Source organism: Podarcis melisellensis (genome assembly GCF_964234715.1).
Source record: "Podarcis melisellensis genome assembly, chromosome: 14".
NCBI classification, from domain to species: Eukaryota; Metazoa; Chordata; class Lepidosauria; order Squamata; family Lacertidae; genus Podarcis; species Podarcis melisellensis.
This window is the reverse complement of record NC_138546.1, coordinates 39,026,572-39,267,501: the sequence shown is the minus strand read 5'-3', so window position 1 is coordinate 39,267,501 and position 240,930 is coordinate 39,026,572. Positions and strand designations below refer to the sequence as shown.

The 240,930-nt window shown below is 43.7% G+C and overlaps 5 protein-coding genes and 1 long non-coding RNA gene across 11 annotated transcripts; 4 read left to right on the top strand and 2 right to left on the bottom strand.

Annotated features, from left to right (window-relative positions):
* Positions 1 to 602: 602 nt before the first annotated feature.
* ATP8B4 (ATPase phospholipid transporting 8B4 (putative)) lies at positions 603 to 115,916 on the bottom strand. Its single transcript, XM_081888420.1, has 29 exons — positions 115,776 to 115,916; positions 111,404 to 111,508; positions 108,658 to 108,726; positions 105,966 to 106,024; positions 99,744 to 99,857; positions 97,757 to 97,855; positions 91,251 to 91,312; positions 79,806 to 79,878; positions 78,601 to 78,671; positions 75,376 to 75,458; positions 63,410 to 63,568; positions 62,000 to 62,088; positions 51,130 to 51,326; positions 48,394 to 48,602; positions 46,950 to 46,981; positions 40,594 to 40,759; positions 32,762 to 32,950; positions 30,205 to 30,320; positions 25,442 to 25,606; positions 24,798 to 24,909; positions 21,323 to 21,428; positions 18,715 to 18,856; positions 13,871 to 14,054; positions 9,538 to 9,761; positions 7,335 to 7,418; positions 5,397 to 5,642; positions 5,087 to 5,225; positions 1,862 to 1,992; positions 603 to 1,061 (listed from the first exon to the last, which is right to left on the bottom strand). Exons 3-29 carry the CDS (start codon positions 108,683 to 108,685, stop codon positions 783 to 785), a joined length of 3,558 nt encoding a protein of 1,185 aa, XP_081744546.1. The 5' UTR covers positions 108,686 to 108,726; positions 111,404 to 111,508; positions 115,776 to 115,916; the 3' UTR covers positions 603 to 782.
* Positions 115,917 to 131,312: 15,396 nt separating this feature from the next.
* AFG2B (AFG2 AAA ATPase homolog B) lies at positions 131,313 to 148,704 on the top strand. Its single transcript, XM_081888535.1, has 9 exons — positions 131,313 to 131,335; positions 133,412 to 134,532; positions 135,853 to 136,038; positions 138,555 to 138,710; positions 140,471 to 140,680; positions 142,709 to 142,936; positions 144,211 to 144,345; positions 145,203 to 145,328; positions 147,482 to 148,704. Exons 2-9 carry the CDS (start codon positions 133,459 to 133,461, stop codon positions 147,626 to 147,628), a joined length of 2,262 nt encoding a protein of 753 aa, XP_081744661.1. The 5' UTR covers positions 131,313 to 131,335; positions 133,412 to 133,458; the 3' UTR covers positions 147,629 to 148,704.
* Positions 148,705 to 152,772: 4,068 nt separating this feature from the next.
* Positions 152,773 to 158,037, top strand: LOC309356925 (normal mucosa of esophagus-specific gene 1 protein-like). 2 transcript variants are annotated; one of them, XM_081888835.1, is made up of 5 exons: positions 152,773 to 152,926; positions 155,353 to 155,417; positions 156,568 to 156,653; positions 156,869 to 156,929; positions 157,841 to 158,037. In XM_081888835.1, exons 2-5 carry the CDS (start codon positions 155,373 to 155,375, stop codon positions 157,910 to 157,912), a joined length of 264 nt encoding a protein of 87 aa, XP_081744961.1. In that variant the 5' UTR covers positions 152,773 to 152,926; positions 155,353 to 155,372; the 3' UTR covers positions 157,913 to 158,037. The 2 variants fall into 2 exon arrangements, with proteins under 2 accessions (XP_081744961.1, XP_081744962.1); XM_081888836.1 differs by lacking the exon at positions 152,773 to 152,926 and adding an exon at positions 152,993 to 153,341.
* A 6,590-nt stretch (positions 158,038 to 164,627) lies between these two features.
* On the top strand, positions 164,628 to 167,095 carry LOC309356423 (normal mucosa of esophagus-specific gene 1 protein-like). Its single transcript, XM_081887860.1, has 5 exons — positions 164,628 to 164,711; positions 164,845 to 164,909; positions 165,201 to 165,286; positions 165,474 to 165,531; positions 166,956 to 167,095. Exons 2-5 carry the CDS (start codon positions 164,865 to 164,867, stop codon positions 167,025 to 167,027), a joined length of 261 nt encoding a protein of 86 aa, XP_081743986.1. The 5' UTR covers positions 164,628 to 164,711; positions 164,845 to 164,864; the 3' UTR covers positions 167,028 to 167,095.
* A 15,246-nt stretch (positions 167,096 to 182,341) lies between these two features.
* LOC309356973 lies at positions 182,342 to 187,388 on the top strand. The gene is made up of 2 exons (XR_014162980.1): positions 182,342 to 183,056; positions 186,930 to 187,388. It is a non-coding gene; the product is annotated as an uncharacterized lncRNA (long non-coding RNA).
* Positions 187,389 to 206,332: 18,944 nt separating this feature from the next.
* SLC30A4 (solute carrier family 30 member 4) lies at positions 206,333 to 231,408 on the bottom strand. Of its 5 annotated transcripts, none has more exons than XM_081888688.1 (8): positions 231,279 to 231,401; positions 229,123 to 229,668; positions 222,294 to 222,440; positions 218,718 to 218,871; positions 215,772 to 215,976; positions 213,503 to 213,608; positions 209,772 to 209,906; positions 206,333 to 209,178 (listed from the first exon to the last, which is right to left on the bottom strand). In XM_081888688.1, exons 2-8 carry the CDS (start codon positions 229,502 to 229,504, stop codon positions 209,024 to 209,026), a joined length of 1,284 nt encoding a protein of 427 aa, XP_081744814.1. In that variant the 5' UTR covers positions 229,505 to 229,668; positions 231,279 to 231,401; the 3' UTR covers positions 206,333 to 209,023. The 5 variants fall into 5 exon arrangements, with proteins under 5 accessions (XP_081744814.1, XP_081744816.1, XP_081744815.1 ...); XM_081888690.1 differs by lacking the exon at positions 231,279 to 231,401 and adding an exon at positions 231,132 to 231,237; XM_081888689.1 differs by lacking the exon at positions 231,279 to 231,401 and adding an exon at positions 230,676 to 231,062.
* Positions 231,409 to 240,930: the final 9,522 nt, after the last annotated feature.

Sequence of the window (240,930 nt, the reverse complement as noted above, 5' to 3'; positions counted from 1 at the left end):
GAGCTGGTAGACAGCCGCCCTGGACACAGTACTGACCTGCGCCTCCATGGATCGCTGTGAGTCCAAAATGACTCCCAGACTGCACACCTGGTCCTTCAGGGGCACAGTTACCCCATTCAGGACCAGGGAGTCCTCCACATCTGCTCACCCCCTGTCCCCCCCCAAACAGTACCTCTGTATTGTCAGGATTAAACCTCAATTTGTGAGCCGCCATCCATCCTCCAACCGCCTCCAGACACTCACACAGGACATTCACTGCCTTCAATCAGTGGTGTAGCTTGTTTGTGGGATTACAGTCAAGGGTCAGAGACAGAGGGTTGTTTTAAAGCAAGTTGAATGTGGTACAGATAAGCAGATGCAACAGCGGAAGAAGGAAATTGTATGTGCATCTTGTGGTGGAATAGATTTGGCAGGTTTTTGAAGCATAATGAAAATTTGCAATATCTAGTAATCAGAAGTAATAGGAATATGGGTGTAGATCCCCATATACCTCTCTCATATCCCCACCAACCTTCTGAAAAAAACCACACCAAAGTATTAGGTCAGTGGCACACCGCCTTCCTTGCCAGCAGAAGGTCCCAACTTCAAATGGGATGCTGGTGCTGAGCCTCTTGGGCTTGCTGATCAGAAGGTCAGCGGTTTGAATCCCCGTGACGGAGTGAGCGCCTGTTGTTCTGTCCCAGCTCCTGTCGATCTAGCTGTTTGAAAGCACGCCAATGCAAGTAGATAAATAGAGTGTAAATATTCTGTGCAACAATAGCACACTCTTTTGTTCCACATACTCAATGATTTATAGTCTTGGAGGTCTTTCTCAGCTGAATTTCACACTCCGATGTTCTCTTCCGCAAGTTCTCAATCCAGCTATTCTGCATCGTTTTTCCTATCCCAAATACTGAATGTATATTATTGACACGCATATTCTTTCCAGATGTTATAAGTTCCCCAAAGCCTTCTTGGTGAGAAAAGGCGTAAGCCGATCTCCGAGAGCTAGCTCTGTGTGTTTGGTGAATCTGGATCGGTAACGGGCTCTGTTTCTTCTGAGCCCTGTTCAAAACCTGTACCTTTAGGAAGGAGGGGGGAAACAGTTTACATTGATATGGAAAATAATCTTCCTTTTGTAAACACTGGCTAGTTTTCAGATCTGAATTATATTGGCAAATCCTTGACAAATCAGTTTCCAGTGAAAAGGCCGGCATCCTGTTGTTTGAGGAAAGGCCTAGGAAGCACAACTTCTGATTTCGGCCACACCTTTGCCAAACCACAATCCCTAAATTTAAATGTATGTTGTTGCCGCCACTGCAAGGATTCCTTTCCCCAAATACACTGCTTTCACAACACTTCTGAAATGCGAAAGGATATTTTTATTAAAGCCATTGGCATATTCTCTGCAGCATTTTCACCACTCTGTTATATATGTTCTGTATGCTCCAAAATAATATGCAATAGAGGACCCGGTGCACACATAAAATCACCACTGTAATATAATCAGGGTTCTCAAAACTATTTTAGGAACATCCCCAGACTGACATTAAAGGGATGGCTTGAATGTGCATAAAGTGGGAACCACTCCATGCTGGAAAATACGTCCACCACAGTTGATATGAAAGCAATCTTCTCTTGGGCACCAAACTCAAAAGGGTCAAGTTACCCCCCATTTGAAGCAAAAGGGACTAGGCAACAATGCTGTCACAAAGCACTTTTCCTAATCTTCCTGGAAAAGTTTTTCTGATTAAAAATGGTTTGGGACTTAAAAAAAAAAAGTACTGTGTGATTATTTAATGCAACATCTGCCAACTTGAACCCAAAAGGTATACATAAAGGGGACTGGAATTGCTTTAAATGTTCCACTGCTGTGGCATACCTGATCACTCAACGTTGGGTTCAAATCCACCTTTAGAAAACGAAATGCTATCACGGGCGCAACGGAAGCCACAGTGGTCAAGAGAATGATGAGCCAAACGTTTATCTGTGCCAAGGAGTTCCAAGCATTTCCTGCATCAGTACAGAAGAAAGAAATATTTTGGTAGGAATACCAGTTGGGTGGTGACAGCTTGCAGTTGTGGGACAATGGGACATGCTAAGCAATCTTTAATTCCTTAGGTTAACACATGATTTTAATTCTGAAGTGCTTAGATTACACGAGCTATACAAAAATGCAGAGAGAGGGAGAGGGAGAGGGAGAGGGAGGGAGGGAGGGAGGGAGGGAGAGAGAGAGAGAGAGAGAGAGAGAGAGAGAGAGAGAGAGAGAGAGAGAGAGAGAGAGAGAGAATGAATAAAAGAACATGTTTTGGCAACATCTAAAAATGTGACATCATACAAAATACCACACATATTCCAGAGGATAATATAGATTTAGAGTTGGCATTGAGAAATATGTAGGACAGGGAAAATGATGTACACTCTGCTCATCAGCTTGCTTGCAGTTACTCACTGCCAGTTCCATTTCTGTAGGAATGGGCAGATTTTCACTTTGTTTCTTTTAAAAATTATGAAGACACATAGAAGAGGGCTACAAAATTATATCGGGGTGGTGTTTTTGCCAGTTTACCTCTCACAGCTCCTTCAAGGAATCCTGGGAATTTATGGTGCGGATATTACCGGGCTTAGAATTGTCTCTTAAATTCTCTCTTAAGAGGTCTCCCTCACAGAAATAAATTCCCTGAGTGGTTTAAGAGTCAATCCCTCTTCAAAGGGAACTCTGGGGTGTTTTTTTTACTTAATAACAACTCTTATTACCCTGAAGTAACTACAATTCCGGGATTCTTCGAGGGAAGCCATAACTGTTTAAAATGATAAAATACAGTCATACCTTGGATCCTGAACGCCTTGGTACTCGGACATTTCAGCTTCCGAAAGCTGCAAACCCGGAAGTGAGTGTTGCAGTTTGCAAACGTTATTTGAAACCCAAACATCCGACGGGGCTTCTGATTGGCTGCAGGAGCTTCCTGCAGTCAATCAGAAGCCACACTTTGGTTTCCAAATGTTTTGGAAGTCGAACGGACTTCCGGAATGGATTCCGTTTGACTTCCAAGGTACGACTGTATTGCTTTAAATGCAAAGGGCAGGTGTGGCCACTGGGATTCTGGCAGAGGTGCCAACTTGAATTAAATATTGTAATCTAACACGCGACACGGGTGGCGCTGTGGGTTAAACCACAGAGCCTAGGACTTGCTGATCAGAAAGTTGGCGGTTCGAATCCCCGCAACGGGGTGAGTTCCCATTGCTTGGTCCGTGCTCCTGCCCACCTAGCAGTTCGAAAGCACGTCAAAGTGCAAGTAGATAAATCGGTACCACTCCGGCGGGAAGGTAAACGGCATTTCCATGCGCTGCTCTGGTTTGTGAGAAGCGGCTTAGTCATGCTTGCCACATGACCCGGAAGCTGTATGTCGGCTCCCTTGGCCAATAAAGTGAGATGAGCGCCGCAACTCCAGGGTCGGTCACTACTGGACCTAATGGTCAGGGGTCCCTTTACCTTTACACACACACCATTTGAATGGGAATGGCCAACAATTTTGGGGGGCCCTGGCCCCTCAAATATTTTATTGTGGCGGCCGAAGCGCCCCTAGCCCCTAGGAGTTGGCTCCTATAGATTCTGGCATTGCATTCCCTGGCACTGCACTCACCTCTGGGTCTACCTTTGTTTCTGTTGCCCCTCACTTCCCCACCTCTCTTGCCCTGCCTCACCTTGGCTTTGGCCCTCCCGCACCCCCGTTTGACAGAACCGGGTACGCCATCCAACAGTGACCTCTCTCTACCATGGTTTCAGCGCACAATGAAAATAAAGCGTTTGGACACATGTTTGGACCCATCAGCCTATTTATATTTGTGTTGGGATGTGGTAGATACACACTTCCTAGCCTCCTCAGTGATCAAAGTCTAAGTGGAAAGGCAGAACACATAAGCAAAGATGGACTGGAAGTTGTTTAAGGGAGCTTGGTCCAAGGTTTAGATAATGACAGGTATCCCTGTTCTGGAGGGTGTCCAGCAAGCCCCAGCTGTTCTCAGTGACATAAACTTGTTTATCTCAAGGCTTCAAATGGTAGGAGACGGTTCCAGGCATCCTCATTTTAAGGGAAGCATCTTTGCTTTCTGTTGCTCACTTTTGGCTACCAGAGCTACTTTGTGAAGCAACAGAGTCATCCTCTAACATCAGCCTAGTCCATCTGGGGCTTAGCGATTCCTGGCAGTGCCTTTTGCAATAAAGCTTTCGGGTGAATGACATTCTCCAACAGCATGTGGTCCTGACCGCACTGTATGCAGTCTTACTGGGCCTTTGGAGAAGCTTCCTCAGTGGCTGCCTCTCAGTGCTGGAAAAATTATCTTTCCTCGGGGGCATGCCAAAATACAAGCCCAGGAACTTATTTATTTATTTAAACAAACCGGTGCCAACATCCAAGTATATGATAGAGACTAAACCACTGAGCCTCTTGGGCTTGCCGATCAGAAGGTCGGCGGTTCGCATCCCCGTGACAGAGTGAGCTCCTGTTGCTTTGTCCCAGCTCCTGCCAACCTAACAGTTCGAAAGCACCCCAGTGCAAGTAGATAAATAGGTACCGCTTTGGCAGGAAGGGAAATGGCATTTCCCTGTGCTCTGGCTTCCGTTACAGTGTCCCGTTGTGTGAGAAGCAGTTTAGTCCTGCTGGCCACATGACCTGGAAAACTGTTTGTGGACAAACGCTGGCTCCCTCGGCCTGAAAGCAAGATGAGCGCCCCAACCACATAGTCGAATTTAACTGAACTTAACCATCCAGGAGTCCTTTAGGAGTCCATACAGGCGAGCCAGTGTGGCGTAGTTGTTAAGAGCGATAGACTCGTAATCTGGGGAACCGGGTTCGCGTCCCCGCTCCTCCACATGAAGCTGCTGGGTGACCTTGGGCCAGTCACACTTCTTTGAAGTCTCTCAGCCCCACTCACCTCACAGAGTGTTTATTGTGGGGGAGGAAGGGAAAGGAGAATGTTAGACGCTTTGAGACTCCTTCAGGTAGTGATAAAGCGGGATATCAAATCCAAACTCTTCTTCTATCTTTAACCTTTCTATGGTTACCTGCATGAGCATTTCCCCCCCACTCAGTGCTTCTTTACTCACCTACGAAAGGGAAGTGGTTGGGAAATAAATAAAAAATGCCATCACTGTGCATTGCAAACAAAATGGCAAAATACACAGCGATGCTACCCCAGATGAAGAAGTGATTGATTCCTGTCCAATAGCTGGTATCAAGTGCAATCTACAAAAAGAAATAGCATGCATTTAGGCATGGAGGTAACAGTATTAACACATAAGGTTATTAGAGGACATCGGTCGTACATATTTATCTCAGCACTGTAATACTGCATACAAATTTGGAGGGAGGGGGAGTCTCAATAATTAAATGATTATCAGCCTTTTTTCTCTTTACCTGAACACTGACCACTATGATCAAAGAGGTTGCGACTGTGACTGCGAAAGACTGGTAGTCGGCAATATGGTTCCCATCTTCTCCAACTGCATCATAAAAAGCACCATAGGGGATGAAGAAAAGAACAACCGACGTGTAGATTCCATGCGCTATGCAGATGAAAAATCTGCGCTTGTTGAACAGGAGATTTAATTGCCCAGGTTCATACAGCTTTGGAAAACGGAGGCAGCTCTGCTCATTCACATCCTGCAAAATATGCATCGACTTGAGTTTTAACAGCATCATGACGTCCAACGATGAAGGAGAGTCTCTATCCCCATCATTCTGCCCAGACACTGAGGTCCAGTGCCGAGGGCCTTCTGGCAGTTCCCTCATCGTGAGAAGCAAAGCTACAGGAAACCATGCAGAGGGCCTTCTCGGTAGTGGCGCCCGCCCTGTGGAACGCCCTCCCACCAGATGTCAAAGAGATAAACAACTACCTGACATTCAGAAGACATCAGGAAAGTTTTTAATGTGTGACATCTTAGTGCATTTTTGGTCTTTGTGGAAGCTGCCCAGAGTGGCTGGGGAAACCCAGCCAGATGGGCGGGGTACAAATATTAAATTATTATTATTATTATTATTATTATTATTATTATTATTATTATTAAATTCAGTAGTTTAAAGGATGGGCATATCAGAGGCAAAAGTACTTTCATTTTCAATAAGACCACAGAAGCAAACCCCAATACCTTTTATTTACTCTTTTTAATATATCTGTCTGTCTGTCTGTCTACCTATCATCTAGTTATAATTTTTTATTGGATTTACAATTTAATTTTACATTCACACATATAATAGAATAAAAAAATTCTCCGAATTCTCGGACTTCCTTCCTCCCCTCTGTGGAGTCCGCCAATAACCATTTTCCACTGCATATCATATTATCCTCTATTTGTTCATAAAATTCTATTTATATCCATAGTTCTTTTCACACTGCAAGTGTTATTTCAAGCCTGCTAATGTTTTTAACTGTTTACAGTGTTCCCTCAAATAAATTACAACACACACACACCAGTCCTTGTTAAAGTTTTTATCATCCTGGCTCCTGATTTTTCCAGTCATTTTAGCCACCACAGCATACTCTTTTTAATATCAATGTGCACATCCGATGGTCAAACTGGAGATTACATTAAATGTGTGTGTTATGTACTGAGCCTGGGTCCTAGAACAATACACTAGTAGGATCCTAGAAGGCAGCAACCTGATTGGCCTGCAGGAGCAACCCAATCAGGCCACAGGAGGAAGTGAATCAGCCTATCACTAGAACAATAGGCAGGTAGGACCCTAGAATGCTGCATCCAATTGGCCTGCAGGAACAGCCCAATCAGGCTCCAGGAGGAGAGCAGAATCAACCAATCACACGGGACCCATTGTGAAAATAGTGTATATAAAGCCAGAGGTCTTTGGAGGGGAATTCAATCACTGTTCCTATGAGCTGGAATAAAGAGTGAGGGATGGAATCTATTCTACCCAAAGCAGTTGCCATCAGCAGAGACAGATTTAGGGGAGCACAACTGATTTCATAACTGAAATGAAAGGGAGACTGTGCTATACAGATCTCATGAGGCGCAAATTCTTGCAGTTAGATTTGCAGTTGGCAGGTGCCAAGAACCTTTTGTTCCTCTGGATCCCAGACACCTTTAACAAACTGGCTGCATGCTGTATCCTTAATATCTGAAGCCTTCCACCACGCCAGATTGTTGTCTTAGTTTGTAATCTCAGCTCTTAAGGTTAGGCATAAACTGGGACTGTAACACCTGAGTGTTGACTCCAGATTCAAATCAAATTGGGCTTCTTTCCCTTCCGGAGGAATTGCTATATATATTCCTGGGCAGAGAAGTTGCTGGATGGTCTGTGCTGAAGGCAGATTAATCTAGAATATGCCAAAATGTGTACCTGATCAAACAATCCCATCGCTAGTACAGGCAGAGAAGTATATACAATGTTGAAGAGGGTGATAAACCACTGGTCATAAACAGTCTGAAAAGATAACACAAATAAAAAGTTAAAAGTATGCCCAGAGATGTCACCTTTCAAATAAATAAATAGTACTACCCCTTTCATATTTTATTCTTTTTCTTGTAGGCACAGAAACAGAAGGGAGCCCAGATCCCCAGGCTTTGAGTTCTCCTACAAAGTTCAGCATAGACTTATGCCTAGGTCTTCTTAGCGTTTTGGTAAGCAGGGAGCCTAGCGGATAAAGTTGTACAAATCGCAATTTGTGATATTCTCTACTTTAGACATTCCATTCTGCGAGACGGACCTCCTAGGAACCGGTCTCGTAAAAGTCACAGTTACTCATATCTTTTACATTCCTGAAGTTGTAAGGGGATTTATAAACACATAAGAAGCAGCGTTTCCATATAAATGGGAAGTGCCCTAATCATCTGTTTCCCATTTGGACAATTAGCAAAAAAATGCACTGGAGAAATGAACAGAGTTGAACAGCAAGTATTCTTTCTGAAACATTAGCCAGCCACTGCATTAACCAATGGCTTTGGGGAATAACACTGGGTGGGGTAAATGACTATTTCACAGATAATCAGAATCTAGAAGGTTATCACAAACCTCTGAGAGTAGACAAGAACTCCCATGCTATTAAAATAAATAAAATAAAATAAAGCTTTTCACCATGAGTTTTTATTCGGTTTGGCTTTATTGCAATTAAACTAAATTAAATTAAAAACATATTCATGGACAGGATAATTGTTTCCACATTTTGTTAAGGAAACTTTTCCTTGAAGCCCTCTTTGACAATGGCATATTGTCGTAAATAAGATAAATAAAGCTAGGAGACAAAATACTTGTAATTGGCTCGAGACCTTACTTTCTGAAGATGCAGACAAGTGTATGGGACCAGGCAACTGATAAACTCTCATTAAGTTTAAGAGCATAGGAGGCAGGCAAGAGCACGTTGACACTACACATGTATACTGGTTTCTGACTGGTTTTAACTCATCATATAGTGATGTATGGAAGTGAGAGCTGGACCATAAAGAAGGCTGATCGCCGAAGAATTGATGCTTTTGAATTATGGTGCTGGAGGAGACTCTTGAGAGTCCCATGGACTGCAAGAACATCAAACCTCTCCATTCTTAAGGAGATCAGCCCTGAGTGCTCACTGGAAGGACAGATCCTGAAGCTGAGACTCCAATACTTTGGCCACCTCATGGGAAGAGAAGACTCCCTGGAAAAGACCCTGATGTTGGGAAAGATGGAGGGCACAAGGAGAAGGGGACAACAGAGGACGAGACGGTTGGACAGTGTTCTCGAAGCTACCAGCAGGAGTTTGACCAAACTGCGGGAGGCAGTTGAAGACAGGAGTGCCTGGCGTGCTCTGGTCTATGGGGTCACGAAGAGTCGGACACGACTAAACAACTAAACAACAACAACTCATCATAGCTTCTTCAGTGAACCAGAGGATTGTAGTTTGACAAGTGTGCTCCCAGCCTCTCTAGGTAAAGCTAGGAGACCCCTGTATGAGAACTGCTGCCAGCCCGTGTAGGCAACACTGAGTGAGATAGGCTAAGGCAGCTTCCTATGTTCCTAGTCTGAGCAACAAGCAGACTCAGATCATTACTATTACAGTGGTACCTTGGTTCTCAAATGCCTTGATACTCAAACGCCTTGGTTCCCAAACGCCAAAAACCCGGAATTAAGTGTTCAAGTTTTGGAACATTTTTCAGATGCTGAATGTCTGATGCAGATGTCAGCTATTGTTTCCTGCACCAATCAGCAGCTGCGCCTTGGTTTTTGAACATTTCAGAAGTTAAGCGGACTTCCAGAACGGATTAAGTTTGGCACTTTTGTTTTTGCTATTTATTTTGAGTTTTTGAGGCTTTTTCAGTTCATTTGTTCTTGTATGTAACCCAGTTCAGCTACTGATTGATTGCAGGGGAGTGTCAACGCATGCAGAATTATTTATCTTAACATTACAATGTTATCTGACTTTCAACGAAGCATCTGAACAATTAAGTGTGTTTGTTTTCTGTCATCTACTAAAAAACCAAAAAAAAGGCTTTAAGAAACTAGTGCTATTAAACACATAGGAGGAAACGTTTTGTTTCCTGCTTTGTGAAGCTAAGCACTGAGGACCTACCTGGGCTGAAAAGCCACAGAAGAAGCCAAACCAGAAATGGACCAGAGTGAAGGCAACGTTTTTGTAGAAGAAGTAGCACAAGAACTTGCACATCCGGAAGTATGACCACCTGCCATGAACAAGCAAGAGTCTTTGAAGGTATCTGAACTGAGCAAAAGAATAATCACTGTTCAGAATCGCCTGACTGCCTTCCTGGCCGCTGATGCCGACACCTATATGGGCACCTGCAAGCAAACAACCAACCAACAGGGAAATAAATGATAATGTGTAGCAATTAAAAAAAAACCCCCCAACAACCTGATACGCTGTATCTTTCTACTTTTGTCCTTCCAGGCTGTAACGTCTTAAATAGTCAATTCTGTTTTCTTTATTTTTTTTTTTAATCTTAGGCTGGCACCTTTTTTGGCTAAAAAATCAATTTAATTTTTTAAAATAACAAAAAACGAGAAGTTAAACAGCGGCCCCTGAACATATATCAGGGGGTGGACCAGCATCTGCTTTTCCTGGGGAGGGGGAGAAATGTAATTCAGTTTGAATTTACACGTGAGCCTACCAAATTCATCCTTGCAAACCGAAACACAGCTACCCTTCAGAATTCACTCTCATTTTTGGTTAGCCACTCAACCATTGTTTACAAAAAATGCACATATTAGAAGGAAGTGTGAATAAAAATGAATATATTAGGGAAGATAACTCATCAAAAATGCATTTTATTAGGAGAAATTGCTTGCAAGAAAAGGTGGATATTAATTCGAACATGCATGCAAAATATGTTTCTTAGGAGAAATTCACGCTACAGTGATTATGAATCTTCATGAGGATTCTGAAATAAGAAAAAAGATTGCTGCAAAAATGTGGGGAGCTGAATTTAAGATCAGAAAAACGAGAAACTGACAGATCCTACCATCCTTACCTCCAGGTGGCGTAGGGCAAAGACTTCCTATCTGAAATCATGAAGAACAGTTGCCAGTCAATTTAGGAATCAACACTGAGCTGGCAGTCTGGATAAGTATAATACAGCTTTCTATGTTCCTATCTTTGTACCAGCAGCAAAGCGGAATATTGCAAGCCTGCAATCTTATACCCATTTAGGGAAGGAGGATAAATCCTATTCAGTTCACATTTAAAGGTGAAACTCCCTAATTTGCCCTTTCTGAAACAATACAAGGACTGAAACACTGACATCCAAAATTTGCACTTCTTTGAATTTTGCTATGCAATTTTCTAGCCAAGTAATGTGCATGGAAATGTATGCACTGAGAAAGGTGCACATAAAAATGCACGTTTTTAGCGAAAATAACATACAAAATGCCATAAGGAAAATTGCTTTGCAAAAACTGCACACAAATGTGTATATTAGGACAAATTTTGTAGTAAATCGCCTATGGGTTTTCCTGAGGGCTTGCCTAAAAAAACTGCAAAGTGATGTTCTCTTTTTTAGCAAGAGAACAAACCATATTTCAGGAGCATTATCAGTGCTGCATATTATGGGTTATTCTAATGATGATTACTTCCCATGGTACCTCATTATACTTTGGAATACTTCCCCAACTGGAACATTAATCCCGTTTAATTTGGATTGCCTGTGTACAACTAGATGATACTCAAGTGGCTAGAGGTCATATTTGTAATGTTTGAAGTCCTATAGTTCACTAACATTCCTTTAGTTCTTGACAATGTTGTTTTAGAGGCCCAAGAATTTAAAGAACCTCTTTCTGAGCATTCTAACAGGGCAGATAATTCAAAGGAAAGATCACGTAGAAGAAGAATACTCTGTGGCAACCTCTCCATTCAAATCCACTCTGAAATTTAGATTTCAGAGGTTCTTAGTCTTCTCCTTGAGGTGTTAACTTCCCAGATATATAAGACTCATTTGACACGGAGGGGCATTCTGAATGGCACAATCCCAATTCCTATACATCCAACCAAACAAACATATAATAATGAACAGAAAATAATCCTGAGGGTGTCCTACACATGAGCCCTTTACTTGGCTGTTTGATACCTTTATTTGCACAAAATGGCTATTCTTATTTGGTTTCATCAGAATTTCTCAGTTGGCAAACCCCATTAAAATGCATTTCAAAACCCACTTTAGGCAAAAAAAATTGTCAACTCTAGCAAACTAAAAACATGCGCCACTGCTTCCTTCCTTCCCTACACAACATGCATCTCAGTCTGCCATATCCTCGCTAACAAATGGCACACCAATCCCAAATGCATTTACTTGGAAGTGACTTCTAGGGCCTAATAGGTAAAGGTAAAGGACCCCTGGATGGTTATGTCCAGTCAAAGGCGACTATGAGGTTGTGGCGCTCATCTTACTTTTCAGGCCGAGGGAGCCTGCATTTGTCCGTGGACAGCTTTCCAAGTCATGTGGCCAGCATGACTACATTGCTTCTGGCGCAACAGAACACCGTGACAGAAACCCAAGCACATGGAAATGCCGTTTACCTTCCCGCTGCAGCAGTACCTATTTATCTACTTGAGCTGGTGTGCTTTTGAACTGCTGGGTTGGCAGGAGCTGGGACAGAGCAACGGGAGCTCACCCCATCACAGGGATTCAAACCCCCGACCTTCTGATCGGCAAGCCCAAGAGGCTCTGTGGTTTAGACCACTGTGCCACCTGCGACCCTAATGGATGCATATTGACCCAAGTCAATAGACCCAGAGCTCACTATTCTTCACATGAGGGGATACTAAAGAAGTTTGTTGTGATAAATCCGCTCTACTTCCTAGTGGGGAGGAGTTGCGGTGGACCACGTGGCCACCCACTCCCCACCGGGGGCAGGGGACTCTGTCCCCTGTTGCCTGGGGGATCCTGGCCATGTCAGAGCCCGGCCAGCCAATCCGCTAGCCGAGGGGGCGTGGCCAGGGCCGTTTAAATGGAGGAGCGAGCCAGAGGACTTCCTCTTTGGCTCGCTTCCTCAATCACCTGCCCTCCCTCCCTATTTTGCAGGTTAGGCAATGGCCTTGGTATGGACTTCGGTTGGTCACCTTGGTTGTCCGAGGGGCCTGGTAGGAATTTTTCCACTTGGCAAATTGGCACTGGCCACTTGGTTTTCGCCTACCTCGTAGCAATCGTCACAACTTTGTTAGGGTTGCGGTTAGGCATTGTTTGACCTTGTGCGGGGGAGGGGAGGTGTGGCCATCACCTGGCCCTCCATGCTTAAGGGTATTCCGTTAAAGGAATCTGGGGGTGTTGATCTAGTCTGAAGCCCGGCTGGGGGGCTAAGGCCTTGACACGACCCCGACGGGAACACCAGGGGGAGCTTGAGTTGGTTCGCATTGACAGGGCTCCCCCTACCGGTGGCTTACCCTTACTGGGGACTTCCTGCACAATGGGCAGGAGTCAGATATAGTCAGGTCCAATCAATGTCTAAGCCAATACCGCTCACATTCTGTAATTTCAATAAAGTTGTGGCCAAAATTTGCCCAATAACATAAACCTAATATCCGTGTCCTTGTGTGAGTTATTTCCAACAAGGGGGTGGCTGCGGGGTCTCGACACGCAAATAGCTGAACTTTGCGTGGCGAGTTCCCGCCTCCCCCCGAGAAAATAAAGACACAGACACAAGAATTCAGGTTAATGGGTCAAATTAGGCCACAACTTTATTGATTACAGGAATTGAGTGGTATTGGCTTAGGCATTGGTCCTAACTATTAACCGGCTAGAGGCCGGAAGGGTTAATCACCAGAGGGAGGAGTCCTGCTGAGGCACGTCAACTAGGACCTCCCCCGGGTGTCACCGCGTGGGGGCGTGCCGTGGGCCCACACCTCCCTAGGCTTAGGACAAGGCCACGCCCCCCAGAATCCTTTACCGGACTACCCTTGCTTGGGGGAAGGTGATGGCGCTCCTTCCCCCCTTCATTTGCATAACAATAGAACAGTACCCCTACCAATGCCTAACCGCCAATACCGAAGAGTTGTGACGGTTTGCTACGAGGTAAGCGAAAACCAAATGGCTGGAGCCATTTGGGAAAATTCCTACCAGGCCCCTTGACGGCGACCAACTGGAGTTCATAGCAACGTCAGAGAACCTATCCTAAAAAGGGGGTGGGATTGGCGGGAAAACTGGGTCAGCTGGAGCAGTGGAGGAAAAGAGGGGGAGCCTCGGCTGTGGCAGGTTTAAATTGCTGAGGCCCCACCCCCGGAGCCAGCTGATTGGCTGGCCTGGGGTATGACACGGGCGGGGATTCCCTTAGGTATCGCGGGAGCTGGAGCCAGCCCCGCGAATGTGGGGAAGGGCCTGCCGCCCGCAACCCCACCTCCTTGTTTATTGCGGAAGTGGCTTTCTCACCATTCCCAGCCAGGATACAGAATATCATCTTACTTTTTATCATGCCAATATCATTGGCTCCGTCTCCTATGGCCAAGGTGATGGCTTTCTTGTGCTTTTTAACCAGCTCCACAACCTGCGCTTTCTGCAAGGGAGTGACTCTGCAGCAGATCACAGTTTTACAAGCACATGCAGCTTCCACGAACTCATTTTCCAGATCAGCCTCAAGTGCATAAGCCTGTGAAAAGAAAAGGTTACCCATAAAATAGCTGCAAATCAAGACCCCAATGAGTGCTGCCACACCATTTATTATTATTATTATCCGACATCATCATCATTGACCTGCATCTCCCCCACATATTTCCATGGTAATATATAGCAAGAAGAAATGGATGATGTACAATCATTGCAGAAAACATTTCCCTGCTTCTGGTCAAAGTCCTTGGCTGCCAATTTGTGCAGACACAGAAATGATGGGTTTGTTGCTGGGCCAGATTAAGACCTTTAGAGGCCCCTGCACACTGAAAAGATTATGGCGTCTCTCACACGCATAATTCAAAATACTAAACCCTAAAATTCTAACGAATAAAAATAAAATACAGCACATGGCAGGGTTTGATTTCCTTACATTATTTTGATCTACGTTAGTAGGACATCGCCAGGTTCACAAAGGGATAAGTTGCCGTATTGGCCTGAATATAAGCCTCACTTTCCCCCCCAAATTCTGACTATGAGAAGTTAAATTCGCAACCTTACAAAAATTGGCTGCTGAAACAGACATATTGTAAAACAGAACAGGTGTGAGTGCCTGCAGAATTTTAAGGGAGTGGCTTATATTCGGGTATTGTGTTTTTTCCTCCCCCCCTTGAATTTTAAAGGTGCAGCTTATATTCAGGTGCAGCTTATAATCGGGCCAATGTGGTATAAAATGAACATAGGAAAATGGGGCAAGATTGTGCAATGAAGTGAAAGGAAGTTCTGATTTTTTTCCATGATGACTATTTGATTTTGATTTTTTTGAAATACCAAATGTAAATTAGATGATAGATAAATGATAGATAGATAGATAGATAGATATAGATGATAGATAGATGATAGATGATATATAGATAGATACCGTATTTTTCTCCCTATAGAACGCACTTTCCCCCCTCCAAAAATGAAGGGGAAATGTGTGTGCGTCCTATGGGGCAAATGCGGGCTTTTGCTGAAGCCTGGAGAGCGAGAGGGGTCGCTGAAGTCGCGCAGCTCTTCCACGGCTTGTGGAGAGCTGCCTGTTCTGGGGGCTGGGGAAGCTCGGTATTCCCCCGCCCCAGCCCCGCGCCTGGGGGGGGGGATAATTTTTTTTCTTTATTTCCCCCCCAAAAAACTAGGTGCGCCCTATGGGCCGATGCATCCTATGGGCTGAAAAATACGGTAGATAGATAGATGATAGATATAGTGCCCCTGCTTTGCTGGTGGCTCTAAGCACATGCTTTGCCTGCTTATTGGGTAATCCAATAAGTGATGACAGTCCCTCCCATATTTTTTTTGTTGCTTAGGGTTTTTTTTTTGCTATATATTGCTGGGGCTATGTGGGGGAGATATAAAAAGGCAAAGGACCTGGACGGTTAAGTCAAGTCAAAGGCAACTATGGGGCTGCAGCGCTCATCTCGCTTTCAGGCCGAGGGAGCCGGCGTTTGTCCACAGACAGCTTTCCGGGTCATGTGGCCAACATGACTAAACCGCTTCTGGCACATGGAGGACCATGGCAGAAACCAGAGCGCATGGAAACACTGTTTACCTTCCAACCACAGCGGTACCTATTTATTTACTAGTACTGGTGTGCTTTCAAAGTGCTAGGTTGGCAGGAGCTGGGACAGAGCAACGGGAGCTCACCCCGTTGTGGGGATTTGAACCGCCGACCTTCCGGGACACAGGTGGCACTGTCGTCTAAACCACTGAGCCTCTTGGGGGAGATATAAGCCTCTAACAGGCACACATCCCTTGCAATGTCTCTCCAAGTAAAATCCAAGAAAGACATTTCAGAGCCGAGGACCTTTAGCATAAGAACATGCAATGGGGCATTCTCAAAGTGAACATTACAATCAATCTTCTAAGCATATGAAGTTAGATACAGAGGTGCCTCGCAAGACAAAAAGAATCCGTTCCGTGAGTCTCTTCGTCTTGCGGTTTTTTCGTCTTGCGAAGCAAGCCCATTAGCGGCTTAGTGGATTAGCGCTATTAGCGGCTTAGCGGGCTTAGCGGATCAGCTGTTAAGCGGCTTAGCGGCTTAGCAGATCAGGTGATAAGCGGCTTAGCGGCTTGGGGAAAACGGGGGGAGGAAAAAAACCCCGCAGGAACTCGCAAGACATTTTCGTCTTGCGAAGCAAGCCCATAGGAAATTCGTTTTGCGAAGCACTTCCAAAACGGAAAACCCTTTCGTCTAGCGGGTTTTCCGTCTTGCGAGGCATTCGTCTTGCGGGGCACCACTGTACTGAGTATATCCATGGAAAAGATGATAACAAAACACAATGTTAAAACACATGCACACAGCGAGGACTTCTCCACTCTAGTCCACACACACCCTGCTTGTCCCTGATAGGGCAAATTCAAACTTCAGGTTGGTGGCCAGCTAGGGAGGCAAAGTCACCATGGCAAAGTCATTTCGCCCCCTGGGTTTGTGAGCAACTGCTGCACTGTGCCACAACTGCCACCCACCTCCTGACCAAGTAAGTGGCCATTAGAAACACACACACACACAGAGGAGAAAAATGACAACTCTGTTTGGTTTATAAAATAGCCAACCTACATGTTTCAAGCCAATGTTCTTTTCCAGGTAGCAAAATATTGGTAGCAATCAGCCAAGCCACGCCTGATGCAAGACGCTGGTGTGTATTGCACACACTTTTCACTTTTATTTTTAATTTTTTGGAAATAATTTTTCTTTGATTTTTCAAGTATAAAGTTATAACAATACCAAATACATATCCATATTTAAAGATTTCTCTGAATCTCGAGACTTCCTATTGTCAACCTTTTCAATTGCATATTATTTCATAATCCATACAGTGGTACCTCGGGTTACATACGCTTCAGGTTACATACGCTTCAGGTTACAGACTCCGCTGGCCCAGAAATATTACCTTGGGTTAAGAACTTTGCTTCAGGATGAGAATAGAAATCGTGCTCTGGCGGCGCAGCAGCAGGAGGCCACATTAGCTAAAGTGGTGCTTCAGCTTAAGAACAGCTTCAGATTAAGAACGGACTTCCGGAACGAATTAAGTACTTAACCTGAGGTACCATTGTATGTTGTATCCATCCATATTGTCCATAGTGTTTGTTACATTACAGGTTTTATTAAAATCCTGCTAATGTTTTCATCTGCTTACAGTAGTACACTTTTCACTTTTAAAAGGCGTGCACAGGCAGGCTTGGAGCAGATTCAGATTGTGGAAATTGCATGAGAGAATGTGCAAATAACACCCCCCCCAATCCTTTTTTAATTTAAAAACAAAACAGGATCTTGAGATACAAATTTCCTTCATCAGGTTTGGTTTGGCCTTCAGTTTGCCTACCACAAACACATAAAGGTAAAGGACCCCTGACCATTAGGTCCAGTCGTGAGTGACTCTGGGGTTGCGGCGCTCATCTCGCTTTATTGGCCGAGGGAGCCGGCGTACAGCTTCCGGGTCATGTGGCCAGTATGACTAAGCCGCTTCTGGCGAACCAGAGCAGCGCACGGAAACGCCGTTTACCTTCCCGCCAGAGTGGTACCTATTTATCTACTTGCTATTTGATGTGCTTTCGAACTGCTAGGTTGGCAGGAGCAGGAACCGGGCAACAGGAGCTCACCCCGTCGCAGGGATTCGAACCGCCGACCTTCTGATCGGCAAGTCCTAGGATCTGTGGTTTAACCCACAGCGCCACCTGCGTCCCTTTTCCACAAAAACATACCAAACTGCTAAACCAGAGGTAGCCAATGTAACGGCCTCCAGATTTTGGCCATACTGGCTGGGGCTGCTGGGAGATGGAGTCTAACAACATCTGGGATCCAGAAATGTAAGTTATATTTGGGGCTCCCACCTCCCACGCCTTTGTCATAACTCCTTCTTTTTGGTGCTTCTCGTTGGGTTGATACCTTCTCCTCATATTCTGTTATTCCAAAGTGCTTAAAGAGATGCTTCTTTTATAAGTGTAAAGGAAGGGCAAAAAGATCAAAGTGCTTGTAGCAAGTCCCCACCCCCGCCCTACAGAACAAGTTACATTCAAAGTTCAACTGCAGCTTTTTATGGTCTTTGCAATTCAGAAGAGCATTTCAGATATTTGTTCCAAGATCTGGAAGCTTACCAGCGTACAAGAACAGCTATAAAAGTAAGCTTTTCTTGTGTTATGACAAGAACCAGGTTTCTTAATCAAAGCCAAGTGTTTTGGTATCCCTGTAAAAGCTGATATTTAGAGAAACCACTTGAGGCATCTTAATGACATTAATTTGGTACAGTAATGACTTTCAGGTCAGTCTGTGCTCTCAAATAGCAGACATCAGGAATATATTCATCCTTACGCCCTTTTGCCTCTGCCTGTTGCTTTTTTTAAAAAAATGTAATTTGCAATGACTTGTGATATTCCCCTCATAAAAGTACTTAAACAATACCAGTGGGTCAATTTCTAATCAAGACCATTTAAAAAAGGGGGGGAAAGCTGCACCAAGTTACTAATTTGATTTCCATTACAAAGCCATCCAAAAGTTAAGATGTCATATCTAATTGGTCCTTACAGCTCAGTCAGCCCTTGTGTTTAACTTTCTTGTGAAATAATTTTGGAGTTCGGAGAGGAATCTGTCATGCTTAGAACACCAAAAGGACATGATTATTAGCAGCGCGAAAGAAAGTGGAAAAGTCCAGAAACGATTCACTTACAAGGCTATGTCCATTTATTACTAAGGCATAATCAGAAGCGACAGTTTCTTCCAAGTTTTGTGTTGCTTCTTGGAGCTTTTCATCATAAGCATGTCCATCAGAAATGTCCTTGCTCAGCCCCAAAATAAGATCTTTTGCTTTCCTTTAAAAAAGGGGGAAAAAACAGCATCTATGAAACACATAGCCAGTGTGGTGTAGTGGTTAAGAGCAGTGGACTCGTAATCTGGTGAACTGGGTTCGCTTCCCTGCTCCTCCACATGCAGCTGCTGGGTGACATTGGGCTACTCACACTTTTCTGAAGTCTCTCAGCCCCACTCATCTCACAGAGTGTGTGTTGTGGGGGAGGAAGAGAAAAGGAGATTGTTAGCCGCTTTGAGACTCCTTCGGGTAGTGATAAAGCCGGATATCAAATCCAAACAACAAACAGATACTTAGTTGCACGGGAGACTCTTGAAGACAGCCAGAAAGTTGCTTGATATTTTTGTCAAAGTAGTCTCCATCGTGGAAGAGACAAACCTTTACTCAATTTAAAAATGGCTTGCCTTTTTAGCACTAGGAACTGTGGTGAGAGAAAGAGCTAGCAGACATCTAGATAGACCACTCTCTCCCAAATTCACTAAAAAAAAAAAGATTCTAGTCAAGGTCAAAGTCCTCAAAGCAAAAACAGTAGAGGAATACATGCAAGTAAGCACTCTAGTGACATGACTAGATCTACTGAAGGGGGTGGGTTTTGTGTCAAATGGCAAGTGGAGGCCTTGCCTGTCAATGGATCTACTCATGAACGACATCCCACAATATTTACACTCATTAGATTCTTATGTTACTTATATCCTCCACGAGCACATTCACTGTTTATTCCAATGTCTCTAACACAGGGCTTGAAATGAACTAATTCAGATTAACTAATTCAAATCAATTATATCTCAGTTGCACCTGAAAGCAGTTTCCATAATTTCCAGGTGCACTGAACATGAATTAAGTTTCTTTTATGGTGGAACTTTGGGGATTTTGATTCAAATTTAATTTTAATTCAGTTATACACACGTACACACAGATTGCATTGTATTTAACTCTGTGTTTGATTTGGCCACTGCATTTACCATTTTTACTTATCTGAAAAGTGATGCTGCTGTTTATGCATCAAGATTATAATTGTTGAGGAAAACAAACAAAACAAGTGTTCACCTTACACTGTGGTTCTCTGTGTGTATGTGTCGAGTCCCACCACACCCCACCCCGCCTTCTTAAGTATATTTTATACTTAGCAGAGCAGCTTGTAAAATTCGAAAGGCGGAGGCAGGGGGACAAAATGTCAAGGATCATGTGAATGAATTGTGAGCTAAACTGTCAACTGAACTGAGGGTGAATTGGAGCTGACTCTTTTCGAAAATGAACTTCTCAAGCACTGCTTTTCTTACACTGTTGCAGATGATTATGAGAAATTGAGTTTGAGTTCCTCTGTTACCAGAAACCCATTTCTGGCAAAACTGGAGGTGGAACACCAATTAGGGACACAAACACCTTGACCAGATGTCCTACTCCACTAGCAATTTTGCTCAAGGCATACACAAAGAAAAATATGTATGATAAAAAAAATGTTGGCCACAGCCTCAACCTTTGCAGCTATAGCCAACTTTATCAAATATCATAGAATTAGTTTGAAAAATCCACCATTAAACTATTGAAACTCAATATATTGTATATGAAAGTAAAAGCAAAACCAAACTCTTTTCTAGCTTGCGGCCCCAACCAACAGCCACTTAAGCCCAAGTCTGTTTTCCGGAAACCAGAAGGTCAGCAATTGCTGGCACAAGAAGAGGGTAGTTTCAGATACTACAGCACGTGTCAAAAGTTAAATATACACGTGGATTCACGCTTCCAGTTTCCACCAATGTTGTTCTTTCCAAACAAGGAATGTGTGCATTTTGCACATGGAGAAATGTGTAGGCTCTCTAAATGTTTGAAGCCTGCATATCTCCCCATAAAGGATACATGCCATGATACATTCAATGTTCAAGCAATGGTTCTTCAACATCAACTTCATTGGACTGGTCATGTTGTGCGGATGCTTGATTATTATCTTCCAAAGCGACTACTCTATTCTGAACTTAAAAATGGAAAGCGTAATGCTGGTGGTCAACAAAAGAGGTTTAAAGGGTCTCTCAAGGCAAATCTTTAAAAATGTACTATAAACACTGACAACTGGGAAACACTGGCCTGTGAGCGCTCCAGTTGGAGAACAGCCTTTACCAAAGGTGTCGTGGGCTTTGAAGACACTCAAACTCAGGACGAAAGGGAGAAATGAGCTAAGAGGAAGACACGCTTAGCAAACCCTCACTATGATCAACTCCTGCCCGGAAACCTATGTCCCCACTGTGGAAGGATGTGTGGATCCAGAATTAGCCTCCACAGTCAGGAAGACAATCTTACTCTGCTACAAGTGATTGCCAAAGAAGAAGACGACATGCATTTTCCCTTTTCAGCTGAAGTTATTGTAACACCTGACACCACGTTGAACATTTAGGATTTTCTAGTGAGGAACAGGAGAACGAAGAAACAAATAAGGTATTTTGAGTACAACCCAATAATTGCTTTATAATAGCTTTACCTTAGTTCTTCACATACTTCTGCTTTTGTGTGACCCTCTACTATGAAAATCTCATCCATGGCATCAGTAAGCATGTTGCAGGAATAACCAATGTTCATAGCGGTTTCTAAAAAAAAAGCAAGAGAGATGGGGAAGATCTCATGAAGGAAGAAGCAAGAAGAACTTGACCTTGGACAACATGAGAACCTGTGCATGTGTTTATCCTGATGGGTGTTATTTCATATATATATATATAAAATTTCAGTCAATGACCAGTAGAGAAGAAAAGAAGAAAATAAAGTACATAGAACACAACAAAATACGTTAAGTATACTATTAATTGTGGAGTTAAAAACAATGTATGATTTTTTAAAAAATGAGAAATATAAAATAACTATATTTAAATGGTTAAAATCAAGGTAAGCTGTTGATAATTCTAAAATTAAGACAAGAGCCTGCACCAACAAGCTATTGCTGCCACACAAAAACTAGTTACCTTGGCAGTGGTCTCTGGAAACTGGTCTGCCAAAAGATAATTGATATAAAACACTTCAGATCTTCCTGATATAGTTTGTAAAATTGGATTAATAAAATGGCGGCGGATATCACAGTAGGAGGAACAATACAATAAGACTTCAGTGTCTGTCTGACTGGAGGAAATTCTTATTCACCCCCAGGCAACACAAAGAGTGCTGGTCTGCAGCCTAATAATTTACACGGGATGAACACAACCATCTTTTACGACTGTTAAACGGAGGAAGGAAAAAATTCCACCAGTTATATGTGTCACTCTCCCCCCTCTTGTGAACTAATAGAAAGTGTAAATTCCAAGGGAAGTGTAAACCAAAAGGCTGCCAAATGGGACCATTTATTTGGCGGGACTCTGTATGCCAGCCCATAAAAAAATACAATGGAACACACGAGAGGGTTGCAAAGTGAAATTCCAACCGCCAGCCTCTCTCCCTTTCCGCTGTGATGATTAACAGAATGAGACAAGGGAAGGAATAGGAGCAAGTGTTAGGCCAGGTTAAAAAATGTCAAAAATATTTGGCTATCTCAAACCAGTCTTAGCCAGTAGCCCCTAATATATCATGCCAGTGAGTGCCGCAATAAATGGTTCACATGTTACTTTGGGCTCAAACATCTCAAATTCTTTTGCCAGAGTGGGCTATGGATGCCCAGATTTACCAAAGATCCTTCCATGTTGTCGTTTGAGCACAGTGCTCACAGAAGGTGATAGTCAACTAAGGTTTACTCAAAGGAGACCCACTGAAATTAATGTACATGACTAACGTCAGTCCATTCATTTTGGTGGGTCTACCTCTGAGTAGAACTAACTAGTTTAAGTTTGCAGTCTAGATACACTTAAAAGAGAAATGGAGAAATGGCGAGAACAGGGTGTTTATTGATTTTTGCAGCTGCTGTTGAAGTTGCAAAACAATGAACCACGGGACGGAGCAATGGAGAACTTTTGAAACAACAATGGGATATTAGCTCTGCCCAAGGCATGATGGATAGCAGCAACAACCAGGAAGAGATAGATATAATATTTTACAAGGACAAGAAGAAACATCATGGACAGAATAATTGCCACACACAGGAAGAACAAGGATATTGTTTGAATGCTTCACCTGTAGTTTTATCAATCATTTAATGTGTCAATACAAATGGAAGGCGTTAATATTTCAGTTGTTGTATAAGGGATTGTTATTTTGACTGGAGTGTAATTGAAATTAATAAGATTTTGGAATGCAGAAATAAAGTAAATCATCAAACCATCAATTCTAGCACCCACCTAAATTATATCATTTGGCATCTGAATGATTTGTATTAGTAATTGTAATATAATTTGGCATTGTTATAATGAGGCTATTATTGGATTATTGTAATTGAAAACTAATAAAAATTATTACAGTGGACCCTCGAGTTACGTACCGCTCTGGATATGTAACTTTCGGGTTGTGAACGCGGCAAACTCGGAAGTGTATACTTTCAGGTTTCGCTGTGCGCGCATGTGCACAGAAGCAGCGCTTCCAGTTACAGACTTTTCAGGTTAAGTACTGACCCCTGGAATGGGACGCGGGTGGCGCTGTGGGTTAAACCACAGAGCCTAGGACTTGCTGATCAGAAGGTTGGCGGTTCGAATCCCTGCGACGGGGTGAGCTCCCGTTGCTTGGTCCCTGCTCCTGCCAACCTAGCAGTTTGAAAGCACACCAGTGCAAGTAGATAAATAGTTACCGCTCTGGCAGGAAGGTAAATAGCGTTTCCGTGTGCTGCTCTGGTTCGCCAGAAGTGGCTTAGTCCTGCTGGCCACATGACCCGGAAGCTGTACGCCGGCACCCTCGGCCAATAAAGCAAGATGAGCACCGCAACCCCAGAGTTGGTCACGACTGGACCTAATGGTCAGGGGTCCCTTTACCTTACTGACCCCTGGAACGAATTTAATTCGTATCCAGATGGTCCACTGTATTAAAAAGAGACACTTAAAAGAGAAATAGACCCTATTGCTCAAACTCCGCCCTACTCCTCCCTGTATTTTGTTCATATATTGCATTCATAGCATACCCCTGTTTCCATGGAGCTCATGTCCACACACACACAATACCCTATGTCAGTGGTTTGCAACCAGTGCGCCGTGGCACCCTGGGGTGCCTTGAAAGACAGTCATAGATGCAACGCTGGCCTCTGTCCCTCTTTCCTTCCCTCCCTCCCTCCTCTGTCCTTTTGTGTCTCTGCCTCCCAAAGGCTTGCACAGCTGTTTATTGCAGCAGCCCTGGCTATAAGCTCCGCAGGCGAATGATGCCTCTGGGAGGCATCTCTCTTTGGGGCGGGGGGGGGGGCAGCTCAGAGACCAGGCATGGCAGCAGTGGCTGCCCAGGGGACTCCCAAGGAGAGGCGAGGGGAGAGGAGGCTGATGGAACACTCCACAAGGGAGGGTGTTCAAAAAAGGGCGAGAGGCTGCCAGCTGCGCAGGCAAGGGGTGAGGGTGACATAACTGGGCTCCTGAGCCCCACAGGGGTGCCGCAGAAAAAATGAAGTTGGTTAAGGGAGCTGTGGACTCAAAAAGGTTGCCCTATGTGGTGGTTTAGGCTAAGAAATAATGAATAGCCTGTCTTCCAGTGAGCTTTATGTCCAAGTGGAGATTTGAATCTCCTTGGTCCTAGTCTGATACTCTAACACTGTGGTTCCCAATGTGGGGCACCACATTTGATTTTTAAGGGGGGCAATTTGAGAATGAGCTATTCACAGTGAATGGCTTTTTAGGCTTCCTCCACGTGAATAGGAGTTCACTTTTTGAATAATAAGAATTATATGTCAGAGGGTGGGGTGGGGCATCAGGATTTTAGAGATTCTTAGGTGGGGCATGGCCAAAAATGGTTGGGAACCACTGCTCTAACCATTGCACCACATTGGAAAATAACCATGTTCAATGGATTGAAGCCCTTCTGGTACCCCTCCGCAGAGAATCAGTTGATACATAAAACTGAAAACCTACCTTGTTTGTCTCCCGTTAGCACCCAGATCTTAATGTTTGCTAGCGATAAGCGTTCGATGGTTTCTGAAACTCCTTCTTGCAATTTATCTTCTATAGCTGTGGCTCCCAATAGCTTTGTGAGGAAGCAGAATAGATAAGTTGAAAAATGTTAACAAACAAGCATGAGCTCTGGGCGACATGTCTTTCATTCCTGATACAATTTCAAACTTCTCAGCATAATGTAAACTCCCATAATAACACCTTGAGTCTTACAGGGATATATCTCTATATGCGGTGGGCTGGGGACTAATCTGGGTGAGAAAAATGACCAGAGGATGTGACATCTACCTTCTTACATTCTTAACCCAACTTGGAAATATCCTCAATGCTATGCCCTATGTAAATCTGATGTCCTTTTTATTTGTTAAATATTTTCCAGTTCAAGGTTTGCCTAAAGGTCATGCCCACTCTGGACTTTAAAGTGATGATTCAGTGTTTTGGATGTTTATTGTTGTTTCAGTTTTTAAAAATGTATTTTAACTGTTGCATTTATCTAAAAGAAATGTCACCTTGATTAATTTTTCTAATGGAAAAGCATCAGGTGGATAGAATAATTAACTCAAGTAAATACACAAAATATTTTCCCTGCAAGTTAACTTGCATACCTTCAGGTCTCTCTCAATGCTTTCATATGCTGAAGCGAGCAGTTCATCCCTATTCTCTTGCAAAGTGTTGGCCTTCTGATAAACTTCAAGCCACTCCTGAAATTGCTCTTCATCCACATTTTTGTAAGCCAGAACTAAAGTCCGAAGGCCTTCTCCAGCAAACTCCTATTATTTGTCCAGAACAAAAATACAAACATGTTGTAAGATGTGTGCTAATTCAAAAAGCCTTTTATTCCACACTCTGCCCTCCCCTCCTTTTAAAGTTATGAAGTCACAAAAGATGCTAAATTTCAAGGCAATATCCTAGTTTAAGTTATTTTGACGTGAAACTGCAAAGACCTGCCCCCTTCCTACACCTACAGTTCCTTCAAAGCGGAACTTCAATGGCTGATTCTCTGTTTTCTGTGAAAAACCACACATGCAAAATTATGGTTAGTTCTGATCTGGGCTGCTAGGATCCAGATTTCAGCAGTCATTTGGGAAAGCTGAAGTCCCAGAAACTTGATTGGTGGAAACTGATTTATGTATTTATTTAATAAATTTCTACCCTACCAGTCTTCCATTCAGGGTTTTCCAGAAGTCAATGGAGACCGACAATGGAGACCAATGACAATGGAGACCAATGACTAGTGAAAACAAACTCAAGGTTTGTTTTCATCTCCCTCCCTACTGAGTTCTACCAGGGCAAAACTGTCTCCTGTTTGTCCTCGTGGACCAAACTCCACTGCTTCAATTAGAGAACTTGGGGAAACATACACAGGACACTCATTCAAGCAACAACTAGCCTCACACCATCTTAGCTTCATCAAGGGAGCTGCATCACAAGCAAGGCCCTAGGTTTGCAAAGTTAGCTATTGCGGAGACTGAACTGTGAATCAGGAAGTCATCGGTTCATATATCACCTCTGCCACAAACTCTCTCAGTGGCTTTGGGGAAGGATGTCACATAGAGGATAAAAGGATGCCACATAGAGGAGGGAGAAAGGTTGTTTTCTGCTGCTCCAGAGAAGCGGACACGGAGCAATGGATCCAAACTACAAGAAAGAAGATTCCACCTAAACATTAGGAAGAACTTCCTGACAGTAAGAGCTGTTCGACAGTGGAATTTGCTGCCAAGGAGTGTGGTGGAGTCTCCTTCTTTGGAGGTCTTTAAGCAGAGGCTTGACAACCATATGCCAGGAGTGTTCTGATGGTGTTTCCTGCTTGGCAGGGGGTTGGACTCGATGGCCTTTGTGGTCTCTTCCAACTCTATGATTCTATGATTCTACTCTCCTTTAGCCTCTCCCCATATCTGCAAAGCCTCTCCTCCTCCAGGAGGGGAGGGATTGTGAGCAGGAACAGTTTCCCGCGTTTTGCAGGGGGCGTGCCGGCCCCTGCCCTGCTCCATCGCTGGCACGCCATGCCTCCCAGAAGAACACCCAATCGGGTGGCAGCTTGGGGGCGTGGTTTAGCTACTCAAATGCAGCCGTGCCAGCTCTCCTCACCATTGCACCGCCGATCTCTTCAAGTCACCCACCTCCCACTCCCTTTAGGGCTTAGCTGTTCACTTGACCTTGCTATGGACCTGTGGTTGGTTGCCTAGTTGCCTAGGGGGCCTGGTAGGAGTTTTTTCCAATTGGCAGTTTGACACTGGCTTTTTGGTTTTTTTCGCCTATCTCGTAGCAATCGTCACAACTTTCTCGGTATTTGGCGGTTAGGCATTGGAATAGGTTGTTGGTGTATGGAAGGGCAAGGTGTGGCCATCGCCTACCCCTTCACTTTTGGGTATTCCGTTAAAGGAATCCGGCGGTCGTGGATCCTGTCCGATGCCCTGTGCGGCTGGGGGCAATGGCACGACCCTCGGTCACATCAGGGCAGAGCTTATAGTTGTATTTGCATCAACAGGCTCCCCCTACTGGTGGTTAACCCTCATCAGACTCACCACTGAGTGGGTGGAGTCAAAATTTGCGGTTGTCCAATGCCTAAGCCAATACCTCTCACATGCTGTAATCAATAAAGTTGTGGCCTTTCCTACCCCATTAACCTAATATACTGTGTCCATGTGTCTTTATTATTCCCAAGTGGGTAACGGGTCCTCAAATCACAATATTAATATAATAATACTGACCTATCTTGCAGTGTGGCTGCAACGACTATGGTGTACATGGAGTGCTCTGCACACTGTAAAGTTAGTGATTTCTATCCAAAATATTTTTTATTTTGTTTTATTTATTTAATTTATATACAGTGGTACCTCGGGTTATGTACTTAATTCGTTCCGGAGGTCCGTTCTTAACCTGAAACTGTTCTTAACCTGAAGCACCACTTTAGCTAATGGGGCCTCCCGCTGCCACCGTGCCGCCACTGCACAATTTCTGTTCTCATCCTGAAGCAAAGTTCTTAACCAGAGGTACTATTTCTGGGTTAGCAGAGTCTGTAACCTGAAGCGTATGTAACCTGAAGCGTATGTAACCCGAGGTACCACTGTACTGCCCTATACCTGGGGGGTCTCAGGGAAAATCAAGATTATCACAGAATAAAATCAAGATAGAAAACCACAAAACACCTTATAAAAATAAAAACAGAAACCCAATACCCCCCCTCCCACAAACACATTTTAAAAGGGCATAGGATGTAAATCGGATCAACCGAAGGCCTGGTTATAGAAGAACTTTTTTGCTTGGCACCTAAAGGTGTATAATGAAGGGGCCAGGCAAACTTCCCTGGGGAGAGAATTCCACAGATGGGGAGCCACTGCAGAGAAGGCCCCGTTCTCTCTGTTGCCACCCTCCGGACCTCTCGAGGAGGTGGCACATGAAGAAGGGCCTCAGAAGATGATCTCAGGGTCCGGGTAGGTTCATATGGAAAGAGGCAGTCCTTGAGGTATTGCGGTCCTGAGCTGTTTAAGGCTTTATAGATCAAAACCAGCACTTTGAATTGGGAGCGGACACTAATTGGTAGCCAATGCAGTTGGACCAGGATCGGTGTAATATGCTCAAACCGTCTTGCTCCAGTGAGCAACCTGGCCACTGAATTCTGCTAACTCACACATTCTGTTAGTGCAATGATTTCTGCTTGTGCAACAAAACCTTCCTCCAACTCTCCTCCCTCCATCTGCCCCCTAAATCAACAAATCATTCTGCTAACAGAATGATGGCATTGGATACCATTTATCATTATCATTATTACTATTACTGTTTCCTAAACATAAGAAGAAACCTAATCTGAACTTGACAAATAATATGTGAAAACTACACGAAGCAAAACACACACACACACCAAACAAAATCATGCATACAAATGTAAAAATCTGAACATCTGGTGTGATAAATGCTCAGAGATGCACGCCAGCTAATTTAGACCTTCTTCTATTGTATTTCCATTATAAAATTATGAATTCCCATAAACACCCATTCCTTATTTCTCGAAGGCTGAGGTTTATTGTTCTGACAACAGTAATTTCACTTGGAGCCATCTTATAAACTCCAAATAGCAAGTCATTTTGTTTTATTATCCAAAATATATTTTGGCTAATTTAGATATAAACAGTATGAATTTCTTTCAAAACCCAGCAAATTTGGCTTTTGCTATGAAAATTGCAAACACATTGGATTTTGACCTTGTCGAGCTGAAAATGTGAATGGTTTGTAACACTCTATTAACATTTTTAGCATTTCTTCTTGCAGTATTCAAAATTAATAATTATAAGAAAAGAGGAATCTGAACAAGGTAAAATATTATGGGCTAGAAAAAAGCCACAGAATCAATTTAGCTGACTATGAAAACATGAGATGTCTGGAAGAGTTGTTCTGTTTTCACAAAAATCTATTCCATAAACTTTGCTGGGTCAGTGTAAGAAAATTCAAGGTCTCTATATTTTAAATGCAAGATTCAAAATGTTTGTGATTTTAACCTTCATTTAAAAAAAAATCCTGGAGAAGATTAAAACAAAGCCAAAAGAGCTCCATTGCAGAGGAAAAAATGGTTCTGTTTGTAACCAATATTACTAAATCCACATATTGTATATTAAATGTCAAAGGCTTATTTTGGTTATAGAATTGTGGAATGGTTCATGTTAAATGTAGACACTTTTTTTAAAAAAAGAATCCTTTTTCCTTTAAGAAAATAAGAACTTTTCTGGGTGGTGGGGTTCTACTTAAAAGGTCATTTTAGTTCAGAAGAACTGAACAAAAAAATCAGATGGGGGGACTTGGGGAAGCTAGTCTAACAATGTTTAGAAAAAATAAGGATAAGACAAGAATTTGTTTGCATTTTTTTGTTTTTCTGCTTGCGTTGTTTAGCTGTGTTATAAAATGAATAAAAAATTTTGAAGACAGAAGAAATGAGCAAAAGGTGCTTTGAGGAGTATACTGAAAAGCAATAATTACAAATGAAAAATTCCTACTCCAGAAAATATTCAAAACTGTGCTTATGGTTTACTCTACTTTACCTGAGAATGCAGCCAAACTAAGTCCGGTCTATGCCACTTTAAGCTGAAGGCAAATAATTGTATGATTTAATGTTGTCCCACAAAGGAATCCTGCACCTAGGAAGGATTTCTGGGAGAAGAATTCTAGGCTAGCCTTCTCCATACTATGCTAGGTTTTATGGGCAGGTTGGACTGAAGGGGACAACATTCAATCATGTTCCTTCCCACACCGGTCAGAAGAAACATGACCCAAAGATATTTTACCATCAGTTTGTTTGAAGCATGCCAAAGTCTTTTTCATTTATACTTAATACTTTAGAAGCCCTTGCATTGGCTTCTAAACAATTTGGACCTACCGCAAGGTGGTCTGACGTTAAAGACTTGAGAGATTTGCTAGATGGATGAAGCCTTTCATATAAAATAGTATCTGCTCCCTTTGAGTAAAGCATTATCTGTCCATCGGGGTTCCGAACTGGAAAATGAAGAGAGAACAACAAAAATAACTGTGAAGACTTTATGATTACCGTGGTGTGCGGAATATTGCATTGATCAGTTCATAGGTAAAGGTAAAGGGACCCCTGACCATTAGGTCCAGTCGTGGCCGACTCTGGGGTTGCGGAGCTCATCTCGCTTCATTGGCCGAGGGAGCCAGGGTACAGCTTCCGGGTCATGTGGCCAGCAGGACTAAGCAACTTCTGGCGAACCAGAGCAGCGCACGGAAATGCCATTTATCTTCCCGCCGGAGCGGTACCTATTTATCTACTTGCACTTTGACGTGCTTTCGAACTGCTAGGTTGGCAGGAGCTGGGACCGAGCACAGGAGCTCACCCCATAGCGGGAGATTCGAGCCGCCGACCTTCTGATCAGCAAGTCCTAGACTCTGTGGTTTAACCCACAGCACCACCTGCATCAGTTCATAAAGGCGGCTTAAAAAGTCACCATCTTCTATTCTTTATTTTCCTTCTTAGAACAGTAACTTTAATCAATTCCCACAAGGGGATACTGTAAGGCAGGGGTGGGTACCCTACTATCTAAAGGAACAAACCGCCTCCCCAAAAAAACACCATTCAGTTCAGAAACTAAAATTACCTAACTGCACCGTTGCAGTTTGATATGGTGCAAAGTTGTAGTTTTATGTGGTTCTAATTTACTGCTGTTAAGGGAACTTTCTTGATGTCGGGGGAAGAGAGGACACCAAGAAACAAGGGTGGGGTATATTTTGAGCCAGGCCAGTGTACAAGGATGTTCCCCACTGTCAGGATAAACAAAGCAGGGGTTGGTTTATACAGAAGATTCAGAGCCTGGCTCAGTATGGCAGTTTTCACTCTATAGGCTATTTTTACACTTTGTTCTTTAAACACCACCAGCCATCAATTTGAAAGGAAGATTTCTCAGCCGTGACAGTTCGCTTGTATAGTTTATATCCTTAGGATAATTATCCAAACTTTTTCTTTCTTTCTTTCTTTAAGGAAACAACGACAACAACTGTGAGGGGTTTTATTATGTATTTATTATCCGTAAGAGATGCCTGTCACTTCTCTGCTATCACAATTTGGATAGCAGGGGAAAGCTTCCAGGATATTGCTAAAGAAAGTAATATGTCTTATATTATTATTTAACCCATGTGAATGATGTTTGCCCAGCTGATGTTTAAAGGCTTCCAAGATCCCAATGGTGGGATAAGAAACATCTGATGTGTCCCCTTTTTGTAGCCAAAAAGTCATGCTAAATGAAAGTCACTTAATGGTATACTTGTTCCACCAGCGAACTCTTTGCACCAGCAGAACATTGTTGTGCAAGAGAATCCATAAGCAGGTTTCTGGTAACTTTGCAAAGCCTAGTATGCAGTTGTGCAGTTAAAGGGAAAGCAGTAAAAATCGAGGGCACCTCAAGAGCATCTTTGGGTCCAACTATGGCTTATATTATTAAAAGGGATCAAAATATTTAAAATGGAGGTGCATGGCAACTGGCTAGGCTCTCTCCAGAAACAGCAAATACATGGTTTAATTGCTGAGGCTTTATTTTGTATTTTATAAGGTAAAGGACCCCTGGACAGTTAGGTAAAGGTAAAGGTAAAGGGACCCCTGACCATTAGGTCCAGTCGTGGCCAACTCTGGGTTGCGGCGCTCATCTCACTTTATTGGCCGAGGGAGCCAGCGTACAACTTCCGGGTCATGTGGCCAGCATGACTAAGCCGCTTCTGGCGAACCAGAGCAGCGCACATCCAGTCAAAGGTGACTACGGGGCTGCGGCGCTCATCTCGCTTTCAGGCAGAGGGAGCCAGCGTTTATCCACAAACGGCTTTCCAGGTCATGTGGCCAGCAGGACTAAACTGCTTCTGGTGCAACGGAACACCGTGACAGAAACCAGAGTGCACGGAAATGCCATTTACCTTCCCGCCACAGTGGTACCTATTTATCTACTTGCACTGGCGTGCTTTCGAACTGCTAGGTTGGCAGGAGCTGGGACAAAGCAACGGGAACTCACCCAGTTGTGGGGATTCGAACTACCGACCTTCTGATCAGCAAGCCAAAGAGGCTCAGTGGTTTAGACCACAGCACCACCCATGTCCCTATTTTATATTCAAATGCTGAGTACTATGAGCACCCACTTGTTGGAGAATGATCTACAATAACAACAACACAGCCCTGCCTTGTTCCTGCCACCAAGTAATGCTACTCCAATAATGGCAGCCCCACTCCTTTGTCTCTCGAGACAGACAGATGCCAACAGTTCCCAGCCAAGTCAAGCCCTGCCCAACCTCTTTCATATGAATTAGGATCATGTCCACAGCTCTCATGTCATGCGTTGAGCAGGGGAATCACTCCTGGGGAAGTCAATGCTCTGTTTCCACCACCATGCTTTCAAAATACAAATATAAAACAAGGGGGAAGGAGGATTTGCATTCGGTACCTATCACAGACATTCTTTTCCTGGTGTTATTGAAATCCAAAATTGCCAACAGCTGGTAAGTGACAACTTTGCCCATTTCTTCCACTGTGATGGTCTTAGGAGTTCGAGACTTGAAGATGAAACCAAAGTTCCTGGCAGCAGTCACCAGAGCGCCTTCGTCTGGTGATTGTGCTTGGTAAATCAATTCATCTAAAAGAAAAAGAAAGAAAACTCAGCCACTGTTAAAGAATACAAAAGACAATTTTTTAGCAAATTATTTTTTAAAATTATTTATATACTGCTATCTCATTAAATATCAACATGGCTCCTACTCTATTGCTGTTTTGCTGACATTCCTCTTTCAACCTGCCTTCTAAAAAATGTATCCCAGTTGGTATCTATCTTGTAACAGAATTGATTTTATGCATGTGCTGTTGTTTTAAACTGTTTTTTTATATATGGAATTATGCAACTGTTTTTACATGTGCAACTGTTTTAAAATACGTTTAGTACAGTGGTACCTTGGGTTACAGGCACTTCAGGTTACAGACTCCACTAACACAGAACTAGTACCTTGGGTTAAGAACTTTGCTACAAGATGAGAACAGAAATCGTGCAGTGGCAGTGGGAGGCCCCATTAGCTAAAATGGTACTATCAGGTTAAGAACAGACCTCCAGAATGAATTAAGTTCTTAACCTGAGGTACCACTGTAGTGGTATTTATTGATTAAGGGAAAATGCATTCAAGAATAACCATACAGGAAATGAAACATTCCCCCCACCCCCCCCAAAAAACACCAAACTATTTAATAGATAAAAAATGGACTTAAGAACCTACTACTGACAGAGTTATCTGGGGTGAGGGACTGATTATTAAACCACTCTGGGAATTGTAGCCCTGCAAGGGGAATAGGGTGTCTCCTCACAACTTTCAGCACCCTTCACAAATCACAGTTCCCAGGATTCCTCGAGGGAAGCTGTGACTGTTTGAAGTGCCACTCTGGGGTCCCTCCAGGAGAAAGGGCAGGATATACGTTAAAATAAAAATATTGTTGATGGAGATGGAGCTTCAGTCGGCTAAAGCCCACCTTTACGGCCACATAAAGTTTGACCAAACTGCGGGAGGCAGTGGAAGACAGGAGTGTCTGGCGTGCTCTGGTCCATGGGGTCACGAAGAGTCGGACAGGACTAAACGCCTAAACACCACCAACAAATGGTGGTGTTATGTACTGAAGTTCTCACCCTGGGCCAGCAGGGGGATACTGTAGATAGTTTTCACTCAGGTCCACATATGTAAAAAAGGGATTGAAAGTGATGTTCAGTGATTGGATAGTTACAGAAAATGGTTACTGTTGTGTTCTAGTGGAGCTCTATATAAGCAGGCTGGCTGAACCCTTCAGTTCAGTTCTGTTCTGGCCTGTGAATAAACAAGAGCTGTTTGAAGAATCGCTGTGTCGTCTGATATGTTCACCCACAACTTAACAGGTCACATTCCATATATATGTTACAATCACTTGAAGGGCATGTCACTATAAGAGAACTGCAGTTGCTTCCAGCCAGAGGCTTTGAGGGAAATGACTGGAAATGACCAGAGGACCTGTTCATTAAGCATTCGTCCTGATCTGTTTGCACAAAGGTTGGAGGAAGAAATGACTGTTAATGTGTTCTAAATGCATGGTGCATATGTGACCAAAGTCACAGGGTGATTCTCTACCTCCGTCCAATCAAGCTGTACTGTAATTAATGGGAATCATGGTCTTTTAATTTAAATTTAGATGCATGAGAGTAGAAAGCACAAAAAAGAGTATCTGACTGATATTCAATGTGCAGGAACCAGGACGGTTCCAAACCCCACATGTGGGCGTCTCCCAATGTGGTAAAAAAAACCAGGCATGTGTTGCTGCAAGACGCAGAGCAAGATTTTTGAAACCACGCACTCTGATTCTACTGAAGTGATTCAGTAAATAAGCATAAAAAGATATCCTTTTATGGCTGAGAAACTGCATCTGTTGAAAGGTCAGGAGATTTCGTCTGAGATCTCGCCAATAAACAGATAAAAATGAGTAATTTCCTCAGTATCAAAGTTTAGTCATTGTAATATAAAATGTCGTTCTCAAGCACATTCATGTGATGGGCTCGGCAGTAGGGATTAATTCAAGCCAGGGCTCAACCCTGAAACTTATTTTGTTGCCAGGGCTTAATTTAACCTCGGTACATGTCAAATGAAATATAAATGAGTTTTTGTTTCGTACAGGGCTTATAATCTGCAGCTCGCCTAGGGTGAGAAGGACACGTTGTCCAGGCGAGCACTCAAGCAGCAAATGGAACCTGTACTCTTCCTGGTAAAAAACAGGGCGAGAGAAGCCAAGGCATGTATAGATGTGATGCATGGCGATGCTGGCAGCGCTGAGACAAGGGCATGCACCCACAGCTGGATTTCCCTATCTTTCCGAGTCTCAATGGGCTACTGAAATGGGAGGAGTACTAACAATAGAAGCAGACAGAGCAGGGAAGGACAACGGCCTCCTGAACCATTACAAAAGGACAATGGGTTATTATACCCAGTGTATTACTGATTTAGCGCAGGTGGCGCTATGGGTTAAGCCACAGAAGCCTAGGACTTGCCGATCAGAAAGTCAGTGGTTCGAATCCCCATGACGGGGTGAGCTCCCGTTGCTCGGTCTCAGCTCCTGCCCACCAAGCAGTTCGAAAGCACATCACAGTGCAAGTAGATAAATAGGCACCGCTCCGGCGGGAAGGTAAACGGCGTTTCCGTGAACTGCTCTGGTTTGCCAGAAGCAGCTTAGTCATGTTGGCCACATGACCCAGAAGCTGTATGCCGGCTCCCTTGGCCAATAAAGCAAGATGAGCACTGCAACCCCAGAGATGGCCATGACTGGACCTAATGGTCAGGGGTCCCTTTACATTTATTACTGATTTAAAGTCACTTAGTGGTATACTTGCAATTGCAGAATGTGGTTTCACAAGAGAAAACAAAAGTGCATTCCCAAAGACTGTTTCACAGCAGATTGCACAAAACAATACGCTGTTGCACAAGGAGAAAACACAAGCACGTTACGAAAGATTGCACAACAGATTGCACAACAAGAATCGGCTATTGCACAACAGGCTCCCCCAACTCTGTGTCGGATTCTTTTGTTGTGCAATGTTTAAACTCTGTCATCCGCCGGCGCAAGGGCTCTTGCGCTAGTGGATAGAGAATGTGGGCTGCAATGCAGCCAGAGGCAGGCATGGTGCACATGCAATTACACAATGTAAGACACAGCACAGCAATTTTGGGATTGGATAAGGCCACAACATCATTGACTACAGATGTCAGATGGTTTGGGTGTAGGCATCAGGTGTGCATCCTGAAATCAATTAACCTGACTGCTGGCTGTTGGTTGAATGGGGTTGACCAAGGTTTAGGGTCACCTTGTGACATGCAGCACATCCAGATGATTCTCATGATCACCAGGAGAAGGTGCTAATAATAATAATAATAATAATTTATTTATACCCCGCCTATCTGACCACAGCGCCACCCATGTCCCCAAAATGCTGAGGAAAATACACTGGAAAGTGTAAGACCACACACTTTGATACAGCATCATCTAACTGCCCCCAAACAAATAAGAATGAATGCTTGCTAAAGCCACTTCCGACATAAGGAGGAATCCTCGTGCCGCATCATCCCCTGAGACAGCCAATCGGCTGCCTTGGGGTATGTGGCTTGCCCAATTAAGGCGAGCGCGGCCCCGGGATCTCTCTCTTTGACCGGTGCAGCTGTTTGTGCTTCCCACCCGCCTGCTCCTTTTCCTTTTCAGGATTCCTTCTGACCTTGCTATGGACCTCAGTTGGTTGCCGTAAAGGGGCCTGGTAGGAATTTTTTCCACTTGGCAAATTGGCACCAGCCATTTGGTTTTTCGCCTACCTCGTAGCAAATCACAACTTCTTTGGTCTTGGCGGTTAGGCATTGGTAGGGGTATTATTATTTAGATGTGTTGGGGGGTAGGAGCGCCATCACCTCCCCCAAATATTGAAGGGTAGTCCGTTAAAGGATTCCGGGGTGGGGGGTGGCCTCGTCCGAAGCCTATGGAGGCCAGGGCCTAAAGCGCACCCCCGAGCGGTGACCCCGGGGGAGTACCTAGTTGATGTGCATCAGCAGGGCTCCCCCTGCTGGTGTTAACCCTTTCCGGTCTCTAGCAATCAGGCTGAAGCTGGATAGTTGGATAGGACCAATGCCCAAGCCAATACCGCTCTTACCTGTAACCAACAAAGTTGTGGCCAATTTTAGCCCATTAACCTTATTCAGTGGTGTCATGTGTCTTTTTTATTTCCACTGGGGGGGAGGAGGGGAACTCGCCACGCAAATAGCTGACTTTGCCTAACACGTCAGGATGAATGATCAACAAACAAGTTGTCTGGAAGCATCCCATATAAGTACTGTATCTCCTTCTAAAGAATAGGTATCTTACTGTTACCAACTGACATGGAGGCTCAATTGTTTTTGGTAATTATTACCATTATTTTGTTACATTTATCTCCTGCCTTTGCTCCAAGATGCCCAAGATTGCTTACAGGGAAATGTCTCATTTTAGGCCTATGAGCATCATGAATGTGTAGACATTAGAATCCAGGTTTCCTTGGTCTAAGCCAGGGGTCAGCAAACTTTTTCAGCCGTGGGCCGGTCCACCATCCCTCAGACCATGTGGTGGGCCAGACAATATTTTGGAAAAAAATGTATGAACGAGTTCCTGTGCCCCACAAATAACCCAGAGGTGCATTTTAAATAGAAGCGCACATTCTACTCGTGTAAAAACACTAGGCAGGCCCCACAAATAACCCAGACATGCACTTTAAATAAAAGGACACATTCTACTCATGTAAAAACACGCTGATTCCCGGACTGTCTGCAGGCCAGATTTAGAAGGCGATTGGGCCAGATCCAGCCCCCACCCCAGGCTTTAGTTTGCCTACCCATGGTCTAAGCCAGGCATGGCCAAACTTGGCCCTTCAGATGTTTTGGGACTATAACTCCCATCATCCCTAGCTAACAGGACCCGTGGTCAGGGATGATGGGAATTGTAGTCCCAAAACATCTGGAGGGCCGAGTTTGGCCATGCCTGGTCTAAGCGCTGCACCATATTGACCATGCTGTATTTTGAAGAGTGAATATAGAGAAGAAATTTGCACCAACCTACCACGGGCAAAAAATATGAGTGTTTTTACTAAGAGATATAACACCAAAGCACTACTACTAGCCAGCACAGCTCATTTATAATGGCTCAGTTTTTTGAAACTCAAAGACCCTGACTTTTGTTGTAGCCAAACATATTCATCAACTTCAATCAACTTCAAATCGGCAAGAAGGCTTTTAACCATGAATGGGAGACTTTGCGCTGTTTGAAGTGAAAAAATCTGCATCCATACAAACCAAAGCAAGATAATTACACATTATGAGATCATGTCTCAAAACAGATACAGGCAAGGGCAAGCCAAGACCTGTTGTATCTGAGTTAATCACTAGAGTATGGCCCATTTCTTTCTTGTCAAATCTTGTCATAGCAGCGGACTACACAATACGATCCAGCCAAAGCAAAATATTCCTTTGTAGGCAGGCTTCAATCACCATCGCCAGCAACAACCCCACAATGCATGAGAATATATCAGCCATATTCAACACCAAAATAGTATGTTAGGGTTTGCATTGAACTCATGGCTTTAGGCACCAGGCAAAAACATTCATCTTCTTGCAGGCCTTTGGCTAATTAAACAATCCATGACCTTTAAAACTGGTGTGTGTGTTTTCTTTGTTATTATGTTATGCATTTTTTGTGTTTTTATACTGTCAACTGCCCTGTGATCCTCTAACGAAGGTCTATAAATTTAATGATTAACATATAATTATTAGTAATGCATTGTGTGGCTTCTGAAAAGAATACAAAAATCCGTAACCATCTTATATTACAGTACCCCACTCTTTTGATAGTCTCTTCCCCTTCCCCCTTCTTTCTCTGAAATGCTTTGGGGCCACTTATACCCAGGGTACAGGTTAAGAGCAGATTTGGGGCTTTCATACTGCCTCTTCAACTCCCTTCTCGTTTTTCATTTGAGCTCAGAGGTTCTCTGGACCTGCTGGAGGAAGCCTACATTTTAGCAGGGTCGCAAAATATTGTGTTCATTCAAGCAAAGGTTTCCCCACATTGACTTGGTACCTTCTCTCCATGATGAATGGAGTAGGAGAGGTATGGATTAAGCCAAGAAGCCTGAGGGGAACCCACAACAGAATCCTAGGAGAATCATCTAAGCCAGTGGAGGCTGTGGCCCTTTGAGGCTATTGGAGCAGAAGGCTAGGAGGTGAACATTAGGTGGCGCCAGAGAGCCAACTAATTCTGGTTTCGTTCCATTCTCCTCCTAGCTGAGCTCTACAAAGGTAACACAGAGATATTTATTGGAACAGCGTGGTTTTTGCAGCTGCTGTTGAAGTTGCAAAACAATGAACTACGGGACAGAGCAATGGAGAACTTCTGAAACAACAATGGGATGTTAGCTCCGCCCAAGGCATGATGGAGAGCAGCAATGGCTGGGAAAAGATAGACATAACATTTTACAAGGATAGGAAGGAAAATCATGGACAGAATAGTTGTCACACACAAGAGGAATAAAGATATGGTTTGAATGCTTCACCTATAGCTTTATAAACCATTCAATGTGTCAAGACGAATGGATGTCATAGATACTGCAGTTGTTGTGTTGTTTTCTTGTTTAGTCATTTAGTCGTTCCCAACTCTTCGTGACCCCATGGACCAGAGCATGCCAGGCACTCCTGTCTTCCACTGCCTCCCGCAGTTTGGTCAAACTCATGCTGGTAGCTTCAAGAACACTGTCCAACCATCTCGTCCTCTGCCGTCCCCTTCTCCTTATGCCCTCCATCTTTCCCAACATCAGGGTCTTTTCCAGGGAGTCTTCTCTTCTCATGAGTGGCCTCCCACGTGCTAGAATTGGTGGTTTGATGATTTACTTTGTTTCTGCATCCCAAAATCTCTCAGTTGCATTCCATTCAAAATAGCAATCCCTTATGCAACAACAGAGACATCACCTTGCCAACAAAGGTCCATATAGTTAAAGCTATGGTTTTCCCAGTAGTGATGTATGGAAGTGAGAGCTGGACCATAAAGAAGGCTGATCGCCGAAGAATTGGTGCTTTTGAATTATGGTGCTGGAAGAGACTCTTAAGAGTCCCATGGACTGCAAGAAGATCAAACCTAATCCATTCTGAAGGAAATCAGCCTGGAGTGCTCACTGGAATAACAGATCCTGAAGCTGAGGCTCCAATACTTTGGCCACCTCATGAGAAGAGAAGACTCCCTGGAAAGACCCTGATGTTGGGAAAGATGGAGGGCACAAGGAGAAGGGGAAGACAGAGGACGAGATGGTTGGACAGTGTTCTTGAAGCTACCAACATGAGTTTGACCAAACCGCGGGAGGCAGTGGAAGACAGGAGTGCCTGGCGTGCTCTGGTCCATGGGGTCACGAAGAGTCGGACACAACTAAACGACTAAACAACAACAATACCTCTGAAAAGCAGCTGCTGGGGATCAGAAGTGGAATGCTGTTGTGCCCCAGTTCAGCTTGCAAGATTCCCATGGACATTGTGAGAAGATGTTGCAGAACTTGATGGGTCATTAGCCTGATCCAGCCAACTCTTTTTATGTTCAGATTTTATGATAAATATTTATTGTTTTGTTCCATTTTCTGTGGATTGTCTTTACATAACACCACTTCAAAATCTGAATCACCAAGAGATATACAAATAAATAAATTAAAGCATACATATTTATCTAGGTTACCTGGGGTTTTCTCTTCGGACATGACTGTATGGCAGAGAGAAAGCAGCCTAAAGAATTCATGGACTTCTGGGTCTCCCATTGTAATGGATTCAACTAGGCTGTGGTCATAAAAGCGAAATTTTCTGTCTGCTAGCCGATTGAATGAGAAATCCACAGGCGTTTTCTTCTGTGAAAGAAAAGCACATGGGAAAACAGCAAGGTTGGGGATCTTTCTTGCAGGAAACCGAAATACCTCAGCATTACAGTGGAACTTGCACAGCAAGATATAAAATAAAATATCCAGGGATTCTGATCAACTAAGTCCTGGTCAGAGTGAACCTACCTTTTTGGCAGGTGTCACTGATGGGGCATGCAAGCAAGCAGGAGTCCCAGTAACTGTAAAACACTTTATGTGGGGCTGCCATTGTATCTGGTCTGGAAGCTGCGATAAGTGCAGAATGCAAAGGCCAGACTGCTCAAAGGAGCGCATTACTAGTAACATGTCACTCCACTGCTGAGAGAGCAGCACTAGTTGTTAGAATTCCTGCTCCATGATTGCAGTCATGGGATTTTTGTCTATCACAATAATGGAGTGATGGAGTGATGGAGATAGGATGTTTGTGTTACTGTGTTCCGTGAAGTGGGACTATTGTCTTTTTTTTGGGTCTCTTTGCTGTCTGATGCTAGAGAGAGAAGGAGCCATGTTGCAGTGCTCCGTGTGTGTTTATATGTAAATAAAGTAGATCAGCCAAAATGCTGAGTTGCTGAGGTCTGTCACGCAAGCTGTGAAGACTCTGCAGATCCCTAAGTGTGCCGGTGTCGGTTGGCATGTCACTATGGTGTTCGGGCTGAAGAAAGCTTATGAAGCTCTTGAGTGATCGACCAGGAGGGAGAGAACATGCCAGTTGGGCAAGTGTCTCTGCCAGGGTCCTACTAGAGTGTAGGACGAGCTCCTGACACTAGTTGCCCATTTGCTATGAGGTCGGGTTCAATGTTCTTCTGTTAATTCCCAAAGTCCTGTGCACAGAGTAGCTTAAGGAGCACCTGATTCCTTATGCTCCACCTCAATAGGTAAAAAGGTAAAGGACCCCTGGACAGTTAAGTCCAGTCAAAGGTGATTAGGGGGTTGTGGCGCTTAAGTCACTTTCAGGCCGAGGGAGCCAGCGTTTGTCCATAGACAATTGAGTTGAATTTTGATTTGCCAAGAGTCCTTAGCAATCCTCTAAAGCAGGGGTCAGCAAACTTTTTCAGCAGGGGGCCAGTCCACTGTGCCTCAGACCTTATGGGGGGGCAGACTATATTTTTTGGGGGGGATGAACAAATTCCTATGCCCCACAAATAACTCTAAGATGTATTTTAAATGAAAGGGCACATTCTACTCATGTAAAAACACGCTAATTCCCGGACAGTCCGCAGGCCAGATTTAGAAAGCGATTGGGCCAGATCTGGCCCTGGGCCTTAGTTTGCCTACCCATGCTCTAGAGTCTAAACTAAAGCAAGGGTGAGGAACCCTTTCGGTTAAGAATCAGCCAAATTGAACATGTTGGGAGGGGCAAATAATTGATACTATAATAACATTAAGGTAAAGGAAAAGGGACCCCTGACCATTAGGTCCAGTCGTGACTGACTGGGGTTGTGGCGCTCATCTCGCTTTATTGGCCGAGGGAGCCGGCCTACAGCTTCTCGGTCATGTAGCCAGCATGACTAAGGTTCTGGCGAACCAGAGCAGCGCACGGAAACACCATTTACCTTCGCGCCGGAGCGGTACCTATTTATCTACTTGCACTTTGACGTGCTTTCAAACTGCTAGGTTGGCAGGAGCAGGGACTGAGCAATGACATTAGATATAGGTAAAAAAAGGTAAAGGACCCCTGGATGGTTGAGTCCAGTCAAAGGCGACTATGAGGCGCGGTGCTCATCTCGCTTTTCAGGCTGAGGGAGCCAGTGTTTGTCCACAGACAGCTTTCTGGGTCATGTGGCCAGCAGGACTAAACCGCTTCTGGCGTAACAAAACACCGTGACAGAAGCCAGAGCACACGGAAACACAGTTTATCTTCCCACCAAAGCATACCTATTTATCTACCTGCACTGGAGTGCTTTCGAATTGCTAGGTTGGCAGGAGCTGGGACAGAGCAACGGGAGATCCCCCGTCACGGGGATTCGAACCACCGACCTTCTGATCGGCAAGCTCGAGAGGCTAAGTGGTTTAGACCACAGTGCCGCCCACGTCCACCTCAATAATGGAGATGGGGCATTTCTTGTGGTTCCCCCACTTGCCCCCGAGGTTAATTTGCCTGTCACTGGGTACTTTCATGTGGCAAGCCCTTTCACCATGAACTTCCACTTCCTTCTTTCAGAAGTCATCAGAAAACTGTACTGTTTAGACAGGCCTTCACAAGATGAAATTCTCTGTTTAACCAGCCAGTATTTACTGGTGTTTTCAATTATGTTTTACGGATATTTATGGATTGGTTTATTACATTTTTGCAGGTTATAAACCACCTTACTATAATTTATTAAAGTGGTTTTAAAAACCAAAACTAAACGTTAAATAAACAAATAAAATAAACAGAGAAAGTGGGTTGTTGCTACTGGGCCTGCACAGGAGAATAACCTGCCCTGGCAGGGGATGATTAGTAGTAGAGCAGGTCAGAAGAGTAAATCAAACAGAGAACAAAGGCTAGCTATGAAAATGGATTAAAAGTAATAGAAGGATGAGAAGGTGATTAAAGAAGAAGAAGGAAGTAGCCACATCAGGAAGAGATGGACATATGTTTGTACAGTGGTGCCTCGCAAGACGAAATTAATCCGTTACGCGAATCTCTTTGTCTTGCGGTTTTTTCATCTTGCGAAGCACGGCTATTAACGGCTTAGCGGCTTAGTGGCTTTAAGAAAAAGGAAAAAAACTCGCAAGAACTTGCAAGACGTTTCGTCTTGCAAAGCAAGCCCATAGGGAAATTCGTCTAGCGAAGCGACGCAAAAACCGAAAAACCCTTTCGTCTTGCGCGTTTTTCGTTTTGCGAGGCATTCGTCTTGCGGGGCACCACTGTAATAGGAGTGGGAAACCTAATTATCTTTTTAAAAAATGTATTAAATTTAAGTAATTTGGATTGATTTGTTAAAATCTGGAGAACTAATAAAAATTAATAATAAAAAGAACAGTAAATCATACAGAGATGCAGCAGGAACACTCATACATGCTGTGACTGGGTAACATTGCGCACCAGCAGTTCTTTCCCAGCACACAGTTTGGAAATGACTGAGTAAGCAACTGAAAAATTACAGTAATTCTGCAAGAAGCAAACAAGACTTGGGAGTTTTTCTTTCCCCTGTGTCTACAAATCCAGGAAAACTAATCATTGGTGATGTGGCCGGCTGCAAAGTCTTGGCATCTGCGTTGTTGCACTTCACTTGATGAAAAAGATCAAGTGTTTGTTATTGTCTTGCCTTTTAACATTTAGCCTGAAAGCCTGTACAAATTGCCTCAGCAGTGACAACTTATTCCATTGGCCCTAGAAGTATACAAGTCTCTTTTCCTTGGCAGTTTTCACCCTGGATGTTGATGGGGAAAGGGTGCCCTGGGAGCATATCTTTTACAGTAAGTTTCATCAGAGAAACGAAACACCCATGGAATTTCTAGTTATTGTTCCCAATAATGTTTCTCACTAGTGATGTATGGAAGTGAGAGCTGGGCCATAAAGAAGGCTGATCGCCGAAGAATTGATGCTTTTGAATTATAGTGCTGGAGGAGACTCTTGAGAGTCCCATGGACTGCAAGAAGATCAAACCTCTCCATACTGAAGGAAATCAGCCCTGAGTGCTCACTGGAAGGACAGATCCTGAAGCTGAGGCTCCAATACTTTGGCCACCTCATGAGAAGAGAGGACTCCCTGGAAAAGAGCCTGATGTTGGGAAAGATGGAGGGCACAAGGAGAAGGGGACCACAGAGGACGAGATGGTTGGACAGAGTTCTCGAAGCTACCAGCATGAGTTTGACCAAACTGCCGGAGGCAGTGGAAGACAGGAGTGCCTGGCGTGCTCTGGTCCATGGGGTCACGAAGAGTCGGACACGACTAAACGACTAAACAACAACAATGTTTCTCACCTGCTTCCCATCGGCATCTGGTCTGCCACTTTGAGAACAGGATGGTGGGTAGAACAGGCCATTTGCCTGAGCCAAAACATCTTACGTTCTTGTGTTCCCATAAGTGAGCAGGATACGGGGAAAGAACTTCAAATAGTGGCGACTGTTGGGTTCAGGGAGTTATGTTGGCGGGTTTTACTCCTGTCCTCCACCCCAAATGTATTCACGTCAGTTTATTGTTCCCTATTGTGGGAGGTAACCAGTGCTTTTTTCTGGGGGTACACAGAGGTACACATACCCCTAAACATTTTGTGAATCTAATGAGAGAAGAAACTTTTTTTAAAAAAAAAAAAAGTTTCTTCTCTAGCATGGTGAATCATCAGCTCTGTTGAATAGCACAGTGAATCGTCAGTTCCCCCTGATGGCAGCCTCCTTTTCTTTCCCAGTGTTTCCTGAGTCTCAGGCAGAAGCAAGGGTTATCAGGGGTCAGCAAACTTTTTCAGCAGGGGGCCGGCCCACTATCCCTCAGACCTTGTGGGGGACCAGACTATATTGGTGGGGGGGATGAATGAATTCCTATGCCCCACAAATAACCCAGAGATGCATTTTAAATGAAAGGACACATTCTACTCATGTAAAAACACCAGGCAGTCTCCACAAATAACACAGAGATGCAGTTTAAGTAAAAGGACACATTCTACTCATGTAAAAACAAACTGATTCCCGGACCGTCCGCAGGTTGGATTTAGAATGCGATTGGGCTGGATCCGGCCCCTGGGCCTTAGTGTGGCAACCCATGATTTAATGTGTCAAAATGAGAGCACCCCTAAACATTTTTTTAAAGAAAAAGAGCATCGGATGTAACATCACTCAAGTAGCCAAATACAACATTTCCCGTTTGCCCAGAGTGGACCCACAGGGGAATGTTGCTCCAGCCAAGAGGACTTCCTGTCACACCTGGTCTGGCACATCCTCCCCCTGCATGTGACCAGGTAGATGGGCATGACCCTCGTAGACCCTATGTCTCACTTTCTTATCTTGATGCCTTTTGCTGTCTGCTGGCTCTCAGCCAGCACCACATGGGTGCATCCCTCACAAGAGGATGAACCCACACCTTTCTCTGTAACTGTAACTAAAAGCTAAATCCTGCCTTTGGGATCATACTGTGAACTGAACGTAAGTAAACCTTATCATTACTTTTAAAAGAAGATTGATGTGTCATCATTGGCTCCCTCGGCGAATAAAGCGAGATGAGCGCCGCAACCCCAGAGTCAGTCACGACTGGACCCAATGGTCAGGGGTCCCTTTACCTTTACCTAAAGGGGATTTACCAGGAACAATCCAATCTGGACAAGTCAGACTGAACTGCTTAACTCAAATGGTTCTAATGAATCCGTCAACTTGTTTCTTGCTACGTACAAGGGAATGTGTTCTGCTACTAGCTGAGTGAGGAAGGGTAATATTTAATCAATATATCCTCTCCTACTATCCTCAACATTCCCACACCTATGAGGGAAGGTTGAAGGAACTTGGTATGTTTAACCTGGAAAAAGATAAGGAGATTGATTCAAGCACTCTTCAAGTCCCTGAAGGGGTCATGCATAGAAAAGACCCGATATTTCTTTTCTGTTGGTCCAACTAGATCTAATGGACTTATAAAAAGGTAGATTTCCACTGAACATTAAGAGAAACATTGTGATGGTAAGAGTAGTTTGACACTGGAACAAATTAGCTGGGAAGGTGGTGAGTTCTACCTAGGGATAAGGGAGAAATCTGACCGAGTTCACAATTAAGGGCAAATCTACCTAATTTACCGTTTCTAAAACATTTGGAGGACCCAAACACAGGCACCATTCGAAATTTGCACTTCTCCGAATTTTGCAATGCAGTTCTCCAGTCAAGTAATGCATGCAAAATGCATATAGGGCAAAGTGTCCACAAAAATGCATTGTATTTGTGAAAAGAACATACAAAGATGCATTATTTTAGGGGAATTTGCTGTGCAAAAAATATGTCTATTAAGTGAAAGTGCATACAAAAAGAGAGGGTTTTAAAATCATATAGGGATGCAGCAGGGGCAACAGGGAGAGAAACAGAAGTTGGTGGTTTAGGAAAAAAAATTACAAAGCCTTAATGTTTCTATATTAGGGCAACTGTTTCTGGTGTTGCTCAGATGGAAATGAAAGTTCAGTTTTCCTATACCATTTAAGTAACTAGCAAAATAATATTTTACTTGCTCTTTTCACAAATCAGTAAAATTCCACAAGCCAAATAAAATATTGTACCACTGTACCTCATCAAGTAGTGTTTTCTGGCCCACTTCACCTGAAAAAAAAATTAAATTAGCAAAAGCCAGAGAACACTCAATTTAAGTTCAAAAAGTGTCCCAACTAAAAGCCCAACCCTAGTCACATCTACTGAGAAGTAAGTCTCCTTTAATTCAACAGGGTCTGCTCTCAGGTTAATGAGGTTAGGGTTGCACCTAAGGCTGCAATCCTGTGTGTACTTATTTGGAGGTGAGATACATTAAACCAATGGAACTGATGGAAAGGACTGGCAGAATCCGAAACCAGGGAGAGGAGATGGTGGAAGAAGACTGGAAAATTTAAAGTTTATATTTAGAAACATTGTAAAAGTAATGACTGTTAGAAAAATGGTGGAATGATATTTTATGGATTTAGCAGAAATGTTATAAGAAGTTAAGTATATATAAGTATTTTAGTCTTAATGGGAAATAAGGTTAAAAATATGTTATTTATAATATGATAGAAAATAGAGAAAGATGGAAAGAATTTGCTGAAACAATTAGTAGAAGTGGGATACAAAAAGGGAGGTGAGAGGAGGTTGAGGAAACAAGGGAATGAAGGATTGAGTATGGAAAAGGAGGGATGTTTTTAAATTGTTCTTGTTTTTGCTTTATTTATGTTTAGTTTAATGGGTTTAGGTTGTGTTTTGTATTGTTTATATATTGTACTGTATTGTTTTTCTTTTTCTTTTTCTTCTCTTTTGTTTTTTCTTTTCTTTTTCTTCTCCTTTTTTGTAACTTTTAAAAGTAATAAATATTATTTTTTTTAAAAGAGATCCATTAAACCAAATGGGACTTACTTCTGAGTATACATGTAAAGGATTGCACTGTGAATAGCTTTCCTTTGGTAGGTGGGTTTCAGGAGGGTAAATACAAGACGGAATCAGGCACCTCATCACACACAGAGCTTCAAGATCAAAGTTGCACGTTCAAAAATATTGCGCTCAGACTAGTACTAGATTATTGATAAATCCCCGATAAAGTGGCAGCTGCCAATACTTTGATGGTCTTGTCATTAAGCCCCCTTTTGGCAGCTGAAAAAACTGTCCGTGTTGTGAACTACTTTATATAAAACAACCTTGCATTGGGTATTAGGACAATTATACAAGCAAGAAGGAGGAATACCAATGATCTTTCCCCATTTTTATTTAAAATGCGCTTTCTTTTCATAAGCCTTTTTCCAATTAAAAGTTAGTCTAGAAATTTTATATTTTAAACTTTAAATTTCATTAAAACATCATCACTGTCATTGATTACTGTTACACCATATGAACCCTTTGCACAAGTGCTTGTGAAACAGCACTGGTGATTATTTCCCCTTCCATTTGTGGTCTTTGGATCAAATTCAAAGTAATCTCAATAATACGAGCCTGAATTTGATGGAAATGCTATTAAAATGAAAAGTTGCCAGAATCAGGAAACAGTAACTTACCATATACTTTTCCATTAATAGAGCACTTATTAAAAGTCATTATGTTTTGAGTGAGGGTCCCTGTTTTGTCTGAAAAAACGTATTCAATCTGCCCCAGTTCTTCGCTGAGAGTTGTGGTCCGAACTTCAGCGGGTGTGTTTTCTTTGGAATAATACATTTTATTATCCCAGTTGACAAAGTAGCTATGTCCAAGCCGAATCACTTCCACACTTTGAAGGCAATGCAGACAGAAAGTGCTGTTCAGGAGGTTACAAAACTTACACAAACACAAAACAGGTCAAGCAAGCAGTTGATTTCTATTATCGCTAATATCTGAAGTGAGTTTTTAACCGAGAGTTATTTTATCTCTTTGGTTGTTGGACAGATGTTATTTTATCCTGTTTTATTCTAATCCTGTGGTTTGTTGCTCGTTTGCGGCCCTGAACATCTAAATAAAAAAGCAGGGTAAAAAGAATCTACTGTGTGTTTTGGAAAGTTGTTTGTCTGCTTATTGTGCGATTTGAACACTTCATTGCTGAGTCCTAGCAGCTTTTGCCTATGTTTAGATACAACAGGGTACCATTTTGAATCAAGTTGATAAGGTAAAGGTAAAGGGACCCCTGACCATTAAGTCCAGTCGTGAACGACTCTGGGGTTGTCGCGCTCATCTCGCTTTACTGGCCAAAGGAGCCGGTGTCCAGCTTCCAGGTCATGTGGCCAGTATGACTAAGCCACTTCTGGCGAACCAGAGCAGCAGACGGAAACGCTGTTTACCTTCCCACCAGAGCGGTATCTATTTATCTACTTGCACTCTGACGTGCTTTTGAACTGCTAGGTTGGCAGGAGCAGGGACCGAGCAAAGGGAGCTCACCCCATCACGGGGATTCGAACCACTGACCTTCTGATTGGCAAGCCCTAGGCTCTGTGGTTTAGACCACAGCGCCACCTGCGTCCCCTCCAGTGCAAAGGAAACACAATTTAAAGGGGGAGTATTTAATTACGTATCCTTTGCAGACTGAAAAAAGCAATGACATGGGACAAATAAATCAACATCACCAACTTCCACTTCCATTTCCATTTCCGTCAGAATTCTCCAAAATCCCTACTGATGCTGATGACAGTACAGGCATCCCTCATGCTGTTTACCTTCGCACCAGGGTGGTACCTATTTATCTACTTGCATTCTGACGTGCTTTCGAACTGCTAGGTTGGCAGGAGCAGGGACCGAGCAACGGGAGCTCACCCCGTCACGGGGATTCGAAACCAGCAACCTTCTGATTGGCAAGTCCTAGGCTCTGTGATTTAACCCACAGCGCCACCTGCGTCCTGCGTACCATTTTGAATCAAGTTGGTGGACTGGACCAAAACTGCACTCATTTTAAGCACTTTTTAAAATCTGCACTGACTTTTTTGGATTCTTTTTTAAATTTCCGAGCAACATCAGGTACAGGACTGCTAGCAATTAATAAATAAGCCCTTAAGCACGGCCGAGGTATTACATTTCAACTAACCAGAAATGGAATAAAATTAGGATGTTCAGTGTAGCACTTGATATGCCATGTTAACTGACAACACCCTTCCTTTTGGTCCAGATCCTTCTATATCCACATAGTTGCTTCAAAATAGCCTATTCTTACCACACCCATAGCAATTTGTGGTGGGGATTACTGATGCCAAACACCGTTGAAGGAAGCGGCATTATTCACTGTTTGACATTTTCAGAGTTTGAACAGGCAAAAAAGGGGAGAAACTTATATGGGGTTTATTCTGCCATGCAGCTGATTTTAAAAGTCAAATGTAATATAAAACAAATATAACTTTGCGTTAGATATTATAATCTGGCAGTTCTAACTAACAAGATGCCGTTGCTCATGAGTCAATGTCAGATGAATAAGCAATAATTTCGGTAAACCCATTATCATTGACCTAGTTACACAGACCTCAAGGTAAAACAGAATTCAAACTTCAATGAATTCTGGGGGGGGGTGGGGAAGGGTTCTTACGCCAAATAAGATGGGAAGATGTGCTTCATCACTTATTAAGAACATTCACTGGTATTCCTGGTACCTCGCTGTGTCATCCAGAAGGCAGGATTACGCTTTTGGTTAGTATGAGTTGCTATAAGTTTTCTTCAACATTCAGTTCTCTTCTTGATATCTTGAGAAGTTACTGTATTTTTTGCTCTATAAGACTCATTTTTTCCCTCCTAAAAAGTAAGGGGAAATGTGTGTGCGTCTTATGGAGCGAATGCAGGCTGCGCAGCTATCACAGAAGCCAGAACAGCAAGAGGGATTGCTGCTTTCACTGCGCAGCGATCCCTCTTGCTGTTCTGGCTTCTGAAATTCAGAATATATTTTTTCTTGTTTTCCTCCTCCCAAAACTAGGTGCGTCTTGTGGTATGGTGTGTCTTATAGAGCGAAAAATACGGTAAATCTTTTGAGCGGGGCATCAATGCATCTTATTTCATCCTTATAAATATAGTCGTATGAAGGCAAAGCTAAAGGACCCCTGGACAGTTAAGTCCAGTCAAAGGCGACTATGGGGTTGCGGTGCTCATCTCGCTTTCAGGCCGAGGGAGCCGGCGTTTGTCCACAGACAGCTTTCCAGGTCATGTGGCCAGCAGGACTAAACCGGTTGTGGCACAACAGAACACCGTGATGGAAGCCACAGCACACGGAAATGCCATTTACCTTCCCACCCCTAACAGTCAGGGGTCCCTTTACCTTATACATCATGCAACAGAATCTGACACCTTACCTTACATATAAGGAAATGGGCACAACCGAATTTAGTATGATAACGTATGACCAAAATGTCAGAAATCCTGAAAATATAGGACTTTTCACCACTGCACTCCAAGACAGGTAAATTCTGAAATGGATGCCAATCTGATGCTCCCAAATTGAATTTCCTATTGCCAGAATGATTCCCATGAACACCAGTAGTCCAAAGATCTGAAATCAGAGCAATAAAGGAGGTTAGATTAGTTCCCCTTCATCTCTCAACACTCCTGTTTTGCCTCGAATGTATATGTGCAGTACTTGGACACAAAATCACCTTTCTACGTTGTGCATGCATGACTATGAACAGAGCTATTGTCTAGGCTTAACAGAGCTTCAGAACAATATGATTGCATTATAAACATTCTTATAAGAAAAAATGGCTGCTTTTCCCTTATGGCGTATTCCAGAGCCCGTATAGAGTTAAGTGAGTTCCCTATCGGTAGGAGAAAATAACAGAGGCCAGCCAGAGACTATTGAGAAGCAAAGCGGCTAGTAAGCCTAATCTTTATTCAAGGAACTGTTGCAAGAGGGTCCCCACTCACCACATGCAGGAGAGAGAAGATCCCTGAACAATGGTGCACAAGCCCTTATATAGATTTTTGAAATTGCCCACCCTGTAGCCCAAGACCACTCCCCAAAACATCATACATACATCACAGAAGGAGGCGGTCTACAGCAAAATTCCTGCCTGCCAGGATACCTGATAATGGTCACTGATTGCTTTACCCGGGCAGCCTTGCCATTCTTTTGTGATGGTAAAGCCACTCCCCTTCCTCGGGGGGGGGGTGGAGTTGTGGGCGGGCATCCGGGACCTCACTGTGACCTGGCAGGGGGCAGATGGATGGCATTAGATGGGGGGGGGCAGATGGATGGCATGGCATTAGAACTCCCTGCCGTCTCACGCCCCCCAGCTGACCAATCGGGTTAGCTGGGGTGCATGACTGATGCTGTTTAAACTGCGGCGCGGCTGGGGGAGAGTGACCTCCATTCGCCTTTTTGTCGGATTGATATAAATATGTGTAGTAAGAAATAATTAAGGGGAGGTTAAGGGAAAATTTATAAATATATTTGAATTGGATATGCAGTAACAAAAAGATATGAAATAAATAACCGCAGAAGGGAGGGGAGGGAAGTCAAGGGGAAGGTAAATTAGATTTGTAGAGACTTTGTTTTTCTGGCTAAAATGTTGGTAAAAGTTGAAAATTAAAAATTATTGAAAAAAATGGGTCTTGGGAGACATAGGGTACATCCAGACTGTTACTATCTTCCGTGGGATTCAATCACATCCCACACATTCAGTCAAATTCAGGCTTTGCAATTAAAGCTGATTTGGAATTCGTACAGAGCAAATCCACTTCCCCAAAGGACTGGACTTTAAACGATCAGGAAAGTGACAGAAAAATGCAGTGGAAAGCGTGGGCCAACATTTCATGCAGTGTTCTAACCTCTTTGCAACAAACTGAGAAGAATATTCATTAAATAGCAGCTGCCGTCTAATCTCCCCACAAACTAATCAGTTCTCATTTGCAGCTTTTAAGCCCTCCCCTGGGACACCTTGTCTTCTGGAGGGATCTTGCAGAGGACATGGGGAAAGAGAGAAATCTGAAACCCCACACCTCCAACCCAAGACCAGGTGGGGGGGCAGGTTTGTAAGGATGCTAAGAATAGGTTCTGTGCAAAGAACGACTTCTGATTGGCCGCGGGAAGCTCCTGTGCACTGTGAATATTGGGGGCATTTTATGAATCTTAAATCTTAATGATGATGACAATGACGATGATTATTATTACAGTGGTACCTCGGGTTAAGTACTTAATTTGCTCCGGAGGTCCGTACTTAACCTGAAATTGTTCTTAACCTGAAGCACCACTTTAGCTAATGGGGCCTGCTGCTGCTGCCGCACCGCCAGACCACGATTTCTGTTCTCATCCTGAAGCAAAGTTGTTAACCTGAAGCACTATTTCTGGGTTAGTGGGGTCTGTAACCTGAAGCGTATGTAACCTGAAGCGTCTGTAACCCAAGGTACCACTGTATTTGTACCCCACACATCTGACTGGGTTGCCCCAGCCACTCTGGGAGGCTTCCAACATATACAAAAACATAATAAAACACTGCAAAATTAGCAGCTGCTGTCAGGGAACTGCCATCAGCTCAGAGGCGAGAGGTGGAAGGGCAGTTGTGTTATGGGGAACCTCCGAAAATCTTGCGAAGCAGTTCCTCCTCTGGCGAGGAGGAAAGCCCTACCTCCAGTGGAGAAGAGGTGCAGGGACCAGGAGATGCTAGGGAGAGCCTCGACACTGAGCCTGAGCAAATTGGAGGGGAAGGAAGTACCCCTTTGCCAGCGCCCAGTCTGCGCAGTAGGTTTCGGCGCAGGGAGGGGAGGAGAAGGTTGGGGGTCACGCGACTGTTATGCTGGGGGAGGTACATGGACCGACCACTCCCAGATTCTGCTAGCGACTGAGCCAGACATGAACTTGTGACGCTCTTCACTGTAAATAGTTTGCACTAAGAATAAAACCTGGAAAAGACAGGTCCGAGTCTTGCCTGTTTGCTCTCGAGCAACCACACCAGCACCTGACAGCTGCAAAAACCTTATTGGGCCACCATAAACGCATCCCTAGTGCCCCTTACCCTAAGATATGAAAAGCATTATTCAGAATCATGGTTTGCAAAACCCACTATGAAATATAACAGTGCAATAAAAAATTAAAACAGTAACCATTTATTTAAGATCCAATTAAAACTATGTAGTTTAATTAAGTCAACAACAATGATGAACTCGATCTGGTGATACCAGCTTTTCAAAGTCATTTACACCTCCTGTGCCCCTTTGCCTGTTTGTGCCCCACTAGGTAATCCGACCGCCTATATTGGGACCCACTGATTTTTGGTAAAGGCAAAGGGACCCCTGACCATTAGGTCCAGTCATGGCCGACTCTGGGGTTGCGGCGCTCATCTCGCTTTATTGGCCAAGGGAGCCAGTGTACAGCTTCTGGGTCATGTGGCCAGCATGACTAAGCCGCTTCTGGCAAACCAGAGCAGCGCACAGAAACCCCATTTACCTATAGGAGTGGTACCTATTTATCTACTTGCACTTTGACGTGCTTTCGAACTGCTAGGTTGGCAGGAGCAGGGACCGAGTAACGGGAGCTCACCCTATCGGGGGGATTCGAACCGCCGACCTTCTGATCGGCAAGTCCCAGGCTCTGTGGTTTAACCCACAGCGCCACCCGCGTCTCCCTGTTCTATAGATACCTACAAAAGCCTCCGCCAACATTCATGGCACCCTTCAGCTGTGGTCCAAAAGAAGGAGCCTCCCCTTGCTGTTTTTTGCAGGGTTCCAAGGCCAGGCAGGAGAATTAAAGTCGCTGAGTTCTCTGCTCCGAATAGAAGCTTTCCCACTCTTTCTGTACTGGTTCCTTATATGGGATTGGCATTACATATTCCCTGTGCTTGCCAGAATGTTCTGGGATACATTCCTAAGACAAACTGTCTCCTTATATTCCCTCTGGGCTGATGCAACGCCTTGCAGCCACCTACTAAAGGCATGGGCCTTGTGGCAGATCTCGGTCCATGGCACAGATTTCAGAATTTGGCCCGACATCTGTGTAATCCTATATTAAGCAAATATGTCAAATGCTGACAAAACAACGACCGCACACCACCCAACTTTCTATTGTTTTAGTAGCTAATTAAAAACCACAGCCGGTACTTATTGCAAATATTCTTACCAATGACTGGTTCAAGTTGCATTTTTCTAACTTTATTGATTGGACTAATGGTCTGGAACGTTTGCAGATAGCTCTGAAAATGCAAGTTGAATTTCTTTTTGCCCGACCAGGACATATTTTGCTTTCCCTCTCTTTAAGACCTCTCTCTACACACAATGCCCTATTTCTCAATTCAATTCGCGTGAAAGATTGCAATGTTCCATGGTCTCGATTCACTCCACCCCTGTTATGTTGTGTAGGTACCATATTTTGATGACGTCTTGGTGTCTGCAGACTCACACCAGCAGCTGTTCGAGCGCCTCCGTGCTGTGCTGACCAGGTTCCAAGAGGCCGGGCTCAAGGTAAAGAGGGAGAAGTGCCAGATCGCCGTTCCACAGGTAGAGTTCCTGGGCTATCTTATCGATGCCTCCGGCCTTCACCCAACCACATCCAAGATCCGCGCTATCCAGCAGGCCCCCACCCCAAAGAACAAAACGGAGTTGCAGGCATTCCTGGGGCTGCTGAACTTTTATAACATGTTCCTGCCCCACAAAGCCACAGTGGCTGAGCCTCTTCACCGACTCCTTAGCACTAAGACGCCTTGGGCCTGGGGTCATCGGGAGATGGCGGCCTTCAACGCGGTCAAGGCTCTCCTTTCTTCAGACAGTGTGCTGGTACAGTACAGTGAATCCAGGCCGCTGGTCCTTGCCTGCGACGCCTCACCTTTTGGCATCGGTGCTGTCCTTAGTCACCGTTTTCCAGATGGAAGAGAAGCACCGCTCGCCTACTTTTCCAGGACACTATCTTCAACGGAACGGAATTACAGCCAGCTCGACAAGGAGGCATTGGCACTTGTGGCTGGAGTGAAGAGGTTCCATGAATACCTCTATGGCAGGACTTTTGACCTCATCACTGACCACAAGCCACTCCTGGGCCTCCTCGCCGGTGATCGTCCAACTCCACCGGTCCTCTCGCCACGCATGCTGCGATGGACTGTTTTCCTGGCTGCCTACCACTACCGGCTCATCCATCGCCCGGGGAAATCGATGGGCCATGCCGACGCCCTCAGCCGTTGCCCTCTTCCAGCATTTGTGGAAGACCCGGCTCCAGCTTCATCGCTCCTTCTGATTGAGGATCTTCCGGCAGCGCCTGTATCAGCTACCACTGTGGCCTCCGCATCTGCCCAGGATCGCACCATCAGCCGGGTGCTCAACTGAGTGTGGAGGGGGTGGCCACAAGGGCCTTTTGCATCGGAGTTCCAGCCCTTCGCAACCAGACAACATGAACTCTCAGCTCATCGCGGCTGTCTGCTGTGGGGAGACCGCGTCGTGATTCCCCAGGGACTCCGTCAGCGCGTCCTGGAGGCTCTGCACGTTGGCCACCCGGGAATTGTCAAAATGAAGGCATTGGCTCGGTGTTACGTCTGGTGGCCTAATATGGACGATGCCATCACTGCCTGGGTGTCCGCCTGTCAAGCGTGCCAAGAGTCGAGGCCTGCACCACCGGCAGCTAAGGGACACACCTGGGAGACGCCAAAGACACCCTGGTCGAGGGTGCACATCGATCTGGCTGGCCCCTTTCACGGCCGGACCTTTATGGTAGTGGTGGACGCCTATTCCAAATGGCTGGAGGTCGCCCTGATGCCCTCCACCACTACCGAAGCTGTCATCCGGGTGCTGCGAGGCCTGTTTGCAACGCATGGGTGTCCTGATGTCCTTGTCTCTGACAACGGACCGCAGTTCACGTCAGGCACCTTTGAGCGGTATCTTTTGGGACTGGGCATCCGCCATGCCCTAACGGCACCCTTTCATCCATCCAGCAACGGGCAAGCGGAAAGAATGGTGCGCTCGGCAAAAGAGGCACTGGCGCGCCTGGACCGGGGAGACTGGCATGAGCGGGTCACCGAATACTTGTTCGTGCAACACATCACCCCTCATGCGGCCACAGGGAGGAGTCCTGCTGAACTGCTTATGGGCCGCCGCCTCAGGTCACCGCTCGACCAGCTACACCCGGACTTTGCCGTGGCTGAACCCCCAGGCTGTGCCAACGCGCCACGGTCATTTGTCCCAGGAAACCAGGTCTTTGCCCGGAACTATGTGGGGGACATTCCTTGGGTGCCAGCCACAGTAGTGGGAGTCACTGGACCTCGCTCGTACCAGGTGGCACTCGAAGATGGACGCTTGTGGCGACGGCACATAGACCAGCTTAGGCGCAGGGTTGGGAACTTGGACACTACCGAGGTGCCCCCAACTGCGCTTGCAGCTCCAGAAGAGACACGTACAGATGGCGAGGCCCCACCTACACCTCCCTCGCAAACTGCCAGCGTGGAGCCGAACCAAGCCGCTTCAGAACAGACTCAGACCACTCCACTTGCGGAGGCTCCACCCACAGCAGCGGATCCAGGGGAGTTGGTTCCAACGCCACCTAGGGTCGCACCACAGCCTCAGCGAGAACTGTGTGGCCCTCCGGACTTGGCTACCAGTCCCCGGCGGTCTGGCAGAGTTTCCAAGCGCCCAACTTATTTAAAGGACTATGTTGTTGGACATGTATCACTGTTGGTCTAAGTATGGGAAATGTAACCGATATGCTTTTGTGCCTAATTGAACCATTACGCGTAGTGCTGTATATAAGGAAACCATTACGATTGTAACTAACGCCTTATCTCGGTGGGGAGGGGTGTTATGTAGTGTAGTTTCACCCTGGGCCAACAGGGGGATACTGTATATAGTTTTCACTCAGGTCTGTAGATAGTTTTCACTCAGGTCCGCGGCAGTTATTTTAGGCGGGAACTCTGGGCTGTGGTTGTTACAATGTTGACAGCCGGCTGCCTATAAAAGCAGGCCGGCTGAGCTGTTTGCGGCCAGTTCTATTCCAGCTTACAAAATAAAGAGCTACTTGAAGAAATCGCTGTGCCGGCTGCTATGTCAACCCACAACTTAATAACCCCCACCTTCTTGCCCCCGCAAAAGCATGCAGAGGGTGGCTTTCGATTGAAGAAAAGTACAGTGGTAGCTTGGTTCCCGAACAGCTTAGTTGTCGAAGAAATCGGCTCCCGAATGCCGCAAACCCAGAAATAAGTGTTCTGGTTTGCGAGTGTTTTTAGGAAGCCAAACGTCCGACGTGGCTTCCGCAGCTTCCGATTGGCTGCAGGAGGGTCCTGCAGCCAATTGGAAAGTGCACCTTGGTTTTCAAATGGTTTTGGGAGTCGAACAGCCTCCCGGAATGGATAAAGTTCAAGAACCAAGGTACCACTGTATAGTCATACCTCAGGTTAAATATGCTTCAGGTTGAGCGCTTTCAGGTTACGCTCCACGACGACCCAGAAGTAATGGAATGTGTTACTTCCGGATTTTGCCGCTCGTGCATGCGCAGACGCTCAAAATGACGTCACGCGCATGTGCAGATGCGGTGACTCGCGATCCGTGCATGCACAGACGCGGGTTGCGTTCGCTCCAGAACGGATCCCGTTCACATCCAAAGGTACCACTGTACTAGAGCTGCCATTTTGGGGTTACAATTCCTATTCACTGCAACAGTGCTGCTGTGATTGTGGAAACCATGGCTGCAAAGAAGCAGTAGTTATTTATGAATATATTAGTTCATATGAGGGGGGTTGGGGGGTATCAGTTGACAACATTAACCCAGCCATATGGGAATCCCTTGCAGATGGTGGTAGCACCTAGAGACAATCCACAGCAGTGGTTATAGAAGGAATGACCACTGGGAAGAGAGCAGAGAGAAGATACGCCATGGTGCATCTGGAGCAGCAAAACCACATGCCTTCACCTTGCTCCCCCTGCAATGAAACATGTCTCTCCCATATCAGTCTCTGCAGCCACAACAGGCAAAGTCGCTCTGTGATGGTTTGACCGTTCCCTGAAAGTGCACGTTTCCATTGTCTCACAAGACAGACGGATGCCAAGAACAAGTTGTTTTTCACTTTTAAATGTTTATATATAAAGTAAAAGGTAACGGTAAAAGACCCCTGGACGGTTAAGTCCAGTCAAAGGCAACTATGGGGTGCGGCACTCATCTTGCTTTCAGGCCAAGGGAGCCGGAGTTTGTCCACAGCTTTCCGGGTCATGTGGCCAGCAGGACTAAACTGTTTCTGGTGCAACTGAACACTGTGACAGAAACCAGAGCGCATGGAAACATCATTTACCTTCCCGCCACAGCGGTACCTATTTATCTACTTGCACTGGTGTGCTTTCAAACTGCTAGGTTGGCAGGAGCTGGGACAGAGCAATGGGAGCTCACACCGTTGTGGGGATTCGAATTGCCGACCTTCTGATCAGAAAGCCTAAGAGGCTCAGTGGTTTAGACCACAGCATCACCCACATCCCTATCATCTATCTATCTATCTATCTATCTATCTATCTATCTATCTATCTATCTATCATCTATCTATCTATCTATCATCTATCTATCATCTATCTATATCTCTATCTATCTATCATCTATCTATCTATCTATCTATCTATCTATCTATCTATCTATCTATCATCTATCTATCTATCTATCTATCTATCTATCTATCTATCATCTATCTATCTATCATCTATCATCTATCTATCTATCTATCTATCTATCTATCTATCTATCTAATCTATCTATCTATCTATCTATCATCTATCTATCTATCTATCTATCTATCTATCTATCTATCTATCTATCATCTATCTATCTATCTATCATCTATCTATCATCTATCTATATCTCTATCTATCTATCATCTATCTATCTATCTATCTATCTATCTATCTATCTATCTATCTATCATCTATCTATCTATCTATCTATCTATCTATCTATCTATCATCTATCTATCTATCATCTATCATCTATCTATCTATCTATCTATCTATCTATCTATCTATCTATCTATCTAATCTATCTATCTATCTATCTATCATCTATCTATCTATCTATCTATCTATCTATCTATCTATCTATCTATCTATCATCTATCTATCTATCATCTATCATCTATATATCTATCTATAGCTATCTATCATCTATCCATCTACAGTCTATATATATATAAATTTTAAAGCTGAGCAGTAATCTGAATCCAGATTTCCCTGTCCAACATTCTGTGCCATGCTGATTACTTGGGAAGCATGTCTGAAAATAAAAAAAATCTCCCAAGAGGAGACGATTCAAGTTTTTAAAAAACTTAATAAAAACTTCTGAAAATCCATAGTGAATTCTATAGTGAAATCCATGCTGAATGCCAACTCTGGAATAATGTCAGGACTGCTACAGGATTTCTCCTGAGACAGAAGGGTACACACCCATCCACCCACCCACCCACCCAGTGTTTTAATCTTAATCCCTTCTTTCTAGAGAATCCAGGAAATTGTAGTTCTGTGACCAAGTTCCAGGATTCTCTGAGAAAGCTGTGATATTTAGTCGAGTATGGAACAGATAGATTTTGTAATACAGATAGGAGCCAGCAGGGCCATGACAGGAAACATGCCCATTTCAAGGAAGTTTTGGCATGTATGTGATTCAGGTACAGCACCACAATTGAGGGGCCTTTCAGTATAGTGCCCTCTGGTGGGGTTCCTCCAACACTGACGGCCTCCCGCAAGTTGTGGTGGGCTTACCTAGTGGCATCAGCGAACGTCATCAGCATGACAAGGGCAATCATTTAAATTGCCTCAGGTGTCCTGGAACAACTTTATATCAGGGATACTGCAGGGCACTGTGGGAAATTTTAACAGTGGCTCCCACCATTACCAACCCAGCTACTGGTACATCAGCATGTAAGGAGGCAGTAATTTTCATTCTGACCTGTCTTCATCACAGTTTGTTTGTTTGTTCATTGATTTACATTCATTCATTTATATTCCACCATCTTTCCCCTGAGGATATCAAAGCAGTATGCAGTGGTACCTCAGGTTAAGTACTTAATTTGTTCCAGTCTGTTCTTAACCTGAAACTGTTCTTAACCTGAAGCACCACTTTAGCTAATGGGGCCTCCCACTGCCGCCATGCCGCCAGAGCACGATTTCTGTTCTCATCCTGAAGCAAAGTTCTTAACCCGAGGTACTATTTCTGGGTTAGCGGAGTCTGTAACCTGAAGCATCTGTAACCTGAAGTGTATGTAACCTGAAGCATATGTTACCCGAGGTACCACTGTACACAGTTCCTCTCCTCCTCATCTTATCCTTACAACAGCCCTGTGAGGTAGGTTAGGCTGAGACTGAGTGAGTACCCTGAGGCTACCCAGTGAGTTTCATGGCTGAGTGGGGATTCAAACTGTGGTCTCCCAGGTCCTAGGCTAACACTTTAACCACTACACCACATTGGCTCTCAGTTGGCACTGTTTCTGTTCTGCTGCAGTTCAGTTTCCACCAAATACTAAGTTACTTGCTTTGCTGCCTGCTGTTTAATGTAGTTGACTTATAACTACTTAGGTAAGTTATGAATTTAACATAATTAATAACACAATTATTTCCACATCCTTTGTTCCAGTGCAAGGTAAAGAGGTAAAGGGCCCCCTGACCATTAAGTCCAGTCGCGGACGACTCTGGGGTTGCGGCGCTCATCTCGCTTTACTGGCCGAGGGAGCCAGCGTACAGCTTCCGGGTCATGTGTCCAGCATGACTAAGCCGCTTCTGGCGAACTAGAGCAGCACACAGAAACGCCGTTTACCTTCCACTCGGAGCAGGACGTATTTATCTACTTGCAGTCTGACGTGCTTTCAAACTGCTAGGTTGGCAGGAGCAGGGACCAAGCAACGGGAGCTCACCCCGTCGTGGGGATTTGAACCGCTGACCTTCTGATCGGCAAGCCCTAGGCTCTGTGGTTTAACCCACAGCGCCACCTGTGTCCCCTCCAGTGCAAAGGAAACACAATTTAAAGGGGGAGTATTTAATTACGTATCCTTTGCAGACTGAAAAAACCAATGGATTGATCTTCAATCCAGACATGGGACAAATATGTGAACATCAACAACTTCCACTTCCGTCTCCATTTCCGTCAGAATTCTCCAAAATCCCTACTGATGCTGATGACAGTACAGGCATCCCTCGTCTTATTTTAAGGAATTACACCTTTATACATAATGTTCAAGGAAACTGTATTTAAGATGCCAGATTAAGTTTTGTGGTCCTACTGTAGTAACTTACCCACAATACCAAAGTATTCATCAGGCGATCAATGCTTGTTCGTTTCAATTCAGTTTTGCCACTGTTCTGCATTAACTTGGTGTCAGGGCCTATAAAAAAAGGAAAAAATTCTTTTTAAACCTCTAGCACACTATCTAAGTGGATTACTTTGCCACTGGTTTCACCCATCAGGTTCAAACTTTTCTATCCATCACTATCTTATTTTTACTCAGTTCTTCTGTTTTTAATCATGTTTTAGGCTGTATATTACTTGCAATCTCATACCGAATTACAGGAAACCAAAAAATCAGTGCAGGTTTCAAAAGTTGGCTCCACCCCTCTGGATGCAAGATCCGTTCCTTGATCAGAGGAGCCACCATGAAAAATTTGATTACAATATCTTAAGGCATCCAAATACATAGCCAACAGACAATTCTCCAAAAATATATAGTAGATTAGCTGTTTTTGTTATTAGCATTCACTATTATTAGGTGATTTTACATACTATCAATATTAGGTAATGACCGCTCCCCGCATAAAAACGGGGGGCGCACTTTGCAGGGACACGCGCAGCCCCTGGACCTGGAGCGGCTCCATTTGCCTTCCCTCAGGTGGGGTACCTGGAGGTCTCTGCCTACCTCAGTCAGTTGTCCAATCCCGCCTGGGGGAAGCGTTGCCAAGGAGACCAGGCCAGGTATGGGAGGGACTACCTGCCCACACAATAGAGGGAGGATCTTACCTGGGAATCCTCACTTGGCTCCAAAGCTTCTCCCCCCTACCCAACCTCAGTTAATGTCTTATTTTGCAGGTTAACTTTTCTTCACAGGTTTTGCAGGTTAACTTTTCTTCACAGGTATGCGGGCGCTGCTATGTTAAGGTCGCTGTTAAAGGGCCGGAAAGGAATTCCCCTGCATGGCAGGTCTCGCCTTTCCCGTAGCAAAACGTCACAACTTTGGCGGTATCAGGCCTTGGGCGGAATCCTTTTGTCCATCTTCCTCTTTGCGGCGGCGATACCAGGGTTCCCGTTAAAGGGGTTAGTGAAGGGAGGCTTTGACCGTACGCCGAAAGGTCGCCATTGCTCTCCCCGGCGGTGGCGGCGTAACGGGGGCGGCTATCTCTGTTTGAACATATGTTCTCCAGAGCCGGCCCATCCCCCACACAAACACTGGATAACCCTGATGCTCCCTAGGTCCCCGGCTGGGGACTGGGGAGGGAGAACGCCCAATGCCTGAGCCAAGGTCTACCCACATTTGAAATTTAATAAAGTTGTGGCCAATTTAATCCCATAGCACGTTGTCTTGAGTCGTTATTCCACATGACGGGGGGGGCGCTCGGGATCTGGGGGACTCCGCCTGTCCACGCAATGTATATAAGGACTGGGGGAAATGTTTTTGTTGGTAAGATTAGAAATAATTAAAAGTTCATATTTACCTGCAAAAATAACCATTCCAAAGCACCACTCAGTGTTTCTCAACATACAACCTCGTAACAGCAGCATTTCATTATTAAGGCAGTATTTGTTAACATCCCAGGAAAGAACTCCTGCGTATCGATTCAGTTTTCCATTAGGAGGTTCACACTCAACTTCTCCTACGAAATGAAAATCAAGGAGGTTGCTTTATTGTGATTTAGATACTATCTGCAAGCATGTCAGGTGTTCCACATTTTAACAAAGATTTCCTAGGGCTGATTCCCCCCCCCCCAAGTATTGAAGGGAAAAACACCTCATACAACAAGCAGCATTAAATGTCTACATATATTAACAGTTCAGTTCAATGTGACACAGTGTCATAAAACGACCTTCTTTTCAAAAACAGCATGTTCAACCCTCTAAGCCCAAATATTGCTTAGACCTACTACAGATACTGTCTGAAGCCTCAATTCACATGGTTATTCATGGTTGTTTGAATTTGATGTGGTAAAACAAGGCTGTGATGCTTAGGCACAGTTCATATGTCACAGTAAACCATAGCTTAAAACAAACTGTGGTTCAATGTGATGATCATTACCAGTAGCCTGCTTGTTCCCATTAAACCATAGCTTGTTTTGAATTATGGTTGCTGGTGATGCTCTTAGTTCCCACAGGACTCCTTCCCTGCTCCTGCCACATTGCGAAAACAATAAGCCACAATCCAGATTGCCAGGTTGTCTGAAAATAACAACAACAACAACAACAACAACAACAACAACAATAATATGAGCTATACAGTGGTACCTTGCGTGTCGAACTTAATCCATTCAGGGAGTCCGTTCTACTCCCAGAACCTTTCGAAAACCAAGGCGTGGCTTCCGATTGGCTGCAGGAGCTTCCTGAACTCAATCAGAAGCCACATTGGATGTTCGGTTTCCAAAAAATGTTCTCAAACCAGAACACTTACTTCCAGGTTTGAGCCGTTCAGGAGCCGATTTGTTCAGCAACTAAGCTGTTCGGGAACCAAGGTCCCACTGTATGCCCAAATCAATGCTTGGTTACTATTCGTAGTTTGTTTGGCAATTGCTAGGCAATGAGGATATACAACAACATTATTGTTATGTACTGAAGTTCTCACCCTGGGCCAGCAGGGGGATACTGTAGATAGTTATGCAAATAAGGGATCGAAAGTGACGTTCAGTGATTGGATAGTTTTAGGAAATTGTTACAGTTACATTGTACTGGAGCTCTATATAAGCAGGCTAGCAGAACCCTTCAGTTCAGTTCTGTCCTGTCCTGGCCTGTGATTAAACAATGTTTGAAGAATCGCTGTGTCGTCTGATATGTTCACCCACAACTTAACAATTAACTTGTGTGTCTCAGTTGTAATACCTATTTTTGTTTGTTTGTTTTATATAAATAAATATAATTTTTATTGGTTTTTTCTGTTTTACAATTTAGAATATTCATTTAAACAACCTTAACATATCAATGACTTCCCTTCTTCTCCTTCCATGGTTCATTTTGCATAACATAAAGGTAAAGGGACCCCTGACCATTAGGTCCAGTCGTGGCCGACTCTGGGGTTGCGGCGCTCATTTCGCTTTATTGGCCGAGGGAGCTTCTGGGTCATGTGGCCAGCATGACTAAGCCGCTTCTGGTGAACCAGAGCGGTGCACAGAAACGCCGTTTACCTTCCTGCTGGAGCAGTACCTATTTATCTACTTGCACTTTGACGTGCTTTCAAACTGCTATGTTGGCAGGAGCAGGGACCGAGCAACCGGAGCTCACCCCGTTGTGGGGATTTGAACCGCCGACCTTCTGATCGGCAAGTCCTAGGCTCTGTGGTTTAACCACAGCGCCACCCGCGTCCCTTATTTTATATAAATAAATATAATTTTTATTAATTTTTTCTGTTTTACAATTTGGAATATTCATTTAAACAACCTTAACATATCAATGACTTCCCTTCTTCGCCTTCCATGGTTCATTTTGCATAACATAAATCCCTGCGTATTTTACACAAACTAAACCATTCAGTATTCCATTATTACATCCATCAAAACTTATTTACACTGTTGAATTTACAGGATCTTAATGTTGCCAGTGTTTTCAAGTGTACACAATTCCACCCCCCATATATTCAATAAACATTTCCCAATCTTCTTTAAATGTGTGTTCTTCTTCTTCTCTTCTTCTATATGTTAGATCCACAAGCTGTGCATATTCCATCAGTTGAAGTTGCCATTCTTTTGAGCCTGGACCTCGCTCGCTTTCCATTTTTGTTTGTTGAGAAGGTTTTCTGGTATGACTCTTGTTCAAGTAAATGCTAGAAACTGTTAAGGAAAAAACCTGGGCATCAAATGGCTCTGCGCTATCTACAACTGTGGGGGGAAGCGAAATGCACTCAGTATATAACGCAGCAAGTTAGAACTGCTTTCTTTATGTGTTAACCTTGCTAAAGTTCAGCAATCTTAACATTGTCTTGTGGAGTTCAGCTTCTGCAACTCAAGCTCAGCCAAGCTTTCAACCCCGAGGTCACGCAGATTAAGCACAGATGGACTACAGATTTAAAAGGCACGGCCAAAAACCAGGGGCGCGTGTGCTACTTTTGAATATATGTGGCCTCTTCTGTGTCCCTTTGGTGTCTGCGGCTATAGGATGCCATTCCTGTTTTCAATCTAAACACACTGATCTCAGCTGGCTGCAATGGGACTTGTTTTGCTTTATCCCAATGTACGAGAAGCCATTAATAGAGATCACATGTTCAGCGTTGCACACTATGCATTCAATGCTTTTGTTGGACACACAGAGACCCTTTAAATAGGTGAATTTTCCAAGACCGATCAAACCTGGGGGGGGGGGAGGAATTGCTCCATGTTTACTGATCACTGTTACTGAAGCTGGAATAAACAGAGGTGGCCAGTGCAACCAGTTCCACCAACACTAGAGGGCGCTGCAGGGTATTGGAACCATAGAGTAGTGAATTGAGCAGAGAGGAAGGCGAGGGACAGGGGGGCACCGAATTTCGCACAGGGCACCACTGAAATTTTAAAGACCACTGCCACTGGAAGAAAGCATAGGATTGCTGAAGATGACCTAGACCAGTGTTTCCCAAAGTGGCCGATACTGCCCCCTAGGGGCGCTGGAACAATCCAGGGGGGTGGTAATATGCTTGGGCGCAACTGGGAGTGTTGAATAAAAACAGGTCCTTAATACCATATGCACCTTTCCCTGCCGTTTTTAGGTAATTATGAATTTATTAACTTTCAGTAATTGTCAAAATAAGTCAATCAACTTATAGACCTTGATCTTTGCCCCCCTGCCCTACCCCCCAAGAAATGACTGAGTCGATTAAAGAGTTTCAGATTTTATATAGGAATTGCTAGCATTGCTTAACTCATGGGTAGGCAAACTAAGGCCTGGGGGCTGGATCGGGCCCAAATGCCTTCTAAATCTGGCCCGTGGACAGTCCGGGAATCAGCTTGTTTTCAAATGAGTAGAATGTGTGCTTTTATTTAAAATGCATCTCTGGGTTATTTGTGGGGCATAGAAATTCGTTCATTTCCCCCCAAAATGTCCAGCCCCCCGCAAGGTCTGAGGGACAGTGGGCTGGCCCCCAGCTGAAAAGGTTTGCTGACCCCTGGCTTAACTCCTGCAACTCTATCTTTGCAACCTGTTTGTGGGAGTCATAAAGCCATGGCAGAGGTTTGTAAATACTGCAGGGTACCTCCGGACCTCGTGACCAGCACTCTGAGCTTTACAATGTATTGGAATGTGCGACCCTATATGGCGATGGGTGCAATAAAAGCTTGACCGGATGAGGTAACATGAGATTGGCAAACGGCCATGCGGCTGGACAGAACAAAGGAGAATAAATCGGAGAAGGGCAGACAGAGGGGCTGCTCTCTCCATCATGAAAATATAGCTGGCTTTCTGTGTAATTTTTCTATGCTAAGTCATAAAAGACGGCTGGATTTCCATCAAATTTAGCTTGCAGTTCCTTTAGATTTGTTATTTAGCATTTTTAGACATGAAAAGTGGTTTCCAGAGGGGAATATATATATCAGCCAGGCAGCTCAATCAGCTGCCATTCCAATTACAGTCGATGAAAAAATTACAGACCATTTTTTCATATTTAATACTAGGTTCATTTTTGTTGTCGTTGTATCTTCAGTTTTGGACTATGTTTCCCAAAGTGGGAGATACTGCCCCCTGGCGGTGAGCTGGAACGATCCAGGGAGGGGTGATAGGATGCTGGGGTGCATTCGAAAGTGTTGAATAAAAACAAGGGGGTGGTGGAAGCATAAAAAAGAGCATTTTGAAAAACCATTCTGTAATGGTTCTAGGGGTTGCTCGTGCGTAAATAGACACCACACCTGGCTAGGTTACCTGGGTGAACCCTTTCTGTTTGGACAGCCTCTCACCCGTGGCTGTCTCAGTCGCTGGCAGAATCCGTCAGTGGGCGATTCTTGAACTTCTTCCAGCAAAGAAGCTCTTTGACGCCTAGTCGCCGCCTACTCTCCCTGCGCGGAAGCCTTCTGCGCAGGGAGGGTGTGGGCAGCGGAGGACCCGTGCTCTCCCCGCTGGTCTCCGGCGAAGAGTCATGGAGCCACCTCGCCGATTCCCCCATCTGCCCCCCTTCTCCACTGGTGCTACGCTGAATTCCTTCCCCAGCAGATGGGCTGCTTCTCTCCCTCCCGGGACGCTCTCCTGAACCCCTCTGGAGCCCTCCCTCTCCCTCTGGCTCCGATGGCAGTTCCCTGACACATTCATACATGTTTCACCGGTTTTTGGCTTACCACCAAGTCAGGCGCTGTTGTGGGACGACAACATTGCCTCCAATGGTGGTTATGATGGAGCTGTGGGTTTTTGCCAAGCTTGGATGGATGCTTTCATCCTCACCCAGACTCAGGAAGTCGGTGACAGCTTGCCTGCCTATTTGGCCAATGACAGACAGGCTGGGGCAGTGTCACTGCCCCTGGGATGGATCAGACTACAGTGGTACCTTGGTTCTCAAACGCCATGGTACTCAAATGCCTTGGTTCCCAAACGCCACAAACCCAGAAGTAAGTGTTCCAGTTTTTGTACGTTTTTCAGAAGCCAAACGTCTGATGCAGCTGATGGCTATTGTTTCCGGGGTGCCTGCACCAATCAGAAGTTGCACCTTGGTTTTCGAACGTTTCAGAAGTCGAACGGACTTCTGGAACGGATTAAGTTTGGCGCTTTTGTTTTTGCTATTTAATTTTGCGTCTTTGTTTCTGAGGCTTTTTCAGTTCATTTGTTTTTGTGACTGTGTGGAACCCAGTTCAGCTATTGATTGATTGATTGATTGATTGATTGTGTGACTGCGGAAATGGATAAAAGCCTCCATCCAAACAATGACTATTCTCAGTGCAGGTAAGAAAAAAAATATTTTTTTTATTTTTATCATCTACAATACTGTCTTATTTATTTTATAGTACAGTTCATTGATTATTGTTTTCATTTTATGGATCAATGGTCTCATTAGATAGCAAAACTCATGTTAAATTACTGTTTTTAAAAGTCTGGAACAGACTAATCTGTTTTCCATTACTTTCTATGGGAAAGCGCGCCTTGGTTTTGGAATGCTTTGGTTTTGGAACAGACTTCGGGAACGGATTAAGTTTGGGAACCAAGGTACCACTGTATTCCTTTGAGTAAACATGCACAGGATTTAGCAGTAGGTAGAAATTGTAGGTAGAAATATAGATATCTAAAAGAATGCAAATTGGTTACTGCATCTCTCTTTTTGTTCACTTAAAGAAAGTAGATTTCCAGAGGGCACTGCATAATTTTTGTTTCTTAAAAGGGAGTGGTAAGCCAAATAATTTTGGAAACCTCTGGCCTAGATATCTGTTGGACCTGACAAAGGGAGCCTTTGAAAAGGGCAGAGAACTATATTACCTGGTCCTAAAGTAAAGGTAAAGGGACCCCTGACCATTAGGTTCAGTCGCGGACGACTCTGGGGTTGCGGTGCTCATCTCACTTTATTGGCTGAGGGAGCCGGCCTACAGCTTCCGGGTCATGTGGCCAGCATGACTAAGCCACTTCTGGTGAACCAGAGCAGCGCATGGAAATGCCGTTTACCTTCCCGCCAGAGCGGTATCTACATGCACTTCGTGCTTTCGAACCTCGGGTTAAGTACTTAATTCGTTCTGGGGGTCCGTACTTAACCTGAAACTGTTCTTAACCTGAAGCACCACTTTAGCTAATGGGGCCTCCCGCTGCTGCCACACCGCTGGAGCACGATTTCTGTTCTCATCCTGAAGCAAAGTTCTTAACCTGAGGTACTATTTATGGGTTAGCAGAGTCTGTAACCTGAAGCGTATGTAACCTGCAGTGTATGTAACCGGAGGTACCATTGTACTAGGTTGGCAGGAGCAGGGACCGAGCAACAGGAGCTCACCCCGTCACAGGGATTCGAACCGCCAACCTTCTGATCGGCAAGCCCTAGGCTCTGTGGTTTAACCCACAGCGCCACCCACGTCCCTAATACCTGGTCCTACACACCTGCTAACTCTGGCCTGGCTGTTTAGTCTCCCAGACACAAACTGATTTTGCCCACACCTGTACAAATAAAATACTAACTAGGCTTTACCTAGTTGGTATTCCCAGCTGCTACTTGAGAAAATACAAATATTTCTGTTTCTTTTTGTTACTTTTGTAAAACATTTGACATGCAGAGATCAAATATATCTCTTGGGCTACAAAATGTAACACAGCACTGTTATCGGAAGGCATAAAATAAATACACAACGAAACAACCCTTTGCCCCCACATTTGCTAACCATTCATGTTTTATATTTCTGCTTTTCAGTTGCAAAATGTGCTGTCAGGATGACCACAAGATACGGGATGTTTCCTATAAGGACTCCTGTTACTAAACCCTGTGCCACCCTGAGGCTTAACAGTCATGCAAAATATGTAAACTTGTCAGAAGTAGCAAGAACCAGACCACCGCAGCAGTCAAAAACTGAAGATACAACAACAACAAAAATAACCTAGTATTAAATATGAAAAAATAGACTGCAATTTTTTCATCAACTATAATTGGAATTGCAGCTGATTGAGTTGCCTGGCTGATTTATATATATATTTTTATCCCCTCTGGAAAACATTTTTATGTCTAAAAAAGGCTAAATAACAAATTTAAAACAACTGCAAGCTAAATCTAAACAGGTTGCAAATATAGAGTTGCAGGAGTTAAGCAATGCTAGCAATTCCTATATAAAATCTCAAACTCTTTAATCGGGTCAGTCATTTCTTGGGAGGGGTGGGCAGAGATCAAGGCCTATAAGTTGATTGACTTATTTTGACAATTACTGAAAGTTAATAAATACATCATTACCTAAAAATGGCAGGGAAACTTAAAAGGTGCCTATGGTATTAAGAACTTAAGTTGTTATGCTGGAAAATGTTATAATTGCTTGTAAATGTGTGTATTAGTCAAACATAAAATGTGTGTTTTTGGGGGGGATATGCAGTAAAATGCCAATGAGCAGTTTTTGTGTGTGTGCTTTTTTAAGGCAAATTGCTACAGAAATGTTGAGAACTGGATGTAAGACTGGAAAAGTAACAAACTGAAATTGACATTAATCCATTCCTAGCGCAAGAAGCTAACGTCTGCAGCTGCAATAAATAAATGCGAGAGACAAGACTCTGTGTCCAAGCTAGCGATGTGTCGTGATGCAACAGAGGAGAAGGCACTGAATGCTATGGCTTTATTCACAAGTAATACTAAGCCAAACTATGAATGCAAGGAAGGTAAAGGGACCCCTGACCATTAGGTCCAGTCGTGGTCGACTCTGGGGTTGCGGCGCTCATCTCACTTTATTGGCCAAGGGAGCCGGTGTTTGTCCGCAGACAGCTTCCGGGTCTTCTGGTGAACCAGAGCAGCGCACAGAAACACCATTTACCTTCCCACCGGAGCGGTACCTATTTATCTACTTGCACTTTGACATGCTTTTGAACTGCTAGGTTGGCAGGAGCAGGGACCAAGCAACAGGAGCTCACCCCGTCGCGGGGAGTCGATCCGTCGACCTTCTGATCAGCAAGTTCTAGGCTCTGTGCTTTGACCCACAGTGCCACCCGCGTCCCTGAATGCAAGGAAACACACTGGTAAAACAGCACCCAGCAGGTTTGAACCCTATCTGCTGACATAATCCAGTGACATCAGCTGATTGACAGGTTTCTGTGGTTTGGGGAAAACGGCCTCATGGGCTGAATTGGACCCCCTGGCAAGCCAAGACTGGTCCCATGTTCTTCCCTCCTAACCTAAAAGAAAATAAGAGGCCAGTTGCATCTCAGTAGTGAAGGAGTTCATCATGCGAGGAGCCACCACTAAAAAGCCCCCACACCTCAAACATAAGGCATCACCTGCTGGTCTAAAAAGCATTTAAATCTCTCTTTTCCTCCATCGGGGGACTCAAGGCTGTATACACAGGTTTCCAAAGGTGGTTTTCTATCCCAGCACTGACAAGACCCAGGCCTGCTTAGTTTTATGCTGTATTTTGCGTCTTCAGAAGACAAGACCCTTTCCCCATTGTATTGAAAAATTAAGCAGCTCAGCTTATGTTACCTCCTCATAATGCTGTCTTGTGACCTTTAAAACCAAAGATATCCTGATGGGGAAAGATGTGCAGAATATATTCAAATGCCACAGTGAACTGCAAATAACATCAAAACCCTTTGATGCGTTCTTGTCATTCCATTCTATTACATGTGGAAAATTGGCGCTACAAATATTCCACTCTTTATTTTAAACAAACATTTGCTGGCTTCATATACTATTTACTTACAAATGATAATTTATGAGCTTTTTTATATATATAAAAAAACTACATTGTGTGGAAAAAATGCCGTTTGTTGCGGCCAAACCAAAATATCACTTGGCCCATCCGTTTAAAGTTTCCTTGCTATTCATCTGGCCTAAACAATCTAAATCCTTCTCAATCTGGAAGAATTCAATTTCTGAACATGAACGCTAGCTGTATTTAGTATTTCTGTTAACAAAAATTACCAAAAATATTAGCAGGTTCGAGAAAGATAAATGAAACTAGAGCTATAACACACAAACCTGGTCAACAACAAAAATTTGCACACCAGTCCGATTGGAATATTGAGAGCAGCCAAGAAAAATCGCTCTTTTTCTTGCGTTGCTGAAGTCTATGCAGTATCCTTGGAGGTTTTAGAAATTTCAGGAGGCATGAAAGCTATGATTCACCTCCAAATGTCAGTTCCTAGGAATTGCAAGTGGGGAGAGTGCTGTTGTGCTCATGGTCCTACTCTTCTTCTTCTTCTTCTTCTTCCTCTTCTTCTTCTTCTTCTTCTTCTTCTTCTTCTTCTTCTTCTTCTTCTTCTTTGGTGATCACTCATAGCCAAGTAAGATTGTCTTCCATGAACACAGTCTTAACAGTAAGTCCATAAGTGACTGGGGAGGCCAGTTCTGGATCCACACGTCCTTCCACAGTGGGGACATAGGGTTCCGGGCGGGAGCTGATCACGGTGTAGATTTGCCAAGCGTGCCTTCTTCTTAGCACGTTTCTCCCTTGCATTCTGAGTTTGAGCGTCTTCAAAGCCCATGACACCTTTGGTAAAGGCTGTTCTCCAACTGGAACACCCGGAGGCCAGTGTTTCCCAGTTGTTGGTGTTTATACTACATTTTTTAAGACTTGCCTTGAGAGAGTCTTTAAAGCTCTTTTGTTGACCACCAGTATTACGCTTTCCATTTTTAAGTTCGGAATAGACTAGTTGCTTTGGAAAACGATCATCAGGCATCTGCACAACATAGCCAGTCCAAAAAAGTTGATGTTGAAAAATCACTGCTTTGACACTGGTGATCTATGCTTCTTCCAGTACACTGACATTAGTTCGTCTGTCTTCCCAAGCAATGTGTGAACATTTTTGGAGACACCTTTGATGGGAACTTTTGAGGAGATGGAGATGGCGTTTATAAGTGGTCCTCGTTTTACAAGCATACAGTAAGGTTGGTAGTACAATAGCTTTGTAAACAAGCATTTTGGTTTCCCTGTGAATGTCCCGGTCCTAACAGGATGCTAGACTAGACGAGTCTTTGGCATGATCCAGCAAGGCTCTTCTAATGTTCTTAGGTCCACTGATCAAAAAAATCTCCTTCTTTGACACAAAGGTCTGGCCAAAGGTATCGGAGGGAGGAATTTGGTAAGCATTAAGCATGCACTGGGCAGAAGAGGGAACAGGTTGCAGATATGTGCCCGATGTGGGGGCGATAGTGGTGATTGTCATCGAAATTCTACTCAATATTGAGCCAGAGCAGAACTCTGATGTATAGTTAGCGGAGTAAAAACATTAACACGTTGCAGGATTGCCCAAAAATAGACCAGCAGAGCTTTACTGCTACTGAAGCCAAATGAGCATAATGGTCGCGAATCCAATACATTTAGGATTGGCACTGTCCATAAGAAATCCAGTTGCAGCAGACTTAATTGAAACTTACAATAACTTATAATAAGACTAAACCTTAACACTATACAGTGGTACCTCGGGTTACATACACTTCAGGTTACAGAATCCGCTAACCCAGAAATAGTACCTTGGGCTAAGAACTTTGCTTCAGGGTGAGAACAGAAATTGTGCGGCGGCAGTGGGAGGCCCCATTAGCTAAAGTGGTGCTTCAGTTTAAGAACAGTTTCAGGTTAAGAACGGACCTCCAGAACAAATTAAGTACTTAACCCGAGGTACCACTGTATACAGAACACCACAACAGAAGAAAGAGAGATAGAAAGAGAAAGTGGTACCCATTGCAGGTATAAACAAGAAGAAGATCTGCAGAAGGGACATGGAAAAGACTTAGGAGCCTCGGACATAAGATTACCAGGTTGATGGGCTAGATGGAATGGACAGTAAGGACTGACATAACCCGAGACCAGGAAGAAGAGACGTTGGATGAAGATTGGAAAAAAGTTTTTAAAAAAATTATTTTGGGAAGTAGGGTAAAATTAACGAGTATTAGGAAAAATGTTGGAATGAAATTATTTGGCTTTAGTAGAAATGATATAAGGAGTTATGTATAAATAAGTATTAAGTTTTAAGCTTTAAGGTATTTTATGGTAAGATAAGGTTAAAATAAATTAAGGTAAACTGAATGACAGAATATAGTGAAAGATGGAAAGGATTTGTTGAGTTAATTAATAGGTTAGGCTGTTAAGATAAATTACCCAATAAAAAAATGAGAAAGATGGAAAGAATTTGCTGAAACAAATAACTAAACTAGAATACAAAAAGGGAGGTGTGAGGAGGTCGATGAAACAAGTGAATGAAAGATAAAGATATGGAATATTGGATGTGTGTTTTTTTATTGTTATTGTTGTATTTTTTAATGTATTTTTTATGTATTTTTTCCAGTGAGCACGCAGGGCTGATTTCCTTCAGAATGGATCGGTTTGATCTTCTTGCAGTCCATGGGACTCTCAAGAGTCTCCTCCAGCACCATAATTCAAAAGCATCAATTCTTCGGCAATCAGCCTTCTTTATGGTCCAGCTCTCACTTCTTTATGTTCCAGCTCTCACTACTGGGAAAACCATAGCTTTAACTATACGGACCTTTGTTGGCCTGGATCAAGGTAAATCAGGATCTGAAGGCAACCGAAAGGCAGGACTGGAGATCAAGCCCCAAGTCAAGACCAATGAGCAATTGGGACCAGAGAACAAGCCAAGAATAAGGATCAAAGAGATGTCAGGATCAAACAGTAAACATGACAGCAGCTAATTTTTTGTGATCTAGTCTGGCAGATTAGTCTGACAATGTATGGAAACATGAATCATATTGCATGGCGACAATAACACAGTTACTTTTCAAGTAGTACCTGATTTCATACAAAGGAATTTCCACCGGGAATTTCTGACACAGCAAAACAAACAAACAAAATACTTTAACCAATTAAGTTTCCAAAAATTAACTTTTGCTATTGCTTCAGTGACTTACCATCAAATTCTGCAAGCCTGGTAATGTCATCTCCAAGTTCTGAGGTCACAGGTAAGGCCTGTCGCACTTTTAGGTTGGTTTCGCTGCAAAATTCATAATATACTATTTACACATCTCTCTGGAACTTAAGACCATGATCTTGTATATTGACTGGAAGTAGACAATAAGGGTGTGTGTCCCCGCAAGAAACAAAAGAGTGCCAACACAGATATGTATTTCCCCCCATGCTCTGTTGTAACTCCTGGTGAAATTGTTTTTTGCAATAGCAGAGCAAAAAAGTTATAGAACAGCAAAAGAAATTAATGTACACATGATGTCACCAGCTTACCACCTTCAACCACTCTTAAAAATTACAGGAGGTTCCCTAGTTCAAGTCACTCAGGCTTGAACTAGATCAGTGGTGACCGCTGTGAAAATGCTTTTTAAAAAATAGTTTTAAAATATATATTGAATTTGCCATTAGCTCACCATCGCCATCTAGTGTCACATTTGTATAATGCATTTAAAACTCTTTTAAAATGTTATATTTGCAGCTGTATAGCTGAGTCCCTAGACTAGTCAAATTATAGGGACAGAACTACCTAAACTGTATAGAAACTTATTCACGTATGCTACTACAGATGCAAGAATGTTACTTGCTAAAAAATAGAAAGAAGCAGAAGTCCCAGCAAAAGAAGAATGGATACAAAAACTTATAGAATACGCAGAAGTGGCGAAACTTACCGGAAGAATAAGAAATCAAGATAACAAACTTTTCATAAAAGAATGGAAATGGTTTACTGAATATTTATAGATAAACTGTAAACAGATTGGCAGGATTATGGTAATAACCTGCAGTTTTATAAGAGTATATATTTAAAGTAGATGATAAATGAGCAAATTAAGTTAATTTGGATATGCAGAAGATATTAAAAATAAATTTAAGTTACAGCAGAAAGAGGAGGAAGGAAGTCAAGTTTTGAAATGTCAAAATGACTGTAAAATGAGTGAAATGTATAAACCTGAAAAGCATAAATAATTTTTTTGTAAAAAAAATAAACTAGTCGAATACCACCCATAATGACACGCTTGTAGCTGCATCTCTTCCCTGGTAATAATCAGCAAAACAGAACGTGATGTCACTGCATGGCATGTCTGTGCCATGCAATGACATCACACCAGACATTTTGGATTGGATTGCTACATCTTACTCTGCAAACAACAGTGTGCAGTTATGAGGGGCTAGGTGTTCAAACCCTGACAATTACTCGGAGTGCTCATTTTAGGAACACTTGCTTGGATCTTAACTTGCTGTTTGTGACCAGAGGCTTCGCTGTGGTCTAAACCACTGAGCCTCTTGGGCTTGCCAATCAGAAGGTTGGCGGTTCGAATTCCCATGACAGGGTGAGCTCCCTTTGCTCTGACACAGCTCCTGCAGTTTGAAAGAACACCAGTGCAAATAGATAAATAGGTACCACTGTGGCGGGAAGGTAAATGGTGTTTCCATGAGCTCTGGCTTCTGTCACAGTGTTCTGTTGCGCCAGAAGCAGTTTAGTCATGCTGGGCACATGACCCAAAAAGCTGTCTGTGGACAAATGCCGGCTCCCTCAGCCTGAAAGCGAGATGAGCACCACAACCCCATAGTTGCCTTTGACTGGACTTAACCGTCCAGGGGTCCTTTACCTTTTTTACCTTCTTCCACCCACAGGTGGTGCAGAGATCCAACAGATCCAATGTACTGTAGTAGCACATTGTTTAAATGTATGCTGTGGGTGGGCCCTTGGTTTCAGTTGGAGAAAAACTAATTAACTTATCAGCCCAGAGAGAACTGCGGCTGCTGCTGACCAATGAAAAGGGGTCAAGTCTGCTGGGCAGGCTCCCCTCTCCCCCCCCCCCCCCCGGCAGGATGCAAACTCACTTCCCACCGAACTAACTGGAATTGCATGGCAACGAAAGAGCTTTGGTTTTGTTTTGATTAAAAAGCTGGCATTGTAAAGGTTGAACATCTGCATAGCAATTATTTGTTTTGAGGCTCTGAAGAAAGAAAACAACAAATATGATTTAGTCAGGCTGCATCTAGACATCCCACACACAGGTTACTAAGTATAACAGGGCAAAACCACTGCCATCTGAAAGGAGTTCACACCAAACGCAGATGTTCATGCTGAGGATATTTTTATATCTTTTTGCACTTCAGGGGGAAATTAATATCATTTTACAGTAGCAGCAACCAAACTGTGAAACAGGGAATTTGAAATAGTTATCCCCCCACCCCTGAGAGGCCCTTGAAAGAACTCTTTAGAGCCAAATATCAAATGTCTGTCTTAAACAGTAAGTACATGTTTAGTCCGTGTTGCCATGTTTTTTAACATTTGAAAGCATTTGTGGTTCAGATTTCTAGGCACAGAGTGCATTCAGACAACAGGGTCCTCCGGTCACTTCCTTGCTCTTTAGCAAGAAAAATCAACGGGCCTGCAGACTGTCTTGCCAGAGTGGTGCATGCTCTAGTTATCTCCCGCTTGGACTACTGCAATGCGCTCTATGTGGGGCTACCCTTGAAGGTGACCTGGAAACTGCAATTAATCCAGAATGCGGCAGCTAGACTGGTGGCTGGGAGTGGCCACCTAGACCACATAACACGGTCCTGAAAGACCTACATTGGCTCCCAGTATGTTTCTAAGCACAATTCAAAGTGTTGGTGCTGACCTTTAAAGCCCTCAATGGCCTTGGCCCAGTATACCTGAAGGAGCATCTCCACCCCCATCGTTCAGCCGAGACACTGAGGTCCAGCTTCGAGGGGCTTCTGGCAGTTCCCTCCCTACGAGAAGAGAAGTTACAGGGAACCAGGCAGAGGGCCTTCTTGGTAGTGGCGCATGCCCTGTGGAACACCCTCCCATCAGATCATAGCTGTCAATGTTACCCTTTTTTAAGGGGAAATTCCCTTATTCCGAATAGGATTTCCCTTTAAAAAGGGGAAAAGTTGACAGCTATGCATCAGATGTCAAAGAAATAAACAACTATCTGACTTTTAGAAGACATCTGAAGGCAGTCCTGTTTAGGGAAGTTTTTAATGTCTGATGTTTTATCGTATTTTTAATATTTTATTGGGAGCTGCCCAGAGTGGCTGGGGAAACCCAGCCAGATGGGTGGGGTATAAATAATAAATTATTATTGTTTTTATAATTACTGCCGGAGGGACCAGCACTTTACTAGGTTAAAGGCAAAATAGATTGAAAACATTCATACCCATCAAGCTCTGCGGTCTCGATGTAACACAGTCCATGTGGTTCACTGCTAGAAAGGAGTAACAGATCAGCCTATAAAGGGAAGGAATATTTTCAGCACTGTTAAAGTAACTGTACAACCGTATTTTATTTGCATATTCCTATCATCTTTGTAATGTTAGCAAACACCTATGATTAGGACGTAGGGAATGGGTTGCAGGTAAAGACAGGGGAGAAACTGGATTTTGTTTGCATTTCTGTGAAAAACCACCTAATCTGTAGTTTTTGAATAAATATATGCTCCAAAGCACAGCTGTCCTTCACACTTCTCTTCAATGAAGTTCTCCAACCCAAAGGCGTGTACAAAAATGCATATATTAGCAGGCCAGGTGCACCAGATGCATATATTAGTGAAGATAACATACAAAAATGCATTTTGATAGGGGAAATTGCTTCCAGAAATGTATATATTGCACTGCGTTCGATAAGGTGAAATTCACAGGAAAAGCTGGTGAATTGTCATGTTCTTTAGCCATTCAGTAATAAGGAACCATCTATTTCTTCTGCGACTGCTAAGCTTTCTCATGAGCTTTTGGTGAAGGAATATAAAGCTTCCTGAAAGTTCAAGTAAATAATACCTGCTCAGATAAGGCCTATCCACATGCTTGATAAAACTCACAAAGAACTCTTAAAGCTCAATGAAATCAGACTGACCATCCCAGGAGCCATGCTGTTCCTTCATCAGCAAGACTCATTCTTCTCTATCAAGGGCAGTGTGGTGGTGATGTTTTTGAACTGCAACTCCCATCATCCCTTAACAGGCTATAGTGACCAGCAGCGATGGGAGTTGGAGTCCAACAACAACTAGAGGACACCCCTCTCCCCCCCAAAAAAAACCACACCCTAGAACACTTATATATGATCATTTTATTTCTAACAATGCTTTCCACCAATTTATCCAGAGCTGATATTCCGCTAATTAATTATGATACAGTGTCAATCATCAATGAACCATGTTCACCTTTAGAAGAATAGTTTGAAATCAGGGTAGAAGCTGTTTTGCACACCCTGCTCATCACCCATGCAGGCGGAATTAAAGCTAACCCAAGGAGAGGCATTTTAGGCAAGAAAGAGGGGTGACCTGCATCCTATTTCCTAACCATGTTTAGGACAAGATATCGTTCTCTGCGATACATATTCTAAAGGAGTAAAGTTATAGGCACTTACCACCACAAACTGGTCATTTTCCAATTTAATGATGTCTCCAGCTCTCACATTCATCCATTTTTCATTCTGCAATCTACAGTGAAGGAGAATACGCATTATACATTTTTAACATTTATGTGTTGTGGGAGGGGGTCTCTCAAAATTCCTTACTGAAACGTAATCCTTTATGAATAAGAAGCAGTATCTAATCAACATTGGTGGCTGTGTTCATTGGGGCTGGTGAAGCTGAAGAGTAAAAGAAGAGTTTGGATTTGATATCCTGCTTTATCACTACTCCAAGGAGTCTCAAAGCGGCTAACATTCTCCTTTCCCTTCCTCCCCCACAACAAACACTCTGTGAGGTGAGCGGGGCTGAGAGACTTCGAAGAAGTATGACTAGCCCAAGGTCACCCAGCAGCTGCATGTGGAGGAGCGGGGAAGCGAACCCAGTTCCCCAGATTACGAGTCTACTGCTCTTAACCACTACACTACACTGGTAGAGCCACAGCCAATGAATATTCAGAGCCGCTCCCTGACTGGTTGCAAGAAAGAGGGCAGGCCGAGGATGGGAGGTGGGCAGCAGCCTATTTGCCTTAATGGACCAGCCTCCGCTGATTCTAGATTAATTAGTAGAGAAATTAAATAATGGGGGGAAATAACTGCTCACCAGGTCTGGCGGTGGGCAAGGTTTAAGGCCTGGCATGCTGCCCCATTGCCCTCCAGCAGCCATGCCACTCCACTGGCAGTTGGCTCTGCCCACCCCCATTGGTCACTGCAAAGTTGTTTTGGGTTCCCTGGCAAACCCCCTTGTTCAAATCAGCCAATCCGCAGAGGCCTGGAGGGTGGGGCAAGAGGAGAGGACCAGGAATGTGCAGTCTTCACTCCGGTCCGCTCCTAAAGGATAAAAAGGGGCCTGCACTGATGCCAGTGGCGCAGTTGGCCCCAGAGCATCACCCACCCAGCCCTCCCTCTAATTGTATCATCTCCAACTCCTCAAAAGATTCCATCAATGGTGTCTCTAAAAAATGGTGTACATCACTTGGGAAGACAGGCGAACTAATGCCAGTGTACTTTGAAGAAGCAAAGATCACGAGTGTTGAAGTGATGGTTCTTCAACATCAATTTTGTTGGACTGGTCATGTTGGGCGGATACCTGATCATCATCTTCCAAAGCAACTACTCTATTCCGAACTTAAAAATAGAAAGTGTAATGCTGGTCGTCAACAAAAGAGGTTTAAAGACTGTCTCGAGGCAAATCTAAAAAAATGTAGTATAAACGCCGACAACTGGGAAACACCGGCCTGAGAGCGCTCCAGTTGGAGAACAGCCTTCACCAAAGGTCTCATGGGCTTTGAAGATGCTCAAACTCAGGATGAAAGGGAGAAACATGCTAAGAGGAAGGCACGCTTGGCAAACCCTCACCATGATCAACTCCCGCCTGGAAACCTATGTCCCCACTGTGGAAGGACATGTGGATCCAGAATTGGCTTCCACAGCCACTTACGGACTCACTGTTAAAACTGTGTTTATGGAAGACAATCTTACTCGCCTACGAGTGATTGCCAGAGAAGAAGAAGATGTATCTTTTCTTCCAGGCTGACCTTTTCCTTTCCAGGTTCATGGGCATTGCTACAGTCAGATGATGGTTGCTATTTTTCACAGCCGGGAAGGAATTTTCCCTGCCCTTCAGGTTTTGCCTTCCCCCTAGCAATTGTCAAAACTTTGGCGGTTTTAGACCTTGGGCAGAATCCTTTAGTCCAACAATCAAAGAAGGGGTGTTGAAGTGATTCACTCCTTTCTGCGGTAGAGATATCAGGGTTTCCCATTAGAGGGGTCCTGAGGGGAGTGCTTGGCAGTGGGCCATAGAGCTTCCCTCTATGTTTTGCAGTGTCCCCATATCCCTGATTGACCCTGTATTGCCTCAGACTCCCAGCTAGGTGCCAAGAGGGATATATACCGAATGCCTAAGCCAAGGTTCCCTTCATTTGAAATTTAATGAAGTTGTGGCCATTTTAATCTCAAATAGGTTGTCATGTGTTTTCCTTGATCTGAGGTCTGGCTACTGGACAGAGGGGGGACTGCCGCTGGGGTACTCAAATAGAAATTGGAAAAGAAAAGGACATAAAATTGTTTTATGATATAAGAAATGTTTTATTACTTCAGATGGGAATGAAGGATAAAAATAAGCCAGGGGATAAATATTTATGATGAGGCAAGTGGGCACATTGTTCTGGTATTGCAAGGAAGCTATTTATAAAACAGCTACACAGGCCTAGAAGTTTAGTAGAGGGAAAGTTTGAATAGTAAAGTTATGGCAGAACTGGGACACCATAGAAAGAGATAAAATTGGCTGCAGTGAGATTAGCAAGGAGGAGTCGTTGGTTTGGCCCGTTTTGCTTGTGCCCCTTTCTTCTCATGGCCATAACACCACAACTTTTGAGAAAGCAAAAGGCACACAGCCTTAAGTGCAATCTACAAAACTATAATGGGATCCCGTCAACGCTTCTGAGAGACCTCTCCAAAGCTGTAGATTGGCACAGAAAGGTTGGCCCAAACAGCATTGTCGGAGGGCAGGTGGCAAAATCGTTTTGCTAAGCTCAGCTAGTCTGGGTCTGCAAGGCAACCTGGGAGCCCATGAGCTTTGCCCTTGAGGGCAGTCGCTTACTGTCAGAGACCGTGCTGAGGAGGTGTGCTCTGAGGAGGAATGGTGGGAGCCTCCCCCTACTCCTGATCAGGATGCTGAATCTTCCCAGGAGCAGGACAGTATAGATTTGGAACAGTGGTTTGCAGAGGGGCATAGTTCAGAAGGCAGAAGCTGGGAAATACTAGATGGGGAGCAGCTAGGAGAAGAAAAACTGGAAGAGAGGGGGTTAACAGACTCCCTTTTGCTGGAAAACGTCCATCCGCTCAGCCCAAGGTCAAGGAGAGCAGATAAGGTGGCAGAACAGAAAGCCCAGTGGTAGAGAGATCAGGTTGAAAGATGCAGAAGTGACGGGGGGGGGGTGACCAAGAAGGAAGTGGGTGGAACCCTTAACTGGGAGCACCTTCATTCTGAGGAAAGGATTCTTTGTTCTCTTGCTGTGATCATTAACATTTCTAATTGGTAAGAGACTCCTTTTGCTTTGTTATGCTTATCTACTGCTGGGGGGGGCGGGGGCGGGGAGCAAGCTGATTCCTTGAAGCCTGACACTTACTGACTGGGCAGATGCTCTGAATGCAAAAGGTTCCAGTTTCAACCCCCAACATCTCCAGCTAAGGCTGTAAAAGACCCCTGTCTGAAAACCTGGACAGGTGCAATATTAAGCTAGGTCCACCAGTGTCTGACTTGGTATTAGGGAGCTTCCCATGTTCCTGCAATGGGGGAAAGGCAGGATACAAAAGTACTACGTGAACAATTGGTGCCTCGGACACTTTTTTTTAAAAAAAACTAAGCCATCTTATATCATCAGCCTATCAAATTTAATTTTTAATTAAGATGATACAGCGTTAAATAGCATGCATCTTGGCACTTGTATACAGTGGTACCTCCGGTTGCGGACGGGATCCGTTCCGGAGCTCCGGTCGGATCCTGAAGTTTCCGCAACATGAGGACCAGTTCTGCGCATGCATGTGTGGCAAAACCCAGTAAACTACTTCCGGGTTTGCAACTTTTGCATCCCAAAGTTTACGTAACCAGAGGGTACTACTGTATTGCTCGTTGTTGTTGTTTAGTCGTTTAGTTGTGTCCGACTCTTCGTGACCACATGGACCAGAGCATGCCAGGCACTCCTGTCTTCCACTGCCTCCTGTAGTTTGGTCAAACTCATGCTGGTAGCTTCGAGAACACTATCCAACCATCTCGTCCTCTGTCGTCCCCTTCTCCTTGTGCCTCCATCTTTCCCAACATAAGGGTCTTTTCCAAGGAGTCTTCTCTTCTCATGAGGTGGCCAAAGTATTGGAGCCTCAGCTTCAGGATCTGTCCTTCCAATGAGCACTCAGGGCTGATTTCCTTCAGAATGGATAGGTTTGATCTTCTTGCAGTCCATGGGACTCTCGAGAGTCTCCTCCAGCACCATAATTCAAAAGCATCAATTCTTCGGCGATCAGCCTTCTTTATATTCCAGCTCTCACTTTCATACATCACTACTGGGAAACCATAGCTTTAACTATACGGACCTTAGTTGGCAAGGTGATGTCTCTGCTTTTTAAGATGCTGTCTAGGTTTAAGCGACTACAGTAAATTTCATGATGTGGGTTACTCTACAACAAGGTGATCAGGGTCATTTATTTTTAGTTAGTTTTTTTAATCCACTTGTTCTATAGAAAAGCAGCTTACATATTTATAGAACCATGAGAAATGCCCTACACCATCATTTGGCTTGGTCATTTGGCTTATACATCGGATGACTTTCGCTTTAATTTCAATCCAAGTACATGCTGTCCCGGAAAGTTTTCAGCTGCAGCATTTTCATCTAGAGCCAGAATGCCCCTATTCTTCCATGCCTATTCTCTTCTGCATTTTATCTCGCTCGGTGCAGAAAACTGTATTAGTGGTAGCAGACACACAGCCTAGTTCCTGGCATCTAAACAGCTGTGTGTGCAACATGAAGCAAACCGTTTTAAGCAAATAGGCCTCCAGTACTGACTGTGGCTGTGCACACAACATACTTTCAAAGCACATTTAAAGCACATCTCTGCTCCCCAAACAAATCCTGGAAACAGTAATTTGTGAAGGGCGTTGGAACTGTAGCTCTGTGAGTAGACTACAATTCCCAGGCTTCCTGAGGAACTGTGCTTTAAATGTATGGTGTATATGCACTTTAAATATACTATAGATTGTAGAAAGTTCTTTGTTTTCTAATTGCATTTTGACACTTCTTTGGATACTTATTGCAACCAAATTTTGCACGATGGTTTCTGAGATCAAGGAAAAGGTTTTCATCTTATGCTTGGATACAAGAAACTGGGCTCTCCGAATACAGCCTATGGAGTAGAATTTGGTGATAACATCTCTGGTCTGTTACCATAATAAATCAATTCATTCATTCGTTTGGTGATAAGTTTCTTTCTGCTTCTAGGAGGGAAAGCAAATGTATGGAAGAATCAGCTCAAAACATCAATAATCACACCTCCACACATGCCAAAAACATAGGATGCATACTAAGTGCATAAAAAAATAAATAAAAGTTCCAGTGATGTTTGGAAGTACACTAAATCATCCCTCTTGGGTAAGACTCCTGCTCTCCTTTGAGTTTGTTTTGCAATAACACTCAACATGATGTTGGTGTACTGCAATAGGGTTGTTGTTTTTTAGAGACTCAAACAGTATGCTCTCTCTTGACCTTCTCTAGCCCAGGGTGATTGGATAAAAGGCTCACTTGGGACCTCTGAAGGCTAAACTAATGTAGCCTTGTGTATTGGTACCAGGCCTGGTCAGAGAATTCCCTTCCGTAGGGAGTAATATTGTTCTGTGCTAGTGTTTTTGAAGTCCTGAATTCTTGAAAACACATCTTGATAATCTGGTGGAGCTTGTTTTCTAGGCCATGAATACTTTGAGGTTGTTTATTTATTAGTCTTACTATTACCTGCCAACGATGCTATAATAAGAATATTTCATCCTATTACAATAGAGTGATGATCTCTGCCTATATGGAAAGATGTTTGGCAGAAGGTAACTGAAACTATCAACAGAACTGTACAGAACAACCTTATATTTACAGAGCAAAGTATCCTCTTGAATTATATACCCAGCACATGCAACCTTACAAAAGGACAATATGAGTGGACTCTCCATGCCTTTACAACAGCAAAAAGACTGATCCTGATGAATTGGAAAAATGAAAATGTGTCTCCCTTTCACAATTGGATTGAAGACTTATACAAACTCACAACATATAAACAACTTGCAAATAAATGCAGACTTGCCATGGACAAATTCAATGATATTTGGAATCCATTCTTACAAATACTGTAATAGGTTAAGATCTGGTAAAGTACAATAACAACCTTGTAAAATATACAGTTTTTGGTTTTCCTCCCCCCCCCCTTTATTTTCCCTTCTACATGGGTTCTGTTTCTCTTTTTCTCTCTTTTATTTACGTCTCACCATGTTTAGTGCACATATAGGTAAAGGTAAAGGGACCCCTGACCAAGCCGCATCTGGCGAACCAGAGCAGCGCACGGAAATGCCATTTACCTTCCCGCTGGAGCAATACCTATTTATTTACTTGCACTGGCGTGCTTTTGAACTGCTAGGTTGGCAGGAGCTGGGACCAAGCAACAGGAGCTCACCCCGTCACAGGGATTCGAACCGCCGACCTTCCAATCGGCAAGTCATAGGCTCTGTGGTTTAACCCACAGCGCCACCCGCGTCCCTTAGTGCACATATAGTTGTGCACTTTTTGAACTTTCAGTAAAGATGTTTAAAGGGGGTATAAAGATCTCTGCCTAATAAAGTGCTGACTACAACCCAGAATATGAAACGAAAATCACATCCTGGTTTGATTGATATACGGGTTTGTGGTAAGATACTAAACCATGGTTTCCCAGTTCAGATATAGCAGGAAACTGTGGTCTAATGTTATGGCAACAGATAGACAGGGAGCACAGCAACATAATAGTCTAATACAGGGGTCAGCAACCTTTTTCAGCTGTGGGCCGGTCCACCGTCCCTCAGACCATGTGGTAGGCTGGACTATATTTTGGGGGGAAAATGAATGAATGAATGAATTCCTATGCCCCACAAATAACCCAGAGATGCATTTTAAATAAAAGGACACATTCTACTCATGTAAAAACACGCCAATTCCTGGACTGTCCATGGGCTGGGCTGAGAAGGCGATTGGGCCGCATCCAGCCCCTGGTCTAATAGAACAAGATTGTTATGTCTGCTTCTTGTTGCTTTTATAATTTTGTGGCTTTTAACTTATTTTTTTAATAATAATGTTAATTGTTTTATCCATTTTGCAAACCATCTTGAGAATATGATTGAGAGGGTAGTGTCGTAATACATAAATAAAAGAAAATGAATGTCTGAAAAAATGCCAGTGAGTTAATTCTCCTTGCCATTTACCTTGCTGTGCCAAAAGTGACCAAGAAAACAGGGCCATTTTCTATACCCAGGAAAGCTCCAATACATTCCTTTTTTCTTTCTTTCTTTCTTTTTGGCTTGTGTAATCTGAAAACTTTTCACGTTTCATGGCAGGAATTGCAGAATTGCAGCTGACTTTATAGTTGACAGGGGACTGTAGCCTGTCATGGCTGCATTTATTAGCATACATATATGAAATCAGGGATTTCACATTCACACATGACATATTTAAGTGTACAATCAACATAAAATGAAGTGTACACCTTAAAAAAGCCGTGCCTTAATTCACCCGTACTCTGACGGCTTTGAAAAACTCTATGCCAAAAAGCATATTAGATATTGCACAATGATGGACAGTGGGTCATCACAGCCATTAACAGATTCTTCTTTTAAAAAAGAATCTGTGTTTGTTACAGCTGCAGTATGTTAATGCTATATTTACAATCTTAAATCCCATTTCAAACAAATGAAATCTCAGAAAATGATGTTTATTGCTAAACATGCTATTCAAAACAACCTAAAATAGAAGCTTAGAGTTCAGTTTAAAGAAAGATCATCTCTGTCATATTCAAAGCTGGGATCAACATTCCTCACTTCTATGTTAGTTGCAGAAAAAGATGTGCAGAAGGTTTGGTGTCACCATCTACCAGTCAACACACTGCAAAGGAGACCCATTAGCACCTTACAAATGCACAGAAATTTACACGCCTGTAGATCAGGTGTGGGGAATCTTTGGTCCGCCACAGGTTGATGAACTACAACTCCCATCAGCCACAGCAAGCATGGCCAGGGATGATGGGAGTTGTAGTTCAACAACACAGAGAGCCAAGGATACCCCACACCTGGGAGCCAGTGTGGTATAGTGGTGAAGAGCGGTAGACTCGTAATCTGGTGAATTGGGTTCGCTTCCCCGCTCCTCCACATGCAGCTGCTGGGTGACCTTGGGCCAGTCACACTTCTCTGAAGTCTCTCAGCCCCACTCACCTCACAGAGTGTTTGTTGTGGGGGAGGAAGGGAAAGGAGAATGTTAGCCGCTTTGAGACTCCTTCGGGTAGTTATAAACCGGAATATAAAATGCAAACACTTCCTACTGTGGATGTACAGAACCAGCCAGACTATGCCATGGCTAAGCTGAATAGGAAATATTCCTCATAGCTCACCACAGAATAAAAGTGGGTCGAGCCACTTGGCGTTCACAGATTTCTCAGACTAAGAAAGTTGCCCATTGCTCATTAAAAAAAAGTTGTGCATAATGTCATTTGTCAACTTGCAGGGAGATATTTTCTGTTCCAAAAGAAGAAAGGAAAAGTACAAGAAAGAAAATTGTTCATAATGATCTCCCCAGCATGCATCCTATTTACTTCAAATTTCACTTGTATGAGGCATAAGATATAATTGCAGCTATGACAACATTAAAAAGTTACGAACGGACTGCTTCTCATTATTGCTCCATGTGCGACTTGCATGTGTCACTAATAAAAACATGATGATATTTACTGGGGCACCAATTGCCAAGGCGTTCTTGAGTAGAGTTCTGAAAGGGAAACTTTGGCCACCCCTCTGTTTGTCATTTACCCACACATTTGGTGTTAATATTCTTTAGGCTGATTAACATGTGTACGTATATCGCTCATGATTTCAACACTCAATGTTGTATTCCTACATTCAGCTGAATTGTGAGAATGTGCCGTTAGTTGAAAGCTGCAAGGCTGGAAGTGATGTCAATGTATCACTGGTGCAGAGTCCCATATTAGAATGCTACCATATAGCAAAAGCTCCATGCATGTAGAAAGCTAGCACATCAGGGAAAAAGTTTTCGGATATCCTCCGCAGTGATGTCCTAATTCTTATTCATGTTTGTAAGCACCTGCATTTTGAACTGGTATAATCCAGAATTCTATCACTACAGACCATCATCCAATTTTGCCATGGGTGTACAGTCGTACCTTGGTTGACAAACACCAGTCAAATGTTTAGGCTCCCGAACGCTGCAAACCCAGGAGTGAGTGTTCTGGTTTGCGAACTATTTTTGGAAGCCAAATATTCCATGGCTTCTGATTGGCTGCAGAAAGCTCCTGCAGCCAATCAGAAGCTGTGCCCTGGAAGTCGAACGTTTTGGAAGTCGAACGAACTCCCGGAACGGATTCTGTTCGGCTTCCAAGGTACAACTGTAGTAAACTGGCCTATGGCCCTTCTTTCCAGGGGCTTTCCAAACACAGTCAACCTGTACAACAATCCCAAGACTACATTTGGTTTCAGTCTGCTAATTCCTATCCTCCATTCCATCGCTAAAGAGTTCTGACTGATGCTTCCCAAATCTCTACACTCAGGTGGCAATCCTCTTTCTCAGGGTTAGATTGAATGAGACAACTCTCCTGATCCAACCCATTACACAGAGGGAAGAGTGTAACGGTATGTGTCTGGCTGGCTCCTTCTCACCCACCTGGCATGCACAGGTGGGGACTAAATGCCTGAATACCAGCTACAAATGTACAATACTACATATGCAGGTGAAAAAAGCACATGCTTTTCTTTATTTTATTTAAAAGCACTTTAATACTTTAAAAGGTCTAAGTGGTAGGTAAAAGGTAAAGGTAAAGAACACTTGGATGGTGTCAAAGGCAACTATTGGCTTGTGGCGCTCATCTCGCTTTCAGGCTGAGGGATCCATCATTTTTCCACAGACAGCTTTCCGGGTCATGTGGCCAGCAGGACTAAACTGCTTCTGGCACAATGGGACACCGTGACGGAAGCCAGAGCACACGGAAACGCCGTTTCCCTTCGCGCTGCAGAAGTACCTATTTATCTAATAATAATAATAATAATAATTTATTATTTATACCCCGCCCATCTGGCTAAGTTTCCCCAGCCACTTGGGCGGCTACTTGAACTTACTGATCAGAGTTCAAGGGCACATTCCAGCCGGGCAACAATAGTAACATAGGAAGCTGCTTTATACTGAGTCAGGCCATTGGTCCATCTACCCTATCAATTGTTTGTCGCTAACTGGGAGCATCTTTCCAGGGCTTCAGGTAGAAGATCTCTCCCAGTCCCACCTGGAGAAGATGGGGGCTGAACCTGGAACCTCTTGCATGAGCACAGATACTCTACCATTAAGCTATGGCCCTTCCTCCAGCCCTAAAGGATGGGTTTGCTATAAGAATTTTAAGGTCTCAAATATAGAATAAATATGCATAAATGCACACACATATAAATATATGAACCATGTGTCTGAACTACTATGGGAGAGCAATCCTGGAGCCATTGTGACTCTCCCAATGACATCAAATATTCCTCTGCAGTAAGGGAGGCAAACGAGAAAAGCCTTCCCACTGTCTTTTTGCTTGCAAATCCTGTCTTAATAATAATAATAAAATCTTGTTTTTTAAAAAATTAATTAATTTAATTTAATTTTTATTTATCTCTGGCCCTCCCCATCCGAAGGACGTATTTGTGTATGAATAGGATGAGCCTGTGACCTGCATTCAGGAACTAAAGTATTTACCATCACAATAGAATGGCCGGACTGCCCTGGTAATGTAATCAGTGTCCATTATCAGGTATCCTGGCAGGCAGGATTTTTGCTGTAGACCACCTCCCTCTGTGATGCATGTATGATGTTTTGGGGTGGTGGTCTTGGGCTACAGGGTAGGCAATTTCAAAAGTCTATATAAGGGCTTGTGCACCATTGTTCGGGGGTACTCCTCCCTCCTGTGTGTGGTACGTGGGGACCCTGCCACAATAGTTCCTTGAATAAAGATCAGGCTTACTAGCCGATTTGCTTCTCAATATACTCTGGTTGGCCTCTGTTACTTTCTCCTACCAACAGGGAACCCACTTAAGGACTCTATACGGGCTCTGGGAATACCCCGTAAGGGAAAAGCAGCAGTTTTTCTTATAACAGGTTGGTACGTGCCAACCACAGAGCCTAGGGCTTGCCGATCGGAAGGTTGGCAGTTTGAATCCCCGCAATGGGGTGAACTCCTGTTGTTCGGTTCGAAAGCACATCAAGTGCAAGTAGATAAATAGGTACCGCTCCAGTGGGAAGGTAAACGGCGTTTCCGTGCGCTGCTCTGGTTCACCAGAAGCGGCTTAGTCATGCTGGCCACATGACCCAGAAGCTGTCTGTGGACAAACACCGGCTCCCTCAGCCTATAGAGAGAGATGAGCACACAACCCCAGAGTCAGTCACAACTGGACCTAATGGTCAGGGGTACCTTTACCTTTACATGCCTGGGAAAAGAAGCTGCAGCTGAGGGCAGAAGAGACTGGAAGGCATGTGGGACTCCCCATCCCTGTTTTAATACTTCAATGTCAGGATTCTGCATTTTGACAAATGCCTAGTAATTTCCTTAAGAGATATTGCATGCGGAAAATTATAAAGGAGTGCTTCTTACTTGCCATCAATGAGTACTTGAGCCTGCCGGTTGTTCACTTGGTTGTCACTTTTGTGGCGAAACTGCAAAAGGTTAAAAGGAAGAAGAAGAAAAATGCCCAGGTGAGTGTGGTACACAGTACTCCGCAATTAGGTTCCAGCCAGACTACGTCTTTTAAATGAAGTTGACTTGCAGCAGAATGTAAACAAGTTGCTTGCAACAGGAAAGTAAAATGGACTTAGCTAGGGGTTCCATTTGCAGATTTCCACATTGCTGTTTTGCAAGCCAGGAGCAGAAATGTAAGGACAAATATAAATCGTTTTCCAGATGTCTCTTTACGGGCTTTCCTGAGCGATGAGCGAGACTGAGAGTTGAAGTGAGGAGGTGACATCAAGGGAAGAATGCCGGAAAAGCCTATAGCTCAGGAGCACAAAATTAGGAGCTGCGTGGGAATGTTCTTTATCGGTTTATTAATAATAATAATAATAAATTTTATTTATATCCCGCCCTCCCCAGCCGAAGCTGGGCTCAGGGCGGCTAACAACAATCAAAATAATCCAACATTCTAAAAACATTCATTATAAAATTAATTAAAATCAAATTGATGTCAACCATTAAGCAATGGTTGATCTACAATATTTCTTATCCACACTTCTCCATAAGATCCCAGGGTCAGATACAGGAAGAGAAAATAGGGTTAAAAACACAGATGACAGCATTACAATTCTAAAATGTGTAAACCCTTTCCAAACAAAGCAGAACAATATAAATTCTTCCCCATACCCGAAAAAGGTGCGCCCACAAAACATGTTAAGTGTAAAGAGGTGTGTCATCAGAAGTTGTACAATGAAGATGGTAGATGCACTTCTGTGGAGAAGGGGTCCCACAATTTAGGGACCATCTTTTGCCCTCGTGATATATTGCAGAGCTGCTACTTAAAGCTTTAAGAAGTTAAATGGGAAAAGACTGGGGAGAAAATTGCTCCCCAAAGTGCTGTTTCCAGAGTGGGCAAACTCTAGCAGCTTCCCTTTTCTAAACTTGAACTTTCAGACACATTTATTTCATCTATGAATCACTTCCCATGAAGCATCCCAAAGCAATTTTCAATATAACAAAAACACATATAAAACACTTACAAATGTTAAAAACAGCTAAAACAATTGCATATACAGCGAGGTCAAACTGGCCAGCTTGCGGTCAACCTTCAGCAACAATAATCCTCAGAGCCAGTTCAAGGCTTTTTGCTGCCTGAGGCCAGGCAAAAATTGGCAGCCTCATCTATCATGGAGCATGGTACCCAAAGCAGGCCAATGTATTTGGGCACTTAATGCAGAAAACAATAATAATCAGGAATCTTTGCTAGCTAAGGAGTAAGGTCCACTCATGAGGGCACTACTCCTCACAAGGGCACCATCCAGCAGGTGGAGACATGAGGTCCCCCAATAAAAATTCAAGGAGGGAGCCGGGACCTCTCAATACCCCAGAACCACAGCAGGCTCCACTGGACCTACCCACACCTGTGACCGGCCCCATTGGGGGCTCTCCTGTAGCTGTGACAGGCCCACTGGACCTACCCACAGCCACAGCAGGCCCCCTCAGGCCTCCCCACGGCTGTGGAGAGTCCTATCGGACCTCCTCCTGCCATGAGATGCCCCCCCACAAACACACACACACACACAGAGAGAGAGAGAGAGAGAGAGAGAGAGAGAGAGAGAGAGAGAGAGAGAGAGAGAGAGAGAGTTGGGCAGAACCCAGTGTATGTAACTCCTCATGTGTAGTTTGTTACTCTGAATGAAGTCTTAGCTTTTGGATAGGCACTCTAGCACCTAACTACAGCCTGATGTTGTTGCTGCTGCTTCGGCGATCCCTCGTAGCCGAGTAAGATTGTCTTCCATAAACATGGTTTTAACAGTGAGTCCGTAAGTGACACTGGAGGCCAGTTCTGGATCCACACGTCCTTCCACAGTGGGGACATAGGTTTCCAGGTGAGGGTTTGCCAAGTGTGCTTTCCTCTTAGCACGCTTCTCCCTTTTGTCCTGAATTCGAATGTCTTTAAAACCCATGTCACCTTTGGTGTTCTCCAATTAGAGCGCTCGCAGGCCAGTGTTTCCAAGTTTTCAGTGTTTATACTACATTTATTTTAGATTTGCCATGAGAGAGTCTTTAAACCTCTTTTGTTGATCACCAGCATTATGCTTTCTGTATTTTAAGTTCGGAATAGAGTAGTTGCTTTAGAAGATGATGATCAGGCATCTGCACAACATGACCAGTCCAACGGAGTTGATGTTGAAGAATCATTGCTTCAACACTCGTGATCTCTGCTTCTTCCAGTACACTGGCATTAGTTCACCTGTCTTCCCAAGCAATGTATAAAATTGTTCGGAGACACGGTTGATGGAATCTTTCGAGGAGTTGCAGATGGTGTTTATAAGTGGTCCATGTTTCACAAGCATACAGTAAGGTTGGTAGTACAATAGCTTTATAAACAAGCATTTTGGTTTCCCTGTGAATGTCCCAGTCCTCAAACACTCTACAGCCTGATGCTAAACGTTCATGTGCCAGTGCTCTCTTGGGCTTGGGTGTGGCTCAACTTCCATGTCTGCCTCTGAGCCCTCAATAGCAGCCAAATGGAGCTGAAGTACCATAATGCCAAACAGTCCTGGTTCTGCCTCACTGTTGCCTAACCTCACCTGTCCTTCTGCATCATGTGTAGGGAATCTTTCGCCCTCCAGATGTTGCTTAACTACAACTCCCATCAACTTCAGCAAGCATGGCCAAGGCCCAAGGATTGTGGAAGTTGTTGTTCAGCACGATCTGGAGGACCAAAGTTTACCTGCACCAGTTCCATATGTTTCCCTTCAGGAAGGATGAGGTCCTCCTCTGAAGTAGACTCCTTTAGTGGGTGCCTGATACGCACCATAGAAAGAAAGAAAGAAAGAAAGAAAGAAAGAAAGAAAGAAAGAAAGAAAGAAAGAAAGAAAGAAAGAAAGAGGACCCACAAGGTAACCAAGAATTACTCAGGCACAATGTGGAGTCTTCTTGCAAGCAAGAATTGATGGACAGATGCAGGCTGATGAACCATTGAGACACTAATCACTCAAGCAGCCGCCAGTTTACTTGTTGACTGCAAGGCCCTCATTTCTATTGCTTTGCAAGATCAAAGGTTTGCCCTGTTGCAATGCCAGAGAATATTTCGCAAAACCACAGAACTGTTTCCCACTGGAGTCAAGCCAGTGGATGCGAAAGAAAAATAACCCCACCTTCCTCAGTTTTAGCTCCATGTTGCTCATCTGCCCTAGAACCTTACTAAATATTATCAGAATATGATGCAAGATCTTTTTAAGAAGAAAGACATTTAAGAATTTTCTTTAAAACCAAACGTGTGTTTCTTTCACTACCCACCGTTGTCTGGAAATGCCCTGGCAAAGAAAAAGACCAAGGATTTTCCCCCGCCTCAATTTTTTTTTTACTTTTAATGGTTTCCTCTAACTCGCTTCAATTTGATGTATGTTTATTAATGGAATCCTCAAAGCCCCGGGGAGGATTCAGTGAAGAATTCAAGTTTCTTCATCTCCCGCTGAACTGTTTCACAACATCCAAAAACTCCCAGAAAAATCTCCCAATGAAATGCCTGTTTTTGCAGAACTCCTAGCCTGGTGCAAAAAACCAGAACACCCTCCAAACAAACCCAGAAAAATGCTGAACTACAGCTCCCACCAGCCCCAGCAAGCTTGGCCAATGGCCTAAGAGTTGTAATTCAGCAACAACCAGAAGACCAAAGGTTACCCCCACCTGCTATAGACTATGACTCCATCTGAACTTATATATACACCCACACATACACACCCATATCTATCTATCTATCTATCTATCTATCTATCTATCTATCTATCTATCTATCTATCATCTATCTATCTATCTATCTATCTATATCTCTATCTATCTATCTATCTATCTATCTATCATCTATCTATCTATCTATCTATCTATCATCTATCTATCTATCATCTATCTATCAATCATCTATCTATCTATCTATCTATCTATCTCTATCTATCTATCTATCTATCTATCATCTATCATCTATCATCTATCTATCTATCTATCTATCTATCTATCTATCTATCTATCTATCTATCATCTATCTATCTATCTATCTATATCATCTATATCTATCTATCTATATCTATCTATCTATCTATCATCTATCTATCTATCTATCTATCTATCTATCTATCTATCTATCTATCTATCATCTATCATCTATCTATCATCTATACACACACAAACACACACACATACACATTTGTATTGGTTTTTTTAACATATCATTTCCAACAATCATTTAACATAACTTCTTATCTTACACAATATTGTGACTTCCGTCAGCAACTTTTGAAGATTTTCCGTTCTTTATCTCTTGTTCTGCATGTCTTAATTTCTCTATTACTTTTAATTGTCCTTAACTAATAATTCTCATCATAGTCTTTCTTGCAATGTTTCAAATAATCCTCCTTACAGAACTTCTTGCAATCCTACTAGCGTAATCTGTTTATTACAATTGCATTTCAAATAGTTCAAATACTTACTCGTCTTCTAAGAATCTCTGATCCTGCAGGTTTCGAATCCTTCCTGTTAATTTGTCTAATTCTGCATAGTCCATTAATTTCATTTGCCATTCTTCTTTCGTCAGTAATTCTTGACGCCATCTGAACTTCATTTGCACTACTGAATTCCCTGTGAACGCAGTATCCTGGCTGATCCCAGCAGGCTTGCTCTGACCGCCACTCAGCTGATCCGTGGAGAAAGCAAAACTCCTTTGCCAACACACAATCAGAAGCACACTTTAAGGCTCCCAATTGTGCATTGGCAACTGTAGGCCTGTCTCTCCCATGCCTGATTTCACTCGTGGCATCGGGTGCAGGACAGGTGGGTGTGGTGTGGGGAAAACAGCCTCATGGGCCACACTGAAACCCTAAGTAGGTCTATGAGCTGCGGTAACTGTGCCCCTGTAGGACCAGGTGCGCAGCCTGGGAGTCATTTTGGACTCACAGCTGTCCATGGAGGCGCAGGTCAATTCTGTGACCAGGGCAGCTGTCTGCCAGCTCCATCTGGTATGCAGGCTGAGACCCTACCTGCCCACGGACTGTCTTGCCAGAGTGGTACATGCTCTGGTTATCTCTCGCTTGGACTACTGCAATGTACTTTACGTGGGGCTACCTTTGAAGGTGACCCGGAAACTGCAACTAATCCAGAATGCGGCAGCTAGACTGGTAACTAGGAGTGGCCGCCGAGACCATATCACACTGGTCCTGAAAGACCTACATTGGCTCCCAGTATGTTTCTGAGCACATTTCAAAGTGTTGGCGCTGACCTTTAAAGCCCTAAACGGCCTTGGTCCTGTATACCTGAAGGAGCGTCTCCATCCCCATCATTCAGCTGGACACTGAGGTCCAGCGCTGAGGGCCTTCTGGCAGTTCCCTCCCTGCAAGAAGTGAGGTTACAGGGAACCAAGCAGAAGGCCTTTTACAAAAACTATACCATTCAGTATTCCATTATTACATCCATCAAACTGTTGAATTTATCTTAACAAGCCCTTACAGACGGCCTTTCTTGAAGTGAGACAATAACCTATTCCACTTTTTTTTTAAAGACCAACACAGCCACCCCCACCCCTGGTAGGGGGTTTGTGTAAAAAGGAAGGAAGGACCAGGCTGGTCTTTCATTGTGGGTGTATTCTGCAACATGTTCTTTACACAACAGTAGTACGTTTGTGGTAGATTTATTCTGCTTTACTTTGTTCTGCAATGCTACCATAGTAGTGTTTTTTGGAGGTGCTATAGCACAAAAAAAATCCGGCCAAAAATAAACCACAACATTTACAGCATAAGAAGTTACATTAAATGCTTGTAGTTTAATGGTGATTTTTTTGGACATAATGGAGATGTAAAAGATTTGGATTACTATAAGAGATGCAGGAGGAAATGATTAACAATAGGACCCGCAAAGGTTGTATGTTGGATATGTGATTGTAAAACTGTAATTTGAAACACACACACACACACACACACACAGTTACAGGATTTCAGCAAGAAGTTACAAGATGCCTACTGACTGAAAGTGAAGCAGTCTGACTGCCCCCAAAACATTTGCAGAAACAATATTGAGGGCAGGATCCTGACAGCATCAGGAGCACAAATCATCCCAACTGCCCAATGAAAAAAAGATGTCAGGAGGGAAACATACTCTATGATATGTCATAACCGTTTTCTCATCAGTATCTTTTTTTTTGTGCAATAGCAGAACGTTTTTGAGATTTTCACTTTTCTTAAAATAAAAAGACACAGAGGGGAGAAAGACTGCATAACATTGCAAACTAAAACCTTGCTGCGAATCCCACTGTCAAAATCAGTATACAATGGTTAGGGTACGGATACAGAGGTGCTATATCTTTTAGGCAGCCATCTTGTGAGAGTGCATGCAATACAAAAAGAGGGGGGCACCAGTAAATTACTGCAAAGACTTACGTAGTCGTCTGTGGCATCTTTGACAGCTGTAATGGTTAAAACCAGCGCTAAAGGAACAATGGTAGCAAACCATGATAAGGAGGATACATCTGGAATCAACTGTAAGAGAATGATTAAAGGGTTTTTTGCGTGAGGACAAGTAATATCAAGAAAGCCTCCTATAGTTTCAAAGAAATCACAGAATTCTATGAATCCACCAATTCATAGAAATTGGTGAAATGCCAATTTTCACCTAGAGAGTGAGCCTGTGTACATACCGTACATTTAAAGCGCACCACACACCCAGAAGAATAATGGGTACTTTAGGTCCGTTCACCTTTTATCCGGTGGGCGGCATTGCGCCCAGTCAACTGAGCCTCAACAGTTTTCCGGCGTAGGGGTGGAGGTGTGCGGCCTCCCCTTACCTCACATCACAGCTGGCTATGTCATCTGTGCTGCGGACAGCCCTAGCCAATCTGCTGCCTGGGTGGGTTTGGCCGCAGGCCATTTAATGGTGGCACGGCCGGCCGGCACCCTCTTTCTCGCCCCTTCACCAGATCACCCTACCCACCCACCCTCTTTTCATGCTTTGCTCTGGTATGACCTTGCTATGGCAATAGTCGGCCGCCATGTTGTTTTTTCCACTTGGCAAATTGGCAGCGGCCATTTGGTTTTCGCCTACCTAGGAGCAATCATCACAACTTTTGTGAGGTTAGGCATTGGGTGAGCCTTTGTTTGGTTGGAGGGGAGGTCATTGCCTCGCCTGCCCCTCCTTAGTCAGGGTATCCTGTTAAAGGGATCTGGGGTGTGAATATTATCCGAAGCCTGGACGTGGGCTAGGGCCATGCCACTACCCCAACAGCGACCCCTCGGGGTGCTCCTATTTGATGTAACTCATAGGGCACCCCTATTGGTGGTTTACCCTTAAGCGGACTCCCTGTAGACGGGCAGGAGTCAAGATATAGCCTGGCTTCACCGCAACACCTAAGCCAAACCACTCAACATCTGTAACCAATGAAGTTGTGGCCTATTTGAACCCACAAACCAAAATACTCTGTGTCAATGTGATTTATTGTTCTCCTGGGAACTTGGCTTGGGTGTCTTGGCACGCAATTGACCCCCTCACAGAGCTACAATTCCCAGCACCCATAACAAACTACAATACTCGGGCCCTTTGGGGGATCATCAGCATCTAAAAGAGTGAGCTAGGTTGCAATAGCCACAGGTAAGTGATGGAGAGCAATAGGCCAAAGTTTGGCATAGCGAGATGTGGGAGTGGGATGGAAGAGGCAGGCTGGAAGTTGGGGACAGAGAGATATGTCTTGTTCTGTGCTGGATCCTAAGCTGTGACTAACGGAGACACAAGGTCTTTTGGGGTGTTAATGCTGTAAGCCCCCCTACCCTCAGGTTGTAAATAAAACCGTATGTACTGAAGACACCAGTCTCCGCTGACCTTCATTCCAAGGAAACTGAACCCTGGATAAGGAATTGGAACCTCTGGAGCAGTGTATCCCAAGCTTGGGTCTCCCACTGTTTTTTTAGACTACAATTCCCATCATCCCTGACCACTGGTCCTGCTAGCTAGGGACGATGGGAGTTGTAGTCCGAAAACAGAGGGGGACCCAAGTTTGGGGACCCCTGCTCTTCACTCAGAGTCTTATCACTCAAAGATCAGGGTGGCACATAATAATATACAGTAGTACCTTGGAAGTTGAGCAGAATCCATTAAACTTCCAAAACGTTCGACTTCCAAAGCGCAGCTTCTGATTGGCTGCAGGAAGCTCCTGCAGCCAATCATGAGCCACGGAAGCCCCGTCAGACGTCCGGCTTCCAAAAGAACATTAGAAAACCAGAACACTCACTTCCGGTTTTCGATCGTTCAGTCAGGGGTTGGAACATTCGACTCCCAAGGCATTTGGGAGCCGAGGTACAACTGTACACAGTTTTCTCTTTTATAACCATTGCCATTTAATTTGCCTTCGAAATAAAAACAGATATTGAATATAACCTGTAAAATCAGGAGGAACACGAAGTAGGCGTTGGCAACCCGCTTGAACTGCTCAAACAAGTTGATAGGCAAAAAGGTCAGAACGCTGTACTTGGATGTTTGGATACGATTGTTCTGAAAAATACGCAAGAAGGGGGGTGGGGGAGATTTAAAACTTATTAACACGGGAGAGCAAAAAATGTATACATTAAACAGAAAAGTCAGAAAATGTACCCTCGTCCAACTCTGCAATTTTTATGATTCTGCGCCAAAGTTTGGCAACTGGCTAATGGTTATAGACTTAACGATCAACATAATAAAAATGCAATTCTTAATTTATGCATATACTATTTTGCATATAAAAAGCCAAAGCACTGAGCAATACAAAATTTGCAAAATATATAATATATAAACTTTCATCATCATCATTTATAAAGTCCCTTAACAGCTAGTGTCAAGACTGTCGCAATATAGGGAAGGGTTAAATGTCCCCGTCCTGCTGTGGTTCTGATAAAAATTGGGGGGGGGGGTAGGAACAGTAGCAGAAACTGCTTGTATTCTCTTGTTTGATTTCCATTTCTCAAACAAACATGTGAATTGTGGCAATTTCTGCTTCTGTTTCCCACAGAGCTCTCCAACATCCCTAATTACGAGTCCAGCATTATTTCCCCCAGATACCAGAGGTCAATTGTCAGAAGAAAGCCCGATTCCTGTATCACCAGACCCTTCCTTTGCTAAAGCCGCCTCCTTTCCTCCTGTTGGCAAGCCTCTGCCCTCATAGAAGGTGCTTGACAACAAGCTGTGTGCATACCCTCCAAAATTTCTCCGATGAAAATAGGGGTGTCCTAAGGAAAAACAAACCTAGACAGCATCTTAAAAAGCAGAGACATCACTTTGCCGACCAAGGTCCATATAATTAAAGCTATGGTTTTCCCAGTAGGGATGTATGGAAGTGAGAGATGGACCATGAAGAAGGCTGATCACCGAAGAATTGATGCTTTTGAATTATGGTGCTGGAGGAGACTCTTGAGTCCCATGGACTGCAAGAAGATCAAACCTATCCATTCTGAAGGAAATCAGCCCCGAGTGCTCACGGGAAGGACAGATCCTGAAGCTGAGGCTCCAATACTTTGGCCACCTCATGAGAAGAGAAGACTCCCTGGAAAAGACCCTGATGTTGGGAAAGAATGAGGGCACAAGGAGAAGGGGACTACAGAGGACGAGATGGTTGGACAGTGTTCTCGAAGCTACCAACATGAGTTTGACCAAACTGCGGGAGGCAGTGGAAGACAGGAGTGCTCTGGTCCATGGGGTCACAAAGAGTCGGACACGACTAAACAACAACAACAACAAGGAAAAGCAGGATATCCCAGGATAGGGACACTTTAGCCCAGAGATGGAAAGAAGAAACTATCCCAACCAAGAAAGAATAGCAAACCAAGTTGATGGACTATGCCGAAATCGCAAAGTTAACTGGAAAGCTCAGGAACCAAGAAGACAAGAACTTTAAAAAGAGAATGGGGGAAAATTATAATTTATTTAGGAGATCATTGTAAGCAGATGAAAGCATTAGCAGGAATCTAATCTCACTTGCAAGGTAACAAAAATTATGGATAACTCGGATGGATAAAAAAACGTGGCTAATGGAAAGATATGCAGTTGTAAATGTTGATATTAGGACCCACAGAAGGGATTGGGGTGGGGGAGTCTTGAGATTCAGAGCAATCTCTTTATATGGATTTGCATTTGAATTTGTTGTGTATTTATTTCTCTTTAAAATCAAATAAAAATATTTTAGAAAGAAGAAGAAAAGAAAGTAGGGACACTTGGAAGATGTGTTGAGCCAGCACAGACAGGTTAGACCAGGGGTCAACAACCTTTTCCAGCAGGGGGCCAGTCCACTGTCCCTCAGACCTTGTGGGGGCCAGACCATTTTTTGGGGGGGGGGAATGAACAAATTCCTATGCCCCCAAAATAACCCATTTTAAATAAAAGCACACATTCTACTCACGTAAAAACACCAGGCAGGCCCCACAAATAACCCAGAGATGTATTTTAAATAAAAGGACACATTCTACTCATGTAAAAACACGCTGATTCCTGGACCGTCTGTAGGCTGGATTTAGAAGGTGATTGGGCCACATCCAGCCCCCAGGCCTTAGTTTGCCTACCCCTGACTTAGACTCAAACCCCTTGGAGGAGTGGCTGTTTGTTTGCCTATTCCAGGGACTCCTCTCGCTTGATGTGATAAAACCGAGCCTGCTCAGATCTTCAGTCCCAAGGAGGCACATTGCTTGTTGTATCAGCATCTTGGCAATCCTAGCCATACACATTCCACCTGCTGTCACTTTTATCCCTTACCTAGCCTATGTGCTGCACTGATTTGAGCCACTCTTGTCAAAGATGAAGGGGATCTAAATGTAACCAATAACAGATTTTTATCAAGAAAATATATCCCAAAGCCAAATCTAGTGGCCCCACCCCACCCTCTACTCCCTGGTAGCTCATAATAAATCCACCCAACCACTACTTTCAGACTAGACTATCTTGATGTTGTTTTTCATCTAAATAATCTAAAGCACTTTTAGGAAATTAAGAAGACTATATCCATGATCAACAGTTGGACTTAAGGTTACGCAAAGCTTCCGCAGCCGAAATAAATGTCTAGACCTAGCAAAGTGCACAGATAATTGGCCTTACAGACTCACTTCGGGATTTGTCGGGAACAAACGCGGAAATCTGGCACTGGCTCAAGCGATAGTACAAAGAAATCTGCACATGTTATACGTGCTCAGAGTAGCCCCTGTCTCCAGAGTCGGCACAGTGATTTAATTTCCTTTAGGACATCTGGTCTTTTAATGGGAATGTAGTGATGTTGCATGAACCGGTTTTACAAGCTGCCTGGTATGGTGTGTTGCATAACAGACTTCAAACTCTATGGACTTCGTTCCAATCCTCACTCAACGATGAAGCTTACTGGGTACATTGGTGTCTCCCAGTCAGTGGCGTAGCATGGGGGGTGCAGGGGAGGCCGGCCGCACCGGGCGCAACATCTGGGGGTTAGGGGGCGCAAATCCATGGGTTAGGGGGCACAAATTACTTGCCTTGCCCCGGGTGCTGACAACCCACGCTACGCCACTGCTCCCAGTCACAAACTATGTCATGGGGCAGGAGGGGGCTGTATATTGGGTTGCTGCAAGCTCGTTAAAGGAAGTTGGGGTGCAAATCTAATGAATAATAGGTAAAGGACCCCTGGACAGTTAAGTCTAGTAAAAGGCAACTATGGGGTGCAGATCTCATGATAGTAATATAATAATAATTTATTATTTATACCCCGTCCGTCTGGCTGAGTTTCCCCAGCCACTCTGGGCGGCTCCCAAACAAGTGTTAAAAACAGTAGAGCATTAAATATTAAAAACTTCCCTGAACAGGGCTGCCTTCAGATGTCTTTTTTTAAAAAAAGATAGCTGCTTATTTCCCTCACATCTGAAGTGAGGGCGTTCCACAGGGTGGGCGCCACTACCGAGAAGACCCTCTGTCTGGTTCCCTGTAACCTCACTTCTCACAATGAGGGAACTGCCAGAAGGCCCTTGGCGTTGGATTTCAGTGTCTGGGCTGAACGATAGGGGTGGAGACGCTCCTTCAGATATACAGGATCATCATACAATCATCTTGCTTTCAGGCCAAGGGAGCTGGCATTTGTCCACAGACAGTTTCCGGGTCATGTGGCCAGCACGACTAAACCGCTTCTGGCGCAACAGAACACTGTGACAGAAGCCAGAGCACATGGAAACGCTATTTACCGTACCTTCCCACCACAGTGGTACCTATTTATCTACTTGTACTGGTGTGCTTTCGAACTGCTAGGAACTGCTTTTGAATCCTGATGAGCAGAGCAGGATTTAACTCATCCTCTCACCTCAGTATGACTGCACACCCCTGATGGGAACAGGCACAGGTAGCCAACATGACTTTTAAAGAGAGAAGTGAATAAATAAAATACACTGTTACAGGGAATAGATTCCGTTTTCAGGATTCTCGTCTAGAGAATGAACGTCTAAGATGAAATAACTTCCGAGAGGCCGGGTTTGTGGTTTTTCCCTGAAGTGTTGTGTACATATGCCTTACTAAACTTGAAGCACTTCCCTCTGAAAAGAGGTTGCAGCACTTGAGACTTCTTAGTTCAGAGGAAAAGTGAGTTAAGAGGTGAGATGACAGAAGTTTATAAATTTATTCAAGGCTTTGGAGAAAGTGGTACATGCCCTGGTTATCTCCCCCTGGTTGCAGCTTCAATCCCTGTGTGGGACAGCTACATATTCCTGTTGTTCTAGATCAGTGATTCCCAACTTTTTTTGGCCATGCCCCACCTAAGCATCTCTAAAATCCTGATGCCCCCACATCCCATGACATATAATTCTTATTATTCAAAAAGTGAACTCCTAATAATAATAATAATTTATTTGTACCCTGCCCATCTGGCTGGGTTTCCCCAGCCACTCTGGGCGGCTTCCAACAAAGATTAAAAATACATTAAAATGCCACACATTAAAAGCTTCCCTGAACAGGGCTGCCTTCAGATGTCTTCTAAATGTCAGGTAGTTTTTTATCTCTTTGACATCTGATGGGAGGGTGTTCCACAGGGCAGGTGCCACCACCGAGAAGGCCCTCTGCCTGGTTCCCTGTAACCTCACTTCTCGCAATGAGGGAACCGCCAGAAGGCCCTCGGCGCTGGACCTCAGTGTCCGAGCTGGATGATAGGGGTGGAGACGCTCCTTCATTCTTGAACTGCCCCTCTTAAAAATAAAATTACCCCACATTATGAACCATGGTTCTAGATGATTCTCAGGGTCCCTTCCACCTCTACAATTCTATGATACTTTTGATCAGCAAAAGGAGGGGGAGGGTTTTTTCAGTAGAAAAGCTAGCTGACCTTAGCAGTTCACCTTCAGCCTACAAGATTTTCAATCAAGTAAGAAACACTAGACTAATTCTAAAAAATGCCTTGACTCTTAAAATGTCTGGCCAGTCCAGTCACAAAACTCAAATAAAAACAGAACCATTAATGCTGCAGTTCCCAACTGGTGGTCCACGGACCCCAGGGGATCTGGATAACCCACTCAGAAGGTCCGTGGCACCATGCACATAACTCGTGCTTTTTTCCTTTAAAAAAAATGTTTAGGGGTACTCTCATTTTGGCTCAGGAAAATCACCATTTTATTGTTCAAATCAGGGAAAATTAATACAGTAAATCGGGTCCTCCCTTAAAGAGGGCACGTGTTGTGGTGAGACCTAGCAACCAAACCCTGCGTTGTGGGTAGGTAAGATTGGATAGCGACAACACCCAATTGGTAGGTCCCTTGAAGCTGGGTGCAATCTGGCCAATGGGATGTAGTCCAAACGGTTTGAGGGACCTATTTATGCCCATGCACGTGACCCAGAGCTTCCTCTTTCGGCGCGTGCATTCGGAACACCCGCCCCCTCTCCCTATTTTTAGGGCTGTGTGCTTGACCTTGCTATGCCGTCGTGTGTCGTCTGTCATTGGGACAGGGTCACAGCAGTAATTTTCCCCACTTTGCTGATTGGCTGTTACCATTTGGGTTTCCCCTGCCGTGTAGCAAATCGTCACAACTTGTAACGTTGCGGATAGGCTCTGGTTCAGGTGATGGGGATGGGAGAATGCTCCTGCCATCCCTATGTGAAGGGTATTCTGTTAAAGGAACCCAGGGACTCGATGGTTTGGTCAACCCCTGTGAAGGGGTTTTGCCCATGCCAGAGTCCAGGGGGGCATTTGGGTGGCGGAGATAGCCTGTTTCTGGCTTTCTGCTTATCCAGGTGTTCACCCTTGGCTGACCTATGCTGGAACCCTGGGTCAGCGCTACCTGCATGGCAGGGAGCTAGTCGAACCAGAGCCTATGCAACCAGTCACTTTCTGTAATCAATAAAGTTGTGGCCTAAATTCTGCCAAAAACCAAACCAAAATTTGAGTCTTGTCTGAATTTATTTAAGGGGGAGGTTTAAAGGTCTGAACATGCAAATGGACAAAAGGCAAAGATTCACAAAATGTTTAGGGGTATGCGTACCCCTGCATACCCCCCAGGAAAAAAAAGCACTGCACATAACAAAAGCTACCATAGAGATATCAACATTTTCAAAAGTAGCTTGAAAAACAGGGAGTCTGCAATACTTAGCTAATTGGAAACCACTGACTGGTGGATGTTTCCACTATCAAAACACTGTACTTACTGCATACTGAAATTTTTCATTATATTCACGATTATTGGCTTTCACTCTCCGCTTCTCCTCTGAAAAATTAAAACCCATGAAAGCATAAGAAGGCAAACCAGAGTACAGTTTCTGTAAAGAAAAGTTTTCTTATTGTTTCCTATTCTTCCATCCTTCCTTCCTTTTAAATAACTTTGTCGGTTGCTGGGCTGCCACTTCCATCAACCTCAACCAGTTCCATGCTGGCTGGCACTGATGGGAGTTGTAGTCCACTGCGACTGAAGGGCACTTGGTTTGGGAAGGTTTGGGAAGGCTAATTTAAAAACTCAAATTGCTCTGCAAAAATAGTTTCAGTTTTTATTTCTCATGTGCACCGGGAGATCTGCAGTAAAGAAGATAAAGGGAAATGTAAAGAAATGAAACCTAAAACTATGAGTGGGACAAGAAACACACACACACACACATCTTGCCAAACTTGTGGCAAGAAACATTGTGGTGAAAGGTCTGAAGGACATGGGAGATAATTTCACAAGTTGAAAATGAATGTCTAGATGAAATAACCTCCGAGAGACTGGGTTTGTGGCTGATAATTTCAGCACAGCCAGAATATATAAATAGTGGTAGTCATATAATTTTTGAAACATTTAATTGCATTGGATGTTATAATAAATATTGAATTTTATAACAAAATGATCACCACTTTTAACCTGTGGCCCTCCAGATGTGATTGGACTTAAACTCCCATCAACTCTGAGCACGACCTTTTCCCATGTTTAAGATGTTCTGGCTTCAACATGCTTTGTGGAGCCAGTGTGGTGTAGTGGTTAAGAGTGGTAGACTCATAATCTGGTGAACTGGGTTCGCTTCCCTGCTCCTCCACCTGCAGCTGCTGGGTGACCTTGGGCCAGTCACACTTCTCTGAAGTCTCTCAGCCCCACTCACCTCACAGAGTGTTTGTTGTGGGGGAGGAAGGGAAAGGAGAATGTTAGCTGCTTTGAGACTCCTTCGGGTAGTGATAAAGTGGGATATCAAATCCAAATTCTTCTTCTTCTTCTTCTTTGAGGCCAAAAGAAAGCATTAGCCTTGGACTCTAATAGGCTGTTGCTCAAGGGAACCATGTGGTACCATCAACCCTGGTCAGAGTTTATTTACTTGTAGTTTTGCCCACCATTCCTGCCTTCCATTGTCAAAGAGACAGAAGCGGAGATGGGAACCTGTGGCCCTTTATATTCATCGGACTACAGTTCCTATCTGCCCCAATGCTCAGGACTGATGGTCTCACTAGAAGGCAGGTGCTAACAATGATGTTGCCTCTGTGTTTTTAGTTGGCACTGAGAAAACATCACTGTCAGCACCAGCTTTATTGTGGGATGTGGGAGAACATCCTACAGACTGGGCACCACTACAGAAACGGCCCTTCTCCATAAGTGGGGTTTTGATGGGGTGGAAGGTTCGCAGGCTAGGAAGGACTTGCCCACAAATTTATTGACAGCTGCACGAATTATTACAGCGAGGAAGTGGAAGGGGCAAGCAGAATATAAAATGGAAGAATGGTATAAAGAGGTGTAGGACATAGCTATTAATGATAAATTACAGTGGTACCTCGGGTTAAGTACTTAATTCGTTCCAGAGGTCTGTTCTTAACCTGAAATTGTTCTTAACCTGAAGCACCACTTTGGCTAATGGGGCCTCCTGCTGCTGCCGCGCCGCTGGAGCACAATTTCTGTTCTCATCCTGAAGCGAAGTTCTTAACCTGAAGCACTATTTCTGGGTTAGCGGAGTCTGTAACCTGAAGCATATGTAACCTGAAACGTATGTAACCTGAGGTACCACTGTAAAGGTAAAGGTAAAGGACCCCTGACAGTTAAGTCCAGTCACGAACGGCTCTGGGGTTGCGGCGCTCATCTCGCTTTACTGGCCAAGGGAGCTGACGTTTGTCCGCAGACAGTTTTTCTGGGTCATGTGGCCAGCATGACTAAGCCACTTCTGGCGAACCAGAGCAGCGCATGGAAATGCCGTATACCTTTCTGCCAGAGCGGTACCCGTTTATCTACTTGCACTTTGACATGCTTTCAAACTGCTGAGTTGGCAGGAGCAGGGACCGAGCAAGGGGAGCTCACCCCATCGCAGGGATTCGAACTGCCAACCTTCCGATCGGCAAGCCCTAGGCTCAGTGGTTTAGATCACAGCGCCACCCAATAAATTAACACGCGCTATTAAGGTAAAACAGGGAATACACAGGAGAAATGATTTTGAGGAGAATTTGTAGAATTTGTACTGTTAAAATGGAAAGGGGTCAAACCATCACAAGAGGTATATTATTTATTATTTATACCCCGCCCATCAACGGAGTGAGCTCCTGTTGCTCTCTCCCAGCTCCTGCCAACCTAGCGTTCAAAAGCATACCAGTGCAAGTCACAGAGGCACAGGCCTCTTATTCATTATCTTAGCAATATGCAGTGGGGGGTTTTCTTACAAAAATGTTTAGGGATACTCTCATTTTGACTCAAGAAAATCACCATTTTATAGTTCAAATCAGGGAAAATAAATACAGTAAATGGATAAAAGTACAATGATTCACAAAATGTTTAGGAGTATGCGTACCCCCAGGAAAAAAAGCACTGGCAATACGTAATTTCAGTCACATTTCTTCTGCTGACAACTATACAGTTTCTTATACCACACGCACAAACATATTGAACGGATTACATACCTACAAATTTCTTCTTTCTACAGAGCATTATAACACCAGCTTATTTTCCACAGGGTCCCAGTAGCTGCCCTGAAGAAAAACAGTACAATTTCAGAGGCTGGCAATATCCAGGAAGAAAAACTGTAACGCCCGAGTTCTGTGCAATGAGAGTACCTTGAAAAGTTATTTGCTTCTGAGAATCAAAAGTAGAACATTAGCTACTTTGAATTTTGCTTGTTTTCTTAAATGGGCACCGTTAACTTGGATTCCAAAATCTGCACCTTTTGTTCTTTTAGTGCTGTTATCTTGGCATAACAGCACCGAGGGCCTTCTGGCGGTTCCCTTGCTACAAGAAGCCAAGTTACAGGGAATCAGGCAGAGGGCCTTCTCGGTAGTGGCGCCCACCCTGTGGAACGCCCTCCCACCAGATGTCAAAGAGAAAAATAACTATCAAACTTTTAGAAGACATCTGAAGGCAGCCCTGTTTAGGGAAGCTTTTAATGTTTGATGTATTACTGTATTTTAATATTTGGTTTGAAGCCGCCCAAGGTGGTTGGGGAAACCCAGCCAGATGGGCGGGGTATAAATAATAAATTATTATTATTATTATTATTATTATTATTATTATTATTATTATTAAACATAGTGAAGGAACCGCCAGAAGGCCCTCGGTGCTGGACCTCAGCATCCGGGCAGAACGATGGAGGTGGAGACGCTCCTTCAGGTATACTGGACCGAGGCTGTTTAGGGCTTTAAAGGTCAGCACCAACACTTTGATGTTTTGTCATGTTCTTAATATTCTGTTGAGAGCCCCCAGCCAGATGGGTGGGATATAAATAATAAATTATCATCACCATCATCATCATCTTGCGTGCTAGGATTGAGGGCAGTGTGGGGCATGTACCTGTGTGTGTGTGTAAACTAGCCTACTGTACAATGCTGAAATCTGCAGTCATTAGCCTGTTGGGCTAAAGAAAGTTCCCTACTATTTATGATCTCCTTGGCTTGTTTTGTTTTTTATAGAAAATAACCAGAGATGACCAAAAGTGTTCAGTGTGTGTGTGTGTGTGCACTGAGATCCTTTTAATAAAGCAAGCCAGTGGCGTAGTGTGGGGGGTGCAGGGGGGCCGGCTGCACCGGGCGCAACATCTGGGGGGGGCGCTCGCACTCGCAGCTCTCTGCCCCTACCTGCCCCTACCTGGGTTAGGGGGAGCAAATTACTTGCCTTGCCCCGGGTGCTGACAACCCACGCTACGCCACTGGAGCAAGCCAATGTGTTTTCAAGATGGGTCATTCCATCAGAAGATACTCAGAACTGTGGTAAAGAAATGGTCCTGCTCTGCGGGTGACCTCATCCGATTTTCCACAGTTAAGCTTGACTCTTCTTTGAAACATTTTTTTAACAGTTCTTGGTTATTAGTGAGGGTTTTTATTGAGAGTTTTTTTCCAACCTTCAACATTTAGGAGTTTAATCATGGTCGGCTAGCATGTAATCAGTTTATTTCTTAGGAAACATTTATAATATAATTTTCTGGCTGCAAGATCAAAGTTAGCTTCTATTCAAACCTCAATTCAGATAATAAGTTCATTTGCTGCAAAGTACTTAGCATTTAGATATACACCAGGTTAACAACCCTTCTCACAACACCACACAAACAGGATAGCAAAATATTTATATATATTGATCATTCCAATTATTCACCAACAACATCTGGTTGGCCACTGTGAGAAAAGGATGTTAGCTAGACTGGGGTGGGCCTTTGTTCTGATCCAACAGAGCTTTTCTTATGTTCCTGAATTCCATAGAGGGAAACTCATTTACAGCACGCACTCTTTGGATCAAGGCAGAATGCTTCAATTCCTGTGAATATTGCAAGTGTGGCATAAATCAGATCAAAATGTTTACTCGGCTTTACGCCCATCATGAAACACAACACAACAAAACAAATCAAATAAAACTGCGGACTCATACAAACCACAAGTAGTATAACACAGTTCACAACTCACAAGGACAGATATTAGCCATTCATAAGAAAAGTTTAAGATTACAATTAAAAATTGTGGCATAATAATAAAGAAGGCTGGACTAGGACCTGGCAAAGCACAGGATTTGAATCCCCTCTCAGACATGAAACTCACTGGGTGACCTTGGAGCTAGTGACCATCTCTTAGCCTAACCTACCTCACCGGGTTGTTGGGAGGGTGGAATGGGAAGGAGAAGAACCATGTACAGTGGTACCTCAGGTTAAGTACTTAATTTGTTCCAGAGGTCCGTTCTTAACCTGAAACTGTTCTTAACCTGAAGCACCACTTTAGCTAATGGGGCCTCCTGCTGCCGCTGTGCCACCAGAGCATGATTTCTGTTCTCATCCTGAAGCAAAGTTCTTAACCTGAAGCACTATTTCTGGGTTAGTGGAGGCTGTAACCTGAAGCGTATGCAACCTGAGGTACCGCTGTACAGTGGACGCTCGGGTTGTGAACGTGATCCATGCAGGAGGCACGTTCGCAAACCACAGCATTTGCAACTCGCAGCGCCACGTCTGCGCACGTGTGGGTTGCGATTTGGTGCTTCTGCGCATGCGCGAGCACCGAAACCCGGAAGTAACCCATTTTGGTACTTCGGAGTTCGGCATGGTGCGTGACCCGAAAACACGCAACCTGAAGGGTCTGTAACCCCAGGTATGACTGTACCTTGAGCTCCTTGGAAGAAAAAAGGTGGCCTATATATATAATGAATAAATAAGTAAATAATAAATAAACAGCTTACCAAAGCAATCTAGATGGCTCTGTAGAGAAAGCTCTCCAATGCCATGCCATGAGGACAACATCTCCTTCACTTTTCAGAGATCTTCTAGTTTCCAAAATGTCCACCCTAAGCAAGGAGAGGAAAGGAAAGTTATCGTCTGTTCAGTAAAAGCCCTGCTTCTACTTCTTACATTTCTGCAGTATAAAAACTGAAAGTGCTACTGGAGAGAGAGAGTGCAAAGTGTGCACTTGAGTCCAAGCATGTTGTGGTGCCCTGCTCCAAAATAAAACATTTATGAATTGTCCTTCCACAAAATGCACACAAAAAATGGCATAAAGCTTACACACACACAATTCAGCACCTCTATGCCACCTTTCTGGTGTCCCAAACACCATATTATTATCTCAATAATAACCTTTTATATATAGGGTGCCTACATTCTGCATGTGCAAATGGCTTTAGATAGCTATTAGGTCCATAAATTACCATATAGCATATATTTAATACATAAAAAACAGTGACAATTTGTTGTTGACAAAGGACAGCTGGACATATAAAGGGCCCCATTACCTTCAGCAGCTTAGGGCCTCATCAAACCTAAATGCGGCCCTGACAGGATTGCTCTGCACAAGTGCTATCCCATAGACATTTCCATGGGAGCAAATCTTGCTGAACCTGACAGGGTTTACATGTGACAGAGTAAGTGGGATATATAAAGGTAAAGGGACCCCTGACTATTAGGTCCGGTCATGGCTGACTCTGGGGTCGTGGTGCTCATCTTGCTTTATTGGCCAAGGGAGCCAGCATACAGCTTCTAGGTCATGTGACCGGCATGTCTAAGCCACTTCTGGCGAACCAGAGCAGCGCACGGAAATGTTGTTTACCTTCCTGCTGGAGCAGTACCTATTTATCGACTTGCACTTTGACGTGCTTTCTAACTGCTAGGTTGGCAGGAGCAGGGACCAAGCAACGGAAGCTCACCCCGTCACGGGGATTCGAATCGCCAATCTTCTGATTGGCAAGTCCTAGGCTCTGTGGTTTAACCCACAGCGCCACCCGCGTCCCTAGAAGTGGGATATATACCTTTGATGAAATGAGGGTTCCCTGCATTCACACACCTGAGATAATATGTGCTGCATTTTGAGTGTGAGACAACTCTCAAATTTTTTCACCTCCTCGGTCCTCCATCAGCTTCACGGACAAGCTCCACCAAGTTCCATTGTTTGTTTGTTTGTTTTAAGTTTTTATTTATACTTTTCAAATTCATGCATTTCATTAATTTTACAATCATTTTAACATTTCCAAGTCTGACTTCCTTCCCCCTCTTTCTGCGGTTCCTTAAATTTATTTTTTAATACCTTCTGCATATCCAAATTCATTCAATTTGCTCATTTAATTATCTACTTTAAATATAAATTCTTATGAAGTTGCAGGTAATTATTACAGTAATCCTGCGATATGCTGAGCTCCGTTGCCGCCCCTTGCAAGAGTTTTCCAACTCCCCATTTTTTGTGTTGTGAATTTCTTACGCCAACAGCCCTGTCTGTGTACAAATGATTCTTTCAATGAAATATGGATTTACTGGAGGAAGCGGAGAAATAAAGCCTTCTGCAGTTTTGTCGCATACATATTTCAAACCACATCTCTTCTTTTTTTCAACAGGTGACTAACAGCACGACCTTAACCATGCCTGCTCATAGGGAAGTCCCACTGAATACACTAGGGATTACTCCCAGGTAAACAGGGCTAGGACTGCAGCCTACATCAACAAAGGCAGCCCATTACAATTATAGCTCACTGAGAATTAATCAACCCAGTCTGGAGGACACAGTCCTGTGCAAATACAGTCAAGTAATTACAGGTGAGAAGGAGCAGCTGTAAGCTGGGCTGACATGGGGATTAGAGGCAGAGCAATTAACTTGAATTGACTACAAGGCAGCAGGTGTTAGACCCAGAGGTCTCATTTCAGGGTTTGGGGAGGGGGGCAACAAAGAGTAAGTAAGAAACAATTCCAAACAGGGAAGAATGGCAAGGTAAAATGCTAGATTATGCCAAAATGGCAAAACTAACTGGGACCATAGCTGTCAACTTTCAGATTTGAAAATAAGGGATCAGCAGCCTCACCTGTCCCGGGGGCAGTCCACGGGATATCTAACAATCTGGGATAGCAGCGGGAAACGACACTGGAATAAGGGAATTTCCCACAAAAAAAGGTTGACAGCTATGACTAGGACACGGGTGGTGCTGTGGGTTAAACCACAGAGCCTAGGACTTGCCGATCAGAAGGTCGGCGGTTCGAATCCCAGCAACAGGGTGAGCTCCCGTTGCTTGGTCCCTGCTCCTGCCAACCTAGCAGTTCAAAAGCATGAAGTGCAAGGCGATAAATAGGTACAACTCCGGCAGGAAGGTAAATGGCGTTTCCGTGCACTGCTCTGGTTTGCCAGAAGTGGCTTAGTCATGCTGGCCACTTGACCTGAAAGCTGTACGCCAGCTCCCTCGGCCAATAAAGCGAAATGAGCACTGCAATCCCAGAGTCATCTGCGACTAGACCTAACAGTCAGGGGTCCCTTTACCTTACCTTTGTCACCCAGCCACAGTGGTTTGTTAAGGGTGCTAGGAATTGTAGCTTTGCTAGATCCCAGGATTCGCTGGGGGAAGCCAAGTGCTTTAAATGGGATTCAAATGTATGGTGATGATGTGATCATCTACACTAATAATAATAATAATAATATATTTAATTTATTATTCCTATCCCAGTCACTCTGGGTGGCTCCAAACAGAATATTAAAAACACGATAAAACATTAAAAACTTCCCTAAACAGGGCTGCCTTCAGATGTCTTCTAAAAGTCAGATAGTTGTGATGGGAGGGTGCCACTACTGAGAAGGCCCTCTGCCAGGTTCCCTGTAACCTCACTTAGAACCTTTTATCAGATTCGTTCCACTGTAACATCAGGCCCTTCCTCAAAGGATCTTGGGAATTGTAGTTTAGTCAGCAATAAGCATGTCAAGACCTTTCCATGATTAGACATTTCAAGCACTATTTACAGAAGCGCTGTTCCCATGGTGCCCTGGTAACTATTAAACTGTTTGTGCCTGCAAGGTAGATATACCTACAGACCATGGTTTCTAGAAGAGCTGAAAGAAGTAAACAGAGACGTTGTTGATTGCATCAAGCACACGGACTTCTTTTCTCCCCCATCAAAAAATATTTCATGATGAAAACCAGGTTTGGTAGTGGTTTGTGAATGCATAGCAAACTGCCCCGTACACTGAGTTAGACCATCTAGCTCAGTATGGTCTACACAGATTTGCAGCTGCTCTTTAGGGTTTGAAAAGGTACCCTGCTCATCCCTACTGAGTGTTCCCACTAGGACAATAGCTGTGTCTCTAAAGCACATGTGGCCAGCATGACTAAGCCGCTTCTGGCGAACCAGAGCAGCGCTCAGAAACACCGTTTACCTTCCCGCCGGAGCGGTACTATTTATCTACTTGCACTTTGACGTGCTTTCGAACTGCTAGGTTGGCAGGAACAGGGACCGAGCAACGGAAGCTCACCCCACCGCGGGGATTCAAACCGCCGACCTTCTGATCAGCAAGTCCTAGGCTCTGTGGTTTAACCCACAGAGCCACCCGCGTCCCACTTTTATTCTTAGCCCACCTTAAATTACTTTTCTATACCTTAAAAGAAAATTTAAAAACTGGGAGCATAGGACAAACAAAGGAAGCTGCCTTCTACCACTGGTCCAGCTATTTCAATATTGTCAACTTTGACTGGCAGCTGCTTTCCCTATAGGTCTTTAGACAGGGTTGTCTCCAATTTCTACTTGGAGATGTCAGGGCTGAAACCTGGGATTTTCTACATGTGGAAGCGGTTGCTTTCCCACTGAGTTTTGGCCCTTCCCCTTAAACTGTAATCAAAACCAAGCTGGATGGAGGACAATGTAGCAATTCCTCCGGAAACTTAATAAGGGGAGATATTGTAACTTAGTAGGAAAGCTCATGCTTTGACCCAGAAGGTTCCTGGCATCTCCTGGTCCATTGTATCTATCCAGGCATCTCCAATTAAAAAATCGCATCACAAGTTACAAGAAAGACCCTTTGCCTGAGACTGCCGATTGAAGACCACAAGACTGGCCGGATTTGTCCAGAAGATGGACAAACCTGGTATGGAATGAGGCAGTTTCCTACACAATCGGTCTTAATTGCTATCAAGAAGTATGGGTGTCAGTTTTAATATACTGTATAGATATATAGGCACATCAAAGTGGATTCATAAAATAAAAATAACACATCTCTCTCTCTGTCTTTCTGTCTCTCACACACAAATTCTGGGTCTGGAAGGCATAAACTTTAAAATAAGGAGATGCGTGGGTTGTTTTTGCTCAACTTACCACTGGAGAAGCGCGTGCAGGAACCATCCTCACCTATCAACAGACCAAGGGCTTTGGTTGCAAGAGAACAACAACAGAAAAGTACAAGGCTGGATGCGAGATTAGAAAAAGGCAGATGTGCCGAGTGTGGAGGGGCAGCTGTTTCCCACGCAGCTGCAGTTGGCACTCGGCGGTTGCTCATAGTGCCTCACCTGCTGCTAACAACCCACAGAGTGTTTCAGGAAGCATGCCCTGGGAGTTCCTTTTGTTCCGACGCCAAGTGCTCGGTGTATCGCCCGCAGCACAGCTTTTCTGCACAGAATCCGGCAGAAACTGAGCCAGAAGATAAGAAACCAGGGACGCAGACAGGTGGGGACCCTCAACCTGCTAATTAATTAACTTGTAGCGTTTGCTGGAAGACATGTTTTCCCCCAACCCCACTTCCTCCCACCCAAAAAAAAGTGTTTACCAGAGCAAACGGAGAAATTGCAAGCAGGAACAAAGGCAATAATGATGTGCAGCAAACTAATTGAATTATGCCAACTCTCTCGCAGAGGGAGGCATTAATCCTTTTCTCTGGCACCGTTTTCAGCAATACTCTCAGACCTGGGTTTATCAGTCCTGTTTATTCTGCTGAAAGCCATTCAATAAGGAGACTGCTCAACTGAAATATTAAGGAATTGCTGCCTGCATTGAGTGTAGAAGAGCCGCCCGTCTGGACCCACCAGATGGGTGATAACAATAAGCCCTGCTCCTGTCTCCAGCCCGGCTCATTCACTGCTGAAAGATTACTGTGATGTGTTATACATAGGACTGCCTCTGATGATGGTTTGGAAACTTCAGCTGGTGCAGAATTCAGCAGGCAGGTTGCTCACTGGAGCAAGACAGTTTGAGCATATTACACTGATCCTGGTCCGACTGCACTGGCTACCAATTAGTTTCCAAGCCCAATTCAAAGTGCTGGATCATCTTCTGAGGCCCCCTCCTCGAGAGGTCCAGAGGGTGACAACACGAGAACAGGGCCTTCTCCGCAGTGGCTCCCCGTCTGTGGAATTCTCTCCCCAGGGAAGTTCGCCGGGCGCCTTCATTATACACCTTTAGATGCCAGGCAAAAATGTTCCTTTTTAAACAGGTCTTTGGTTGATCCAATTTGCATCCTATGTCCCTTTCAAATGTGGGGGTTTTGGGGGGGGCTATTGGGTTGTTTTTGTTTTTATTGGGTATTTTGTGGTTTTATAGCATGATTTTATTCTGTGAACCGGCCTGAGACCCCCGGCTATAGGGCGGTATCTGGAAGGACAGATCCTGAAGCTAAGGCTCCATTACTTTGGCCACCTCATGAGAAGAGAAGACTCCCTGGAAAAGACCCTGATGTTGGGAAAGATGGAAGGCACAAGGAGAAGGGGACAACAAAGGATGAGATGGTTGGACAGTGTTCTTGAAGCTATCAGCATGAGTTTGACCAAACTGCGGGAGGCAGCGGAAGACAGGAGTGCCTGGCGTACTCTGGTCCAGGGGGTCACAAAGAGTCGGACATGACTAAACAACAACAACAACAATAATAATGTCCTAGACACAGAGGGAAGGGTGTGGTGCAGTGGTGAAGCATAAGTTTTGCATGCAGAAAGTTCCAGATTCAATATCCGGCACATCCAGGTAGGACTTGGAGAGACTTCTACCTCTCACTTGGGTCAGGAAGCATACAAATGACTGGTCTCACCCCGCTCTATAAAAATAGAGCCGGCACTTTTCCCTCAGCCTGAAAGTTTTCTGGGTCATGTGGCCAGCAGGACTAAACCACTTCTGGTGCAACGGAACACCGTGACAGAAACCTGAGCGCATAGAAATGCCATTTACCTTCCCACCACAGTGGTACCTATTTATCTACTTGCACTGGTATGCTTTTGAACGCTAGGTTGGCAGGAGCTGGGAGAGAGCAAGAGGAGCTCACTCCGTCGTGGGGATTCGAACCACCGACATTCCAATCGGCAAGTCCAAGAGGCTCAGTGGTTTAGACCACAGCGCCACCCGCTTTACCTGTAACCTGTATCCTAATGCTTAGGCCATGTGCCAACATTGTCAGTAAAACTTTCAGGTTTCCTCAAGTGGTGAGTCCAGTGTCCAAAGGAGGGAGCCAGGACACTGGGCCAAGATGCATCTGAACCTAACCTCCTGATGTAGGAATATAGGAAGCCGCCTTCTACCAAAACCATTGGTTTGTCTAGCTCCATATTGTAGACACTGATCAGCAGCAACTGTCCAGGGTTTCAGACAGGAGTCTGGAGATGCAGGGAGGTTGAACCTGCAACCTTTTTTCATGTAAAGCAGGTGCTCACCCTCCGAGACACGGTTCTCTCCCTTCCCAAAGGGCAGAGACCATTTGAGCAGCTTGGCTAAACGCTTTCTGAAATTTCCTATTATTAAGATTTAATAATGGCAATATTCTAATGCGACTTTTATGGACTGCAGAAGGAATGAGGCTTTGCCTACGCCAATAGAATGAGGTAATAATCCGAGTATTTACATCTGGCAGCAATTGTACATAGGTCCCAGTTTTGTAGAATAAAGGCCGTACCGAAGAGCAAGACCACTATATGTGCTGGATGGGTGAATGCGAACTGCCTAATGTAAACCACAGATATAGGTTAGTTTCTGAAAAGGATAGAATCCAAAATGTGAAATGAGAAAGCATAACTTCAAACGCAAACACATTCTTGCACTCACAAGAGATGCTCAAGGATTTCGTTCATTACTCAGTTTTAGGTTATTTTTCTTGTAAACCAGTGTATACTGGTGAGAGTGTCAGGGCTGGACCTGCGAGACCAGTGTCCAAATTCCCATTCAACCATGAAAGAAAATTTCCCAGGATTCTTTGGGAAGAGCCATGACTGCTTATAAGATTAGTATCAACGTTTGTTGCGGTATGGCTCCAATGTGTCAATGTGACTACAGTGATACCTTGGTTCTCAAACGCCTTGGTACTCAAAACTTGGAACCCAAACACTCCAAACATGGAAGAACAGTGTTATGTACTGAGTTGCAAACTTTTTCCGGAAGCTGAACATGCTCCATTTTGAGTATTACACTTCCGATTTGAGTTCCACACTTCCATTTTGAGTGCCCTGCTGAGGTCTGTTTTTGCTATTTATTTTGTGTTTTTGCAGCTTTTTTGTTTTGTTTTTGTGGCTGTGTGGAACCCAGCTCAGCTACTGATTTATTGATTGTGTGACTGCAGTACATTGTTTATTGCTTTCATTTTATGGATCAATGGTCTCGTTAAATAGTAAAATTCATGTTAAATTTCTGTTTTAGGGGTTGTTTTTAAAAGTCTGGAACGGATTAACCCATTTTGCATTACATTCTTTGGGAAAGTGTGCCTTGGTTTTAAAACACTTTGGTTTTGGAACGGACTTCCGGAACAGATTACAATGTTCAACTCACCCAGCACGGGGCAATAATTTTCTCTTCCTTCCATTTTGCAGCTGTTACCTGTCAACACAGCAAACTTTATTTTCCTAATAATCTACCCCTCATTTTTTTTTTTAAAAAAAGCCTTTACCTATGCAAAATAATACAGGGGTGAGGAAATAATTCATAGTAGAGGTACTGAAAGGACAGGAGAAAACAAAAAAAAAAAGCTACAGTGCCAAGAATTGTTTGAGGTTAACAATAGACTGCAAATTAGCTAGGGGTTTCCAAAATGGTATTTATTTAAGGCGGCACAAGCTAGTGCAGCTTGGGTTTGTGAACGCAAATCTGGGAGGCGGCTGCTTTTGCTATTAAGAAATACGGTTTTGGCAAGGGCCTCACGGTCAGAAAGTTGCATTGTATTCAGCATCCGAGATGGAAAAACTGGACCCCATTGGGAGAGGAGCGATGGCTTTTGTGGTGAAAGGGAATGATTTATTAGCTGAAGAGAGTAAAATCTGCTAAAATGTATGTTTTGGCTGAGCATCTGTAAGGGCGGGGACAGAAGTGTTGAAGGGAGAAGTGATACAGGGGACTGTTGTTGTTTTTAGGGGGAGGGAGGGAGGGAGGGAGGGAGGGAGGGAGGAAGGAGGAGGAGGAGGAGGAGGAGGAAGTTGGCTTCGAAACTCTCCTGCTTTTGGATAATGTTTATGGAATTTGATGCAAACCAAAGTAACCTAGAAGCAGTTCTGCTTCTCACACTTTTGGAAGCTGAGCTATATAGAAAAATAAACCTTTCCCTCTCACTTCCATATACGTAAAACTATGTATTACAAAGAATTGATGCTTTTGAATTATGGTGTTGGAGGAGACTCTTGAGAGTCCCATGGACTGCAAGAAGATCGAACCTCTCCATTCTGAAGGAAATCAGCCCTGAGTGCTCACTGGAAGGACAGATCCTGAAGCTGAGGCTCCAATACTTTGGCCACCTCATGAGAAGAGAAGACTCCCTGGAAGAGACCCTGATGTTGGGAAAGATGGAGGGCACAAGGAGAAGGGGATGACAGAGGAAGACATGGTTGGACAGTGTTCTCAAAGCTACAAACATTAGTCTGACCAAACTCCGGGAGGCAGTGGAAGACAGGAGTGCCTGGCGTGCTCTGGTCCATGGGGTCACGAAGAGTCAGACACAACTAAACAACAACATTACAAAGGCACTAAGGCAGAGACCCACCAACAAGATGAGGACCCTCTCAGCAGAGACCATCTGAATCCAGAGCATCTTTCCTCAAATTTCTCCTATCAGTAGAAGGACAGCCGTAACAAAACGGTGCTGGAACCTGGGAGTATTCACTAACAGAAGAAATTCTATTTCTGGCTGCCTCTGGCTGCATACATCCAACATTTTATTCCAGAATTGAGAGTGAGTGCTTGTCTTTTTCTGCATAGTCCACACACAATCTAGATCCATTGCATTTTTTTTGGCACGGGAAAGCACTTCTTAAGAAACTGTTTCGTTCCAGAAATAAAAGGTCATTGCTGATTGAGACTGCATTACGCCACAGTGTGTCCATTTGAAAATAGGTGAAAATAAATCCGTGCAAATGGTGGCAGGGGGCTGTATCCACCCCTGTCCAATAACGTTGTGGGTGGGCATATGCCAAGATTGCAAGCACCACTTCCTTCTTCATTCACCCAGGGCATCTACAGGGAGGAAAAGGCGGAGGGTTTTCAAATGTGCATCAAGTAATCCAGAATCAATCTAGATTGAGGTGAAAATGACTGGGAAAATCAGGAAGACCAAGACTTTAATAAAGACTGGAGGAAATTTATATTTTATAGTGGTACCTTGGGTTACAGATGCTTCAGGTTACAGACTCTGCTAACCCAGAAATAGTACCTCAGGTTAAGAACTTTGCCTCAAGATGAGAACAGAAATTGCACGGCGGCAGCGGAAAGCCCCATTAGCTAAAGTGGTGCTGCAGGTTGAGAACAGTTTCAGGTTAAGAACAGACCTCCAGAACGAATTAAGTTCTTAACCCAAGGTACCACTGTACTTAGAAGACCACAGTAAACAATTGAGGTCTAACAGGACTTAAGTAGCGCTTGTGAGTTAACAGAGACTTAAGATATAAATGATAAATGGAGGACATATGCAGCAGAAAGGGATAAACATGGAACCCGTGGAAAGGTGGAGGGAGGTCCAAAGATTTGAAAGAATCTTGTATCTGTTTTCTTCTTCTTTTTCTTCTTTATGCTTGATGAGAATGTTAACAAATAATTGGAAAATTAATAAAACTTTTAATAATAATTTTAAAATGCAATCAATCTAGATTGAAAGCAGCATGTTGAGGATGAGCATGAATGATTCTGGACTGAGGGGGAAACCACATTTTTGTGCCACAAGCGTGCTGTTGGGTTTGCAGCTCCTTTTACAGTTGAAGATTTTCCTGCTGGATTTCTGCATGAATGGAAGGCGTCGATTGAATTGGGTTCGGCAGCCGGGTGGAAAGTATAAATTGAGGACAAGCTAGGAAGAGAGCCCACTCCAAGAGCAACAGGGTACCCCCAGCGAGAAAACACCAAGGCAACAAGCAAGTTTGGCAGTGTCAAGATGAAGATCTCCCAGTTTCGAAAATCAGGCTATTCATTTCCATTCTGAAGATTACCCATGCTTTTTTTTACCCATGCTCCTGTCGCCGCCGCCGCCCAGGCGCACACTTCGCGCAAGCACAATACCTACACAAACTATAAAATAATCCAGCCTGGAATTTTTTCACATTGTCCTGATTATTATGATGCTAACCATGCATGCTCATTCTTCGAGTTTAAGTAAATAGGACCACCCCCTTTGCTTTTACAGTAGTGCTTATAGAAACCATGTGTCTGGCACACAGTATAATAAACTACAAAAGGGAGAGAGAGAAGAGCAGTGATTGCTAAGACTGCCACCCTCTTTCCTGGCAAACATGGTAGTTAAGTCAGTCAACAAGTAAAAAAAGGGGGGAGTTTGAAGCCCATAGGAGGGAGCCACGCAGAAGGGAGACAATTGTGATGGGATGCTATGATTCTACACATGACTGTGGCCTGATGGGAAGTCTTGCACATGACTATGGCCTGATGGGAAGTCTTGCTCCTAAGCTTCGCTTCTGTACATAATGCTGCACAAACCATTCTAATACTAAGACATTCACTCACCACCTTAGAATGTTCAGTTCACATTGAGTTCAGGAAAACATTGTACCTGACCTGTTCTTAATGCATAGTTGACCACATCTACGGATGAATGCTATATCAATCACTAGTAAAAGTTTAATAAGGAGGTTTTCACGCCTGTCCAATTCTGTGTTCCCTTTCCCACCCTTTAATCTATTGGTGATTAATGCTTATATGCAACCCTTGTATTGTATTTGTGTTGACCAATCAGCAACAAGCACATACGTGGCAATGCTGTAATATTCATTAAAAGGGACTCCCCGAGACATGCTCGAGAGGTGCCTCCCATATGACGCTCGCTACCTGTCTGTCGTTATTTCAACCCAACACAATTGGGCAAGTGGTCAGACTGCCATTCACTGCCCTCCCTCTCAGGTCCCTATATGCTGTACAGCAGCGGGGGGTGGCATTCAGAAGAGCTCCCATATACAATGGCTACCTCCATTTTAAATCCATAGAACATTATGCCCTGGCCCATAGACCTGTTAAATGTATTGATCCCATAGAGAAACTGCTGCATCGTTGCATACACAATGCAGGAACTTGTCCTCAGAACATGTTCCCATCATGGTGAGCTAATTGATCAATAATAATAATAATAATAATAATAATAATAATAATAATAATAATTTATTATTTATACCCTGCCCACCTGGCTGGGTTTCCCCAGCCACTCTGGGAGGCTCCCAACAAAATATTAAAAATACAATAAAACTTCCCTAAACAGGGCTGCCTTCAGATGTCTTCTAAAAGTCAAATAGTTGTTTATTTCCTTGACATCTGATCGGAGGGCGTTCCACCAGGCGGGCACCACCACCAAGAAGGCCCTCTGCCTGGTTCCCTGTAGCTTCACTTCTTGCAGTGAGGGAACCGCCGGAAGGCCCTCGGAGCTGGACCTCAGCGTCCAGCTGAACAATGGGGGTGAAGACGCTCCTTCAGGTATACTGGGATGTGGCCGTTTAGGGCTTTAAAGGTCAGCACCAATACTTGAACTGTGCTCAGAAACGTACTGGGAGCAGATGTAGGTCTTTCAGGACCGGTGTTATATGGTCTTGGCGGCCACTCCCAGTCACCAGTCTACCTGCCGCATTCTGGATTAGTTGCAGTTTCCGGGTCACCTTCAAAGGGAGCCCCTTGTAGAGCGCATTGCAGTAGTCCAAGCGGGAGAGAACCAGAGCATGCACCACTCTGGAGAGACAGTCTGCAAGCAGGTAGGGTCTCCGTCGGATTACCAGATGGAGCTGGTAACTGTGTGTGGGCATCATGTGGACATTCTTGCCAAGCACCCCTGACTGGTGGGTTATGTTAATTTCCTGGGATCTTGTGGGGATATCGGCCGTGGATCCCCGTTTGTGGACTGCTCTCCCAGGGAAGTTCGCCTGGTGCCTTCATTATACACCTTCAGGCACCAGGCAAAAACGTACGTCTTCAACCAGGCCTTGGGCTGATTGACATGTGATGCCCTTTTAAATGTGTTGTGGGAGGGGGGGGATTATCAGTTTGTTTGTGTCCCTATTTTTATTATGTATATTGTGTTTTTATATTGCAATTTTATGGTGTGAACCACCCTGAGATCTACAAGTGAAGGGTGGTAAACAAATACAAAGAGCAGGATATAAATAAATAAAATAAAAAATTTAACAAATAATAATTTTTCTGCAACTTTTGTATTTTCTACTTGTGCGTTTTCCCCTTTCCTTCACAGGCTGGTTCTGTACCGGATACAGTGGACATTTTGTTGGCATAGTGGTGCTACAGGTCTGCTGTTTTCAAAATATGAGTATAGGATTGGTCTGGAACAGCACTGTATTTTGCATTATTCTGCTAAAACAAAACAAAAAAGTTATGAAGAAGCAGAACTGGTTTAGTGGTGTAGTTTCTGAATACTATCAAAACATTTGCCAAATTATATAGATGGATTTGAGGCACAATCTACTCCAAAGAGAAATACTGGATCATATTTTGATTATTCTCCCTTTAAAACTGCTCCCCTTAAAATCAGTCTTCTCTGAATATTCATCACTGATGTTTCTCTGCCATCTAGTGGATATTAAGAACACCAAAATAGATATTTTATTCTTTATGAAAGATAATACCCACCAGCATAACCACATAATCCTATGCATGTCTACTCAGAAGTAAGGCCCGTTTTGAGTTGCATGAGTCTGCTAGGTAAGTGTTTATAGGATCGCAGCATAAGTACATGTGATGTGTGAATACAAAGAGACAGGCTGGAAGGATCCAAACAGAGGAGTCATTCAGAGCAGAGCAGGAAAAGCAAATCCTTCTGACACACACAAAGCACAGAACGATGTCAGCCTTTAATGATGGGATTTTCTTCCTACGATAGGCTTTCTAATCAAAACAGATATGCAGTATGAAACCTTGTGGCGAATGCGCACAGAAACTTGGGGCTGTATCCAGTGTGAGTCCTACTCAAAGTAGACCCCTTGATCATGACTAATGCCTCAAGGTAGAATCTCATAACAGCTCTTGGCACCTAGTGCTTTTTTCCTTTAAAAATGTTTAGGGATACTCTCATTTTGACTCAAGAGAATCACCATTCTATAGTTCAAATCGGGGAAAATAAATACAGTAAATGGACAAAAGTACAAAGATTCACAAAATGTTCAGGGGTATGCATACCCCCAGGGGAAAAAGCACTGTCGGCACCCATCACAAACTACACTTCCCAGGATTCCTTGAGGGAAGCTATGGCTGTTTAAAGTGGTACAGTACTGCTATAACTATACAATGCAGATTGTGTCTAACGTAGGCCCATTAATTTCATTGCGTCTACTCTAAGCAGAGCTTAGGTACATCTCATAATTTCATGCGCCCAGTAGCTGAAATCTTTTTGGTAGCCCTTGTGCAATATTTTGTACTGTTATTCCAAAGTACACAATTGTTAGGAAGCATTGGGCTACGCCAGGAGCTTTCAACAAAGTACAATAACAGAGCCCTGAGTGCTCACTGGAAGGACAGATCCTGAAGCTGAGTCTCCAGTACTTTGGCCACCTCATGAGAAGAGAAGACTCCCTGGAAAAGACCCTGATGTTGGGAAAGATGGAGGGCACAAGGAGAAGGGGACGACGGAGAACGAGATGACTGGACAAGTTTTCTCGAAGCTACCAGCATGAGTTTGACCAAACTGCAGGAGGCAGTGGAAGACAGGCGTGCCTGGCGTGGTCTGGTCCATGAGGTCATGAAGAGTCGGACACAACTAAACGACTAAAAAACAACAACATGTATACAAGAGCAGGCTTGGAAATAGCCACTCGCCTGGTAGCATGTGATGAGTAAGAATTGTTTCCAGCTGACCACGCAGAGAAGTTCTGTAAACTGGAAGAGAGCTGGTTCTCTCTCCTCCCCAGATCATTGATATTCCACAAATAATTACTAAGGCATGTGTGGACACACAGATGAGCAAAGATTTCTGTGGGCTAGTAACTTTGATGGACTTATTTTCAAGGTAGCAGCATGAGAGTATCCCCAATATCATCCAACACAATCACCTACCGGTTCATAGCTTGATCAAAGTAAAACTGCTACCCTATAAATATATGGCAAAGTTAGAAAATAATATGGATAAAATTGAGTAATATAAAATTTAGATGGTGAAATAATATGCAGTTGAAAAGGCTGATAATAGGACCCTTGGAGGGGAAGGTGGGAAGTCTAGAGATTCAGAGAAATCTCTAAATATGGATATGCATTTTGCATTGTCATAACTCTACACTTGTAAAAGCAAATAAAATTTTTTTGGGGGGGGGGGAGACGAATGAATGAATGAATCTTTATTTGCGTCAGCCATCGACCATAGTGATAAAACAACAATACGATGTACAAAGAATAGAAATAAGAAGTCCATTATATAAAATACATTTTAGGGTTTTGATTCAATAGTCAAAATAGTGGATCTTATTCTAATTGCCCCAGCTAAAAACTTTGCAACCTTTGCTGTCACCTGCTCATCTTGATCTGCCAAGAGAAAGGACACTGTGGCAGTGGATGAGCGACCCAGAATAGACAATAAAAGAGGGGTGATAACCTCATCCCTCAAGTCTTTATAGAGAGTGCAAGCCGGAAGGGCATATGCCACCGATTCTGTACTGTTATCTCCACAGGGACATAAGCATTTTTCGTGTGGAATCTGTTGGAATCGTCCCTCAAGGGCAATACATTCAATCTTGTGAGAGTAAAAGTGTGTCTATATTTTAGAATTACTAGGTTATGCAGATAGGGTGCCAGAGAGTCAAAATGGGAAGGTGGAAAATAGCCATACCATGGGCAAAGTTTCCTTATTGTGGCCAAGTTGTTCTGACGCTCGATATCATTTAGGCGCTGACAAATTAGACTGTTTGCTTTACTAAAACCCAAAGTGAGTAGCTGTTGTGATAAACCACAAGAGTGAAGTTTCTGAGAGACAGTTTTAGTCCAGGGGCTCTTGTGACAATCTTGCAACACTAGGGATATTAGACCGGGGGGGGGGGGGATTTGAGTTTAGGCGAAGCCAATAGTTAAGTGTCCTATGCCAAATCCGTAATTCTACAAAGGGAAAAACAAATATATGGCAAGGAACTGAGGACCCAATGCATGTTTGGGTTACAGGTGGGTTCCAGATCTGAAAATGTTGAATGTTACTGGTCTAAGAGACAGGAGAGAGAAGGGAGCTGAATTTTGCAATATAAATTCAAGCTTGCTGAGAAGCCAAACTTTGCCTGCTTTTAGAACCAGCCAACCCCTTTCTAAATACCGGTAAAAGGTAAAGGTAAAGGTACCCCTGCCCATACGGGCCAGTCGTGTCCGACTCTAGGGTTGTGCGCCCATCTCACTTAAGAGGCCGGGGATCAGCGCTGTCCGGAGACACTTCCGGGTCACGTGGCCAGCGTGACGAAGCTGCTCTGGCGAGCCAGCACCAGCGCAGCACACGGAAACGCCGTTTACCTTCCCGCTATAAAGCGGTACCTATTTATCTACTTGTACTTTGGGGTGCCTTTGAACTGCTAGGTGGGCAGGAGCTGGGACCGAAAGACGGGAGCTCAACCCGCCGCGGGGATTCGAACCGCCGACCATGCAATCGGCAAGCCCTAAATCGCGTCCCTCTAAATACCGGTACATATGTGCAAAGGCCTGGCTGTGCCATGCACTCTGCACATGCATGAGACTCTTAAGCTCAGAGTCTTGGGTTCGAGCTTCACATTCGGCAAAAGATTCCTGCATTGCAGGAAGTTGGACTGGATTTATATTCTATAAATATATAAAACTTTACACTGAGGCTATTGGCCCATTTTGCCTCATGTTGTCTGGTCCGTCTAACAGCAGCACTCCAAGGCCTCACAGTGAGGTCTTTCCAAGGTTTGCTCCTTGAAATCCTTTTAAGTGAAAGCCACACCTTGTGCATGCAAATATGTGCCATGTTACTGAAGCTCAGCTCAACGGAAAGATCGCTGCAGAGACTGTCTGCAGCCAGACTTCTACGTTTGGAATATGAAGCCAGCTCATGCCTGCCCTCTGGCAGCCAAAGCCAGAAGTTATTCTCACATTTCCCAACTGCAGCACGAGCTGCGGCTCCTAGAAGTGTCTTTTCTTTTTCTTTTAGAAAACAATTGTTATTTGGTTTTACAAGCGTAAAGTTATAACAATACCAAATAAAGGTCCACACAGTGAAATTTCTCTTAATCTCCCGACTCCCCCCCCCCATCCCCTCCTTGGGTCTTATTGCAAACGTTTTCAACTGCATATTATTGTTTTGTGATCTATGTTTTGCATCTGTCTATATTGTAGTCAAACCTCAGTTGTCCAACGTAATCCATTCCAGAAGCCCATTCGGCTTCCGAAATGTTCAATAACCAAGGTGCAGTTTCCAATTGGCTGCACTGAAGCAGAAACCGTGAAGGACATTTGGCTTCCAAAAAACGTTCAAAAACCGGAACACTTACTTCCGGGTTTTCAGCTTTCAGGAGCGAAAACATTCCAAAACGGAGGCATTTGGGAACCAAGGTTTGACTCTAATTGTTACAAGTGTTATTAAAATCTTGCTGATGTTTTCATCTGCTTACAGTGGTCTCCTAAGTACAGTGGTACCTTGATTTTCAAATGACTTGGGAGTCAAACCTTTTGGCTCCTGAACAATCGAAAACCAGAAGTGAGTCTTCTGTTTTTCTAATGTTCTTTGTAACCCAAATGTTCGACGCGGCTTCCAACCACTACCAGAAAAGCACTGGGGCCAACTGTCACTTTGCTATGCCTCTCCATCCTTAATAATAAAAGTATTGTAGCTGGGATTGCTCTTTTTTTTTTCTTTTTTTTTTTGGAAATAATTTTTCAAATACCAATACCAATTATCCATATTTAGAGATTTCTCTGAATCTCTAGACTTCCCACCTTCCCCTCCACGGGCCCTATTATCAACCTTCCCAAATGCATATTATTTCATCATCCAACAAGTTTTATGTCTCTCCATTTGGTCCATAGTAGTTTCTACTTGAAATGGAGGCAGTGAGAGATTTTACTTTCTTGGGCTTCATGATCACTGCAGATGGTGACAGCAGCCACGAAATTAAAAGATGTCTGCTTCTTGGGAGAAAAGCAATGACAAACCTAGACAACATCTTAAAAAGCAGAGACATCACCTTGCCAACAAAGGTCCCTATAGTAAAAGCTATCGTTTTCCCAGTAGTGATGTATGGAAGTGAGAGCTGGACCATAAAGAAGGCTGATTGCCGAAGAATTGATGCTTTTGAATTATGGTGCTGGAAGAGACTCTGGAGAGTCCCCTGGACTGCAAGATCAAACCTCTCCATTCTGAAGGAAATCAGCCCTGAGTGCTCACTGGAAGGACAGAACCTGAAGCTGAGGCTCCAATACTTTGGTCACCTCATGAGAAGAGAAGACTGCCTGGAAAAGACCCTGATGTTGGGAAAGATGGAGGGCACAAGGAGAAGGGGACGGCAGAGGACGAGATGGTTGGACAGTGTTCTCGACGCTACCAGCATGAGTTTGACCAAACTGTGGGAGGCAGTGGAAGACAGGAGTGTCTGGCGTGCTCTGGTCCATCGGGTGACAAAGAGTCGGACACGACTAAATGACTAAACAACAACAACAACAGTTTCTACATTACCAGTGTTATTGCAATCCTGCTAATGTTTTCATCTGCTTACACTGGTCTCTCAAGTAAATTGTAATTTTCCCCCATTCTTTATTAAATTTCGGTCTTTGGGTCTTTGCGAGTAGCTGCGATTGTTCAATCGGTAGAGCATGAGGCTCTTAATCTCATGGTTGTGGGTTCAAGACAAAAGATTCCTGCATTGCAGAAGGTTGAACTAGATGTCCCTCTCAGTCCCTTCCATTGTATTCTGTGATAATAATAAATCAGTATAACTTCACTTTATAATCTAAGAGACAGATGAGAGGAAATATTATTAGGAGCACCTCTGTGGTGTAGTGGTTAGAATGTTAAGACAAGGACCTGGGAGTTTGGGGTTCAAATCACTGGCAGTTACTGCCTTTCACCCTAAAATACCTCAGGATTTTTGTGGGGATTAAATGAGAAGGAAGAGAACTATGTATGTCACCTTGAGCTCCTTGGAGGTAAAGGTGAGTATTTTCTATTTATAAAGCCAAAATCCTAACCAGAGCATACCTGGAGTAAACCCCCAGTGAATTTACTCACTTCTGAACAGGTAAGGTTAGCATTGCACTGTAAAAGAAATTAACTTGTGTGTATAAAAATCCTAATGACATTTATTTAGAAGTCCTACTGAGACCAACAAGACCTGCTCCCTCAATGGGGTGTGTTGAATTTTTCAAATACCAAAAATGAGGGGTATCAAACGTTTTAACATGACTTGGGAATTCAAAAGATATTTGGGTGCAACTTATGTAATTTATTTTGCTTAGTATGTAAAATCTGTGCAAAATTGCATAGAAGTCATTAAAAATGATTGCCAAATACAGTTTTTAATATTATTATTATTCTACATTTCAGGTTTATACATTTCACTGATTTTACAATCATTTTAACATCTCAAAACTTGACTTCCTTCGCACTCTTCCTGCGGTTCCTTAATTTTATTTTTAATACCTTCTGCATATCCAAATTAACTTAATTTGCTCATTTTTTCATCTACTTTAAATATAAACTCTTATATACTATACAGCGGCAAGAATGTCACTAGCCCCAAAATGGAAAGAAGTAGAAGTCCCAGCAAAAGAAGAATGGATACAAAACTTGTGGAATATGCAGAAATGGCGAAAATTACCGGACGAATAAGAAATCAAGATAACATTTTTTAAAATAAAAGAGTAGAAATGATTTAATATTTACATAAATTATAAACAGGTACGAACATTGACAGGATTATTATAATAACCTGCACTTTCATAAGAGCATATATTATTATTATTAAGCATTACCTGACATTTTCAGAAGGTAAAATTAAAATTATTTGGTTTATCAGAGAACAGTTATGTGCTTTTAATACGACCTAGGTTTACCAAACTGAATGCTGTGCAATCTGAAAAGTAATAGCACCCAAAAACATATTTTCACTGAATAAAGTTGCAAAAATTAAGTCCCCCCCCCCAAAAAAATAAACCTCACACAACTTCCTAACACAACTGCCCCAAGCCTCTCTCAATAAAATAGTGACCTCCCTTTTTGCAACTATGCGCCACCCACCGTCCAACCAGAAGCCTGTTCCTCTTTCCTTTGTCCCACCCACTACTACCACCACCCCCGTTCTCTGATTGGAACCTTCCGTCTCCACATCCGCTTTCGATGGGACCGGAGGAAAAGCGACTCGCTCCAAGGGTTCGTCTGATTGCCTTCATTTGCGGGGAGAATTGATTGGCAGGCCTGTTAGCCAATTAGCGGGCTGCACTGTACCATTTCCTTACCCCTTTCCCTTTGCTTGCTTGCAAAGGAGAAAATGCCTTTAAGTCGCTGGTGGTTGGTGAGTGTTTAGGCTGCAGTTTTCTTATACCTGTCTACCTGAGATATGTAGGCGCTTTTCTCCTTTGTTTCATCAGAAACTTGCATGCCTTTCATCTTTATTTTATTCCTTCTAAAATAATGCTTAATTATTCACATTTCTCAGCCGCATCCATAAATCCCACCAGATAAATGGGGCAGCAAGACAATGGAAAATAATTATCATTAATCCCAAGGCTGCCCTAAAATGCCGGCTAGAGCAATGGCCGTATCTTAATTAGGTATTAAATTTGTATACTGCCTTTCAACCGAATAGCCCAGGGCAGCTCACGACAGAAAAAAACAAAACAAAATGAGAATATAAAATGCATAATATATTTTTTTAGAAAGTCTTAGTTCAGTTAGTGTGTGTGTGTGTGTGTGTGTGTGTGTATCTCCCACCTGAGGAAAAATCCTACACTTGCTTTTAGAAATTAAACTGGGAAATGTTGCTTTTTGTGGCTGTATTTCATGTATGGCTTGGGATGCCTGTCTCTGTGAATGGGTTCCTTTGTGTTTATTCCTTTGTGTTTACTGGGTTTTTTTAAAAGCAATAAAGGAGGATATAAATTTGATGAAATAATTGCGTACCTATCCTTGAGAATTTTGCTTTCAGAATTGAGTTTGTGTATTGGAAGACAGGTTATAAGAAGCCACTTAAGCCATTGTCAGGCTATTGCTCCATCTAGGCCAGCATTGCCTACTCGGACTGGCAGCAGCTTCACCTGATGCTTCTCCAGCTACTTGATGCTTTTAGTTGGGATTGAACTTTTATAACCTTTTATAACCTTCTGTATGAAAAGCCTAGGCTCTAGCAATGGGCTTTACGGGCTTCCTATAACTCCTGGCTGGGTTGAGAGCTAGTCAACAAAAGGCCTGCTGATGCTCAAGGCTACCTAGAAATTGTGCCCCATATTGCCCCCCCTCCATATTGTGGCAGCTGGCTGCCCATAACAACGAAGGGAAGGTCTTCTGCATGTATCCAAGGGCCAGCTTTTCTTGTTTGTGAATTGGTAGTTTAAAAGGTTTTCAGGGCAGAGGACAGATTCACAGTGAGCGCTGCTGCCTCTACGTTGGTTATGTTGGTAGAGGGAAAGTGCAGTATATATAAATAGGCAACATTACATGCATGAAGATTGCATAAGCATCTTATTTTACCAGGTGTGTGTGTGTGTGTGTGTGTGTGTGTGTGTGTGTGTGTGTGTATACATACTTACTTATAAGGGCTATATTTCCTAATAGGCAACCTCCCAGGGGATACATACCCAGAAGCAAAAGTGGGTGGAACAGTAATTTTTACCTTTGTAAAAGGTAATTTTGGTTCCTCTGTTTCATTTTTGTCAGGTTGGTGTTGGTTAAATGTTTAGTTGGGGTTGGCAGTTACTTTAATTTGGGTATAACTGTAAACTTGTTGTTGGTTTTTATTGGTTTGCATGTTGCTTGTATAGGATACCTTGTTTTTTAATGTTTAATGTTTGATGTTTTGCGTTTTATATGTTGCAAGCCACCCAGAGTGGCTGGGGAGACCCAGCCAGATGGGCGGAATATAAATTAAAATATTATTATTATTACAGTAGGCCTGTTTCTACATACATTCTTAGATCCCTCTTTCTCCTGGGTCTAGGCAAGGAAAAGTATAATCGGAGTCAAGGGCACATTCTAGCCAGGCAAAAGAACTTGGGGAGGATGTAAAGAAACTGGGGAGAAGGACTGGGGCTAGGAATTATCTGAGGGCTGTATAAAGAGGCTTGGAGGGCCATGCTGGTCCTGTCACTTTGAGTTTCTCCATCCATGTCTTAGATAAACTATTCAGGGAAGGCAGACCCCTTCACATTCTGTGATTCAGAAAAGTATTTCTTTTTCAGGCAAATTTTATGTATGGAATGATAACAGAAAGGCTCTTCAGATTTACGGCTGTCTTGTAATTTATTCTTGAATGCATCCAGGAACTTTGAACCTCTCCCTGAAATCTATTTTTCCCCTTCCTAAAACCTGCACACACTATTGTTAAATAAAATCAGCTAATTTTCTTTTTCCCTCTTCATTCTAAACTGTGCAGAGAAACATCTACGTGTATGATTTGCAACCCAGCGGCTCGCCGTGAAGATGGCTTTGTTAAAGCTGTTGCCGCAGGTTCCTGAAGATGAAGGCACCCAAAGGTGCAGGCTGGGGCCTGCTGTATTCTCTGTCCTAGGGGCCACACTGGGCTCCCCAGTGAAGATCACCCTCCCTACTGGCAGCTGTCTCTGTACCGCCTGGCCGAGGCGCGATTTGGCCGACGGCTATTTACAGGTCGATCTCAAGTGCAGAACTTTGGGCTTAAAGGAGTGCCAGCCCCAAAATCTCACCGTGAGCATGGACCAATTGAAGCTCCTGCCTTCTTGCAAGCTCAGGCGAGTGACAGTCAAAGTCATCTTTAAGAACCGTGCCTTGAAAAAATCCACTCCGAAAACCATGGTGCAGGACATGGTCAAGGAACTTCTGAGAAAGGCCTACGTTTCTCCCCATCATGTTGTTACCTTTGCGCCAGTTCTGGGCAGTCCATTGGCATGTGTTGAAATATTGTCCATGGAGCCTGCCACCGCAGAAGAAGCCGGTTTGGTCACCCTCAAAACTGGTGTAACTGTTAAAGAGGCAGTCACACTAGATTGGCACAACAGTTCGACAGAGGATGGTGCCAAAATCCTAGTGGCAGGCATGAACGACGCCAGCACCTCCTTAAAAGAGATGATTGACTTGCCCTTGCGGTTTCCGAAAACCTTCCAGAAGCTGGGCCTTTCTGTCCCTAGAGGAGTGCTTTTGGTCGGGCCTCCAGGAGTGGGCAAAACTCTTCTGGTGAAATCGGTCGCCAGGGGAATTGGTGCCAGCTTGCTTTGCATTGATGGCCCTATAATCTATGGTTCGAGGCCCGGCGAAAGCGAGGAGAACTTGCGGCGAGTTTTTGAACAAGCAAGAGAATTGTCCGACGACGGGCCGGTTGTTCTTTTTATTGACGAGATTGACTCATTGTGTCCTAAACGGGGAAGTTCAAGTAATGCCCCGGAAAATCGTCTGGTGGCTCAATTGCTAACTCTTCTAGATGGCATCGGGGGAGAAAATGACGTAGTGATCGTGGCGGCGACAAATAGACCCGATGCCCTGGACCCTGCACTTAGGAGGCCAGGCAGACTGGACCGAGAGGTGATTGTCAATTATATCTTATTTGTTACTTCTGATTGCTGCTTACTGCTTCATTTAAGAAGGGGGAGCCCTTTTTATTTTTTATTTTTTGCTACTACTGCAGCCCGTGTTTTCTGAGCCCCAAAATGGAAAACGAGCAAGGTCCCAACTAACATACATTTAAAGAAGATTGGAAAACGTTTATTGATTATATAGAGGGAAATTGTGTACACTTGAAAATGTTGGCAGCATTAGGATAAATTCAGCAGTGAAAATAAGTTTTGATGGATGTAATAATGGAATACTGAATAGTTTAGTTTATGTAAAATATGCAGGGATTTATGTTAGGCAAAACAAACCATGGAAAGAGAGGAAGGGTAGTCATTGATATTTTAAGGTTGTTTAAATGAATACAGTGGTACCTCGGTTTTCGAAAGTAATCCGTTCCAGAAGACTGTTTGACTTCTGAAACGTTTGAAAACAAGGCGCAAAGGGCTCTCTGCAAATTCAATGGAGAAAGTTGGGGGGGAAAACCTCAGCGGAAGCCGTTCGACTTCTGAGGCGCGTTCGAAAACGGAAGCATTGACTTCCGGGTTTTAGGCGTTCAAAAACCCAAACGTTCAGCTTCCGAGATGCTCAAAAACCAAGGTACCACTGTATTCTAAAATGTAAAACAGAAAATTTGATAAAAATTATGGAAAAAGGAAGGGGGAGCCCTCTCAATGACCTTGGGGTGTCATGGCTTTCCTCAAAGGACTGTAGAGTTGTAGTTCCTGTGAGAGAACTCTTTTATCATCTGGTCCATTTTCAGAAGTACATTTCGCAGACTTCTTTTTTTCCAAGTGGTAATATTTAGAAATGGGCAGTTCCAGTCCTGCCCCATAGTTGGAATGATGGAAAATGGGGTGATAAATAATTTTACGGTGACACTTAAACACTGGAGTTACTTTGTAGAATTTGTTCATCATGTGGACATTGGAGGGTGTCTTTTAAAGCCATCTGAGTTGGTTGGAGAAGAACATTATGAAGAAGCTCAGGTCTGAGGTTTAGTTCAGCCCATCTAGCACAGGGTTGCAGAACCGTCAGTCCTCCATATTTTGCTGGACTACAATTCCCATTTGCCCCAGTCAGTCTGTGAAGCAAGGAGGGATGATGGGAGTTGGAGTCCCACGGTACCTGTCGGGCTAGAGATTGCCCATTCCTGATCGAAACCTTTGCACTCGAAATTGGCCTGAGATTTGCTTCGGATAAGCCCTGCGTTGCCTACGGCTAATACAGGTTGTGAATTGCCAGGATACACCAAGATAGCAACACATGTCTTTCCATTTGCTCTTTTCTTAGGTTATAATCGGGACGCCAACCGTGAAGCAAAGGAGGTCTATTCTACAGCTGATTACTGCTGGCATGCCTGTGTCGAACGATGTTAATTTGCTTGAACTTGCAGAAATAACCACCGGTTATGTTGGAGCTGACCTTACGGCGCTCTGCAGAGAGGCTGCAATGCAGGCTGTGTTTCGTGCCTCTTCGGTAAGGAATTATTTCAGAATCAGCCCAGAATATTTTTGTGCACTGGGGGGGGGTCTCCTCCCATGCACTCTTCCCCCTGCCCCCACTTTGTGCTAAATGCTCAGCAGCTTTATCCTGTGTGACATTGGGCTGCAAATGGACATAGCTTGGTTTAATAATAATAATAATAATAATAATAATAATAATAATAATAATAATAAATAATTTATTATTTATACTCCGCCCATCTGGCTGAGTTTCCCCAGCCACTCTGGGTGGCTTCCAATCAAGTGTTAAAAATAATACAGCATTAAATATTAAAAAAATCCCTAAACAGAGCTGCCTGTTTTGTGTTGCTGGGCCCGCACAACATCTAGGGTGGGGTGGGGAACCAGCTTGGGGGACTTGTGTCAGTTCTACAGGTGCAATTGAGTGTCTGTGTCACTGTGTAACCCATATTTACTAGATATCAATGATTCACACACCTGGGATGCAGAAGAGACTGAGATGATAACACTGGAAATAACTTGTTTGCCCATCACAGAGTCTGCAACAGTGGTTCAACTCTGCATGCCTGATATGTACCATTCCCTCTATTTCTGATGTTCAGGCAGTGGGTACCATTAACTGACACCACCCAAACTCAGGAAGGGGTTATAACTGGGTTTGCCATATTTCAAAAAGTAACAACCAGCACACACCGAAAGCTCTTTTTTTTGTTGCAAAAGTACAAGATATCTGGCGAGGAAAACCCTAAGAAGGGGACTCTCCAAACTTTGCACAGTGGCCATGGAATACCAACTGACTGTTCGAGGTGGCAGATAAGGGAGCAACTGGGATCATGAGAGGCAATACTCTCCACTGCAATGTTTTGTTGCAGATCCACTCTGTGTGCGGTGGTATATCATATATGTGCCTATTTCTGGAATCTGTGCCTTTCACACCCTGTAATATGGCCAAGGAACGCAACCTAGGCCGAGACATTTACAGTCAAGCTCATTTCTCAGTGATCCCCATTACATTCTAGAGCACAAAGTAAAATGAGCTGCTATCAGGGATTGAGGAATGTTTGCTACATTGAGATTAGCAATGCAGTGGTACCTCGGTTATCAAACGTAATCCGTTCCGGAAGACAGTTTGAGTTCTAAAACATTTGAAAACTGAGGCACAAAGAACTGTCTGCAAATTCAATTGAGAAAATTGAAAAACACGTAGCGGAAGCCGTTTGACCTCTGAGGCGCATTCGAAAAAGGAAGCATTTACTTCCAGGTTTTCAGTGTTTGGGTTCCGAAACATTTGTCAACGGAGACGTTCGAGAACCAAGGTACCACTGTATATGGTTATAGGTGCCTACTTTGCTCCAGCCATCTCTGTAAACACAGGGTTACAGTGTCAGAGAGAAAATTTGAGCTGGGTGTCCAGGAGAGGCGGTCTTCTTGGCCAATCCCACTGAACAGACCCAGATTCTACAGTTCACAGGACCTTTCTTAGTTCCCCCACTCAACAATGGGTATTTATACTCGTAAGGTAAAAGGACCCCTGGACGGTTAAGTCCTAACAAAGGCGACTGGGGTTGCGCCGCTCATCTCGCTTTCAGGCCGAGGGAGCCGGCGTTTGTCCACAGACAGCTTTCCGGGTCATGTGGCCAGCATGACTAAACCGCTTCTGGTGCAACAGAACACTGTGACAGAAACCAGAGCGCACGGAAATGCTACTTAACCTTTCCGCCTCATGTGACATTAACATATGAGAGTGCTGGAGGTGAAATAGTTAAACAGGTTACCCAATCAGAACCCAGGGGGGTGGAGTCAAAGGGACTATAAAACCAGCTCTGGAAGGGGCGAAGGAGTTCGTTGGGAGTTGGGTGGGTGTTTGGAGTGGGAGTGAATTGGGGTAGAGTCTGTGGGGAGGTTGAGTTAGTGTAGCAAAATAAGCTGAGTCAGGAACAGTTAGGAGCTAGGAAGACAGGTAAATATCTGAGAGGTGGTTTAGTGAGTGAGAGCAGGTTATGCCTTTTGGACTTGCCGATCAGAAGGTCGGCAGTTTGAATCCCCGCAACAGGGTGAGCTCCTGTTGCTCTGTCCCAGCTCCTGCCAACCTAGCAGTTCGAAAGCACGCCAGTTCAAGTAGATAAATAGATAAACCACTGCAGTGGGAAGGCAAACGGCATTTCTGTCACGGTGTTCCGTTGCGCCGGAAGTGCTTTAGTCTTGCTGGCCACATGACCCAAAAAGCTGTCTGTGGACAAACGCCGGCTCCCTCGGCCTGAAAGTGAGTTGAGCACCGCAACCCCATAGTCACATTTGACTGGACTTAACCTTTCAGGGGTCCTTTACCTTTACACCTACAATTTATATTTATTTGCTTTAGTATTTGTCAGAAAGCAGTATATAAATGTAAGTTGTGGACCCAGATATACGGACTGATTGTTCATTGGCAGGGCTGCTAAGACTTCTCATGAGTGAGTGACTTCAGGGTTTGGAGCATTAAAAGCAAACGAACCCTTTTTTTCTCTGCTTGTACATACATTTCTTCAGGATTCAGTTGACACAGTGCACATGTCGGACTTCTGTGAAGCATTGAAAAAGATTCGGCCGTCCTCTGTTCGAAGTGGAGTTGGGCTTGCAGACTTCAGACCCGTCTCCTGGGATCAGATTGGTGGCCTTGAAGATGTGAAACTCAAGTTAAAACAGGTAGCGTTACAGAGACGGATTTCAGGGGCAACTGTACTTTCACAGGTCTTGGATTACTTTATTTATCATATTTTCAGCTCTCTTCCTGTATGGAGCTTGGGGAGATGTTTATAGGACTACTGATGTAGAGACAAAATAGCATGTAAGATTGTAGCCAGATATAGATGACTTCTTAAACCAGGAATCAGGAAATGGTGGCCCTCCAAAAGGTTGTTAGATCCTGACCATTGTTGATGCTGGTAGGGGCTGGTGGGGGTTTGAATCCACCAGTATCCAGAGGACCACACGTTCCTTGTACTTATTTAGAGGGTTCAAAATGCTTTGTTAGTTTTGTGAGAATTATTTCTGTACATGGCAGAGAGAATGGGGTGGAGGGGGACTTCCCTCTGCAAGCTTGTTTACTGCATTCAGGACCATTATCTGGGACCAGACTAGAAATGTTACAAGGAGCAACTATTATTATTATTTAATAAATTTTTGTATGCTGCCCTATACGCACAGGTCTAAGGGTGGTTACAACATAAAACTGCAATATAAAAACACAAAATGCAGAATAAAAACTAAAACAACCCAATTAACACCCCTCAACACATTTTAAAATATCGGATATCAATCAGCCAAAGGCCTGGTTAAAGAGGAACGTTTTTACCTGGCGCCTAAAGGTGTATAATGAAGGCACCAGGTGAACTTCCCTGGGGAGAGCATTCCACAGACGGGGAGCCACTGCAGAGAAGGCCCCTACGCTCAGTGCAGTTGAGTGCAGAATGCAGAGAAAGTTATCAGCTCAAAGTCTTAAAGAAAACTCAAACCCAGGAATGATGTTTGTTTAGCAGAAAGCTATTTCTCTCTGGATTGTGGGTCCATCTCTGTTATCAGTGTAGCACAGTGGGGTGACAAGTACATTGATCTGAAGTTGTAATAATAATAATAAATTAGTATTATTTATACCTCTCCCATCTGACTGGGTTCCCCAGCCACTATGGGCAGCTCCCAACAGAATATTAAAAACACAATAAAACATTGAATATTAAACACTTCCCAAAACAGGGCTGCCTTCAGGTGTCTTCTAAAAGTCAGATCGTTGTTTATTTCCTTGACATCTGATGGGAGGGCATTCCACACAGCAGGTGCCACTACCAAAAAGGCCCTCTGCCTGGTTCCCTGTAACCTCACTTCTCGCAGGGAGGGAACCACCAGAAGGCCCTCGGAGCTGGACCTCAGTGTCTATGGGGGTGGAGACACTCCTTCAGGTGTAATAATAATATATTATTTCTACCCCACCCATCTGGCTGGGCTTCCCATCTAAACTGGGCCAAGGCCGTTTAGGGCTTTAAAGGTCAGCACCACACTTTGAATTGTGCTCGGAAACGTACTGGGAGCCAGTATAGGTCTTTCAGGATTGGTATTATAGGCGGCCACTCCCAGTCACCAGTCTAGCTGCCGCATTCTGGATTAATTGCAGTTTCTGGGTCACCTTCAGAGGTAGCCCCACATAGAGTGCACTGCAGTAGTCCAAGCGGGAGATAACCAGAGCTCTGGCGAGACAGTCTGTGGGTCTCAGCCTGCATACCAGGTGGAGCTGGTATACAGCCGCCCTGGACACAGAATTAACCTGTGCCTCTATGGACAGCTGTGAGTCCAAAATGACTCCCAGGCTGCACACCTGGTCCTTCAGGGGCACAGTTGCCCCATTCAGTGTTGCCTTGTATGATCTAATGTTATAAGGAATTAATGTTTCTGCGGCTTTTTTGTCTTTGCAGAGCATTGAATGGCCTATAAAATTCCCAGAGGCTTTTGTGAGAATGGGGCTTGCCCGCCCGAAGGGCATCCTTTTGTACGGACCGTCAGGTTGCGCCAAAACTACGCTTGTGAAAGCAGCAGCCACAAGCTGTCACTGTTCCTTTCTGTCTGTGAGCGGCGCCGACCTTTTCTCGCCTTACGTTGGAGATTCGGAGAAGATTTTGTCTCAGGTTTGTTTTTTATTCTCCTCGTAGTCTACAGTCCTTGGGTGAAAATAGACCATGTTAAATAGTTGGCTGGTTCAGACCTAGCCACCCTGCTTTAATAACCCATAGCTAGATTCTAGTTTTATATTGTGGCTGATAAACTGAGATTAAACTTTGGCTTCCTGGTTTGGATACAAGAAGAAATGGTGGTTTCAGAAATGGTTTAAGTTTTCTGTTACAGTGTGCTAGAGAAGGGAGGAAAGAGCACACAGGCACGGAACTCATGTTATTATGCCTTCTTTATTGCATCTGAGGTGACAGTATCGCCACAGAATAAGATAATTTAAGATAATAAAAAACAGTTAAACATAAAAACCAGGCAGAGGGCCTTCTCGGTAGTGGCACACACCATGTGGAACGCCCTCCCATCAGATTTCAAGGAAATAAATAACTGTCTGAATTTTAGAAGATACCTGAAGGCAGCCCTGTTTAGGGAAGTTTTAAATGTTTTATCTTTTCTCACTTTTATTATTAATAATGATCTGTTGGGAGCCGCCCAGAGTGACTTGGGAAACCCAGCTGGATGGGTGGGGTATATATAATAAATTATTATTATTGTTATTATTATTATTATTTATTTTATGTCTACACTTTCATTATTAAGGGCTACCATCTCACTCTGTATACATTGTAACTTCAGACAAGCCATGCTAATTGAAGTACCTTTCAACTTGATGCTAAATTTTTGTATTGAGCCTTTTTCACGGATTTCTATTTATCTCTTGGTGTGGCAGGGCTGACCTTTTATGCCTTTAAAAATTGTTGGTGGTAGTTTATTAATCACCTTCCAAACAACCACCTCAAGGCGATTTGCACGTAAGAGAATTAAAAACAGTTAAACATAATCAGATAAACACATTAGCAGGATTGTTGTAATAACCTGCAGTCTTATAAGAGTATATATTTACTGTAGGTAATTATATGAGCAAGTCAAATGAATTTGGATATGCAGAAGATATTAAAAAATAAATTTAAGGACCCACAGAAAGAGGGGGAAGGAAGTCGAATTTTGAAACGTGATATTGATTGTAAAACTAATGAAATGTATAAATTTGAAAAGAATAAATAAAAAGCTAAGTAAATAAATAAAACCATAACAAAATAGACACTCATGGTAAATACCTATTTATCCAGCAGGGAAAGCCTGTCAGAAATATAAATTCTTCAGTTGTTTCGTGAAAGTGCAGGTTGTGGTTGCCTGTTGAAGGTCAACAGAAACACAGAATAGAGACAGCCACAGCAAAAGCCCTGCTTTGAGTTACTGCAGAGCAAGCTTCTGAGATCTTTATATCATGCAAAAGAAGCTCTTCTACAAATCAGAGTGATCTGCTGGGTATAGAGTTGGCTTCAGCAAGTATAGTGCTATCTTGGTTCTCAAACTTAATCCGTTCTGGAGGTCCGTTCGAAAACCAAAGCGTTTGAAAACCAAAGCGCACTTTCCCATAGAAAATAATGCAAAATGGATTAATCCGTTCCAGACTTATAAAAACAACCCCTAAAACAGGAATTTAACATGAATTTTACTATCTAACGAGACCATTGAGCCATAAAACGAAAGCAATAAACAATGTACTGCAGTCACACAGTCAATCAGTAGCTGAACTAGGTTCCACACAGTCATGAAAACACAACAAAAAAAGCCACAAAAACGCAAAATAAATAGCAAAAACAGACAGACCTCAGTGTAACACTCAAAACGGAAGCGTGACACTCAAATCGGAAGCGCAACACTCAAAACAGAGCATGTTTGGCTTCCGAAAAAAGTTTGCACACCAGAACACTTCCGGGTTTGCAGTTTTTGGGTTCCAAGTTGTTTGAGTACTAAGGCATTTGAGAACCAAGGTACCACTGTGCAAAGAAGAATTGATACTTCATTTGAACATAGGGGAAAAATGCACGTCTTCCCCCCATTTGACTTAAATTATGCGTTCTGCACAGATATATGATTTCTACCTATCTCCCCCACCCGCCGCTTAATTTTACTTATTCAAGGTATTTCGTCAAGCAAGAGCCAACGCGCCTGCAATTGTGTTCCTTGATGAGATCGACTCTATCCTGGGATCTCGGTCCGTCAGTAAAACAGGGCATGGCGTCCAGGAGAGAGTTCTTTCTGTCCTCCTTAATGAATTGGATGGCGTTGGGCTGAAATTAACGGAGAGGAGGGGAAATAAAGCCGAGCTGGAAAACGACAGTCGAGAACAAACAGAAAATGATAGAGAGGTATCTAATTCTCACAACGAGATGTTTTTCATCCTTTTGCTTTCGTAGATGAGCTCATTTCTATCTGCTGAATCTGTTACGGCATAAACACAGAAGCCTAGGTTGCAACAACGGACACGGGCCCCTTATGCACTGTAAAATTAAAGCAGTATCATACCACTTTAAACAGTCACGGCTTCCTGCAAGGAATTCTGGGAACTGTAGTTTGTTAAGGGTCCTGAGAGTTGGTAAAGGTAAATGGACCCCTGGCCATTAGGTCCAGTCGTGGCCGACTCTGGGGTTGCGGCGCTCATCTCGCTTTATTGGCTGAGGGAGCCAGCGTACAGCTTCCGGGTCATGTGGCCAGCATGACTAAGCCGCTTCTGGTGAACCAGAGCAGCGCACGGAAACACCATTTACCTTCCTGCTGGAGCGGTACCTATTTATCTACTTGCACTTCATGCTTTCGAACTGCTAGGTTGGCAGGAGCAGGGACCGAACAACAGGAGATCACCCCGTTGCGGGGATCCAAACCGCCGAACTTCTGATCGGCAAGCCCTAGGCTCTGTGGTTTAATCCACAGTGCCACCCGTGTCCCAGTTAGTTTTGCCATTTTGGCATAATCTAGCATTTTACAAGGAGAAGGGGACGACAGAGGACAAGATGGTTGGAGAGTGTTCTCGAAGCTACAAACAGGAGTCTGACCAAACTGTGGGAGGCAGTGGAAGACAGGAGTGCCTGGCGTGCTCTGGTCCATGGGGTCACAAAGAGTCAGACACAACCAAACGACTAAACAACAACAACAAGCATTTTACCTTGCCATTCTTCCCTGGTTCTTACTTCCTGAAATCTGTAACTAAAGAAGAATGGCAGCTTAAGTTGGCAGAATAAGCACAACTTGCAGACTTAACATATAGAATAAGAGAACAAGAAGAACAGACATTTAAAGAAGATTGGAAAACGTTTATTGAATATATGGGAAATAATTGTGTACAGCTGAAAACGTTGGCAGCGTTAAGATAAATTCAACAGTGTAAATAAGTTTTGATGGATGCAATAATGGAATACTGAATAGTATAGTTTTTGTAAAATATGCAGGGATTTATGATATGTAAAATGAACCATGGAAGGAGAAGAAGGGAAGTCATTGATATCTTAAGGATGTAAAATGAATATTTTAAATTGTAAAACAGAAAATTTAATAAAAATTAGGTAGGTAGACAGACAGACTACAGACAGACAGTTAATGTGTAAATGCTTATTTTTCAAGCTTTTAATTTTTGCCAATTTTCTAGCTGGAATTTCAGGAGGTTTTCAACAAAGATGTCATCGTCGTCGCTGCAACCAACAGACCAGACATGCTGGACGACGCCTTGTTGCGTCCTGGACGGTTTGACAAGATCATCTATATTCCACCTCCAGATCGGAAGGTATGGCACAAATCCAGAGGTGAATTTCAAACCACAGAGATAGATAATTACAAGCATTCTGTTTTTCACAAAGAAAGGTACATGAAGCCTGCTGAGACTTGGGTTTAAACTTCCAGATATTTAGCAGGCAAGCACAGGGTTTAGAGCTGATTGTCTGCTTTCATATTCCATCCTCTTAGAACTCGGCTTCTTAAGTTTGTGCCATTCTAAAGATGCATCTGCCTTTTGAGACAGAGAACAGCAGTTAGCATGCTACTTTGTTAAAAAAACAACACACAATTAAGTGGTGAATAAATTTTGTGAAATAAATAATAAAATAGTAGCTGTGAGTTCCCAGTTGGACAGCCCTTTGCAAACCATAGTAAGTTGACCTAGGTTTAGATATAATGCCAGTCCATGGTTCGGTGCTGTAGTGTATCTGAATGCAGCAGTGTATATCATAATTGTTCTTCTTTTAAAAAAAGTGTTAAACCTGTTTTATGAGTAGACTGGACTTGTACTTCAATGCTGCAGAATATTGGTTTTCAAACTGTGTTCCAGGGAGGTCTGGGGTTCATTAGAAACTTTTCAGAGGTTTCACGGTGAAAAGATCAGTAACAGGGAATAAATGTCCCTTATAGGTAGTTTGCTTGCTATTGCTCTTTTTGCCACTATAAGGGAATTTGGGAAGCTGTCTAAAATGGGCAAATACTTTATCTGCTATGGGAGGCTGTATTTATTTTATGCCATTCCTGAAATCTGATGTGTAGTGATCCATTAAGGAAAACATCATTCCGCTCTCAGCTAGCCTCCCCAGGTGGCTGCCTTCTAACTTACAAATACGTAACTCTGACCCTTTCTTTTCTGTTTTGTATTAGGGAAAGCTTTCTATTTTGAAAATCTGCACTGAAAAAATTCCGGTTGATCCTGATGTTTCTCTAGAGGACATAACAGCTCGTGCTCATCTGTTCTCTGGAGCTGACCTTGAAAACCTTTGCAAGGAGGTAAGGCTTTTAATTTTCCTAATTAGTCCTAATTAGTCTTGGGAGAGTTTTCTGAAATGTTCTAATTTTTCCTAATTAAGGGGGAAAGGCTTCATGTAAGCTTGAGAGAGAAATAAAATCTCAGCCTGAAGTGAAGTTTGTAAGGAAGAGACAAAATCTAGCATTGCAAATAATTGGATGTTATAGTGATTTGACTATTTTTGCCTTGGAAGATCTCAACTGGGTTATGCAAATGGATTCTTAATTTAATTTAGTATCTGGTACAAATTAAGAAAACAGTATGTCAGCAAACTCAAAAGAGGCAGATATAGTGAAATCCAACTTGATTGTATTTGGAATAGACCCATTGTGTTGGACTCGTCTACATTTTGATTGTGTTCTTCCAGCAAGAACTTCAGTGTACCTCATGGGTCTCCTTCCCCAACACACACTTTATTCTCACAACAACCTTGTGGAGGTTCAGCAGTTTTGGCATTCCATGGCATTGTGAATAGCATGAGAGTCACTGCTTTCCATGAGGATATACACGGGCAATGTATATTGAAATGGCTCCCAGATCGTGCTAGTGTTCCATTCCTAATCTAAGAAGATCTTACAGGATCATGTCAATGGTTGTTACAGCCCCCGATGGTAAGATTACATAGGACAGGAGTGGGTAAATTTGATCCCCCACTTTGCCACCTATTTTAGTGACATCAGGATACCATTTCCCCCTTTGCAGCATGGCAAAAAGAAATGTCAAGGAAGGCCTGGAGTTACTACCTAACCAGAGGGATATTCCCTCAGGCAAATAGGTCACACTGCCGATCCAGCAAGCTTGGAGTCATCACCTGTCGGCTGATAGGCAGTAATTTCAAACCTGCTGGACTTTTCCATGTCCTGCTTTGGACAGAGGTCATTTGCACTACTGAGTTCCCTGTGAACTCAGTATCCTGGCTGATCTCAGCAGGCTTGCTCTGACTGCGACTCAGCTGACCCATGAGGAAAGCAAGACTCCTTTGCCAATGCACAATCAGAAGCACATTTTAAGGCTCCCAAGGTTGTGCATTGGCAACCGTAGGCCTGTCTCTCCCATGTCTGATTTCACCGATGGCAGCAGGTGCAGGGCAGGTGGGTGTGGTTTGGGGAAAACAGCCTCATGGGCCTAAGTAGGACCATGAGCTGGGTAACTGTGCCCCTGAAGGACCAGGTGTGCAGCCTGGGAGTCATTATGGACTCACAGCTGTCCGTGGAGGCACAGGTCAATTCTGTGTCCAGGGCAGCTGTCTCCCAGCTCCACCTGGTACGCAGGCTGAGACCCTACCTGCCCGTAGACTGTCTCGCCGGAGTGGTGCATGCTCTAGTTATCTCCCGCTTGCACTACTGCAACGCGCTCTACGTGGGGCTACCTTTGAAGGTGACTCGGAAACTGCAATTAATCCAGAATGCGGCAGCTAGACTGGTGACTGCGAGTGGCCGGGGAGACCGTATAACACCAGTCCTGAATGACTTACACTGGTTCCCAGTACGTTTCCGAGCACAATTCAAAGTGTTGCTGCTTTAAAGCCTCGGCCCAGTATACCTGAAGGAGTGTCTCCACCCCCATCATTCAGCCCGGACACTGAGGTCCAGCTCCGAGGGCCTTCTGGCGGTTTCCTCCCTGTGAAAAGTGAGGTTACAGGGAACCAGGCAGAGGGCCTTCTTGGTAGTGGCACCCGCCCTGTGGAACGGCCTCCCATCAGATGTCAAGGAAATAAACAACGATCTGACGCTTAGAAGACATCTGAAGGCAGCTCTGTTTAGGGAAGTTTTTAATGTTTGATGTTTTATTGTGTTTTTAATATTCTGTTGGGAACCACACAGAATGGCAGGGGTATAAATATATTATTATTATTATTAGCAACCTCAGGTTTGTCTCTCCCACGTCTGATTTCACCCATAGCATCAGGTGCATGGGAGGTGTGTCTGGTTTGGGGAAAACAGCCTATGGATCAAATTGAAACCCTAAGTAGGTCCATGAGCTAGAGGGTATCCCACACCTGGAATAGAAATAATGGATGGTAGTCAGTTAAGTTTTATGCTCAGAGTCGGCGTATGGAAATGATTGGCCCTTACTTAGTCGTGTTCATTAACTAAGCTTTGTTCATGTCGGTTATTCCTCCCCTACCCCTTAGGCTGCTTTATTGGCATTGCAAGAGAACAAAGTTGAAGCAACACCTGTGAAGCAGAAACATTTTGAAAAATCCTTGGAGATCGTCAAACCGTCGCTAACCAACGAAGAGCTGGAATTTTATGAAAAAATGTTTAGAAATCGAGAATGAATCTTGTGAAAACAGTAGGGGAGGGCTATTATCCATATTGACATAACCAACAATTCTTGGCAATGAATCCAACACATCTGTAAAGACAACAGAGGGGATGTGGTTGTTTATTCATTTACTTAGAATGTAAATTTCTCCATCGCCTCTTCAGACTGTTTCAAGGCAGCTCATACGCATCACAGGGGTTTCTCTTGGGATTACAGTGAAATTTAGATCCTATGGATAGAAGTCCCTACCAGAGAAGACTGGCTGATAAAGATGATGGACTATGCCGAAATGGCGAAAATGACCGGAAGAATTAGAAACCAAGAAGACAAAAGCTTTAATACAGAATGGGGAAAATGTATAAGCTACTTAGGAGAACACCACAAAGAATTAAAAACCTTGGCAGGATTGGAAAAACACTTGTGATTTCGTAAGAACCAGGGTATAATGAGGATTTTGAGGATAATATGAGATGCAGGGCAAAACGGATTAATAATGGAACCCATGGAGGGAAGTCCCAAGATTTCAGGGAATCCTGTATACTTAACATTTACATTCACATTCACATTCCAGTCATAATTTTAATAGTGAAACTGAATAAAAAAATGTTTAGATGCTATGCTGTGGGGAGAGGTTTCTTGGTGACATTATGGACAGCAGCCAAGCAAACTGGCGGGACCAGTTTCTTCTTGTGCATATAAAGAAAATGCTGTGAAAATGCTATATTTTCAGAGTGGACCCAAGATTGTGGGTTTTTTATGTGCCTACCTTATGCCTAGTCGATCAGCTTTTCCAGTTCCAATAAAGACTGTCGCCATGGATCTTGGCTTAACACTGAGTGACTTAACGCTGAGTTGTGCCCAGAATTTGAAGTGCTGTCAAACTGCTCTGAAATATTTACCACAGTGCTGTTAAATTCTACATATTTCTAAAATGAAAAATTCTTCCACGAGTCAATTACAGTCACATTTCTGCTCTTTTTTTACATAAATAATTTAATCATCTCATAATAAGGTAAAATGTGTTTTTATAACTGAATATAGCTGATTTGTATCATAATATTCAATAAAGGTATCCAATTTTGTAATGAAGTCTGGATATTTCCTTTTTTCATTCTTCCATTGCTTATTGGCTTTGCCACTGATACGGTCCTCTATCTTAAACCATTAATTCGCCTGTCCCAGCAAAGGAAGAATGGATACGAAACTTACGGAATATGCAGAAATGGTGAAACTCACTGGAAGAATAAGAAATCAAGAGAATATTCTCATAAAAGAATGGAAATGGTTTATTGAATATTTACAGATAAATTGCAAACAGATAAAAACATTGGCAGGATTATTTTAATAACCTGCAGTTTCATAAGAGTTTACATTTAAAGTAGATAATTAAATGAGCAAGTTACGTAAATGAATTTGGAGATGCGGAAGATATTAAAAAAATAAATTTAAGGAACTGCAGAAAGGGGGAAGGAAGTCAAACTTTGAAATGCTAGCTCAGTGGGGTCTATGGCGCACTGACTGGCAGCCGCTCTCCAGGGTTTCTGGGGGTTGTCCTACCTAACCCTACCTTGATATGCCTAGAAATGAGCCTGAGGTTTTGTTGGAAGCTGCCCAGAGTGGCTGGGGAAACCCAGCCAGATGGGCGGGGTATAAATAAATTATTATTATTATTATTATTAGGTCCCAGGCCACAGGGAGGTTAGGCTGGACTTGACATCTTTCTGCAGGGCCTGCAAGACAGAGCTGTTCCACCAGGCCTTTGGCCAGGGCACAGCCTGACTCCCTCCTTTGGCAATCTTCACAGAACTCTAGCCCAATGGTTGCCATCAATTTGATTTGAATTAATTTTATAATGAATGACACCTGGCTTGAGAGCAGTACATGTGAAAAGGATCTAGGAGTCTTGGTTGACCACAAACTTGACATGAGCCAACAGTGTGATGCGGCAGCTAAAAAAGCCAATGCAATTCTGGGCTGCATCAATAGGAGTATAGCATCTAGATCAAGGGAAGTAATAGTGCCACTGTATTCTGCCCTTGTCAGACCTCACCTGGAGTACTGTGTCCAGTTCTGGGCACCACAGTTCAAGAAGGACACTGACAAACTGGAACGTGTCCAGAGGAGGGCAACCAAAATCGTCAAAGGCCTGGAAATGATGCCTTATGAGGAACGACTAAGGGAGCTGGGCATGTTTAGCCTGGAGAAGAGAAGGTTAAGGGGTGATATGATAGCCATGTTCAAATATATAAAAGGATGTCACATAGAGGAGGGAGAAAGATTTTTTTTCTGCTGCTCCAGAGAAGCGGACACGGAGCAATGGATCCAAACTACAAGAAAGAAGATTCCACCTAAATGTTAGGAAGAACTTCCTGACAGTAAGAGCTGTTCGACAGTGGAATTTGCTGCCGAGGAGTGTGGTGGAGTCTCCTTCTTTGGAGGTCTTTAAGCAGAGGCTTGACAGCCATATGTCAGGAGTGCTCTGATGGTGTTTCCTGATTGGCAGGGGGTTGGACTCTATGGCCCTTGTGGTCTCTTCCAACTCTATGATTCTATGATTTTAGAATGTTGTACTATTTTATTGTTGTTAGCCGCCCTGAGCCCGGCTTCGGCTGTGGAGGGCGGGATATAAGTAAAATTTATTATTATTATTAAAATGATTGTAAAATTAATGAACATATAAATTTGAAAAGTATAAAAATTGGGGGGGAAACCATGAATTAACCTGATATAATTTCCCCTTGTCTCTGATAACTGTTGAAGATCTATAAGATTATATTGGAGTTTTGTGTAAAGGAGTACAGTACCGGTATATGATAAGGTGCAATTAGCACATAGGAGAAATAGGACTTTTATCAGTTTGGGGTGGATTTCTGGGGACGTTCTTCATTTACTCCATTTATTTTGAACAAAGGAAGCAATAATTATAATTCCTTTTGCTGGAAAGGGAGGTTTGGGGTTTGGTTTCATTAGGTATGTATCGGGAAATTTTTAATGTCTGATGATTTACATTTTTTTATATATGCTGTAAGCTGCTCAGCGTGGTTGGCGAAACCCAGCCAGATGGGCGGGGTATAAGTAATAAAATTATTATTTTCACTAACAGAGATTTGCGGGTTGGGAATAAAAGGTATATAATGGTACAAATATTGGGTTACAATATTAAGATTGGTGCATTATGCGTATGGACTTTTACCAAGGCCAAAGTGAATTGCAAGGCGCTGGCGCTGGGATACAAAACCCTATACTGCTTGGGACCAGAATACCAGAAGCAGTGGCGTAGCGTGGGTTGTCAGCACCCGGGACAAGGCAAGTAATTTGCACCGCCTAACCCGTGGATTTGCGCCCCCCAACCCTAACCCCCAGATGTTGCGCCCAGTGCGGCCGGGCCCCCCTGCACCCCCCACGCTACGCCACTGACCAGAAGGATTGTCTCACTATGTACCCAACTGATTAGTGCATCCTGCAGCAGAAGGCATCTTGCAGATAACCATCCTGAGTAAAGTCAGAATTGGGACTTTATTGTGGTGGTGCATACCCTGTGGAACTCCCTTCCGATACATATCAGACAAGCACGTTCTCTCTTGTATTTTCTGTGCCCACTAAAGACAAACCTATATAAATGGATATATTTTTCTCAGCTGACATCTGTATTGACCTGAATAATAATAATAATAATAATAATAATAATATGGTTGTTGTTGCTATTATTATTATTATTAACAACAATTTATTATTTATGCCCTGCCCATCTTCCCTGGGTTTCCTCAGCCACTCTGGGCAGCTCTCAGTAGAATAATAATAATAAAGCGATAAAAACATCAAACATTAAAAACTTCCCTAAATAGGGCTCTCTTCAGATGTCTTCTAAAAGTCACATAGTTGTTTATTTCCTTGACATCTGATGGGAGGGCATTCCACAGGGAGGCCGCAATTAGTTTTTTTATGGTCTGCTGCTGTTTAAAAGTGTTTTTTATTTGTGGGCGGTGGGGAGGTAGTGCTTGTATATGTTTATATACAGATGTAAATCGTGTACTGATAATATGCCAAAATTTAATTTTGATCCATTTTAATTTGATCCTGACTTGTTTTTAGGAGGTGATTTAATTATTGTTTGATTTTATACCAGTGTTATATATTTGATGTTAGCCGCCCAGACCCCGGTCTCGGCCGGGGAGGGTGGGATACAAATAAAAGTTATTATTATTATTATTATTATTTTTCTTATATAATGTAAATTGCTTTTGGACGGGAAGTGGAACGAAGATGATAAAATTAGAAAAAGGTCGTGTGTTTTTTTCTTATTCTTTTTTTTTGAATTTGCATTTTATTTATTTGTTAACATTCTTATATTACATTGGTAAACGTCATATTACATTACAGGACTTACTATAATATAATTTCCAACATGTATACAAAAATTATATACAAATTTTATATACCTAGGGAAAAAATGAAACAAACAAAAAGAACAAAGAGAAAAAACTAAAACAATTCCCTCCAAAAAAATCATATACATACCAACACACTAGACTTCCTGTCTTTCCCGTTGTATATTCCTTTTTTACAAATGAATGTACTCTTATTATTGTATTTTTCTTTACATATTATCTAATACATTCCTATATCAATATGTGCTCTTAGTCTTATTTCTCAACTCAGTCTCACTCCAACGTCAATCAAATGCTAGCATAGATAGCGAACCTTTACTGTATTTTTGAACATATGTTTTATATGTATCCCACTTTTCCATAAATTTTTGTTTTGAATTGCCTCTCAGGGTATTTGTTAACTGCGCCATTTCAGCAAATTCTTGTAGCTTGTAATGCCAGTCCGTTATTGTCGGGGCTTCTTGTTCCTTCCTCCCCTTTGCCGCCAAAGTCTGAGCTGCGGCCTTTGCAAATAAGAATACCTCCCTCAAGGCCTTCGGGATGTCCCTGCCAACAATGCTTAACATAAATGCCTCTGGTCTTTTTAAAAAAGTTATTCCAAACATTTTTTTTCAACTCCTCGTAAATTAAGCCCCAGAACACTTTGATCTTTCAAAGCCACTCGAAAACGGTCACCCCATACTCTGCAGCCCCCATCTCTTAAAATATTATCCTCCCCCTGCAGCAACGGGTTGGCTTCCTTTCAGCCTACGGGACGCTGCCTCTGCAATTCTCGCTTGCAACATCACCTTGGGACAAGCAGCCTTGCCCACCTTGGTGTATTGCTCTTTGCATTGCAGGCGGAAAAGAGACGGACCATTCCACTCCATCGCTTTCCACCACTCCTAGCTGACAAGGGTCTTAAAAATAAACCACCGGTTCCGGTGAGAGAAGTGAAGAGAACGGGGGGCAGAATTGATCGTGAAATTGAGCCTGGCAGGCCTAGTCCGCTGGGGGCACAGAGTGTAGATGGCGGCTGCAAAATGGGAGGATGGAGACGGGAATAAAACATGGCAACATCTGTTAAGCGCCAACAGCAGCCGTGTGTTTAGGGGCTCCTGGCCTAGTCCTATTCAACGGCCCGCCACACATCCGGGTTCAAAAGCCTGGCATGCCATAAAACAAGTGGAGCTAAAGAAGCAAAGAGACACCGGGCGTCGGTTATTTCCAGGCTGCTTTGGGCCTAGCACCGGGGTTCCCAATGTGGGGCGCATGCCCCACCACCGGGGGGGGGATTTTTAAGGGGGGCAACTCGAGAACGAGTTAGCCCAAGTGAAGGGCCTTTTAGGCTTCCTCCAGGTGAATAGGAGTTCACTTTTTGAATAATAAGAATTAGATGGCGGGGGGGGGGGCATCAGGATTTTAGAGGTTGGGGGTCTGGCTGTGTAGTTGCTCTGCCCTCCCAGATCTTTGGGGGGGTCTGTTTTTATGCCAAGAAACCTTTGTTGAAGAAGGGGGGGGTTACTCATTGTCCTACATTCCCCTTCCTAAAGCAGCCTTTTCTGCAAAGCTTTTCATCTCTCTCTCTCTCTCTCTCTCTCTCTCTCTCTCTCTCTCTCTCTCTCTCTGTGTGTGTGTGTGTGTATATATATGTATATATGTATATATGTATATATTTGGGGGGTGTTGTTGAGATTTAAGGGTGTGTACTTTCTCCTTCGTTGTGTGAAGAGAGGATTTTAGACCTGTTGATGATATTATTATTATTATTATTATTATTATTATTATCACCCTATACCCAGAGGTCTCAGGACGGTTCACAGAAACGATCAACATAAAAACCGCAATATATAAAATAAAAATTAAAAAGTGTATAATGAAAGTGTCAGGTGAACTTCCCTGGGGAGAGCATTCCACAGATGGGGAGCCGCTGCAGAAAAGGCCCAATATTGTTTTGGATTAATTGCCTTGGACTTAAGAAGAGCGCTGCTGGATCAGGGCCCATCCAGACCCTCCAAGTGTCCCTATTTTCCAAGGACAGTCCCGGATTTACAGAAGCCATGTCAGTTTCTGATTTGATCCCCAAATGTCCCGTTTTTCCTTAGGACGTCCTTATTTTCATGGGAGAAATGTTGGAGGGTATGCAGTTATGTGGCCCCTGAGCCAAGGAGATAAGGAGCTATACAGGGAAAGTGTATAGGGAAGCTTTTTAATGTTCGATGTTTTATTATGTTTTTATATATGTTGGAAGCCGCCCAGAGTGGCTCGGGGCCACCCAGTCAGATGGGTGGGGTATAAATATATCTGGCAGGTTCAGGGTGCAGTTCCTCTACTGCAGGGGTCAACAACCTTTTTCAGCTGTGGGCCGGTCCACCGTCCCTCAGACCATGTGGTGGGCCCAACTATATTTTGAAAAAAGAAAAAAAATGAACTAATTCCTATGCCCCACAAATAACCCAGAGATGCATTTTAAATAAAAGGACACATTCTATTCATGTAAAAACACACTGATTCCCAGACCACCCGTGGGCCGGATTGAGAAGGCGGTCCCTGAACCTTATGTTGCCTACCCCAGCTCTACTGTGTGTCTCCTCCAGGCTATGTGACTTGGGACACACCCAGCTGTTGAGTGTTGTTGTTGTTGTTTAGTCGTTTAGTCGTGTCCGACTCTTCGTGACCCCATGAACCAGAGCACGCCAGGCACTCCTGTCTTCCACTGCCTCCTGCTGGTAGCTCATGCTGGTAGCTTCGAGAACACTGTCCAACCATCTCGTCCTCTGTTGTTCCCTTCTCCTTGTGCCCTCCATCTTTCCCAACATCAGGGTCTTTTCCAGGGAGTCTTCTCTTCTCATGAGGTGGCCAAAGTATTGGAGCCTCAGCTTCAGGATCTGACCTTCCAGTGAGCACTCAGGGCTGATTTCCTTCAGAATGGAGAGGTTTGATCTTCTTGCAGCCCATGGGACTCTCAAGAGTCTCCTCCAGCATCATAATTCAAAAGCATCAATTCTTCTGTGATCAGCCTTCTTTATGGTCCAGCTCTCACTTCCATACATCACTACTGGGAAAACCATAGCTTTAACTATACGGACCTTTGTCGGCTAGGTGATGTCTCTGCTTTTTATGATGCTGTCTAGGTTTGTCATCGCTTAGCAGGCTATATAAAGGGAAAACTGCCTCCTGCTGAATTTCGGAGCAGATCCAAACAGCCATTTTGTCCTTTTGGGGGAAGCACTAGAACTGAGTTATTAAATCTTGGGACGGAGAAGTGTATATAAAAAAGCTAAAGGGTCAAGCGGTGCATCCCTCTTCCCTGGGTGGTACCCAAAGATGCTTACTGAAGGTATCTCTGGAATTTGGTTTCCCCCTCCAGGTCTGCCCCTGCTTGTTACCATGGCGAATATGGGATTCTTCGAGCTGCTGATGAAGAAGAAGGAGGTATGTTTTAGAGCAGGTGCAGGACTGATGCCAGATGGATGGAGTCTGGGTTATCATCCATTCCTATGCATGTAAGCATACAGTGGTACCTCAGGTTAAGTACTTAATTCGTTCCGGAGGTCCGTTCTTAACCTGAAACTGTTCTTAACCTGAAGCACCGCTTTAGCTAATGGGGCCTCCTGCTGCCGCCGCGCCGCCAGAGTATGATTTCTGTTCTCATCCTGAAGCAAAGTTCTTAACCTGAAGCACTATTTCTAGGTGAGCGGAGTCTGTAACCTGAAGCATATGTAACCCGAGGTACCACTGTATATGCATATAGTGGCACCTTGGTTCCCAAACGGCGAAAACCCAAAAGTAAGTGTTCCGGTTTGCGAACGTTTTTCAGAAGCCGAATGTCAGATCCAGCTCTTGGCTATTTTTTCTGGGGCGCCTGCACCAATCAGAAGCTGCACCTTGGTTTTCTAAAATTTCAGAAGTCAAACAGACTTCCAGAACGGATTAAGTTTGGCGCTTTTGTTTTTGCTATTTATTTTGCGTTTTTGTTTTTGAGGCTTTTTTGGTTCATTTGTTTTTGTGACTGTGTGGAACCCAGTTCAGCTATTGATTGATTAATTGATTTTTGTGTGACTGTGGAAATGGATAAAAGCCCCCCATCCAAAGAATGACTATCATCAGTGCAGGTAAGAAAAAATAATAATTTTAATTTTTATCATCTACAATACTGTCTTATTTACTTTATAGTGCAGTACATTGATTATTGCTTTCATTTTATGGATCAATGGTCCCATTAGATAGTAAAATTCGTGTTAAATTGCTGTTTTGGGGGTTGTTTTTAGAAGTCTGGGCCGGATTAACCCATTTTGCATTACTTTCTATGGGAAAGCGCGCCTTGGTTTTGGAATGCTTTGGTTTTGGAACGGACTTCCGGAATGGATTAAGTTTGAGAACCAAGGTACCACTGTATAAGGTTCTTCATTGAGCCAAGCAAGGAGAACGGAAGCACTGGGGGGAGAGATTTTCTGAGAGTCATCTCCTCCTGACTTGTCATCCTTTCAAACTCGTCTTTAGAGGAGGAATGGTTCTTAATTTAAGACCCATACATCACCTTGATGTTGCTATGAGAAATCCCTGTCTTCCTTCTGTCTTCCAGCTGATTCCTCTGATTGGATTCGTGGGATCTGCTGGATGCTTTGCAATCTATTCCAGCTGGCACTCTCTGAGAAAACCTGATGTAGTGTAAGCAACACAGCCCTTCGTTCATCTTAAATCAGCTACAGGATTTTTTTAATGTGGGGTTGGGAGCTTATTTCCAAGTAGATGTAATTTAAACTGGGCTATAAGGACCAGTTTTGTAAAAGCGATTAAAGCAGAGGGGGGACACCCTGTAATAATACAGTTAAGTACAAGATGTCATTTCAGCATATCTGATCATCAATACATTTCATTTTTAGTTTTAATAAGTCTGGCAACCAAGAACCATGGCAAGATGTGGATTTTACCAAGCCCCAGAAGGTAATGAAAATATTTGACCAAGAAACGAATTGTTATAGTTCCTAAGTATATTGTGGGTTTTCATTCAGAAATATTAGCGATTTTTCATGTAGGCTGATGTGTTAATAGAGTGGCTGTACAACTGGTGAACTTTTGCTAAACAATAGAGATTTGGACAGAATGCCACCTTTAATGTTTGTAAACTGCAGTGCGATCTCTCTTGACGAAGGATGGTTTTCGTGTGATAAGGTGAAGAAGGGCTTGACTTTGGCTATCTCATGGCCAATATTATATGACTGGTTTACGTAGTAAAGATCTAGTTTATAATGTTTTAATTACTGCATTTTTTGGTCATTTTATATACCGTATTTTTCGCTCTATAAGATGCACCAGACCACAAGACGCACCTAGTTTTTGGAGGAGGAAAACGAAAAAAAATATTCTGAATCTCAGAAGCCAGAACAGCAAGAGGGATCGCTGTGCAGTGAAAGCAGCAATCCCTCTTGCTGTTCTGGCTTCTGGGATAGCTGCACAGCCTGCATTCGCTCCATAAGATGCACACACATTTCCCCTTACTTTTTAGGAGGGAAAAAGTGAGTCTTATAGAGCAAAAAATACAGTATATATAAATGACTCCAAGTGACTTAATAAGAAGGTAAAATGCAAACAGGAAAAATGTACTGTATTAAAAGCCAAATTTATTTATTTATTAAAAAACAAACTATACATTACAAAATTCCTAAATTGCTCATCCAACAATACAGTATGAAGAGCAATGGCTTACTCCATATATAGCTTCCTGTGTAATGAAAATCATGAATGTACAAATTACCCAATATTTTGGGGGGAATTGCTACTAGATAATCTTGGGGGGATGTTTGCGTTTTTTAACATGTTGCTCTTTTGTCTCTTTGTCTTGAAATGCCTGGTAGCATATAACATTAAACCAGCAATGGAAGCCCATCGAAGAGCTGGAGAAAGTAAGAAAAATAACAAAGGGATGAGATGTCATTGTTTTGAAGCATGGAGTTCAGTGAGCTATATTCTAGCCATTTGTGAACTTTAAAAAGAGTTGGCTTATTTTTCTCTGAAATTTGCATTTTCAATAAACTTGGAGTTTTAGTTTAAAGTTAGGTCAGCGAATAGAATTTCTTTTTTGGTTAACAGGGGCAAAGATCAATCCTAGCATGGTTGAAATCCTCTACAGTGGTACCTCGGGTTACATACTCTTCAGGTTACATACGCTTCAGGTTACAGACTCCACTAACCCAGAAATAGTACCTCAGGTTAAGAACTTTGCTTCAGGATGAGAACAAAAATTGTGCTCCGGTGGTGCTGTGGCAGCAGGAGGCCCCATTAGCTAAAGTGGTGCTTCAAGTTAAGAACAGTTTCAGGTTAAGAATGGTCCTCCGGAACGAATTAAGTACTTAACCCGAGGTACCACTGTATTATTATTCTGTGGAGCAGGAGCTCTTAAATTAGTTCTCTAACTTCAACTGATTGAGTCTCTTTAATCTTTTCTTCGGAGAAATATCTGGGTTTCTTTCTACCTGCCCTTGTGTTGATACCCTTTGCTTTTTGGAAAATACTTAAAAAGAACAAATTCCATTCCCCCAGTTTTTTTCCACGTAAGAGAAAAAAATGCACAATCACAAAAGGCACAAAAATCGATTTACCCCAAAACTGCTTCTAGTCCCCAGAAGGAGCTTTCTATTTGAACCCACGGAAGGTTTCCCAAAGACCTTAATAACAGCCACGAGAGATGGGGACAATTTTTGTCAGGACTGCAAGAGCGGAGGAAAGGCGTTGCTTTCATATCTGCTTTTCCTCTTAGTTGCTTAGTGGTGCACAGAATTCTCCCTCTCCACATTTTATCCACACAACAACCCTGAGACACCACAACCAACCCAAGATGATGTACGGCTGATGGCTCATGCCCAGTTCCACTTGTTCCATGCCTTGAAAGCAAACCACATAACCAGCTGGAAAATCAGCCTTTCAGGAGTCCTTAAGCACCTGCTTCTGATTAATAAGAAAAACTGGCCCAGTCCTCTCTGCAGAAACTATTAAAACAACCCAAAGAAATGTGATGCTTAGACAGAAAAGGATTAGTTCACTCCCTGCTCCCTTTCTTGTAAGTCCTAAGTGGAGTTCATTTAATTAGCTAAAGCTAAGCAGGGTCTGGTATGGTTTCAGATTGAATGGGGAACCGTGTGTTGCGATTTCTGCATCGCAAGAGGTTGGACTACATGACCCCTGAGGTCCCTTCCAACTCTCTATAATTTTATATCCCTTCTTTTCCCCAAACTGGGATTCAAGGCAGCTCCCAGTGTTTAAAGCATCATAAAGGTAAAGGGACCTCTGACCATTAGGTCCAGTCGTGACCGACTCTGGGTTTGCAGCGCTCATCTCGCTTTACTGGCCGAGGGAGCTGGCGTACAGCTTCCGGGTCATGTGGCCAGCATGACTAAGCCGCTTCTGGCAAACCAGAGCAGCGCACAGAAACGCTGTTTACCTTCCCCCCCCTATTTATCTACTTGCACTTTGACGTGCTTTTGAACTGCTAGGTTGGCAGGAGCGGGGACCGAGCAATGGGAGCTCACCCCGCCGCGGGGATTCGAACCGCCAACCTTCTGATCGGCAAGCCCTAGGCTCTGTGGTTTAATCCACAGCGCCACCCGCCTCCCATCTTAAAGCATCATACAAAGTAATTTTTTAAAAAAGCTAGTTTCAGACAATAATAAAAATGCATCAGAAGCACATTTAGAACCGCCAGGCAAAAACGTTCGTTTTTAACCAGGCATTTGGTTGATTTGATTTGACATCTTATGCCCTTTTTAAATGTTTTGAGGGGAGGAGGGTGTTATTGGTTTGTTTTATATTTTGATTTTATTCTGTGAACCGCCCTGAGACCCCTCGGTATAGGGTGGTATATAAATTCTAATAATAATAATAATAAATAATAAGTCCAAGCAATTTCCTGCTTCTCCCATAGTTTTCTGTTTGCCCCACCACATTCCACAGGAAAACCTGCTCTTTAGTGCCGAATCGGAGCAAACATCAATCTGTGGAAAATGCAGTTGACATTTGCTCCGATTCAGCAGTAAAGAATGGGTTTCCCCTGGGCAAACTGATGGGAAAAGCTGAAGTCTGGATGAGCTCTGCATGGGGATTCACACCCTGGTCTGACAGGTCCTAGTCCAACATCCTAACTACAGTCACACTGCCCAATCTTGATCACTGCTTTGACCCAAACTGCCTTGCCACCGCTACTGGTATTTGGTTTAAATGGATCCTAAGCCTATTTATTGAGCACATAGCTGAATTTGTATTAGAAACAAAAATGTACTTGTGGCTCAGAGCTCATATTCAACAGCAACATCAAGTCAGTACTGAGAAAAAAACATACCAGTAATTCAAACATAAAGAAAATATTCTACAAATTCAGCATGTGTACATTTTGAATCAGGGAATTCTTGACACCTGGGTTTTTGTTTTTTTCTGCCTTCTTTCTGGGTGGTAGTTTCCCCAATACATTGCTCATTTTTCTGCACTCTTTTTTTATTCTCATGTATTTGTTTATGCAGTTCAGAGCATGTTAGTGGGAAAGTCACAGGCTTGAGAGCCGAACAACATGTTTATGTGTGGGAGATCTATTCTCCTGACAAGTTGATTTTTACTTCAGTGAAAATATACAGGGCATCAACATTTGATCGGAGAAGGAAGGAATCTCCTCCGCCCCCCCCCTCCAGCAACAACCACTTGACCACAAGAGTCTGGGGATGGGGTCTTTTCTCGACTTTTCTGTTAAGGTGAGATTTCCCCAGCCTGGCCATTTCTGGGGGGCTTCATTCTCTTCCCACCTGTGAAAATGTGCTCTCTCCATTAATGTACATTAGCTGTATACAGGTGTGGAACTTCACATTCAAATTATACAGGGGTCAGCAAACCTTTTCAGTAGGGGACCGGTCCACTGTCCCTCAGACCTTGTGGGGGGCCGGACTATATTTTGGAGGAAAAAATTGAACGAATTCCTATGCCCCACAAATAACCCAGAGATGCATTTTAAATAAAAGTACACATTCTACTCATGTAAAAACACGCTGATTCCCAGACTGTCCGCGGGCCGGATTTAGAAGGTGATTGGGCCACATCCGGCCCCCAGACCTTAGTTTGCCTACCCATGACATACATAATCTTAGTAAATAATGTAACCTCTCACACACCACCCACTTCCCACATTGTCTGATCCCGCACCTTTTACCACACCTTGCAGGGGCATTTGGCACAGAATGGCATTATAAACAAAGGAGATACAGCATTGTATTCTGTAGGTAAAAGGTAAAGGACCCCTGGATGGTTAAGTCCAGTCAAAGGCGACTATGGGGTTGCGGTGCTCATCTCGCTTTAAGGCTGAGGGAGCCGGCGTTTGTCCACAGACAGCTTTCTGGGTCATGTGGCCAGCATGAGTAAACCACTTCTGGTGCAACAGAACACCATGTCGGAAACCGGAGCACACGGAAATGCCGTTTAGCTTCCCGTCGCAGCAGTACCTATTTATCTACTTGCACTGGTGTGCTTTTGAACTGCTAGTTGGCAGGAGCTGGGACAGAGCAATGGGAGCTCACCCGAAAGGCTCGGTGGTTTAGACCACAGCACCACCTGCATATTCTGTATTCTGTACAGTATGCCCCAAAAGCTATTGTGTTTGTAGAAAATGCCAGTAAAGTGGTACCTCGGGTTACATACACTTCAGGTTACAGACTCCGCTATCCCAGAAATAGTACCTCAGGTTAAGAACTTTACTTCAGGATGAGAACAGAAATTGTGCTCCGGCAGCGCGGCAGCAGCGGGAGGCCCCATTAGCTAAAGTGGTGCTTCAGGTTAAGAACAGTTTCAGGTTAAGAACGGACCTCTGGAACAAATTAAGTGCTTAACCCGAGGTACCACTGTAGAGTACAGCCTTGCAACAGAAAAGGACCTCAGTGTAGATTGGAGAAATCTGGCAGGACAGAATGACTGTCACTAAGAGAGGTGTGGCCAACTCCCAAGAGACTGCGATCTACTCACAGGGTTAAAAACTAGCAGTGATCTACCCCATTTTGGGAGGTTCAGGTCAAAGTTGTTGAGCTTCTTTGGGGGGAGCCAGTAATCTACCAGTGATCTAACCACAACCGTCCAGTGATCTACTGGTAGATCACGATCTACCTGTTGGACGTGCCTGCACTAAGAGACCTGAAATAAATAAATAAAGATTCATCCTGCGATTGTGTCATGCTTTATGATGAATGTCTGAAGCACAAGCAAAACAGGCACTGAATAATAAAGTTATACCTCTGAAGTAAGGGAAACTCCAGCATGCAGGCACACAGCCCAAAATGGGTATGGGACAATGGGCCCTTTTGCACTACACAGATTCATGGAGGGCAAGGCTTTCGATGACTTTTTTCCCTGGTAGCTACGCTCTGCCTCTATAGTCAGAGGTAGGAAGCCTCTGAACAACAATTGATGAAAACCGCAGGAGGGGAGATAACTGTCAAGCTCAAGTCCTGCGTGTGTGCTCAGTGGGAAACTATTTTAACTGCTATAACAAGGGGGGTCTCTGGGTCCTCCCCTTTATATTTTCCCTTCTACACAGTTTCTGTTTCTCTTTTCTTTTTCTTTCTTTTATTTACGTCTCACAATATTTAGTGCAGATGTAATTATATTTTTGAACTTTCAATAAAGATGTTAAAATAAATTATCTCCAGGCAATCTAATGATCTCCAGGCAATTTCTCCAACTAGGCAAAGCTCTTTTAAAAAAAATATTTATGCTTTTCAGGTTTATAGCTTTCACTAATTTTACAATTACTTTAACATTTCAAAACTTGACCTCCTTCCCCCTCTTTCTGCAGTTCCTTAAATTTATTTTTAATATCTTCTGCATATCCAAATTAACTTAATTTGCTCTGTTTTTCATCTACTTTATTTAATATATACTCTTATAAAACAGCAGGTTATCAATAATCCTGCCAATGTTCTTATCTGTTTACAATTGATCTGTAAATATTCAATAAACCATTTCCATTCTTTTATTAAAAGTTTGTTATCTTGATTTATTATTCTTCCAGCAAGTTTTGTCATTTCTTTCGGTAAGTTTTGACATAGCTCTTTCCAGACTATTAGTCAATTTTTAAAAACTGGCTTATAAACCTTGCCAGGGGGAGGATAATTGCACTTGAGACTTGGGCGGCACACACCGTGCATTTCAAAGCACAGGTCTTCCTCCAAAGAAACCTGGGAATTGTGCTTGCGACTATGGGGTTGCGGCACTCATCTCGCTTTCAGGCCAAGGGAGCCATTGTTTGTCCACAAACAGCTTTCCGTGTCATGTGGCCAGCAGGACTAAACCACTTCTGGCGCAGCAGGACACTGTGATGGAAACCAAAGTGCGCAGAAACGCCTTTTACCTTCCTGCCGGAGTGGTACCTCTTTATCTACTTGCACTTGGACGTGCTTTCGAACTGCTAGGTTGGCAGGAGCTGGGACAGAGCAACAGGAGCACACCTAGTCTCGCAGATTCGAACCACCAACCTTCTGATCAGCAAGCCCAAGAGGCTCAGTGGTTTAGACCACAGCATCACCTGCATCCCTTATAATGTGTAGGGAGTGACAGTGTTGCAAGACTTAGGGGCAGAAGCAGCAAGAGGAACCCCACATGTTAAACTTGTTGTTGTTGTTTAGTCGTTTAGTCATGTCTGACTTTTAGAGTACGTAATGTTTTAATAATATAAATGTTTTAAGTCTTTTTATCAATTCAGTATATTTTCTTTTAATTGTCAAATAATTCTGTATACATTGCGGCAGCCTTTGGCTATGTGCAATAAAACTGACTGAGATGTCTGACTCTTCGTGACCCCATGGACCAGAGCACACCAGGCACTCCTGTCTTCCACTGCCTCCCACAATTTGGTCAAACTCATGCTGGTAGCTTCGAGAACACTGTCCAACCATCTCGTCCTCTGTCTTTCCCTTCTCCTGCTGCTGAATTGCAACTTATTACCAAACTTAAAACCATGGAGAGACCTGGTCTGAACAAAGACATTGGATTCTTATCTCATTATACATGACAAAGCAATTTTTCACCTTCTCACCCCTTGCTTTTTCCTGTAAGACCTATTGCAGTCGTTAAGAGTCATCAACAGGCTCATCACAGCTATCTGCCAATCACCCATTCCCACCACCCTTCTGAGTAATACCCCTCCCCCACCTTCTCACTATATAGAAGGGTCTGGTGACTTCTGTTTCAGTGTATCTGAAGAAGTGTGCCTTGCACACGAAAGCTCATACCAAGAACTAACTTAGTTGGTCTTTAAGGTGCTACTGGAAGGAATTTTTTTATTTTATTTATTATTATGGTTATTTTACATCCCTAGATCTCAGGCCGGTTCACAAATGTAAAATCACAATATCAACAAAACCAAAACCAACGTGCCTATTAATTTAATGGAGGGGCAGCTAATCTAAGTGCCCCATCGCTTCCTGCAACAAGGGACACTTCATCTCCCTCCGGTTACCGGGGTAGGAATCAGGCTGCCTCCTCCAGTGGCGCAGCTGCGCGAATCCAGCAGGGGGCGCCCCACCCCTGCGCAAGGCGCAAGCCATTGGCAGGATCCCGGTGCGGTTCCTGCGCTGGGTGTCTCGTCCGGACTACGTGACTTGGGCCACATCCAGCCCTTTGGGCGTTAGCGGGCTATATAAAGGGGAAGCGACGTCCTGCTGAACTTCAGTGCGGATCCAGCCAGCCAGGTTATCATTGCGGGTGTGTATTTGTTGCACCTGAACGGACGTAATAAATTGGGAAGGGGGTTGCGCCAAGGGATGCGAGCGCCTCTCCCCCTGAGTGGTACCCAGGATGCTGACTGATGCTGATGGACCTTGCTTTTTTCTCCCAGGTGTGCGCCTGCTTCTCACCATGGCGAACAAGGGATTCTTCCAGCTGCTGATGAAGAAGAAGGAAGTAAGTTTGAGAGTAGCAGATGCAGGGATGGTGGTGCCAGACGGATGGAGACTGGCCAAGGAGAAACGGGAGCATCTTTGGGATGGACGGAGAAGTCCTTCTCCTTGCGAGGAGGCGCTGGGAAAAGAGGCTTTTGGCTAAGCATCCTCCTCCCTCGCCATCCTTTCCAAGCGCATCTTTGGAGAGCAGAGACGGAGCTTAACTTTTAAGGATTTGCTTATGCATCGCCCAGACCTTACTAATTTTTTTGGGGGGGTGGGGAAACACCCCTGACTCGCTTCTGTCTTCCAGCTTATTCCTCTGATCGGGTTTGTGAGTTTTGCTGGATTCGGAGCCACCTTCGCCGGCTGGAACGCGCTGAGAAAACCCGATTTGATGTAAGCTCATTCTTCCTTCAGCTTAGCTGAACTTTGGATTCGGGAGTTTTATTTCCAAGTAGCTGTGTTTTAAACGGGGCTATAAGATCCTGTTTCGTAGAAATGCTCTAATTTTTTATTTAAAGAAACCTTTGAAAATACAATTAATTACAGGATGTCATTTCTGATCATGACATTTCATTTTTAGTTTAAGCAAGTCTGACCCAGAACCGTGGCAATATGTGGATCCTACCAAACCCCAGAAGGTAATGAAAATACTGGACCAAGAAATGAATTATTATAGGGTAATTAGTCCCTAAGTAAATGGTGGGGTTTTATAAAAGAACTATTAGCCGGGTGTGTGGTTGATTTTTTAAAGAATTGCTAATGTGTCAACAGAATGGTAGTATATAGAGGAGCACTGAGTTAAAGTATTAATTTAGGCACTATTTGCACCTGCGTTTCAAAATTCTGCAACTTATTTCGAGTGGAAATTTTGGTTATGGAAAGCGAAAACTAATTTGTAAATTACTAGCCTCATAATAATTTTCCCATAAGCTGTGTTTGAGCAAAGGAATCTTGCACCTGCCAAAAACAAAAGAAGAACATTAAAATTGATTAGAATTGGTTTTTTGTTGCTTTTATTAAAAATTTCTCATAAATTTAAACTGCTCTGGCAACATAGTATTTTTTTTTGTAATATAATTTAGTATTCTATCAGCTTCCAAAAATTTTGAGTCACTTCTCCATTAAGAAAATGACCAGGGTGCCTGCTCCTTCTTTAAAATAGAGGACACAATCCAGGAAAAAATAAGCACCGTATAGCATGTACTTTGCTCTTTCCCATTCTTTTATTTTAATAAAGCTGCAATTCTAATCCTTCTTACATGAGAATAAACCTCATTAAAATGCAAGAAGACATATTTCTGCATAGACAAGGATAGAATTGCACTGTAAGAATGCTCTCTAACATTAATGCTCCTCAGAATAGATTCATTTATGTCAGTGAATCTACTTGTGAGTATGACCTAGGTGGAAATCACCCTTCAGCCAAATAAACTCTTTTGTTTTTATCATGCTCTGAGCAATTTATTCTTTTATTTTGTACAATTGGTGGCTTTGGGCTAAATAATAACGATCTGGACCCAATGCCGCATTTAATGTTTGTGAACTGCAATGTGATCGTTCTGGATGAAGGGCAGTTTAAAAGTGTGATAAATCATGCTCATAATTATGACAAAGATTTACATTCCAGTGCTGTTTTTCTAGAAAAAACAAGTGCCGGAACTCACCATGAACACCTCCCTTGCTCTCTTATAATGGCAATGGCTGAAAAAACGCTTTGCATCTAGTAAATATATAGTTTATACGATGACGATTAAGTGCATTTATTCGTCCCTTAATAAAAATAGTCTCAAAGTGACTTAGCAACAAGATAAAATAGAAACAGGTAAAATAAATTAAAATCCAGATTTTTAAAGGAGTACTATGCAAACTGCTTATCTGAATAATATGACAAGAAGGATGATGGCTTGCTTCTACAGTTAGCTGCCCGTGTAATGAAAATCATGAATGTACGACATAACCAGTATTTGGGGAGAAATTGCTACGTGATAAGCTTTGAGTTTGGGTTGGGCTTGTTTTAACACTTTGCTCTTTTCCCCTGTTTTTGTCTTAAAATGCCTGGTAGCATCTAACAATCAATCAGCAATGGAAGCCCATAGAAGAACTGGAGACGGTTCGAGAAATGACGAAGCGATGAGGTGTCACCCCCTCCAAACGACACTCTATGAATCTAGTGGAATCATTTCTGCACAAACTAGATTATCGAAACCAGTGTGCGGAAATGCTTCTGCTACATTTTTAGGGTCTCCCTCCAATTTTTTGGACTCTGGATTAAGGACTGTTCCTGTGGTCCTTAGTAAGTTACCGTGCATACAGCCACACAGTCCCAAAATAGAGGTTGGCTCACACTTGCGACAGCAACGTTTGCTTTGAAGCACGGTGTCCGGCGATCTATATGCTATCCCCTTGTGAACTTTGAAAAGAGTTGTCTTCTTTTTCACCGAAAGAATGCTGTAATATATATTTTCAATAAACCTGGAATCGATATGTGAAGTTAGTAAACAGAATTTCCTTTTCGGTTTATAGGGGGTATACACAGCTTTCACCTCGAGCAAACATACCATAATATGCTCAGGATAGTTCAGGATTTGGTCTGGTAGTTCTTACACTGTTTCCATTGGCATGCAAACACAGCCCAGAGCTAGGAAGCTAAGCACACTTACCCAGAAATGTGTTCCAACCAGTGCTTTTTTCTGGGGGTACGCATACTAAACATTTAGTGAATCATTGTACTTTTGTCCATTTACTGTATTTATTTTCCCTGATTTGAACTATAAAATGGTGATTTTCTTGGGTCAAAATGAGAGTACCCCTAAACATTTTTTTAAGGAAAAAAAGCACAAGTTCCAACACAAATGTTTTCTTCATATTTTGACTTCATGTTTGGAACCGCTGTACTCAAAGACTGCCTCTCTGCATTTGAACCAACCAGGATCCTGCAATCAGTGCTTTTTTTTCCTTAAAAAAATGTTTAGGGGTACTCTCATTTTGACTCTAGAAAATCACTATTTTATTGTTCAAATCGGGGAAAATAAATACAGTAAATGGACGAAAGTACAAAGATTCTCAAAATGTTTAGGGGTATGCGTACCCCTGTGCCCCCCCCCAAAAAAAATCATTCCCTGCGATCATCATCTGAAGCCCTTCAAGAGGAACTCCTTCATGAGAGGTTTGGAAACTGGCAACACGATAACAGGCCTTTTCTGTGGTGACTCCCCATTTGTGAAATGCTCTCTCCCACCTTCCTTACATTAGGCGCCAGGCGAAAACGTTTCTCTTCAACCAGGCATTGGGCTGTTTAACAGTCTATGGCTTTTTAAATGTAGGAGTGAGGTTGTTTTGGTTTTGTTTTATTATGCATTTTGTCTTCTCATTTTTAATTTTTATGTTATGAAGCGCCCTGTGATCTTTGGATGAAGGGCGGTGTACAAATTTAATAAATAATAATATTTTGATTGCACCAATAATACCCAACATTTTGAATAGTGTAATTATTGGCACCTGGTTTTTATTTTCTGTTATTCTTTTTCAGTGGTACTATCCCCGGTATATTTCTCATTCTTCTCCGTTCTGTTTCTGTTCACTTGTTTTAAATCCAGTTCATAGCATGTTAGTGGGATAGTCACACGTCTGGGAGCCAAGCGACAGTGAAATATATTCGGAGTCGAGAGTGGATTTCATGCTCTTTATTCAGCTCATAGTGGTGAGGAGGAATGGAAGTTCCCCCAAAATGTCTGCTTTATATACATTATTTACACAATAGGCCCCACGTGATTGGCTAATTCTGGGATTCTCCTGTAGGCCAATCAGGTTGCGGATTCACTTCCACCTGGAGCTGGATTGGGTGGCTCCTGTGGACCAATGAGACTGCTGCATTCTGGACCCTATTGTTCTAGGACCAATCATACTGCTGCATTTTGGATCCTATTCAACTCAGTACAAAGCACACAGGTTATGTGTGGGAGATCTATGCTCCTTATCTCCTAACATGTTGGTTTTGCTTCAAAGCAAACAGAGGGAATGCCCCCATTTGATCAGAGCAGCAATGATAGGAATGCTTTTGTGGTGGGACTCCAGAAATTGCTGGAGAAAAATCTCTCCTCCAGCAAGGACATGGGTAGGCAAACTAAGGCCTGGGGGCCGGATCTAGCCCGATCGCCTTCTAAATCCAGCCCGCAGACGGTCTGGATTTCAGCGTGTTTTTACATGAGTAGAATGTGTCCTTTTATTTCAAATGCATCTCTAGGTTATTTGTGGGGCATAGGAATTGGTTCATATATTTTTTTCAAAATATGGTCCAGTCCAGTTGTGGCCGACTCTGGGGTTGCGGCACTCATCTTGCTTTACTAGCCGAGGGAGCTGGCGTACAGCTTCCGGGTCATGTGGCCAGCATGACTAAGCTGCTTCTGGCGAACCAGAGCAGCACACGGAAACGCCGTTTACCTTCCCGCTGGAGCGGTACCTTTTTATCTACTTGCACTTTGACATGCTTTCGAACTGCTAGGCTGGCAGGAGCAGAGACCAAGAAATGGGAGCTCACCCCGTTGCGGGGATTCGAACCGCTGACCTTCTGATCGGCAAGTCCTAGGCTCTGTGGTTTAACCCACAGCGCCAAAGCAGGCACTAAATAATAGTTCTGATTCGGAAGTGGAGAGAACTCTGGCTTGCGGTGTTGACTGGTTCCCATTGGGACTGGAAGGGCAGCAAGCTGAGCAACAGATACTGAGGAGGAAGGAGCCGATATGCAGTACTACCCTCCCCGGACTGGCAAGCAGTAAGAAGGCAGGTAACCGTGGACTGGTTGGCTGAGGTTATTGTCATGTGTGTGGAGGAAGAAACTTAAACATGTTGCAGAGTTCCTGCCGAGACCATATAACACCAGTGCTGAAAGACCTACATTGGCTCTCAGTAAGTTTCCGAGCGCAATTCAAAGTGTTGGTGCTTTTTTTTTTATATATAAATATTTATTGGAATTTTTAATAAAAGAAATACAGAAATAATAAACAGCGTTACTTTGTTTTTACAAAATTTCATAACATCTTTAGACTTCCTCACATCCCCCGCTCCCACTTACATCATTAATAAATTTTTGTCAAGCAAATTATCATCTTATTTTCAATTTTATAACCACTTATTTAAATACAATAATCTAATTCTCCTACAAATTTTATTTCTCTTAATCTCTCTTATCATCAAATTCTGATCCAATTTAGTGATGGCCAATTATTTATAACCAAGCATCCTTCTTAATATTCCACTAAATCGCAATGTTTCTGTAGATAAATCTTAAATTTCTTCCAATCTTCTTCGATCCTTTCTTCTCCCAGGTCTCGGATTCTGCCAGTCATCTCCGCCAGTTGCATATAGTCCATCAGTTGCATCTGCCATTCTTCCAGTGTGGGTAGATCTTGAGTTTTCCAGTTCTTAGCGAGTAGTATCCTTGCTGCTGTTGTTGCATATATGAAAAATGTTCTATCCTTCTTTAACACCTTCTGGTCGACAATGCCCAGAAGAAAGGCCTCTGGTTTCTTAGTGAAGGTATATTTAAATACCTTTTTCAGCTCATTGTATATCATTTCCCAGAAGACCTTCACTTTAGGGCAGGTCCACCAGAGGTGAAAGAATGTTCCTTCATTTTCTTTACATTTTCAACATTTATTATCAGACAAATGGTATATTTTGGCAAGTTTAACTGGGGTCATGTACCATCTGTATATCATTTTCATTACATTTTCTTTCAAAGCATTACATGCAGTAAAGTTCATCCCAGTGGTCCACAACCTTTCCCAGTCTTCAAACATAATGTTATGCCCAATATCCTGTGCCCATTTTATCATAGCCGACTTAACCATTTCGTCTTGTGTATTCCATTTCAACAGCAAGTTATACATTCTTGAAAGTACCTTAGTCTTAGGTTCTAACAATTCTGTTTCCAATTTCGATTTCTCCACCTGGAACCCTAGCTTTTTATCACTTTTGAAAGTTTCTTTAATTTGAGCGTAGTGTAACCAGTCTCGCACTTTATCCTTCATTTTCTCCATACTCTGCAATTTCCAATTATCTCCGTCTTTTTCTAACAGTTCCCAATATTTTGGCCAATAGGCTTCCATATTGGGTCTTTTTCGGGCCTTAGCTTCCAAAGGTGAGAGCCACCTTGGAGTTTTATTTTCCAATAAGTCTTTATATTTTGGCCAGACATTAAAAACTGCTTTCCTGACAATATGGTTCTTAAAGGCCTTATTGATCTTAACTTTATCATACCACAAGTATGCATGCCAACCAAAAGCATTGTTATATCCTTCCAGATCCAACACGTCAGTGTCTTCGAGAAGTAGCCAATCCTTTAGCCAGCACAAAGCTGCGGCTTCATAGTACAACCTTAAGTCTGGCAGGGCAAAGCCCCCTCTTTCTTTCGCATCTGTTAATATCTTAAACTTAATTCTGGGCTTTTTGCCCTGCCAGACAAATTTGGAAATATCTCTCTGCCACCTCCGGAAACACTCCGTTTTGTCCACAATTTGCAAGGTTTGGAACAAAAATAACATCTTTGGCAATACATTCATCTTAATAGCAGCAATTCGGCCCAACAAAGAAAGCTTCAATTTTGCCCAGCTATCCAAGTCTCTCTTAATTTCAGACCAGCATTTTTCATAATTATCCTTAAATAGACTCAGATTTTTGGCTGTTATGTTGACCCCTAGGTACTTTACCTTTTTCACCAATGATAATTCTGTTTCTCTCTGAAACCGTTCTGACTCTGTATCTGTCATATTTTTCCCTAACACCTTCGTTTTTTGTTTATTTAGCTTAAATCCCGCCACCTGACCAAAATCATGTATCAGTTGTAATACTCTTTTCGTGCTAGATTCTGGCTCCTGCAGTGTCAAAACTAGGTCATCTGCAAAAGCTTTAAGTTTATATTGTTTCGCTCCGACCTGAATCCCCTGCACCAACCGGTCACCTCTGATCAAGTTCAGGAGCACCTCCAAAACTGAAATAAATAACAGAGGGGAAATCGGGCAGCCTTGTCGTGTTCCTTTTTCAATTTTAAATTCTTCCGTTACCACATTGTTGACTATCAATTTAGCTTTTTGTTCTGAATATATTGCATCAATCCCATTTTCAAAACCCCGCCCCACTCCCATTTCTTTTAAGTTTCCCTTCATAAATTTCCAAGAGATGTTGTCGAAGGCCTTCTCCGCGTCTATAAAAATCAGCACTGCTTTAGTGTTTATGTCTGTTTGCAAAAGTTCCAAAATGTCAATAATGTTCCTTGTGTTTGCAAACATGTGTCTACCTGGGAGAAAGCCGGCCTGTTCTTTATGAATTATTTCATTTAAAACTCTTTTAAGTCTGCCTGCTAAAACATCAGCAAATATTTTGTAATCCACATTTAGTAGGGAGATGGGGCGATAGTTCTTGAGTTGTGTTTTTTCAGTTTCTGATTTTGGTATCAATGTGATAAAAGCTTCCTTCCACGATTCCGGCGCCTTCTTTCCCTCCAGGATTTCATTGCTGACCTCCGTCAAGGGTTGAATCAGATAGTCACTCATTGTCTTATAGTACTTGGAGGTCAAGCCGTCTGGTCCTGGAGATTTGCCCAATTTCATGTTCTGAATGGCATGTTCAATTTCTTGTCGTGTTATTTGGCTATTCAGGAGTAGTCTATTTTCTTGTGTAAATTTTTTAAGACTATTTTTTTTCAAAAATTGTTCAATCTCAACCTCATTTTGCGGCCCTTGAGTATATAGTTTCTTGAAATATTTCTGGAAGGATTTTCTAATTTCCACGGGGTTCTGAATATTTCTTCCTTCAATTTCCAAATTTGTTACTATGTTCAACTTTTGTCTCTTCTTCAACTGCCAAGCCAGCAGTTTCCCACATTTATTCGCCGATTCAAACGTTTTTTGTTTCATTGATTTAATCTTCCATTCTATTTCCTGATTTATCAGTTTAGAATATTGTGCCTGGTGAAGTTTGATTTCTCTCAGAATCAGCTGTGACTTCGGGTTTGTTCTTAACTTCTTCTCTAATTCTTTGATTTTCTCCAAAATCTTGTCTTTCTTTTCATTTTGTTTCCTTTTCTTTATGGCATTCTGTTGTATTAAGAACCCTCTCATCACAGCTTTACTTGCGTCCCAGATTGTTCTCTTTTCCACCGTTGTGTTCAAATTTATTTCAAAATAGTCCTTCAGTACTTTTTGGGCCTTCTTAATGATCTCCTGATCTCTAAATAAGTTGTCATTCATCTTCCATCGAAAGGAACCGGTTGGTAACAATGTCAAATCCATTTTCAAAGCGTTATGGTCGGAGCAGGTCTTTGGGCAGATTTCCACTTTCCTGACCTTAGGTGCCAGACCTCTAGTAATCCATATTTGGTCGATTCTTGTCCAAGTCAGATGGGCTTCAGAGAAGAATGTTCCTTCTTTTCCCAAGGGGTTTCTCGTTCTCCAAATGTCAATCCAATCCATATTGTCTGTCATTTCAAAAAAGGTCTTTGGTAGTCTGCCATCTTTAGTAACTTTTTGACTTTGCGACTTGTCCATGTTAGTTGATACAATCCCGTTCATATCTCCCATCATAATGATGTTGTCAAAGTCCAGATATTCCAGCATGCTCTCATGCAACTTCTTATAAAATTCCGATTTCCCTTCATTTGGTGCATAGATTCCTAATAGCATAATTTTTTCTCCTTGATGTTGTATTTCGACTGCCAAAATTCTGCCATGTTCGTCTTTAAATAATAATTTAGGTGAAAGGCTCTCCTTTGCATATATCACCACCCCTCTCTTTTTTACTCTATCTGAAGATATAAATTCCTGGCCAAGTCTTTTATTTACCAATACTTTCCTGTGGAGCCTAGTCACATGTGTTTCTTGCAAGCAAATAATGTCCAATTGTTCCTTTTTTAATATATGAAAGATTTTCTTCCTTTTTTCGGGAATGTTGCAGCCATTTATGTTCCAACTCAGAAGTTGCAGAGACATCCTGAATAGATCCGGTTATTTTTCAGGGGGTGGTACCTTATTCTCTGGATCTTCGGGATCCAAGGGTGCCGGTTCCTTTGGTGCTCCAGGCTCCGGCAATGATCCAAGTCCTTTATGAAGGTCTTCTCCGTACTGGTTCAGAAATTTGTCTCTGTCTTCCAATGTTCTAATTTTAATCTTCCTCCCTCTAAAAGTAAAAGATAGTCCTTGAGGGAAGTCCCACCTAAAGATGATTGAGTTGCTCCTCAGTAGTTTTGCTAGTTCCAAATACTCAGATCTCAAATCCAAAAGCTGTCTAGGAATATCCTTGTAAATTTCAATTCTTTTGCCCAAAATGTCCAGTGATTTTCCGTAGTGTAGGCCCAAAATCTTGTCCCTCTCCTCCTTTGATCTCACTGTTATCAAGCGGTCTCTGGGCTTGTCTTTCCTTATCAGTCTTCCAAGTCTAAAAGCTGATATGATTTTAAAGTCTTTCTCCTCAAGGTTCCAATGTTTGGAAAATATTTTGGTCAGGAACTCAGCCAGGTTGTCTTCTTCTACTTCGGATACAGATCTTATCCTTAAGTTGGTCTCCCTATTTTTCAATTCAATCATCGAAAGATAGGTCTGATGTTCACCTACTTGTTTGTTGAGTGGTCTCACCTCTTTTTCTAACTTTCCAAGTCTTTGGCTGGTATCTTCAGCCAATTTCCTGTTCTCCCCTGTAGCCTCCTCCAATTTTGCAATCGTTTGAGCGTTCTGTGCCACTTGTCCTGTTAATCTATTTAAGCATTCTGTGTTCTGGTCTATTTTCGATGTTTGTTCATCAGCCTTTTTGTCCAATGATTCCACTCTCTTATCCAAAGATTCCAATTTTTCATAAATTTTTTCTAAGATAGAAGCAGCTGATCCTGAAGCCATATCCTCCAGTTGTAATTCCTCTGTCTCTCCTCCCCCTGCCTGTGGCAGGGAGGCAGCTTCTTCCTCAGAGTGCAAAATAGGCACAGACGATCTGCGTTGTTGTAAAGTTGAAGCTAAGGTTGTTTGTCTCGTTCTTGGTCTTTGTTCTTTTTCTTTAGTCTCCTTTTTCTTTGCGCCACTCATTCCAAGTTTATCTGGTAGTCAAGGTCAAGCTGAGTTGTTCCCATGAGAAAAAGACGGCCCAGATGACAGCACTCAGCCAGCAGGCCGGGAAATAGAAAGTAAGACAATATCACTGCTGTTGAGTTCAAAAACCTCTAGGGGGAGCTTAAAATGTCTTTCAGGAAGGAATACTCAAAAGTAATAAAATTAATGTCCAAAAGCCTTCAAATGTTAAATTTTTGGCAGAGTTGGTGTTATAAAGACACAATGTCTCAAAACAGTGCTTGCTGGTACTTCAATTGATGTTATAAAGTAACAAAGTCCAGACCTCTCAAATTTTTCCAATTTATGTATCAAAATACTTAAGTCTGCAAACTGACTGCTACTGTTACCAGGCAGTTCCAGCACCTGGTTTTCTTCTTTAAATTGTAACTTCAGCAGAGGAAGATTTCACAGTCCATGCTAACACATAAGTCCAATGCTTAAACTCCTTTTCTGCCTTTAAATGAAGTTCAATAAATGCTCAGATCCAATTAATAAAAGATTCACTTACAGCCTCCACTCCTCCAGCTCTTTGCTTTGAAGTTCAGTGGCAGCGGAAGACGGACTTCCTTTTTCTTTTCATCCTCCGCTTTCAGCCAGATTCAGTTGCTTTTTAATCTCAAATTAGTTAAAAGTCTTTGTTACTCACGGGTTGCTGCTTTTCAAAGTGCCAAATTCAGGAAGAAAGGTCAGCGCTCACCGGCAACAGCTTCGCGGCTTCTCTCCGCCGATTGCGGAACGACCCTCAGCGCCGCTGCCTCCTCCACGATCCGGATCCCCTTACGGGGTTCCTTCAACGTTTTGGGGGCAGCTCCTGGCGCCCGCCGGGTCCCAAGACTGCAGGCTTCTGCCGCCTGCAGTTTTCCGATGTGGGTCTCCGCTTCGCCGTAGCGGACGACCCGTTTTCGAGCGGAGCTCCCTTCCTGGTTAGGAAAGGGCAGCCATTACCCTTCGCGCCGCCTCCGGAAGTCCCCAAAGTGTTGGTGCTTTAAAGCCCAAATGGCCTTGGTCCTGTATACCTGAAGGAGTGTCTCCACCTCCATTGTTCAGCCCGCACACTGAGGTGCAGCTCCAAAGGTGCAGTTCCCTCCCTGTGAAAAGAGAGGTTACAGGGAACCAGGAAAAGGGCCTTCTTGGTAGTGGCACCTGCCCTGTGGAACACCCTCCCATCAGATGTCAAGGAAATAAACACCTATCTGACTTTTAGAAGACATCTGAAGGCAACCCTGTTTAGGGAAGTTTTTAATGTTTGAAATTGTATTGTGTTTTTAATACTCTGTTGGGAACCACCCAGAGTGGCTGGGGAAACCCAGTCAGATGGGCGGGGTTTATATTATTATTATTATTATTATTATTATTATTATTATTATTATTATTATTAAAAATAGACCAGAGGCAATTGTACTTCATCCAGCAGAGCTTAACCCGCTACTGAAGGATGAGCATAATGGTCACAAATCCAATACATTCAGGACTGGCATAGTCCATAAGAAATCCAGTTGCAGCAGACTTAACTTAAACTTAACGAAAACGTATAATAAGACTAAACCTTAACAGTACAGCATTCAGAACAGGACACCACACCAGAACAAAGAGATAGAAAGAGAAAGTGAGTGAAAACCAGCCTCCTCCTGGCCTGACTATTATAATCAGCATGACCTTGACAGAAAGGATAAAGTGTTTGTGGTACAGTACTCTCATTTTCCTACTCGTATTGAAATACTGCCCCTCAATGAGGCCAAACTTAGATTCACAAAATGTTTAGGGGTAAGCGTATCCCTGCGCCCCCCAGGAAAAAAGGACTCAGGATAACAGAACCAATTTAAACCAGCTGCACTCAGATTCCCAGAACGAAAGAACCCAAATGTCAGAAACCTTCTGCCTGTTTCTTACACATAGAACGAAGCCTTCCAGAACACTCTTGAACTAAGTAGAAGAGGAAAGATCTCTTCAAATCAGATCAATACTTTCTGTACTAAAAATTGCAAACGGACAGCGCTGCTCCCTTCCCCTCCATGCTTCTATTTATGTACTTCCCCTGCCCCACTGCAATGTTTTATTTGGAAGGGGGGAAAAACATTGCTGGTGACATGTTATCTGTTTATCGTCTGCAGCTGCAGCATTAACATTAGGGTTCGTTTTATTTTTTTAAAAAGCAAGCAAGCATGACTCAACAGAATTGAGGCCCTGCACAGCTGTAGATAGCACACCATCCTGAATGAGTTTGTTTACAAGGCCAGGCTCATATTCTGATTTCTGGAAAGTCAGTTTGCAAGTCAAACAGTTTGAGTGGGACAGTTAGCCCCAAGTCCCCTGGTGGCTGCTCAGCACAAGATAAATCCTTCGTGGGAATTAGGTCGTAACAATCAGCTTGCAGGTGGATTGACGGAGCATATTCCATCAGAATAGGGCATATAGTTCTGCACGGTGCACGATAAGGCTATGAATGGCTACTAGCCATAATGGCAATGTTCTGCCAGAGACTGTATGCATTTGAATCTAAATTGCTGGAAACCGCCGGAGGGAAATAGCTGTTGCACTATGGCCCTGCTTGCGTGTTTCATTATAGCCCATGAAGTGCCTGGATAATAATAATAAATTTTATTTATATCCCGCCCTCCCCAGCCAAAGCCAGGCTCAGGCGGCTAACAACAGTAAAATGATAAAACATTCTAAAATGCAAATAAGGAACTGAAAGTGACGTTCAGTGATTGGATAGTTACAGAAAGTGGTTACTGTTGCTTCTGTAGTTGAGCTCTATATAAGCAGGTTGGCTGAACCCTTCAGCCCAGTTCTGTTATGGGCCTGTGAATAAACAAGAGCTGTTTGAAGAATCGCTGTGTCGTCTGACCTGTTCACCCACAACATAATATGTTCCCTGATTCCAGCCTCTGTGTGTTCATCTAATGGTGCTTCAGTACAGGTAAATAGATGAGAAGCAGCAATACATTTTTAGCACCAAGGAAGAAGGGATGAGTGAAGAAGTACATCAAGAACCAGGAGGAAATCATATTTCTGTGAGGGGGAAAGGGGTCTCATTACAACTCTCAGCCGTCTTAACAAGCCACAGTTCCTAGGATTATTTTGGGGGAGCTGTGACTCTTTTAAGTGGTACGATAATGGTTTAAACGTATGATGCAGCTGAGCCCTGTACAAAAAGTCTAAACTTACCTGAATGCATCAATATGGTTAGTTCTGTCCTTAGAACATGTTAAGACAGGGATGGACCATGTGGTGCCTTCCGTATGTTGCTACACTACAATTTCCATCAGTCATGGATAGTAGGAGCTGTGTCATGACCGCTGAATCCAGAAGCTGCAGAGGCAGGAGATGGACCAAATTCAGGGTTGTGGACCTGAAGCTGTCAGGCAGGAGCCCATAGACCAGAGATGGTCTTAGAGGATTGCGACCAGTTCCAACACACTGGGCACCACCACACTGCAAGGGGCGCCAGAACAGTGCTGTTGAGAGTGCGAGAGGCAGGAGGCAAATTTTAGCGTCGCACGGGGTGCTGCTGAAATCTGAGAGCCTAAAGTTTGCCACTGCTCTGCAGTGTCCAATCTTTCTTATATATTTAGTTTTTATTAGTTTCCAAATTTTAACAAATCATTCTAAATTATTTAACATTTTATACAATTTTTTAAAGTAATTAGGTTTCCCGCTCCTGTTACAAACTTATATGTCCATCTCTTCCTGCTGCTGCCACATTCGTTTTTTCTTAAAATCCACTAAAAATCTTCACTAGATGTAAACCGTTCTCGTAGCTGCCCAGTATGTCTTCTTTACACACAGCACCACTTTTGTTCTCAATAAATATAAATTCTTTTTCTCGTCTGTAGTCCTTCAAATCAGTCTTCTCAGATCTATTGTAAAGTGTCTGATCTTCTGCAATAGACCCTCGTCTGAAGGTACCACTGTTTTAAGGAGGAAATAATCGAAGCCAGATGACCTTGTGAGTCTCCCTCAACTAAGAGGACAAGGTTTCATACCTGATTGGAACTCAGAAAATGCAAGCGTATAATTTATACTTGCAATGTAAGTTAGACCTAAAGCAGGAATTGAGTGTGTGCCATAGGAGCCAAATCCTAGGGGGGCGAGGGGTTTTCAGCCGCAACCATAAAATATTAGAGGGGGCCAGCCCCACGCCACCCCACCCCCGTTAATGGGCATTGCCATTCAAGTAGGGTGTGTGCACCGTGTCATGTGATCAGTTATGTGGGGTGGGGCTTACCTCTACCCACCCCCAATATTTTATTCAAGTTGATACCCTGGTGTTGGACATTTTCCATATATGCTATTAGGTCCTCGGAGCACAGATTCACACGAAGTGGCAACCAACCAACCTAACAGGATTTATTTGAAATGCATATGCAGAACAAAGGTACAGAGCAATGAGTTTGCAATCTGCACACCCCAGTCAGGGTGCGCCCCCTTTTTTATACCCCTCAGAATGCATAGACACGTGTTCACATGTAAAACATGTGATTTACACGAATAGCAATAAGATATAGCTTTGTTTCTTGTGTTACCCTCCTCCTTTTCAGTTCCCCACTTCCCGTCTGAGGTTACAATAACACCCATTCAGCCTTGCTTTTATCTCTACCCGCCTAAGCCAGACATTCCAGAGAGAGAGACCCATTTTCACTGTAACATTTAATTAAGAAGAAGAAGAAAACACCTTGTGTTATGTAGTGTAGTTTCACCCTGGGCCAACAGGGGGATACTGTATATAGTTTTCACTCAGGTCTGTAGATAGTTTTCACTCAGGTCCGCAGCAGTTATTTTAGGCGGGAACTCTGGGCTGTGGTTGTTACAATGTTGACAGCCGGCTGCCTATAAAAGCAGGCCGGCTGAGCTGTTTGCAGTCAGTTCTATTCCAGCTTACAAAATAAAGAGCTACTTGAAGAAATCGCTGTGCCGGCTGCTATGTCAACCCACCACTTAATACTGGCGACGAGGATGGGATGGATGGACATCAGAGCACAGCCAGATGCGGCCAGCCTCTGAACTGAGCTGAATCACAGAGCGAAATCACTGAGCGAAATCACTGGGCAGAACCAATTCAGAGCTGACTGTTCTGGCTAGAGCACTGTGTTCCATCCATCGCCCTTCACGCCGGCATCGGAATCATGGCTTCACTTGTGCCTCTACTGCCGTTTGCGCCAGCCTCTGAATCATGGGACTCCTACCTCGCTCGGTTCGACTGCTACCTCCAAGCCAACGAGCTGACAGCAGTATCAAAGGATCGGAAGCGGGGCCTATTCCTCAGCCTCTGTGGGCCTGAGGTGTTTGAGACGGCCCGAGCATTGGTTGCGCCTGAAGCAGTCCAGGCAACACCATGGGACACGATCCAAGAGAAGCTCCGCAACCACTATGCACCAAAGCCGTCCAAGATTGCTGCCCGCCATGCGTTCTACCACCGGAACCAGGCAGAGGGGGAGTCAATCAACAACTACACCACCGCCCTGCGACAGGCTGCAATGCACTGTGAGTTCCAAGACTTAGACGATGCCCTGATGGATCGAATCGTCTGCGGGGTCCGGGACATCCATCTGCAACGGCGTCTCCTAGCCAAGCCAGACCTCACGCTACAGAAAGCCATTGAGGAGGCTGTGGCCTCAGAAGCTGCTGAACGCTCCGCCCAGGAGATCCGCAAGTCCAGCAGCCCGCGTCTTGCTAGGGAGCCAGTTCCGGTGCATCATGAAGAGGCCAGCAGTGATGAGGCATCCTCCAGTGAAGACGATGACGTGCACCAGACAAAGCGGGAGCGCAGGAAGTTCCAACAGAAGTCCAAGGGCCAACCGGAATGTGCCGGCTGCGGAGGCAACCATTCCCGTGCCAAGTGTCGATTCAGAGACGCCATCTGTAGGAAGTGTTCCAGAAGGGGCCACATCGCTAAGGTCTGCCGATCGGCTCCGTCTGACACTCCCCCTTCATCGACTCGCAAGTCCAAGTCTTCACTCCAGTCTGCCAAGGAAAGTTGTTTCGCTCTCACCAACTGCCGCTGCCCGTCTGGAACCACGATTGGCCAAACCGACTCGCCTACGCGACGCAAGCTGAACGTCACGGTGCTCATTGAAGGAGCTCCATGTGACATGGAGATCGACACCGGGTCTGCCCTGTCCATCGTGTCATGGAGCACCATCAAAAGACTGGTACCCAGAGTGTCCAAGAGGCAACTCAACTCCCACCGCGTACACCTGAGAGACTACCAGGGAAACGACATTCCCGTGGTAGGCGTTGGCCGGTTCCGGATCGCCTTCAAGGATTTTTCGGGCCTGCTCCGGTTGGTGGTGGTCGAAGGTCAGCGGCCAAGCCTCCTAGGGCTAGACTGGTTTGATGCCCTCGGCCTGGAAGTCACCGGCATCAACTGCATCTCTAACGCAGAGACTGAGGGTCTGGTCAAAGACTTTGCCGAGGTTTTTGACGGCACCTTGGGGCAATATACAGGTACGCCCATCTCCTTTAGCCTTGATCCACAAGTCGCCCCCATCAAGCTAAAGCCACGCCGGGTTCCCTTTGCTCTCAAGGCTAAGGTGGACGAACAACTGGACAAACTGATTGCCCAAGGAGTTTTGGAGCCGGTTGACCACGCCAAGTGGGAAACCCCCATCGTCACGCCTGTCAAGCCAGATGGGTCGGTGAGAATCTGCGCTGACTACAAGTGCACGATCAACAAGGCACTTCAGCAGCACGCTTATCCGGTTCCTGTTGTCCAACACCTGCTGCATTCCCTGGGTGAGGGTAAGGTCTTCGCTAAGCTGGACCTTGCCCAAGCATATCAACAACTGCCAGTTGATGATGCCACTGCTGAAGCCCAGACGATCGTCACCCACCGGGGGGCATTCCGTTGCCGCCGGTTGCAGTTCGGGGTGAGTGTGGCTCCTGGAATCTTCCAAAGCCTTATGGAGCGTCTCCTGCAAGGGCTTCCGGGCGTGGTACCATATTTTGATGACGTCTTGGTGTCTGCAGACTCACACCAGCAGCTGTTCGAGCGCCTCCGTGCCGTGCTGACCAGGTTCCAAGAGGCCGGGCTCAAGGTAAAGAGGGAGAAGTGCCAGATCGCCGTTCCACAGGTAGAGTTCCTGGGCTATCTTATCGATGCCTCCGGCCTTCACCCAACCACATCCAAGATCCGCGCTATCCAGCAGGCCCCCACCCCAAAGAACAAAACGGAGTTGCAGGCATTCCTGGGGCTGCTGAACTTTTATAACATGTTCCTGCCCCACAAAGCCACAAAACCTCACTCCCCCCTTTAAGGAAGGGGTTTGGGGATAATGTTTGAGAGAGAAGAAAATGCCTCAAACAGTTTTTGGGATCATATAGAGAACAATATTCTAATGGCCCTTCACTAGTATATCACATGCAAGGACATATACATGGGATCTTGTCTCATATGTTACATTTTATGTTCACAGGTGGACAAACACACTTATGGTATTGCTAAATTGCTAGCATGCTAGGTGAACCAACTCTTCATTTTCTTAAAAAGGAAAAACGTTAAAAGCTAGCTCAGCATCACAACTATGTGACTTGACACTATCCATTATCCTTGGTTGACCTTTCGGTCCGAAATCAATTGGTTTCTCTGCTCAAAGTGAACCACTTTCTGAAGAAGTAGTTTGGGAAGGGATTTATTGTTGTTGCTAAATTTAGTATTCTTACTGCAATTCAAGAGCGGTTCACTGCAGTGTCTAAAGGTTTGTTTCCAGGCTTTTGGGGGGAAATATATCAGGTTGCAACCTGGTTGCTGCAACCTGGGCGTGAGTCCTATTGAATGCAGACTTAATTTCATGTTGCCATGCATAGAATTTGACGGAAAAGCTTCCTTGTACTGAAATGCAGGTGCTGTAAATAAAGGTGACCTGGCTAAATGTCACAGAAGTTGCACAGGCATAAATGGATATGAAACAATGGCCTGTTTTGCATGTCACACTAAGCCAAGCCATGGCACGCTGCGAATGCACAAGCAAACTGGTTTCTGGAGAAGAGGGAGCAGTTGCTGCACTGCTTCCCCCCCAGCCCTCCATGTTGCCATGAGCTAAGTCATGGTTTGGATCAACATACTGCTTCTGGTTTGTCTCACTCCTAAGATATTAAACAGGATCAATGTGGGAGTCAGGAAAGACAGCACCATATCGTCCCTATTTGGCTGAAGCCATGGGCATAGCTGTCAACCGTCCCTTATTTGGAGGGAAACTCCCTTATCCCAGCGCCGTGTCCCACTCAGTGGCGTAGCGTGGGTTATCAGCACCCAGGGCAAGGCAAGTAATTTGCGCCCCCTAACCCATGGATTTGCGCCCCCTAACCCGTGGATTTCCCTAACCCCCAGATGTTGCGCCCGGTGCGGCCGGCCCCCCCTGCACCCCCCACGCTACGCCACTGGTCCCGCTGCTGTCCCTTATTGATGATGTCCCTTAAATTTCCTGGGTTTCAAAGGAAGCAGCTCCTCTCTCTCTCTCCCTGCCAGCCAGGGAGGAGGGAGGCTCCAACTGTGTTGTTTGGCTGCCCAGCCCGCCCCCCTCCGGCCTCCTCTCACCAGCCTCGGCCCCCAGGAACCCCTCCCCACCTGGACTGAGGAGCCTTGAGAGGAGAGTGAGGGCAACCATAGAGAAAGCAGTTCAGAGAGAGGAGGCGGAGGCGGAGGCGCGGGCAGGTGTTCCAAGGGCTTACCATAGAGGAGGAAAGTGGAGGAAGGACCGCAAGCGCTTCTCCCATAGATTTGTAGTGGTAGATTAGCATAGATAGTCTGATCTGCGGTTTACTTCGGGCGCTATTTCCCCCAACCCCTCTTCCTCCCACCCCACCTGATGGAACTGAGAGCTGCAAATGGAGCACAAGAGAAAAGATACAGAACTGCAGCAGCATCTTCGTAGCTTGGACTTCGTTTTGCGCGAAAAGTGGTTGCTGCTTGTAGTTATTTAATTGCAGTGTTTCATCAGCTGGTGTCCTGAGCAGCAACCTCTGGAAACGAAGGGCTAAAAACTGGCGCTGCTCTCCAAAATTATCAGGTCCCTTTTAACTTCATATTTCAGCTGGTTGACTAAAATCCCTTATTTTGGCTATTGATCCCTTATTTTCGAGGCTGCTGGTCTCTTATTTTTGAGGCTGCTGGTCCCTTATTTTCAAATCTGTAAGTTGACAGCTATGGCCATGGGGCAAAATGTCCTTTGGCCAATATTCCCAGGAACACTTGTACGTAATTACATGAATGCACAGCACCAATTTTATGGGGCAGGTGTTCAAGACTGCAGTCTATGTGCTTTAAAAGCAACTATAATTCAGCAAGACTTCATTTCCTCCTCTGTATGCTTAAAGGAACTGTGCCCTTGTCACACTGTTAGCCTAATGACTCATGAGAGTTTCGTTTGCCTACGTGCTGCAGGGGCGGAAATAACCTCGCAAACTTTTTGTAATTGACAGTGTGTGGGGAGATCTATCTATTTAGGAGGTTTCGGGGTGCAAATGCATACCTTGGGTTTGGTTTCTTTAGCATGGAGGTCCCTGGAGACTGGTGGCACTTTCCATGATATAAGGTATATTTTTACATTTATGCAGGCTGAACATAAGGTGGAAGGGTGCAAACATTAACAGATTTTGCTCCCCCTTTAGGGTTTTGGGGGGGCAGCAAAGCCATAGCAAGAAAGCAAGAATAGCCTCTATTTCTCTTCCCAGTCCTGTTCAAGATGAGGCTTGCTCCAGGTGAGGTCTATTGTCTTCTGACATCACCTCCACCTAGAGAAGGTAGGGAAGAGAAAGGCATGTTCCTGTCTACTCACCTTGCAGAAAGATCATCAGTTTCTGCGGCAACACTTTGCCTAGCTTACATTACAAAGCAGATGTGTCACAAACCCAGGGAGGTTACTTCCTTCACAAACTGACTGGTTTGACCGTTTTGGAAGTCCCCTTTATCCAACACAATTCTATTTCACAGCTATAAAAATCACAGGATTGCAAAAGATCCCAAAGCCCATTCAGTCTAACCCCGTGGTTCCCAACATGGGGCACACGCCCCACAGGAGGCAATTTGATTTTTAAGGGGGGCAATTCGAGAATGAGTTATTAACAGAGAGTGGCCTTTTAGGCTTTCTCCACATGAATAGGAGCTCCGTTTTTGAATAATAAGAATTATATGTCACTGGGAGGGGGCATCGGGATTTTAGAGATACTTAGGTATCTCCAAAAAAAGGTTGAGAACCACTGGTCTAACCACAACCCTAACCTCTTTAGATATTTAAAGGTAAAAAGAGATCAAAAGAGACACACACATGCCCATGTGGTCCCCTAGGATCTAATACTGTATCTTTATGGTTTTAATTGCTTTAAACTGCTGCAGAAGGCAATCTTGGCTGAAAAGTGGGGGTAAACATTAATAAATGAATAAAAAAACACAAGTTGCAAAGCAGAGCTCACATCGTGAAGGAAGGTCCCACTCTTGGAAAGCTGCATTTGTTCTTTTTCCTAGTTTGCTGGACGGTTGCACCCATCTGTGAAATCTGCTCTCTATTTGCATGTGCACGTACAGCATCACTGTAGCTCTCGAAGCAGCAAAGAGTTGCACTCAGGAAGTTCCATGTTTCCTGTTGGAGGTGGACTCAAGCCTTGATCTAACACCCCGGAGGCTTAGTTGTGCAGAAGGTAGTTGTGCAGACTGTCAAAACTCCAAACACCAGTTTTTTTGCCTCTGTGCTGTCTCTGTTTCTTTGTGTAGATATGACGGTGCAATTAGCTAGGATAAAACAGGGTTGCAGCCACAATCGCTCCGTGCCCAGAGTTTTGCAGATAAATCTTACACTGTCTCCAGACATTAGATGGGGTCCATTTTTAGAAGTGTTGAGGCTTGCTTCCTTGGCAAACTTCAAAGGACTTCTGATATGTCTCCTTGCGAGGGCACTAATGCGAGGCATTAATTGCTGCATTTGTACTTTTCCATCAAGAGGCCTTTTGAAAAACAGAAATCAAGTCTGCCCAACTCCATTAACAATTGGATGGGCTATAGATATAGTCATGCATAATAGATTCTTCTTCTTCGCTATGGAGAAAATACACTGGTAGTTAATTTTGAAACAATAATGTCCAAATGGGGAAAGCAGAAGAAGCTATTTTAAACTGGGGGTGGGGGGTGAGGAGACCTTCCTGCTGTGGAAATTCTGGGTCAGGCATAGGCAAACTCGGCCCCCCAGAAGTTTTGTGACTACAACCCCTATCATCCCTGACCACTGGTCCTGTTAGCTAGGGGTGGTGGGAGTTGTAGTCTCAAAACATCTGGAGGGCCAAGTTTGCCTATGCCTGTTCTGGGTGGTATTCAGCGATTTTGTTGTTTAGTTGTTTAGTCAAGTCCGACTCTTCGTGACCCCATGGATCAGAGCACACCAGGCACTTCTGTCTTCCACTGCCTCCCTCAGTTTGGTCAAACTCATGCTGGTAGCTTCAAGAACACTGTCCAACCATCTTGTCCTCTGTCTTTCCCTTCTCCTTGTGCCCTCAATCTTTCCCAACATCAGGGTCTTTTCCAGGGAGTCTTCTCTTCTCATGAGGTGGCCAAAGTATTGGAGCCTCAGCTTCAGGATCTGTCCTTCCAGTGAGCACTCAGGGCTGATTTCCTTAAGAATGGATAGGTTTGATCTTCTTGCAGTCCACGGGACTCTCAAGAGACTCCTCCAGCACCATAATTCAAAAGCATCAATTCTTTGGCGATCAGCCTTCTTTATGGTTCAGCTCTCACTTCCGTCCATCACTACTGGGAAAACCATAGCTTTAACTATACGGACCTTTGTTGGCACGGTGATGTCTCTGCTTTTTAAGATGCTAGTCCTACTCAAAATAGACCCATGGATGTTAATGGACATGACTAACTAAATTAGGTTCCTTAATTTAAATGGGTCTAAAATTTGGAGGGGATGTTTAAAATATTTTTTTCTTTTAAAAACCTGAAGCGTTTCTTTTAGGAATTTTAGGTGCTGAAATCCCAATGGAGCAGAAAAGACTATTTATGCATGCGACCACCGCTGCCCTGATGTTATTGGCCCAGAGATGCAAAGATGATAAAGTCCTGTCTAGAGAAGAATGGCAGATTAAGATGGATTATGCCGAAATGGCAAAATGACTGGAAGAATCAGAGATCAGGAAGAATACAAAATTTTAATAAAGAATGGGGGAAATATATAATTTATCTTAAAAGCCATTGCAAACAGTTAAAACCATTAGTAGGATTGGAATAACACTTGTAGTTTAATGGTGAATTTGGATATAATGGAGATGTAAAAGATTTGGATTATTATAAAAAGATGCAGAAGGAAATGATTAGCAATAGGATCCACAAAAGGGAGGAGGGAAGTCCAGAAGATTCTTTGGAATCTTGTTTGTATGTTGTATATATGATTGTAAAATTCTAATTTGAAAAACCATGGGTCCCCTTTCTGTAAATGGGTCCCCTTTCTGTAAAGGTAAAGGACCTGTGACAGTCAAGTCCAGTTGCGAATGACTCTGGGGTTGCAGCGCTCATCTCACTTTACTGGCCAAGGGAGCCGGCGTTTGTCCACAGAGTTTTTCTGGGCCATGTATCCAGCATGACTAAGCCAGAGCAGCGCACAGAAACCAGAAACCAGAGCAGCGCACGGAAACGCTATTTACCTTCCCGCCAGAGTGGTACCTATTTATCTACTTGCACTTTGACATGCTTTTGAACTGCTAGGTTGGCAGGAGTTGGGACCGAGCAACGGGAGCTCACCCTTTTGCGGGGATTTGAACCGCCAACCTTCTGATCGGCAAGCCCTAGGCTCAGTGGTTTAGACCACAGCGCCACCCAATTAAACTTTGGACCATCCATTTCCATTAAGATCTAAACTCACTGAATTTGATCCTTTCTGAAAAGGGGTCATTGTTCAGTAGTGGAGCACATCATCTGCATGAGGAAGGACTCATATTCTGTCATCTCTGGCTAAATGGATCAGATATCACAAGGGTAGGGTACTTCTAGCCCACGAGCCAAACTTGGCCCATTTGGGATCCAAATTTGACCCATGAAGCCATTTTCCCCAAACCATGCCCACCTGATACAAATTTTGTTCAGTAGAAATGCTCTTAATCTCTCTTCATTCAATTATTATTGCTATCGGTTCATGACATTTGCTGCTGCGAACTATGGAAAGGATAAACACTATAGCCTAGAATATTATTATTATTATTATTATTATTATTATTATTATTATTATTATTAAATTTATAAGCCCATACATATCAGCTGTTGCTTAGGGTTCTACCGTCATGCTCTGATTCTCTCTAGACTGTTTCCCCCCTTGGGACCCAAAAGAAACACTTTGGTTCCTATTACCATTTACAATACCTCCATAGTTGAAATTTCCATGTGGGTAACGGATTTGTGAATGAGCCCTGCTGAAATGAGATTGCTTCCGTGTTGTGTTCTCAGTAAAAATAAAATAAAAATAAAAATCTTTGCGTGACAAAAAAATATGAGAACTTCAAAGGTTAAACTGGAGAATGTTAAGTTGTCAGCAGCATATCCACCCAAGGCAATAATTCTATAAAAACATCACTAAAACCAAATACACCTAGGAGAAATGAAATCTTGTTCAATAATTAACTACGAAATACAGATAGCACATCGTTGGTAGCAACGCCCACAGATTTCTACTGAACACAAAGTTCAGTAAAAGAATAGAGATAGAGAAGATGTAGCTGAGATACATATCTATATCACATACATATCTATATGACAGGGGTTGGCCCTCAGGATCGGGGGCCAAAGGTGACCCTATTTGGCCCTCGGTACTCTCTGCAAGCCATACACCCTTCAACAGGCTGCAACCTTCCTGGGTGCTTTTGTTTCCTGGAAAGAGGATGGAGAGAGGAGTGTCATGTGTGTTTGCAGACTATTTCAGGGCTGAAAGGTAACCTGCTGCACAAAGGCAAGGGTCACACCCATTGCTCTGCTCTCTTAAGGACCTACATTGGCTCCCAGTACGTTTCAGAGCACAATTCAAAGTGTTGATGCTGACCTTTAAAGCCCTTTAAAGCCCTCAGCCCAGTATCCCTGAAGGAGTGTCTCCATCCCCATTGGTCAACCCGGACACTGAGGTCCAGCTCCGAGGGCCTTCCCTGCGAGAAGAGATGTTACAGGGAACCAGGCAGAGGGCCTTCTCGGTAGTGGCACCCGCCCTGGGGAACACCCTCCCACCAGATGTCAAGGAAATAAACAACTATCTGATTTTAGAAGACATCTGAAAGCAGTCCTGTTTAAGGAAGTTTTAAAAGTTTGATGTTTTATTATGTTTTTAATACAAAAAAAATTCCTTCCAGTAGCACCTTAAAGACCAACTAAGTTAGTTCTTGGTATGAGCTTTCGTGTGCATGCACACTTCTTCAGATACACTGAAACAGAAGTTACCAGACCCTTCTATATAGTGAGAAGGTGGGGAGGGGTATTACTCAGAAGGGTGGTGGGAATGGGTGATTGGCAGATAGCTGTGATGAGCCTGCTGACGACTCTTAACGACTGCAATAGGTCTTACAGGAAAAAGCAAGGGGTGAGAAGGTGAAAAATGGCTTTGTCATGTATAATGAGATAAGAATCCAATGTCTTTGTTCAGACCAGGTCTCTCCATGGTTTTAAGTTTGGTGATAAGTTGCAATTCAGCATTTATTTTATTTATTTTTTGACTATGGCAGACCAACACGGCTACCTATCTGCAACTGGAACTATGTTTTTAATATTTTGCTTGGAGCCACCAAGAGTGGCTAGGGAAACCCAGCCAGATGGGAGGGGTATAAATAAATAAATAAATTTATTATTATTATTATTATTATTATTATTATTATTATTATTATTATTAGGACCCCGTTGCAACAGTTCTTTGAACAAATATCAGGCTTCCTAGCCGCTTTGCTTCTCAAATATACTCTGGTTGGCTTCTGTTATTTCCTCCTACCCTCAAGGAATAACCCATAAGGTTAAAACAAAAAAAAATTCCTTCCAGTAGCACCTTAAAGACCAACTAAGTTAGTTCTTGGTATGAGCTTTCGTGTGCATGCACACTTCTGAAGAAGTGTTTTGACTATGGCAGACCAACACGGCTACCTATCTGTAACCATAAGGTTAAAGGGAGCAGTTTTCCTTATAACACAGCTACCGCTGGTCTTATTTTTAAAGCACACTTGTTGCCCTTGGATGAGCTGCAGCTCCCAGATAGCAGTTATGGAAATGATTAATTGATTCTGGCAGCTGGCGGCTCTTGGACAATGCCCAGGAAAGCTTTCACGTTAAATAAATACACCTTCTCCCTACTCGCTGCTCTCAGATGGTTTGGTTCATCGATCAATCAGAGGCTTCTAATATACCACCCAGTCTTGTCATAGCAACAGCACACATCAGAGCCAGCAGAATATCTGCAAAAAGCATCGAGATGGCAGAGATATTTATGTGGTGCATCTATCACATGGTCTAGTCCTGCCCCTGCCCACCCCCCTGATATTCTTAAGAGGGTCTTCAGAGAGTAGCTGGAATTGGGGAGGCAGAAAAGGTCCTCCTTCCACTCTACAGTTTTAATCGGAAATATTAGGCTCAGTACTGCGCCCAGAGCTCAGAAACGGCTAGCGCTAATGAAATTCCCTCTCGCAAAATGCGCCCAGAACAATGGGAGTTTTGAATGCTGCTTTCTTCCCAAACCAGCTGTCAGAGTACACATTGGGTGCAGAAATAATGGAAGTGTGTAAGGTAAAGGGACCCCTGACCATTAGGTCCAGTCGTGACCGACTGGGGTTGCAGTGCTCATCTCGCTTTATTAGACAAGGGAGCAGGCATACAGCTTCCAGCTCATGTGGCCAGCATGACTAAGCCACATCTGGCGAACCAGAGCAGCGCACGGAAATGCTGTTTACCTTCCCACTGGAGTGGTACCTATTTATCTACTTGCACTTTGACGTGCTTTCAAACTGCTAGGTTGGCAGGAGCTGGGACCGAGCAACGGGAGCTCACCCCGTCGCGGGGATTCAAACTGCTGACCTTCTGATCAGCAAGTCCTAGGCTCTGTGGTTTAACCCACAGCGCCCTGCATTCCAAACAAATACATGATTATGGAGCAATATTTTCATATCCGGATGGTCAATACAATGTTCCCATCACAATGTTTTTGGTTCCAAATGACTATACCAATCAATGAAAGTTGGTAGCAACTGATGTACAGAAAGAAAGACTGATAAAGAATGCAACCACGTATTTTCCAATGACTGTGGGCAATTTTGGAAATGTTTAGAGGAGTTGTGGTTTTTTTAAGAGAGAGAGAGGGAGAAGAACAGAGATGGCAAGACTGACAGGAAAGATCAGAAACCAGGAAGATCAAGTATTTCTAAAAGATTGGAAATAACTTTTTGACATACTTAAAAGACCACTGTAAACTGTTAAAATCATTGGCAGGGATACAATGACACTTGTAATGTGAAAAGAACTTTGGAAACTATGAATATAAGACAACGGTAAAAGATGCAGAAAAAGAATATATTTTCTTTGAAAATGGAACCCATAGAAGGAGGGGAGGAGGTCTGAAGGTTTGATAGAACCTTTTTATTTTAATGTTTTGAAATGGTTAAAGTTAAAATGTATAAAATTATGTAAAACCAATAAAAAATTATTGAAAAAATAGAACAGTCATACTAGCTTCAGATGCAGAAAGTCATTTTCAGACAGATCTATTACACTCTCTCAGCATTATAGTCCAGTCTCTGCTTTTTCTGCTACTTTGCTCCCCACCCTGTGGCGTTATCTGTACTTTTAAAAACAAATTAGAAAAAGATGAGTATTACAGCCAATTCTCAGAGCATATGGCTCTGAAAATATTGCATTATTTGCCTAATAAAAACAGACTCACAACAGCAAAAGAAGCCTGGGGAAAATTACAGACACAGTGAATTGGCAATTTTTGAATACACCACATTTTTACAGCTCAGCAATATTTAAATGATGAGCTATTAGACTATTGTGATAGGAATTTTGAAGTCTTAGATATATGGTAATGTTCATACCCGCACATACATAGATCAGCACAGGAAGGCCAACCTGGAACCATTTTGATTCCTAAACTGACCAAATCTTTTCTCTGCAAGGTCAAAATGGAAAAGCCTCGCCATTGTCTTTTCCTTCACAAATCCTGTCTTAAGGATATGTCTGTTTGAATAGGGTGTGAGCCTGTGACCTGGCCCAGGAACTAAGTATTTATCATTACAAAAGACTGGCCAGGCTACCCAGGAAATCCAATCAAGTAACCTGTCAGACAGGAGATAAACAAGGACAAGAGAAAAACAACATTTAAATTTCTGTGATGTAGGTATGAGGTATCTGAGGGGTGGTCTTAGGTTACACCCCTTCTGTGATGTATGTATGATGTTTCTGGGGGTGGTCTTGATCTACAGGGTGGCAATTTCAAAAGTCTTTATAAGGCATTGCACACCATTTTTCTGGGTCCTCCTCCTTTCCTGCGTGTGAGGGGAGCACCCTGTTGCAATAGATCAATAAAGATCAAGCTTACTAGCTGCTTTGCTTCTCAATATTCTCTTGTTGGCCTCTGTTATTTTCTCCTACCAATAGGAACCTATGTAAGGACTCTATATGGGCTCTTGGATACCCCATAAGGGAAAAGGGCAGTTTTTATTTACAACACTATAATAATAGTTACAGATAGGTAGCCGTGTTGGTCTGCCATAGTCAAAACAAAAAAAAATCCTTCCAGCAGCACCTTAAAGACCAACTAAGTTAGTTCTTGGTATGAGCTTTCGTGTGCATGCACACTTCTTCAGATACTTCTTCTTATTTGAAGAAGTGTGCATGCACACGAAAGCTCATACCAAGAACTAACTTAGTTGGTCTTTAAGGTGCTACTGGAAGGACTATAATAATAGTTACTGAAATGGAGAAATTTAGTTCAGTACACACTTGAAGCCAAATCTGTTGACTTTGCCCTTTCCGAAACACTATGTGAACCAAAACACAGCTTTCCTTTGAAATCCACTTTTCCAGGTTTTGCAACACATCCCTCCAAACAATGCTCACAAAAATGCATATATTAGGGGGGATTGTGCATTAAATAATGTAGATATTAGTGAAAATAACCTACAAGCAAAGAACAGGAAGGGTTTAGGGCAGAGAAGGAGTGCTGTTGTTCCAGTTCAATTCATGAAACAACGCAGGTTTGCCTTCTGGTATCTAGTGGCGTCTAGATTTTGACAAAAGAGAGTTTATGGAAACCTTGCAACATAGGTGGATCTGAAATTTGAGATGCCAAGATCTGCTACTGCTTGCAAACAAATAATAATAATTATCAAATTCTGAAGGCTATTATAATGTCAAATGTGGAAGAAGCCATATTTAACATGTCAAACCTACTCAAGTCGTTTAAGACTGAATGATATTTACTCCACCCTGATCACAAGGAAAAGAAAACCACAACCCAGGTTTCACATGGTCAAGCCCAGCGCACAAATTGTGCAATTCGATTCTTCTGTGCAAGGTGCGTTTTTCCTGTAACAGCCTAGGATTTCTGCAGTGGGGTGAAATCCAGGGTTGCTCAACTTCTTGAACTTGAAACGAGGAAATGAGATAGAGGAAGGAAGCTACAGTTTTAGAGGTTCCTAGTCGGGTATTCAGATGCTGTTTCTGAACATGGAATTGGTCTTATTTCTCTACGCTTTTAAGAATTGGCAGTTCAGAACATTAAGAGCACCTATGCCCATCCATACTATTGTTTTTTTGTAAAATCTTGATGTTTTATTGACAGACCCTTAAGAACAGCCATATCAAGCGTAACTTTTAAAAGTTCCAAAGGACTGACATGAAATACAAGGTTTTTAAAAAAGAAATTAAAAACATAGATTAGAAATATCCAACCAGGGAAACACAGTGTGCATTCTCCTGGGTTTAAAAACCAAACCAGCCCTGCAGTGTGGGATAAAGCCAGGAGCAAGGCCTCAGCCAGTGTAAAAAATAAATAAACCAATGTTTCAGCAGCTAAAATCAATTGTTTTCAGCGAACACTCTTTCTGCAGCAAGCAAAGCTTTTCTGGTCTGGCATTCACTGTTATGTTGAGTAGTCTTTTCTTGACAGACATAGTGAAAACGTTTGTCAAACTCTTTCAAAAATACAACAACAAAAAAGACAGTTGCTGGGTTTATTTGCTTTTTGTTTAAAGGTGCTTATAGCTAAAACCAGTGCTTTTTTCTATATATAAAAAAAATGTTTAGGCGTACTCTCATTTTCCTACTCATATTGAAATACTGCCCCTCAATGAGGCCAAAGTTAGATTCACAAAATGTTTGGCAGTATGCGTCCCCCCAGAAAAAAAGCACTGGCTAAAACATAGGGAAAGGCACAAGCACATCGTTTTTCTGGTTTCTCTGGCAATGGCCATCGGAAAAACAGGATGTGGAGCTCTGGCTTGTGGAACATGTAGTGAACCCAGCCCTGGCTGTCCTGGACCCCCAGGTTCTGCCACTCTGACTCAGACATGAGGTGGGTCTTTGGGACCAACTTGGCAATGTCCTTGGGCCAAGACGGAGCCATCAGACTACTGATTGATCTAACCCAGTATTGACTACACCGGCTAGTTGTGGTTCTCCAAGGTTGATGTTCTCCAAGGTTGTGGTTCTCCAAGGTTGATGTGAGCAATTGAACCTGGGACCTTATTCCTGTAGAAATGTTATGGATAGTAGGGACGGATATATTGAATAAGTATTATCCTTCCTTCACCCACGCTAGTGAGTGATGTAGCAGGGCAGAGTCCCCTCAATATAGCAGGAAGCTAGTTTGCAGATTCGTTTGAATCTCTTTAGTTAAGTAATCCAATCTGGCTTGCCCAGATGATGATGATGATGATGATGATGATGATGATGATGATGATGATGATGATTTATACCCCGCTCTCCCCAGGCAAGGCCGGGCTCAGGGCAGCTAACAAGCAATAATAAAAATAAGTTGAATGAATACAACTTAAAAACAAAATTAAAATACAACATTAAAATATTGAAACATTGAAATATTAAAATGTAGCCTCATCGCAGGAGGAGAAAGGAAAAGAAAAAAGAAAGAGGGAGAGGGAATCAAACTGGCTCCAAGCCAAAGGCCAGGTGGAACAACTCTGTCTTACAGGCCTTGTGGAAAGAAATCAGATCCTGCAGGGCCCTGGTCTCATGAGGCAGAGCGTTCCCCCAGGCCGGAGCCAGTGCTGAGAAGGCCCTGGCTCTGGTTGAGGCTAATCTAACTTCCTTAGGGCCCGGGACCTCTAGAGTATTGCTATTTGTGGACCTTGAGGCTCTCCGTGGGGCATACCGGGAGAGGGGGTCCCGTAGGTACGAGGGTCCTAGGTCCAGGTGGGTTATTCCTGGTCTCCCCCTTGATCTCTCTTAAAAAAATAAAGACACAAGTAATAAGTAACAAGAAGTCCTTAAAAAGTAAGAAGTTTACCCACGTTTCAATTTTTTTGAATAAATACATATTAATAATAAATGAGCTATCGGTGTCATGGTTTTTACCAAAATATTATGTCATCCAATTCACTCGGAAATGGTGCCAATCACCTGCAAATTTCCCCCTGCAACGTTTGGAGGTTCAAACACCGTGTTTCCAGGTAGGCCAAAAAATAAGCCCTCGGAGCCCTTACAACTTCTCACTCCACTTTCACAGTCTTGGAGAATCCTGGCAATCCTGTAGTGCAGGGATGTCCAGGCAGTTGACTGGGATCGACAGATCGATCCCCGGGTGACAGCAGTCGATCGCTGGCTATAGAAGGAATTTATCCGCCCCCTAGTGGTGTTTTTCATTTTTGAATGATCGCTAAAACAGAAGATGGAGCTTTAGCTGCCTTTTTTGTGTTCTGCTGAGCGGTTCGCCCTACGGTCAACAACTTTGACTTGCTGTCCTAAAAAAGGTCAACAACATAATGCCACTGTAATGGAATGGAAGAGTAAAGATTTAACAATGCGAAGGTGGAGAATGAATGACAGCCTGCTAGACAATACAGAGATATTTGAAAGAACTAAGAAACATCTAAATCCATATTTTGAACTAAAGGTACTGACATCAGTGTAGCGTGGGACGCAAGCAAGGCTGTTATACGAAGATTCTCCCTGCAAAAGAACTTATTAAGAAAGATTAAGAAAAGTGATGGATAATGAAAATAATAAGAAGCAAAATGTATAAGGAAACTAATATAACTAACAGTAGTGGTAAATGAATACAGACAGACAACAAGAATTGTATAAACATGAGGAATTATGGAAGAAAATAATGCGATAAAATTATATGTGATTAAAAAACCAGAAGAAAGAAGGAGGGAAGTCAGCTCTGGAGAGGAAGTATAAATGTAAAATGTAATACAATATGTGTATGTGGAGTATCTAATTGAAAAACTAATAAAGATTATTTGAAAAAAAAAGGGGGAAAGGTCAACAACTTTGACCTGCCCCCCCCAAAAAAAGGTCAACAACTTTGACTCCCCCCTCCAAAAAAATGGTAGCTCACTGGCAGCATTTTTTTCTGTAAGTAGATCACAGTCCCTTGGGAGTTGGACATCCCTGTTTGTGTTCAGGGTGAGAGAACAACAACACACAGCCATTCTCAGAGAGCCGCCTCTTTTGCAGGAGTAAGGAAGCCAAGGAGAACCAGATGCCCTACAAGAGCATCTTGGATGAGATGGCTTTCAAAGAGGGTGGGACAATTGTATGGCGGAGAGGCCTATCCATGATCACTATGCTCAGCCTCCACAGATAAAACTGCGGTACTCGAGTGCCAGCTATCCTGAGGGAAACTTCGGAGGGAACCAGCTACTAGATGTTTCGAACCTCTAATCATTCGCTTTACCAGATAAAACTGGGTGATAAGAAAAACCCTGCCAATTATAGACCCATTAGTTTGTTAGATGTAACCTCTAAACTATATGCCAGGCTCCATCTTGGGAGACTGGAAGAATGGGCAGATACAAATAAGGTGATATCTGAAGTCCAGGCAGGTTTCCAAAGAGGGAAATCCACATTGGGGCAGTGCTTTGTGATGAACTTTCTGCTATGTAAATACATTCATAATTTGAAGCAAAAATTATGCTTTTATCGATCTAAAGTCAGCTTTCGATACGGTCCCAAGACATGCATTGTGGCAAAAACTGGAAAAGACAAATATAGACCTCCGTCTATTATTTCTCATCAAAACACTGTATACTGACACATCAATACAAGTAAAGGTGGATCTGGCTGGCCATCTCACCACTAGAAGACCATTACTGAAGTCAAACAGGGATGCATTTTGCATTTTGGCACCTTTCCTGTTTAATTTTTATATTAATGAACTGGAGTTAAAGAACTGGAGGGCCTACAGTTTGCCCCTGTCACAATTCTCACCAAAAACTATCAGTATTAATGTATGCTGATGACCTAGCACTTGTATCTAGAACCCAGGTGGGCCTGAGACGGCTGCTTGCAAAATTAGTTCAGCCTCCACAGTTGGAGGGAGCAACACTTCTGAAAAGCACTTCCTGGAAGTGTTGCAGGAATTTATGTATAGGTTGGGGGGGTAGCCCCTCCAGCAGATATCATGCACATGCAGCCCACTAGCAAAATCAGCACAATCACTTTTGTGACTTTTGTGATTTGTCCCCACAAAACACTTCATCACAGTTTCTTCCTATCTATTCAAAGGGCCTTTGCTGCACGATACCAAACTGGCTCACAGGGAAAACTTCAGAAATTCATATAGACATGTGAGCTCAGCTACTCAGCAGCCCCTCTGCCTGAGTGATAATTCCTGGCATCCTGATACCTGAGTGCCAGACAGGTAGCCATTACAGAAATAACCAACCCAGATGAAGACAAAAGGGTGTGATTAACTTGGCTGGGAAACAGAGAAATGTAAATATCTCTTTTGTTACACTTGATGGGTGTTTGGTGGAGGGCAAGGAGAACAATGGGGCAGGGTCCAGGATGCTCAGATTACTGCCACCAGACCTCCCCTTTCATGATGTAACCATGATGTATTAGTGATGTAGTTTGGGGGGGTGTAACATGGGGGTTAGCAGCTAATAAAAGTTTGGGGGCTCTTTTGTTCGGGGCTTCCATCTTGTTCCACCTTGTGGCAGGTGTGAGTCCTGTTGCGACAGTCTTTAATAAAGACCAAGCCTACTTACTGGCTGCTGTTTTGCTCTGGTATTCCTGGCTGGTGTCCTTGTTTTTTTGTCCATGGGAGCCCTCAGATTTCTCTGTTAACAGTAGCCACAGGTGGGGAGAGTGTTCCTACAACTCCCCAAGCATGTTTCACAAGGACCCCTTCCTTCCCTCTGCCCCAGTACCTGAGGCTTGTCACGTCTCTCCAGGGATTTGGCCAGAGGAAGTTAAACGCTGGGGAAAGGCTCCATCCTTGCAAAGAAAACGGAGACATCAGCAGGCACCTGGCTCCCAGCCATGCTAGCACCTGTGGCGCATGAGGGTGGGGGACATGGAAAGGAAGAATTCCTATAATATAGGGCACTCAACTGGCATTTCCTCCTACCTGATCTTAGAAGATTTCCCCACTTTGCCTCCATACAGGCATCTCGGCTCCGTCCCAGCCAGCTTAGCTCAGAAGCAGCAGCCAAAGACTCCTATTTCTCTGAGCTGCTCTCTTGATTAGAAGAAACTTTGGCTGCTGGTTCTACATCAAAGACGGCCAAGACTGAGCCATGCCTGCACAAAGGGGCAGTGGGGAAGAGGCGCAAGGGATGGCAGCCGGGAACCACCGGGATGTTCTCTGGTCCTTCATCCTGGGAGCTGAAGCCTGATCCCTGGAGCCATGGCCCTGTGGAGGAAACAGGATATAGTATGGGCTCTCATGTGAATGGGCTCTATCTGTCCGCGGATTCCCCAATTATTGCATTGCCACACCATGCTGCTGTGCAAACTCACAGGGCATAAAATCGCTGACGGCTCCTGAGTTTTGTAATGCTCACAGTTGTACTCTGCATCCATCTGCAAACTATAGCGCCGCACACGAACTGAGACTGGGAAGGTGGTGGAGGAGGCCCTGTGTTGTTACAGAGGTTACAGAAACTTTCCAGCATGAGAGCAGAAAGGAGATGCTCTTGTCTTGAAGTGGGTGGGTGAAGCTTTCTTTGGGAGCAATGTCAGGGCAGGGGCATTGGGCATCCATTCCCCACGACTGCCAGGAGGATACCAGGTCCTTCTTCCTCCGCGGGGCCACGCTTCAAAAGAATGGTCTCCATTGCCACTTCCCAAGCTGACGAACAAGAGCAAAACTCTGTCATCCATGGCATTCCAGTCCAGCCTTTGTGGATTGTAAAGTCCTTCCAAGTCTTTGAAGGAATCCATGCTACTCAGTGCCTTGCATGTCTTCTAGGATGTCCCAGTTGCTGTCTGAATGTGCCTGACGAGGAGAACGGCATGACTGGCACATGTCAAAACTAAATAAATAAATCGGAGCAACTGGTTGCTTTCAATATGCCGGCGATCAAATAATATTTCATGATAAACATTGTTAAAAAGGAAAAATAACAAGCAGTTTTCTTTCCTTCTCTGCATTTTCTGGCTGCTGCTTTGAACTCTGCTTAAAAAGGCTGGAGCCAGCTGGTTCTCATCAGTGCCTTCTCTGTAGAGTCCTTGGAGCTGCAGGTGAAGTCACTACACCTTCTCCCTGTTCAGGTTGCTGTTCAGCAGGTGAAGCTGATTCATGCCCCATGACGCTATTCCCTGCCCCAAGATGCCCCCCCACCTGCCAGATGGGTGCTGGCTTTCGGGAAGTAAGATGGTGGAAGTGTTGGACCAACAAGGGGTAGGGGAAGCATGAGCATGTGAGGCATATTCCCAAGAGCATTCCATGAAGTCCATGTCCATGAAATTTGCCTTAGACCCCAAATCTATCATCTTCTTTGGTGATCACTTGTAGCCAAGTAAGATTGTCTTACATGAACACGGTCTTAACAGTGAGCCCATAAGTGACTGTGGAGGCCAATTCTGGATCCACATGTCCTTCCACAGTGGGGACATAAGTTTCTAGGTGGGAGTTGATCACAGTGAGGGTTTGCCAAGTGTGCCTTCCTTTTAGTTTGTTTCTCCCTTTTGTCCTGAGTTTGAACGTCTTCCAAGTCCATGACACCTTTGGTAAAGGCTGTTCCCCAATTGGAGCACTCCATTGTTTCACGATTGTTGGAGTTTATACTACATTTTTAAAGATTTGCCTGGAGCAGATCTTGTGACAAAATCGATTACATTTTTGTGGCATTATCAGCTGATTTTTGTCAACACTTATCATCCTAAATATGTTTTTAAGAAAAAAAAAATGTTTTTCCAACAACATATATTGATTACCTGATAGAAACATTGATTACTGTAAACTGAATGGTGGGCATTGATAAAGGTAAGTACACGTAAATTGGTTGTTGCTTCACCATTTTTCAAACTTCAGGGCTAGAACTTCTGTTTCTTGGAACTCCTAGAATGCTCAGCCGCACGGAGGTCTCTCTTCAGAGTCCAACAGTAGTCAGTCATCATGACTGCGTCCCAGCGACTCTGATACCTGGTCTCCATCTCTTTCATGTCCTAATGGAATCTCTCCCTCTGCTCGTCACTCATTGAACCCAGGTTCTCAGGAAACCAGTCCATATGTGAAAATAGGTAGTGCATCTTGACGCTCATGTTGCACCCCAGGTTGCTGAAAGCAGTCAGCATGTTGTTGACAAGTTCTATGTGGGTTCTGGCCTTATTGTTGCCAAGAAAGTTCTTCACTACCAGAACAAATGCCTTCCACGCTTCCAGTTCCACTTCGTTCATTGAGTTTCCGAACTCTGGATCTCTGATGAGCTGACGGATCTGAGGACCGTCAAAGATGCCAGCTTTCAACTTCTCCATGGTCAATCCTGGAAAAGCCTGGCACAAGTAGGTGAAGCAGTCACCATCCTTGTCCAGAGCCTTGGTGAACTGCTTGATTAAGCCGAGCTTGATGTGCAGCGGTGGGAAGAGTATTCTGTCTCTGTCCACCAGAGGGTCGTTGATGACGTTCCTTTCTTTGCAAGGCACCAATTCCTCCCGCACAGGCCAGTCCTTCTTCGTGTAATGCCAGCTGATGTCACAAAGTGTCCCTTTGCAAGCAAGCCCTATAATGCCCTGCAAGAGGGATGCCTCTCAGATGATGATGAGAGACTTACTGAGACAAATCATGATGAGAAATAACTGTGAAGGTAGGAGGAGCTCTGATGCCCAGAGAAGAGGCATAGAATTATTATTATTATTATTATTATTATTATTATTATTATTATTATCACCTGTAAGTGGTGCATGTGGCTTGGCTCCCTGGCTTGACTTGTCCGCAGCTGTTGAGAAACTTGGCTGGTCCTCAGCTGTGGTCCCCAGATGATATTTTCTGTTGTCAATATCTGGTTGGTGAGAAGGTTGAACCATATGGCCTTTCCATGCCTCTATTCTCTTAACTCTAAGGCTGCGTACACATCACACCTTGAAGTCATGGGGTCGTTCCATTAAATGTCAAACTACGGACTCGTTTTTTCCCTAAACATGTTCTAGATCATTTTCAAGAGAATTTCCCAAAGTTTCACGATCTTGTCACTGTGTGGGATGGATTTGAACGAGAAGGAGAGTATACGTTAAATGAAATGTATCCCTCCAGATACCCACAAATGTGAGCTGAACAGGGTTTTAAAAACCCCTCCTTGACAGCAAAACTAAAAGCTTAGGGATTAGGCTGCGAAACCTTGTTTTGAGCAAGTCCAGCTATGAAGTCAGCTGCTTTCTGTGATGGAAAGGTTTGTTGAGTCACTGAGTTTTTTTTTTACCCTGCCAGCAAACTGTTACCTAGCAACAGCTTCTGATTGGCCAGAGTTCCAAGGGAGGCAGTTGGAGTGGAGTGAGAAACAGTATGAGAGATTCATTTGGTCTGTGAGGGGGATTCTGTCAGGAGAGTTTGTTCTGACTAGAGATGGGAAGGCCTGGAAAAAAAACTGGGAAAATGGGGGACAACTGTTTTTTCCCCCATTTTCCCAGTTTTTTTCCAGCCCTTCCCATCTCTAGTCGGACAGAGCTGAGCAGAGCCGATGACTCTCAGTATATGCTCTAAGGTTCTGAATTGCAGAACACTGTTAAAATAGACAAGACACAGTCCCACACGGTATTTTACAGGGAAAAGGGTCCTCAGAGGGAATACTCTGGCAGGAAAGGGCAGTAGTGATTCTGAGGCCAAGGAGGATTTGGAGGTCTGTAAGGAAGCAGTCCAGTTGAAATCCTAAATTCCTAAAGTGTGTGTGGAGAAGTCTGATCTATGAAAGTTGTGTAAAAGAAAGTAACTTTAAGCCTGAACAGCATATAGCATATATCTTGAGACAGTGCAGTGGTACCTCGGGTTACATATGCTTCAGGTTACATACGCTTCAGGCTACAGACTCTGCTAACCCAGAAATATTACCTTGGGTTAAGAACTTTGCTTCAGGGTGAGAACAGAAATCGTGCTCCGGCGGCGCGGCGGCTTAGCTAAAGTGGTGCTTCAGGTTAAGAACAGTTTCAGGTTAAGAACAGACCTCCAGAACGAATTAAGTACTTAACCCGAGGTACCACTGTATACGTTCATAATAAGCAACAGCAGTGTTTGTTACATTTCTGTGGAAGAAGAAGAACCAAAAACTGGTTTTGTTTTTGTCGTTTAGTCGTGTCCGACTCTTCATGACCCCATGGACTCATGTCTTCCACTGCCTCCTGCAGTTTGGTCAAATAAAGTTTGCTTGCAAAAATTTTCGCAAAAGAAAAACCCACTGTGGCTCGTGATTTATTCTCCATTGGAAGATTTCACCTGAGGGAAAGGGAAACAGATAGAAGTTGTGGTATGTTAATTCCATGGGGAATCCATCTGCCAGGAGGTTGTGGTGCCAACCTGAGCGAAACAGGGCTGGGCTGGAGTGGGGGAGCAGGTCTGTCTAGCCCCAGCCCCTTGACCCCCTCCTTTCGTGCCAGGGGCAGGCCGTCGTGTGCCCAGGCAGGAGCAGCGAGCATTGGCAGCTAGTGGTGACGTGGGCATGGGCTGCATGGCAGGGGTGCTTGTTCTGCCCTCCTCCTTCCCTTGGCCAGCTGGTCAGGCACTCTCAGCAGTACTCAGGCTGTCCCCACAGTGGTCACGGTTTTTGTCAAAATTCTGACATCCTTCCATTCACTCTAAAACTGTGCCAAACACCTGCAAATTGCCCCCTGCAATGTTTGGTGGTGCAAACGCTGTGTTTCCAGGTAGGCAAAAAAATGAGCCCTCAGCGACCTTACCCACGGGTCACGGTTATCACTAAAATTCAGGCGTCTTCTGATTCACTAGAAAACAGTGCCAAACACCTGCAAATTGCCCCCTACAACGTTTCGCGGTGCAAATGCTGTGTTTCCAGGTAGGCCAAAAAAGGAGCCCTCAGCGCAGTGTGAAGAACGCCCTGTAATGTTGTTTTTAAAACAATTCACTTGCAAAGCAAGTTCAGTCCTGTTTTCCAGCGATGAGCAATTCCTTGAGAAATCATTAACTTTCTCAAGGCTTTGCATTTTAGCTCTCCTAATAGAAAGAAAGCCAAGTCACCATTTCGGACGGTGTGTATTATCTTTTCTGAGGAACAGCAGAGAATTTCCTCTGGGTGGCACCAAACGTACAGAGAGGCAAAGAGGAATACTTTTGCCACCATTAAGTGACAATCGCACATTACAATAGCATCACACATTGTCGTCAGAGGCAGTATGCCTGTATAGAATTTTACACATCACTTGGGAAGACAGGCGAACTAATACCAGTGTACTGGAAGAAGCAAAGATCACCAGTGTCAAAGCAGTGATTTTTCAACACCAACTTTTTTGGACTGGTCATGTTGTGTGGATGCCTGATGATTGTCTTCCAAAGCAGCTACTCTATTCCAAACTTAAAAATGGAAAGCATAATGCTGGTGGTCAACAAAAGAGCTTTAAAGACTCTCTCAAGGCAAATCTTTAAAAATGTAGTATAAACACCAACAACTGGGAAACACTGGCCGATGAGAGTTCCAGTTGGAGAACAGCCATTACCAAAGGTGTCATGGGCTTTGAAGACGCTCAAACTCAGAACGCAAGGGAGAAATGTGCTAAGAGGAAGGCACGCTTGGCAAACCCTCACCGTGATCAACTCCCGCCTGGAACCCTATGTCCCCACTGTGGAAGGACGTGTGGATCCAGAACTGGCCTCCACAGTTACTTACGGACTCACTGTTAAAACCATGTTCATGGAAGACAATCTGACTCAGCTTCGAGGGATTGCCAAAGAAGAGGATATAACTAGTATTTGGCAATTGCAAGTAGAGAGAGTGCTGTTGCTTACAGGTCATCTTGACAGGCCTCCTATGACCTTATCAAGAAGGACTGTTCTTCTTGTTCTTTGAGGGGTGGTTTTGGCAGGTTGAGCTTGCCATTGTACTGGCTTTTTCTGCCGTAAACAATGGAACAGGAAGGAGGAAGCTTTCTCTGCGATGTAAATTGCAATAATCTGTTGACCTTGGCTCCATGGTAAGAGTACAGTGGTACCTTGGGTTAAGAACTTAATTCGTTCCAGAAGGCCTGTTCTTAACCTGAAACTGTTCTTAACCTGAAGCACCACTTTAGCTAATGGGGCCTCCTGCTGCTGCCGTGCCACCAGAGCACGATTTCTGTTCTCATCCTGAAGCAAAGTTCTTAACCCGAGGTACTATTTCTGGGTTAGCGGAGTCTTTAACCTGAAGTGTCTGTAACAGGAAGCGTATGTAACCCAGGGTACCACTGTATCGGTCTTGGGGGCAGAATATCTGAGGTTCAAATCCCCAGCATCTCTAGGTAGGCAGTGGCGTAGCGTGGGGGGTGCAGGGGGGGCCGGGTGCACCGGGTGCAACATCTGGGGGTTAGGGTTAGGGGGCGCAAATCAACGGTTAGGGGGCGCAAATCCACGGGTTAGGGGGCGCAAATCCACGGATTAGGGGGCGCAAATTACTTGCCTTGCCCCGGGTGCTGACAACCCACGCTATGCCACTGTAGGTAGGGCTGGGAGAGACTATTAACAACATGGCCACGGACTGAAATCTGGGAGTCGTTGGCAGTCAGTATAGCCAATACAGTGGTACCTTGGTTCTCAAACGCCTTGGTTCCCAAATGCTGAAAACCCGGAAGTGTTCCAGTTTGCGAATGTTTTTCGGAAGCGAAACGTCCGATGCGGCTGTCAGCTATTGTTTCTGGGGCGCCTGCACCAATCAGAAGCTGAGCCTTGGTTTTCGAACATTTTGGAAATCAAACAGACTTCCGGAACGGATTAAGTTTGGCGCTGTCATTACTGGCCTTGCTCTGGAGGAACCCAAACTTCTATGCACTAGTGGCCAAAATTGTGGAAACCTTTCGGGGAAAGTGTATTCCCGAGGTTTGATGGCTCGTAACACCGGATTGGCTCTCCAAACACTCATGCTCATTGGCTACATTCAAATGAAGGAAAGCTTACTGCATATCAACCTAAACAAGTTGTGCTTCCTTTTTCTGGTTATTTGGCTATAACTTTTGATAGAATACAGATAACTGAACAAACATTGTTGCATTACATTCTTCATTAAATTATCTTTCCACTGATATATAATATTATGGTATTACTAAAAAAAAAAGTGATGTTATGAGCCATCAAGCCTCAGAAATACTTTCCCCAAAAGTTTCCAACACAATTGTGGCCACTAGTGTATGTACACACACTGCAATCTACAATTAAGCACAGGGCCTCACCTGTCCTTTGAATAAAATATAGAAATACTGTACATAGATTGAAAACAGTAGTTACCGTATTTTTCGCTCTTTAAGACGCACCAGACCACAAGACCCACCTAGTTTTTGGAGGAGGAAAACAAGGGGGAAAAATTCTGAATCTCAGAAGCCAGAACAGCAAGAGGGATCGCTGTTCTGGCTTCTGGGATAGCTGTGCAGCCTGCATTCTCTCCATAAGATGCACACACATTTCCCCTTACCTTTTAGGAGGGAAAAAGTGAGTCTTATAGAGCTAAAAATACGGTAACTCTCATTGCACAAATGCACACATACCACTGAGATAAAGAAACAGGGCTTATACTTCCAAGCGACGGTACGATACCTTTGGAATGCCCTCCCTATGGAGGTATGTCTGGCACTGACTCTACAACTGTTTCAGTGCCAGGTCAAAACTGAACTCTATTTGCCCAGGCACTTTAAAGTCTGCTCTTGGCCAGGCAAGCAAAAAAAATAAAATAAAAATCATCACTTATCTACTCATCTGCAATCCAAAGTGAGCTCAGAGTTCACAGAAGAGTAATAAGAATAACTCATAAGTGGGCAGTATAATAATCAATTTAATAAATCCACAGTAAAGCAACACATTTGTTTCATTAAACAAATATATAGTATATAATTACAATTTAAAAAAAACTCCAAGTACAGTACATATCTACCAAACCCCCAGTTTCTAATTAGGTGTACTGTAAACCCCAGTTTAATGAAATATCCATTATGAATATCCATTTGTGTGCAAAAATACCTGACTTCCGAAAAGGTCATAAAGAAGGGATACACAAAAAGTTTCACAAACTGAGATATGGCTTTGTGTTTCTATTGTTGTGTATCAAAACAACAGGGTACCAAATATGCCAGTTCTTCATTTCAATATCATTTAGTGCAGTTTGCTCATTCTAATACTGAAATTTTGTCTTGGGGTCGAGCAGAAGGGGGGTAAATTGGCTAGTCCCAAGCGACTTAAAATCCAGCAAATGGGCATAAAAATAAATCCATCAGTGTACTATCTCCTAAGATACTTGAAGAGAGTTTGCTCTTCAAGGAATCGCTTGCTCTCTAGATCTTGTTGAACTCCAGATTCCATCAGTTTTAGTCAATTGTCAATGGGCACTAGTGTCCAATAAAATCTGAAGTCATCCTTCTTTTACATGAAGTATTTGAATATTAATTTAAAGTTAAATAACTATGCATATTGCTTTCATGAAGTGTTAATTTTAAAAGTCACCCTTCATGAGAAGATATTGGTCCTTAAAAACAATAACAAGTATCTCTTCTGTGAAGGAAAAAGAACAGATTTCAAACTATTATGCTCTGAACAGCAAAATAGTTATCCAATTAGTCAAAACATGCTGGCAATTGTTAACGTTGATACTTATTTCTGTTGTTTGTTGGGATTAAGTGGGCTTATTTTCTTTTTTTGGCTTCTTTAGCCCTATTTACAGGCGATACAAAAACTATGGTGGAAAATAAAATGTGGCAAGCTAAGCTTTAAAATATTGATTGCTTCGGATTTCAGAGTTGAAGATCAAACCTTTCCAAGAGATTATACCATGTATTTGTTACACCGCAATCTTATTCACACCGATAGTTCTGTTTAGATGTAAAGAATCGGAGATTAAATCCCTGGCATTTTTAAAATATAAATTTCTACACCACTAATTCTGATGGTATCTGGCTTTGGATTAGCTATGCTCCAAAAGCAACATCTCTTGTCTTGCAGTTCCTTCTCCTGATTTCACCTTCTCTATACTCAAAATTTTTAGGAAGAATCCAGTAATAATTTGGTGCCTGGAAAACAGTTCTGAAGGCCTGCAATTCAACACAGGTCAAAAAAATGGAACATTTTACTTTTAGACTGCTAGGAGAAGAACAACAACCAAAAAATAATGGACAGTGGGTGTCCTTCTGTTTGACTAAAAGGCAGTACAGTTCACCAAATCACTAACATTTCACTGGCACACGTTAGCATACATTACCATGCAAAATCGATATTTATCGGGAGGAAATGTAAAGGTGAAATGGAAACCATATGCTCACAATTGTACGTTTCGGGGTCTGCAGTGTATCTGAAGCCTTTGTTCTCTTTATTTCCTGAATGTCTACAACTTTCACCAACCCAGTGCCCTCCAGATGCAGAAGGACCACAATTCTCTGCTGGCTGGGAATGACGGCAGCTGTACAACATCTGCAGGGCACAGAGTTGGTGCAGGCTATTCTACAGTACATCTACTGATTGGATCTCTGCTTTAAATGTAGTTTCTATAAGCCCCCCCCCTCACTTGCAAGAGGCAAATCAATCACAAAAAGTCCCCTACGACATATTTATTCACTAGAATTAAGGTTCATGCTTAACCAAACAGCCTCTTGAAGCAGGTTAAAATGTTAGATATCCAAGATGATCGATAAGAATCGTCTCAAAGTAAATTACATATATTTGAAAAGAAATTTAAATATGCTTTTTCTATGGTAAAAGTCCTATGCCGAAAGATACGAGAGACAACTATTCTTTACAAACATAGTGGGTCCAGCCCCAAAGTCTTCAGATAAACAACCGATAGCTTGTCCCAGGAAAAGACCTTTTCTGGTTTGGATCGTAGGTTAAAGCTAAAATTTCCAGGACTGGTTACTGCAAAAGCTATACTTCTCAATATGTATTCAAGTTTGAATGAAGAGAGACAACTTATAAAAAAATGTTCTGCTATACCTGCAGCATCGTTTTTGTTTTAGGCAAGGTAGTAAAAAAACCCATAGCTGTTAGAGAGAGATAAAATACGGTGTAACCAGTTCAGGGATCATTAACCTTTTTGATCACAGACATGATCAACCTTGGCAACTCTTTTTAAACTCAAGTAGTGAATTCTTGGCGCCCTTTAGGAAAGCAGACAAGCACTGTTGGAAGTTAACAAATGGCAACGAGGAAGTGTGCTCTACGAGGTATCCGCCAACCGCAACGTGATCTGTAAACAATTTGTTGGATATGTATAGATATTGGCATGAAAACCCTGGCCGAAAGGAACGGCGAAAGTTACAACTCGTTTTCATAGAAAGGGGAATTCTGACCCCGTTCCAAACCCTTCTTGTTGCAAGAGGATTGCCAAAACTAGTCCAGCCCTAAGGGATTCCGTTCCATTTGCAAATCTTGCATTTATTGCTTCGTGGTCTTTTGGCTGCAAAGGTTAAGAAGAATAAGGCAGCGAGTCCTCTCAAAAAGGAAAAAAAAGCGTGGAAAAATTAGGCACTGGAATTCTGGCAGCTTGCACACGGTTTGTTCTCTTCTCGCCTGTAACTCTGAAGCTGGATTGAACATTGATAGACTCCGAATGTGCTCAGCAACAACCGCCGGGCCTTCGACTGGATTTCTTCCCACTTTGATGAACTGCCAGGAACTGGAAAGCAAGGAAGACACAGTAAGTACCACCAAAACATGGGCAGAGCGATTGTATCGGTGGGTTGGGGGGGGGGGAAATGGCAGATATCTCCAAAGCACTTCTGGGCAGGGGGCTATGGGAAGAGAGGCTACTTTCACACCACACATCTACAGCACTGGGATGCCACTTTCAAGAGCAACAGCTTCCCCCAAATAATTATGGGAGCTATAATGTGCTGAGTTTGACCAAACTGCAGGAGGCAGTGGAAGACAGAAATGCCTGGCGTGCTCTGGTCCATGGGGTCATGAAGAGTCGGACACGACTAAACAACAATAACAACAAATAATGTGCTGAGAGGGAAATTGTAGCTCTGCAAGGAGAATAATGGTCAATTGTCAAGGATGATTGCAACTGAAGTCCAGCAACATTTAAATGACCCCAGATTCCCATCCCTGATTTAGAAACAGAACACAAGAAACAATATTTTAATTTATGGTTAACAAACCACAAATATCACCCCCCAAATTTTTTTTTAATTTATTGATTGAATTTAATCACATGATTCTGCTTCATTAACACAACCGTTAACTCTGCATGGTTCCCAGTTTTACCTAATTGCAAGTGGACTATGGCAATGGTTTTTCCAGCAGTCAGTGACCAAATATTCAGGCTTTCCACTGAAAACACATCTTCAATTTTCATTAGCTCCTCTTTAATGCGATCCACATTCAAATGCCTTGGAACTCCTACGAGGAGGACATGAGTTTTAGATGTTTAGAATTATTGTTGATTATTATGCGATGCCATTATATTAAACTTGAGCAGAGTATTTTAAAAAAGGATAAAAAGGAGCCATTTAGTCACATTGTGAAAGTGTCTCAAGGGAAAACACTCGTGTAAACATTTTCATCTCCTGCGTTTCTAGGAACTGAAATGTTATCAGTCACTTTGAAGTGATAACATTTATTCGGAAATTGTAGTGCACTGGTTCTCAACAATTTTGGGGAATCATTGACAAATTGGCCCAGTTTTCACTTAGCACTGAAAAAGCCACAGTTGCTGTTATGTACTGAAGTTCTCACCCTGGGCCAGCAGAGGGATACTGTAGATAGTTTTCACTTATGCAAGTAAGGGATCGAAAGTGACGTTTAGTGATTGGATAGTTACAGAAAATGGTTACTGCTGCGTTCTAGTGGAGCTCTATATAAGCAGGCTGGCTGAACCCTTCAGTTCAGTTCAGTTCATTTCTGGAGCCAAGTGAGGATTCCCAGGTAAGATCCTCCCTCTATTGTGTGGGCAGGTAATGCCTCCCCTACCTGGCCTGGTCTCCTTGGCAACGCTTCCCCAGGTGGGATTGGACAACTGACTGAGGTAGGCGGAGACCTCCAGGTATCCCACCTGAGGGAAGGCAAAGCCAAGCCTATGCTGATGGAGCCACTCCAGATCTAGGGGCTGCACACGTCCACGCAAAGGGCGCCCCCCGTTTTAAGCGGGGAGCGGTCATTTCTGGCCTGTGAATAAACAAGAGCTGTTTGAAGAATCACTGTGTCGTCTGATATGTTCTCCTACAACTTAACAGTTGCCCCTCCCATCCAGTGGCATAGTCGCAACAAAGAGATGAGCAGTGCTGCTTAGCACATTTTAACATCATGTTCAAAAACTAAATTGTGGCTAATCTTAACTAAAGTTTGTTGAGGCAAGGCTCCTTCTACAATCATGTTATAAAGCGGGCTTTTCTCAACAAGCCCTGGAAGCTGTCCCAACTAAAGAAGAATGGCAACTTAAGCTGACAAAATATGCACAGCTTGCAGACTTAACATATAGAATAAGAGAACAAGAAGAACATACCGCATTGGCCTGAATATAAGCCTCATTTTATTTTATTTTCCAAATTCCGACCGTGAAACGTTAAAGTGCAGCTTAAATTCGCAACCTTACAAAAACTGGCTTTTACGATGTCGCTGCTGAAACAGACATACGGTAAAACGGAACGGGTGTGAGTGCCTGCGGAATTTTAAAGGTGCGTCTTATATTCGGGCCAATACGGTATGTTTAGAGAAGATTATGAATAGTTTATTGAATATATGGGGGGAAATTGTGTACACTTGAAAACACTGGCAGCATTAAGATAAATTCAACAGGGTAAATACGTTTTGATGGATGCAAAAATGGAATACTGAATGGTATGGTTTTTGTAACATATGCAAAGATTTATGATATGCAAAATGAACCATGGAAAGAGAAGAAGGGAAGTCATTGATACTTTAAGGATGTTTAAATGAGTATTCTAAATTGTAAAACAGAAAAAATTATAAAAATTATTTTTTCAAAAAAGCCCTGGGAATTCGTTAAGTGTTCACCTTTTGTTTACGGGTATATTGCGTTGTTGAAACACTTATCAGGATATGATTTCAATACCATGATATGGTGATTTATCACACAGCCCTACACCTGAGTAAACACAAGGAGGCAAATCTAGGATTGGGCTGAGATTGCAAAAGACCTGCATGAAGCTGTTAACATAAGATGAAAACAATTCATGGCAGCTGGCTAGGAATTTGATGGATGAGTTATTATAAATCTGCAGTATAAATGGGAACCAACATTCAATAAAGCAGAATGGGAGAGCCATTTGCATCATTTGGAATTGCCTTATTAGGGTTATAAGTCAACAACAGCTAGCACAGCTTCTGACACTGTTGGCTGATAACTGGGAACTTGTGGAATCTCCCAGAGAAACATGTGTTTCAGTTGACAGCATAATAAAAAGTTTAAGTCCTCTGGGTGAAGTACAACCAGTGCTATTTTTCTAGAAAAAGAGGTGCCAGAAGTAACCTCATTCTCTGAAATTGCTTTTATTTCATTTTACAAATACCAAGTCATAACAATACGAAATACATATTCATATACAGTGGTACCTCGGGTTACAAACTTAATTCGTTCCGGAGGTCCGTTCTTAACCCAAAATCGTTCTTAACCTGAGGTGCGCTTTCACTAATGGGGCCTCCCGCTGCCACTGCGCCACCGGTGCGCTTTTTCCGTTCCCATCCTGGGGCAAAGTTCACAACCCAAGGTAACTACTTCCGGGTTAGTGGAGTTTGTAACCCGAAGCATTTGTAACCTGAGGTACCACTGTATAGAGATTTCTCTGAATCTCAAGACTTCCCACCATCCCCTACCTGGGTCCTATTGTCGACATTTTTCAACTGCATATTATTTTATAATCTATATTTTGTCTCCGTCCATATTGTCCATATTATTTGTTACATTACAAGTGTTATTAAAATCCTGCTAATGTTTTCATTTGCTTATAGCGGTTTCCTAAATAAATTATAATTTCCCCCCCCATTCTTTCTTGAAGTTTTTGTCTTCGGGGTTCCTGTGCTTTCCAGTCAATTTTGCCATTTCGGCACAATCCAGCAGCTTAGATTGCCATTCCTCTCTGGTAGGCAGTCTTTCATCTTTCCACACCTCCCTCATTCTCTTAGCATGGCAATGGCACCCACCTGAGAGGTGCCAGAACTTAGTTTCACTGAGTTCTGGCTGGGGGGAAAAAGCCCTGAGCACAAATGAAATGATCAACGAAGATTTTGAGTAAATCTCAGGTGCCCAGCTGAGATTCAGTGCGAAATCACCTCGTAAGACAACCACATACAGTGAAATGCATAAATCTTTCAAAACTATTGATCAAGATTTTGAAAGTTATTTAGAAAATCAAAGTACCGTATTTTTCGCTCTATAGGAAGCACCCGACCATAGGACGCACCTTGTTTTAGAGGAAGAACAAGAAAAAAAAATTCTCCCCCTCTCTGCTCAGCGCCCCTTCAGCGAAGCAGCAGGAGAAGCAGAGCCCCTTCCATTTCTCCTCCCGCTTGGCTGAAGGGGCACTGCGCAGCTCTCCCTCTCTGCTGAAGCCAGGAGAGTCTTGCTCTCCTGGCTTCAGCAAAAGGAACTCAAAGCCTCTAGAGCGCAGTGGGACCTCCCGCTGCGCTCTGGAGGCTTCCGGCAGCTATCCCTGAAGCCAGGAGAGTGAGAGGGGTCATTGCGCACTGACCCCTCTGGCTCTCCAGGCTTCAGCGAAAGCAACGCGAAGCCTCTGGAGCGCGGAGGGAGCGCTCCCTCTGCGCATCGGAGGCTTCGCGTTGCTATCGTTGAAGCCAAGGAGCCTGCATTTGCTCCATAGGACGCACACACATTTCACCTTAATTTTTGGAGGGGAAAAATGCGTCCTATAGAGCGAAAAATACGGTAAGTAGTACAGCCATTGTTGCTTCCACTTGCTCATTGCTTCTATCTGCTCTTGAAAAGGCAGCTCAAATATAGGAGTTCGATCAGTCATTACCTTCAAGTACAATTATTCCAGTGTCCCGGATGATCCGAAATGTTGTGAAAGCCACCAGGACTGAGAATACATATGTGCATATAGGGTCCGCAATCTTGTATTCTGGCTGAAACAAAAGAGGTTAAAGCCTGGTAAGATTACATCTTCATAAATAATTATAATATAATAATTTTTAATTTATATCCCACCCATCTGGCTGGGTTTCCCCAGCCACTCTGGGCGGCTTACAACATATAAAACACAACAAAACATCAAACATTAAAAAACAAATATCTGATAAAAGCAACAAACAAATCAATAAAGAACAACAGCAAACAAACAACAGTTTATAGTTATACCCAAACTAAAATAACCGTCAACCCCAACTAAACATTTAACCGACGCCAACCCAACAAACATGAAACGGAGGAACCAAAATTAGAACCATTTAAAACATTTTAGTCAGTTGCCGCAACCCAAGCATTGTTCCAGCAATGTCCCAGTGCCCTCCCAGGAGCCTTTTAGCTATTCAGGATGAGTGTGGGCCCTGCTCCCCAGGCCAGGTGGAAATGGGCCTTGAAGCAGGGAGCTGATTAAGATGGCTTAATCTATTATTATTATTATTATTATTATTATTATTATTATTATTATTATTTATTATTTTTCAAATAAATAAATAAATAAATCTGTATACTGCCCTTCATCCACAGATCTCAGGGCAGTTCGCAACATTAAATACTATCTATATATATATATATAATAATTAAAAAATAAAATAATGAATGTGTGTGTGTGTGTGTGTGTATGTACAGTGGTGCCCCGCAAGACGAATGCCTCGCAAAACGAAAAACGCGCAAGACGAAAGGGTTTTTTGGTTTTTGCGTCGCTTCGCTAGACGAATTTCCCTATGGGCTTGCTTCGCAAGAGGAAACGTCTTGCGAGTTCTTGCGAGTTCTTTTCCTTTTTCTTAAAGCCGCTAAGCCGTTAATAGCCGCTAAGCCGCTAATAGCCGTGCTTCGCAAGACGAAAAAACCGCAAGACGAAGAGACTCGCGGAACGGATTAATTTCATCTTGCGAGGCACCACTGTATGTATGTGTGTATATATATATATAATTTAATAATACAATATATAAATATAAAAATTTCCATATAGAGATAAGAGAGAGAGAATCTTTTTGATTAAGTGGCTTATAACTGTTTCTAAACAACATTTTAAAAGTCTACGCTGGTTTTAAAATATAAATATGCATCGAGTACTACAATGCATAGAAAAGTTGGTTGACAATGATTCTACACATCAATTGTTTTGAGCATTCGCAGGCTTCTCTTGGAAGAAGCTCCACTGAACTGGCCCAAAAGGGAAAAAGGCCCTGTCCCTCATCCCTGCAGATGACATTCCCTGCGGTTCCCAAACAAAAAGGAGAGCTTTCCTTGCCTATTTCAGTAAGCAGGTATGGGGCAAAGCATTTTTAAGCTAGGCAAACTCTCAGAGCATTGCACCCAGAGGACATATATCATGCTAAGCCAAGAAAATGTAGCAGGGGGGCGGGGCGCTCAGCTCAGTTGGTTAGAGCGCCAAGGTAGCAGGTTCGATTCCATTGCAGGGGGCTGGGTTAGATGATCCGTGGGGTCCCTTCCAACTCCACAACTCTATGATTCTATATACAGAACAGAGAATCTGATATTTCGTGTGCCGCTAGGCTGATTTAAGCAAGGCAAGCTGTCCAAATTTGCCATATCCCATAGTTACAGGGAGCGAGGCAGAGGGCCTTCTCGGTGGTGGCACCCGCCCTGTGGAACGCCCTCCCATCAGATGCCAAGGAAATAATTAACTATCTGACTTTTAGAAGACATCTGAAGGCAGCCCTGTTTCTGGAAGTTTTTAATGTTTGGTGTTTTTAGTATTCTGTTAGGAGCTGCCCAGAGTGGATGGGGAAACCCAGCAAGATGGGTGGGGTATAAAAATATTATTATTATTATTATTATTATTATTATTATTATTATTATTATTATTATTATTGACACACTCCCACTCCCCACTGCTAAAAATTAAATATCCCCAGACCTAGCCCCCAGATCCTAATTTGTCCAACCCTGCAGTTCCTGGGAGGGACTGAAGCTCCACAATAATTTTCCCACTGAGCTAAGCAGAACTACAGTTCTGCATGCAAATCCCTGCATGCTCGGGGAAAAAAGTTAAGAGCACATTCAGGTTCCTGTGGAGTTCAAGCTCTGACCAGCCCAAGGTGAGAAATGTCTTTGTTTGCAAGTCTAATGAAAAGCCCTACCTTGAAACGAATGATGTATGCAGCTACAAGAACGCCTATGCTTTGCACAAGGTCTCCCAGGGCATGCACAAAGGCAGCTCTCACTGCCAGGCTGCCGTGACCGTGTCCAGGAGTTGTGGCAGAAGAGGAACTGGAGGGAGGAACAGGGGCAGGGGAATGCGAATGGGAGTGCAGGTGGCCAGACTGGTTCAGCAGAAAGCCCATGCTGAAAGGGAAAGGAGGAGGAAAGAAGTTGAGAACAAAACAGAGATAAGGAGGAAGACCCCCAAAAACCCCCAACCCCAGATGTTAGCACGTTGCATCCTTTTCGTAAACATGAAGAGAGCAAACCACAAATGAAAGCTGCTAGGACAGTGGTATCTCGGGTTAACGCTTCAGGTTACAAACGCTTCAGGTTACAGACTCCGCTAACCCAGAAGTGGTTCCTTGGGTTAAGAAATTTACCTCAGGATGAAAACAGAAATCGTCCGGCGGCAGCGGGAGGCCCCATTAGCTAAAGTGGTACCTCAAGTTAAGAACGGATTCAGGTTAAGAACGGATCTCCGGAACAAATTAAGTTCTTAACCAGAGGTACCACTCTAAGGTAAAGGACCCATGGACACATATATTAAAACCGTTTTGAAAATTCATTATTGTCTTAAATGTTAAGGCTGCCTCAGAATGAGCATGGTATTCCATCACTAGCTATTACTGTAGATATATCCTTGATTGTTACTACAGGTAAAGGTAAAAAAGGTAAAGGATCCCTGGTCGGTTAAGTCCAGTCAAAGGCGACTATGGACTCGTGGCGCTCATCTTGCTTTCAGGCCGAGGGAGCCGGCGTTTGTCCACAGACAGCTTTCCGGGTCATGTGGCCAGCAGGACTAAACCGCTTCTGGTGCAACGGAACACTGTGATGGAATTCAGAGCGCATGGAAACGCCATTTACCTTCCCGCCGGAGCGGTACCTATTTATCTACTTGCACTGGTGTGCTTTCAAACTGCTAGGTTGGCAGAAGCTCGGACACAGCAACGGGAGCTCATCCCATCACAGGGATTCGAACCACCAACCTTCCAATCAGCAAGCCGGAGAGCAGGCATAGGCAAACTCAGCCCTCCAGATGTTTTCAGACTACAACTCCCATCATCCCTAGCTAACAGGACCAGTGGTCAGGAATGATGGGAGTTGTAGTCTCAAAACATCTGGAGGGCTGAGTTTGCCTATGCCTGCACAAGAGGCTCAGTGGTTTAGACCACAGCGCCACCCAGTCAGTAAGGTGGCACAGATAGAGCACCGTCGTTCTCCTGGCTTCCCAACAAAGCGGGTTGCAGGTGGTTACCAAGAAGGGAAAGTTCTGACACACTTGCCTCTTGGAAAGACCCAGCAAGCGACCGGATTGTGAAGCCAGGAGAGCAATGGTGGTCGCACTCGCGCTGACTCATTGGCCGGCAGATCAAATCATCCCACCAAGAGAAAGGCTCGTCCTCTTCCTGATTTTGCACCGATCCTAAACTTCCAGTACCAGGAATTTTAAGCGTCCAAGCACATGGGGATGCTAGAACCTCGAAGATGGCAATCGCATCCACTGCAGGGGTGAAATTAGGAGACTTTGCTAAAAACGAAAGGTAGAGGGAAAGCAGGCAAGAGCCAGAATACAAAATAAACCAGAGCACCGTGGCTCCCAAACAAGACTAAGAAGATTCCACAGAATCTCCAGGACCTCCCTCCTGCCCTTTGTGGGTCCTATTGTTAATCATTTCCTCCTGCATCTTTTATAACACAGCGGTACCTCTGGATGCGAACAGGATCCGTTCTGGAGGCCCGTTCGCATCCTGAAGCGAACGCAACCCGCATCTGCGGGTCACGATTAGCTGCTTCTGCGCATGCGTGTGACGTCATTTTGAGCGTCTGCGCATGCACGAGCGGCGAAACCCAGGTCGCCACGGACCGCAACCTCAAAACGCTCTACCTGAAGCAACTTTAACCCGAGGTATGACTGTAATCCAAATCTTTTACATCTCCGTTACCTTCAAAGTTCATGTTATTCCAATCCTACTCACGATTTTAACTGTTTACAATGGTTTTTAAGATAGATTATACATTTTCCCCATTCCTTATTAAAATTTTGGTCTTCCTGATTTCTGATTGTTCTGGTCACTTTTGCCATTTCGGCATAGTCCATCAACTTGATCTGCCATTCTTCTCTGATAGGGACTTTGTGTTCTTTCCATCTCTGGGCTAATAGCAATCGCGTAGCCGTGGTTGCGTACATAGATAAACCTTTCTGCTCCCTTGGGATTTCAGCACCTAAAATTTCCAAGCTGGACTAATTCTAGCCTATTGACTACACCATAGTCGTGAGGCGAGTCAGCTTCATAGAAAGTCCATTCTGAAACCCTGATGGTGGCAGAGGAACTTTGAGGGCAGCTGAGGTTTTTTGAACCTCTCTTCTGAAAGGAGTGACTTCTGGCTAAGGTTACCAGACGTCCCCATTTCCCGGGGACTGTCCCCGGATTTACAAATCAGTTCCCATACAAAATCCTATCATTCCTACTGAAGTTGAATAGTGTCCCCGGATTCACTGAAAAAAATCTGGTAACCTTACTTCTGCCTCTTTCTGACAAATGAGATCCAGTTGGTACCCTTTTTGGCAATTGACAGGAGATACGTGACAGACCAGCATAAAGAAATGGAGGGGCAAAGGAGCGAATTAAATGAATTTGGATATGCAGAAGGTATTTTAAAAAGCAAAAAAATTAAGGAGCCGCAGAAAGAGGGGGAAGGAAGTCAAATTTTGAAACGATAAAGTGATTGTAAAACTAATGAAATGTTTAAACTTGAAAAGTATAAATAAAAATTTAAATAATAAAAAGAGAGAAACGGTGGGGCAGTTCTGGGACTTTTTTCACAGGAGTCCCTTGCTAAGAAGGCGATGAACTTTCAACAGAAGGAAAAGGAACACTTACATAAGGTTGACCGCTACCCCAATGGCTGCTGTAATCAGCATAATATCCCCATTGATTTCGTAGTCCATGTGGATGGTCCTTTGAACAGCTTCGTACAAGAGGAAAACCATGAGGATGTAAATCAGCAAGACGCTGAACATGGCAGACAACACCTCTGGGAAAGAGAAAGAAAAACAGCAGCACTGTTACAAGAGCATCTGCACACAAACATCATGCAGCATTTAGCATTTCTACGGTACTTTCAATTACACTGAATCCAGGCTAGGTTAAGTAAATGTTAATAATGTAAGTTTAAACATTTCTAATTTTTTTTAACAAAGGCTTTTCTATTAGGAATTTTAGGTGCTGATATTCCAAAGGAACAGGAAAAGACTTTTTATGTACATGACGACAGCCGCACGGATGTTACTAGCCCAGAGATGGAAAGAAGACAAAGTCTCTACCAGAGAAGAATGGCAAATTAACCTGTTGGATTATGCCGAAATGGCAAAATTGACTGGAAAGCTCAGGGACCAAGAAGACCAAAATTTCACAAAGAGTGGGAAAAATAATTTATCTTGGAGACCACTGTAAGCAGATCAAACATTAGCTGGATTGCAAAAACACTTGTAATGTAGCAAATACAGTCGTACCTTGGAAGTCGAATGGAATCCGTTCCGGAAGTCCGTTCAACTTCCAAAACGTTCAGAAACCAAAGCATGGCTTCTGATTGGCTGCAGGAAACTCCTGCAGCCAATCGGAAGCCACGGAAACCACGTTGGACGTTTGGCTTCTTAAAAAAGTTCAAAAACGGGAACAGTCATTTCTGGGTTTTGATCGTAGCCAAAACGTATGAGTACCAAGGCGTTCGACAACCAAGGTACAACTGTACTATGGAGATAATGGAACGACATAAAATATGGGCTACTGAATAATATGCAGTTGAAAAGGCTAACAAGAGGATCCATTGAGGGGAAGGTGGGAAGTCCAGAGATTCGGAGGAATCTTTAAATATGGATGCGTATGGTTGTATATTATAATTTTATACTTGTAAAATCAGATAAAAAATATTTCAAAAGAAAAAGGAAATAATAATGTGAGAAGAGGGTGATGGATCAGGCCGATACTCCAACTATTCCAGCATCATCTTCTCACAATGGCTGTGACCATATGCCTGGGGGAAACCAACAGATAAGCTATGGAGAAATCCCACTTAAGCTTTTCAGGAATCTAAAGATGCCCTGGAACCCTCAGTTTGGAAAGTCCATGCCGTACAACATCACAAGCTTGTTTAATTAGCAAAAACTGCACCACGGATTAGCTGGCTGCAAGACAGCTACTCTGCAAAGCTGTCACAGGTTCTTTTTTTTAAAAAAAACACAACAGTAATAGGCTATCTTATTAGGAGAAACTGAACTCAAAATCCTTCAGCTGCTTCCCAGTCTTATGAGCCCGATATAAGCTATTTTCCCTACTATCTTAAAAACAACAACAACCAGGGTGACTTTGAGGATATGCATACATCAAAAATACAACAATACTGTATTTTTTTAAATTTCTGATTTTGTTATACTGTTTTGCTGTTTGTATTTCTGTACACCACTTAAATACATTTTCAATACTGAGTGGTTTAGAAATTCTTTTAAATAAATAAAAATGAACAAATATTAAGGCAGTAATCCAAGCAGCTTTTTTTTGAATACCTGGGAGTTACTTCCGAGTAATCATACATAGGACAGTGTGGTAAAACCATGTAATACAAGAGAAAAGAAACATTTATTAGGATAAAAGGAACTGATGCTGTCATATAATAATGGCTGAGTGTTCTCAAAGCAATTTGTCTTCAATTTGGTTTTAAGTATTTTTCTAAAGTTGTTGTAATGCCTAAACAAAACAAAAAGCAATAAAAGAAAGAAAGAAAGAAAGAAAGAAAGAAAGAAAGAAAGAAAACCATGTAATACATGCAAACAGAACGTAAAAGCAGCATAAAAATTGAAGAGTGAAACTATTAACGGGCCCTGTGAGGAAAAAAATATCTCCAAAGTCTCCTTTTACTCCATCTAGGAGGAGGGTTAAATTTCATAACTGAGCCTGCCAAGCTTTTATTCCTAGATAGAGACATTTTCCTGCACACTGGGCTTACAGTATTAGCCCATCAATTCATTATAAAGCCATACTGTACTATACTGTACGGTAGCAAGTCTTCCTCCGGCTCAAGCGATAAGGAGTTTGGCAGCAACGAACCTTTTCTTTCAAGAGTTTTTAATTTTGTGGCATGAGTATCCTTATGACTGAAATATAACCCACCGGGGCCAGGAGTCGTTTTCAAAGGCATTTAAATACACCCCATTGCTTAGGGATATTATGTGCATCTCCCATGGGGCCCCCATTACAATTTGGAACTAAAAACAAAAAGCACGACTGAAAAAAAATCTAATTATAGCTTTAAAGAAGAAGAAGAAGTCACGTGAACAGTGAATTAAATAATCTGATCAGAGACTAACCTAACACAGGCTTGAAGCATAGCTGAGTCATTGCATTTTTTAATCGCAACACACTTTTTTGTTTCGCAACTTTGCTTTCTAAGAGTTGATAAATGTTCTTGGAAACTTTTGATGCGTGCTGCCCTGGCTTTAGGAGATAAACTGTAATAGTTTCTAAAGACACTGAGGTCCAGCGCCAAGCGCCTTCTGGCGGTTCCCTCGCTGTGAGAAGCCAAGTTACAGGGAACCAGGCAGAGGGCCGTCTCGGTAGTGGCACCTGCCCTGTGGAACGCCCTCCCACCAGATGTCAAAGAGAAAAATAACTACGTACCAAACTTTTAGAAGACATCTAAAGGCAGCCCTGTTTAGGGAAGCTTTTAATGTTTAATAGGTATTGTATTTTAGTGTTTTGTTGGAAGCTGCCCAGAGTGGCTGGGGAAACCCAGCCAGATAGGCAGGGTATAAATAATAAATTTTATTATTATTATTATTATTATTATTATTATTATTATTATTATTATTATTATCAACTTAACCACAATCCAATACACAGCTCCTCTGAAATCAATGGGCCTAATTCAGCATTCATTATTAAGAACATTATATACAGGAAAGCAAAAAGAAGAAGGGCGGAATGCGTGAACACCCAAAAGTGTCTTCTGCATAAAGGAACAGGTAAAAGTGGGCTTTACTATTCCTCCTCCCCACCCATACCGCCTACTTTAAGTTCATAAATCAACTTTTAAAAATACAGTGGTACCTTGGTTCTCAAACTTAATCTGTTCCAGGAGTCCATTTGACTCCCAAAACCGTTCCAAAACAAAGGCACGGCTTCTGATTGGCTGCAGGAGCTTCCTGCACTCATACGGAAGCCGCATTGGACATTCGGCTTCCAAAAAATGTTCACAAACGGGAACACTTCCGGTTTTGCAGCATTCGGGAGCCAATTTGTTTGGCAACTAAGCCATTCGGGAACCAAGGTTTAACTGTAGCTCTCAAAGGCTATTAGCCCCTGATGAGCTCGCACAGTTTAGGGATACAACTCTTACATATATTAGTACATACAGCTCTATTAGAATGACAACAATAATTTTTTTAAAAAAAGATTACGTACCTAAGCGGTGAAATCCGAAGGTGAATTTTTTGGTCGGTGATTTTGCAGATAGCCACAAAGCAAGCAGGGTCAAAATAATGCCACTGAGGTCAGTTAACATATGAAGTGCATCCGTCATGATTGCTAGGCTGTTGGCAACGTATCCACCTTGACGTGCAAATTTAAAAGGAAAATATATGTTAGGTCTATAATACTGGGGGGGTCTGTGCTACAAAGAAGTAAAACCAGGTGTACCCTCAAAAGGGAACAGCCGCCAATCACACACAAGCACATCAATTACCATATCCACACATTACAATTTAAAATGTATATCAACAAATGAATAAATGCAGCTGCGCCGGGGTCATAATAATTCTAGGCCATTACAGCATATGAAGCCCTTAGCAGAAAAAAACATCTCGTACAATGCACATACAGTGGTACCTCGGGTTACATACGCTTCAGGTTACATACGCTTCAGGTTCCAGACTCCGCTATCCCAGAAATAGTACCTCGGGTTAAGAACCTTGCTTCAGGATGAGAACAGAAATCGTGCTCCGGCAGCGCGGCAGCAGTGGGAGGCCCCATTAGCTAAAGTGGTGCTTCAGGTTAAGAACAGTTTCAGGTTAAGTACAGACCTCCGGAACGAATTAAGTACTTAACCTGAGGTACCACTGTATATGAAACATGGTTTATAGCCCTGGTGTAAATATGTTAGGGTGTGTTTTAAAGGACCTGTGGCGACAAGCACATACAAGTTAATAGAGTGGAACCTTGGTTTTCAAGCATCTCGGAAGCTGAACAATTCGGAACCCGAACACTGAAAACCCGGAAGTAATTGCTTCCATTTTCGGACGCGTTTCGGAAATCGAACGGCTTCCACTGCATGCTTTTCCATTTTTCAATGGATTTTGCCAACCGCCCATTGATCCTTGGTTTTCAGAAGTCGAACGGTCTTCCGGAATGGATTACATTCAAAAACCAAGGTTCCACTGTATTAGGCAGCAAAACTCACCCCCTTCCCCCCACAGCTCAGGGTAGGCAGGAGTCACGGGCAGGCAGCACGCCGAATGTCACCCCCTTGGTGATGACCCCCACCACCACCTTGCTCCGCCCCGATTGGAATATGCCAAAATGGCAAAGTTGACCGGAAAGCTCAGGAACCAAGAAGACCAAAACTTTAACAAAGAATGGGGAAAATTCATAATTTAACTTGGAGACCACTGTAAGCAGGTGAAAACATTAGCAGGATTGCAGTAACACTTGTAATGTAACAAGTACTATGGAGACAGTGGAGTTATATAAAACTCAGATTACTGGAAAAGATGCAGTAGAAAAGGTTTAATAATAAGGACCCATGAAGGGGAGGTGGGAAGTCCAGAAATTCAGAGGAATATGTAAATGTGGATGTGTATCGATGTGTTGTTATGATGTTATACTTCTAAAAACAAATAAAAACTATTTCAAAAAAGAAGCACTACTCGCAGTGGTGGGACACCACCATTGTAGCCTTGGAACTACACTGAAAAACAGACAAACCTTTTCCATGGCTTTTTTCCAGGACCAACAATAATCACATGTACCGATCTGTTGTGTGGGATAAATGTGCCTCTCCTGCCCCTGTGATTAGATGGCGGAACCTGGGCGTGGAGGAAGAATGTGGGCATATGCATAGTACCATGAAAATTAGGTACAGATCCTAAAATAAAGTTCCTCCTCCTCCTCTAGGTCTTTAGCCCTGCTCTAAATAAGTGCTTGGGACGTGGGTGGCACTGTGGGTTAAAGCACAGAGCCTCTTGGGCTTGCCGATCAGAAGGTTGGCGGTTCGAATCCCCGCCACGGGGTGAGCTCCCGTTGCTCGGTCCCTGCTCCTGCCAACCTAGCAGTTTGAAAACACGTCAAAGTGCAAGTAGATAAATAGGTACCACTCCAGCAGGAAGCTAAACGGTGTTTCCATGCGCTGCTCTGGTTCGCCAGAAGTGGCTTAGTCATGCTGGCCACATGTTTTCTGAACGTCAGGTAGTTGTTTATCGCTTTGACATCTGATGGGAGGGCATTCCACAGGGCGGGCGCCACTACCGAGAAGGCCCTCTGCCTGGTTCCCTGTAACTTGGGACTCTCGCAGTGAGAGAACCGCCAGAAGGCCCTCGGAGCTGGACCTCAGTGTCCGGGCAGAACGATGGGGGTGGAGATGCTCCTTCAGATATACTGGACCGAGGCCGTTTAGGGCTTTAAAGATCAGCACCAACACTTTGAATTGTGCTCGGAAATGTACTGGGAGCCAATGTAGGTCTTTCAAGACCGGTGTTATATGGTCTCGGCGGCCGCTCCCAGTCACCAGTCTAGCTGCCGCATTCTGGATTAGTTGTAGTTTCCGGGTCACCTTCAAAGGTAGCCCCACGTAGAGCGCATTGCAGTAGTCCAAGCGGGAGATAACCAGAGCATGCACCACTCTGGCGATACAGTCTGCAGGCAGATAGGGTCTCAGCCTACGTACCAGATGGAGCTGGTAAACAGATTTGCCCTGGGTACAGATTTGACCTGTGCCTCCATGGACAGCTGTGAGTCCAAAATGACTCCCAGGCTGCGCACCTGGTCCATCAGGGGCACAGTTACCCCATTCAGGACCAGGGAATCCTCCACACCTGCCCGCCTCCTCTCCCCCAAAAACAGTACTTCTGTCTTGTCAGGATTCAACCTCAATCTGTTAGCCGCCATCCATCCTCCAACCTCCTCCAGACACTCGAGATAAACGCCGCAACCCCAGAGTCGGCCACGACTGGACCTAGTGGTCAGGGTTCCCTTTATCTTTAAATAAGTGCTTGGCTCACAAACTATTCTTCTTGTCCTCCCTTCCTCCACCAGGAAGTGCCTCTCTGCCCTGCCACTGCTGCCACCACTACCTCCCTGCTCCTGCCGCTGCCCGCTTTGCCACTACTGTGCACCCCACCACCATCAGTGCCAATTTTGGGTGAGATCTTGCCCCCAATGGGCACGATGTTGCCCAAAAACAGTGCCAGCTGCAGAGGCACTTCTCTGACGATGGAAGCAGCGGGGTGAGGTGTGTCCGCAGCAACCCGATCACCATAGGAGAGTAAGGAAAAAGTCGTCTCCTTATTGCCTCCTCTGTAGAAGAGATTTCAAAAAGGCCATGTTAAGATCCCGGTCAATAATGAGCCTGATGTCTGTCTCATTGCCGCCTTCAATGAGCCATGAAGGACAAAGGCCCATCTCATGGCTGGCTGATCACAAATCTTTGTGCAAGCAGCTTAGGAGGTTTAGAGCTGAAAACTGGTGCGGCGTGGGGGAAATAGTAGGCCAGGTGGCATTTTTTCCTGTGGAGATTGAGAAATCAGCCACTGCACCCAGGTATCCAAAAATATTATTTATGTATGCTACTACTGCGGCCGGTGTTTTGCTAGTCCAAAAATGGAAAATGAGCGAGGTCCCAGCCAAAGAAGAATGGCAACTTAAACTGATGGAATATGCACAGCTTGCAGATTTAACATACAAAATAAGAGAATAAGAATATATGTTCACTGATTGGGTGAAAATTGTGTTCATTTAAAAATGCTGATAGCATTAAGATAAATTCAGCAGTGTAAAGAAGTTAAACCACAGAGCCTCTTGGGCTTGCCTATCAGAAGGTCGGCAGTTCGAATCCCCATGACAGGGTGAGCTCCCCTTGCTCGGTCCCTGGTCCTGCCAACCTAGCAGTTCGAAAGTACATCAAAGTGCAAGTAGATAAATAGGTACCGCTCCAGCGGGAAGGTAAACAGCGTTTCCGTGCGTTGCTCTGGTTCGCCAGAAGCGGCTTAGTCATGCTGGCCACATGACCCGGAAGCTGTACGCCGGCTACCTCGGCCAGTAAAGCGAGATGAGCGCCGCAACCCCAGAGTCGTCCGCGACTGGACCTAATGGTCAGGGTTCCCTTTAACCTTTACTAGCAATGGATTATTGAATGGTTTAGTTCATGTAAAATATGCAGGGATGTATTGTATGCAAAATGAACCACGGAAAGAGAAGAAGGGGAGTCATTGATTTAAGGTTGTCTAAAAGAATATCTTGAAATGTAAATTAGAAAAACTAAATAAAAACTATTTTTAAAAAAACAACAACTGCATTTGCTTTGGTTAACGTGACTCTCTGAGGGTTTCCAGACTGTGGAGTCTCTCTTAATTTCTGCCACAGTGCAGTTCACAAAGACTCCTGTCCCACAAACCACCTCAAGAACAAGAGCTACGTCTCAGAAAAACTGCATTTCCAGTAAGTCCAAGGTAGCTGCAAGCGTCCAGCCCAAGAGTTTTATTAACCATATTTGCCCACACCAAGTATATGCCAAGTTATTTGTGACACTGAACATCTAAACAGGAGACACTTCCCTCGCTGAAAGCACAACACAGGCCTTTAAAACCATATTCAAAACCACATCAACAAAGTTTGGGTTGACTGGAAACGACACTCATTTGCCATCACTGACCAAATGGCAACTTTATACAGGGAACTTTATGCAACAAAACTTTTCACATGACTTTTAGAAACGTGTGAAGAAAAGTAGCATAGATCCAGTTGCTGGACTGCAGGGCAAGGTGTGTTGTTTTTTTAAATCCAAACACTGCTTGAATAAGTACTCTTGTTTTTTGGTACTTTATCTGAAAAGTTTCATTGCTTAGTTACTGATACCTAACAAGGCTGCTGCTAGCTGCAAGACCTCAAAATATCAGAATAATTAACCCAAGAGATATTAATCTGAACGGAAAGTCCAGGAATACAAATTATAGCAGGAAGAATACATCCAAGTAATCACACCGACTGAAGGGATTGCTCCGTTGGTACAGCATGAGACTCTTAACCTCACAGGTCGTGGGTTTGAATCCCACGTTGGGCAAAAAGATTCCTGCATTGCAAGGGGTTGGACTAGATGACTCTTGCGGTCCCTTCCAGCTCTACGAAAAAATTCTATGGATTATAATTTGCAGTTACTTAAGGCTTTTGTAGGGATGCAGGTGGTGTTGTGGGTTAAACCACATAACCTAGGACTTGCTGATCAGAAGGTTGGCGGTTCGAATCCCCGCGACGGGGTGAGCTCTCATTGCTCGGTCCCAGCTCCTGCCAACCTAGCAGTTCAAAAGCACATCCAAGTGCAAGTAGATAAATAGGTACCGCTCTGGTGGGAAGGTAAACGCCATTTCCGTGCGCTGCTCAGGTTTCACCAGAAGCGGCTTAGTCATGCTGGCCACATGACCCGGAAGCTGTACCCCGGCTCCCTCGGCCAGTAAAGCGAGATGAGCGCTGCAACCCCAGAGTTGGCCATGACTGGACCTAATGTCAGGGGTCCCTTTACCTTTAAGGCTTTTGTAATATCTGTACCTGCAAAAGTTCATGGTTGTGCATACTTTGAATGCTGTCGATATGAATGGGGTTTAAGAATGCCTATGCATGCTAGATTATGGCCGGTAATTTGATGATTTGACGAATTTGTTTTTTCAAAATGAAAAAACCTAACCATGTAATTTTATTCTGGGCTTTAAATCTTGACGTGTATTTATGCAAGCATTACACAAACACTTATAATGGTCACGGTTGGCATAAATCCAACTGGAGTGGGTGGAACATTCAACATAAGAAGTAGCTAGTGGGGAAAACATTGTGGTTTTGAAACAAAAACAAAAGCACATGGTCCAGAATAACCACACTTTTTTATACAGGATGAATGTCAGATAAAGAGCTTGAACTATGCATGTAACAAATACAATGGTCACAATCCATTATGATCATCCCAGTTAAAACAATGGAATGGGACTAAGCTAAGGCCCATTGATTTCCACAGAATTTAGCTGCAACTAACTTTTTTGGAGGTGTCTCCATCAGAGGGACAGTTTCCGTGTAAATTCCACACAGTTCAAGAGAAAGCCTCAAGGCTGTTACTTCTGGGCATGTGACATACAGCTAACGGATCACAGAATCATAGAAGTGTACAATTGGAAGGGAACACAAGAATAATCTAATCTAACCCCTGCAGTGCAGGAAGCTTTCATGACCCTGGAATTCGGAGTCTCACACACTACCGACCGAGCTACGTAGTGCCCCATTATTATTATTGTTGTTGTTGTTTATTGAATTTATATACTGCCCTATACCCAAGGGTCTCAGAGTGGTTCACAGAATAAAATCAAGATATAAAACCACAAAATACCTAATAAAAACAGCAACCCAATTACCCCCCCCCGCCCAAAAACACCCCACATTTTAAAAGGGAATAAGAAGAAGAAGAGCTTTTAACCTCTCAAGGAGGTTAAAAAGAGAGAGTGAGTTTTATTATTATTATGACTATAGTGGTACCTTAGGTTAAGAACTTAATTTGTTCTGGAGGTCCATTTTTAACCTGAAACTGTTCTTAACGTGAGGTACCACTTTAGCTAACAGGGCCTCCCGCCACCGCCGTGCAATTTCTGTTCTCATCCTGAAGCAAAGTTCTTAACCCAAGGTACTATTTCTGGGTTAGCGGAGTCTGTAACCTGAAGTGTCTATAACCCGATGTATCACTGTACTACTAAACTTCCTTTATCCCTTTCAGAAAAGCATGACCAACAGGAACACGAAATCTCCACTTTGCAAATGGAGACATACTATTCAGGAGAGTCGATGAATGTAACAGTAATTTGCAAAGGTGGCAATGCCCTTTTCCACCCGCACATTGCTTTGACTTAAACAATATGCCCTCTGAGCTTGCCGCCTCTTCATAATGAGCTATGTCACCTGAGGGTCCCAAAGAGTAAATAATTAAAAGACTGTCCCCGAAGGCACAGTGAAGCAATTGAAAGATCTCCTGAGATCAAGGCATTCTTACCTATCAGCTCCCCTGTCATAAAGAGGAGATAGAGGACGGCTGCGAGAACCAGCCGCCTCTTCACCTTCTTCTGCTTCAAGAGTTCCCTTTGCTTGTTGCAATTGTTACAAGGTTCTGCACCGGGTCCGGTCTGCGCGTTCCGCAGAGCAATGTCTCTGTCCAGCAAGGACTCGTCGTCAGAGTGGGGGCCCAGGTGGGCCCCGTTGGCCGAAGCGTCCGCCGCATCTTCCGAAACCACCACCCGCAGCTTGTTGAACCTGGGGAAGTCCTCCTCGCCAACTTCGTCCGAGAAGTCAAAGGCGCTGCAGTCGTTCAGGAACAAGGGGTCATTGTTCTTCCTCAGCACAGACTTGAGGCTGTTCCAGATGCTGGAATGAGCCATGGTAAGGGTTGCCGGCTGGCACCACAGCCAGAGGCCGGTCCAATCGGCCCTTTTCTCCTCAGGCAACTTCCCCTCGCAGGCCAGAGGGCTTCATTTTGCTATTCACCCGGGTCATCTCTCACCTGGGAGGAGCCAGATGCGCCGAGTTCACCAAGAGATCAAAACTGCAACACAGAAAAAGATGAGGGCGGGTTAGGAACTGAGGTAAACTTCTGCCTGTTGATATTGTGCCAAGATTGCAATAAGCTACCCAGCCTGATGGGTTACAAAGTCTAAGGAGGTGTAACCCAGTTTCCTCATACTCATCCCACGCCTCTCCCATCTGTATAATCCCTTTAACTGTAAGCGCCTCAAGGCAGGGAACTGCTTCCATTAACCATTATGCCAAAAAAGTGCCATGGATGTTGGTGGCACCCTGTGACTCGTCAGATCAGGATGTTATAGGGAAAGAAATGTTTCTAAGCAGCAGCTGGAGAAAGGGTTCAAGGAGCATTGGTGACCTATTTATTATTATTACATTGGTACCTCGGGTTAAGTACTTAATTCATTCCGGAGGTCTGTACTTAACCTGAAACTGTTCTTAACCTGAAGCAACACTTTAGCTAATAGGGCCTCCTGCTGCCACCGGAGCACAATTTCTCTTCTCATCCTGAAGCAAAGTGCTTAACCTGAAGCAATATTTCTGGGTTAGCAGAGTCTGTAACCTGAAGCGCATGTAGCCCGAGGTACCACTGTACAGTATTAGTTTCATTTCTATACCATTTTGTATTTTAAAGAAAAATCTCAAAGCGGTTTACAGCATATTAAAATATCAATGAAACAATCCAGAATCAAACATTTCTGAAGAAAGTCAAATATAAAGTATACAGTCAAAGCAACATAATCAACAGGATTATTCCCCCCCTCCCTCATCCACCCTATGGGTCCCCCATAGAAAAGCAGAGAGTGGCGACCCTGCAACTGACAGAGGGAAGCGCAATCCCTATCCCTCCCTGCGCGGAACAAAAACAATAGCGCGCAGTGGCACAGCCGGCGAGCCTCGGGGACAATGGCATGTTTCCTACCGCCAGGGAAAACCGCAGCCGCTATCCCGATGCGGAGCGGGGACATCGCGGCACGTCTGCACAGGAACAGGGTCCCTAACAGCAGCGCGTAAAGACGCGCGGTCTACCTGCCCCCGTGGAGAAGACGCCCTGCGCTTTGCGCGCGATCCAGCGCTTCAGGATACGGCCCTCGAGTCGGAGAGAAGAAATTCCTGCGCTCTTCTCCCCCACCGGCAGCCAACTGAGCAGAGCCAGCTTGCAAGGGGATTAGCAAAAAAAGAGGGTGTGGGCTTCTCGGGAAGAATATGCATGCCTGAATATTCATCCAAGCAGCTTCGCCTCCCCCTGGAAAGGGAAGGTTTCTCCGCCGATCGCGCCACCCCCCCATTCACCTCCCAAAACAGGGGGGGACGGACCCAAAACCCAGCCAGTCCAGAGGCGCACAGCTTCCGAGAGGCCTTTGTAAAATCAATTTTTTTGCTTTAGATTTCCCCATGGCGGATGTGTAAGCCGCTGTCCCAGCGTCCGGGTCCCGGGTGCTGCGCCCAGGTGCCCCCCTTGCCCCCCAGCAATTCGTCCCCGACCATTTTTTATTTGCTGTTTTCTTTGGGAGGCTGGCTGATCGGTTACAGAAAGGCGAGACGCGTTCTCACGATGCGGGTCCGGGGATCACGGAGTTACAGCAAGGAAAAAGCGGGGGTTGCAATGCACATACACACACGCAAACGCACCGCCTTTCCGAGACGAAGAAAAGCCAGCTGCCGTTTCACGTGCCTGGATTCTCTTGACACCCATCTGAGCTCCGAATCTCAACCGCTGCAGCAACGGCGCCGAGGATTCGAAAGGGTTAAGCGTGCACATGGAGTCGGAGCGCGGGGCAGGCTGGGAATTGTAGGCAGTTATAGAAGGGGAGTTGTTGCATGACCTCCTGCGCAATAAATAAACCGTAAAGCAAATGCACGCGTGCAGGTTGCTTTGTTGCTTTCCTGTCTGCATTCTGTTGTTTGTTTGTTTGCTTACTGTAACCCTGCAAGGGTTGTACAAGCTCATCTCCCCCAATTTTTCATCCTCACAATTTTTCATCCTGGGAGGTAGGACAAGCTGCGAGATTAGTGATATATCCCTGCATATTTTACGTGCACTAAACCATTCAGTGATCTATTGTTATATCCATCAAAACTTACTTACACTTGAAATTATCCTAATGCTACCAGCGTTTTTAAATGCACGCAATTTTCACACATATATTCAGTAAACATTTTCCAGTCTTCTCTAAAGTTCTTCATGTTCTCTTATTCTATATCAAGCATGACCAACTCCCAAGAGACTGCTATCTACTCACAGTATAAAAAAACTGCAAAATGTGTGTACAGTGGTACCTCGGGTTAAGTACTTAATTCGTTCCGGAGGTCCGTACTTAACCTGAAGCACCACTTTAGCTAATGGGGCCTCCTGCTGCCGCCATGCCGCCACAGCACAATTTCTGTTCTCATTCTGAAGCAAAGTTCTTAACCTGAAGCACTATTTCTGGGTTAGCGGAGTATGTAACCTGAAGCGTATGTAACCTGAGGTACCACTGTATTCCATCAATTTCAGTTTTCCATTGGGGGCTAACAAGACAGGGGCCACAGTAGTAAAGTAAAAGTAAAGGGGACCCCGTAGCATACATAAAAAGTCTTTCTTGACAACTGGGAATTTCCCTCTGAATTATCCACAACCAGAAGGACTCTGGGTTTTTTTGGAAATGTGCTTTTAAACATCTATATACTTTACTCTCACTGAAATCAATGGGGTTTGGAAGTAAATCTTGCCTTATATTAATTCTAGTTCTTACAAGATGCGTCGATTGGCATTCTGCACTGACTGTAAAACTTGCTAGACCATCACCAAGAAACCACAGTTGTGCTCCATGCTGCTTCTCACGAAATGTTTAACAAAACTGTTAATCATTTCTCATGAGAAGCAAGGACATTACCCTACGCAAACGGAAAATGTGCTGTTCTTTGTAGAGCACAAAAAAGTCACATTGTACATAACCAGCAGCTTTATCTTTCAACCACAAAAACTAGAACAGCAAAATGCTTGCATTGGTCATTTGGTCATTAGCAGAAGTGCAAATTTTACAATGCTTTTAAGAAGATTGGACAAAGCAATACTCTGCAGTGAAAAAGTGCTGACATAACAGTATAAAATCCTCGCCGTAGATACCTTTTAAATTGCTCACAGCGTGATTAACAGCAGTCGTTCTGGCTTGCATCTGGATTCTTTGTTTTGCTAAACGCTGTGGCTTCCTGGGCTTAGCAAAGTGTTACCACCTTCTTATGGGCAGACATTCTGCACCTTCAAGAGCTATATGTTAGGCAGAAAATCAACAGGTGATGTCTGTTTCTATCTTGCCTTTCCTGCAGAACTCAAAACAGTAAACAAGCTCTCCCATCTTGGCATTGAGCAAATCTGCTTATATATTCAAACAAGTTTGTTGTTTCCCTTCCCTTTTTCAGCCCATCCTTATGCTAAAGGGAAAAAGGGATCCTGTATCTTTTAAAGCTGTGCAAAAGATTATGAACAGATTTAGGTAGGTGGAGAAAAGCTGCAGCTGCAGCTAGTTTAAAATCTAGGAGCCAGATTAATAGCTAGGGTCAGAGCATCACCTTATAGCACACCTGTTCTGGCCCAACTGCTCTGACAGCTTATACATTTCTGAGCACAATTCAATCAGTTCTGGTTTTAATTCACAAAGACTTATGTGTGAGTGTCAGGAGGTGGTTGGAGGATGGATGGCAGCTAACAGATTGAGGTTGAATCCTGAAACGACAGAAGTACTGTTTTGGGGGGACTGGGTGAGCGAGTGTGGGGGCATCCCTGGTCCTGAATGGGGTAACTGTGCCCCTGAAGGACCAGGTGCGCAGCCTGGGAGCCATTTTGTACTCACAGCTGTCCATGGAGGCACAGGTCAATTCTGTGTCCAGGGCAGCTGTCTACCAGATCCATCTGGTACGCAGGCTGAGACCCTACCTGCCCGCAGACTGTCTCGCCAGAGTGGTGCATGCTCTAGTTAAATCTCCCACTTGAACTACTGCAATGCTCTCTACTTGGGGCTACCTTTGAAGGTGACCCGGAAACTACAACAAATCCAGAATGTGGCAGCCAGACTGGTGACTGGGAGCGGCTGCCAAGACCATATAACACTCTTACCCAAGGCGGTTTAGTTGAGTAATCACATCTAATTCAATGAGCATTGCTCCTGTGAGAAGGAGTAAAAAGGTGTGCCTCGAACTCAGTTGTAAATTCCAGAGTTGGGCTGTTGTAAATTCCAGCGTGGGTTCGGCTGCAGGGGAGCCAGGTCAACAAGATAAGGAAGTAGAAAGAGTCTCTAAATAAGGTTAGGTTTAGAGAGTGTAGAATGGATGATGTATTAGTACCATGTCTTTGATGATTAGACAGATTGTAAGCCAAGCTTCGAATGAAGGGCGGCAGCAATAGGGATAAATACACTTGCCCGTCCATTGTTCGGGGCTCTTCGTACCACCCTGGGACGGGGAGCCCGCCTTTGCAAACGCGTTATAATAAAAGGGAAGTAATAGACCTTATCTCGGTGTCTCCTTGTCTCATTGTAAGTCCACGTAAGTAACTTCTCACAATTTTTGGCGCCCAACGACGTGGGGCTCTCGACGACCTGCTCGGCGGGGGCTGGGGAACGGATCAGCCGGCACTCCGATTTTCGGAGAGATCTGTTGCTCAGGGCCCGCGGTGACAGGTTCCGGGAGCTGGAAGGACGGAGAACCGACTTAAGATATTCTGAAAGACTGGTGGTCTGGGACCGCCGCAGTCGGGGACTGCCTCGCCCTGCAGGGACGCCTGCCAGTTTACCAGCCACCGAGAAGGAGGCACTAGACTGAAGGGGGTGAGTATCTTGGTAATATATCCCTGGGAAGGGGAATATTGGGTGTTGTTGGTGTGTGGTCTCTGTATGAAAGAGAGGTTCCAAACGGACGCGTGAGTGTGGACCGGGGGGCCTGGGACCCCGGCGGGAGGATTAGCTTGCGGTTCCGTTCTCCCGCGAGGGAAACGGCCAGGCGATTCCGCGTGATTGTGTGAGTGAACGAAAAAGAGACATAATAGAGTATGGGAAAGAGTCAGAGTACATGTAAAAGGGGCCCCAGTAATGGGACCAAAGACCCCATAGATCCAAATAGTCCTTTGGGACAGGTTTTGTTGGCTTGGGATGATAAGGCAATTAGACCCAGATAGAGTAAAAGGGATCATGGAACTACGACCACCTAAAGATAAAACTGATGTAAGAAGAATGTTAGGATTATTGGGATATTGCAGATTGTGGATAGATCAGTATTCAAAGTTGACTCAGTTTTTGAATAGGAAACTGACAGGAAAACAAGAGGAGGTGCAATGGGACGAGGAAGATAAGGCCAGGTGGGAAGAAATTAAGAAAACTTTAATAACTAGTCCGGCTCTGGCCCTGCCAAATCTACAGCAGCCGTTCCACTTGTATGTGACAGCGGCTGCTCAGACGGCAGTAGGAGTCCTGGCTCAGAAAAGAGGGGGGCGATATCAGCCAGTAGCTTATCTAAGCGCAACCTTAGAACCAGTGGTTAGAGGATGGCCGGCGTGCATTCAAGCGGTGGCTGCAGCGGCCGAATTAGTATTGGAAAGCAGGAAATTGACCTTTGGGGGAGCACTGATAGTGCACAGCCCTCATCAGATAGGCGCAGTACTGACAGGTGCTGCACCCACCTGGATGACGGACAGGCGCCTAGTGCAATATGAAGGGATACTCAGAACTGGAAATGATATAACCATAGGGACAGATAGAAATTTGAATCCAGCGGAATTCCTAAGAGGGGAGCGGCAAGAATGGGAACTAGAGGAGCATGATTGCCTTAAAGATATAGAATTAATGGCCAAAGTTAGGGAAGATCTAAGCGAGGTACCTCTAACGGAAGGGGAAAGATGGTTCGTAGATGGATCTAGTTATGTGAGGGAAGGAAAAAGAAGGTCGGGATACGCAGTGGTCAAGGAAGGCGGGGAGACGATAGAGAGTGGGGCCCTCCCTAGCACGAGGTCAGCCCAGAAATGTGAAGTAATGGCGCTAACCCGAGCCCTGGAATTGGCAACCGGGTTAGATGTGACAATCTGGACTGACTCAAGATATGCATGGGGAGTGGTGCATACTTTCGGTCGGACCTGGAGAGAAAGGGGCTTCATAAAGGCGGATGGGAAACAAATTGAACACGTTGCTTTACTCGAGCGGCTACTAGAATCCCTGATGGGACCTCGGAAGATAGGCATTGTGCACATCCTCGCCCACACCAAAGGATACAGTTCGGAGGAACAGGGAAATGCATGGGCTGATCTCCGAGCGCGAGAAGCGGCGGAGGGGGAACCAAGGAAGGAAATATTTAAACAATGTGTCCTGCAAGTACCTGTGATTGACCCGCAGGATGTAAAAGATTTAGTGTTCACTCAAAAGGAGAAAGAATAGATGGAAAAGGAGGGATGGGAAAGAAAAGGAGAAAGTTGGGAGACTCCGGAAAAGCAAATGGTCCTTCCAAAATCAACTATGTTAAATATATTGGAGAAAATACATGAAGGAAGTCATTTAGGCACGGAGGGAATGGTGAATTTGGTGAAGTCAGTGTATTGGAGTAGAGACATGTGGCCGATGGCGCACGCCATCGCATGGAAGTGTCTGATATGTCAAAAGGTTAACAAAGCCCGGGCAAGGAAAACTGAAAGGGGTGGGCGGCCTCTAGCGGTATGGCCCTTCCAGAGAGTACAAGTAGATTTTACCGAACTGCCAGAAAGGGGGGGGCAGAAGTATTTGTTGATATTTAAAGATCATTTGACAGGTTGGATTGAGGCCTTCCCTAGCCGTAGGGCCACAGCTCAGGTGGTTAGCAAAGCCATTCTGGAACACATTCTTCCTCGGTATGGAATAATAGAAGTCATAGACTCTGATAGGGGAACTCATTTCACCAAAAAAGCAATGCAGGAGGTACTGTGGGGATTATGTGGAGTTTCCACACGTCCTGGCACCCTGAGAGCAGCGGAAAGGTGGAACGGGCGAATGGGGAAATAAAAAAACATTTGACTAAGTTATATCTTGAAAATGGGCTGCCTTGGACGAAAAATCTCCCTTTGGCACTATTAAGGATGAGGGTAGCTCCCCGAAAAGACACTGGTCTGTCCCCTTTTGAGATGATGATGGGTCACCCATATTTGGTAGTATTAGGAAACCCTCAAATCGAGTTCAGGGATCAGTTTATCAGGAAATATTTGCAGTCACTGTCCCAGTCTCTGTTATCTTTCCACAGACAAGGCATACTAGCACAGCGGCCCCCGCTCCTGGAGCAACAGCACACCTTTCAGCCCGGAGACCTGGTCCTGATAAAGGCTTGGCGGACGGAGAAACTCAGCCCGAGTTGGGAAGGCCCATACCAGGTCCTGCTCACAACCGAATCAGCAGTACGGACCAGAGAGCATGGATGGACCCATTACCACCGGGTGAAAAGAGCTCCACCTGAAAATTGGACAGCAGTGACTAGTCCAAATAATCCGCTGAAAGTTACGCTTACCAAATCAGGAACCGGGATCCAGAAGAGCGCACCTAGACTGTGATGTGTTTGTTTTGTACCTGTGTGTGTTTTTTTTTCGAGTGCTGTTGCTGTCAACATTGCGAAGGGTGTGTGCAGTGTGTGCATTGTACTGAAAGGTGCAGCATCATCTTTATAGAGGACGTTATACTCCAATATTGTGAAGTGAAATTAGGAGGGGAGGTAACGTGCCAATTAGCAGAAACCCCAACGGTGAGGCAAGCTTTAATCTATTTGAACCCCACACATGAAAGGTAACTGGCAAGTATTAGGAATAGTATTAATAGGATGGGCCACTTCATGGGCAACCCAATCGGAACCCCAGTGCACCGAGTGCATCCAGACAACCCGAACAGGCAATAAAATCACACAGACCCTAATGTATTATAATATAGCGCCAGAATGTGTTCAACAGTTAGATCCTTGTGTTCACAACCAAACTCAATATTATAGATGTAGGGTAAAAGGAAACAAGATGGAATGCTATGAACCCCTGGCGGTGGGACCCATAACTTCCAGTATATATGTTTACGGATATAAGGGCGGAACCGCTAATCAAGCTGGTGAGGGGAGAAGTATGTTTTCCTTGGCCCAAAACCGACAGGGTTATATAGCACATAATACAACAAGGGGAGAGGGCAGGATTATGGTCTGTTTTGATGCTTGTATCGCAATAGATAAAGGACAGGGCCCAAATGGAGGGGCAGGGGTCTGGTGTGGAAATCGTGGATGGGAACAATCATATTTACAGGAAAGAAAGTACCTTTTCCAGAGAATAAAAGGAAGCAACGTGGGGGCTGGGGCCGGGGTATATAATTATTGGTACTCAGAGGGAGTTAATAAACAGCCCACCTATAGAGGCCCTGAGGGAATAAATCTCACTAGGGGAGCTGCCTCCACCGACTGCTCCACAGGAAAATGCAACCCAGTATGTCTATGGGCGAGCGAGAGACCTTCTACTTCGCCTAAATTTGTGCACATAGGTATAGGCATTGATGGGACTGGAAAAGATCCTTATGGATATCTCATCATACAAATACACACAACTAAGGTAACAAGACAACCCATATCAGTATTCGAAGATTTTGAGGAAGAAGTACAGCATTTAAATACCCTTCCCCTACCCCCTAAAGCCCATAATATGTTCCTGAGTTTAGCTGAGACTATAGCCAAGGAATTAACGGTGAAAAATTGTTTTGTATGTGGAGGAACAAATGGGGGATCAGTGGCCATGGGTGGCTCATGAAGTAAACTATACGGAGGTATATAAAACACAAAACAATTACACTTATAAGCATTTGGGTAACGAGGTATGGCAAATCTCTAATCACCTAGTTGGGACAGAATGCTTCACCAGGAACACCAGCCGAATAAATGGAACGCATGTGGGGACACTCCCTTGTATAGGACAATGGGAGGACAAACAGTGGTGGAGTCAAGGGAATAATAATAAAACTTGGCCCTCTCCCCTCGGAAGTATTACCAATATGAGCTTTCTCCTAGACCCGGAGAACAGAATGCTAGAATGGACAACCCCCGATGGGTTTTACTGGGCTTGTGAGAGCTATGCTTACAATAGGTTACCTTTAAATTGGGTCGGCTCATGTGTATTGGCAACCTTAAGGATATGTTTGGTTCATGGTTCCCTAAATTACCTGGTCTGCAGGCCATAGTGGCCCTAATTGGGTTAATTGCGGCAGGATGCGTACTACTTCCATGCGTTCTGCCAATCTTTGTTAGAACCATCAATAATTCTTTGTCCCTCCTAGCGGAACGGAAGGTATCCACTTATTTCATGAAGATGCAATATGCCTCAGTACCCACATCCGATGAGGAAGCAGAAATAACAGCCCAAGAATTATTATGTGAGTTCGAGACAAGATACAAAAAGAGGGGGGATTGTGAGAAGGAGTAAAAAGGTGTGCCTCGAACTCAGTTGTAAATTCCAGAGTTGGGCTGTTGTAAATTCCAGCGTGGGTTCGGCTGCAGGGGAGCCAGGTCAACAAGATAAGGAAGTAGAAAGAGTCTCTAAATAAGGTTAGGTTTAGAGAGTGTAGAATGGATGATGTATTAGTACCATGTCTTTGATGATTAGACAGATTGTAAGCCAAGCTTCGAATGAAGGGCGGCAGCAATAGGGATAAATACACTTGCCCGTCCATTGTTCGGGGCTCTTCGTACCACCCTGGGACGGGGAGCCCGCCTTTGCAAACGCGTTATAATAAAAGGGAAGTAATAGACCTTATCTCGGTGTCTCCTTGTCTCATTGTAAGTCCACGTAAGTAACTTCTCACACTCCCTAGTAGAACAAAGCAACTGGGAAGTTAAGTCCTACTGCACTAAGTGGAACCAATTTCCAAGTAAACATGCACAGGATTTGGCTGCTAACCTTGTAAATTTAAGAGCAGCAAAAGAAAAAAAATGTTTTAGAAATGTTTTAATTTGTTTTAATTAAGGTTTAACATTCCTGGTTTACTTCATTTTGATTTCTATTTTTGCTGAATTAACACTGACCTCCTCCACCCTCTGGACAATACATTCTTAAATTTCTGAAGGTTGTGAAACGGTCTGTTTTTAGCTGTTTGAAAGGTTGCACGTTTCACTTATTAACTTACTCAATTTCTGCATTCCATGGAGGAAAGGCAAGAAAATATTTGACAACTAATTCCCTTTTCACAATATACAGAAGTGTGGTAAACAGATTAATATGCAGATTAGTGTAATTGATTCCAATCCAAAACCATTCAATGTCAAATGTCAGAAGAGGATGGGGCTTTGTTTCAAGATATCATCATTCTTATTATTAACATTATTTAAAGCTTGCTCTTCATTAAACATTTTCAATCATAGAGCAAGGGATATGGGCACTTCTGTTTTTGTCAGGCTACTAACTCTTTCTGAAGAAATATGGGATTACCAGCTTTCGGAGCAATCACTGAAGCTGTGCCTATTGGAGTCAACTAATGCACAGTCAGGGGATATTTATACTTTGAATAACTTACCTTGCTGGTTTGTGCATATCAAGCTGCTCTTTGGATTATGGTTTAAAATGATGGCTGGCAACCCCTTATAACAGATAAATCAATTAAAATTGAGGATAAACCAATTTATCCTGCAGCTGTGCCCAGGAAGGTGATTCTCCCACTAGTAACAGCAAGCAGAAAGTCCCCAAAGGGTTTCAAGGTTTGTCACCCGAAAGCTTTGGATCAGCTGCATACAAAGCTCCGCAAATCCTCTAAGGGACCCTGAAATTGGCATAGTGAAAAATTGCAAAGCAACATTCCCCGTACCTACTGTCTTGGCTGGCACAAAGCAATATAGCTGCCATGTTGCGCTTTCTCCCTGACATCATTTAGGATTGCTCTGAAAAAACTGGATGGCAGTTTTGAGGAAATGTGATCAAAAGTCAACTGCTCAGCATGTGACATAACTTATGGAAATGATGGGTATGTATAAACTAGATACTATTCAATATGCAGTTAATACAGAGATGTAGAGGACCCATGTTGTGGTGGAGGGAAGTCTCAATGCTTCATTATACAACTGTACTTCATTTCAAACACTTTAATATTTCTTTTGTGTATATTCTGGATGGAGAAGGATAACCGTGATGTATTTTGAAAAACCAGTAAAGATTACACTTGGAGCAAAGTCAACTGCTCATGGTCTCCTTTAGCGTTACCATGAATAGTATTCTGCTTTTATTGTGAGGTGGCTCCTAGTGCTGTTTCTGTTTTATCTTTTTCTCTCTTTCATTTACGTCTCACCATGT

Coding starts and splice junctions, on each gene's coding strand:
- AFG2B (XM_081888535.1), top strand. CDS start 133,459: ATGGCTTTGTTAAAGCTGTTGCCGCAGGTTCCTGAAGATGAAGGCACC. Junction 134,533..135,852: donor CAGGCAGACTGGACCGAGAG/GTGATTGTCAAT, acceptor CTCTTTTCTTAG/GTTATAATCGGGACGCCAAC. Junction 140,681..142,708: donor CGGAGAAGATTTTGTCTCAG/GTTTGTTTTTTA, acceptor TACTTATTCAAG/GTATTTCGTCAAGCAAGAGC.
- ATP8B4 (XM_081888420.1), bottom strand. CDS start 108,685: ATGCTCTGTAGAAAGAAGAAATTTGTAG. Junction 97,856..99,743: donor TGTTCCTCCTGATTTTACAG/GTTATATTCAAT, acceptor ATTCTCTTACAG/TTGATTCCAGATGTATCCTC. Junction 62,089..63,409: donor TGGAATGGTTATTTTTGCAG/GTAAATATGAAC, acceptor CTTTTTTTATAG/GCCCTGACACCAAGTTAATG.
- LOC309356423 (XM_081887860.1), top strand. CDS start 164,865: ATGGCGAACAAGGGATTCTTCCAGCTGCTGATGAAGAAGAAGGAA. Junction 164,910..165,200: donor TGCTGATGAAGAAGAAGGAA/GTAAGTTTGAGA, acceptor TCTGTCTTCCAG/CTTATTCCTCTGATCGGGTT. Junction 165,287..165,473: donor CTGAGAAAACCCGATTTGAT/GTAAGCTCATTC, acceptor TTTCATTTTTAG/TTTAAGCAAGTCTGACCCAG.
- SLC30A4 (XM_081888688.1), bottom strand. CDS start 229,504: ATGGCTCATTCCAGCATCTGGAACAGCCTCAAGTCTGTGCTGAGGAAG. Junction 215,977..218,717: donor GGGGTAGCGGTCAACCTTAT/GTAAGTGTTCCT, acceptor TTTCCCTTTCAG/CATGGGCTTTCTGCTGAACC. Junction 209,179..209,771: donor CATAGTCCACTTGCAATTAG/GTAAAACTGGGA, acceptor CTTGCTTTCCAG/TTCCTGGCAGTTCATCAAAG.
- LOC309356925 (XM_081888835.1), top strand. CDS start 155,373: ATGGCGAATATGGGATTCTTCGAGCTGCTGATGAAGAAGAAGGAG. Junction 155,418..156,567: donor TGCTGATGAAGAAGAAGGAG/GTATGTTTTAGA, acceptor TCTGTCTTCCAG/CTGATTCCTCTGATTGGATT. Junction 156,930..157,840: donor ATTTTACCAAGCCCCAGAAG/GTAATGAAAATA, acceptor AATGCCTGGTAG/CATATAACATTAAACCAGCA.